General features: G+C 45.8%; 2 protein-coding genes and 2 long non-coding RNA genes across 6 annotated transcripts; 1 reads left to right on the top strand and 3 right to left on the bottom strand.

Moving 5' to 3' along the window:
- Positions 1-138715: 138715 nt before the first annotated feature.
- Positions 138716-271831, bottom strand: LOC146204922 (uncharacterized). 2 transcript variants are annotated; one of them, XR_014703053.1, is made up of 4 exons: positions 271677-271831; positions 141007-141212; positions 139955-140082; positions 138716-138897 (listed from the first exon to the last, which is right to left on the bottom strand). It is a non-coding gene; the product is annotated as an uncharacterized LOC146204922 (long non-coding RNA). The 2 variants fall into 2 exon arrangements; XR_014703047.1 differs by lacking the exon at positions 139955-140082.
- Positions 184003-184641, bottom strand: LOC146204925 (uncharacterized). Its single transcript, XM_084586654.1, has one exon. It carries the CDS (start codon positions 184639-184641, stop codon positions 184003-184005), a length of 639 nt encoding a protein of 212 aa, XP_084442780.1.
- Positions 191661-202059, bottom strand: LOC146204924 (uncharacterized). Of its 2 annotated transcripts, none has more exons than XM_084586634.1 (4): positions 201985-202059; positions 197968-198078; positions 192846-192928; positions 191661-192047 (listed from the first exon to the last, which is right to left on the bottom strand). In XM_084586634.1, exons 1-4 carry the CDS (start codon positions 202048-202050, stop codon positions 191939-191941), a joined length of 369 nt encoding a protein of 122 aa, XP_084442760.1. In that variant the 5' UTR covers positions 202051-202059; the 3' UTR covers positions 191661-191938. The 2 variants fall into 2 exon arrangements, with proteins under 2 accessions (XP_084442760.1, XP_084442768.1); XM_084586642.1 differs by lacking the exon at positions 201985-202059 and adding an exon at positions 198172-198637.
- Positions 217110-222382, top strand: LOC146204923 (uncharacterized). The gene is made up of 4 exons (XR_014703025.1): positions 217110-217483; positions 218147-218231; positions 219350-219458; positions 222272-222382. It is a non-coding gene; the product is annotated as an uncharacterized LOC146204923 (long non-coding RNA).
- Positions 271832-288358: the final 16527 nt, after the last annotated feature.

The following is a 288358-nucleotide window of genomic DNA, read 5'->3' as shown; positions in this document are numbered from 1 at the left end:
AGGGTGAAGGCGATTTGCGCGAACACGGACCCTTTCCTCGGGCTGCGTACATCGTCTCCGTCATGGATCTAGTTTGGGTGCAGTTCCTGGACCTATCCAGCCCTGCTATTCGAGGTTGCCGGGACCTCTCTAAATGGACGGTCGGCCTTTTGGATCCGTTTCTTTTTTGCTGTTTATAAGGCGAAAGCCTTTGTAGGCTCAGGGTGAATATCTCGCATCTGCGAGATGTGTTCGCGAGATGTGTCGCGAGATGTGTTCGAGATGTGTTCGCGAGATACGTCGCAATAGGTTCTGACGACAAAGCCAAATAAAAGAAAGTAATGAAAACATAACGAATATACTAAACACGAAAGATAGAGGAAGAAGAGAAGAGAGAAGGAGAAACAAAGAAGGAGGAAATCTTTCGCCATTAACCTTTTTTAAGCGAAGCTAAGTACAGTCGAATAATTTTTTTTTTTTTACACTAAGCAAATTAGTTGCCTACAACAGTCGCTTAACAAATTAACAAAAAAATTATCTACGCGCGCACTTCCTTGGTACTTTTCAAAGCAATTTTTTTTTCTGGGCAGAAAATATATTTCTCCTAAAAACTGACCAGGAAATTAACCCAGGTTAAATGTTTAACGTCAGCCGCGGAGGAAAATATTTTTTACAAAAAATTCGAGATTGCCCAACTTCTTCCGCTCTAGCCTGAGAATAAATTAAGCAAGTAGGTAGCCGCCGTCCAGATAGCCACGTTATTTCGCTAGTTATCCTCTTTGTTGGCCAAATGGGTATCGACGTTTGGCAGCTTACTCCGGTAGCGGGGACCCCACCTAGACGGAGGCAAAATGCGAAAACGTCCGTGTCCTATGGGATGTGAATACTCTTTGAAAAAAAAAAAAAAAAAAAAAAAAAGCTCGTGAGGTTGAGATAAATCACGGACCCTCTATAGCTTCTGACGTAAGCCATCTATGTACCTGTTTATGACGTACAACTCCACATACGCAGTTACCCTCTTTTCGTTTCTTAACATCCAGGATAAAGACAACATATTACCAGCAATGTAGGGTGCTGTAGAGTTAACCCAATCCTGTGAGGCTATTTACACTTCGTGCACAGGTACAACGATAGCAAATCAATGTCGTTCTTTCGTTTTTTTTTTTTTTTTTTTTTTTCATGAACACGACCTTCGCCTGGGGGCCAAGTGTGGAAGCTTACATATGCGAACTGCATGCTGCATTAGCACTACCTGCAGAGTTTCAGTCATCAGGCAGAGCCGGGCGCCACTGATGGACGTCCACATGCGTGACCGCCACGCTATTGCAATTTTGTTGTCACTGCAACTTGTTTTATAATGAAAATGTCTGGATTGGAGGTACGGGGTTTCTGGGCAAAATTTACGGTTAGAAAAAAGGATGTGTGCATCTGATCTTAATCCCGACGCATATCTCATCCCTTTAGATAATGCGCAATTCGAAGCCCGTCTCCAGATAAAACGCAACCTATTGATCACTACGCCATATACAGCCAAGGTCACCGTGCCGGGCGCAGGCCACAACTGAGCATTCTTTGCATTCTGAGCATTCTTCTTCTTTGTCTTCTTTTCTTTCTTTTTATTTTTCTTCTTTAGCTTTATCACGTATAACCATTAGTAATGAACCTTTCGCTTTTCGCACTAGGTTTAATCAAGCTAAACCATCAGCATTTTTTCTTTGCCACTGCCTCTGTTCGAAATTCAACTCAGAAGCATTACAACCCACATTCTTGGATTTTGCCGAGGTGGCTCGTCTTCAGTGGGTTTCGAACCCAGGCTGATCGGCAAAAAAGGTCAGATTCGATGGCCACTGCGTTAGGCCACTGCGCCATCATCTTAGTAGCCAGTTTCATCACGAGCTCAGCTGCCAGTCTGTCACGCTGCGCTTCGGATGCCGTACGTATTAACCGTCGAATTCTCACCTGAGAAAGCTGAACTATAGACGCCTTAACTAGGCCTACTTCATCCTAACAAAAACATAAAGCACACGTTTAATATTATAGCAATAGCAAAACATGGCAAGACCTCCTTCATCCCAATAAAACCCTAAAGCACCCACCGTTAGACATCCAACTAAGCATGACAATACAAGCTAAACTTAGCTAAACGAATGTAAAATACTGCTTCTGAATGTATACACGTGCTTGGTCAAGCTAAGCCACTGCTTTTTATTTTTTTTATTTTCTTCTAAGAATATGTTCTATTGAAAGCAATAGCTGCTATCATGGACAAATGATAGTACCGCCAGCAAACTATTTTTCTTCCTTGTGAAACAATAAACGGTATTATAGCGTCATATCCACCTTCTTATAAATTTCATTCGTGTCGTGGACGTGTTGACTGTCCCCTCAACGCAACAAAGCCTCGTAGCACAACTATCCCTTACTTGCATTGTCAGTGATAACTCCGCTATACTGAGGGTACGGCGAAAATTCGTGTTTTGAAACCTTTCCACTGTCATGACTCTGCGCAGTACCGAAATGAGAAGACTGACATGCTTTTGAGTGGAGAGTTGGTTCAGACTCAGGGTTCTTTTAGAACAAAAAAAAAAAAAGCAAAGACGACACAGAAACAAACAATGAAGACAGGACAGCTCCCGGTCCTTCCTTTCTTGTTTCTGTGACGTCCTTTTTTTTTGCGCCAGAAGAACTTCGAGAAGAGTGACTTCCTGCTTCACAATTTGCTATTCTCTCGAAAGCAGTTGAGAAACTTCGACAACATTTACGATAAAGACAACTGCTTTCCCGACGGAGAAATAGTAAAGACTACCAGCTGTAAAGATTACCATCTGCAGTTTTTTGTCTTATAGATCTGAAAGACTTATACGTAGGCAACACGCATCCGAGTCTACCGCTGTCGCCAGGGTTCGGGAGCGGTCGTAAGCTGCTTTTACGAAAGGCTCGAGGGGCACAGACCGAGCGCTCGTTTCTTACCCAAGGGAGTGGAAGCCCTCGAAGCACTTATAGATTCCTCGCCATTGATGTCGTACGAATTTGCTGCTCTAAGCTGCGGCCGCGGCCGCTTTGGTCGCGATTGAAAAAAGAGACAACGGGGCGCAGCCCTCGTCAAGCCAAGGCGTTTTGACTGTGCCCTCCGACAACAATGACGTTGAAGTGAAGGGATTTCTGTAGGCGCGCGCACGCCTTATTCATTCCATTGATGCCCCTATTTGCGTGGTTCGAGCTACGAGTGTACATAACTGGCTTTGTTTGTTCCTCATTCTGGGGCAGGCAATAACAGCGGGAATATTTCACAGGCGCATTCAAAGATTCGGTTCTGTGTGTGCCTTCGTGCAGTAGAAAAGCGCTGATCTTCCCGCTGAAAACACCTCGCACAACTCGCTGGGCGGTAATACATAGCTATGATCGGAGCGAGAAGCTTAGCTTCTTATGCTTATTTTGATAAGGATGGGACGTCATTTCAAGAGTTTCCGTAAAACGGCGAAATAGAACGAAGGTCCGGGGTAGAACGAGAGAAAGAAGATGGCTACACAATATGAAAGAGGCACTGAACAAGGGTAGAGGGGGAGCCTCAGTTCGCAAGCCGACAAGTGGACTTGTTTTCGTCTGGGCGAAAAGAAGTCGAAGAAATAGAACGAAGAAATTTAGTCGGGGGAGCGCTAAATGGTCGAGGAATTCTTGTAACTCTTTAAATCTGTCATTTTTGGAGAAAGAAAACAAGAAATGCAGGCAGCCAACTGGTACCGCCTCGCTACGTCACCGGGTTTGTACAATTACCCCACGGTTTTCATAAAAGTTTCTTGTCGCTTGAAAACTTTTCGAAGAAGAATAAAAACGTGTACCGAAATGCGACTCGTGTACGGCCACAGCGTTTTACGATGTCTCTAAGATGGCACTGCTCTGAGTGAGTTGGCGTTCTTCAAGAGATCCTTCAAATCCGCCACAAGCACCACAATAAAGTGCACTAGAGTGGCTACAGAGAGCGAGGAATGGCAAGCATTGCACGCTTATCTGCGTGCGGTGCAAAAACACCTTTCGTGAGAGTAATCGCTTTTATGCAAACGTACAGAAATGCGAAAGCAAATGGGCGAAAGCAAAAAGCGTAAGGCTCCTTCATAGAGGAGCCTTAAAAAAGCGTAGCTCGTCGCGCACTCTGACGGCAGCTTTCTTCGTACAAAGCTTCCCGACAGCACGGGTGCTGTCGATAGCCCAATAATTGCCGGCCATGAGCAACTGAGTAACCGCCGGAATTGATAGGGAATGCCCAGCGGGATAGCTGGAGGTGGAAATACCGGTCGTCAGTAATTGAGCTGCGTAGCGGTTGAAAGAGAGCTACTTGCAAAATCCGAAAGTAAAATAAAAAACGACTTAAATGTTTCAGCTTTTTTCTATCAACCTCTCCCTCTCATTTTGTCTTTTTTTTTTTTCTTCCTCGTCGCGTCTCTCAGTCTTGAGAAAAATCGTTCTACTGGAGCGATGGCATTCCATTCATAAAATGCCTCATGATGCAGGCCGCCGGCATTCCTCCGTCTTTCATTCAAGAAGCGATACTGTTGGATCAGCGAAGAGTGTTTTTCATTAAAAAGCTTTCCTTTGCTAGACGGCCTCTTTCTCTACTATTAGCCCCTGGAGTAGAAGCCGTGCTTTAAGCGACCCCAAGCCGGTTTCGCTCTTCAGTAAGCCTGAAAAGCTGTGGGAAATTTCACGGTGCCTTTTTGTGACTTCATTTCCGTATTTGCAGTGTGGCGAAGGCGTAGTTTTGTACGCCTTGTTATTGCGCTGTCAGAGATACATTAAAAAGAAACAGAAGCAATATTTTATCAGCCACTGCACATTGTTATCACATCTCCCACTAATCGTCTTTCATACCTTCACAGCATGTGCTGCACTGCAAATGATTTGTCTTGGAAATGTGACGCATCGAAGTAGTGTTGGGGCGAGAAATGCGTGCACAGCTTAAACTATGCTGGAACGAGGATGACTTACGCTCGCTTTTCAAATATTTTGAGACTACTGGGTTCTCGTATTGGTAAACCCGCAACTTAAATTTCGGCGCTCTGCTTTCAGCATGCAACAAACGCGTTCAAAGGGCTGTTGCGACCTGTCGTGACGCTGGGGCTATGGCGACCCGGCCTTCACTTGGTAGCGTGCAGAGACTCCGGGTTGAAGAAGGACTGAATCTTCGAAGTTGGTAAAATATGTACAAGCAGGTTTAATGGCACTGTGAGAAAACTTATTTACAGGATTATTTACACGAAAAAGAAGGGTACATCAGCAATATGGCAAGCGTTAAGAGTTCATAGCGAGAAGCGACTGGATGAGCCGTTTACCCAGGGCCCAGAGCGACATTTCGTGCTCTGCAGCGTCCTTAAAACCCCCCTATGTCCAGCCCCTCTCTGAAGATGTTGACCAACCAAATCCAGGGCACGCCCCTCAGGTATCGGCATCCAATCGAACACATCACTGCACTGATGGTCTGAAGCACTGACTGGTCCGGCATTCATTCGTTGGGCGTGATCACTTGTTGGCGGGAAAAACTTGGGAACGGCGAGGAGAGGAGGTACATTTCTATTCTTCAACAAAGAAACCACAGGCTGGTTCTGAAAAGGGGTTTTACTTCTCAGAAACCCGAGTGCACGTGGCGCCGCATAGGGCTCCCAACATTGTCCCTTTTCGACAATTGCAAATCTTTCCTGCATTCCCGGGAAATCACTTAATGGCCGTATGAGTCATGCTCCTTTCTTGTCCTGCACGTCAGCGAACATGTCACTCTGTCGTCTCCTTTGGATAGGAGGCATTCATCACTGGAGGATAGCACTTCTCGACTGGAAGGGTGAACAAAAGAAAGAAAGCACTTCCTGCTATTTCCCGCAGGGGGACGTTTCTTTGTGTTTTTCCAGACGTTCTCTTGACAGGGTCAATTTGGCATTTGCAGGTTGTCCACAAAGCAAAACAGGCTTACAAAAACAGAATTCCTGGAAACAGGCTCACTTAGAGCCATTGGACCATCACCACATATTCACAAAACTTATCCATGCCCACAGGCGAACAATAGAGCGCGCAAATGCGGATGCTTGGTCGTAACAGCCTCCTCCCCCGCCAGAAGAGACTCGGAGGGCAGCAGTCCCAGCTGCTGCATGAAGAGACGACTTAATGGCCTGCACGTGAACGCTTGAAGCTCGCTGTTGCTTGTCGCGTTGTCTTGATTGTTGTAGGCCAAATCGAGCTGTCTGAAACTCAACCACATGTCGAAGCAAGCACTCGGCTCCCGTCTGAAGAGACCAGGTTAAAAGAAAACTGCCATTGTTGTTCGAGAAAAGCCCACTCTCAAGACGTTCAGGACCCACGTATTCCTAGAAAACCAAACGTGCTGCTTTACATAGCCACACATATACAAGCGCACGAAAAAAAAAAAAAAACCTGATTATCAATTTGGATACATGGTGAGGAACATCTCGGACCGCTTAGAAAGAGCGGCTAAGCGCGTCCGCATTCCCATTTAACTTCCCCTTTTTGTATCTTATTTCAAAATTGTACTGCTGTAAAATCAAGCTCCACCTAAGAAGGCGACTGTTCTTCGATGTCGCAGTTTGCAGCCAAGCCAGGGGACAATGGTCCGTCTCTACGGTGAATTTGGCCCCTCCAAGATAGCACTGCAATTTTTGAATGGCCCATACAATGCAAGCGCACTCTTTCTCTGACGCGCAATAAGCCCTCTCTCTAGAACTCAGTTTTCTGCTCAAGTAGAGCACGGGGTGCTCATTACCGTCGTCATCTCTCTGGCAGAGAACAGCACCTAGCCCTCGATCACTGGCATCACACTGGACCGTGAATTCTCGGTCATAGTCTGGAGCTCGCAATACCGGACGGCTAATCAGCACAGCCTTCAGGTTTACGAAGGAGGCTTCCTTTTGTTCGTCCCAGACTACATTTGTCGGTTCTGTCTTGCGGAGAGCGTCGGTCAGAGGGCTAGCCAAAGATGAATAGTTAGGGATGTAGTGATTGTAGTATCCCGTCAGACCCAGGAATGCCCGAATTTCCGTCTTCGTGCTCGGCCGCGGGTAGTCTGCTACCGCAGAAATCTTAATCTCGCTGGGTTTCCTGAAACCTTGACCTACATTGTGACCCAAGTAGTCCACGGTCGCCCTTGCCAGGCAACATTTCTCGGCCTTTACAGTTAGTCCAGCTTGACGCAAAAGGCTCAGTACAGCTCTTAGATGTACCATATGGTCCGCCCATGAGTCGGAAAAAACCGCAATGTCATCTAAATAAGGCACCGCGAATGTTTCACACCCCTTTAAAACCCTATCCATGAGTCGGGAAAAACAAAATGGAGCATTTTTGAGCCCGAAACTCATCATTGTTGGCTGGTAGCTGCCCGTCGGAGTGACGAAAGCCGCGTATCTGCTGGCGCGTTCAGTGAGTGGTACTTGCCAGTATCCTCGAGTAAGGTCCAGCGTAGTCACATATGCCGCTCTACTGACCTGTTCTACTCTCTCCTCAATATTCGGAATAGGATACACTTGATCCCTGGTGAGAGAATTTAGCTTTCGGTAGTCTACCACAGGCCTAGGGTCTTTACCTGGAGCTTCTACTAAGATCATAGGCGAAGCATAATCGCTTTCCGAGGGTTTTATTACTCCTAATTCCAGCATGCGAGTTACTTCCATATCCAGAATTTCTCTTTGCCTTGGAGAAAATCGGTAGCACCTTGATCGCACTGGCACGTCTGAAGTCAGCTCAATATCGTGCTCAGTCAAATCAGTTCTGCCTGGCCTGTCCACGAAGCAGGCCTCAAACTCTGTTATTATCTCGCCCAGATCGGACAGCTGGGATTTCTTTAGTTCTCCTCTCTGCTCCGTCTTTTTGAGAAGCTCCTGAGCGTTGCTTCCTTTTCCGCTGAGGCAAATCAAGTTGTCCCCCATCTCCTCGGGAAGGTTTAACGTTAGATTTACCACGGCTTCCCTCTGCACATAAGGCTTCATAAGATTGCAATGATAAATGCGCACTTCTTTACGCCTATCGGGGATTTTCACTGCGTAGTTAGTGTCAGAAAGCTCTGCAACGACTTTAGCAGGTCCTTCCCACTGTACTTCGAGCTTATTCTTGGGATCATTGGCTTGCTCCATAGCTAAGTCCTCTCGGGTTCCACTTAAAAGTCTCGTGAGATTACTAGACACTGGCGGCAAGAGGTTACTTTCAAGAACGTCCTCATTCCGTGTCTTATCAAGCTCACTTTCATGTTGACTTATCTGAGATGCCTCGCTCTCAAAGTTTTCTGGCCCGCTATTTTCCGCATTTACCACTGTTTTAACTGCCGTTTCTTCCGCTGTGGATTTTTCTGGAATGAGCAGTGTAGCTAGTTCTCGCGCCTTTGAACGTGTTAAGGATGGCACAACTCTGTCTCCGAAAAGGATGCCCCTCTTTCGCAGTAGCATGTCCGATTTGTTAGAGAACAAATACGGATAGCACTTAGGAAGCTTTCCTGAAACGGCAGCCTCGGTTGTTAACTTGCCGAAAGGGCCCTCGATGACCACGTTCGCGATTGGCAAGCACACACTCTGTTCCTCCACTACCTGGCGGATCCAGGCACACTGTCCTGTATAGTCGGAAGGCGACACATACGCCGGATGGACAACATCCATCGTTGCGGCCGAATCGCGCAGTACCTTGCAAGGTTTCCCGTTGACTACTAGGTCATGCAGGTAGGGTTCCAAAAGCTGCATATTTTCATCGCAGTCACTGACATACGAGAAAGCTATTCTTTCTTTCCGGCAGTTGACGGCAATGTGACCCTGCTCATTACACCTAAAGCATGTGAGCGGCTTCCTAGCCCCAAGCTTGTTCTTTGTGTTCTGCGCGTTGGTCACTTCCTCACTTTTCTCACTGCCGTCCTTTCTAGGGCGTTTGCCTGAAGAAGCCTTCCTTTCTTCGTTTGCAAATCTAGCAAAGTGCCTTTTCTGACGGTTATTCACACTCAACTTGGGCTTGCGGAGCCTATCTACTGCTGGGTTGCTGAATTGTCGGCGCGAAGCGTACTCCTCAATGAGTTCGGCAGCTTCAGTTGCCGACTTAATTTCGCCTCGGTCCTGTAACCAATTTCTTTCTTTTTCTGGGAGGCAGCTATAAAACTGCTCCAAAAGAATTCGCTCGACTACAGCGTCCCTATCACTGTAGGAATCAGTGCTCTTTAGCCACTCGCCCAAATTGACTCTTAAATTGTACAGGAATTCAGGGTAACTCTCGTCCCTGGTCTTACTAGCTTTCCGAAAACGTTGTCTGAACGCCTCGGCGCTAAGCCTATACTTTTTCAGAAGGCAAGCCTTGACCTTCTCGTAGTTGTCCGCGTCCTCCTTGCTTAGCCGCGCGACAACCTCCGCTGCCTCGCAGGGCAGAACCGTCAATAATCTCTGAGACCAAGTGTCTCGCTGGAAGGACAGTTTTTCGCAAGTTCGCTCAAAGTTAACCAGATACAGACCGATATCCCCTGATATCACATATGGCTGCATGTACTTTGACATCTTGAAACCTGCCTCCTTGTTGAGAAGAGGTACCGCTAGCTGGGGACAATTGCCCGACCTCTTGCTCAACTCTAGTTCTAATTTCCGGAGTTCAACTTCTAGCTCCAGCTTTTTTGCTTCTCTTTCAAGCTTCTCTTCCTCTTTTTCCCACTCACGTTCGCGCTCACGCCTCTTTTCCTCTTTTTCCCGCTCTTTCTGCTGTCTGAGCTGCTCCTTTTTTTGACCGATGAGGTTCCATGCTTCACTGAGCTCCTCATCATCGGTTCCCAGATCAGTGATTGCCTTTATAATCAAGGGTTTTCGTGCCAAACCACTTGTATCAATTCCCAATTCCTCACACAATTGCAACAGTTCCGGTTTCTGCAGCTTTTGTAGGTCCATGATCGCTCCGAGTGTCGGCTACTTCCAAAACAACAGTGCAAACTACCAAACCTAAAGGCGTTTCAACACTTTTTACCAGTTCTAAAATCTAACCCTGTTCTAGAACCTGGTCCACATCAGAAGAAAAGCCAAGCACTCACCCACACATGCGATCGATGTTCCGAGCTGCTTTCTTGTAGGCCGATTGTTGCTCCTGCTTGTTGCTTGAGATGCCACCTCCGATCACCAGATGTTGTGGCTTGTAGCTTCAGATCCACCTCCAATCACCAGATGTTGTGGCTTGTAGATTCAGATCCCAACGCTGGACACCAGTCGTTGTGCTTGTAGATTCAGATCCTACCGCTGACCACCAGTTGTTGGGGCTTTGACCCCACCGCTGCCACCAGTTGTCGTGACGCTGGGGCTATGGCGACCCGGCCTTCACTTGGTAGCGTGCAGAGACTCCGGGTTGAAGAAGGACTGAATCTTCGAAGTTGGTAAAATATGTACAAGCAGGTTTAATGGCACTGTGAGAAAACTTATTTACAGGATTATTTACACGAAAAAGAAGGGTACATCAGCAATATGGCAAGCGTTAAGAGTTCATAGCGAGAAGCGACTGGATGAGCCGTTTACCCAGGGCCCAGAGCGACATTTCGTGCTCTGCAGCGTCCTTAAAACCCCCCTATGTCCAGCCCCTCTCTGAAGATGTTGACCAACCAAATCCAGGGCACGCCCCTCAGGTATCGGCATCCAATCGAACACATCACTGCACTGATGGTCTGAAGCACTGACTGGTCCGGCATTCATTCGTTGGGCGTGATCACTTGTTGGCGGGAAAAACTTGGGAACGGCGAGGAGAGGAGGTACATTTCTATTCTTCAACAAAGAAACCACAGGCTGGTTCTGAAAAGGGGTTTTACTTCTCAGAAACCCGAGTGCACGTGGCGCCGCATAGGGCTCCCAACATTGTCCCTTTTCGACAATTGCAAATCTTTCCTGCATTCCCGGGAAATCACTTAATGGCCGTATGAGTCATGCTCCTTTCTTGTCCTGCACGTCAGCGAACATGTCACTCTGTCGTCTCCTTTGGATAGGAGGCATTCATCACTGGAGGATAGCACTTCTCGACTGGAAGGGTGAACAAAAGAAAGAAAGCACTTCCTGCTATTTCCCGCAGGGGGACGTTTCTTTGTGTTTTTCCAGACGTTCTCTTGACAGGGTCAATTTGGCATTTGCAGGTTGTCCACAAAGCAAAACAGGCTTACAAAAACAGAATTCCTGGAAACAGGCTCACTTAGAGCCATTGGACCATCACCACATATTCACAAAACTTATCCATGCCCACAGGCGAACAATAGAGCGCGCAAATGCGGATGCTTGGTCGTAACAGACCGTGCATCCGCATTTGCGCGCTCTATTGTTCGCCTGTGGGCATGGAAAAGTATTGTGAATATGTGGTGATGGTCCAATGGCTCTAAGTGAGCCTGTTTCCAGGAATCCTGTTTTGTAAGCCTGTTTTGCTTTGTGGACAACCTGCAAATGCCAAATTGACCCTGTCAAGAGAACGTCTGGAAAAACACAAAGAAACGTCCCCCTGCGGGAAATAGCAGGAAGTGCTTTCTTTTGTTCACCCTTCCAGTCGAGAAGGGCTATCGTCCAGTGAGGAATGTCTACTTTTCAAAGGAGACGACAGAGTGACATGTCCGCTGACGTGCAGGACAAGAAAGGAGCATGACGCATACAGCCATTAAGTGATTTCCCAGGAATGCAGGAAAGATTTGCAATTGTCGAAAACGGACAATGCTGGGAGCGGATGCGGCGCCACGTGCACTCGGGTTTCTGAGAAGTAAAACCACTTGTCAGAACCAGCCTGTGGTTTCTTTGCTGAAGAATAGAAATGTACCTCCTCTCCTCGCCGTTCCCAAGCTTTTCCCGCCAACAAGTGATCACGCCCAACGAATTAATGCCGGACCAGTCAGTGCCTCAGACCATCAGTGCAGTGATGTGTTCGATTGGATGCCGATATCTGAGGGGCGTGCCCTGGAACTGATTGGTCAGCATCTTCAGAGGGGGGGCTGGACATAGGGGGTTTTAAGGACGCTGCAGAGCACGAAATGGCTCTGAGCCCTGGGTAAACGGCTCATCCAGTCGCTTCTCGCTATGAACTCTTAACGCTTGCCATTTTGCTGATGTACCCTTCTTTTTCGTGTAAATAATCTTGTAAATAAGTTTCTCAAAGTGCCATTAAACCTGCTTGTACATATTTCACCAACTTCGAAGATTCAATCCTACTTCAACCCCGAGTCTCTGCACGCTACCAAGTGAAGGCCGGGTCGACGTAGCCCCAGAGCCCCGACAACTGGTGGCAGCGGTGGGATCTGAATCTACAAGCCCGACAACTGGTGACCAGCGTTGGGATCTGAATCTACAAGCCACAACATCTGATGACTGGAGGTGGGATCTGGATCTACAAGCTACAACATCTGGTGATTCGAGGTGGATCAGAATCTGCAAGCCACAACATCTAGTGATCGGAGGTGGCATCTCAAGCAACAAGCAGGAGCAACAATCGGCCAACAAGAAAGCAGCTCGGAACATCGATCGCATGTGTGGGTGAGTGCTTGGCTTTTCTTCTGATGTGGACCAGGTTCTAGAACAGGGTTAGATTTTAGAACTGGTAAAAAGTGTTGAAACGCCTTTAGGTTTGGTAGTTTGCACTGTTGTTTTGGAAGTAGCCGACACTCGGGGCGATCATGGACCTACAAAAGCTGTAGAAACCGGAACTGTTGCAATTGTGTGAGGAATTGGGAATTGATACAAGTGGTTTGGCACGAAAACCCTTGATTATAAAGGCAATCACTGATCTGGGAACCGATGATGAGGAGCTCAGTGAAGCATGGAACCTCATCGGTCAAAAAAAGGAGCAGCTCAGACAGCAGAAAGAGCGGGAAAAAGAGGAAAAGAGGCGTGAGCGTGAACTTGAGAGGGAAAAAGAGGAAAGGGAGCGTGAACTTGAGAGGGAAAAAGAGGAAAGGGAGCGCGAACGTGAGTGGGAAAAAGAGGAAAAGAAGCGTGAAAGAGAAGCAAAAAAGCTGGACCAAGAAATTGAGCTCCGGAAATTAGAACTAGAGTTGAGCAAGAGGTCGGGCAATTGTCCCCAGCTAGCGGTACCTCTTCTCAACAAGGAGGCAGATTTCAAGATGTCAAAGTACATGCAGCCATATGTGATAACAGGGGATATCGGTCTGTATCTGGCTAACTTTGAGCGAACCTGCGAAAAACTGTCCTTCCAGCGAGACACTTGGTCTCAGAGATTATTGACGGTTCTGCCCTGCGAGGCAGCGGAGGTTGTCGCGCGGCTAAGCAAGGAGGACGCGGACAACTACGAGAAGGTCAAAGCTTGCCTTCTGAGAAAGTATAGGCTTAGCGCCGAGGCGTTCAGACAACGTTTTCGGAACGCTACTAAGTCCAGGGACGAGAGTTACCCTGAATTCCTGTACAATTTAAGAGTAAATTTGGGCGAGTGGCTAAAGAGCACAGATTCCTACAGTGATAGGGACGCTGTAGTCGAGCGAATTCTTTTGGAGCAGTTTTATAACTGCCTCCCAGAAAAAGAAAGAAATTGGTTACAGGACCGAGGCGACATTAAGTCGGCAACTGAAGCTGCCGAACTCATTGAGGAGTACGCTTCGCGCCGACAATTCAGCAACCCAGTAGTGGATAGGCCCCGCAATCCCAAGTTGAGTGTGAATAACCGTCAGAAAAGGCACTTTGCTAGATTTGCAAACGAAGAAAGGAAGGCTTCTTCGGGCAAACGCCCTAGAAAGGACGGCAGTGAAAAAAGTGGGGTAGTGACCAGCGCGCCGAACACAAAGAACAAGCTTGGGGCTAGGAAGCCGCTCACATGCTTTAGGTGTAATGAGCAGGGTCACATTGCCGTGAACTGCCGGAAAGAAAAGATTGCTTTCTCGTATGTCAGTGCCTGCGATGAAAATATGCAGCTTTTGGAACCCTACCTGCATGACCTAGTAGTCAACGGGAAGCCTTGCAAGGTACTGCGCGATTCGGCCGCAACGATGGATGTTGTCCATCCGGCGTATGTGTCGCCTTCCGACTATACAGGACAGTGTGCATGGATCCGACAGGTAGTTGAGGAACAGAGTGTGTGCTTGCCGATCGCGAACGTGGTCATCGAGGGCCCTTTCGGCGAATTAACAACCGAGGCTGCCGTTTCAGGAAAGCTTCCTAAGTGCTATCCGTATTTGTTCTCCAACAAATCGGACATGCTACTGCGAAAGAGGGGCATCCTTTTCGGAGACAGAGTTGTGCAAGCCTCAACACGTTCAAAGGCGCGAGAACTAGCTACACTGCTCATTCCAGAAAAATCCACAGCGGAGGAAACGGCAGTTAAAACAGTGGTCGATGCGGAAGATAGCGGGTCAGAAAACTTTGAGAGCGAGGCATCTCAGATAAGTCAACTTGAAAGTGAGCTTGATGAGACGCAGAATGAGGACGTTCTTGAGTGTAACCTCTTGCCGCCAGTGTCTAGTAATCTCACGATACTTTTAAGTGGAACCCCAGAGGACTTAGCTATGGAGCAAGCCAATGGTCCCAAGATACAGGAGATGGGGGACAACTTGATTTGCCTCAGCGGAAAAGGAAGCAACGCTCAGGAGCTTCTCAGAAAGACGGAGCAGAGAGGAGAACTAAAGAAATCCCAGCTGTCCGATCTGGGCGAAATAATAACAGAGTTTGAGGCCTGCTTCGTGGACAGGCCAGGCAGGACTGATTTGACTGAGCACGATATTGAGCTGACTTCAGACGTGCCAGTGCGAACAAGGTGCTACCGATTCTCTCCAAGGCAAAGAGAAATTCTGGATAGGGAAGTAACTCGCATGCTGGAATTGGGAGTAATAAAACCCTCGGAAAGCGATTATGCTTCGCCTATGATCTTAGTAGAAGCTCCAGGTAAAGACCCTAGGCCTGTGGTAGACTACCGAAAGCTAAATTCTCTCACCAGGGATCAGGTGTATCCTATTCCGAATATTGAGAAGAGAGTAGAACAGGTCAGTAGAGCGGCATATGTGACTACGCTGGACCTTACTCGAGGATACTGGCAAGTACCGCTCACTGAACGCGCCAGCAGATACGCGGCTTTCGTCACTCCGACGGGCAGCTACCAGCCAACAATGATGAGTTTCGGGCTCAAAAATGCTCCATTTTGTTTTTCCCGACTCATGGATAGGGTTTTAAAGGGGTGTGAAACATTCGCGGTGCCTTATTTAGATGACATTGCGGTTTTTTCCGACTCATGGGCGGACCATATGGTACATCTAAGAGCTGTACTGAGCCTTTTGCGTCAAGCTGGACTAACCGTAAAGGCCGAGAAATGTTGCCTGGCAAGGGCGACCGTGGACTACTTGGGTCACAATGTAGGTCAACGTTTCAGGAAACCCAGCGAGATTAAGATTTCTGCGGTAGCAGACTACCCGCGGCCGAGCACGAAGACGGAAATTCGAGCATTCCTAGGTCTGACTGGGTACTACAATCACTACATCCCTAACTATTCAGCTTTGGCTAGCCCTCTGACCGACGCTCTCCGCAAGACAGAACCGACAAATGTAGTCTGGGACGAACAAAAGGAAGCCTCCTTCGTAAACCTGAAAGCTGTGCTGATTAGCCGTCCGGTATTGCGAGCTCCAGACTATGACCGAGAATTCACGGTCCAGTGTGATGCCAGTGATCGAGGGTTAGGTGCTGTTCTCTGCCAGAGAGATGACGACGGTAATGAGCACCCCGTGCTCTACCTGAGCAGAAAACTGAGTTCTAGAGAGAGAGCTTATTGCGCGTCAGAGAAAGAGTGCGCTTGCATTGTATGGGCCATTCAAAAATTGCAGTGCTATCTTGGAGGGGCCAAATTCACCGTAGAGACGGACCATTGTCCCCTGGCTTGGCTGCAAACTGCGACATCGAAGAACAGTCGCCTTCTTAGGTGGAGCTTGATTTTACAGCAGTACAATTTTGAAATAAGATACAAAAAGGGGAAGTTAAATGGGAATGCGGACGCGCTTAGCCGCTCTTTCTAAGCGGTCCGAGATGTTCCTCACCATGTATCCAAATTGATAATCAGGTTTTTTTTTTTTTCGTGCGCTTGTATATGTGTGGCTATGTAAAGCAGCACGTTTGGTTTTCTAGGAATACGTGGGTCCCGAACGTCTTGAGTGTGGGCTTTTCTCGAACAACGATGGCAGTTTTCTTTTAACCTGGTCTCTTCAGACGGGAGCCGAGTGCTTGTTTAGACATGTGGTTGAGTTTCAGACAGCTCGAGCAATTTGGCCTACAACAATCAAGACAACGCGACAAGCAACAGCGAGCTTCAAGCGTTCACGTGCAGGCCATTAAGTCGTCTCTTCATGCAGCAGCTGCGACTGCTGCCCTCCGTGACTCTTCTGGCGGGGGAGGAGGCTGTTACGACCGTGCATCCGCATTTGCGCGCTCTATTGTTCGCCTGTGGGCATGGAAAAGTATTGTGAATATGTGGTGATGGTCCAATGGCTCTAAGTGAGCCTGTTTCCAGGAATCCTGTTTTGTAAGCCTGTTTTGCTTTGTGGACAACCTGCAAATGCCAAATTGACCCTGTCAAGAGAACGTCTGGAAAAACACAAAGAAACGTCCCCCTGCGGGAAATAGCAGGAAGTGCTTTCTTTTGTTCACCCTTCCAGTCGAGAAGGGCTATCGTCCAGTGAGGAATGTCTACTTTTCAAAGGAGACGACAGAGTGACATGTCCGCTGACGTGCAGGACAAGAAAGGAGCATGACGCATACAGCCATTAAGTGATTTCCCAGGAATGCAGGAAAGATTTGCAATTGTCGAAAACGGACAATGCTGGGAGCGGATGCGGCGCCACGTGCACTCGGGTTTCTGAGAAGTAAAACCACTTGTCAGAACCAGCCTGTGGTTTCTTTGCTGAAGAATAGAAATGTACCTCCTCTCCTCGCCGTTCCCAAGCTTTTCCCGCCAACAAGTGATCACGCCCAACGAATTAATGCCGGACCAGTCAGTGCCTCAGACCATCAGTGCAGTGATGTGTTCGATTGGATGCCGATATCTGAGGGGCGTGCCCTGGAACTGATTGGTCAGCATCTTCAGAGGGGGGGCTGGACATAGGGGGTTTTAAGGACGCTGCAGAGCACGAAATGGCTCTGAGCCCTGGGTAAACGGCTCATCCAGTCGCTTCTCGCTATGAACTCTTAACGCTTGCCATTTTGCTGATGTACCCTTCTTTTTCGTGTAAATAATCTTGTAAATAAGTTTCTCAAAGTGCCATTAAACCTGCTTGTACATATTTCACCAACTTCGAAGATTCAATCCTACTTCAACCCCGAGTCTCTGCACGCTACCAAGTGAAGGCCGGGTCGACGTAGCCCCAGAGCCCCGACAGGGCATTGTTCACGGCAAGGCCCATGTAACAACGTTTCCATGAACAGCAGTGCAACGCAATTGAAAATGCTCGAAAGTGGTAAGCGTGCGCCATCGCTGAGTATTCACTCCAACAACTTATCTAAAAATTCTCCTTAGCCTTTAGGAGAGACGGTAAGAAAAGCTGGTCAGTAAGTTTAACTTAACGCCAGTTTAACTTCTTTCTCAAAGGGCGTGCTATCCCTTATCTGCCTTTTCGCTGGTTTTAGTGGCGGGAGCGAGGAAAAAAAGTCGCCTCATGGATACGCATTCACTGTTGTAACTCGTCCATGTTTATTCACTTGTAAGCGAAAGCGCAAAATGATTCCAAAAGATCTGAAGTTCCTAAGAAGCAGTGCACATTCCTCCTTTATTGTACTGGAGCGCTACAGCAGGCAGGTCAACACGCTATGTTTACCGTTGGCCTTAATTATCTGCCTGCCCCCTTGAATGCACAGGCACTAACAGAAGTACCTTTCATCTAAGAGCAAGGTGACCCGCCCTTCAGCACAAGTCACTTGTATTCCGAACGCACAATAGAGGCGCCATGTATTGGTCCTTCCAAACATCACTTGCGCCCTCGGTATTGTGACAGCCTACGGCACTAAAGCTTACAAGTCTGGTATTACTTACGGTGACGCTTTCGGATCGGTCCTCGTGGAAGGTGTTTACAGTACGTATGGTCTGAGAGCGAATTATGTGCACGCCATTACAATAGTTTTCATTTTAATGAAAAATGAAAGCATTTTAAATGTCCCATTAGCCCAAAAGCTATGCGTTCTTGTTGTTCACCGTCCATGGCACCAAATTCGGATGACATCATTACGCCAGTTTATGACGTCATACCGAAAGTAATAGGATATGTTAGTCATGAATGATGAAAAATAATGTCCTACGGCCTCACATGACATGACCCACAGTGGCATCACGACTCATTACTTGTAGTCATAATGAAACGTAGCATGACTCAGCACTTATAATGTAACGTACAGGAAGGTGCAGAGCCTGCTAAAACATCGTGTATTGTCATGTCTGAGTCATATTCATGACTCGTGTCTCGTAGTGATAATGCAACGTAGCATGACTCAGTGGTTTACAAGTTAACGTACTGTAGGCGTGAAATCTGTATAAACGTTACGCATATTCGTGACTCCTAGTCATGAATATGCGTAATGTCTCGAACTTTATGAATACTGATGCCTCATGTAGAGGAGTAGTCATGATTAAATACTTCAATTATGATTCAGTTATACAGCGTACCAGCTAGACTCAGCACTTTATAGTATAACGTAATGCTTTCACATTCGGTCACATAAGTATTCGTTTCTCTTTTCACATTTTTTCACATTTCGTTTTCTTTACCATTCTGAAATATTACGCGTCTGGTTTTTTACTTTCCCTTTTCAATAATCCATCGTCTGATTCTTTAGTCTCGCCTCCTTAACATAAAGAATGAGAGTAGTCAGATGTTTATTTTATGTAATCGTTAGTGCTCTCAACAAACATAAAAACACAGTTGGTTTTAGTCCTAAGCAGTTAAGAACCTACTTCGTGCATATATAATCTATTCATGCATGTGTTCTTTAAATATCATACTCACCTTTACGAACTTTCTGCATTGAGCTTGTTCCATTGTTTTCATCATTGATCAACTTTTTTGTTTTGTTTTCATATCGCGCTGCAGAGATATACATTGTATAATACTTTTGATGTCATGGTCATATTGTTAACGAACTTTTGGAATCTGCTGTTTGCTCCTGCTCTGTTGTGTACCGGTTTACTGGACCTCTCTCAAGCTGTTTGTACAGCTTTTAGCCCAGGCGACCATCCACTTGTTGGAAAATAAATCTGATTTGATTTGATTTGGGTTATAATGTAATTCATTATGAATGGTAAGAATTAGGGGTAAATGCGTTATTTGTTAAAAGGCCCAGCTTTAGATTTCATCTTAGGTACTATTATGAGGAAAAGCTTGTTTCCTCCTTCAATGCATACGTCATTTCACATGGAAAAGTTGCATATACTGTGTTTCCTTAGAATTATAAGCATACAAGACTGCAGCATAGCGTGTACTCAAGAAGCACTGCATGATGAACATAAAGTGTGGAAGCTAGAATGTTTAGACTTTCGGTGCAAGGAAGCCGTTCCGTTTAAACTTGAGCGCTGTCCAGGTAAAATAAATTTATTCATTAGAGGATGGTTTTTCCAGGTAAAAACAGACATTCTACTGTAAACATTTTACCATGATATAAAACAGTCCTGAAATGTAGGCTTATTTAAACCACATTTCAAGGAGCAAGACAATTTTATTAAAGTAAGTTTTTGTCTTGCATGACTGTATTGGTATGGTTAACGCCCCAGTGTCTGTGCTATGGGCAGGGAAAATGAATCCAGAACACGTAACCAAATCAAACCAAACGAAATATCGGACATCCGATAGTTCACCATTTGTTTGTTTGTTGCGGCTGCTTTGTATCGTAGTTTGATTCAACTATGGGGTGTCTATGTCTACTCTAGATTTTGTTGAATAGACGTGGTTAAGTTTTCCAGAAAAGGTTGCAAGTCCGTCCTGTCTGGATCATACGACGCCTTGCTGGCAAATAAGTTTCACACGTATGATGCGGTATCGCCGGGAGCCGGCGAACGAACGTTCGTTAGCAATGTGGAAGCATTAGCAAGCCATCCCTTGCCGACACAACGATGCGGCGCACAAAGTTCACAGCCATTCTAGAACATACAGCTATACTTCAGGCAGCATAAATAATTCGATACCCGGCATCAGCCCCGCCGTAACTGTTGGAAGTGTTATAGGCCGTTTCTGCTGCCTGCCAGTGTCAAATTACATCGCTTTCCCATGCCTAAGAAAATGTCCTGATTACTCCGCTTGTAAAGCGATTTAAGTGCTTGTAGACGCATTACGAATGCGGCCTCTGTTCAGCGTCCAAACCTGGAGTCCCTTTGAGTCAGAAACTAATCGATCGCTCACTCTATTGCTCGCTGGTGACAGTTTGCTAGCAGAATCACTTTAGTCCATGCTTTATATTTTTCCGCTCTAATCTATTTTGCTTCAAAGCGAGGCAGGCTTCGTTCTGTAAATATTGCTGAACTTTTCGAATTGGCCATATTAATGTTGAGTCTGCCTCAGAAGGGCAATAGAGTGCCGAACAAGACAGACACACACGAGATAGTTGGGCGAATTATTTCATCGAACGATGCGACGTTAAACTAACATGCACAAGAGGCGAAAACCGGAGTAGCACACTTCCTGCGTCGTCGCCTTCGCTACGTCCTGTCTTAACGCTGCATTATTCGCGCAAAACGGAACCTATATCGGAAAGACGCCTGCACGCGGAGACGAGGAGATGCGCAAAATAAGCCGAAGCAATCGATGCTGCCCACTTCGGTACGTGTTTGCTAACCGAATTACAACTCGCATGAAAGGCCGACCGAGAAACGAAACTCATGGGGCGAACAGTTCAAAGCGCGAACAAGTACAAAAAAAAAAAAAAAAAAAAAACAGACGAAACGAAAACTTACCTTCAGGTCCGAAGCATCGTTTATCTTGATCTTGCTTCTCAGCTTTCTGTATGCGACGGCTTCGACAAATTATTATCCGCCTCATGATAGCTATTGCGTAAGAGAGCGTGCAATTCGAAATCAATTGAAAATAGTGCATTATCAGGGCGAAATATAAATTAATCTTTTAATCACTTAGCTCTAAGGAGACAACATACGCATGCGCTTACAACAATTAAACATTTTCCCTCTCCTCCTTTACTTGGCGAGAGTGCCTAGCAGTTGCTGATTATATGATCCTTTTCTCTTGTTTCCTGTCCTCCTATCCGATTTTTTCTTCTTTTTCTTTCGTGTAAGGGGAGGAGCGAAATGGAAGGTGCGGCTGAGACATTTGTTGCCGTTAGTCACGAGCTCCACGGTGTTCTGAGCGGAAGTTTTGTTTGCCCAAACGAAATAGCGCAGCTGCGTCCCGTGCTGCTCTACGAACAGAGAGCTTCAGGAGAGCGAAAAGTCATCCTTGTCCTCGAAGGCGGCGTTTACTTAACTCCTCCCGCAGATACGTTGCGCAAACTAAACGCCAGCCTTTGCTAGCACACCAAGACGTAAAGAAAAACAACACAAGGATTCAGCAAGGACGCTCAGCGTTCTGCGCGTGGTGTTACCGGTACCGCGTCAGTTTCCCGGCTCAGTGAAAAACGGCCGTCAACAAAGCGTACTAATATACAGACCAGTACTACACAATACCGCTCACCCTATAAGAGCAGCACGGACATCGCTCTTCTTTGGGTGCTGGGCGCTCAGAAATATTTTGCCTACGAGCGGCTCCCGTATCGAATGACTTCCTGCGAGCCAAAGACTTAGCCATTTGCATAAGGCAGCTCGCATAGCGGTGCTGAATATTTCAGACAGTTGCGGCAATGTCAAGCTCTACAGCTCCGCATCATTGATATTGTGCTCCACTTTGGTCCGTGAAGTTGTCCTTTTTTGCTGTATTCGTAAAGGACTCTGCTGTATGGATCATTTACGTGGTCTTCATTGGTATAATATACGTTTTCGTAGGCATACGATTCTCTCTTATGGAGTTTTCTCGTTCACTGTAAACAACCTCTTTAGGACATATTCTGTCAATGCGAGTATGGCAAATCCTCTAGAAATGTTGGAAAGAACTTAGCGCGTGATTAGAAAATATAGAGGCCATTATAAAGAACGAAGGCAGCCAGCCCTTCTCTGCACTAGGAGGCGCTCTCAGAACGCGCAAGAAAGAAATATTAGAGTGAAACTCATTTTGGAAACAATCAACGCACACGAAAAAGGACTAAGGTCAGTGGATACACGAGTGCGCGAAAACAAGAGAATGAAACGTTAGCTGACGGGCATTTCCAAAACACACAACAGTGCCTTCCATTACAAGAGACCTTTGTGGAAAGATGTAGGCCCAGCGGGTCGTTTCCATTGCGATATTCATACCGCATACATTGCCTAGGTTCCGGCGAGTTGTACTCCAGGTATGTAAGTGAACCTATGCCATGAATCAGGATGGAGCTGTCTAAAAACACAAATGCGGTGCGGCAGTTGCTGCCACGTCGCTTGCTTTAGAAGCGTCGCGGAGTAGCGTCTCCTCATGCATCCCTTGTCCAAGCACAATCATTGCCCGTTCATGGCCCCTAATAGCTTCCGAGCAGCTTTATTTTGTTTGCTCCGTTTGTCTCTTTGATTTTTTTTTTTTCTGTAAACTTTCTGGCCGCAGTATTGCCGCTACTCTGACCGGCATTGCTCTCCTCTCCGGGATCTATTGCTGATACTTTCATTCTTCCCATTCATTGCTAAAAAAAGAAGGCAAAAAATATAAAGCCTCCAAGGAAGCCAATAGAATCCCTTCAGGGTCCTGCAATGATAAAAACGTGGTAGGCTTTTAGACTTTAGAGAAGGGCATGAAAGCGTAATGCGCGAAAAACGAAAGTTCATGCAGTTAAGAACAGCGAAAGAAAATTTTCGTATATCTGCCCAGTCGTCCATGACGCAAAGAAATCGCCTTGTATTGTATGCTTTCGAGCAGACAAAAATGGAAATGATTGCACTCACACACGCCCCTTCGTCAGCCTCGTTTTTGTGCGTTAAACACGAGGCCTTGAGCCACTCGTCGGCTTTTGTTTTCGTTAATCTTTCTGCCTTTCCGGCGAAAATGATCTGCTTTCGTAACGGTTCTGTCTCCCTCTATTAGTCGATAACTTGCAGCGGGTAATGTCAGGGCGACTCGCGCTATCTGCGGCCGAGTTGAAATAAAAAGCCAGGAGAAATCATCGAGGATAAATACCAAAATTATAGGGGAGGGAGTGCATAATGGCGTCATTCATCTCTTGCCTCACATATGAGCAGCTCAGTCGAGCTCTCTGTGGTAAGGCTGCTGCCAGGATCGGTGTGTATAGGAACAAAGGAATGAAAGGCCCAGATGAACCGGGAACAGGACAAAAGTTTGTTAAGAGGAAAACTGGACAGCAAACCCTAGAATATTAGACAAAAGTTTATAGAGGAGCGCAGCAGACTCGTTGTTCATACGATCCTACACGATATATAATCAGAAGCATACGACCTATTATTCTTACGCATTCCAACCTGGGAAATATTAATTGAAAATGTGCGCAACTACAGCAGGCCCACTCAACTTTCGCTTTCTTGAACTCTTTTGAAGAATTCGTTTTTTGTGTCGCACATCAAAAGAAGTACAAAATACTGTGCCGAATCGGGAACCTGTCCTAGCTAGGTACGACTTGCCTCTTTTTGCCTTTACGTACAATTATTTTGTTACACTTGCTAAACCTCATTTCTTATGTCACTGGTCATCGTTCGAAAGTGTAACTTGATAGTTTTTATGGTATTTTACACATGCAGAAGAAAGAGGACTGCGATCTTAAGGACTGTTACTCAGTGCCCCTTTTTAGTTTTCGTATACATGGCCGTAGCTGTTCGTTTTCTTACCTCTTCAAGTGGTCGACTCCCAGTACACGCCTGAACTTAATGGGAAGTTGCAGCCACACGCTATGCAAACTGCTAGCAGCGCTGGGCCGAATGTCGAGTGAGGATGTGCCTTGCTCTTCGCAATCATCGTTCATAATAAAGTGTCTTCGATATATTGCTTTGCAATATGCAGTAGTTTTCCACTATAAGCGCGTGTCCCGAACAACGGCTGGTTATGCACTTAGTCCGCCTAAACGGCACGGAGTTGACGTTTGCTATGTATGGCCTGTCCTGTAAGCTCAGTAATATCGTATAAATCGCATGACCAGCTGCAGTCGTTTTCACCCCTTCGCGAACTCAGAGTGCTCGAAGCATTTATGCAGACAACGGCTCCGGGAAGCGCGTTTGATGGAGAATTTTTGGGCTTGTAAATAAGAGCGCGGAAAAGGCTTCCGCTACTGCTAAAAGACAGGCTTAATTCGGAGGCAGGGAGGAGTTTGAAGTCTTTCTCATTTCGATTGTTTGTAGTCCGAGCGCGCCAGAGAGAAAAGAAAGCGCGCAGACGCCTGCTGGTGAAGATTACCAGTGATGGCGAGTTAGCGAGGAGCTCGAAATTTTTGCCGATGCTGACTGGCAACCTTCGACTAATTCGGTCTGAAAACTAGGGCCTGCCAAATATTATTTTAGAATACGCACAAAACCATAGCACCTGTTTCTTGTTGGCAATATCTGAGGGTCACATCCCTTTGTGTTGTCTTCGAGCGTTCAGTTAAAGGCGGTATCAAAACTTGCTTTGGAACAGAAGCTGCTTTTACCTGGCTATGGAAGGTGCACTACATTCGGGGTGTTTCCAAGTCACACCGGTCTGAATTCATGCTATTCATTAGCTCAGGATTTAACACTTGCGTGCAGCGCCACCGCTTTTGTAGTCGACATTGACAACATCACTATATAGCGTCAGCTTTTCTTTATTCTTTGTTGTGACCTTGGGTTTCGCTCACTTTCTCACTCCAGCAGTCCTCCATGCCCTTTTCTTCTCTTTTCTTCGGCATTTGAAACATCGGCAGTGATTTTCTAATCGTGCTATGTCGGAACTTTCTTGTCGCACTTCTTTCTCCGAGCCTCTCAATTTCTCTACGATGCTGCGGGAAATAGCTATGCTTCGCAGGGCTCAAAAAACGTTACCATTACAGCCGCTTCTTGTAAACGAAACGCTCAAGGTGGGGAGGAGGGGGTGGGGAAGAAGATGCTTAAATGCCGAGGCAGTAATAAAGAAAAAAACGTATATGGAATGCATCTTTGCATGTGTGTTTCTGCATGTTCACCATGCGCACAAGCATGACTCACTCACTCACTCACTCACTCACTCACTCACTCACTCACTCACTCACTCACTAACTCACTCACTCACTCACTCACTCACTCACTCACTCACTCACTCACTCACTCACTCACTCACTCACTCACTCACTCACTCACTCACTCACGTGCACAGGCACGCAGACAGGCACGCAGTCGGCCGCTGGCCCGATCCGTGTAATGGATTATCTTTCCAGCGCTTATATCGTATACCTTGTCGGAGTCGCTGGCAAGGATCTACACCCCTCCGCAAAAGTGAAAAGACCACGCGAACTGCAGCAATTATTATTTTTCTGCCTAAAAAGGTACGCTGGAATAATTTGCTTGGGCAAGATGGCAAGCATATTAATGAGGGCACTTTGTGCAGTACTTAAACATAAGCCCTTCATCGTCATAAAAAGCTGGCCTGTAGTGTTGTCAAAACACGTGGGCCCTCCACTTTTGCGCAAGGGTGTACATAATTAAGCCTTACAATGAAAACATAATTACGGAACCCGCACCACTGCCTCCTGTAGGAGGCTGTGGAAAACAAGCGGTGCAGTTTCGCGGTTCTGACAATAACGATAGGACTTAAATATTCTGTGCAAGAAACAGGACAGTCTTGGCCAACTATGCAGCAGCCATTACCGAGAACGCCAGTTAAGAAGGTGCATGCTACGGTACTGAAGCAAAGTGTAAGCATTTCGAATCGGGGGAATGAAAACAACAATTAAATAAACAGAAATACAGACGCCGCCAACAAACGTTACGTTCGCGCTCTGAACTTACTCCGCACATGATGCGCGTTTTCTGGATGTCTGTGTATACATACGTAGGCGTGCGTGCGCATGTATGCATGTGTACTTGTCTCTGTGAGGATGGTGGTAGTAGTTGGAATTTAGTTACTTTCTTTATGGAAGATTATGGTTGCTGTGAGGCCGCTTTATAAATTTTCAAGTACTTTCACAAGATTTCTATATTGGCTGGCTTACATATATTGTGGAAATAGTGGAAAATATCGGCCTCAACCTTTATCGTCACCATCATTAACGTCATCATCCGGAATATGCCCACTGCAGGACGAAGGCCTCTATCATATTCCTCGAATTAACCCGGTCCTGTGCTAGCTGCATCCACTTGACCCCTGCAAACTTCTTAACCTCATCCGCCCACCTGAATTTCTGCCAAAGCCTGCTACGCTTTCCTTCCCTTGGAATCCAATTTGTTACCCTTTCCGACCATCGGTTATCCTCTATTCGCACTACATACGCTAGCCATGCCTATTTCTTCTTGATTTCCACTAGAACGGCACTAAGTCGAATTATTGTTCTGACCCACTCTGCACGCTTCCTATCTCTTAACGCTACAACCTACCATTTTCCTTTCTATAGCTCTCCGCGTTGTCCTCAACTTAAGTAGAACTCTTTTCATTCGCCTCAACAACTCAGCCCCATTGGTGAGTACGGGTAAGATGCTATTGTTGTATATTTTTGTCTTGAGCGATACCGGTATGTTGCTGGTTATAATCTGCGAGTATACTTTCCAAATACTCTCCATCCTAATATTATTCTCCTAGTCAGTTCCCTTTCATGTTCCGGACCTGCAGTTGTTACCTGTCCGAAGTAGACATATTCGCATACCACTTCCAGTGCTTCGCTACCTATTGTAAACTGCGGTTTATTCCCGAGGCTGTTGAACATTGCATATAGAATTTTAGGCTTACCTTTCTGATTTTTTTTTGTCTAGGCCATCAAACAATATTTGCACTTCATCCCCTGAGTTACTTAGCAAGGCAATAACATGAGCGAAACTGATGCCACATATATATATATATATATATATATATATATATATATATATATATATATATATATATATATATATATATAAGCAGATCAATCAAGGGGAAATGAGGGTGCTCGTTATAATACACGAAGGAAATAAGCCAACAGTCAGCGAGGCCAAGGAAAGCGTTGGGAATATATATATATACATATATATATATATATATATATATATATATATATATATATATATATATATATATAATAGTCTGTGACGAGTTAATAAATACACATGTGCATTTTCTACATTCTACATTATTTTGCATACTTTTTCATTTATTCTCTCTCTATATATATATTGTGTGTGTGTGTGTGTGCGTGCGTGCGTGCGTGCGTGCGTGCGTGCGTGCGTGTGTGTGTGTGTGTGTGTGTGTGTGTGTGTGTGTGTGTGTGTGTGTGTGTGTGTGTGTGTGTGTGTGTGTGTGTGTGTGTGTGTGTGTGTGTGTGTGTGTGTGTGTGTGTGTGTGTGTGTGTGTGTGTGTGTGTGTGTGTGTGTGATAATACTTTGACAGTCTATCGGCCATGTCAATCAGGGCTAGGAGCCTCGTCAAGCTACTGTGTTTGTAGATTTTTGTTCATACCCTAGCATTGTCTTTTCCGTTCATCAGTATAAAAAAAATGCTGAATAAAGCTGATTTGATTTTATTTGATTTGAAACCTTATCCCGAATTGCATCCAATCCATGTCTCTGAATACTTCCTCTAAGCAAGTTGTGAATAGTACTGGGAAGATCGTGTGCCCTTGTATAACACCTTTATTTTTGAGAATTTATTACTTTATGTAGAACTGTGGTTGCTGTGCAGCAACTATAGATATCTTCCAGTACTCATACGGCTCCTCTACCCCCGATTTTTCAATACCTGCATGACAGCCGAGGTTTCGACTGAGTCAAATGCTTTTTCATAATGAATGCTATGTATAAAGGCTGGTTATATTCCTAGCATTTTTATATCACCTGATTGATGCTATGGATAGAATCGATAGTAGAGTACCCTTTCCGAAAACCCGCTTGATCCTTTGGTTGACTGAAATCTAAGGTTGTCCTGATTCTATTAGTGCTTACTTTAGTAAATGCTTTGTTCGCAACGGGTAGTAAGCAGATTGGTTTGTAATATTTCAGGTCCTTGGAGTCTGCTTTCTTATGAAATAAGATAGTGTTAGCGTTCTTCCATTATTTCGGTACCGTCGATGTCGCCAGGCATTGTGTATAGAGGGTGGCCAGTTTTTCTAGCATGACATCCCCCCTGAGCCTCACCAGCTGCTTTGCCCAATTTCACAGCTTTTGAAGCTTTCTTAACCTCATCCTTCGTCACTGGTGGAACCTCTCGCTGCTCTTCACTACTGAAGTAGAGCCCTGACTACTTGGGCTACTGTATACGTCTAATAGAACTCCACGGCTACTTTGACTATCTTGTCTTGACATTGCCTGCCAATTGTCCCTTAGCGCATAAATCTGATGTTTGCTTATGCCTAATTTCCTTGTCACCGCTTTTTCACCACTTTTTAGGGCATGCTCTATTTTCTCCTCCTTATACTTTCTTATGTCGAGCACTTTGCACATATTGATTACCTTTGATAGCTCTGCCAGTTCTATCCTGTCTGATGGGTTCAGGCATTCATCCTTTGGCGTTTCTTAATCAAATCTTTCGACTGCTTAGATAATTTACCGGTATCCTCTCTACCTAACCAACTAGCTAGTTCTACTGAGAACTCAGTTATAAAATCTCTGAAGGTATCGTTCATCGCTTCTACGCTAAGGTCGTCTTCCTTGGTTAAAGTTGAATGTTTATTCTGCAGCGAGATCCTGAATCCTTCTACCTTCCCTCTTACCGCTAATTCGTTGGTGGACTTCTTCACTACTAACCTGTTTCGTTTCCTCTTCAAATCTAGACTAATTCGTGGTCACTGAATCGCACCTTTTTGATCGCTTCTACATTCTGCACAATGCCAGGGTTAAAACACATTATTATTATTATTATTATTATTATTATTATTATTATTATTATTATTATTATTATTATTATTATTATTATTATTATTATTATTATTATTATTATTATTATTATTATTATTATTATTATTATTAATTGGTTCACAGGAAGAGAAAGGCGCAGTATCTGTCACACTTGTTTCTGTGGACACCTGAACCACGCCGTAAGGAAAGGGAAGAAGGTAGAAGGTAAAGTGGAAAGAGAGAAGAGGAGCCGTAGTGGAGGGATACGGAGTAATTTCGACCACCTGGGGATCTTTAAAGTGCGCTGACATCGCACAGCACACGGACGCCTCTTCGTTTCGCCTCCATCGAAACGCAGCCGCCGTGGTCGGGTTCGAACCCAGGTGCTCCGGCACAGTAGCCGGGCGTCTTACCCCTGCACCACCCCGGCGGGGCACACAGTATGAAGCCGATTTCATTTGTAGTCTGCGCGTGTTAGGACTTTTCGATATCCACTTCCGGTTCTTTCGTTCGCTGGAGAGGATATTTCTGATTCTTATGTTATTGCACTCTGCGAACTTAACTAATACCCCGGCTGCTACTGCTGATGATGCTGATGAATGTACAGCCACTCACTTAAGGAACGAAAATGCAAGGGTTAGCGGAAACCTAAACTTAATGGGGTCCACACATAGAACCGCGGATCAAAAAATGGAAGGTGTAACGTTCAGAGACAGGAAGCATGCCGGACAGAACACACACACACACACACACACACACACACACACACACACACACACACACACACACACACACACACACACACACACACACACACACACACACACACACACACACACACACACACACACACACACACACACACACACACACACACACACACACACACACACACACACACACACACACACACACACACACACACACACACACACACACACGCGCGCGCACGCACGCACGCACGCACACACACACATTTTTGTAACTAAACTGCGGTTCTGCGTCATATGGAGGCCCGGATGCATTGCCATCCAGTTCAAAACGACTACGACGGGGTCCTTTTGGGTGTAGATCTCACGAGTTGAATCGATTGGTGAGAATAGGAGTGCGCCTCTCGTTGGCGAAAAAAGTGCAGCATACCAGCCATGCTATTTAGTTTTACTTAGAACAAAACCTTTTCGCGTCGTTCGCAGTGTTCCTTCAATAAGGAGCAGCTGGGGTTAACCTTGTACTGGTAATTTGGGCAGTTGTTCAGCCTTTCGCAGACACCGTGGGCAAAAAAGAAGAATAATTAAATCTGCCACTGCTGCGGGACGCCAACGTCCTCTCGGAATTTCAAAATTAGTCTGCTTACGCTCCCCTCGTCGAGCTTTTCGTGGGCTGCAATTTTACGTCAACTTGCACAGCTTACCGAGAGAGGACGGTAATAGAGTCATTGAAGGAGACGGCCGACATGCCCGCGTCTTGAAAAAAAAAATAAAGAAATGATTCTTCTCTTCGGGCTAAATGACTAAAGCCTGCGCCACACAGCCACAAGTTCTGCGGGCGCGAGCAAATGCGTAAAAATATACGCTTAATGGTATAGCTGGACATACCTTATGCGTGCTTAAGTTTGGGATACAGACGCCTATTACGCAGCAGCTATGGTTTTAACGTCTGTAAAAGATCATTTAAAAAGCCGCGTACAAAGCTATTTGAACAAGATGCGGGAAAATGGGAAAATTGTCTCTTCATCGTGCAGGAAGCATTCTTGAACGAATGTACTTTTTTCGCTAGCGGTTTGCTTTGAGGCCACGTGGACGAATATGGGAGGACTCTTTTCTCTTCCTGTTTAGTCCACCAGTAAGTGAGCGGTCCGTCACATGCATACATCTTCACCTATTCAAGGTAATATACAACCTAGGTTATTGGCTCATTATTTTGAAGCGTGGCCCTGAGGTGCCGCGTGTGCCAACCGCCGAATCGCAGTCATGTAAACAGCGTGGCTGCAAACGGCTGCGCAACTCGCGTACACTGCGTAGCCGTCAGTGGTGGCCAGAAATCGCTGGCAATATTGTGGCCGCAACCGGCGTCACTAATTTACTCCTCAATCGGGCCTATTACGCCGCCCATGAGTGGCCACAGAGGTGCACACCCAAGCAGAGTTCGTTGGAAGGCACTTACAGCGAGCGCTTTTCGGAGGCCCACACTGGGGACAAAGGCGCGCAGAAGGCTACGATAACGTCGGCTCTCGCCGGCGCTCGCAGCGTCTGCCCCTTCTCCGTTCCCCTGTCTTCCAAATGCCGCCGTGCTGTGCTGCAGAGATGCGTCTTAATTAGAGCCTCGCCGAGCAGGATTGGTGAGGTGGTTCGCATTCTGCGGGCTATTTGTTTTCACTGAAGGCAGCCCCTTTTCACGGCATGCCTTATATTTCTTCGCCGTTCATCGGTCCCCAGGGGTGGCCCCTTCTCCCCGGTATTAGTTCCCCTGCGGTCCCTGCGATTCGATCTCTCTTGCGGTATGAAATTTCATTGCTGCGACCTTCGTGAAGGCTTTGTCCTTTTTTTGCTCCCGGTGTTTGGACGAGGAACGAGCGCCGCGGCTGCGATGATGCTTTACCCAGACAATCTGGCGGCATCCAGATGCTATCAGCCGTTATACTTCTCGCGAAGGGATTCGTGCTGTTGAGAAGAAGCCGCTTGTGCGTGAGTTGAACCGCCTTCATATCCGCTTTATTGATCATCGTGGCGCGTTGATAGGCGCATGCATGCAACCAGAGAATGCGTGAGCCTCTTGGAATCGTGAGTCCTTTGACAGGGCGTGCGGCGTTTCTTTTGGTCTGTTTGTTTCCGTTTTTCGAGAAGATATTTACGCCTTCTGTGCCGATCCGCTTCCGTTTCTATTTCACAACTTTGCGTCATGCCTCGGGGAAAACCATTGGATTCGTTTAGTGCTTTCAAACGCTATACGCACTTCCTGTTTTTTCGATACATGTAGTGCTTAAGCTTGCTTTACCGCACTGCAAATGCGTTACATTTTACAGAGTTCGCCTAATACTATTAACCAGTTTCGCTAATGATGAACCGCCAGTGTTATGACTTCATGATTATCTTTAGACACGCAGTCAGCTTTTCAAAGGAGAAAAACTAAAGCGACTGCAGTAAGTGAACAGTTATTGATTTGTATGAGGTGCCATTAGGTTTTCTTTTTTGTTTTTTTTCTGCTCATGCAGCTTCAGTTTCCTTACGTAGAAGTATTTTCAGACCGTGTCTGGCACAACGCCCGCAGCAACGGGGCTAACATGAATGCGCTTTGGTGCCATACACGCACATATACTGCGGACACAGATTTGGCTGCTCCGCCCACCATTTGCGGCTATGTTCGGTCTTTTTGCGTCGTACGATTTCTCCTTACCATTCGGTTTTTCTAGGGAGATTCTCACCAGACTGGAGCTTTTTCCTGAAAATGTCTCCGATATTCATTCGTCGCCTGTATATGCGGTCGCCATCAACTCTTCCTACCTAACGGCATTCAAAGGGAGGGCCGACATGTCTCGCCTGACCCTCGTCGGCCTGCCTGGCGCACGCCGACCTGTGGCACGCGCGATGCGTGGTGAAGCGTGCACTCAAGTGGCCGATAAGAGGCCGCGAGAAATCTGGCGGCGGCGACCACCACGTCGCCGAAGCACAGGCGCGCACCTTCTGCCACCTTTTGTTTCATACGCTTTGCTTAAGCATGCACGTTTGTTTGTATGCGTGTGTGTGTACGCGTGCATGTTTTTTGCCTACGTGTTCGCGTGTTTGTGCGCGTGAGAGAGAAACAGAGATTGCACAGTTTTTATGCGGTCGCTTCATTGATGCGCTGATGCTAGCGACATCATTCTGTGAGATGGCTGTAATCAGCCAGTCTATTTGCTGCATTTCTCCTTGGCCGGCCTCCACTGGTGAAGGAACCTGCATCACTTACGAGGTCGGTATGAAAATATCTTCTTCGACTGACAGAATCATCGCCGGAAGGATTGCACATTATGCGAGCTTGTCCAAAGAACTGACGCGTTTGCAGAATCCAAGTGCGCCATTTCGAATGCGTTGCGGACAATGTGAACAGGCCATAGCGAGAGTGAGGGCTGTTACATGTGCAGTGGGCCGATTCCTCTCTGTCTGCCAGATGTCCAAATGAAAGGATAGCCAGTCGTCTGGTTTTAGACCGATTAAATTTTGTCGGGTAAATTCTGGATCGGCATCGTGTAACACACCTTGCGCGCCAATCGATAAGGCTGATTTCTGTCGAGTAGAACACTTCCAGGAGGACAGGGAACCCTTAATAACGAGACAATGAGCGAGCAGCAGGAAATTGGCGAGCATTAGCGATGACGCAGCCCCTGCTGCGTGCTTAGAGGCGGGGAATAGGAAGTGCAGTGTAATGTTGTCATTTCATCTCACGTTTCAGTTCGCAGCCTGCTTCGCGTCAGCTATAGTGCAAGAAAGATACAAGAACATCGTCGTCGTGAGATTAGATTACTAAAACGTCAAAAAAGTACAAACAAATTGCTTGCGACTTTTCATTTTGCTCGTACCTAATTATTGTGCATAGGAAATGCTGTCCCGTGAACTAATTTTCAACTCGCAGTTGCTGTTTGCTTTTTGTTTTTCTCGCTTTCCCTTCTCCAGATATATTTTGACACACTCCTAAACCCAGCGTGTGCAGCACCAACATCATCCAAGCCTTCGTGTATAATACGGTAATTGGCTCTGAGAAACGGGAACTCTTCCAAATTATTCACCTTTGTAGTCCACATTTTTGCTCGTATAATTTCCAGCTCGGAATAATGAAGCTGATCCTCAAGCAGTGCTACAGCATTCCAGTTTTGCAGCGGGCTCATTCGTGCCTTAGCACTCTGGAGGAGAGCACGCCCCACGTCATGACACCCTCCGTCACCCTCCCTCCTCGGCACCTTTACGTCGCAGCTCATTTTCCAAGCCTAACAGTTCCTTTACTTTTTTTTCTCCTCGTCACATCTTTCTTACTCCCGTGCTCCGCGTATTCATATGCGAGAACGGAGCACATTCGTGGCCTGCTTGGCTGGGGGGTTTTCTATTCCATCATTAATATTGCAGCAACGACACCGCACCGAGTGCCATGATAATTCGCAGGTGCGCCTTAGTTCTTCGCGGCGCGCAACAAGCGCCAGAGAAAAAATAAAGTAGAAACGCGCACCCATATCGCGTATTCCTGCATCTCATGAATATACCCTCATGGTACTGACCTCCGCCGTTTTGCTCTGTTGTCGTTCCCCGCGCAAGTGGCACATCCAGGCTTGCAACTCCTATTTCGCAGTGGCCGCGAGGGGCACTCCAATTTCGCCTCCGGAAACGCCGAGTGGGACCGAGCCGTAATCAGCGCTCCGAGAAGACACTCGCAGCCCGTTGCTCGCAATGAGCGTCTCGGTTTTCTAATGCCCTTCTTCGTGGACACCGCGTAGTCGATCACCGCGCGCAGTACATGCTGGCGCAGCGACCCGCATGCTTGAGTGCCGCGCAGCGTGCAGGTTTATACAAAAATATGGGGCATTTATAGCACGCCCTCGATGCAGGTTGCCAAAAAAGTTGCGCGCTCCTTCGGTCTGGACTGCACACTACTTGAGGTCTGGTGTTTAATGCGCCCTGCAACATCGGGCTCTGTGCAGTCATTAGTTGACGCAGTGGCTGGAATCTTACATTCGAGTGATTTCTTTTCTTCTTTTTACCGCTTCGAAACACAGTAAGTGGGATTACATCCACGCGCGTTTCCTTATATCTTTCCATTCACATGCTTCTGCTCTTTCTTGTTGAAGGGCACTTTTTCTTCGTCCGGTTAAACGATGTATTTTAACTTTAGTCACTAGAAAAGAAATCAACAATTACCGTTTCTATACCTTCGACTTGAATGAAGTGATGAAGCAGTGTGTTGTGGAAGAAATTTATATATGATCCAAGCACGGACGTCTCTCGAGTGTCTCTGCGGCAGTATTCGAGCGTCAGCTTTGTTGGAAACGAACAAAAGCTAGCCTTTAATATTTCGCTTTCGTTACTCCCTGGAGCCCACGTGAGCGCTGTAGGCGACACTACACACGGGTGTGCTTGTTATCTTGATATGAAGTGCGCACCGCACTTCTTTTATTATTCAGCCGAGTGAGGACCCTGCAGCCCTCCACTATGGAGGGTTGAACATTGTTCAGTATAGGTAGGCTGCAGTGGGAGGCCCCTGGTTAGCTTCGATCTTTCGGGGGCGTGCCGAAATCTGAATTTACTAGCGAAGTATGCTTAAATCCAATAAAACCCATTCTTATAAGCACAAGAAGTATTTAAAAGGTAGCTTTCTGTTTCCTGGTCGTGCACCCGAGTCCAGTTGGCGTTGCTTCAGCTGTACTTGTCCGTGCGGGGTATGATTTTTTTTTCTCGATTTTTTGCGTCTTTGCAAATCTGGAATCGTGCTTCAATTGAAATAACGACTTGTCAATGCACTAAAGACTATAATTTTATTTTGTCTCATTATCTCAATCCTTTTGCTCATCCCACCCGTTCCACTACATCTTTTTGCGTCACTGGGGCAATCATTGTAACGGACTAAGCTTTCAGACGGCTGCCGCCTTCTTGAGCGAAATCAATTGCCATCCGTGCAGATGGAGCAAATGTCCATTTGAATTTCGCTTTCAAGCTCTATCCGAAGTCGTTCGTTTTTCTTTCAACGGGTGATTTTCTCTCCCGACAGTGAGGTGAGTTTCGCAGAATCCGACTGGTCAGCTCCTCCCCACCAGCTTTGGCGGCTCACCTTTCACCGCCGAGCCCCACTCGTCGGCCCGCAGCAGTGCGGGCAGCGTACTCGGCCTTTTTCACTCAAGCCGCGAGCATTCATCATCTTCCGTCGCAGCCTTGTCTCGATGAGTGCGCAGCGGGTGTTCGAGCGCAGCGACATGGGGGAGAGTCAAGCAGAGTGCTGAGAGAGACAGAGGAAAGAGTGCTGGCCATCGGAGAACGCTGATGTTTTCTTTTCAATGTGCTTCCCGCCGCCCCGGTGAAGGACGTCGCAGGGTGCAAGCTACGGCTGGAGCACGCTGCAGCGGGACGTCCATCTCCGCCCTACTGAGACTTGCAGGCTCAAGAGCGAAGCCATTGCTCCATATCGCAGTGTACAAGAGAAGCAGGGTGACTGCAGCAGTGGGTTTGTTACCTCTGGATAAATGCGAATTTGCAGGTTCGGTAATGTAGCCAAGTAAGCAGCATTCTTTGCCACGTTTACTCAGCTTTAAGATCTATCGCATGAAAGAGCATGCACAACTCAGTTTTGCTTAATTGAACATTCATACCCGTGAAGTTTGGAGAAATTGTGAGAAACTGTTCTTGAAAAAGATTTTTCACGTATTATATAACTGCACTACAGAAATCAATATACCCGCAGATCCTCCAACGGCAGGTTTGTAGTTTATTGATGCTTATTAAAAAAAAAAATAGTACTTTGTTTTCTAAAGGTTGAGAACATCCCTACAATGCTTACATAACATTATTGTAAAACGCCCAATAGTTTCCTCACAATTAAAAGGTGTCCCAGAAAGCTCGACTGGCGTTTGGCTACCGCAGCAGCAGCTCTGCAGAACGCAGAGCATTTACTCTACAGCATTGGACAAATATTTTGCGGGCCTCAGAAAGCAAACAAGAAATGTCGTTTTCACAAACTGCCTCCCAGAGTTTGTGAACACGAAATTTTTTTCCACTACCTGTGTATCAAAATTGTCATTCTTCTGCCTCAATTTATTCCAAAGCAAAGCAAATGAGGAATTTTCAGCGACTATACACGCTACGACTAGCCAACATGGGCGCTTCCGACGAAGAGCGCACATACGAGAAATCTCGCATTGTTCGTAGGCCATGAAGTCCGCTATTGTCTCCGCCTTGCTGCTTACACTAAATATCCAATCCAACGCGAGACTATTCCATGCAGCCCCCCCCCCCCTCCCTCCCATTCCCTCCCCCCAAAAAGACCTTGGTATAGGGCGAAGCTTTCTGTCTTTGTACCTTCAAATAACCTGGCACATTGCTGTTTTCGACCTTTCACCAGGCGCTATTGAAAGGAGTCCAAACGCGCTTAAGTCCGAGGACCACATAAGGTTGTTTCTTCTCTTCGCCGCTTTTTTCTTTACCGGGCGCCCTATGGGTGCTTTCATGACCCTGTGCACCCCGCGGGCACGGTATTGTGGCGTCCGCCGAGAATTTCCTTTCATCGGCCGCCTAGCGGGCTTCGACCTCGGTGCCATCACCTTGCGTCGACTGGGGAAAGCAACATCGGGCCGGGGAATGCTGCAGCGGTTTGGCTTTCATAGTCTGCTGCTCTTTTCCGGTTTACCGAAGCAGCTCTCCGAGCAATTTATGTCCTGCATCGCTGCGCTGTCGCTCCTGGAGACTCGCTGGAAAGAATGAGCGCCAGCGAGCAGCAGCGAAAGTTTTGCCCAACGGCTAAGCGTTGCATGTAACGGGTCTTTGGTGCGCAGACCTTATACGAGGGTTGGCGTAAACGTGTGCGAGTTAGAGCAACACACAGGCGGGCACGCGAGCAGTCCTCTTTGCGGCAGCAGCGCTAATGTCTAACGAGCTGCCAGGTGGCTATCACCAGTGCGATCATGCTTCATCACATGAACATGCAGTTGGAGCTCTAAAGTTAGAGCCGCACCAGGTTCAGCGGTGAATAAGTTACCATTACGTGTTCAGCGACTAGCAACCGCTGCATGGTATGAATCAATCTTCGACGAGTGTTATTCCGAACCGAAATAGTATACTAATGGGGCTATTCCAATATCTGTGCTTAAGAGCCGGGGGGATTTAATCGGGCGCATGCAGCCAGGGTAAAAATGAAGCAACGAACAGAGACATTAAGAAGTGGGCGACGGGACTTATATCATGGCGCAATGCTTCCGTTACTCCTGAAAATTGCATTCCTCATAAACATAAATGTCACGTTGGCTGAAATATTCGATATAAATTCCACTCCTTCCTCGCTGCCGAATTCCGGTAGCGCATCGGCGGACCTCAGTAAATGGCGAAGGCGCGGCTACTGGGACCGCACCCTCGAGCACGCTGCCAGGCGCCCGCAACAAGGCGGAAAGCGCGGGGTCCGGCGCATGGTCGGCGACGTGCGCCCCTTTCTGCGCACCGGCCAGGGGTGATTTATGTTTCCGTCGACAGCGGCGCAAAGCAGCGCGCGGGGGCCGCAAAGACGCCTTCCTCGGCCGCTTCTCACGTCCATGTTCTCGTGCTATAGAAGGGAACGCCGCGGCCCCTGTCCGCTGGCGCCGACGGCGAGATGTGGCGAGCATCTCCGGCGCCCCCTTCCTCTCACCAGCGACGTTTATGGAAAGTGTGCAGGCCTCTCTTTTTTGCTGTAAATTGCTCACTTGTGCCGTTAAGAGCGAGTGCAAGCAGCTAAAAATGTGAGGGGTGTTAAAATGCCGGTGTTAGAACAGGTGCTTTTAGCCGTATGCCTCGAAGGAACCTCGACTGGAACTTTGGGTGAGAGCGCCGCGGAATTAACTTGCTAGGGCTATCATGGGGCTAATAAACCCAAAAGATTACTCCAAAGTAAAAGAAAAAAGAAACAAAAACACACAAAGAGCTCCACTTCGCAACAGTCTTGCCCGTCCAAGTCATTGCAGTGCGCTAACCAGTAAGTATACATTTACTCCATGGATTGGGTGTATGTGGGTCATTTTGACGGCTCAGCGTATCTCGCCTTAATGTCAGAATGTTCTTTGCAGACGCATGCCTTGAGACCACTTCGTGTTTCATTGCGATTTTAATAGCTGCTTTAAATTTTAGCACCGGCTCTATATATGTAGTCGAAATGCTGTCACGCCTGTGTTCTGTTTTCTTCATGCAGTAAAGACGCTGCTTCTTTTCCGATAAAGGCTTCAAAATCAGATCAGTGGTCTGATTTTGGGAACGAGAACACTATCAGCTCACGTTTTCTCACGGCGACCAAGGCCTCCGTTTGGGGCAAGAAAGTAATGCCTGCCAACTTCAAGACAGCAGTCACCTGCCAGGAAGTGGAACAGAGATCCTGGCGCCCGGGCATAATATATGCGCCTGTAGCGTTTTAATCCACCGCACTGCAGTTTTGGGGCGCTTCACGGTGATCATAAGGTTGCATTCTGGCGCGCAAGGGGGCCCATGCTGGCTTGGCTCTGCCAGTCAGATGAATACCTGATTCCACTTTTCTTTCATTGATTGACTGCTTACTTAGTAAAATATTAGAAATTTTAAAGCAACAAAATAACTAGCGCTAACTGTTTTTCAGAATCAAAAAGGACGCGTAGAACCGTACAAGCCTCAGCTCGGCCAGCAGAGGTAACGGAATAGATTTTTTACCTATAGGATGAGTCAATCTCCAATGGCACTACATGACAGCCGACACTGAAGGCTTACGGAGAAAGAGATGGTTTTACCTGGATATATAGGCTTGGCCAGATGGTCTCAAGCCGATATTTTGTTATCCGTACGGTGTAATGTCTGCGCGCTAATGGTAGCAGGCTTATATGTGGCTTAACTTCTCAAAGTAACTAATGCTATGGGTGCTGAGGCAGTGGAGAGCTCCGGAAATTTCGACCGCATGAGGGTCTTTTACGGGCATTGACATTGCGCGGTACACGGGTGCCTTGCTTTCCGCTTCCGCCGAAAAGCGGCCGGGATCGAACGAACCCACGCCCTTCGGATAAGCAGTCGATCGCCCTAACCACTGAATCAACGCGGCTGAGTCCGCTAATGGTGGCAGGCGTGCCAATTATGCGCAGATAGAGCGTTGACTTAACTACCGCGCTGCTGCCACGAGCACTCATTTACTGCCGTCAAAAACGCGCATGCGCAAGCGCATGCTACGGTGCAGCGAGAGTGGCTCGTGGAGTCACGGTGTACGTGACACCCACCGAGCGCTGACGCGGCTGGGCGAACGAGTGCACGCCCCGAACCGCAGCATGTCGATCGCTCGCCACTTAAAGATGGATGGCAAGTGCTGATTAACGCGAGGCGTCGTGTGTTTTCAATGTGCAGACAGAGCGAGAGTCATCGTCGACGAGCTCGCGGTGTACGTTCGATTGATCGCCTGCAAGCTCGTTCGCGATCGTATGCGCATATCAGGAGGGGAAGTGCTGGTGCGGTTCCCGCGGCGGTGATCCAATTTGCGGCGGCCGTACCGCCGGTCTCCAACCAAGCCCTGGCCTTAGTTTCTGCCTGCAACCCTGCGCGCAAAGAGGCTCTGCACGTGCAGAATTTTTGAAGCATAATTGGCTTCTGCCTCGTACCCTGTGAAGTTATGAAGTGTTCTGCCGAGAGTACGCGACCTTCGTCGCGTACCCTGTGCCTGCAAAGATAATTCAAACTAAATCATCGGCTGAATAGCCTTCGCCATGCGCTCTGCTCTGCACAGCTTATTACGGCAGCTGATCCGGCTGTTTCCTTGGGTCCGCTACCGCACTGATGAGTGTTTCTAGCACTGTTCTTTAGTTCTCCTTTTCATTTTCAGTCTCTTTTTTGTCATGAGGAAAAATCACGGAGTGTGGAATCACTGAAGCAATTAACATCAGGCTCATCAGCGAGAATTTTTTCCTTTATGAATTTTGACACATTGATATGCATGAGGTTGTTTTTATTTAAACGAGCGTTTCAAGTCAACCCATCTCATGCCGTGCACAGGCTTTAATGAATCTGATAATTTCTTAGCCGACGTTTTCTATAGTTACATGCTTATATGCAAGCACTGCCGAAAAGGTAATGCAAAGATAAACGTCCCGTGAAGATAGTCTACATTTCGAGATTAGCGGTTAATTCCCTAAAGTCGCAACATGCCCGCTTCCTCCTCAACTTGCACCGTATCTTGAGGCGAAAGAACTATAGCGCAACCAAGTCGAACACAAGAAAGAACCACACAGGACTGGCGTTAGTCCTGTGTGGTCCTTTGTTTTGTTTTGTTTTGTTTGAGGTATTCGTTACAGCATGCACCATCTAGCCCAACAAGAAGTTCTTCTAAACTATCTAGAGGCATATGACACGGAATTTCTGTCGGCTATGTGCTTCGGCAGCAAAATAATAATAATAATAATAATAATAATAATAATAATAATAATAATAATAATAATAATAATAATAATAATAATAATAATAATAATAATAATAATAATAATAATAATAATAATAATAATAATAATAATAATAATAATAATAATAATAAGATAGAGAGTGAGAGGGAGAGGAAAATAAAGAAAAGTAGGAGAACATACTCTTGCTGGCAGAAATGCTTTCGAGAACCTTCATGCTTTTCGAGACTCAGTCCACTGCGGGAGTATATTTTTCGAACGCTTTCAATTATATGCGTCCTCCGCTATCGTTGCTAATGCTATACACCTGACATATCGGTATCGAGAAATTTTCTCTTACCTTGATGTACCTCTGTGTCTCGAATTGATAGCTACTGCGCTGGTCATTTCTACTGCGCCATGATATTGCCATGTGGTGGTGACAATGCCGTGTTCCCAAAAGAACATACAAGCGTAGCAGCACTGAAATTAACTCTTTATTGCGCTGACTTTCGCCCTCAAAATAAATGAAAAACTTGGCGGCAGCGATAGCAGCAAACGCGCTCGCTGGTCGTCGAATTACTAGCTCCATCACACCGACAAACGCTCAATTTAAAGGCGGTGAGGAAACATAGATAATGGCGTAAACGGTAACTAGCATAACCTTGAAAACTGTAGAAACTCACAGAAGTGCCCGGAATCTTTGAGACACATTTCGACGCATCTTGCGCTACAAAGAAAATGATAAAGCAGCACCTCGCGACAACGAGCATGAACAAACAAAGAATATAGAATCGATCCGTGCGCTATAGAATCGCAAAGATAAAGTCGAATGCCTGCGGCTGTTTAAAAAGGACAAATAAATAGTCGAATGATTCGCGGCAATATGTCATGTTTGAAAACTATTTACGTATCTTCAAACTTACCTTAATTATCAACGTGCATTCGTTGTTCAAGTAGTGCTTCTCCCTTTCTATTTCTCGTTGCTCAACTCTTTTTCCTTATATACTTCCCTTGCTGCGCTGCCCCTCTTCTTCCTTTCAACTCGCCGCGGTGGTTCAGTAGTTAGAGCACTGGGCCGCTGAAAAGAAGGATGCGGGATCAAATCCCAGCCGCGTCGTGTACTACGCGGTGTCAATGGACGTTAAAAAATCCCAGTTGGTAGAAATTTCCGGATCGCTTTCGTTAAAATCTATAAACGAAACCAACCTTCTTTTCCTTTAGAGCCTTCTTAACGCGTTCTAGCGTTATGACCCCGTAAGTTATGTATTTTGATTGATTGATTGATTGATTGATTGATTGATTGATTGATTGATTGATTGATTGATAAACTTTATTGGGGAAATTTGGAGTTAGGGGTAGTGGGTTAGGAAAGAGCAGTAGTCGGCAGTCCCTGTCTACGAGTCCGTTGGCCTCAGTAGCGGCTCTGGCCCGCTGCACCAGCATGAGCTTTTGCTGTGCGTCCGAGTCGGCTAGAAGGTCCTCTTACTGCTCAGGACTATGTCTATCTATTTTAGGCATTATGGGGCTTGCCCTACATCCCCATGTTGTGTGGTATAGTGTAGCAGTGTCTCCGCACCAGACACATTCGCTTTTGTATTGTGTTGGCCATATCTTGTGGTACAGGTCTCTGTTTGGATATGTGTTTGTTTGTAGGCGCGGCTTGTTCTCGGCTTAGTGCGTTATGTGGAAGTGCGTACTTTCTACGGCTCTCCCTACACGCTCGTATTGTTTCCCTGTATGTTTCTGGTGTTGTGAAAGACTCCACTGATGGCTCCGCCGCCCGGCTAGTGAAACCTAGGACGACGGCATCTACTCTAATGTTACCTTCCACCCCAGCGTCGGGGACCCAAACAATCGTGTGTTGCCTACTTGAATCTGTTCCTTCTGGCCGACCGGCTAGGAACTTGTTTGCTATACGATGAATCCGGTTGTTTTGGAAGGCTCGACAGGCGGCTTGTCCGAGACTATCCAATAACTGTGCTGTCTTCGGTTTGCTTCAGAGATTGCTAGGGCTATGGCCGCCTCTTCTGCTGTGCGGATGCATTTGGTTCGTATACTTTTTGCGTATATGAGCTTGCCTCGTTAGTCAGTGACCGCGGCTGCGGTCACCTCTCTGCCTTTGTACCTCGCTGCGTCAACATACATCACAAAATGTTTTGTGTTCAGTAGTTTGTCAAGGGTTTTGACTCTAGCATTCCTTGTGCCGTTATGATTGGCAGGGTCCATATTTCTGGGCAGTGGTCTGACCGTGAAAGTGTCCCTGATGTCTGGTGCGATATTTGTGGTTTCTGCGCTATTGTCATCTTTAAGGGTATAACCGAGTTTCGTAAGGAGAGCACGCAGCCCATCTTGGTCTGTTGATCTGGATGTCGAGCATAGCTTCGCTATGTTTTTCGAAGGTACAGTGCATGCTCAGATCGTCAAACTAGCTGTTAGAGGCATATGGTGGCAATCCCAGAGCCAGCAGTTTGTATGCCTTACTGATTAGCACGTTTATCTTGCTCCGCCTTGGTTGTTTTAAGATATGGGAGACTGCGTGGGATGACGAGGGCTGTCACTATCCGTATTGCGTCTTGTTTCTTGATTCCCCTTCTTTTGTTTGTTATCCTGCTTATCATTCTAGAGATTTGATTGGTCACAGGGGTAAGAGATTTGATCGTGTGATCACGCCTGCCTTCTTCTTGTAACCACAGCCCTAATACTCTCATTTAAATTATAAAAATATTTCTCTTTGTAAGGCTAACTTCCGAGCTACCCCTTTAGAGCAAGGTAAGTCAAATTATTCTTACTTTCCTTCCTAATTTTTCTCTGATGGTCTGGTTCCACATTCATTGATTGGCTGAGAGGTTAGTGGTCCTCGCTGACTCATGTGACTCGCCGCCTATTCATTATAAATTACCGTTATCTCGTCAAGCTGCTCATACTTTATTCTGCGCCCAACAAATCGCCAAGTCGTCTTTGTTTTTCTCACAATTTCATTCATGGTATGATTCCGCCTTCCTTGTTTATTGAGACCGCATTTGTTCTTCTTGGAGCGGTGTTTATTGCGGCAGGGCATCGAGGGGAAGTGGTTATGTGAGTCAGACAATGCGGATGCTTATTGAAAAATACGATCTGCCATGAAACAACTGTTGCAATCATCATGCTATAAGAAATGAGGTCCTGCCGTTCGAAAGCTCTCATGGAAAGCTTTGGAGCGGTGTGAGTTTCGTGCGCGCACACGAGGTATCAACGGGATACCGTCAAGGTCTCCGTCTCAAAGAAAAGCCGACTTCGGCACCGTATAGTTGGCCACGCCGGATAAATTGTGATTTTTCGACAGGAACATGATGTCCAAATCACATGACCTCGAGCGGGAATGTCCAACACCCCAGAACGCTCGAGTTAAATGTGGCGTCACGAGTGGATTAAATGTGAATAAAACGTCACGTGGATTGCGAATTAAAGGTACCGCATCTATCAAGTTATTCAACCTTTTCTTCTTTATTAGAGGACTTCAAAGATATTTGTTTTTTTGTAAATTAACGCGCTGGAAAGTCGAAAATAATCAGTGGCAGTTGTTACGTGTACAAGGTTTGGATATTAAAACTCATTGAGTACTGTCAGTGGTTCCGTCCTAGATAGCCACTCCGGCACACGCACTGGTAATTTCTCCTGTCCATCAAGACGAGCTGTGCTCTCTCTGAAATACATCTGCACGGGTCTGACATCTGGATCACAACGAAAACCCGCCATGTGAACCGCCATAGACTTGCCCAGTGCCTTATGATGGTGTCACCGGGAACCTGGGACCGGGGAGAACTAATGGGCTTTTGCTCGCGCTGACTTTTTTTTTTACCTAGAATAGATTCGTTTTATTGCATACGCGATAAAAACAGTAACGACAACAGTTGCGACGTATTTTTTGTAATGCATATCATGTAATGCTTTGCAAAGATAAAGAGATCATGATGTTTTCGCCGAAATCGGGCTGTGTACTGTCGGCACTAGTAAGGAAAAAAAAAAAAAAAAAAAAAAAAACCTCCCCATATAAAGACTTGGCCAGCCTCGTTTCTTAGCTGGCCACCATGACCCATACAAAACTCTCAAGGAACCTTCTGTCCTCTGTGCCCTCTGGCACCGGAACGTCTGACGATTCTGGGTAGAGAAAAGGCCTTGCACCTGTGCCCGCGCTAACCTGCCACTAGATAAATTGACGAAATCCCAGTAATTGGTGCGATTCACGGTGCTTATCTCCGTGGGGCTATGGACCTGTGCCATCAAGGAAGAAAAATGGTGACATGGCTTACCTCCTAATGCCGAAGTAACGAGTTTAGTACATCCGAACCCAAGTGTTGCAACGACTATCCAAAAACAGAGCGTCGGCTGGCATGCCGATAGGTATCCTGCAGGTCCCCACCTGACTTGAGGCGGGTAATACGGTGATTTATCTCTGTTCACAGATCATATTCCTTGCGCTGCGTTGTCATTGCTGTAGCGTGATGAATGGTGTGGACGAAATCAGTTATTCGGTACCGACTTGCGTTGCGAAACTCGTCTGCACACGCGTGGCGGCACTCTTGCGCGTAATTTGCGCCACGGGTGCCGTCTACTTTACTCTTGTGTCGAATGAAAACACTTAAGTGTATGGTATAATTGCTCGCGTACGGTCAGTGAACACCTTCCTCCGCCAACCTGGGAGTGGCTAATCAAAAAACAGGTTCACGTGCTACGTCGCGCGTGCTGCCGGTGAAGTTGCTCACGGAAGACCTAACACACTGCGTGCATATGAACTCAAATGTTTTCTCTGACCTCTGAAGGAAGTTAAACAAAGCAGGAAGTCTACGATCTACCGGACGCCGTAAAAAAGCGGAAGGCCTCCTTCAAAAGCGCAGACAAAAAACGCATGCTCGAGTCTGGTTTACAGGCAGAGCCCATTTTGAGCACTATAGTGTAAGCCATGCCGTCTACGGCTTATAAAATCGCAAATTAATTCAATGTAGTGGTGTTCTTCATTGATTGGAAGATCCTTACTATCACCAAGCGTTCCAGGTATAACCTTAATTCAAAAGTAGCCCTTCGCAACGAATCACTGAGACTCCAGATTTCACACAGCATAATCTTACTCCAGTGCGATCGAAAGTCCGCTAGGAACGTATTTGAGTACCACATCACAATCTAAATCGCCAGAAGGTCTCTTCAATAAAATTATTCAAAATATATACCTCTCAGGTTTGTTGCACTCTTCAGAAGGCAGCTATAAAGAGTTTAGATATCCACCGGAAAATTAAAACGTTCAAACATTTCTCCTGCACCAATAAGCGACTTCTTTTTACCCCAGACGCGACTGCGCATACCGCTTTTGCCCAGAGCGTTGCGGGTCCACCACCAGCTGTGCAGACTTTTTTATTGCACCACTCTTCAGCAGTGCGGAGAAAAAACAATGTATAGATGATCTACCTGAGTGATGCGGCAGAAACTTATTAGCACTACGCATATTCTCTTTGTGTTCCCTTCTATAAGCTCATAGCCCCTCTGCACTTTCCGCCTTTTCGGCCGAGACCAACACGAAAAAGGCGTGTGCCCTCGATGCCATTGCTTACGGCATCAATCCATTACACAGAGTGTGCAGGATAAGCACCTCGCCAAGTGCACCCCGCTTGGAGCTAGAGCGATTCTGCGGCGATGTAGGAAGTGGGTATGACGTGTAACAAGACTGCCAGACAGCAATGGGTCGTCTCACTCGCATAAAACGCGGAAAAGGTCGTGTGCTTCAGCAGTGGCTGTCTAGTGAGCCATCGTTCAAGTTGTGCGTTTCTTCTTTTCTCAAGTACAAGTGTGAAAACTACCAGCTCTAACCAATTTAGCGGGAAGTGCAGTAGGCGCAACGACAGAGGCAGCAAGAGAGGTCTGACCAGTCAACAGAGCTGCGCAGCCTACGCTCGCGCAATATTACTAGAGCTCAGGCGTTCCTCCAGCTGAACGCGCCTTCAAAGAATGGCTTCTTCTATGAGTTAATTTACCTTCCTGTGAACTCTAATTAAGAAGACGTTGTAGTTACGAAAAAGCTTTGCGTCATCGCTGATATTGAGCTGCGTATACGCCCCCTAATATCTAAAGGGTTGTCGCTGCTGGTCGGCATCTTCAATCACGCTTTCGCTGTTGCAATTGCTCTTGGGCTTGCCGCATCTGAATGAAAGGGGGTGCGGTACTATCGCACGAATCTTGGTTCCCACGAAGGACTATCCTCTAGCTCCCAAATGGCGCTCTTGATCTCCACGCTCGTGCTTCCGATGTGAGCAGGCTGCTGCACCAAATATCCCCGAATAGATTTTGTTTTCTTATCCACCGCTGCTCAAGGAACACACAAGAACACGTGCGCAGTGGCTGCGGTCCTATCCATTCGCTTTGGTCGCACAGGCTCACTACGAAGTGGTCTTTTCTGTTCGTGTTTTAGGTTCGATTTAGAGCACGCTAAATGTTATACCACAGGGCGCTTAACTAAATCCAACTGGCTGGCACCTGGTGCACCCGCACCCGCTTCTTCGTCACGAAGATGCGGGGACCGTTTACATTATCCGATGTTTCTTCCCTCGACGAGGGGTTCTGTGTAACAAATTTCAGTCTTGACCTATTTGGTCATGTTTATTTGCTTCGCCAGCCATCGGAATGTTCGCAGTGCAAGGCAACGTTCGCACCTTGCGGGACAGAGTGCATGTAGTGGCGTGTTTACTCGCGCGCTCTTTTCGAGACGCCGGCAAATGGTCAAGTCGTGACGCCGCGCGAGACGCAAGAATTTATGCAGTGCCAAGAACCAGTGGCTAGAAAAGCTACCGTGGTGCTCCGGAGGGAGAAGAGAAAAACAGCGGTACGGATAATTGCCGTCCCGCTCACGCTTTCGGTGCCAACGGCAAGCGCGTATGTATAGGAAACCCACCAACCAAATTGCCAGCGCGCGCTTTCAGTGCAAAGTCCTCCCCCCCCCCCCCCCTTCCTCTCTCATACCTCTCAAAACTCGCACAGTGTGTATCTTGCAAATGGTGCGAATACGGATCACGGGCGATGGTCGTCGTATCGCCTTCGTTTTCAAGCCGCGCTCAATCAATACATAGTGACTTTCAACAACCTGTCGTCCCACCGAATGCCGTCCTATAATCTAAGCGCAGACACTTCCCGCTAGGTCGTGCCGCATTCAATGTCCTGCTCTCTCTCTCTCTCCCTGGCTATCAGCATAAAATGGGAAATTGTAGACCTTGACAGATACAAAAACTTGAATGTATGCTTCTGCTGAATTTATTGAAAAGAGAGGTTCCATACTCAAAGCGCCCGTCCAATATTCCGCAATCGTTTTGTGATCACGGTTCGCCCTCGCTGAGGACGAAACAAGGGCAGGACGTACAAGAGCAGGAAAGGAAAAAATGAACAGGGAACGACGCTATGGAGGAGGGAGTTAACGAATGCACGTTGTGTCTCCTCTCTATGTGCAGTTCCTTGATCCGTTTCCTGTTCAGTTACCTCAGGACGACGATACAGCGCGCCTAATGACTCCATAACTTATAAATTCAACATTCAGGACTACAAATATTCAGCGGAGTTAAGCCTTGTAAAAGAGGCCATATAGGTCATAGTGCCACAAAGCGCCGCATATCAAAGCGATCACCGCTAAGTAAGCTCAGGTAAAAAAAAAAAAAAAAAAGGATAAAATGCGCCTGACCCGTCCATCATTTTTATTCAGGACGTTAGACTTATCATGCTCTAAAGAGAGCTGAGACAAGAGCATGTGCTTATCAAATTGCGTCCTCTGCCATAGAATCCTCTTTAAGATGCGGCCGTCTGCTGGACGCAATGGCGCGCCAGGAGCGTTTAGTGTGTCGCTAGTATACGAATACCGAAATTGTTACCAACCCACTCTTTGGGCGCCACTTTTGTAACTCCCGCGGGGGAACTTCGGCCGTTGCAAATATAGCGGCCAGATTGTAAACTTCAGCCGTCGATGCGTACACCAACTCATAAATAACGCATTCGTCGCATGTCCTGTTGTTGTTGCAGTAGCAAGTGCTACCAGTATATGCCACAAGACGCGGCATATTCGACGGTATTGATTCCGAGCGTGGCGGCTGGACATTGACGAATAGCCGCAGAAGCATTCAGATGGAAAATTTGCGGGGACGCTAAGGGTCCTCCTTTTAGAGTACGACGCGACAGCGTTAGCGGCTCGCGTTGGTCCGCTCTCCTTGCAGATCTGCGTTCACATATATGAACTTTGCTACACATTTATTCACTAATATCTTTATTTGTGCCTCTATTATCTCATGTACGCTCATACCGGCATAAGCTGGCACATTAGGTGCAATACCACCTGAGACAAATATAAAACACCCTCTTACCGCACCAAGCCGTGCGAACGTGCTAGCGTGGCATATATCGAGTAACGTGCCTGAATCGGGATCCAAGGTTGCCGGAGGGTTCGATTCCTATCTTACCCTCCCTCCCCATTGTAGCTATCTGTGTTTGAAGCTCCTGTCAACTCGACCATGTCTGTGGGCCCATGGTGTCACTCAACCCGGCGACTAATCAGCGTCAGGCTATGCTGCATACCACTTACTACCTGCAAGAGGCACACCTGTGATTTTTTGTTCACACCGTCGAGCCGACAAAGCTGAAGCCGGATTTTCTGCGGAAAAGGCTTCTAACGCTGTTGCTTTAATGTAGTTATGAAAAACTTGTATTCACTCCCATTGACGAACTACAGGAGGCGCTACTCTTGACGAGTGCCGCTTCGTCGACTGAACAGCTAGCTCAGCCGCCGCGACGTTTGAATATTGTGCGCGGTTGCTGCATCAGTGAAAACAACTCATAAACTGCTTCACAAAAGAATAAAGTGTGGGCATTTTTAGACGGGCGCTGTGCTATGACAAGACCTAGGCCTTAAAAAAGCATATTCTAACTCATCACATTCATACCCAAGAAAATTGAAAATTGAACCGCCACCGCCGTGGCTAAGTCGCTAAAGCACTGGACAGTGGACACGATTTTCCGAGCTCGTGGGCTCGGGTCCCGCCGGCGTAATATACGGTTGTTCTAAAACGAAAGCTTTACTCGAGCCGAGTTTTGCCGTCGCCAGAAATTTGGCCTTCATTTGATGAGCTCCGCCGCCGACTTGGCGCATGCGCTGTCCGCAGCTCGATCGCCGCCCGACCACGTGGCTCGCCGCCCGCCTGGCTAAGAGGAGCGCCATGCTCGCCTAGTCGCAAAGTATATTGTCTACTTCGCAAGCACGCAGCAAGGCCTGCAGTCTCACCAAAGCAGATGCAACATTAAAAGGGGACACAACAAGCTTGTTGCAAAATAAAAAAAAAAAGGAAACGAAGTGTTTTATTAAAATAGCTTACCTCTTTCATAAAATAAGGTAAAACACATTTATAATTCTTTCATTGGTGCATAGCTTTTTAATTTGTAGTTTTATAATTCCTTTATCTGAGTCTTTGACCTCCCCACCAGTGGCTGTGCTGCAGTAGCGCTAAACCGCTTTTGGGCCCAGCCTTCGCCACAGTTTACTTCCGCCTTGCTAGTCATTGCGAGATTGACCATGCATGCGAAGGATGTCGGGCTGTCTTCTCTGCGCGTTGCGCGGGGGCGGGATGCTTCGAGCCGTCGTCCGCAAGCGGCTTCTGACCACCCCGCGGATATCACCCGGCAAGCTGTTTCATTGGAGAGGGTCCGGAATCCCAAGTGCGAAGCTAGCTTTAGAGGCTGAACTCGAGACGGCAGCCAACTATCCAACTTCTTTACCTATTAGTCTTCTAGCCATCAAGACAACTAAAGGTAAGCAACAATAAATGTCACGCTACTACAAGGACTGATACAGAACAGCAGAATGGGAGTACCTTAGGAATCGCAAGAAAAATTATCTGTGGTTTAGCTCGGGTTAAACCTGAATGGAAGCTGAAGCTTCTTTTGCCTGGCTGCGCCTGTGTGCCGAACGTGTGATTAAACAGATGGCTAAGCATATATTTTAATTTGTGATTTCGTCAATCATGATGCCGGGGTGTTTAACCAAACTCATTCGGACGTAGAACGCTTCCATTGGTATGACATCGTCTCTACGTCGAACTCCGAGACACACCTTCACACACGTTTGAACGAGCCTTCTGTCCTAGCAACTCGCTGTTGTCGTTCGTCTTTACCAGGGTGGCAAATACCGAATTGTTGTCGTTATCACCAGCGGTTTCTTTGCCTTCTTCTTGTTGTCATTGTTCCTCTGCAACAGCGGCGAAACAGGTTGTTAGGCAACAGTACGCTGTTTCAGGCACCGGCGAAATGCTCAGGGGTAGCGTTGTGTACCTTTCGCTAAAAAAATATGGTTCACATTTCGCCTTTAACGGTATGACGTGATACTACCAGCCCACATATAAAGCTCCGCTCTAACTAGGCTGTAACGTGCCTGCGTGGCATACTCTGGTAACGTGAATTCAAATGTCATGACAGGCTTATTTTAATGTCATCCTCCCATATAAAAGGAGAGGCCTGAGTTGGCGCGGATTATGTCACTTTAATGGCAGAAAGTAAAGTGGAACTCAAGAGATTTCTGATGCGTGTACAAGAAGAGAGTGAGAAGTTTGGGCTTAAACTGAACGTTAAAAAGACAAACATCATGGCGTCTTGCCCTATCAAGTCCTGGAGCATCAAGGGACAAGAAGTGGAAGCTGTGACAGATTTTCTCTTCTTGGGCTCCAAGATTACCTCGGAAGGAGACTGCAGCCATGAAAATATAGGAGACGCTTGATTCTGGGAAAGAGAGCCATAGCTAGCCTTGACCACCTAGTAAAGAGCAGATACATTAGACTGCCAACCAAGATCCGTATAACTCGTGCTATGACCTTTCCAGTTGTGATGTGTGGATGCGAGAGTTGGACTGTAAAGAAGGCTGACCGCCGAAGAATTGACGCGTTTGAATTGTGTGCTGGCGGAGACTCTTGAGAGTTCCTTGGACGGCCAGAAGATCAAATCAGTCGATATTGTCGACCATAAACCCTGACTGCTCATTGGAGGGTCAAATTCTAAAGTTAAAGCTCAGCTACTTTGGTTATCTGATAAGGAGAGAGGAGTCGCTGGAGAAAGATTTGATGTTGGGAAAGGTTGAGGGTCACCAGAGAAGGGGTAGGCAGCGAACGCGATGGTTAGATGGCATCCTCGAGGAGCTGCAGATGAAGTTATGTGATGTTAGGAAGATAGTGAGAGACCGGAAAGCGTGGCGTGATATGGTCCATAGGGTCACGAAGAGTCGGACACGACTGAACAACTGAACTGAACTGAACTGAACTGAGCTGGCGCGCTTTCACGCACCACTGACACTGACGCTGAAGGCTCGAGCTGGCTAGCGTAGTGAAGCTTCCGCATCAAAACAGCATATTCCGACTAAATCAGCCTCTGAGTGTATCAGGTCCAGGATTCTGAGACACCGTTTATTTGTAAATCAACTGTAAGATATTACAAGATGCTGTTAAACACATAGGGTGGTATAGGCATCTGACAGGTGATGAAAATTTGTTTCTAAAGCTTTTCCTACATTGGCAGCGAGTAGTTAAAATTGGTGTAAAAAAATCAATGCATTCGCTTTGAAAATAATTGCGAAGCAACTGTGGAATATTGTGACATCTTCTTGTGACTTTATTGATAAAAATGTGCTCAGATTCAAATTCGCACCAAAATTTTGCTTCTGCAGTTTGTCCCGCGTTCACAAAAAGTATGTCAAACTGCTATTGAAAAGCAATGTGGCGCGTTTTAAAACTTATTTGCAAAAAACTAAAAGCCTGCTGAAGGAGGATCCGCGGAATGTTGATTGTTACTGTGAAAAAAAAAAAAAAAAAAAAGAAAACTTTCGTTCAAGGACCCTTTCACAGAAAATTATCTAAATTCCTGGGTATATATGTCGCCTTTCGCGCATGTGTAAAATGATTCGGAAACGAGTAAACGAGGTTTATTATTCATAAAGGAGCCCCAGCGCCCAAGAAAGAACGACCCTCGCGCTGAGAAGAGAGCGATAGGCATGAAATACGATCCAAAACGTCTTAAGCACGCCGAACTCGCTTTGATTCATTCCGCTCATGCCTATAGGGCCCTCTGCGGTGAGTGAATCGTGACTTCCAGGCTTGGAGATGGCGGCCGGCTTCTTTGCGGCGGCCGCTTTCGCAGCGCCCGCGCCTACATGTCGGGAAGGTGCCATTCTTTTGAGCAGCTTTGAAAAGGTGACGACGGGTTTCCGTCTTCCGCCACTGAACGAGCACTGTGTTAAGAAATGAGCGAGGGCGTTCGTTCGAACTGACTTCTGTAATACTGCCTGCTGAGTTAGACTTTCCGATGGCGCCAAGCTCTCGTTCGGCGTGTGTCCGCGTAGCGAGTGTTTATGAAGGAAGGATCCCAACGAAAGGGGAAAGCCGGTTTTCCTCGCTTTGTGCGCTGCCAAGCGGCGGCTTCTTAAAAAAGTGCCGTCTCCAAGGCGCCATTTTCATTGCGATGGCAGCGCGCTTCTCACCTCCAGAACAGAAGCGGCTGTTTCCTGTGAGCAGCGTCGTGCAATCTCTGCACGAGCGCCTTATACATGCTCTGGGCCGAATGAGGAGGTCGTTTTGACAACGAAATGATATAGCGTTCAGTCACTTTGCCGCAACCATCAGGTCCTTTAGCCCACGCCTTTCAGTAAGGCAGCGCGCGTGTTTGGGCGTAGAACGCCATGATATGCTGGTCGCCGTACCTTATTCCCCTTTCAGCGAGGAACTGGTAGCCGTCTGAACGAGCTGTAAATGAGTGTATTCGCCTCGGGGTTAACTACTTATGGAAACCTGTCACGGCTTATTAGCGCCCGTCCTGCAATCATTAGAGGCATCTTGAAAGACTAGTTTCCAGAGGGTTTGCGTGCTCACACTTGTGTGTGTCAGTTTCTCGCAAACTTCGAATTCTATTATTAGATATCCTTGTAAGAGGCGTGCATGGAATGAAAAATTATGATGCTGTCTTATTTATTATTTTTTTAACGTAAATTGGAGCAACTTGTTATTATTGCATACCACCCTTTCCATACTTTTTTTTTCTTCGCCTGGAACAGCCTGGTGAACAACCTTTGCGAATAGTGTTTCTTGGCACCGGCTGCGTGCTTGCCAATGTAGCAACTTTGCGCAAATTGAACTGTTCCTGAATAGTGCAACGATGCATGCTTCCCTTTAATCGGCCTGCTTGTATACACCTCTCGATTATCTCCTCTTGGTCATCGCTCGCCTGTCTCAAGAGATGCTCGTCCGTCCATCTATTGGAGCAGTTTTTCGAGAGGCGTTTTGCGGAGTTGCAACGATTAGATTATAAAGCCTTCTACTTACTTTCGTACTAGAGGAGTCTGAACTCGCTTGTTGAGACGCTGTGGTGCATGCTCGGGGGACGCGGTCAAGAGATGGTAACGAGCGTATCGATTCGATTTTGTTTTCTTGTTGGGAAGCATGCAACTACCTTATTAAGGCACGGCATCGCGTAGAGGCTAAAAATAAAAATTTGAATAGCCGTTGACTTGATGTTAAGAAGATGCAATGGAGGCGCCGTCGCATAGAGTTGTGGACTCAAGTTCAGACTTTCTCGGCATATTAGCAAAGTTTTCGAAGAAAGAACCTATACAACAATGCATTTCCTACAGTGGTCATTGCCTGCACATTTGAGAGCATGTATACCACCAAAATACAATATACACTAAAATTGTAATAAAATGTTTTACTCACAGGGAGTGTCATAAATATTTAAAAAAGTATTGTAGTGTCTCAAAAAAGTTTGGAAAGAATAGACCAGGGCCCGCTTGCACAAAACAATCTTAAGACTGTCTTAGCTAAGTCCAGACTTAACTGGAGTCTTAAGAATAGGCCACTAGCATGGCTGCTTAAGACTGGAGTCAAGACTGGGCTTCAGTCCTGACTTGAATAAGTCGCTTGTATGATTACGACTCTAGTGCTGTCTTGGTTAAGACACAAGGACGCCAGGTGTCTAAGTAGAGAAATTAGGGAAATACAGGGATGCGCTGGCACTGTCCCTGCTGTAAGATGTACACATTCCGTCAATTTTGAGTTGTGTAAAATCCGTGCCATTACTTTTTGCGGCTTAAGATTGTGTTACGAGGAAAAATGCCCCAAGTGGTTGCTGAGGCCGTTTTGAGAAGCCACTCTGGTAAACATGAACCCGAAGCGTTCGACGTTCGGAACACGAGCCGTCTTAAATAAGCTTGGTCTTTCTAAAGATATCATTTAAGTCTGGACTTAGCTCGGACTTTATCGTGCAAGCCGGCCCAGGTACCAGATCCACTTCATTTGAATTCGTTTCACATCTTTGTGCTTTTCCGTACTTTTTTTCTCTCTATTTTGCGCCCAAAAACCTTCCTCGTTTGACGAGGACACGCATAAACCTTCTGAGTGATAGTTATCACTTAATTTCTCATTCAGCTTTCAATGTGTTCAGGAAGTATGGCCGTGATCCATGGCGCTTCTAACGTCGTGATAGAATGCAGCCGCTGTTTTCGCCCTTGACAAACTTAAATCCCGCAGAATAAACACAGACCTAACATATGGTAACGTTGTTATCCTCCGCTGCCTGCCAGCTGTATGCTTAGAATTAAGATCTCCTCGAAACTGTCAATATCTTGTGTGCTTCGGAATAACAGATCGCCAACGACTCTCGATCGCTGAAAGTGTTGCGAAGTTGCCTCTGCACAAACAACTTGAGGTAGTGTGATCATCAGAGGACGAAATCCCCCCCATTTCTAATACAACAGCATAATGCCCATTCCGAGAAAAGCTGGTGTTTTTTTGCCATGACCGAAATATGATCAGAAAAATCCCAGCAATGGCAAGAAAAATGAATGAGTTATCAAGCGGCAGTACGACACAAACACAAACCGTTGAATGCATCGAAACCCATCAGCGACCTCGGACACTGCCATTTCGAAAAACGGACAAATATCTTTTGTTTATATGCGTATATCTGCCACTGGCAGAACTTTGTGCGGCGCTAGTTTTCTCGACTGTCGTATCAAACTTGCGTCGCACTTGTTTCACGTAAAGCGTTCCGGGGGGAATTATACGATTTCTATTTGCATAAAGCATACATCTGTTACTCCAATTGATGGCTAGCTCAATACAGGGATTCGGATCTATGACATATGAACTTCCAATTGCATTTATTCAAACAGAGGTCCCGGCGAATACGGCTCCCAGGCACCACGTGAAGCATATCGATCTACGTGGAATACGCAGACTCACACAACGAAAATAATACCTGCCATAAGGACTTTAATATATGTGGAACACCTTATTAATTCACCCGTGGGACTATAGTGCCTTGGCATTCATACACGTAAGGAGCTTTAATTGTCTCTTCCAAATGTTTTACCCACGTTATTGGTCGTGGTCAACCCATGGCTCGGTTTTTGGTCTATCGTCAACAGTGAACAGCTCAACAGCTCAACAGAATAATTTCAGTGTCGTAAAGCGCCGTGGCCTAAGGAGCTCAGGCTATTTACTCAACATTTGAGTTCACGTTCAGAATACAACCTGTACTGTGTAAGGCAGAACGAAGGCAGCACGGCGGCAGCGTGACGAAAATGAAAGATTACGCTATCGAAAAAGCATGAGCGCATTAGGGTGATTAAGATCAACCGATTTCTCTTCGGAAAGAATATAGGTACATGTAAAACCAACTGCAGAAACAGCTCCTTTAGCATGGCTAGAAAAAGAGCAAACAACAGCAACAAAAATAACAAATCTTGAAAGAAAATAAAGTATTGTGAAAAAAAAAGGGGGGGGGGGGGGAGAAAACGAGCTCAACACTGTTGGAATAAGTGCCATCGAAGATTACCGTTACGCTATAATTGGCGACGCATCCTGCAATTTTCATTCAGACACACGCACACACACGAAAGAAAAAAAGGAGCGTGAAATTAAGCGGAGCCTCGAAGCACGAACTCACGAAAGTCGGCGTCTGACTGCTCAGGTAAACTTTCTCCGCTTGCTTCATTGCCCACTACGCGCTCGGAAGAGGCTCGAAAGTAAAAATATACAGCGAAAAGACGAGCGCGCTGACCATGAAACGCCCGTTTTGGATGGCTCCCTGTATAGCCTTCCCACATTCGGGGCTTCCTTGAAGGCACGCACGCACGGAACGAAAAACAGCCGGTGCAGTCACGCAGACCTCGCTCTTTATAGCCTCTCTCAGTGACAGCTGACTGTTGCGCGTCTTGAACACGCCGTGGTGGTTCAGTGGCTTCAGTGTTCCGCTACTCAGGCCAAGACCGCGGGATGGAATCAGTATACCCCGTCTGCCTCATCTGTCGAGCGCCCATTGGCTCACAACAGCGTTGTCCGCGTCTTCCTGATGTCAACATAGAGTTTTTCTTATTTCGTTAGTTGTGAGGGGGTGACCCACAGGATGCTGCTTCAGTATAAGATGCATTCGCGGAAATAAGGCATAGCCCAAGGAGCTATTTTGCTTTGGGGCTACAAGCATTGCTGAAACGTTGAATATTGTTCAGTGCCCCAGAAAGGTCGCCTGCGCGCTAATATGCATTCAAGACCAGTGGCAAAACAGAAAATTATAAAGCACGTGAGAAATGCCAGCAATAGAAAATGCATCAGGTCACTACAAAATGACAGTACCCTTCCTCTCTTGCACCTATACAGAGTGAAATTTTGCAGCTTCCTTTTTCGCTCTAAGCATGGTTAGAATATTAATTCATCATGAAGACCTATGGACTCGATTGTGCACGTGTGTTTTCCCCAAAATACTTTTGTAATGCAGCTTTATTTCGCATGGTAATGAATGAAGGCTGAATTGGGCACCGGCGTACATAGACGGAGATTGCAGATAGCCTAAAAAAGGGCTTACTTGTTAGCCTCTCTGTCGCACAGTCCCCTATTCCGCTATTAGCTATAAGCATACTTGTATATGCTTCCGTGCAAAGCCTAAGCGTTACTGCGGGAAAAAAAAACTGCAGGGCGAGTAGAGGCGTGACCAGTTCACAGGCACATTGTGGAGGCTATTCGCTCTTTACGTATCCAGTTTCTTAAAAAAAAAAAAAAAAAAAAAAAAAAAAAAAAAAAGTTCTTGCTCGGCGTCGACTTAAAAGCCAATAGAGAGTCATAAAGCAGAGGCAAAAAAAAAAAAACAACAACAACATACTTGCCTAGAAAGGTCAATTAATGTGAAAGTGGGAGGTTAATAAGTGAGCTGCTCGGAGGATGCTTCACCCCACTGTCAGTGCCTAATGGCACAGAAGCCTGTAAATTTTCGCCTTCCCAGCGGCGCGTATCTTGCTTCGCAATATATCTTGCATCCGGTCTTCAACTGCCTACACGTACGCTGCAACGAGCAGCCATTCCGGGGAGTCCCGATGCGGCAGAGAACCAGTCGTAAAGATCCGCAGGAGACTCGCAGGCCCGAGGATGAGCCCTGCGTGATTGGCATTAATCCGTTTTATATGCTCCCATCCCCGCGTCTGCTCTGCTCCTGGCTTCCTTCCGTGGCGTCGCGAGAGCTCCTCACCGGAAAGAAAACCCAGCCGATGCGGCAGTGACGGAAGCCGTGCCGTCCCCCCCCCCCCCCCCCCCCCCCCCCCCCTTCCCCTTCTCTCTTTCTGTCTCAGAGACTGTGTGATACCTGAGCATGCTGGTTTACCACCTATGGTCCTGGCCGTATATAATAAGGAGTTCTCCGAACCTGCGACTTAATTTCTGCGCCCGGTCGCCTGGTCGCTGCGAAGCCTTCTCGCGACAAATCTCTGCTTATCCGGCCGCCCGACGCGGGTGATTTATGGCACTGCAGACCGGCATCGCGCGATGCCTTGGCCAGCAGTGCAAAGCGTGTTGGCTGCCGGTCGCTCCAATTCGCGTCGTGCGAGATCAGCGATCTAGACACCAGCAATCGGCCTGACGCGCTGGATATTTCTTTATTCCTTTTTATGTTTCAAAGAGAGCTCCTCTCGGCGTCATAGTAGGGCGAATGCGGTGTGATGCGTTTTCATTCTTTGTAAGATATTGAAACCGAAAGTTATGTCAACAAAGGCACACAAGGCTGCCCCACCTCTTTACTCGCACAGCCATCTCCGAAAATATGCAAGCGGCGAGAATAGCAGGACACCATCTCAGCTGTGAGCGAGTGAGAAGAGAAGGGAGATAGTGAGGAAGATATTTCGGATGTTCCAGTTATACGGATGCCCGTTGTAGCTCCAGCAAACGGTGATTTATAGACCGCTTATTTCAAGAAAGAATACTACGAATAATGATGAAAAAAGGTTGGGGGGAATTAAGCCTCAGTGCGCTATAGCGAATGTTTTGACAAAAGAACTCTTGTTGAAACGCTGAATGGCAGACCTGGGCTTGACCTCACTCTCTCTTTTTATTAGGTGGTGTTCTACAAGAACACCATTTCCTCCATATATGTCTGAAATGTATCGAAGTGAAGCGTATAAATAGCTGGGTCACATAAACACCAATGCATGTATTAACGATTATAGGTTGTGAAAAAGCGTTCATCATAATCCCTCCATGTGCCTCAAGAAGTATAAAGTTAGCTAAAATTTGGGAAATGCTTACCTCGCTTCATGGGCGTCGAAGGTGTCAAGAACAAACGGGAGTAAAAGGAAGGAATCGTTTAGAAAGGTCTTGGAGGCCGTCCTGATTAACGAAGGTTTGGCCTTCGCACACGCGAATGGAAGAGGAAGCCGTGTTTGTCTTCCACTGCTGACTGCAACACGGAAACGATAAGTATGGCGCGTAATAAGGCCCCGGAGTATAGCTGAGGAAAACGGGGCGCCATTGAGCCCGCGACGGGTGTCGCCAGCGTTACGCATTCCTTTGATTTGTGCGCAAAGGCAGCACGTATGCACTGCACATGGGATATCGCCGCTAGCGGTATCCCGCACATTGCACGTATACCTGCGGGTACCTCCGCAGGCACAGATATTACGCTATAAATCACCACAACGCGCGCGCAGGGTTGCTGCTTCACTGTGCGTCTAGCAACCTTTTAATTTCCGGCCGCGCCCACTATAGGGCGCGACTGACAACGCTCTCCTCAGTACGCCGGCGCTGGACGCTGTCGCTATGGTTGCGGGAGAAGGAGGTCACAAAAGGGCGCTAGCAATCGCAATGAGCTGCGATATAATCTCCTTAAGGGACGAGAGCAGCCTCTGGCGCCTCGATAGGCCAGCAATAACGCGAACAAAATAAATTTGCGCAATTGTGATAAAGGAAGACCGCTATAAGTGAGCTTCACTCCACGTAGATACGAGTGGACACCTGCTCGTTGCGGGCCACGTGAATGTGCTGACCGATTACGCGTTCAAGCGTGAGTCGCCTGAGGATGCAACGAGCGCAATTCATTACCCAAAGCACTGAGGGTAGCTCGCTTGCCTTAATGTCTCTCCGCCGTCCCGCAACACGTCGTTGCCGCCAGGTGGGCACGTGTGTGGATGATGCACGTCCTTCACTTGCAAGTGCGCTTCTCGGTGAGCTCCATTCAACTGCCGCATGTAAACTCGTGCAAGCAGTGGAGCTCACGGCATGCCCATGGTTATCCTTGCGAAAGACACCTTGGCGAAGAAGACGTCACCCGACCTGTGGCAGCAACTTTTGAAAGCGACCTGTACACCGATAGCTTGGCTGAATGGCATCCTTGTTGACTCGTAGTCTTGTGCATAGGTGGGCGTGTCGCCGCTGTGCACGTATCTGGTTGTGACGGATGATAATTGAGATGAGCACATTCAATTGAGGGTATAGGTTCATTGCCACTACTTGCGCGATTACAGACAGCTGGCTTGAGCTATGTGAGCTTTTGTGAGGTGATGACTTAGCAGCGTGTGTTTTACGTTCCTAGCAATAGTTCATCAATCGTCCAGCATCTGGCAAGTGAGCTATCAGTATGCTCCGACATTGCTATACATTTGTTTGAAAAGCTCGCACCGAACATGAAAAACTATTTCGTGGCCTTCGGAGCGCGAAGAAGTCGGCACATAAGCGGATTAACATTTTCACATTTTAGCACACTCCATTCAGGACAATGCATCTTTCGCATGCTAGGTGGCGGGGCGTGCTACCACAAGAAGCAGGTCAGCATTTCATTAGTCAAAATGAAATGAACCTCATTTTGTGCACGAGAGACGGCAGAATATAATTCCAAACAAAAACATTACAAAATTGACTTAGCAGTGTGCCCTAAATTACAAAAACACTGAAAATTCCCGCTTTGTCAGGGAGCGAACGACATTTCTATAATGGACTATACGCGTTGGCTGCCTATCAGCACAAGACCACCAAGGCATTTCTCTGATTCGATCCGAGATACGCATCGCGCGACCCTTACCAGATGCGCCTTTGGCCGCCGCCCATTCGCGTGAAATATGGGAAGGCCGCAGCGGCCAACTCTACATAACTGCCAAAACAGTGGCGCAACAACGTCTCACGCGCCTCTAATGGAGATATAAAAGCTACGGACGCTGTCGAAAGGAGGAGGCTACGCATACCGCAAACTAAGATGCAATCTTAGGCAAAGATTGGCTGCCGTTCTGAGGGCAGACCTAAACAGAGTAAACAGGTGGGAAAGAAATCGAGGCGACCTTTTTCCTTCGTTTTGGCCAAAAATAAGCGACAGAAAGGCGTGGAGAGCTCCAATAAAATAAACGCTGCGGATGACTCTGGAAGAGAACCCTAATTAAGACTTGCCAGGGAACTGGCACTTCGAAAGAGTCCGTGGCTCACGAGAAAGGCGAGGAGGGCTGCACACGTCGCTGCAAAGGGGGGAATTATCACCTTTCCGGCCGCTTTATCCCCAGTACGGTGCCCCCAAAGTGCGCAAGCTCGAGGTAGCTTTCATACATGACCCGCCACATCGCCCTGGACGTTTAGAGACACTTCATCAGGGGTCCAAAGAGGAGAGGTGCAAGGAGATAATATTGGCAATACAGATTATGCGCTCAATATATTCTGCCGTTTTTAGCCGCCCTGATCCGCCTATACCTTGCGCAACACCTCGCGCGGCTTTCCCAACATGCGCCGCTGGGCTTGAAGTGCGCCCTCGTGGACATTCAGTGCAACAGGCGCGTAGCACAGGGGGTGTCCTTGTTCACACTCACGAAATCACGCGAGATTCCAAGAAAAACGTTTTTAATTTAGTAAGACTGATGTTTCCTTCTTGCTAAAAGTGGAACATTGACCCTTTCGCTTCCTGAGAAAATGCTGTTACGAAGCCCCTTTTATATACCAGTTTAGAAACATGGGGAGCCCACAGACGCTGGAGCCCCAGCATCGGGACACACCCTACTGGAGCCTGCTTTGAGGCTAAATGAGGGAGTTACGGCCCATAAGAATACACCGCGAGAAAGTAAAAAGTATGTCAGAGCAGGTTCTGCTTTCGCATTGTACAGTCCCGGCCATAATAATACGGAGCCCGCCTCGGCAATATACTATTTTGTCACTCATAGCCCAGCGAATATTAGGAGCTACCTTGCACATGCGTGGGCATAAGCCGCTGGAGCGTCGTTTATGGATTTGAGTAACCATCGTATATTCTTTACAGAATGCGTAAAGCTTGCTATTTATATTATTATTACCGCACCTGTACCTGCAATGTCATACCTGCGTGAAGGTATTTTATATTTAAGCCGAGTACATCCTAGAACAGATTGCGGAAATATCAAGGGTCATTTAAATGATGATACGTATTCACTCCATCCAAACATGTGCATGTCCCAAACGCATGGAAAGGAGGGAAGTGTTTTGTAGCTAAAATACTGTTTTTGAAGAATGTATCGTAGCCGCAATATGCCTGCTTCTGCATTTCACCATACACTGAGTGTGGAGTGTAACTATCCTTGCTTATGCTTTGATTTTATAGCAGATCCTTCCTTACATGTCTGACTTCCTGTTCTTGCATCCTCGTTTCCTGCCAATGTTATGCTTATGGACCGTGGACGTCGTCAAGCCTAGTTAGAGGCATCTTGTACACGATCCTCAACATCTCTGCTGCCGGAATAAAATGAAAAGAACTGAAAATGAAAATGAACCAGCATGAGTATTTCATGCTTCAAAGAGGGAGTCATTGCGGCTGGAGTATCAGAGACCCGTCTGATTAGATAAGCCGTTTTGTGACGGCTGCCTCAATCCCTCGGCTAGATCATTAACCATACTCGCTACGCACAAGTGTTTATGTTCATGTCTTACTTCCTCAATTTCCGAATTTAAAAAAAAAAATGAACTGCGATAACACAACCGGGCAGGTGGAAAATCAGACCTTACTGACATGCCATAACAGGTGTGCGTAGAACGACCGTGCGGGGACGTCCGTCACAAGGGTCCCTGCCCTCATAAGAAGCGCTTATACACTATCAGGTACATATTAGCATTTCTTGGTTGAAATAGAAAGGCCAGATACACCACACTTCTGCCTCAGTTTACAGACAGGCGAAAGCGGCAAGTATTTAAGTGAAGAAGAATAGGAAGATCGGACGAGAGGAGTGTGCGGGATTGCTGCAGATGCAAGCAGGCCCATTTTACGCAGGTACGCTTTCCTTATTCTCGCATGCCCCTACTAATGCTGTGTAACAAACATGCCGTTTGATTTAGCCTGCTACGCTATAGATGCACTTGCAAAAATATTCTTAGCATTTTGTGCCAGTTTTACTTATTAGCTTTGTGAATGCTGCTTAGAAACGCTTACTGTAAGGAATAATGTAAGTCGCAAGCTGGTTCATGCATTACTGTGTATTTCCACTCAGAAATTAAAGGTTGTAATGCTTCATTGTCAATCTTACTGAGGCTATGAAAAATATTGACTGTTGGAACTCCTTAGTCCAGACATGCTTAACACCAGAGTTTCTCTCGGCCGTCTAAGATCTGGAGCGCTGGTGGTACGAAGCCGGCCCACTTCACGGCCTAGAAGCCACTCCGAAGGCTTGTGTGCATTCTACAAATGCAATACGAATCAATTTATTTTAAATATTTCTGCGCGTTGCTTCAGCAGCAGCTCCGAATAAAATGTAGCCCATCAGGACGTCTTTTATAGCGAGTAATGGCACTTTCATGCATATACACGAGTCCGGGGACGTCAGAGCTTTTTAAAAAGAGACAGGAAAAGAGCCCTCAAAATAGCTTATGCTAAGGTTACAGACCTTAAATTAGTTCATCAAACTGCATTCTGCCGTGTTTAATGCGTTAATAAATATGTGTAGCAAGTCATCATCCCAGCAGCCATTTTGTGTTTTTCTGTCTAGACGCATGCCCCTTCGTATCATGAGTATTGACCCGTGATCGAGTGTGCGTGGCGAGCAGCCGCACACAAAGGAAATGAAATACCGCCAACTGGCTGGCAGCGGGCAACGATATTCTCGACACACAAAGAAGTAAACTTTCATTTCTGCTTCAACGCTCGATCTTTCGACCAGAACACAAAACGCGTGTATAATGTAGACAACAGAGTGAAGAGTGGAATAGCAACTTTCTTTTCTTTTTTTTTCAAGCAGCGGCGAAAAAACAGCTCTGCGCCACTGCGTCAATAGAGAACAAACGCTGTATTCATGACAGAACAATGCCCACGGGTGTGGAAATGCGCAAGCGGAAGTAGAGAACGATGGTGGCTTGGGGTGTTTGAATAGCATTAGCGAATGCGCACGTGCTTGTTACACTTCCGTTCAGCTTGCGAACTTCTTTCACATCATCCCTGCTTGCCTGGTGGGATTAGGCAAAAGTTCCTGAGCGCTCCATCGCAACAGCCACGGCGCAATGAAGGGAAACTAAAATCAGACACACTGCAATGTCATTCACGGGCAAGACCATACAACAGCGGAAGAGCAAAATAGTGGCGAGAGATAATGGCTCTTTATCTTTTTGCTTCAGGGAGGGAAAGCGCATCTCGGACTTTTTTTTTATTGTTTTAAAACGTTTCTTGAAAACATCTATGCATACATACTTCCGGAGGCGAATATGTATAAATGATTTCGGCTACCCCTCACGCAGTGCATTTTCTGCAAGCAGCTATTTCAAAATGTAAATAAGTCTAGATGCCAGATTTTCTTTTTGTACCCCATGGAGTGCTGTCCGCAGCTCCTCTAAACAGCTTTCTCTGCGCAGCATATTTTTAGCTCTTCTCTTATACACATCAAAATTTCCTTGCACAATCACTGACAGTTTCTTTTCGCCAAAACTTCGGTTTGATTCCTAAGCAGCCTTAAAACGAAGAACCATGTCCACCATGTAACGTAAAGGCATATACTCCTGTTTAAGATGGCATTAATATAATCTATAGATTACATTACTGGCAGTTATATTGCTGACGTTATATTACAGGGCTGGAGTTATATAGATTAGGCCCGGCATATAGCTCTCGTTTGAGAGCCTGTCTTCTAGCCACAAATCCAGTTACTTGGGGAAGTGCTTGGTTTCAGAGAACGTTGGCGGACATTCTCAGCTGGTTTCAAGTCTGTTTTCAGCAAACTTCACATAATTTAGATATGAGCTTGTTGTATCACGTTGCTTTTCACTTGTAAGCTAAATGGCAGATGTTGCGCAGAATAGGTTACTGAAGAGATAAAAAAAACAACAACAGAAAAATGAAAAGAGTGAACCCAGTAACCCCCTGGAACTAAGCAAGGCGCAGCCAGGTCTGGACCTGTTTCTTTTACTGCGGTTTCTGTGTCCGTAAAGCCTGAAGTAAAATGCTTCTTCGTCATTCTTCCGCGAACCTTCAAATGTCTGGCTGCACAGGAGGAAGAGTGATAAGAAAATTACGTTGAATTGGCCGGCCACACCACATCCAGATGCTTTGGTCCCTTTCCTCCCTAGCTGGACGGCTGGATGGGCCCGGTGACTTTCGAAGAGGACGCGAGCTCTAGGGTATCTCAAGTCGATGACTCTGCGGTAGCGTGGCAGTTCGACGCGTTAGATTAGTTTCCGAGATGCATTAAATTAACCTCTCTTCTATACGTCAGCGGTGCGACACGCCTTTAAAGAAGCCATGAGAACAAAAAGTGGAGGATTATCATTGCTGAAAGGATTCCAGTTGGTTGCTCTCTCCAAACGGAGCTTGAGTAAGAGTCTCAATTTTACACCGTTCGTTACTTGTGTCAGTACGTATGAAATTTTCAATATGATAAGCTGCACTACTTCTGTTCTTGGTAGGCGCTGCCAAGCGGATCACTAAAGGACAGTGGCAAACTCCGTTTCATCTCCGCCGAAGAAGGAGTTTTAGATAGACAGCAATGCATAGGCCAAGCTTTTTTTACATTTAGTTAGGAACGAACGGCCATCATAAACTAGAGCGACGAGAATAGAGCCAGTAAAAAAAAAATGTAGCAGGAGAGCGTTTAAGTCTGCTTAAGAGCGGAAATGGCGAAAGGAACATTACAATACCGTTTTCACTAACTTCGTTGTCATTGTCGTCACTACTATCATCCCCATCATCATCAGCAGCAGCATCATAATCACTATGCTACTATCATCATAATCAACTAAATGCGCCGTTCTGACTAACTGCACCGGCACTATTATCGCTACTATCATCATTATCACTAACTGCATCGTCATTGTAATCGCTACTATCATCCTCACGCTAGACAAGGAGAATTAGGATGTTTCCCACGAGCTTGGCGTAAAGTTTGCGCGCTTGGCTACGGATCGGAGGGATAGTGGTTCGATTTCCGGTGGAGACATATTTTTACCTTTCAGTTCGTGCGACCATTTCCCTGCAAATATTCCCTACAGACGTTCCCTGCGAACAATCCCCTTTTACGCCACTCACGATCTAAGAAAGGCTTTCGTCTTAAAAGAAAGTGTCGTTGACAGTCTACACGACGTTGTCCATTTGCAACTCTTTCGTATAGCGCGACATCTGTCCGATGCAGTTACTTACTCAACAACCACGAGTATTGTTTACGCCGAGAATAGGGAGAGGGAGAAATAAGTGTTTAATTTATAGCCTGGAGTGTACACTTCTGCTTTAAACATCTGTACGGGCATCTGGAGCCATCATAGTCACGGCGGCCGAGGCGGGTGCTGGTTGATTTGGCATCGACTGCCATAAAGCTTGGCTCCTGGTCCTGCATCGTCAAATTCTCCGAGCTTTGCATAGGGCATTGGGACGGCCGCATCGTCGATGGACAGCGGCCCAGTCGATGTAGTTGGCCTGGCGGATGGCAACAAGAATTTCTGCGAGAGCCCTACTTTGAATATCTGAATATTCTGGACATTCTCATACGATATGGGTAGCGGCCGCTGGGTTTCAGCAGCAACGGCATGTCCTTTCGTCGGAGTAGTTATTGAATAACTTGACTCTTAAAGAAGGTGAGTGTTGGTTACAAGCTGGCGGACTAACGTCTGCGAGAATGGAAAGAAACTCTGAGGACAGATTTCCGTTGGAGACCGATTGTACAACAGCGAGGGTATTTAGAGACCACTGGAGAGCTCCGCTTTCTCAACGTCCTAAAGACGTTGAGCGATACCGCTGCTAAATTATTCGCGACATGTGAAACGATCACTGTGGAGCACGCAGTTCCAAGGGCCGATACATGAAACCCATTTTTTTTTCTGTTTGTCGCACTGTAGCAGGCACTGAAGCAGTAATTGCGCCGCCACGGTGGCTGCACCCGGCGTCGTGCGGGCGCCAGTGGAGCCTGTACGCTGAGGAAACTGCTCGCCCGACGCCTCTGATGCGCAGCCGGGAATTTCTGCCACGCGTCGCGGACAGGGTGCGGCGAGGTGCGTTTTTGCGAAAGCGTCGCGACCGAAAATGACTTCAAATTGGCGGCTATCTTTGGCACGGACATAACGCATGCAGGCCCTCTCCAAGCGCGCTGCGAGTCCATTAACGCCGCTGCTTATATGGCACCCGCTTGTGAATCTGCAACGCTAAAATTGTGAACATGAGCGCGGTGGACTGCACGCACCTATGTTGTCCCCTCCGGGAACACGGGACGGGAAGCACGTGCCACTGAAATTGCGCGTCATCGCGGGCGTCAGGACTTCATCGTTGCCCACAGCGCGACGCTTCGACCGCTGTGGCGGAATGGATGCTGCGTCGCATTATCCTCGTGAAGAAATCCCTTGAATGAATACCTTTCCGCAAACTGCACCTGCGTCCTCGATGCATAGTTCGGTGCTTAAGTCGATCTGCTGTTTATATTTTCACGGGGCAAGGTCAAAATGCGAACATGGCGGCCATGGGTACAAAGGGACCAATGTGCAGCTCGCGTGAAAGAAAATTATTTCATGATCGTGCCTATCAGCTAATGAATAGATAATAGAGTGTGCCCGAAGCAAAGTGCCTCCAAAGTAAGTGTGTCATATTTTTTACTCCGAACACAACGAAATCTCAAGAACAAGACGGCTACAAAAGTTTAGACCATCGGCTACAGGGGAGAAAGACCTGCACTTGTGGCTAATGAAACAGCGTTAAGACACGGAGCGTGCTCCGGTTCCTTGAAGACAATAGCCTACATGACTCACTTCAAGTTAAAGACAGCCCCCTTTTATGCCACATGGCATGTCTTCGAATAAATAAAAGAAAAATAACCATCCTGGAGGTCAGCGTACTAATTCTGTATAGTTAATAAAATGACCTGTTATTTCTTTTTTGCATTATTTTGTGTGCAAGTACAGGCTATAGATGACCCAAAACCCGTGGTTATAATAAATTCAGCCGCACATTAAGCCTCGCCATCTTATCCGACGCTGCCAATCAAAGCAGAGCACGCAAACGTAAGCAAGGAAAAAAAAAAAAAAAAAAAAACGTCTTTCAACTTACAAACAGACCTTTAAGCGAAGCTATTTCATCTCTCCAGTGCGTGTGTTCTGCCACTACAACGGGCATTGCACGCTGAACTGTTCAACTGTTGAAAAACGGAATTAAAAGCATAACAATCCGAATTGCCTTTTTCGCTCCTTAAAGAGCCAGAAGTGCTTACCCTCTACGACGATCAGGAACAAAAAAAAAATGTATATATATAAAGGCAGGTATTCAGCTGAAAGACCAAAAGGCGTGTGGAAAAAGCACAAGGACGGTTTCGAGTCAATGCCTAATTGCCGCTAAATATACACGGCGACGTATCTTCTCTAACCGCAGGTCTTAAGCGATAAAATTATAGTTGCTACCGTGCACGGAGACTTTTGCGCTAAGTGCCGCTCTGATGTCCCTTTTAGGAAAAGCCTTAAAGCAAGTAAGAAACTAAAACGAAAGCGCGCAAGCAATGAAGCGCAAACACGTCCCACTACTTACGCCTAAGGTGATCCAGAGTGGAAACAATTGCATTTCACTCGGGCGCTTAAGAAATCCGTGCGGGGAAACGCTTTCGCTGTCCAGAAAATTGCTCCGAGCGAGGACGCCAAATTAGCCCGGAGCACCCGGTCCGCGCAGGTGAGTGGCAGAAAACCACGTAACCTTGCTCTCCCGTTCGACCACCTCTGCACCCACCGAGCCACCGCACTGAATTTTTTGGCGCCTCTGCTCCTCTCGGCGCCTGAAAATCCCAGTGTTTAGTGAAAAACAAGACCGATTACCGCTCAGAGATTGGCGCCCCGCGACTGCAGTCGCCTTGGGACTCGGCAATGTCATCGGTGCGTGTCTGCTGCAGGAGCACATTCCACATTCGCAGGACCGCCTCTTTTATGTCTTTTCCCGGAATATTAGTACAATGAGGCAAAAATACCAAGACTTAGAAAATGCGAACCAGCGTTGTTTGGAGCGACCTTGCTTGGTCACAGCCATGTGATCGTCTGACCGCTGTGGACACCTTCAAGATGAGATCTCATTGGCTGCCGCGGTAATATTTTTCTTTCTGCCTACTTATGGAATTGATTTGTCTTCACAAGTTTCTTTAGATTGCCACCTGATTCTACTCACGTACTCGAGTTTCGCCCCGGATTTTATATTTTTTTCTGGTTAATCATTTAATCATAAGCGCCCTGAGTCTTGATCACCATTCATTAGGCTGGGTTTGTTCCGCTTGAATGAAGCCAACCGTGAGTAATTAGCACCTTGGTTCGAGCGGTGTGACAGAGTGTCATGTGTGTGTGTGTGTGTGTGTGTGTGTGTGTGTGTGTGTGTGTGTGTGTGTGTGTGTGTGTGTGTGTGTGTGTGTGTGTGTGTGTGTGTGTGTGTGTGTGTGTGTGTGTGTGCGTGTGCGTGTGCGTGTGCGTGTGTGTGTGTGTGTGTGTGTGTGTGTGTGTGTGCATGCGTGTGTGCGTGTGTGTGTGTGTGTGCGTGTGTGCGTGTGTGTGTGTGTGTGTGTGTGTGTGTGTGTGTGTGTGTGTGTGTGTGTGTGTGTGTGTGTGTGTGTGTGTGTGTGTGTGTGTGTGTGTGTGTGTGTGTGTGTGTGTGTGTGTGTGTGTGTGTGTGTGTGTGTGTGTGTGTGTGTGTGTGTGTGTGTGTGTGTGTGTGTGTGTGTGTGTGTGTGTGTTTTCTGGCTATTTCTAAAGTAGCGATGATAAGGGAATTAGGCTGCCGGAAACCTTAGGTTAATAATGAAAGCAGGAACTGGGAACTGATTTTCATTATATGCATTCATTTCTTTTAACCAATAGCTTGAATATTTTAGTAATGACAACAATATTCTCCCTTGAAATGCCTTAATGATTAGGAATACGAAAAAGAAAAACCATAAAGATTACGGTACCTTTTATGTTTGCACCTTCTTGCTCCACTTCAGCTTAAGCTCTACAGGAGACGTTGTACATCATAAATATAAAAATTGCTTTTGAAACGAAACAAATTACATCACTATTTCATTAAAAAAAAATCGCACGAATGTATTTAATTTACAGTACCAATTACCACCCCAAACTGTAAAGACACTGCATTGTAATTACTTTCGAAAACTAATGCAATTACTCTTTAACAAAAGTTTAAATCTAAACTAAGCAAAAAGAGTAACCGAAACAGCAACCCCTCTCCACATATTATGTCTTCATTATTTTGTCTTCCCGCCAAATGCCGTCCCTCACTATGTCCTCTTTCATTTTGGCTAAAGCACAGGTCATTACAAACAGACAACGGCGACAAAGTGACGAAAATGGCAGCATGCAGGGTGAAACACTAGCCATTTCATCGCGCTCAAGACACAAATCAGCGGCAAACTCAGTGCCTTGATGCTCCGACCTGTCTTTATTGCTTAAAATCTCCGTGGCAAAAATAACAACCTTTTTTCTTTGGTGGTCCTAGGAATCTGCCCCAGCCGCTTGCGTTCGGTACTGTTCGCACTAGTGGCTTTTCCACGCACTTTTTCCAAGCAACTACAAAAAAGCAGCAGTTCTTCGAAAGGTAATTTCTCATACATTGCAGATTTCATGGCTTCTTCTGACTTTATTTGATGTCAGAATTAAATATCTGTCCCGCAGTGGTGAATCAGTGGCTACGGCTCTCGACAGCTGAGACCAAGGACGCGCGCGATCAAATCCCGGCCGCGGAGACCGCTTTGCAAGAGTATAAAGCAAGGCGTTCGTGTCACATGCGATATCAGAGGTAGAAATTTCCGGATCTCTCCACTGCGGCGCCCCTCCTGACCTGAGTCGTTTTGAGTCGTTAAACCCTACGAACCGAACCAAGCCATAATTGAATATATGACTCATCTTCAGTAGCTTCGCTGTTTTACCTTCATCACTGACAGTTGCCGATTGTGACGTCATGGTTGGTAGGCAGCAAGCAATATGCATGCCGTTCGCAGGCTCGGCTATCAGAAGTCAATGGCAGAGAGGCTGAAGAATATAGCAGGAAAGGAATTGTAAAAAAATAGTGCTCCTGTATTGATGTTTTTTTTTTTTTCGCGAGACCGCGAACAACACTGGGGATGTTCTATTCGCTCAATATGCAAAAGTGATATCGTAAAATCCGGTATTCGGTTTATGCGAGAGACCTGTATATAACGCCAGGATAGCGTCATGGTTTAGGTCAGACTTCCTATATATCATGCATCTAAAGCAAGGACATCTTGCCTTCATTTTTCACAGACATCCTGGGGCCGTTTGTTGCTAGCTTCTGGGCTCAGTCTAACTTCCTGAAGCATGAAAGATACACTACGTCCATACAGAAGGGCCCTCGTAAGGAATCGTTGTCTTGCGGTTCTTGTAAATGACGCCAACATGCTCGACTTTGTGCTGTTCGCACACTGTATAAACGTAGGAGTCTCGGGAATATTTGGTGTGTAAATAAAGTAACGAGAAGAAAAAAAAAAACTTCACACTTTGTTTTTCGTCTTCTTTTTGTTTTTCTTTTTGCGTCGATCATCGATAAGCTGAGAGGGCTGCCGCGAAAATTGGACTGATGCAGCGATAGAAGTGGCAATCCAGGCAATCAAAGCTTTTACAGTTGAACCGGCCCTGTATATAAAGGGCTATGCGTCTTGAGACGTGTAGCTCATTTTCTCAGAGCGGATCTAGTTCTCATCCACCGCGTGTACTGATGCACTCCACTGGAGATAAACTACGCAGCTGCAGTGAAAAATGACTCCTCCGGCAGTCACTTCGTTACTAAACGGTGACAGATTCGAAGGGCACATAGACAGTGTACATCTAAATTTCAAAATATATACAGGCTGCAGCACTCCGATGGGTGAACAGCCTTCCTGCATTTCGTGCTACGATAAGTGCGCGGAGACGCACGTCCGCAGAGTGCGCTACGCTTTCCATTGCCGATACTAAACAGGGTGTTTGATCTTGCCTTTTACTCCCCATTTCCTTCTTCCAATGTGTGATTGCTCCGCTTTATGGGCGTTACGGCGACATGACACGCGGAACCGTATACCTTCGCTCATTTTACTTTAGAAATGTACAGTGATGAGAAAATGTACATCAGGTATACAGGTTGGCGTGCGTCTATAGCTTGCCAGTTGCACGAAGAAAGAGCTTTGGGTTTATGTTTTCTACAGCGCATCCATGCCTTGCCTTGCCATGAGGAATTCAACGTTGACATGTTTGGCAGGGAGGTTTTTTTGCAAACCACAGCCGAAAAGCCTTCTGGGCACCAGTCTTCACGTTGTTTTAACTTAGCATCGATAGCATGTACATTTAAGCATCCGTTATAGTTAGGCGCTCATAGCGAGCAAACACAACCACTTACATTTTCGATTTATTTTTCGATGAAAATTTTTGCGCCATTTTTGTTACGTGATGCTTTTTATGTGTGTGCTTCTCTGTTTAACATAATAAGTAAAGCGACAAAAAAAAAATGGCTGGGGCTTAGCTAAGGTTAAGCTTGGATATCTCGAAGCGAAAAGTTTGGGTGATGCTTATGGTTTAGCTTATGGTTATGCTTTATGGTTTAGCCTATGAATATGAATACAGTTTATCTTGGGGTTATGCTTTATGATTTAGGCTATGGATATGCTTACGGTTTAACTTTTAAATATGCTTATGGTTTAACTTATGAATATGCTTACGGTTTAGCTTCTGAATATGCGTTAGGCGTTTCAGACTCGGCTTTTCTGCGTCGTTTAGCGAGACGTTCTTCTCGTTGTTCGGGTGTACCGGACGCTCGTTGAGCTTTAAGCCTTTCATTTCTTCGCTCCTTTTCAGCCAACTCCCGCGGTAGCACTTCTGTATCGGTAGTATGTATCGGCGGCATGTTAAAGACGCTTCGTGTCTACTCTTACTTCAATGTCACGTTTACGGCTAGCGCGGCGCTATGATCGTGCCTAAAAACTGTGCATGCTTGGGAGTGAAAGTGGAAAGAGAGAAAGGGGTGTCGTAGTAGAGGGCTGCGGAGTAATTTCGACCACCTGGGGATCTTTAACGTGTGCTGTACGAAGTCAGTGCACGTTAAAGATCACCAGGTTATCGAAATTACTCCGTAGCCGTCCACTACGACTCCCCTTTCTCTCTTTCGACTTTCACTTCCCATCTTCCTCCCTTCACTTACGGCGTGGTACAGGTGTCCACAGAGCAAGTCGGACGATACTGCGCCTTTCCCTTTTTGTAACGGAGTCGGCGGCGGCCACCTGCGCCGTGCATGAAGTCACTCGTGCTTCGACATACGCCGGCTCACGCGAAGCGCGGGGTTGACTAGCGTAGTGAAGCTTTTCGCTTCAAAACACAACAGCAAGAAGGAACCGGCGGAACACAACGCTAGACATCAACGGAAGTTTATTGCACACGAAAGGAATGATTCACAAGTGTAGTTCTGGATATGAAAGAAAAAAGAAACCTTCAAATGAGTGTCACAACCGTGAGCCCACGTGGTCTGTGAATATCTCATTTCGTGTACGTTGCGTATTTTTGGCTTGGGAGGGCACAGTTTGCTATCTCGATGACATTCTCGTAACAGGAAAGACCGAACACGAGTGCCTGAGACGTACTGAACAGGTACTACAGAGAGTACGAACGCATGGCATACGTGCCAACGCCGATGTCAATTTATGAAACACCGCGTCCGCTACCTAGGTCACGGAATCCATGCAGCCGGCATTCATCCCACGAAATATAAAGTAAAAGCCATATTGAAGGCCCCAACCCCGACTAGCGTCTCAGAGCTAAAGGCTTTCCTAGGACTGGTGAATTTTTACGCTAGGTTCCTTTCTCAAACAGCAACGATCTTAGAACCACTCTGCAAGCTGCTCAGAAAAGGTTGTTCGTGGGAGTGGACAAAAGAGTGTGAGAGAAGCTTTCAGAAATGCAAGTTACTTCCAAGCGAGGAGTCAGTGCTAGCTTTGTACGATGGAAACAAACCGCTCTGCCTGACGTTTGGTGCATCGGCCTATGGCCTTGGAGCGGTGCTCGCACATACTGCGGGTCATGACGAGAGACCGATCGTTTTCGCGTCCCGCACGCTTACAGCGACCGAAAGAAATTGTGCACAAATTGAGCGCGAAGCTTTAGCCATAATCTTTGGCATTAAAAAGTTTCACAAGTACTTGCTCGGTAGGCAGTTCGAAATAGTGACTGATCATCAGCCGCTGACGCAGTTGTTTGATCCGAGGAAACACGGCAGTCAAGTAGCGATTGCAAAAGTGCAGCGATGGAAAAATTTCTTGGCCTCTTATCAGTATGTGATCATGTATAAGATGGGTCAATAAGTACGCCATGCAGACGGTTTATCAAGGCTTCCGTTGAAATGAACTGCTGGCGACGAACAAGAAATAAACTTTTTCTCGCCACTATCGGAGGTTCCCTTCAAAGCCGAGGTAGTAGCTGAAGAAACAAGCAGGGATGCGATTTTGAGAGCAGTAGTCGACATGACGTGGCGGGGTTAGCCACAAGAAACAGAACAGCAATACCGTGCTTATTTTAATCATCGACATGAGCTGTCGATAAAGCAGGGTTGTTTGCTGCGGAACAATAGGGTTGTTATCCCGACAGCCCTCGGGCCAAGTGTTCCGTCTTTAATGTATGAAAGCCACTCAGGAATGACAGAAATAAAAATTCTGGCCCGAAGTTGTATTTGGTGGCCAAATATTGATACAGATGTGGAGGCCATAGTACGAACATGTGAGGTCTGTCAAAGTGTGCGGAATTCTACGCAGTCAGTACCGACTCAACCTTGGCAAATAGCTGCAAATCCTTGGTAAAGGGTTCATTTGAAGTTTGCACAAGTAGAAGGAAAATAATTGCTGCTGCTGGTAGATGCCTACTCTAAATGGCTTTAAATAAAATAATGCATGGCACATCAGCCTTGGCCACGGTGGATGCGGTAAGGAGCAGTTTTCCGGCGTATGGCCTACCCAATGTCGTGGTGACAGACAACGGCCCACAATTCAGATCCAGTGAATTTCGACATTTCTTGGAGCAAAATGGTGTAGTCAATTTTCACGCCACCATATCACCCTCAATCTAATGGTGCAGTGAAAAGACTTGTGCAGACAACAAAGAGGGGTGTCTTGAAATTTCAGCTCGAAGATGAGAGAGCTGGCCGAAGGCGGTCCTTACATCACCGCATTGATAATTTTCTGTTTTCATACAGGACAACGCCTTATTCACTTACAAAATCAGCACCCTGCGATTGTTTCTCGGACAAAAAATTCGAACCAGACTGTCGATGCTGAAACCATGAAAAATAACAGTGAGGAAAAACAGAAGCGAAAAAAAATAAGCTCACGGCAGATGCGAGAAGGGGAAACAGCCGCGAGTTTACGCCAGGCGAAGAGGTATATGTCCGCACCGTTCTCAACGAAAGGGTGAACTGGTGGCTTGGAAAAATTATTACGAAGGGTTCAAAAGTTACTTTCCTGGTGCGGGTAGGCGGAGGTCTTCGGTTTTGTCATGCAGATCACATAAGATGTAAAGTGGAATCGTCAAGTGTTCCCTGGTCCGAGATGCTGCTGCCTGCGAGCGCAGAGCCTCAAAGCGAGACGGTACCCGAAATTTCGCCGAGTGAAGGTACATTAGACACCGGCACGTCCGTGCAGTCGTCGGTGCCATCGGGAGAGAGATCAGTAAACGAACAGACTTCCACACAACAGGCAGTATGACCAAGGCCCCTGCGGCGATCCACTATGACCCGGCGAGTGCCCAAAAGGTATGGGTACCAATTATCGCTTCGTAGCGATCCAAAATAAGGGGAGGAAAAGTGTTGCGTATTATAACCAGCAGAGGGCCACGGTAATTTGTACCTCAGCGCCACCACAATGCTATAAATAGTGTGCCCAGGTAGGGAGACGCGTTCTTTGGTGCTCCGTGTGTGTACCAACAAGCCGTCGACAATAAACTCGTTCCCACTGGCGTGTCGACTCTAAAAACTTGCTCTGGTGCATAGCGTTGTATCCTGTACGTTGTTTTTTTTTCTTTACATTGTGTGCATCCAAGCTATAGCATCCATATAGCAGCCATTTACTTGGCACCAACTATCTCAACTATCATTTTTTTTTTAACATCTGTTCATTGATGGGGACCCCTTTCGGCTTTACGCTCAGGGACCTCCGCCCGCATTCCATTTCCGTATGTAAAAACCCAATATTCGAATGAAAACATGGCGCTCAACATGGCCAAAGTTTTCCAAAATCAGGCTTTGGTTTAGAAATAATATGACCCCTTTGCAAAAAAATTCGTTAGGACTCTCCAGCAAGTTTGCATTTTTTTTTTTTTTTTTGCGGCCATCGCAAAGCTTTGCATTCTATGATACGTAAAAGTGGTTGTTGCGTTATGGATGTCGCATGGCGATATTAGGGTATAGGCTGAAATCATCCGACGCCAGCAGACAATAAGCAGAGGAGGCACCAGTAAGCGCACGACGGCCCACTTATATATTCTTAGATCGATAGGTGAACAGGCATCGCTCTTGTTGAAATGCCCTCCCAAGATGAAAGCAGGAGCGGCGCCATAGAGCCAAGACACATTAAAGTGTGCCGCCGGAATCCATCTTCGGTGAACTTGCACTTGATGGACTGTTTTGTGCAGGAATGATAGCAAGATGCATTATACAGAGAGAGGCCACGCAACACTAAGCCTTCCGGCGTCTTCAGAAAGTGGACCGAGCTGTACCAGTCACTACCACTGAACCAACTTGAGAAAAAGAACACTTGACACTTTTCGCTAGAAGGGCGGAGAGGCGCTACAAAAGGTGACTGCCATCATCCATCGCTTACCTAGATGGATGAGCTATACCCGTCACCGACCCCACAGATTCCTGGCCGTAATGACCACTCCTACCTCGTTGATAACACATAAAGAAGTTAATAGGCAATCCTTACATCACCAAAACAGCTAGGGCAGCCAAATCAGGCGGAACTGGGCTGCAGGAATCAAAGCTATTGTCCGTCTACAAAGAAAACAAAGCTGTTTTTCTTTAAGTAACATGCAGCATGTAAGTGCGCAACAGCTTATTGCATTAGATTGACTGTTCCATAGAAGCTGAGCGCAAGTCCCTCATCTTTTGTTGAATGAAATTGGCAACCACCTAGAGTGGCATAGTCCATGCCGCCCTATAGATAGCAGGTATCGTAATTGTGACCACACATGATGCCCGTCAATCACTGTTCAGAGCCAATCCTTAGGAAACATAAACTTGATCGGTCATGCTCCGCATAAACCTTGTTTTCCTAATATTAGCTCTAGGTGAACGAAAATAGTACTACTTATAAGGCCTGAGATCCACTTTCAAAATCACCTTAGTCCACGGACAACTTACTGCTTTCATGTTCTAAGTTCCCTTCATAAGGTAAAAACAATGCATTCTTCTGCAACTGCTATAGCCATGGAAATAAAAATCACAGAGAAGTTCGAAATGTTCCACTGCGTGCAACTGAGCAAATTAATGCCAGCTTTAGCATACATCATTTCGAAATAATTTTAAAGCAATTTGAGTCTTTTTAAAACTACAAAAATAAAAACGGAATATTAGTCGGACCGCACTGTAGATCGACTCCGCCTCCCCCCACCCTTATTTATTTACTAGTTCTTAAATATATATATATATATATATATATATATATATATATATATATATATATATATATATATATATATATATATATATATATATATATATATATATATATATATATATATATATATGAAGGAAAGAAGCCAACAGTCGGCGAGGCCAACGAAAGCGTTGGGGATGGTCCTCTTACGTCTTTTTTTTTTTTAATGTTTGCTTAGATAATCACAGAAATTAGTAACGAATCTGTTTAGGGGAAAGATAATTAAACGCAAAGTAGAAGAAAAAACAACGTGCCGATGGTGGGCACCGAACCCACGACCTCCGAATATCGCGTCCGGTGCTCTACCAACTGAGCTACATCGGCCGCTGTCTCCCCTGCTACTTGCTTGGGTATTTGTGTTGTCTGTATACGAACCTTGAGAGTGTTCACCAGCGCCACCCTCAGCCATAGCGGCGGACGTAGAACGTCCTTTTGTTACCGCCAGCGTCACGTAGAACGTGATCAAGAGCGAGGGCGAACGCTGTGCTAGAACCCTCTTACGCTACCTATGGCTTCAAGACTGCCAGAACCGAGACCCCCGTAAGCTACAAGCAGATCAATTAAGGGGAAATGAGGGTGCTCGTTATAATACATGAAGGAAAGAAGCCAACAGTCGGCGAGGCCAAGGAAAGCGTTGGGGATGGTCCTCTTACGTCTTTTTTTTTAATGTTTGCTTAGATAATCACACTCTCAAGGTTCGTATACAGACAACACAAATACCCAAGCAAGTAGCAGGGGAGACAGCGGCCGATGTAGCTCAGTTGGTAGAGCACCGGACGCGATATTCGGAGGTCGTGGGTTCGGTGCCCACCATCGGCACGTTGTTTTTTCTTCTACTTTGCGTTTAATTATCTTTCCCCTAAACAGATTCGTTACTAATTTCTGTGATTATCTAAGCAAACATTAAAAAAAAAAAAGACGTAAGAGGACCATCCCCAACGCTTTCCTTGGCCTCGCCGACTGTTGGCTTCTTTCCTTCATGTATTATAACGAGCACCCTCATTTCCCCTTAATTGATCTGCATATATATATATATATATATATATATATATATATGAATGGCAGGCGTACTGAAATATATAATTGCCTTCAAAAACCTGTGACTGAGCCGGCTCTGCATACATTTAGCACAATTTATTCTCATTTGGATTTGAATGCTGCTTCTGTCCACATAACACACCATAAAACCAAGAAGTGCGCAAGCGTTCCTCGGAGTCATCCGAACTCGAGTCTGATGATGAGTGCTTCTCTCTGTCCACGTCTCACAGTTCATCGTCCTTTGCATCATTAAGTACTTTGCTGAAGCAACATTTCCAAATATATTTGAGCTTCATCTCTTTGAGGAGAAATGTCCAAGTTCAGGACACCCAGCCACCAGCAGTCGACGGCTGTGGGCGTTACAGACAGCCGGCCAAGGTGGTCGGGTCGCCGTCGAGGGTTCATTCGGTATACAGTTCGTACACTCGACATTTAGAGATGAAAACTATTGATTCCAACTGCAAATTGTTGCATCACTCCCTTAGGTTTTTCGCCAATGAAGGATATATGAGACCGGGGTCGACGTTTTCAAGTTTTCTGCAAAAACGTTTGACCTGCATTTCGATTTCTGCGCATCGCTGATCACATAAAAGCCTACGTAGACACTTTTGGCGCACGTTAAGTATTACGAATGTCAAATTTGGTCTTGATACCACTAAAATAATTGCATGAAATGCGCACAAAAGCCGTGTTTTGCCCAAAATTGGAAGTTGAGAAAAACACGAAGAACCCTGCTGCTGTGAGGCAATGATTAGGGCACCTGACTGCTCAAGTCAAAGACGCGGTATCAAATGCTGACCGGAAAGGCCGCTGGTCGATAGAGGCGAAAAGCGAAGCGTCCGTGTGCTATGCGATCGCAATATACACGTTAAAAGAAACCTATGTTGTTCATAATATCCGGAGCCCTTCATTACGACGTACCTCATAGCCTGAGGCGCTTTGGGACAATTAAACCGTACAAAATAAACCAAAGCAAAGTTATAAAATGGTCCACTGAAAGATCTGTCTTCGCGGAGAGAACTTTTTTCATATTACTATTTTTAGTCCCTGGGAGTGGGGATCGGCGAAGCCAGCCTAGGGGAGTAAAAGCATAGGGCTATGTATTGACTCAAGTCTGACTGCAGGCAATGCCTTGATTTGGAAGCATCACGAGCTTGAAAAATGGGCACAGGTTTCATCTGTTAAATCGATTATAGCGCGAGAGCACGAGCTTTTTGCGTCTTACTGGATTTAACTCAATGTGGTTCATGTGTTTTACACAATACTTATCATATTGTTTAACATTTCCTCAAGAAAGCCGATGAACCGATTAATCCTCTTTCCTGTAATGGCGTCACCTAACCTTACAATTACTGTCACCAAACGAAGCAAGTAAAAGGTTTTCTGTGGCTACAATGGCCTGGTACGCTGCAGATTCAGCTGTACATGTGGCGCCGTCTGAAAGCCGCCGCGCCAACTGGCGAAGGTTAAACCGCGGGCTCCGCTATCTCCGGCGCAACGGCGCGGTTGATCCTGGAGGCCACGGGTTTAACCGTACTTGGGGCTCTATTTGGGAGCCACCGCATCAAATGGTGGAGTTTACCCTACTGATTTTGATAAATGGCCCCTGCGGTGGGTCAGTGTTTGAGACGTTGGGCTGCACAACCCGAGTACCCGAATTCGATCGTGACCGGTTCAAATCTGCTTTGATGGTCCTTTTTTTTTAACATGAAATCACTACAAGAGCTTATGGTTAAGCATTGGTCAGTCAGGCTACACCACTCTCTCCGTTGGCTGGCGAACTTGAAAGACCTGTCGGGGGAGACTCACGCGTTGGAGCCGCTATATCGGATTTAGTTTGAATTACCCACGCGAAGCCACGTGGTTGTGACATCATGAACCATCTTAACCACCTCTGCGCGACGGCACAGAGGGGAAAGATCGGACAAGATTTTGTTCTGAAAGCAACACTACGCCAGCCAGCTCGGCACGTCGCGTATGCTCGTATGCCGTAACCGCAAATGGCAGGAGCAGCCAACTTGGGTTTCTCGTTTCACATGGGACGGTTATGTCAGAATCCGCCTGCCAGGACTCTGGTATTCACGTTACCCCTATAGGCCACTAAGGCACGTTCATACAGCTTGGTTAAAGCGGGGATTTATATATGTTGGGTAGCCTACGCTATCGCGTCATGCCCTTCAAGGCGAAGCTTAAGTGTCCCCCATATTTAGATGCAATAACCGCCTTTACCACCACCACCTAAAACGCCGGTGAACTTCGATGCGTTCAACGGAATGCTGGTTGTGTTCGATGCAACGCTCGGTCGCCAGCAGCCAAAGCCTTCGCTCCACACTCGTATGCCGTAGCCACAAATGGCAGGCGCAAAGAAATCCTAAGGAGACGGCATGCAGAAGAAACGAATGAAGAGCACGCTGCACGTCTCGAGAAAAGAAGGAAGAGGGCTTTGGCCGGTTTAATCAATTGAGCCTGGAGACGATGAAGGTGGTCGGCGCGCAGACTTTGCACAAAGTGTGGGCGAGCACAAGTCGGCCACGCGAGAGTTTCAACGCCGCTTCACGAACAACCCCTTTGAAAGTTTGCGTTCTGTGTGCAACCGGCTGTGGCATATCTAACACCGGTGAGCGAACTTATGCATTCAACTCTTCATTTGTCCACAAGCGTAGTCATGCAGCCGTTGCTTTTGTAATTCAACTAGAGTTAACCAGAGCCAAACCACAGCCAACGGTTTTTGGTCGTCGGTGGACAGCGTATGAGTACTTTCGCACTTGATGGGTCGAATCTGCATGAGCGTTTTACCAGAGTTTTCAAGCATGAAATGCCTTGAGCGTCCGTTCTCAGCGCGTTCCTGGGGAGAAGACAGCGCCGAACCGGGGCAGAACAGGGATGCGAACCGAAGGCGAACCTTAACGCTAATTGGCCTTTCTAGGATCGCGCCTTAGTGCCTACATGCTACGCTGCCGCTCGAACAGCGCATGTGTCAGCAAGTCCAGACGACCTCCGACGCTGCATGGTTATACACAAAAAACAATACACACACACAAGAGAATTAAACAAGGACGTTAACACTGATGATGCGCTCGCTACCAACTGCTGCGCCGGAGGTCGTCGGAGTCGTATAGCCAACTAGCCCGCTCGCCAGTACTACTGAGCGTCAGCAAGTGTCTTCCTTCTCTCTGCACAAGATTCGTGCCGCACAAATGCAAGGACGCAATACTGTTTCACTTCACCGCGGGTAGCTCGAACGCACCGTCAGTATACGAAGGCGAACCTAGACGAACTTTCGCAAAACTGAGAAGGCGCACAACTATCCGATTTTTCGGCGGACACTTCAAAGGAGCTGTCAGAGGAAACACGTGACTCCCTTGAGTGCCTTTAAGTTAAAGCATCGGCGCATCCGACATTGTTCTTGACGCCGTCGTCAGCACAAACGCACAATCAGGCTAGCAGGGATCTACGCATGCAGCCCGCGCCTCCAAAGGCGTCTTCGAGTTTCGGTCGGTCCCGCGGTGCTTGGGGACAATAAACCTTTGTCTAGGCATTCTCCCCATCAGCACGTGCAGACGTCTCACTACAGTGGGACTGGAATTCGAGGAACCAGCTAAGAGTCGAGCGCAACAAATGACGCCGCCGTCTGCGTCTGAACTGTATGTTGAGTAATGGCACCTGATGCCAAGACCACGCAGGTAATAAACCGATTTCAAACTTGAATCTACTCTCTATTAGCGGAGAGGCAATCTTTTACAATTTCGTGATCATTTCTGGCTTTTAATCTTTCATGTGTGAAAGAGAAATGATTAAGGCAGCTCAGTCAGTTTACCGAACTTCAATTTTTAAAGAAAATTACCGTTTTTCTATATGTGCGTCCCTTTTTCAAAGGGGACTTGAAAAAAAAAATGACGGCAGTATTTTCACGCGGTCCTTTCGTTAGATATCTCAAAGCTACGAAAAAAAAAACTCTTCTTTTATACTCGCTCTTTAGTGCAGTTTTCTAAACGGAAATCGTGGGCTGTTATAGAAAACACCAAGAGAAGCAGAAATGTAACAGTAGTTTTAGAAATTTGGTGTCACTTGTAATGAGACCAGACATATGTAGTCTATTCAACTCTGTTCATGCTTGTTATACATTTGGGTAAGCATGTAGACAGGCATGGTCACCCATGACTGACTTACACGCGGTTGATTGAAAACGCATTGCTTATATAAGGAGGCTACTGATGTCAAAAGCTGCTCAGGCTTTCTGCAAAACAAACCAAATGACGCGAGTGTCGTGCATGGTTTCAGAAACAGTTCCCGTAAAGCGCGTTTCAATCTCAAGACCAGCAGTCCGACGCACATGCAATAACGACGCCTATGCAATAAACTCTCGACAATTACATCACTGCAGCTAGATTCCAAGGACCTCGCGCCACCAGCCACTTCCAAAGAAAACGACACAGAATTCGCGCTCTTCTATAGTTGCTTTTTTATGTTGTCAATTAGCTTCCTTTACCTACCAAAGTATTGTTATACCCACTTCACCGCTGGTAAGGAGACGACAGCACTTGGCTATGCTTCACTGATTTGCGCTCCCATGCATGAACCGCTCTTGACATCGTTACGTGCGTTCACCCGTCTAAAGTATCTTTTTTTTTTTTTGTATGTGGGCCCTTACGAGGCGACTTTGTTGTTTAATCTTTTGCCAATGTAATCAGGAAATAGATGTCAGTGAGGTGCACAAATACATAGATGCGCAAGCGCCTGCAATAACTCTGCCTCTGCCGCGAGTAATGAGGAGGCCGCAAAGCACGGACTATGACCATATATAAATTCACTGTCCAGGCTCAATAAGTAATGCTACTGAGCGGTTTTAGCTGCCTATGGCTGTCGTCATCCCAACAACCGCTGTCTCGGCTGCGAGTTCTGAAGCACTTTGGTGCTAGTCACTGATCTGGTGCTATAGCGCTTGACCGGCCATTAAAAAGAAAGGAAAAAGAAAGAAAGAAAAAGCTATCTCTGCAGCAATGCCACACGCTAGGCACGCGCCCTCCCGTACATATAGCCGATTTCTCAATAAATATCGGTCTACAGCGATGTTTCCCTTTACGCTGTACCCATTGCGTTCCGTTTTACGGCAGATACGAAGGGTAAAGGATCTTTTCGGCTCGCTCATGAACGCTCATCTGTTCTGACGGCGTTTTCGTTTTTTGCGCCGAGCTTCATCTCACCCGAAGAGCAGTCTCGTGATAGCGGTGAACACATTCCGCCCGAATCAGTCCGTTTCATATACAACAGTTCATTTAGTCTTCTATCTTTCGCCCCAAGGCAACCCATTAACGCTGCACCGATCGCATTTCGCAGGAGTACGCCCGGCTCGATATCAGGGTCTAGTTGGCTCCCTCTGCCTTCCGTCTTGGGCTTTTGGTGCACCAAGACGCGGCTAAAGAGGCATCGACCTCTTTCGCGTCAGTCTGGACATACCTGCGAGGATCATGTCTTGCTTCTCCTTGTACGCCCCTCTTGCTTGAAGCCGATCTCTTCAAGCCGCGTCCGAGAGTGGAGAGGTCGCGAATGTCGTACTCGACAGATTACTTGGAACCTACCGCAGTTAGGCCTGTGTTACGCCGGCGGTTTCATCACCCACTTGCGATTCGCGCGTCGTTCGTGCTGCCGTTGGGAAAAGCAAGCGGTGGGTAAGTTTCTCTGGTAGCAGCTACGTGCCTCGTGTATCTCGCTGCCCGCACGACAATTAACCGTGGAGCGTGCTCCGTGTCCAATCAGTTCGCATGTCTCTTCTCGTCATTCAATGTACCGCCGGTAATGGAGCCCGCACACGCTGTTTATACGAGGCCGGCGCACGAACAGGTTTTGCCGCTGTGTACACAGGTTGACACGTGTTGCCTGCGTCACGTGCGTGCGGTAGTCGAAAGCGAAGCGGCTAAAAAGCAGCAGGTCCATGCCTCGAGCTCCATCTGAACGGTCAATTCTTTTGTTTGTTCGTGCCGAGAACAAAACGCACCACCGCTTTTAGGGAGCGCAATCAAAACCGGTGTTGGGGTAGGTGAGCGGCGACACCAGCAGTAATATTCTGATCCGACAGCTATGAAATGTGTCACGATGATCACAGTTCCAATTTCGACTTGAAAAGAAGACTTTCCAAATAAAGGCACAAAGGAATTGCAATAAAGTTCACACACGTATTTATTAAAGCTGCTTCCAGCTAAAATGATTAAACCACTAGTATAAACTGAATTTTATTATCTTAAAGAGTTTTTTTTTTTTTTTCATGCAGCGATTAATCATCGAAATACATTTTTTCCGCAATCCTTCTCGCCTTTGTGCTCCATTTAAACTCCCTGCGGATGTGAACATCAGCAAGCAACGGACAACAGGAATGTTCCATTCTCAAGTCCATATGCACGTGGCTTCGTAATCCGAATTACGCGCATTTGTAAGTCCCTGCACCGAGAGACGGAGCCTTGTTCATTAGTGCATAATTGAAGGAGTGCTTAAGATGTTTATTTTCACTCACATTGCTCCTGTCGCCGAATCGATTAAACAACTTTATTATTGCTTCAGATGGGTCCTGAAAACTTGTATTTAAAAAAAAAATATGGAAAGCCTCGAAAGCTAATGTCCCCTCAAATTTTGTTTTTAATTTTGCCAGAGACACGTGGTTACACTAAAATCCTCGCAGTTATATATATATATATATATATATATATATATATATATATATATATATATATATATATATATATATATATATATATATATGTAGAATAGCTATGGAAGCAAAATTATAACACACGCTCTTTGAGATATATATATATATATATATATATATGTGTGTGTGTGTGTGTGTGTGTGTGTGTGTGTGTTTATCTCTCAAAGAGCGTGTGTTATAATTTTGCTTCCATAGCTATTCTTTCTACCTTCGGTATTTCTTCATCCCTCGACGGAGGCACGTGTTTGGGTGCCGCTTTGCCTTCTTTTTCCTAAAAAGAAAAAGCAAAGATGACGCACTTCAGTGCCCGGGCTGCTCGAAGGAGAAGTTTGAACTTGTTTGTCTTGAGTTAAAGCAAAATAATAAGGTCCTTGAGGGCTCGTAGAGGACGGAAAGTACAATAATGATTGGAATAGAATTTGTCGGTTGCTGACGGACAGAAAATCATTCAGTTAGAGCTTAGGAAACAAACAAAAGGGTAGGGAGAAAAGGGGAATCGGAGACGTTTTGCAAGCTTTATAAATTCAATTTAGAGCGCAGCGGCTAGGCGCCTAGGCGCCCATTCCTGGCTTGAGAAGCGCCGCCGTCGGCGTAAACGGAGGGCACATATATAGGGCAGGCTGGCAACCACCCTATAACAGTTGGCGCTGGCAGTCCTGGAGCGCAATAATTTGGTTGCCCTCCCGCAACACGTCACGGCCATCCGGAACGCAGAAGTCTGAGGCAGTCTGCTGAACGGCAGCGTCGGCCTGCTAAGGCGAAGCTTAAGAGTACCCCGGATAGGGTGCCCCTTGTGTGTACCCTGTTACAAGCGGCGAAAACCAACCTGGAAAACAATGATCTGCTCGAACTCGGGCAACATTTCACGGTCATACAAAACACTGACGTCTCTGATCGACAGTGCGGTGAAAGGCAGCGTAGGGATTCTAACAGACAGTTTAACGCTGTCGCGTCCTGCACTTACAGGTGAAGCTTAAGTGTCCCACCGAATTGAGTTGCACGTTCATAAAAATGTATCCTAAAGTAACGAAAAAATAAAAGCGAGAAACAAAAAAAGAAACAGAACAAGTGGCTTTTAAGTATCGTATTTGCGTTCAGAAATGCAGCGCTTGTGCCGCAGAAACATCGAAAAGTAGCGCGTTTAATTGAGCTATAATTGGTCTCCACAAAATATCTCCGATTGGTCACTATGTGACGCTATTCAACCGGAAGCATTTTATGCAGCACTGTGGAATGTGGGACTGTACCGTTGACAGAGCATATGGATGTTTTTTTGCTCTTGCCACTGACAAAAAGACGCCATGTCTCTTGCGACGTAACGAGCGGCGCTGAAATTTCGCATTACAGAGTATCGCATTCGTTGGTGTCAGTTTTTTATCCAGCCATATTAAATAGATCAACCAGTTATGCGCAAGCTGCAAGGCACCGATATACCGAGGAGCGTTAACCTAGCTAGGATTTAGCATCCTATCTGTGGACAAAGTTGTTCCCACATCGACCATCGTCTTATAAACGCGAGGCCTTCGAATGCATTTTTTTACAACTGTTACAATGACTTGAATTTGTGATCGACTTCATGACCAGCTGTAACAAAAATCTACATCTGCAATTTTAAGTTTCTTTAGAACGTAACCGAGTGTTCTTAGCAACGCCAGGTTGGCTCAGGCCCCTTCTAAGTACATTTGCTTCTCTTCGCGGTCGTTTGTCCTCTCGTTCTTGTTCTTTTTTTTTTTCTATGTTTCTCATTTCCATGTTCTACCAACTGAAATCAATTTCCATTCTTTTACTTTAGGCCCTAACTGACGGCCAAACGATCATGACACTTTCAACAAAGCACTGTGACGAACTGAAGTTCGTTAAAAAGTGTTGGAAAGCAAACGCATTCGTCTGCTTTCTAACACGCCAAGCAAGTATACGTGTTTCCATTCTCAGTTTTGCCTCTTGCATACAAAACTACGGCGGCAAAGGAGAAGTGTGCTGAGTTTGCGTCGTGTGCATGCGCTCCAATATGGGCATCATTGGCTGCCCCTCGCAGCATGACAGTGTGTATCAATGCTTTTAATTTGGCTAGTTGGTCAACGAGTTCAGGCATGGTGCTAGCGCACAAGAAAACTCTGCAGGTACGCGGACAGACCACACGCTAGACTTGCAACTGAATTGTACTCCGGAAAGGACGCATTTATACACGTGTATTTTTTTTTCCCCTTATTTATTCCTCCTCCTTAACTTGCTCCGCTGGTGCTGCCTCAGTTGCAGTCTCGTCAGTGATAAAAAGCTAACTAAAAACGTCACGTTTACAAAATGCACTGAAGTAATTAAGTTCGATAAGGCTGAAATGCGTAAGTGACAATGAACATGAAGATTACTGTACGAAATAGACCTTACATAACATAAAAATATAAACATGAAATAAAAAACTTGGTGGCAAAAGAAGTCATCAAAAGCCAACGTGAAGGTTAAAACCGACCTGTGTAAAGGCAGGACAAGGTGACAATAGATGAAAGAGATAATACCACCATGAACTAATGAAAAAAACTACACCACGACAAATCCATAAACAATAAGATCATTTGCTCCAAGGCATGCAAAGAAGATCCACCAAAACCTTTGACTCAACCACAGGTACAAGCAGCTACAGGTAGAGGAAATGAGGGATAACCTGTTACTGTCTGGCGGGCAATACTAATCTCCCCTTTCATCATCACCATCACCATCCACATCACCAAAGCGGCTGCTAAATATGATCAGCGGGGCACGAAAGACAACTTTATTTGACTAAAAATCAAAATATATAATCTATAACTGCGGATTGAGCCTACTTCAAAAGAAAATAGTTTGCCCCATTGCCAATGAATTGACAGAGTCAGCGTAACCTGGCAACAGCACGCACATTCGTGCAGCTTTACATTCTTTCTTCTTTTCTCTAATGTGAAAAGACTGGATATAGCGGGGAGTTATACACGCGGGCTAATAACTGTGGCGATAATTAGCTGCCGCGAGGTCGACTGGGGCGGCGTAAGCGCGATTACCAGCTAAAGCAGTAAGGATCAGTGTCGATCCTCAGGTCACTCGTCCACACCGTCCAGATTTGCGAGCGACGCGCTTAGCGAACATAACCGTCTTTCATAAGTACAGAAAGAGTCCGAGCATCGGAAGTTGCCGTGGCGCGTGTAACCGGCTCCATTTCGCAGTTCATCCTGTAGCCTGCAGTCGTGACGGGTTGGCGCGAGCAAGCAGGAATGCCAGTGAACGAGCGAGTGTGCGTGCGTGTCAGAGAGTGGATGCGCAAGTTTATGTGAGAGCACGCGTACGTAAGTGGCATAAACGAGTTAGTGCCGAAGGCGCAGGCGTTGGGAGTGTCGAGTCGTGCTCACGGCCCAAATTTGGGTTGCTGGTGGTAGTGCCTTCCCCAGCTTTCTTTGCCTCCTCCAATTGATTACACAGCCCGGTCACCGCAAACACTGTCGCCGCCGCGAGCAGCGGTGACGCTTATCTTCTCTCGCAATCGCTGCGAAGCGGGTCGTCTGACGGAAGTCCATCAGTCAAGACTAACTAGTGCCCCGAGGAACACTTAAGTCGCAATCCGCCGCCGCACACGGCTGCTATCATTCCACAAGCGTAATGTGGAAGAGGGAAGCGGCCTTCATACGGAGTTTGTCGTCATAAGCGAGAAGCATATATAGAAGAAGCGTGTAATAAGCAAGCCTAATCAGAACCATGTTGCGTTTAAGACAGGAGAGGCACTTTTGTTTCAACAATTTATGAAGACGCGGACTATTGTTACTTTTTCCTCCCTTTGCGAGTAATATGGCCACGAGGAGCATAAAGGCTGAGAGGCGCGCGCGCACACACACACACACACACACACACACACACACACACACACACACACACACACACACACACACACACACACACACACACACACACACACACACACACACACACACACACACACACACACACACACACACACACACACACACACACACACACACGCACACACACACACACACACGCACGCACGCACGCAAAAGCGCTCTTCACTGCTTTTCCTAGTCTTCGTAAGCGTTGGCGGTCTCGTGCATGAGCTATATATGTATCTACATGGGCAGTTTCTTTGTTGAAATCCTCACAACATACGAAGCAGGTTTCCCTCGAGAGCACGACATTTTGCAGCATGAACCAAGCTGGAGACGCTGGCCACACCAGCCGCCAAGCGCCTGCTCCTCTTTATTGAAAACATGACTGAACATTTGCTGCGAGAGGGGTCCTCGGGAAAATGCCTCCGAACCAATAGACAAAGGCTTTCTTCTGCCCTTCCAGCAGCGCCCTCCGATTCCCTATCCCTGATCCCTATAGTACAGCGTCGCTGCTACTGTGAATTGAATCCCAGTAAATTGAATCCCGTGCCAAAGTTACATCTACTTGTTTTCTGACTTACATGGCAAGCGCACTGCGCTCCATGTATTTCAATTATAGATAATGAGCTGCGTAAAACGCCTTGAGGTCAGTGTCCAAGAAATAGAAGTGGTGACTAGTATTGAAAGACACCTAAGCTTTGTTATATCATCTTGAAGCCACTAAACCAAATGTATTATATTTCAAATATGGCTTGGCTTTGAGGTCCCTTATTTTGGAGACCAGCGTTTATAGAACTACGTCACATCATTTTATTCATTAATTCAATGAATGTCATGGACAGCCAAAGCCACTGAGGTTTATGAGACATTGGGTTTCCGCTGCATCATAAGTTTACTGCCGGTATTTATCGCCGCTGCTTTCAGCGAGCGCTGTCTCGCAGAAAAATCGCGCTTTATGCTCCGGCATTTCGTAAAGCGTTTAAAAGTAGCTCGTGGGATATTCTGGCATAAATTCGAAGCCTATAGTAGGAGTTCGTTTACTACCGCAACATATCGCCGCTTTTACACTTTTCACAACAGCTGCAATCCAATAGGCCGCTTACTTGAGATGCAGAAAAGGCAAAAGGCTGGTATAATCACAGCAAAACATAACGTCAAATCTTTTTGTGTGTGCACTGCGTATCTGTGAGGTCGTTCTGTGATTCTGAGGTTCGTTTTTTTAGATGGTTGGTTCGATGGTTCTGAGAGTCGCATGCTTAAATCTACCGTGATTAGAACCGAAGTTCGATACTTGACAATAAAGGCTGTGCTACGAGCCATTTCACCGCAGATAGGCGGTTTCGATCGAGTACACGCACTGTTGCCATACGTCTCCTGTCCTTAGTAATACAGAGTCAGCTTTAATGTATCTTAGCTTATGAATTCCTCTTCAGAAACGCCGCCACATGAAAAAGAAGAAAGCTCGAATTTAGAGTTACCAGATGCAGCATTTTAATATAGTTTGCACTGTCAAGTGCTGCGAAGGAGCCAGAGCTCTCGTCTTTAAGCAAGCCACTTTTATGGCATGAAACCACGCGCGAATACATTGAGCAGTCATTTATTAGTCTATCGTGACCAGCGTCGCTACGTCACCACCTGACACCTGCCAGAGATGAATCAGTGTATACTCATGTGCCTACTTGAGATAAATTAGGTGTCTGCTCTGCCAGTACATAAATTTTGACGCACTGTGTGCGCTGGACCTGCAGGAACGTTTTGCTCAGTCGTTGCAAAATGAACCGAAACAAAGACGTTACTTTATGGGCGGCGTTCTGTGCTGATTCCAAGCAATTATCTGTGGGGTATCAATTTACTCTAAGCAGAATTTCTCGACAAAAGGATACTGCAGATGCACCTCGACAAGACCCGCCCCTCTGGCACAGCATTCACTCGTCTCTTAGTACGCATGTTAAAACACACAACACCTTACATATTAACTATTGAAAACTATTTGATATCGTTATACACCCCTCAGAGGAATGAACAAGCTGTGGAGAACTGCACTAGCACTTCCTGTCTAAGAGCGATCTTTCTAAAAAAAAAAAAAAACGAAAAAAAAGTCCGAAATTTTCGTTCTCTTGGCCACGTAAGAAAAGCATATGCATATTTTCCAAAGTTTTACACACTGCTGCGTTACTTGCTTCACGAAGGCATCTCATATACGCATTCACGATATATGTTGCCATATTCAGATCACTTTTATGCATTTCGTATACTAGGTCCTATTTCACAGCGCACCTGTATAAACATATTCAAATCACTTAGAAATTATCTCTAGAACTAGCCTGCCTTTCACTGCCGTTAAAATAATTAGTAGCCTCTAATTCACCCGGCTGGTACGAACCGAACTGGCGCAGAAACTCAAGAGAGTTCTTCGGCTGAATGCTTCATTCAGCCAAGTAAACAAGAAAACAATTCAGCCAAATCAAGTGATTTGCTAGGACGGGAAATGCACGCACGAAAAAAAAACTGATGTGCTGCGCAGCCTCTTCATCAAAGTGAAGCAGGACTGAATATAAAGCTTGAGAGAAATCTCGAATAGAACTATAGTTCGTTTTCTTTTTATGTGAACTTTTCATTTCGGATTAAATGGGAATAAAGCGAAGGTGGGTTCGTCAAGTGGCCCACCAGCATCATTGAAGCTGCACGTATTAGTTTGCTGTTGTTTCAAATATAACCTCAAAACACTGGGCGTGTTTACCAGAGGATTAATTACACTTAGCACCGGCTGTATGTGCTGAGAAGCTTACACAGTATAATGAAATAAAACAGCGCAAGGAACGGGACGAAACACGAAGGAAAGGAAACGAAGACACGGGCGCTGACTAACTGAACTTTTCTTCCGATGCAGGACACATATATAAGGTACAAAGAGGGGGATGTGGCCAAGGCGATCCTGCACAATTACCGAAACAGTGTAGTCACGCTTTGCCACACCCTCCTCTTTGTACCTTATATATGTGTCCTGCATCGGAATAAAATTTCAGTTGTTAGTCAGCGCCCGTGTCTTTGTTTCCTTTCCTTCGTGTTTCGTCCCGTTTCTTGCGCTGTTTTATTTCATTATGCAGTACCAACTAGCCCGGCATCTTGCACTTCTGAAGCTTACACAGCTTTCTCAACGTAAAATAACTGCAGGGAAAAATCATACCTGTATTCACTTCGCTGCATAAAAGTAAGGTACAATAAAAAGTTTATTCGGACAGGTACAAGTTCCTGGCAGAACAGCAAAAAGGCACTGAAATTACTGATGAAGCACCATCGTCCATCCTTAATCCTGAAATTGGACATTACTGAAAATGCTTACGACAGTAGAAGCAGCACTAATACTGTGCACAAAGCCCAGTTCATCAAAACTTTCAGCACATTCTAACAAGCAGAACACAGTGCAAACATTGTGAACATTGGACAAAGCATAAATATGCATGAATAAATTATATCGTTATTATGTACAGCACTACCACAATCGCTAAATATATGTATCGGCGATGAGCAAACGAACATTTCCTCTTAAACTCTACGGTATATAGAAAGACGTGCTTTCTTCTAGTAATTCTCTCATGCACAAATATTTGCTTAAAAACTCTGAGATTTGATAGTATAGTATTTGGGGACATGAATTTGTTCGCAGTTTACCCTTTCTACATGTCTTATTTCGTTATGAGCGTGACTATTCTCAAATTCGTTTTTATTTTCTTTTTTCACAACGCTTGCATGCAGGACCGTTCTTTATTCCATTACGGATTTCGAAGGGTAGTTTTTGATGGAATATATTTCGGAATGTTGGGAGCTACTGTTTCCTATTATTGCTGCAGGGCAAAGAAAGGACGTTTCTTGCATAATTCTCAATACCTTTTGCTGCAGCATTTGAGACGGCGCCAATGCCGCCAGCCCTGCTCTTTCGGGGGAAACGATCCGGCCGAACGCGGAAGGTTACCAGTGTTCACGGCCTCCGATCCAGACGCCTCTTCCGCGTCACTGATCGTGTTACAAAATAAAAGTCCGCTACCTCACGACACTGGTGCCAAGATGTGTGTTCTTCCGCCTACGTTGGCTGAGCGACGCCGTCCTTCAGACTCTCCTGCTCTGGCCGCCGTCCACGAATTGAACATACGGACATACGGCCAGAAGTCGGTGACTCTTGACGTCGGATTCCACCGTACCTTTCGCTGCGTATTTGTCATCGCGGACGTGCACTCGTCAATCATCGGCGCCGACATCCTATGGTCTAGGCTCCTAGTTGACATATGCGGCAAAACCGCATCCTGAATTCTGAAACGAGCCTAGTCGTCTAAGGCATTTCTTGCAGCGATCCACCACTCCGCCTCCTCCAGGCGCACAGCAAAGTTCCCGACCCTTGGTCCAGCGTACTTGCCGAATATCCGGATGTGTTCCGGCCCCCATCCCTTCAAGCACCTGTTGCTCACAGCGTGACTCATCATATTGCGATGACTGGGCCTCCCGTGTTTGCTCGCGCACGTTGCCTTACACCGGATCGCCTCGCTGTTTCCAAACAAGAATTCGAGCATATGCTGGAGCTTGTCTTCATCCGTCCCTCCTCCAGTCATTGAGCATCGCCCTTCCACATGGTGCCCAAAAAGACTAGCGACTGGCGGCCGTGCGGCGATTACCGGGCTCTCAACAAGGCCACAGTCCCTGATCGCTACCTAATTCCCCATATCCAGGATTTTACATCGGCCCTTCATGGCTGCACAATATTCAGCAAGGTTGATCTCGTGAAAGCATATCACAAGGTTCCTATGGAGCCTTCGGATATCCAGAAAACCGCCATGCCTTTTGGCATGTTTGAATATCTGAGGATGCCTTTCGGCCTTTGCAATGCGGCCCAGACTTTTCAGTGCTTTGTTGACCAATTCCTACGTGTTTTGATGTGCTTACTTGCCTATCTTGATGACATTCTCGTCTTCAGGCCTACGGTAGAGGTCCACAAGCTGCGCCTTCGTCAAGTGATCTCAAGACTCAGCCGCTCTGGTCCTGTGGTCACCGGACCAAAAAGCGAGTTCGACGTTGCAGAGTTGGACTTCCTCGGCCATCGCGTCAACGCCAATGGCATTCGCTCGTTACCGGCCTGTGTCACCGCCATCAGTCAATTTCCTCGGCCCACCACAATCCGGCAACAGTGCGAATGTTTTGGCCTCTCCAACTATTATCTGCGCTTTACTCCTCGCTGCGCCACAATACTGCAGCCTCTCCACGGCCTTCACTCGGGCCACAGAAAGCCGACCGCTCTTGTTGCTTGGACCGATACCGCTTTCCGCGCATTCAGCGGCATGAAAGCAGCCATTGCCGGCGCAACGATCCTAGTTCATCCCAAATGTGACGCGCCCACGTCCGTGGTTGACGCATCGCACACTGCTGTCGGCGCAGTCTTGCAACAGTTCGTAGCTGGTGATTGGCAGCCAATCTCCTTCTATTCCAAGAAGCTTGCTCCTCCTGAGCGCCGCTACAGCACCTTCGGCCGAGAGCTGCTAGCAATATATTCAGCCGTGAAGCACTTCCGCCATTTTCTCGAGTTTCGCACGTTTAATATCCTTACTGACAACAAACCTCTGATGTCCACGCTGTCTTCCAGCAGTACCTTCTATGCCCCTCGCAAAGCTCGCCTACATTTCCGAATTTACCTGCGACAATCATCGAATCAACGGCAAGTCGAACATAGTTGCCGACGCTCTTTCTCTTACTGAATTCAGTGCGATGGGCAATGAACGGCCAATCATCGACTTCACGGCTATGGCGCTGCTCAATGAGTCGATGCCGAGCTGCAACGGCTCCGCATGCATGACAACTCTCTGGTGTTGGAAGACGTTTTGCTCCCTGGCTGCGCAGTTCCCTTAGTTTGTGATACGTCTACCGGTCGCCCTCACCCTACGTGCCTCCGCCATACCGCCTAACCGTCTTTGATGCCCTCAATTATTTGGCCCACCCTGGAATCCACGCAACCCAGCGCCTCGTGACGTCTCGTTATGCCTGGCCTCGCCTCAACGTCAATTGTCGCCGCTGGTCGCGCACGTGCCTCAGCTGTCAGCAAAGGGCATCAACACACTGCGACTCCTCTTGGAAGCTTCCCATCCCAGGACGCCCGCTTCAGTCACCTGCACGTCGATATTGTCGGTTCCCTTCCTCCCTGCGGGAACCACCGCTACCTCTTAACCTGCATTGACAGGTACACGAGATGGTCTGAAGCGATATTCCTTCAGGACATAACGGCGGAGTCGATCGCAAGGGCACTCATCACACTCTGGATAAGCCGCTGCGGTGTCCCATCCATCACTATACGACTGATCATGGTCGTCAATTTGACTCCACATTATTTGCCAACCTATCTCGGCTCCTCGGCGTCAATCACATCAAGACGACCTCTTACTACCCCGATTTCTAAAGGTGTCATTGAGCATTTTCACCGCCACTTGAAAGCTTCACTTATGTCGTCCGTTCTCTCTTCACCATGGATTGAGCGCCTACCCTTCGTACTGTTTGGTCTCCACACCACACTTCGCAGTGACTCTTCTACCTGTGCAGCAGGTCTAACGCTTGGCACTACTCTCCGTGTTCCTGGCGAATTCTTCGGGCCCTCGCTGCCCACGCCTGCTGACGCCTGAGATTACACATGTCGTCTATGTAGCGCTGTGAGCACTGTCGTTCCACCACGCCAGCACCAGTATTCTCGTCGTGTTGGGATGCGGGCTATAGCGTGCAATCGTGGTCCAGCCTCAGAAGACGATGACAGCCCTAGCACGCCTGCCAAACACACCTGCCAAGCACGCGCAGATTGCTTTTCGTGGCTGCTCGACTGAATGCCGGCGGCGCGTTCTCCCGTTCCCGCCTGTCTGAGCGGGTCTTGCCTAATATATTTGTAGAGATTCGACAAAGACTTGTGTCTGTTATTCATCTTCACACTATCTAAACTAGTTTTTGTCGTATTCTCCAATATCGATAAGCAGTATTAAGTATAGTGAGTGAACTGTAGCGCAATATAGTTACTTTTATAGCCAACATAAAATTAATTGCCTTAGTTCGCAAATTATGCTAATATAACGTCGTATTTTAGGCCGGATATAACTAGCATCAATTGGCGAATCAAACATTTGGTGGAAATGAACACTAAGAAATTTATTAGCACGTACAGCGAGCGACTCTCCGATCAAAGTGAACAGCATTTCCGGTTGCGCTGAACTTATTACGAGCATGAATAAAGGTACCTTATTTTCTTTATTTAATTTCAATTTGTTTGTTCTGGGGAGCTGGGGAGATAGGGTTCCTAACACTATCTTAAAACGATGTTGAAGAACATGTAATTCAGTTCCTAAGAAAAAATAAATTTGTGTCGTCAGCGTATAAGGTTATATCTGGTGTGAGTGGTAGGTTTGTGATGTTCCTATTTTAAACTAAGAAAAGAAGCGAACCCTGGAACTTGGAACCTTGCGGAATGCTTCATATGATCTCGCCCGTCTTCGACTTGATATTGCTGATGTTAGTGGCCCGAAGGTGATTTTTGCTCTACGTTATTGTATACCACGATGCTCTCCTAATTCCATATGATTTAAGTTTTTGTTGTTGAATGAAATGCTCAATGGGCCTCTTCGTGCTGTCCTCATTGCGCCGCTGTTCCGGGTAAAGGAATCTAATTTTATTAACTTGGGCTCTACCTTGTGAAGTATTTTTATGGTTGGATAGGATAGGATAGGATAGGATAGGAAATACGTTAGTTTCTCTACGAGGGTCTTGTGCTAGTAGCGGAAGAGTTCCATCTTCCGTCTTCTCACAGGGTCGGTGCCCCTATTCCAGGGCTCCGCTGAGCTTCGCTGCTCGCTGGGCGTGCTGGATTAAACCTAGTTGGCAATCCAAATCGCCGCTGGAGAGCCGGCTCTCCCACTGTTCCGCACTCGGGTCTTTACGAAAGCTGTCGTTATTTTTACATTGCCACGTGATGTGGTATAGCGAAGGTTTGCTACCACACCATGGGCAGGTGTCTCGATATTGTGACGGGTAAATTTTGCTCAGGGTATGCAGGTTAGGGAATGTTCCTGTCTGCAGTCTTCGCCAGTACACGGCCTCTTGTTGTTTTAGATCCCGATGAGGCGGCGGATAGCGGATCCGTACCCCCTTATAGTAGTTAAGAATGTCGGAGTACGTAGGGCCGACTCGCTCGGGTAGATCGTCCGATTGGGAGGAAGCTCGGCTCGTGTACCCTCGAGCTACCTGATTGGCGCGTTCGTTCCCCGCTATGCCGGTGTGTCCTGGCACCCAGTAGATGTTGTGTTTGACTTTTGATGGGGTTGTGCTATGGAGGAGCCTGAGGGCGGCGCGACCTATGCGGCCGTTCATGTAGTTACGGCACGCTTCTCTAGAATCTGTAAGAATGGTAAGGGACGTGTTGCATCGATACCCGGCTACCACCGCAAGAGCAACGGCCAGCTCCTCCCCTTCGGTTACCGTGCATTCCCTGACTGAGGCGCTAGCTAGTTCCTTTAGGTTGGAATCAATAGCTACCGCCACGGCGCTATTATGTGAGCTTCCTGTATACGAAGCCGCGTCCGTGTATACCGTGGTGGATCTTGTAGCTAAATTTAGTTGTACATACTTCGCCCGGGCTGCTCTACGGGCCACATGCAAGTTGGGGTCCATGTTCCGGGGAAGGGAGCTAACCTTTAGCGTCTGGCGAATTGCGTCCGGTATGCTCGCAGTACGGTTCTCGATTTCCGCAGTTGCACCTAGCCCCAGTCGCCTAAGAAGCGAGCGCCCCGTAGGAGTCTGCTGGAGCCTGGCTATCTGCGTGACCAGTTGGGCTTCTTTGATCTCTTCGAAGGTGTTGTGAATGCCAAGAGCTAGCAGTTTTGCGTTAGAGGTGTTCATTGGTAGGTGCAGGGCTGTCTTGTAAGCTTTGCGGATGATGACATCTGCACTTTCCACTTGTGTGGATTTATGATTCTGAAAGCTGCACTCTCATTTTATTATTATCACACGGTGTTTGTGTTTTTGACCATATCAACATGAATGCAGTTATTTCGCGGTTCTCATGTTCTGTGATGCAGACAGAGGCGAGAGTATGTCTTTAAAGATGAAAAGCAAACGAAACGCTCGGCTCCAGTTTATTAATCCCGCAACGAAAGCACTTTTGCACCTGCGGCCTCTGCCACCGTTTCTCTATGTGTGTGTATCCTTACTCTCAGTGATTTAATCAGCATTTGAGAGCTACGTTATCGAATTTGCATGACATAACGGAGCCCTTCCTAGCGTGAACACGTGTTGACGTCGGCAGAATTAATTCGCACTTTCAATGAATTTACGGACCACTGACCCTTTGAGCGAGCATACCCCAATGAAATAAACGTTCAGAAGGACCGAGGTAGTGCGAAGACGAATTATTGAAGGTTTTGACTGCATACGTGTGGCCTAGGCCGGAGCCGGTACCGCGCTAGAAAACGTTTCTTTTCACCCATTGGTCTAATTTAATTTCTGTTATTAGATTACATGACTGCTATTAGAGTAGTTTTTTTTTTTTAAACGAATTGCATGATAATGTTATGTCCTTTCACTTGTGAAAAAGTTCAGGCCATTTTAATAATGTTTCTTACTTTTAGTATTCTATCGAGAAAAGGCTCCTTCCTCTAATACAGCCTACCGAGAAGGCACAAAATGCGACGAGCCACTTGTACACATGTTATTCCAAGTGTAGTGCTAAATGTTGCCTATTGATTCACCTCGTTCATATTTTTACTGGCGGGTTCACGGGCCAAAGAAAGCGCCTCCAGTGCTTCTTGTGATATTGAGTGTACGGTGTACAAAACGCGGCTGAGCGCACAAACCGTATCCAGCTTCGCAGCATCTTGTTTGCGGCCTTTCAGAATGTTCCTCCGTCATACGTAAGACGAAGAAGGGGCAGCAAGAGATGCAGCACTTCTTTATTATTTCCCCTTCCTCCGGTTAGACCACATCTCGACTTAGCATTCTCTCCCTTTCTCCGCACATTTTCCAGCACTTGCATTTCAAACATTATTTCTGGCAAGCAGGGTACACATCAGTTTTTCGTTACTTTTCCGTATACGACGCCGATGGATACAAACATCAATGGCCTATGGGTTATTTAAATCCAAAAGAGTCCCATTTGCAGTTATCGCTCTGAGATTTAAAATCGACAGCATCGACTCCGCTCGGAGAGACCACTGCGGTGAACTACATTACATCATAACGGAAATTAAACGCAAGGCAAAATAAATGCGGAGAAGGAGATTTGTATGTATATTACGAGCGTGTGATGTCTTATCTACCCGCCACCACGTCACCATAGTGCGCGGTGTAGTGCGTAAAACATATGCCTGCGTTTGCTTTGGGCTTCGAGAAGGGCGCTTGAATAGCCGTTCAAGCACTGCGACGATCTACTATAGTCGCCTTTGTATGAAGAGTTGTTCGAGAAGAACTCGCCTAACGCCGTGATAACATGAAACGTTTTCATGGACAGCTTCAGCTACATGACCTGGCCTTCAAAGTGTCGTGCCTGTACACTGCTTCAATGTATACATAGAGTTCTCTCATCCACGCCGTTCTTGCATGCAAGTGATGAAACGATCTCGTGCTGCGAAATCAAACCGCGCGAGGCTTGGCATCTTCTCACGGCTGGCGCACGAGAGAAGGGCTGCGTGGTTCTCTGAAAAAAAAAAATAATAATAATAATAAAAATAAAAAAAAACTACTACTTACGGGGACCACGCTGACACTGCTTCGTTTTTGTTTTTTTGTTTCCCGGAGCAGTCATCCCGCTTGCGAAGTCTGGAGACAAGTAGTCCAATATGCATGTCGAGGCCTCGCCATTCTAGACGCGCATGCGATATGAATCGCACGGCGCAATCGCACGCAGCGGGTCTCCTCCTCGTTCTCCCGCAGTGCCAGGCACAGAGACAATCGTCGCAGGGCCCCCTTTCAATAGTTCCCATCCCATTCCGACCAGCCAGTGCTGTCCCACTGATGTCTTCCCGCTCTGCTCTATACAAACTGGCATTCAAAACACATCTCGACGTTCTCGTGCAGGACCTTGTGATTGCCTCGCCCTCCTATAAAGTTCTAGCTGAGGCCTTCCCTTTCTCTTTGATCGCTGCGCGTCAGAAACAAAAGGTCGACCCCGTAGGAGCGCCGTATTTCTCACCGTCTCTGTCCCTCTGTCCCGCCGTAGAACAAGTTCCTGCGTTAGCAGGGCGCGAAACAAAAACGACGCGCACCGCGAAGTTCCCCGCGCGTACGGGGCGCACGCAGGCCGCGCTCTGATCGGCCCTGCACGCCTCGATGAAATATTTATTTCCCGCGCCGTCGCCTCCTTCGTACGCGTCCACAGATTTACGATAGCCACCCAGTGCATCCTTTTCTTGTCGCTCTGTCTTCCCCCGTGTTTCCCGGGCTTCCTGCTCGGCTGCCCTCACCCATTTTCGTTTTGCGCAGCTTGTAACAAACGACGCCGTTCATTCTGGCCCCGCGCAGCAGCAGTCTGCTGGGTGGCGGCCCACTGGCGCGCTTCGAGTTGCAAATTTTTTGTGCGAGGCGACAAGAAAGTGGCAACATCGTGTTCGACGCCATCGCAACGGAAAGCGCGGCTAAGTGTCAAACAGCGCGCTTACGCTGCTTCCCTGACGTTGCTATTGTCGATTTCACGGACTGGTTGCTCAGAACGGGCGCGAGGGGAGAGTTCGCTATTCTTCCCCCAGCAGTATTAATGCGCAACAAGTGTGCACAAATGTGGGGCTGTTGGCGGAAAATAATAGAAACAGGAATGCAGTCGATCAGGCTCTTTAACCTAAAATATGGCGTAAAAGCAACTTATATGCCGTGTTCTGAGATGGAAGCACGCGGGAACGGTTCTCGACTGTAGCTGTGCCTGTGAACTTTCTGGTCACGAAAACATCGACAGACAGTTTATCATAGCTAAGGATGAAATATCGTCCAACAGCAGTGTTTGCCCTGGTTTGCTATGCTCTCTTGCTATCCGTAGACTCCCACTGTCGCAGTCGTATTGCTCGCTGCACCGTGCACGATATGCGCTGGACAATCCGAACGGGACCGGGTTATCCTCCATGCCAACCCGAACCAGCCGGCACAACCTGTTCATGGAAGTGCTCGGAATTCAGATCGGCCGTTCGTGAAGCAAACTCGTGCGTGAGACACGAACGTCGTACTCATCATGCGCCAACCTAAGGCCAGGTATCAAAATACAGCCACACATCATAAATGAACGCTACCTATTATGGTGTTTACAATAACTTCGATAGATGGAATGGAGACGAGGGCATCCGATGCTCAGCGTGGAAGACTGGCAGTTTAATATGTGAAGAAACCAGCTGTCGATGTTGCGCAGTTGTCCAGTCCACTGGCCAGCGGAACCGAGCTGTTAGCCTCGGTCTGGGTTCAAAACACATTGCCAGTAAATTTATTTGATTACCTCTTTGTCAAGGTGAAATAGGCTTCAGACAAACACCTGGTTTTGCTCAGAATGCTGGTAGATACTGCTACTCCGTTCAAACAACGCAGGTCAATAAGGTGCTAGGAAATGACAGACCAATGTGACATGCTGATAGCCTTGAGATTTAGACATCTGATTATCTGACGCCAGTTGCAGCTTCTTCAACGCTACCACATTTCAGTATGACACAGTGAAGTGCAGAAGTATCGCATCGGAGAGTGCAGGACGAATATGCGGGCGCGAGGTGGCGAGCGGAGGAAAATGAACACATGAGCACTTACTGAAACCACGTAATATCAGTGCGATTTCGACTTGTTTCCCTCATGAAGTATTCTTGTGCCATAGCAACGATCACGGTTTATACTGATGTCTGAGAATTGGAGCACTTTGATATGTTGATACTGTGTTGTTGGTTCTAGCAATTTTTTTATACTATACAGCGATTTTAAATTACATTATTGACTAACTGATTAACGGTCAACTAGCTTAATGTAAGAGTTTGCGTTGTTGCATAGGTAAAATTTTTACAATGAAGTGTTGTGCATCCAAAAACCTTGTTAGAAATGGAACGCTACTTAAAGGAGAGTTATTCAGTTTTTGTTTGTGTACTGTCTTTGTCAAAGGCAGCCGAGAAACGGGAGATTATCCTTAGGCTGTAAACGTTTGTATACGGTGTGAGGATAACTCTTATCCTGAAAGAGCACTAAACATGGGTAGAGGAGGAGAGGGGGGGGGGGGGGGGGTGACTCTGCACCAACTAGCCCAACAATCATGCCTTTAACAGATGCGAGAAATGCCGCCATGGTTTCAATGGTAGGTAAGTACAAGTGGACTTGAACGAAGCTTAAATAGCGTCTGAAAACGAAGGAGAAAATTTTGAAGTCTATCTAGTCGTCGACAGCAGGCACAAGGATTAAATTCGTTTCAGGCAAGCCGTTAATAATGGTGTGGCTTACATATTTATGGTGCTGGTATCCGCGCTTGGGCATTGTTCAGGTCATATCACTGCTGAAAGGGCCGCCGCCTTGTCCTGCTTTTCTTTTTCGATATGGGCAGAAGCGTTAGCCTCCCTGACGGCTTTAACAGCTAGAAAAGCCACCTTAGAGACGCATTAATTTGGATGTCTTCTCGCCTTTTATTGCGGCTACGTATCGTTTGCTCTGGGGAAACTCCTGACTCGTACGGCTCCATTGCACCGTTCCAGCACTACTGCCCCCAAACATTCTAAAGTGTATAATTACTGGTTGAAAAAAAAGATAATAGAAACGACATTATTAAGCACATGTTGCGAGAGGCCAAGAATGATAAAATCATGGCCCGAGAGCCCGCCGTGGTGAGGGAGTTTTTTTCCTGATATGTTAATTTAGGGCGTCGGAAAACGAAGCACAAAACGAAGCATGCTTACGCCGGCACTAGTTTTATTCCTGCTTGGAGCACTAGCGTCAAGATACTTCCTTTTTATCCTCGATACCACTCGTACGAAATTTTTGGAGTGGTCAGGAGTCGTTCGGCTTCTTGTTGGGCTTCAGGCTTCAATTCACGTACGGCCTCAGATTCGGCGTGGTTTCCCTGCAATGTTTGCGTGAACTTGCTGAGAATTGAAGCCGAAAGCATTTCGTACCAAAAGCCAAATTTCCTCGCTAATGACGCCTTTCTGTCCATGGTAAATATTAGGAAAATTATTAGCCGCTGGTGATTCATTGAACTATTCAGAAAGAAGAACTAGGAGCCTGACTACTCATATTCAGGATAAAAAAAACAAAAAAACGTTTCGCTTTTTATTTGTTTTCTAAGGGGAGGTGGTGCACTCTACGCTCCCCGGAAGGCTGGCGTAACAAATCACTTTGCGTACTCTCGATGTTTAAGTCAGCTTCACAGATAATCTCTATCCCTTGCAGCATTGGAGAGCTACACCCAACGGTTGTTCAGCTGGGGCAGGGCTAACTCAGGGTCGCAGGCGAGTTCCAAGCGCAAACACAGTCTGATCGTTGGCGTACCTTGTTCAGACCAGGAATTGTGGTCCACTGTTAATTATTGTTGACCGTCGCGACAACGCGTAAGTGGTGCCTACAGATGTAACGTTCTTGCGAATAAAGCGACTCCACATTGCCCTTTTCTCCAGCAACTAATACCGGCGCCAACACATCATCGGAAATCGGTGCCTTGCTCATTCTCCCCTAACCGTCATAAAAGCAACACTCGTATCCAGCTAGTTGATATGTGTGACACCGTGCAAGATACCCCCACAAGGGCAGCTAGCGTATGCTACGCCTTCTTTCTAGCGGGTTCGACCGCAAGGGGCACTTCGCGACCGCTCCGTCGGCAGCAGCCGAGTGGCGTCCACCGCGGGTGGTCCCTTGTCTGGCCCCGAACCGCACGCGGCGGGTAAGTCACGAGCGGGAGGAGGCGACCGGCCCGCCGCTAATCATTTTCATTTGCGGCCACGCCGCCCTCGCGCCTGCCACCACCTCCTCCTCTGACAGCATTGCGAGCGCTAGCACTACCAAAAATACGCGGCCGTACGCTTAGTCTCTTCTCTATCCCTCTCCCACTGCTCTCTCCCAGTCTCCTTTGTTGCCCTTCAGAAGCGATCAGCTTCTCAACAGGCACTCAGACAGCGGCACCACTAGCTCTGTTAGTGTCTGCACTGCGGCCGCGAGACTTTTCTTTTCTTTTTTTTTTTTTCAACTGCAAAACCTCGTTACCGTCTAGTTCACACTTCTTTCCCGGCTTCAAATATTTCACTTTGCGTAGTTCCTGGAGGGCCACACGCAACATGTTCCCCACCGGTGTCCTGTTGTCGCCTCTTTTTCGGCGCGGTCCGCACAACGAGGGAGGCCAGCCCTCTGTTCTTCGGCGTCACCGCCTCGAAGAGGTCTATGGCCGCGGCCAGCGCGCGACTCTATGGTTACTTTGGCATCCTCATATTACATTGTTCGTGGGGTGGAGGCACCGCCGCTTCCTGCCCTCTGTGCTGTGATCACTGGCTCTGGATGCGCCATTCTAACCTCTGACTGAAGCAGTGCCATCATGGTAAGCTGCTGCATAGCGCATATTCCAGTCGTTGGCGCCTTCCTTCTCCAATATGGCAGCTCAGGACCGCTAATGAGGGAGTGACCCCGCCCGCCCATCTTCCCCTCCACTTCCCAGTGTTGCGTCTATGGCTCTTTGACCAAACTGCGTTGCCACGAAAGAACTGTTCACAAAAACTGTCCTCATCATTTCCAGTTGTCGTTTGTGATGCACGCGCTGAGCGAGGTTCTCACTGGGCCATTATAAAAAGGCAATGTCCGCACGGCGGACTTTGTACTTGACTCTAACACTTTCATCTTCATGAACGAAGCTTGTGGAAGGGCTCCATTGCCTTTTGGTATGCCCTATCCTGGCGTCTTGCCCTATAAAGGCCTGGAGCATCAAGACACAAGAAGTGGAAGCTGTGACAGATTTTCTCTACTTGGGCTCCAAGATAACCCCGGAAGGAGACTGCAGCCATGAAATTAGGAGACGCCTACTTCTAGGAAAGAGAGCCATGGCCAGCCTTGACCGCCTAGTAAAGAGCAGAGACATTAGTCTGCCAACCAAGATCCGTATAACTCGTGCTATGGTCTTACTAATTGTGATGTATGGATGCGAGAGTTGGTCTGTGAAGAAGGCTGACCGCCGAAGAATTGACGCGTTTGAATTGTGGTGCTGGTGGAGACTCTAGAGAGTTCCTTGGACGGCCAGAAGATCAAATCAGTCGATATTGTCGACCATAAACCCTGACTGCTCATTGGAGGGTCAAATTCTAAAGTTAAAGCTCAGCTACTTTGGTCATCTGATGAGAAGAGAGGAGTCGCTGGAGAAAGATTTGATGTTGGGAAAGGTTGAGGGTCACCGGAGAAGGGGTAGGCAGCGAACGCGATGGTTAGATGGCATCCTCGAGGCGCTGCAGATGAAGTTATGTGATGTTAGGAAGATAGTGAGAGACCAGAAAGCATGGCGTGATATGGTCCATAGGGTCACAAAGAGTCGGACACGACTGAACGACTGAACTGAACTGATGTAGATGCTTATGTCGGAATACTATGGGAGCCGGGAAGAGGCGCCTCTCGTTTGCGCCGCTACGCGATTTCTTTGTTGTTGCCGTTTAGGAGGCTAGTTCTGAATTTCGCAAATATATAGTCTTCGCCAACTCATACTTACCATTTTATTTATTTATTTATTTATTTATTTATTTATTTATTTATTTATTTATTTATTTATTTATTTATTTATTTTTTATTTATTTATTTATTTATTTATTTATTTATTTATTTATTTATTTATTTATCTTGTTTTGTTTACTTTCTTGAAGTTGCTGTACTTTTCGTCTAGCTACTGACAGTGACTAGAATAAATGCAATCTGTGGATGTTAGTTGCCAAATTTCGGCATTAGCCTGTGTTGCATATTCGACATTAAGTTTGCCTTGGCAGTCGCTGTTTTATTTATTGCTATAGAGAAAGTGAATCACCGTCTTTGTGAGGAGAGTGCTCTTTTCTGAAGATTGTATTCTTCGCTATAATTCTTGCAGGTAAGGTAAGGTAAGTATAGATTCACGTAATTGTAAAAGCGATCGACAGCGCGAAAAACCAGACATAGCCACAATAATTCCTTATTCCCAATTTTTGCGCGGACGGAGAGATTCAAACACAGTTTTTTTTTTTTCAAGAACCATTGCAGATTGGAATTCCTTGGTGGCAAAAATAACTGAATAATATAATTTTGCAAAGCAGCTCGAAGGTTATCTCATATAATTTTTCTAATTTGTATTCTTATTGTCAATCATTCAACATAGTTTTCTCCGAGATTTTTTGTATGTTTATGTATGTTTTTTGGCTTTGAGCAATGTCTCTCATGTATCAAGTTGGCAGCTAGTTTTTGTGTATTGTACCACTCCTGCATGGGCCGAAATGGCTTGCAGTAATTGTAAATAATAAAAAAAAATTAACTTTATTCAAGGTTACAATACTTTAAACCAAGCTAATCATGCCAACATTCGAGCGTAGCACCGAAATGGCGATAAAGATTTATGTGAAATATATTAGTCCACTTGCGGGCTACTCAGAAAACAAGAGTCATCAAAAATATTTTCACACAACTATAGTACTGCCCTGCTGAGGCCCAGGAACGTGCACTGAAGACTTGGTTTAATAATACCGGGCGATTAAATCTGAGCCTCATGCGTTATCTTTGTGGCATTGCTCACTGCGTTGCTTTCTAAGTAGTCAGCTTCGACTGGCAGCATATAATACTAAAATTATAACTTGCACGCTTCAGCTATTCTGAGATGATGCAAATATCTTTCTGTTATTTGCGCCAATACATTCATAGACTCGCGAAGAGATGAGAGATACTTGCAGATGGGCTATAAAGCTGAAGTGGCGGAATTTTAATATTCACACCTCCACGATAGCCAGAATTGAGGCGCGAACAGCAATTTATAAGCTACTTCAGAGCGTGTTTAACAAGAAGAGTTCTCGGTGCATGACACCTTAACGAAGAAAAGAAATCGCCGACCTGGCACAAGTATTGCCAAGAACTAAAAACAAAAAAAAAAAAAGGAGGACTTTGTTTGCATGTGAACTTTTTAAAGTATCAATTATTTTTTCTACCTCTCTTTGGATACACGTATTACCTATACCTAATACTGAAGCTAAGACGTAGAGCTTACCTGCACGCTGTTAGCCTTGAAATAACTTGCATTCATGAGAGGTTGGGACCAAATGTCTAACGGTCCTCTCCTCGCTTTTATCCTCTCTACAGCCGTGCAGTCGTTAGGTGCGCTTTGTTAATTTACTATATACCGTTACATTTAGAGGCTGGCTCTACAAACTGAACTATAGAGGTTTTGCTCATTTACTTGATTTTTGCATTAAGTGTTTTTGCTGCATTCTGTGTTATTAATGAGGAAGCATTGTATGGCTATGTAGGCGGGTTTCGCGTCGGCATGACCTTGTCGGCGCTGTAAAATAGGAACTACTTGGTATACCGGGAAAAGAATGGTACTGTCGAATAGATCGTTAGAGAAAGGTGCGCAAGTGACAAAATCGTTGATGTGGATTAATTAGTTAAATAATTAGAACCGATTAAGTCAGTCGGACAGTGAAATAACCGGGAGAGGCAATGTCAACGTCCAAAGGGAGTCATGTGGTACTCGACTTAATTCCCATGACGTAGGCCTGACTTCAGGTGACGGGAAATTAGAAATGTTTGAACGTGAACGAGTGGGAAAGGGTGTCATTTGAGTGCACAAATGTGTGGGAGTGGTTAGAAAGTGTGTAAAGAAAGGTAATCAACCAACTGCGCTTTGAAAAATTATGAGAGTGCGGCAGAATCCGCAGGGCATAAATGCGAAAGCCTGGGTGTTGCTGCAGCACACGGTACATCGCGCGCCGCTCCAGAACGGATCAAAGTTCTCCGGCGTTCTATAATTGGTTTAAAGGAACGGAAAGGCGCAGTATCTGTCACACGGAATCCCGCTTGCTGACAACGCAGCAACGCTCAGGCTTTCGCATTTCTCCAGTGCAAATTCTGCAGTGATCTCGGAATATTTCTTTACTTTTTTTTTTCATATATATTTTATTCAGTTTCTGTGTATGCCCTCCCATCAAGTCCAGCTCACTGAGATACCATTTTTAACTGTGAGATAACTGTAGCATATTGTAAGACACAGTTATATTCCCATGTCAATATAAATGCTCTAAGCTTCCGACGCGTAGCAAAAATTTGTGTTTAAAGCTTTTCCTACGCTCTTCCCGAGTAATTAAGACTGCAATATAAAACGAATGAGGTGGGTTCGGGAAAACAATTATGAGGCAACTGTGGAATATTGTAAGATACTATTTGTGGACATATCGATACAAATGCTCTAAGCTTTCAGTGAGTAGCAAAAGTTTTCTTCTGAAATGTGTCCTCCACTCACAATGAGTAATTAAGACTGCCGAAAATAAAAATTATATCAAGGGCTGCAAGCTTGCTGCGGAAGTGTCTGCGGATGAGTTGATTGTTATGGTGCAGCTTTACAATATGTGAGAAAGTTGCGTTCAAACACTCTTTCCTAGAATTCGTCCAACATTTCTGAACATATGCTTGATTGCGTTGTCGTTATAGATGGTCATGGCCATTTTTTATTTGTTCTTGAACCCTGGGGATGCCACTTTAGAGCATTAATTTGCATCCCAAGAGGCGTTAATGACGAAGCGAGGTATGCCTGGTTGGTCCAATCACTCGCTGTGTTCCTGCAAAGGCTGCCCATTTTCGCATGAGGGTTCCCACCTCCTTCATCCCAGCGCTATGCATTAGCGCCCTTAACAACTAACAACGCCGTCGTGATTGCTCGCCTGCCGAGATTATGCATCTTCTAAGTGACTTTGCTTACAAAGCTTTTGATGAGTTTTCAATCAAATAAATGAGTCACAATGGATGAGGGAATTTCTGAGCAAGTCTTGTGTTCTTTCTTTTTTGTCGTGGCTCTACTTAGTACGCGCTTTGCAGTTGAGTGAAAGGTCCTTACGTGTCTCCGCTTCCATTCCAACCGTCTTGTGTGCATTTCCCAATTTCTAATTCACTGCAAGCTTGTTTTCTTTCTTTTTCAGGTGGCGGTATTCACATGCAAGTGACGTTCATGGTCGAGTGGGCTGACGGCACAAACTTCTGATAAAATTTGTGAAGTCCCAACGTGTCGTGGTATTCATGGAAACACGTTTATAGACGAACCAACCGGAAGACTAGGCATGTAAAGAATGCAAAGAGTAGCTAAGCAGGCGCAGAGTTGTGCTTCATTTGAGCCTGACATTACGCATAGATAATGGTTGTCTTTCTCTCCGCATCTCTGCATTCCATGAACGAGGTACTCCGAAAGTGCGCGCAAAATTCCTTTGTTGCACGGAGTTGTTATACTTCCTTTTTGCGTTCACCAACGAGGCCCGCTGTCGGCGTAACTTTTTCTCGCCAAGAAAGAACATTCTTGAACCGCCGCCTCAATAGAGCAGTGGCGGCCAGAAGACGTTGTCTTCTCGTATGACATCGCAGCTTTTGTTATATCGACGCAACCGAGCGTTTGATTGATGGTTGGGCGACTGAACTTTGCTCCGCGCGCCGCAGAATAAATGTCTACGAAGGATGGTAGCAGAGAGCAGACGCAAGCAGTGCAGGTGTTTGAAAGCATTTCTACATCTCCTGTATTCGCATCATAGAAAGGCATTCTTCTTGCAATTAGTAACGATGAATCAAATAAGAACGTAGTTACTTTCCTTAAGTAATGTTGCTAGCGGTCGCTCTGAACACATCTCCACTTAGCATTTTGTAATTTAGTTTCCAAATACCTTAAAGTCTATTTTGCCCTCTCAGTTTCTACGCTCCTGCACTGCCCCGTCATTAAGGACCAAACAGACTGCCTTTCCCGCCAAGCATTTAGGGTCATGATGACCCCTAATGAGTGAAATTTAGGCAACAGTTTCCCACCTCGCGGCTTAAATTTCGGCGCTTATTAATATGTTGATCAAGTGGCAGGTTTTTTCCAGTGCAACTGTTTTAATGTCTGAATGAAGCTTGCGAGCGAGCACCTGGATTCATGTGTTTACAATGACTTCCATCCTGATACCCCGGGCTGTACGAGTGACAGATTGTACGAGTTGCTTTTCTCTAAAGAAAAGTGTGCGTGTTAGCTCATCGCACTTCCTAGGTGCATGTGGAGGTACGAGTGCGTAATTATTGAACCGAAAGCTTCACTGCGCTAGGCAAATCCAGTCACCGTGGCCGCGAGTATTTTATTTATGGCCTTCAAATGACCTTGAAGTGTCACCTTGACCTAATTAAGTGTGGGGGTCCACGATTCCTTGGTGACCATCGAAAAGTATACTGCGCCTTCCTTTCAACAAAGCATATTTTAAAGGAAAGCATGAAAACTTGACCTTGACATCATTAAGTGTTCACCATTCTGTAGTGTCGACCAAAACATATAAGGCGCCTTCCTTTCCCCAAAACCTAAGATAAAGAAAAATTACGAACAAATAAGAATCGCTGATTGAAAAGGTGGTGTTACAAGGGCTATCGCTGCTAGATTCAGAGCTTCCGCTCTATCACTAGGTTCAAGCCAGGCTTAACCACTTCCACCCCCCTACGTCTTTTTTTTTTTTTTTCTGTACTAGGTACTTTGTTTTAACTGAACAGCAATGCACAAAGCATTTTAAGTCCCCGTGGTGACGTTTTAAACGCATGGAGAACAACAAGATATGAGACATTAATTTAAATATATAAGCTTCTAGTCAGTTGTTTACATTCTTTGCAGAAATAAAAATATTATTTACAGCCACTGGCTTCGAGGCCACTAATAAAGCTGCCCTGTTTGCAGAAATCAAAATAGGGTGAGGGTTGGATTGTTTTGAATATACTAATAATCATCCAAGCGGTATTACTGTTCATGTAAAATCTGGTACCTAAGTCAGTAGTGCACGGCTACAGGCTCTAAACATTCACAGTACGTATATTTCGTCATCAGCACAGACTTCGGCGCATCTGTTGCCAAATTAGGCTACGCGATGCCTCGCATCGCTTAACTGGCAGTCAAAAGAGCTTAGTTTCCCTAAGGACCTGTGATCACCTCCAAGGCGGTTACTTCCAGAAAGTGACAGTTCACCTGCAGTGAAGTCCAACAATTCACGGCGTAGATGAGCGCACTGAGACCAGCATTGCGTCCCCTTGGATCCGCCAGAGAATCTACGCGATCGGCGAAGGCAGCGCATGCAGCGCCTTTGCTTCAGAGCATTCCTTATGTTGCTCAACGGTTTACATACCTTGGCCACACTTTCCTTACGTTGGTACCTTTAAAGATCACTTTCGAAAATTCCTAAATATATTCAGTTACAAATAGCAAAAGGCGATCCCCTGAGACATGGTGGATGTCATTTTGCTGCAAAATTCTTCAAACTAGCGAGCTAATTCGCTAATTAGCTTTTAATTAGTTCATTAGGGTGTCTATAATGCAAATCGGGATTCAAAGCCGGGGTCAGGACGATGCCATATCAGTTCATTAAACAAAGAAAAAGTAAGCTCTTACTGCCCGCAGCGCGATTGAATTCGGCGCTTTTTTCAGTGCAAAACAAAAACTGAGCCAATTAGGCGCGGAGCAAGCTCAATGGAAACGACACGTCCGCCTGTGACGTACCGTTCAGTGGCGCCAAATTCGAACTGTCTGCTGTAGTGTCGTGGCATGCACATAGCGACATGCACATAGCGGCGATAAGGAAATAAACTGTATGATGTGCAGAGTAGCGCTTGCAGTTGAAATATGGCCGCTCTAGTCATCGCGACTCCTCATCAGCGGTCAAGCTGCTGTTGCACCGAGCTTATTGCGCCTTTAATGAGTTCAGTTTCGCCAGTTTTGTCTCGCGCTCCGAGGCTTCAGCAAAAGAATTTTTCTTTTTTGCCCTAACTCATACGGCATCGTGTTGAGTGCGGTTTCGAGGTCACTTAAAAGCTTAATTTGCGACATTTTTTATTTAATTATTTCTCAAATGACAAGAGTTCTTAGAGTAAATTAATTCTGTGGCCGCTGAGAGTTATTTCGCAATATCGCTTTTCGAACTCCTTATTTTTATGAATATGTTAAAGCGTTCGCTGAAGCACCCGGTACTGTATATAGGCTGGCCATCGCGAAACCACGTCTGGGCATAGAGTGGTAATCTGGCAGAGCATTCTTTTTTTTTTTTTTGTCGTGTTGTCTGATATAGCCTCAAAAGTGCCCAACAAAAATTGGGCTATACTGGTAATTCTCACCGTTACTAACATGTCGCAGGGACTAACATTTCTGCTCTCTTTTCACCCTTTTTTTGCCCTCGCGAATTAAACTCAGTGTTCCTGCCGAGCAGTTACATTCAACCTACATGCGCTCTTTGAAGAGAGCGGTCGCTAGGAAGCACTGAGAGATTTTTCGCTTCGGCAAGTCTTGACACTTCGCTGTGAAATTGCCGGACGCGTCGCATTCGCAAATACCGTGGCTCGTTAGAGGCGTAATTAATGGTTCGATTTCAAATCATTCGTCTTCCATGCTGTCGTTTGCTTCACCAATAGCTGGGCTTGATTTATTACGCGGTTGCCCCGACGCATATATAGGGTCGCATCTGAGGCGACCGCCGGCTGCGCGAAATGACCCTGTAGCCTTGTTTAAGGAAGAGAGAGGTATACATACAGCTCTTTAAGGCCTCAGACGATGCGCGCATGGGCGCTGTTCGCAGAGGAGGTCCCTCATCTGGTCTGCTACGCGCAGAAGCAGCCGGCCACCGCGGTTACCCAGCTGTCCAAGCTCTAGCAGTAACAATAACCTCCTGGTGCCGGTCGTTTTGATTAGGAATCAAGGCCTGCCTTTGATTTTCTTCAGTTGAAGAAGATAGAGTGAATTTAAATCGGAATGAAACTATGCATCGGTAACAACAGCTGCATGCTGGGCCATGGGAACAATATTGACGCCGTTCTCTGACCTTCTCATTTACTGTTGTTATAGTCCAGCTTGAAAGCTTTGGCACAGACATATCCGCACTGTGCTAATAGGTGCTATGGGCGAGAAGCTCAGGTTGTTAAGCTCGTCTATGCCAGTGTACTCAAAAGCTTTTTTAGGAACGCTCGTGCAGTCTAGCTAAGAAGAGCAGATTTTGCAGCGCCGCTGGCACACGCGCATCTACGCTAGCGTACACTTTTAAAAGTACATAATGTAGGTAAGAAGACGAAGGTAAGAGCCTGATGGTTCTCATTTATGTGCTCGGTACGCACTCTTACAGGTCATCTTGTATTACAGCGGGAATGCGGTGAACAACCTCGAGGCCAAAATGAAGTAGCTTTTGTGCAAATGACAGCTGTTACCAACGGCACAGCCGTATATTTATTAACCATCATGCATACTGATTGCTTGTGCTCTAATAAGGGATTGAGGGAAATGGCAGGGATAAGAAAAAATGGTCAGAAATAATAAACGATACTAGATAACTTCCGCTGAGAATGAAATAGGTGGTGAACACAGCTGTTTCAACTGCATTATTGCGTGCGAACTACACATGATTTTCGCCACAAGAAGACAAGAGCTAAAGTATGCTTGCCGAGCATTGTTCGAGCGCAGAGGGGCCGCCGTGGAAACAGCACTCATTGGGCTCATCTAACCTGCACACGTAAGTTGCTTCCTTGAATGAATATTAGCGAATAAAGAAGATTATTTTCCAATATTTTCAGTTAAGTAGCCTATTTTCGGGTTATTTATTTAGCTTACCTAACTTCCAGAACTACGCTGCACAGGGAACGCGAAAATACGTCCCAACCCACAACAGTAAATTTCATGAAAAAGTCTGGTTCAATGAGTATTCGCGCATGCATGAAATCTGCTTTGCGGCACGAGCGGATGCAGCCTTTCAAAGGCCTGTCAGTGACGACAAAGGAATATTCGGCCTATGGATATATATATATAGCTCTTCTCTGGGGAAGTTTTGCGTTTAGGCGCATGTTGTTACTACTCACAAGTTTGTAGTCCAATGGGCCTTAGCGCGTTTCCCGCCAGCATGCACACTGGAGTTTGAGTAACGTCGCTCCTGACTCTAGTTTTTAACAAATTCAGCCGCATTTTCCAGCGGCTGCGGAGGCTTAAAGCCCCATGCTGCTTGTATTTAACACCGCGCTAGTGAAGCCTCCGAAGTTTGCCTCCCAACGGTCCCGATTTCCTGAAGCGCCCACGCGAAGCCTATCAGCCTCCCTCATGAGCGATCCGTTGTTCATGCCATTCGCTTCCCCGCCCATCCTCGCGCACTGCCCCAGCAATCCTCTTACGAAGGCTGCCGTTTATGCAGTTAGTCACTCGTGGCACGGCTGGCCGAAAAACAAAGTGCGCCTATGGCATTGTAACGGCGCTACGATGCGACTTAGCTAAACTGGCGCATGGGAAGTCATCCGTCAAAGTCAGAGTGTCTCGAAGAGCTGGCGTTTTCTTACTCTTAATTATGGAGGTCATCTGTTAGCGCCTCTGTTGCGGACGTGACCAGTTAGCCGCCTTTGGCACGCTTGGGGCCTTGATCCGGCACCTTCAACGCCGAGTTGCAGTCAGCGCTCTTTTAGAAAACTTTCTTCTTATTATTTTTATTTGCTGGCACGTAAGTGCACGTACTATCGGCGGCAGAAGTTTGCGAGATGCATGCTCTCGGAAAAAAAAAAAAAAAAACTGTTGCGCTGCCTCGCGACCCTCTCGCCTGAAAATGTCACACAGCCGATGAAGCATGTTTGTTGAAACGTACTTTGAAGCATGTTTGTTGAAACGCACTTTCAGATATTCCAAGCGAGTGGATTGTATGGCTATCTTTAATTTTTTTTTTTCTGCACACCCTCAGCCCGTTCCCTTGTGTGGCCGATTGCACGTGCGCTGCACGCATCGCTGATTTCTATTCCTCCGTCATTGTTTCCTGTTGCATTATACGTTGTTGCAACTCAGACGTCTAGTGCGCTGGAAGCTATATTCTACACTGGTGACTTCTTGCGTATGGTTTTACTGCCTCTGCCTATATCAGCAACAGGCAGTTACGAATACTGCTTTAAAACCAAGTGCGTTCTGTGCTTCGTTGTTGCTGCGACAGCGAATCATCATTTTTTCTGGCTGGTGATGGCATTATCGATCACCCGCATAGCCGTTCACCCAAATACAGCCTATATATATATATGGTCAGAAAAACGTCACCAGGGCAGGGCGCACTGTGACAGTGGGAGCAACGGCTGTTGCAGAACATATTTAGGCTACACTGCTGCAAAAACTATTCTAACTGTATCTGAATCCCAGAAAGTGGCAGTTGTCGAGGCGTCATCAAGGCGTCATATGTAAAAAGAATTTCATCTATAAATCGTTGCAGTGCAATTATCCAGGGAAGAGAACTGCTGAGGCAGGTGGTTGGAGGCTGCCGCTGCAGGAACCAGCGGAAAGAAGACGCAGGAGAGGTGATGTTTCCAGTTCCCTTCTTCTGCATTTTTCTTTGCGCCTTCTTTCCGAGGGCTCCTGCACTATCAGACACAACATATTGTCGCATTCTGAGCCGAACTATCTTTCCTAACCGACTCTCAGCTAAGGATTTTGAAATAAGAGGATGGAATGCACTTTCGGTGATCGAAATGTAGCAGCATTTAACAAAGCCAAAGAGGAAACGATAACAAATGTCCTAACAAAGGAGCGGTGATGTCGGTATATGATAGAGTTCTCAAAGGTGAGGAGTAGTCACATGGGGGTTTGTTTTCGTAATTTGAACAAATGAGTGAATGTCTAGATACCAAAGAACAGAGCAACGGTGGCGAACCATGCCAAAGGGGACGGCTCCGAATTAATTTCGCCTGCAATACGGCGACATTTCAGGCAAGATTTGCGAAGGCATGGCATTGAATCGGTGATTGCGCAATGTCTTTTTTTTGCGTGTGTGCAAACGCGTGCTTGTGTCTTTGAAATAGAAAAAACATAAATATTGAGTGAGTGAGTGAGCGAGTGAGTGAGTGAGTGAGTGAGTGAGTGAGTGAGTGAGTGAGTGAGTGAGTGAGTGAGTGAGTGAGTGAGTGAGTGAGTGAGTGAGTGAGTGAGTGAGTGAGTGAGTGAGTGAGTGAGTGAGTGAGTGAGTGAGTGAGTGAGTGAGTGAGTGAGTGAGTGAGTGAGTGAGTGAGTGAGTGAGTGAGTGAGTGAGTGAGTGAGTGAGTGAGTGAGTGAGTGAGTGAGTGAGTGAGTGAGTGAGTGAGTGAGTGAAAATCTTGGGGTGTAGGATGCGCTTTAGCCTGAGATTATACGACCTAAAGCATCTTTTTCGCCGCAGATGCGGTAGTTTGGGCTAGAGATTTGATTAAGTATGTACTAATACTGATTTGAGTTGGTTAGGAGTCGGTAATGATCTTCGCGCCACCTGTTGCTCCCCCGGGAGGAGACGACACGGCGGCAAGAATTGCCTTCATCAGAGTTTTAAATGGGTGGTGTGGTCGTCGTAGAACGTCAGAGCTTCCCTGATTGCAGCCATGTTCGAGCGGTCCATCCACTGATCGGTCGACTTCAACTCAAGCTTTCGCGTGCCAGGTCTCGTTTTCGGATTTTCCGGCCTGTGCCTGTAGACCAGATCAATGCCTCAGAGGGGGGATGTACCGCCAACATTTTCTAGGATATTCCTGGCTGTGACAGACATTCGGCCTCTCGCAAAGTTGGCCATGCCGCATTTGGAATCACTAACGATGGTTGTAGCATCGGTAAAGGCAGATGCAGTTGCAATTAAGCCTACATGGGTTGTTAGGAAAGGCTGTTTTTCCCCCAGCAGCCTCTCGGACGGGTGCTTTTGCAGCTCCCCTCTGTCGAAATGTGCTAATTGTATATCACTGGATGCTAATCACGAAACTCATGCTCGCTGCCGAACGCCATAGTCATTAACAAATGGTGGCGGCTTGGGTTCTATTGTTCAAGAGAGCTCGCTTTGTTTATGACCGCAGTTATCTCCTTGTATTATGCCAAAAGCGTGAAGAAACCTGGCCTGCTTTCTGAATCACCATTAACCTACTGCGATAGCATTAGGAGCCCATCAAAAAAAAAAAAAAAAAAAAAAAGACGCGGTGTCCGGCACCCATTGTCATCTGTTATAAAATTTTCTGATTGGTTGCTAGGGTGTTTGAGGCTATGAGATAACATGACATCACCGGTCTGTTCAAGTGACGTGGCCGTTCATGGTGGCGGGCTAGGTTTCATGATGGCAGCTGTGCTTGGTAGTCTAAAGACGTGTTAGACAGCTTCGCGCAACAGGCTGGAATGGAGCCTAAATAAACGCCGCATGTGTTTACCCGACATTGAAATTGAAGCGCACACTGAGGCAACGAGGACGGAGAAAAAAAAAAAGGACGGGAGACCTACGAATTCGCTAACTTGGAACCAGTTATTGTGAACCGCAGAGCGTCATCTCCTGTCGTATCAACAAGCCCAAATTTACGCTTTAATGTGTCTGCCCGTGTGGAAAACCCCCGAAAGCGGAGAGGGCGACAACGGAAGAGTGCTGACTGAAGATGGAGTCATGGAGTATCGAGGCTGCGCTGGGTCAAATGTGGGCTGCGACCACCAATGACAGAGGAGGAGTAGATCGAGTAGACTTTAGATTTTAGTGCATCTCATTCTGAACCTTTTTTATTCATGTTGTAAAAAAAATCTTGAACATTTTTTTTTTTTTTTAAGTGACTGCGAGTCTATATATCTTCCCAAAAGGCGCAAATCCGCGATAGCATGCTTGGTATACTCGGCCTACCTTACACATTCCTCGCTCAAGCTCATTTATCTGCTAGAAAAAAAAAAAATATTAAGGCGGCCTTTCGCTGTCATAAGGTTGCTTACTTCCCTTCTCAACTTCGTTGGGGAAATATCGATTCGCACATTGTTTGATTCTCTTTTCTTCGCTTTCCTGTTTTTACAAAGCAAAAAAAAAAAAAAAAGAAAGAAAGAAAGAAAGAACACATGAAGCGCTCGCGATTTAAATTTCTGCCTGCAGCTGGGCCGACCAACTTCTGTAGAACATTTCGTTTGCATTTGTGCGTTTATTTACTCCCTTAACTGCATATGCCATTACGCCGCTTTGGGAGTTTTTGTTGGTCCCATCGATCACTTAGAGCGTTTTGAACCGATGAAAACTTGTGCTCAATAAAAACAACAAAAACAACAATAAAAACTTTCGGGCACCGACTAATCTCTTTTTCTCCTTTCTCTCTCTTTTTCTCTTTACGAAGAAACTTAAACGAAGGTTTTGGTATGCTACCCAGAGAAGTCTTCCTTGCCGGCAGTACGCCTGTAGCAACCCATGCAAGCCCGTGTCTGACGCGAAAGGATTTCTTCACTTGTGGATTGACGTCAAGCTGCTGCAGTTTCTCCTCCGCGTTCCTCAGCACTTCATCCACACGAAAGGGATTGAGGCAGCAGGGTATGAATGAAAGAAAATTATTTGTGAACGAGCTGGCTTTTAACGAGAGCATTTTATCTGCGCAAATAAAACGAGGGGTGAAAGCAGCATGTGCTTAAATTACCATAATAGGCGCCGTGCTGGAGATTTTTAACCGAAGTTAATGCACCTATGATTTAAGTGCAACTTCTTCCTACTTGGAAACACAAGCTGTTCTTTTTAGTGCGCTAGCGCTATATCAGGCGCCCAGTGTGGAAAACCCCAGTGTCTGCTAAGTGCCTGAAGCCTGTCACCTTGGAAAAAAAAAATAAACTTTGAGATTTTTGCAGTCTACTGCAAAGACTAAGTGTCTCACTTGTGCGACTAGACGCCACATTTGTTTCTCTTTGTCCCTCTTCATCTAGTCACGTAACATTGAAACTTTTTGAACTCTTCTTGTCACTTAATTCCGACATCTGTAATTAACGTGCTGATAATTACTCATGTGTGCCTTAATGCACATCTCGATGATGCGTTTAGTTCACTACACGAGCCTTTATTCGGATTCAAACGTCGAAGCGTCGTGGCGTTTTGAAATGCAGTCCGTCCTTACTTGTCGCTGCCACTATTCGTGATATTGTGCTTTAAAAATTTTGACCCCGCTGTATTCATTATAGGGGACAGGAAATAGACAAATAGAAAGCGTCGTGGAGTATAGTAGCGTACCCATCTCGAACGCCGGTCGCCCGGGTTTGATTTCCACACACCCCAATTTTCTTTCAATTTTGTTCTGTTATCAGAAATGGTACCATTTCTGGTGGACATATTTTGCGCACAAAGTTCTGGTGACGTGTTTCGTGCCTGAGGAGCCATACAATGCTTTCGCAATAATAAGACCGCGACTACACTGAGCACAAGTTTTGGACCCACGGCGGGGCAAAGAGATATCAGCGTCGCTGGTCATTGCACAAGAGCACTAAGCTGTCGCCACTTTTTTTTTTCTTTATCGCATTTTAAATATAGAATATTTGCTCCATTTCACTCACGTAAAATCGCTAGTTATCTTATTGTTTTTAAGGCTTCATTGTAATGGAGCCAATCATGTGTTGGATTCACAAGTTTAATAACTTTACAATACCTTGCAATAGATTCTTTATTCCTCTCACTGGCCACGCGTGAAGATCTGCGTGACGTACCGCCATCCTACTTCTCCGTATACTATGCAGGCCCAACGCCATTACAAGTTCACAAGGAATACCGTCCTCGTTTTCAATCGGGAGATACCTGATACCGTGAGGGTTAAGCGGAAAATCTGCATGGAGTCCTTTGAAGGACGTAAAAGAAAAAAAAAAAAGAAAACTGCGTCACACAGTCCATGAAAACATGTCCAACGGTCTTGTCCTTTTTGAAACAACGTAGACTATGCCCACGAGCCCGCCCAAACCAACTGCTGCGATTCACGGTACTCGACACGACAGAACGCGATATCTGAATCATTTGAGAGGCCAGCACGTTTTTTTTTTTTTTTTTTTTTTTTTCGGGCTAAAATTTGGGTGCAAGTTGTGACATGCGCAGCTGCATGGTACCAGCGGTCGAGGAGTAAGTATACGGTTTCCCTCGCGTTCCCCCCGTTCCGAGTGTTCCCGCCCTGTGACAACCGTTTTCTTGTACAGCCACCTCGAGAGAGCCGTTTCGCGTAACCCGTACAAGCTGCAGAGCACCGAGACAACACGTGCGCTTCTTTCGCCTTCTCTCGGCGACTCCGCTGCTGCCATTGTCTGGGTGAACCCTTACTACACGGCGCGGGCCTGTACGATATCGTCGCCGAGTCTGCTACAGCGGAGTCAAGGCCTCGCAACCGCGTCCGCATACAATGTTCTCAGAAAGGTAGTAGCTGCTGCACTCCGGGCCAGGCATAGACAGCAAGGGCCGTAAACCGAACCGCTTCACGAGGCTCAGCCGAACGAAAAGGAAGGCGCCGCGGCGTGCCCGCGCGTATCGCGCGCCCTCTCTCGTCACGAAGCAGCGCCGCGGCGCGTGTAAATCAAATCTGGCCGCTGTTATACGGCCACTGACTGAATTGGTCGCATATACGCAGCCGTGTCATAAAAGCCGCGTTGGTTGCCGGGTAAGACAGAGACAATGGGGCCTGTCTGCGAATCCGTTTCCGCTCGTTTTTTTCCGCGCGTGCCGCGTCCGTGCATGCGCCAACGGATGGAATAAAAAAGCTACCCGAAGGTTTCCCAGGCCCAGGGAATGTTTCAGACAGCGGCGCCGCATTGTAAGCACGGAACAGCTCCACTGTAGTCGGCAGGGGCGGCCGGGACTCGAGCATGGTCGCCGCCCGGTCCCAAGTATATTCTGAAAGATCCCTCGCCGTAGACAACGAGTGTCCTTCTGGAACAGTGTATGGTTATTATCCGTGCTGATATCAATAAACGAAAGAGTGGGAACTTGCTTGAAGCTACGCGCTTGAAGGGCTTTTCTTTCTTTGTCATCACGTGCAATCATCGGTCACTGAAAATGGAGCGGACTGCAGACATTTATTTGTATGACATAGCAGTGAGGGTGCTCGGAAGACTTCTATTGTCCGCCTACGTATTTCTTAAAAAAAAAAAAAATGATTTTCTAGAACGAGATTTTGCGCCGATTCATTGCGGTGGTGTAACCTTCGCCATCTCCCGCTGATATCAGAAAGTTTGGCAAAGAAAAGAGAGAGAGGAATTTATACTAGGAGCTTGCTGAGAATGATCAGATAAATAAAAGTAAGTACACTTCATTGCCGAATGCACAACATCCACAATGATTCCCCTGAAATGTCCACAGGGTTTCAGATCGGAAAAAAAGTCAGCACATGTGATCCCCTTGCGCTGCTATCCGTATACAGTCATGAACAAGGATGCGCGTTAAGATTACCCACAATAAAGTATCGGAGATCGACGCGCTTGCTTATAGTGAGGTCGTCGCTAAAGAGAAAATACAGCATGAAATACAAGGCAAGAACCTGTGCCCCCCCCCCCCCCCCCCACCCCCTGTTTCTTCGTCCGCCTGTCTTAAGTTTCTCTTTCTTTCGTCAAGGACGTCCTCCGTAATTGAGCAAGAGATAAACCCTGTCTTGACAGAATACTTACCCTCAAATATATTCTTTAAATAATTGCTTGGGGTTATGGCGCATTAGCGGTAAAGAACAATACGAACCTGCAGAGTGTCATTGCAGTTATCCACAAAATACGCGTATATATATCCAAACTGAAAATAACGGCCTGAGGGGCTAGTTGGTGCTGCATACTATTCAGAAATGTGGCGCAACAAACACAAACACATGAGAAGAGACTGATCCAAACTGATCCAAACGTATTTGTCACACGGATTGAGTCGCGCGGTTTTCACGATGGACCCGCCGATAATTCGCGTCAAAGCGGGCCTATGAGGCTTTTGGAGCGGCCGAAGCCCCTCGAAAGCCATAACAAACCTGGCACGGTAGGCACAGCGGCTCGCCCGCACATTCCCAGCGATTGAGACAAAATACCCGAGGTTCTTGACCCGTGCCCATGAACACCGTGGGTGGCGCGGAAGGAATACTGGCGGAGGTGTCTGCAGACCACCGCGAGCTCCGTAACAAGCTACTCAGGCCGGTCTTACGCTCAACAAGCGGCCGGCCCGTGAGGCGTGACACGCGCCATACCCGCTCGTGGCGCCGCTGCCTTATAAGTAAGCTCACTGCCACTGACGGGGGCGGAAGCCGGCCGGAAGCCTCTCATCAAGTTTTACAAACCGCCGTTCGTCCGCTACTGCTCTCTTCTGACACCGAGGGAGTCCCTCCTCTTGAAGAGTGAACACGATGTGGCCAGCTACTGGAAACCACAGGCTTCGCAGCTCTGTACTTTCCTGTGCCGCGAGCCTTGCGCTCCCATCTTACGCTCAGGCGCCTCAAGGACGCGTCAAAGAAGCGCTGCACTAGCAATACACAGCTGCCGCCCTAACGCGCTCACATCACGGACGCCTTCCCCATTGTGGCCAGGCTAATAAAAACAAGAATGAAAAGGAACAAACTGCTGAGCGCAGACCTGCTACTAGCAAGCAACTTGCTAGGAAACATAATCTCATTTTCTCAGCGCAGGGGGGAGGGAGGGTACAGGAGGACTCTGGGCGCTCAGGAAAACTAAAAATGAAAATGAGTTTTGAAAATGCGGAAGCATGTCTCAATCAAGAAGATCGAAGAGGGAAGAACAACTCGTGGTGTATTCCTATAGATGAACGGTTTTAGCCATTTTCTGGAAGTCCTATGGTGGACGCGACAGGCTTCCGAAAATAGCTTTCCGTGACCGCTCTATCGCTGTGACGAGTGTGCACGTTTGGCCCGACCTCGCTAATCTGATAGAATCTTGGCGGTCAGGTCAAGTGAGGTGTTACCTCGAACCTCAATCGAGCCGTGAGGAAAGGGAGGTCAAAGTGAAAGGCTGTAGAAATGACAAGTATGAATACTGAAGTCTGCAGTCAGCGTTCGTTTCTTTTAGTTATCCGCGTCTATACTTGCAAGTGCAATAAAACTGACAGAAAAGGAGGTGCAAGAGGCTTGTCGCGTGGAAGTGGCGACGGTGGTTGCTTCGTACAAGAACGCTGGGAACACCTGGTGCTTGTTTCTGCATTCAAACTTGACCATTAATTGCCAACAGGGTTAATCAAGCAGTCATGTCGAAAGTGGGACAACCGCTTCGAAAGTGAGGGGACAGTAAGGGCGCCACAATCCCCAGGAAGATATGTCAAGCGAGGTGCGAGTTTAGCGTATGGCAGTCGCGCGACGCCCGCCGTAGAGTCGGTGAGTCGGATAAGGGGGGTATTCCCAAAACATGCCAGGTTTGGTCATTCCGATCGTCTCATGAGCGAGAAAACTTGGCACCGCAATCATTGCACCACCTGCTGAGTGTTCCCCTCCCCGTTAGTGACTTACAGGGCTCCGCACAATTTTTGACCAGCAGGTTTAAAGCACAACTTTTTTGCTTACTGTCTACGATGCACATTTCGTTTGCCTAAAACAGGTCCTTTAAGGACATTTTTGTCAAACCCAGTATGTGAAGAATTCGGCATCTCAAGTGCGCTAAGCCTGTTAACAGTGCCTGCATAGTGACTTTTCAAAGTACATAATGTATAGTCAAGGAAGATAATGTGTTTTGCTCGCATCAATTCAGTCAGCCTTGCGTCATGAGTGAGCTCGCTTGTCGCATGTAACTGTTTGCAACTTGCGATTGCAATGCCAAGAAGTGAAAGAGGGCATGGGGCGGCTAACCGCAAAAATGACTTACCGCAACTTTCTCTCCAGTCCCAATGATAGAACAGCAGGATTCCATCTTGGGCGTGGTCCATGGCTTCCGTGTCAGGCCCACAATGTATTGCGCAGACGATAACTGCCTTTTTGAGCTCTCCGAGCTGAAGCCGCCAGGACAACCTGTAAGAGCGGTTATATATGCTCCCTATCCTCTTATTTATTGATCATCTTCACCATCATCAACAACCCCTGCCCTCCCCCCCCCCCCCCCCTTCCAATTTTATTCTCCTTTTCCGCCCTTTTTTTCTTGGTGCTTACGTAGTATACAGCATCTTTACTGCAAAAAAGCTGGCATCTAAGTTTTTCTTCAATAAATTTTCTTCCTTACCAAAGTCCGAAGGTTTTCAAAAAGAAATAATGAATTCAAGAATTGTATTTCCAACAGATAAAACTCGAAGTTTGATACTGTATCTTGTGGCTATCGTCCATCTGGTAGCAGTGTCCTCCGTGGCTGACGTCTTTACTGCTCCTTTATTGGCGTTACGCTATGGATGGGCTCGATGTTGTCAGGTAATTGCAGCCTTAATGTGTTTCCTAAATGTGCTGCTTCGCATATTAAACAGGCAGAAATTCTAAATCAATGCAAAGCCGCTTTCTCATCTGATTTACTTTTCAAAAAACGTCGTTTTTTTTCGTTTTTTTTTTTTTTTTGTGATAGCCAAGTGACGCAGCCCTCAGCGCTAGTGACTCAATACATTGTTCTTCACCGAACGCCAATGTGAGATGCAACCGCATTTTTAACCTTTCTTTCTTATTGGTTTCGTTTGCTTCTTTTCTGATGATCAGACGCGCCTTCATTTCCAGAGCAGGTATATTGCCGCGAATCATTCAAATGCCTATTTGTTCTTTTTCGGCAGCCGCCCGCATGCGGCCTTGTTACTCTGATTCGAACGCGCGGATCGAGTCTGTGTTCTTTGCTTGTTCATGTTCGTTGTCGTGGGACGCGCCTGTATCTTTCCTTTGTGGCGGCAGATCATTCGAGATGTATCTCGGAAAATTTCAGCCACGCACGTGTGCTTCTACAGAGTTCCAGGGTATGCTAGTCACCGTACGCGGTTTTATCTTGATCTTTCTTCGATGCCTTTAAATTAGGCGCTGACGAGGGAAACAGCATTCTCAGTTCGACGACCGCCGAGCACGATTTTTACTACCGCCGCTGCTGATTGCTTAATTCTTTTTGCGGGCGCAAGTCAGCCCAATAAAGAGTTGATTCTATTGCTATTACGCCTGTCTCCTCTTTTGCTGCCTACTACCTTGTCACCACTACGTGACAATATAATCTTGCTTGCAAATATGCCTACACCACCATCACAGGGTTTAATGTCTTAATGTCCGAAGGTGAATCAGGCTATAAGGGTCGCGGCAGAAATTTCGACCACCGGAGGTTCATCAACGTGCATTAACATCGTACAGTATACAGAGGGCAGGTGCTAAAAGTTCAGGGACGGTATAACAAACAAAAAAATCATTATTACATAATAGCCTTTAACATCCCTCCTACAGGCAGCCTGTGTCGCACGATATGTTGACCGACATACAAAAAAAAAAAAAAAAAAAAAAGAATTCTCGAGGAAATTTTGGACCACTAAAGTACGACGAGGTGAAAGCCGTTATAGCGTGGTGGATCGCAGGCCTCCAATACGGCACCTCTATTTCCCTCTCTTCTTTAACTCCCATTTTCCTCCCTTCCTTTACGGCGCGGTACATGTGTCCGCGGAGAATTGTGACAGATACTGAGCCTTCTCTTTCCTGTAAATCAATTTGAAACGCCGCTGATGCCTGCTGTACCAACGCCTCATAGCCATCTGGGTCTGCTTCCGTTTGCTGTGTGGTGCGGCGTTCGAGGAAGCGGCAAATGAAAGACGCCGCACGTACGCCTGGATCGAGCTCCCGGCGGGGCCAGCTTCGTATACGCATAAATCGCCTAGTGACGTCATGACGTGTCGTGACGGTGCATCGCGCGCCCCTTGTCGTACACAACCAGCATTCCACTGAACACATCAAAGTTTAACAGATCTCTATCATTCGTTTACAGGAAAGGAAAGGCGCCCCTTGTCGAACACAACCAACATTTCACCGCCGTTCTACAATTCGTTTACAGGAAATGAACGGCGTAGTATCTGTCGCTCGCGGAATCCCACTATCATTCTGACGATAGACAAGGGGAATTATGATGAGCGTTTCACGACGCCCCAAATTGTGAAGCACTCATCATAATTCCAGTAAAGAAGTTTTTGGAGAGAATTGGCTTTTTTTTTTTTTTCTACCGTGGGGAGCACATTGTTTAATCTGTAAGCAGCCGCAGAAAAAAATTTATCGTGTTTTTTTTTTATATTGTTGGGAAGGAGTATATTTTTGGGATGTATTACAACGTACCATAAAGAAGGATTTTCCACTAGACTCGCACGGCATTCGATATTTAAGCATAGAGATCGAGGATGGGGTTCCATTTGACGTAATTATGCTTATGGGCCTCCACTGTATATGGCGCTCCAGAATGGCAGGCTATCACTTTGACAGGCATGCAAGACCTGCTCGAATTTATTTTCGAGAGAGTATGCAGTGGTTTATTGCTATTCAAAATGTTGATGCAGAACCTCCCGAATATGGCTCTCAGTGGTCGAGCCTTTGTTGTCGTTGCGGGAGTTTTAATGCGACGAGGCCAGTCTAACACTGGCTGACCATGACATTCATTCATGTGCATTGCCTTGTGTCTTTTTCACGTTTTAATCGGAGTTTCCTTTCGTGCTATGTCGCGTGCCAAAGCCAGGCAATAAAGAAACAAAAATCCGGGGCATGGCGCAGTTGGTTAAAGCGCTGGGCAGAGGATTCAAGGGATGGAGGTGCGATTCCCGATGGGGACAAGATTTATTTATCTATTTTTACTATCTCCTTCATGGTAGACCAGACAAATGACATCTCCAGGTCATGACATCCGAATCTTGCGATATCCCGTGGAATCTCGCGAAGAAGTGTGATACTTCTCGCGAACGGACTGACGCAACCGCGAGCATGAGCCACTAAAGACTTTCGCCTTAATAACGGTACAGCAGCCACAGGTAACTTCCAACTGTCGGCGGATAGTCATTATTTCCCGTTAGGTGTGTCATTGAGGCATCTAGTCTCAACTAGAAAACGTTTAGACAGCACCGCAGTGCAAATGTATACCCCTCTCTCCCTTCCTGCTCCTTCGACACCCGTATTGTCCAATACGCTGAAGTCACACGTATGCCCCAACAAACTTTGAAATTACTTATTCGGCGTGCGTAGAAGAAAGGAAACTATAAGCCACTCCCTCTCGTCACCGAGAGAAGCTCAGAAGCAGGAAACGCTTCCTTTATGAGACATAGTAGAACCAGAGCCTATGGCAGTCGCGGTCACAGTTTACCGGCGCCAGTCCGGTAGATCTAATTACGTAATCTATAGCTCGGCACGCGAAGCTTAGCTGTTTTATTCTAGCGCAGCTTGTGTGCCATTTCGTTCTCATGTGGTCGGCGATGGATTGCGCTTCGCTTGCTGTCCGCGTTTGCCAGAGCCCAAGACGCTCGGGCGGTATACGCTTGACTGTCCACGCCAAGAACTCTGCTACAAGAGGGTTGACTTGAATGCGTCCAGCAACACGTCCAAACACATCGCATCGCACTTTCCCTATGGAAAGGAGCTGATCTGCTAGGATATAGGAAATCCTGTTAGTACGATAGAATAGAATATAACGAGATAACGAGAAGAGAAAGATGCCTCGCGTCACTCTTGGCGGCTGGCTGGCGTCCTCTTCTTCGACGCTCGGAAAAATGGGTGCCTTGCTGCGCTTCCCCAACACTGATATATATTCTTAATATTTAAAGGCGCGAAAAACACTCGACAAAAACTGAAAATCGAGGTTTAAAGCGTTTTGAGACAACACGGGAAGTTGGCGCAGCGTGTCGTTTAGAGCGCCGAAACACGTACCAAGGCGTCGCCTATTGGCCGGCTGATTCTCCATATGCACCTAAAGTGCTTCCTTTTAAAACGAAAACCTGTTCGAATCATGAGGAAAATCTCACGTGGGAGAGAGCTGTCCGCGAGATTTATCCGCAAGATTTATTCGGGAGATTCTGCGGGATATTGACGGGGTTCTGCCTGCACTTCAAGAAAAACAGATCATCCTCAACTGGGAATTGAACTCCTACACCTCCGATCCCCAGCCGAGCGCGTTAACCGACTACGTCACACCAGCGCATGAGAAACATATTTTAGTTTCCTTTGTCTAGCGTTGTTGTCGTCTCCATGGCAACGTAAAGACGCAACGAGTATAAGCCTTCACTCCGATCTCCAAATGGGAGCATGGCGCACGCCATCTGCCGCCAGCTACAAAGACCAAGCGCCGCAACAAGCGTGCACCATCGCCGCCGAGTAGAATTATACTCACCTCGAATCAGGCACGGAAGAAGCCGCTGTCCTGCACAGTGTTGTCAGCGGGTTCTGTCAAAATAAACACTACTTCAAAAACTTTCGCCTGATCGCCCTTAAGGGGTCTTATGTGCCTCAAGGACTTTTTTTCCAGCATCCAGGGCGGGCAGAGGGTAGTGGAAATTGGCGAATTATTAACAGTAGTGCAAAATGCGTTGAAATATAATGTGCATAGTTAGAAATAGGGATACTGGGTTATCGAATCCTATAATAATAATAATAATAATAATAATAATAATAATAATAATAATAATAATAATAATAATAATAATAATAATAATAATAATAATAATAATGATGATTATTATTATTATGATGATGATGATGATGATGATGATGATGCTAATAATAATAACGGCAAATTAGTATTGAAGAGTGTCCTATTTATTTCCAGTAATTACCCTATATCTCTGTTTCTCACAGTCAATTCCTATTTCGACTGCAAAATGTACGAAGTACACCGTGACGATTATGGGGCGGTGTCGTGACCCAGGTTGCGTGTTGTAGGCCCGCTTGATTGTCGGAGCAGAAAGAAAGACGAGGCGGCTGGAAACGAACTTTGCAGCGAGATGGGGAACTTTTATATACAGTATATACATGGTAGCGTTGGTCAGTGGGAGACTGACTAGGGGAACAGTCTCCTTTTTACGACCCACGACACACACTTGTCGCCAGTTTTAACAGGGCTGTTTCCCTATGCTCCTTAGATTAGAGGCAGGCCAGGTTATGAGGGAGTGTCTTTGTCACCTCACTCTCCCGCACACTCACACTCGCGTACCAACACTGCTCGCACTCGTTGACACGCCCCGCTGACTGGTCCTGGCTTGAGGGTGAGGAGGTGGTCGTCAGCGGGTTGTCGCCGTGTGAGTTTGCACCTGGGCTGGCTCATCGGTCCCGACTTCGCCGGGCGGCATTCAACAAGGCAATTTAGCCGGAAGCTGTCCCCGTGGCCCAACACGGGAAGAAAGGGAAGAATGCACGCCCTCTCTCCATAGCGGTGCTCGACACTTGAAGGGACCGGAAATTGGTCATTTCCTCTCCTGTTGTCCGGTCCTGGACTTGGTGTCGGGACCCCTGGTATGATCGACACTTGAAGGGACCGGAAATTGATCGTTTCCTCTCCTTTATCTTGTCCTGGACTTGTTGGCGGGATCTCTGGTATGGTGGACACTTGAAGGGACCGGGAATTGGTCGTTTCCTCTCCTTTGTCTGGTCGTCGCTGTTCTTAATATCTGACGCGGCGGTCTCCGCAGTTCGTCCCATCACAATAGCTGTCTCCGCAGCTCGGCCGATTTGCGCCCAGCAGACAAAATGGCTGACAACGTATATACAGCTAGAAGCAACATGAGAGGGAACACGGTAGCGCGTGGCCTTCGCATTTCGAAAAGCGCTGCCACCAACAGATGAGAATAGGTGGCAGCAGGGACATGATCGGTAGGAGCAGCCGACCAAGGTTACTTTGCCCGCGGCTTTACCGCTTACAATTATCACCCGTCGGTGGCAGCGCTTTGCATAGTGTGGAGGTCACGCGCCCGTGTTTCCTCTCATACTGCTTATTCTCTCCGACGCGGCTGCGTCGGCGCCCCCGACAAACAGTCACGAACGTGTTCATGTTTATGTCTGAATGTTCCCCAACTGAAAACAGATTATGCTCTGAGATACTTTCGCTGTCATTGTTGCGACAGAAGTGTCGATCCGCAGACAGAAAACGAATCGAAGTGTCATCGATCGTGAAGATACTTGCAGCGCCACTATAATGTAGAAGGTAAAAAGCTTGGGTTTGCTCTCGAGTTGTGCTGGCATATGCCGAGACAAATAATGACGCTGTCGAGCATGGTGACGACCAAAACGAAAGCAGCGAAACGAAACTACTGAAAATTAAAGCGAATCTAAGCTGTTAAAGCACACCAATGGTGACACACCAAAGGGACATAACAGAGGGAACATACCAGACGAAACATAGCAGAGGGGACATGGAACAGAAGTAACGAGGCGTGCCAAGCCTCCTTGCGCTCACTTACGGTGATCGACCTGCTGTCTTTATAGAAAATATGATTGCATGTGTTCGAAGACGGCATTGTGTCGCGCATGTGTTCTACCTCACTCTCTCATCCTAGTTCACATAGCCTTTTCCCAATATCTCACATGGAAATGGGTGGTATATGGCTTATAGGATTTGCACCCTAGCAACATCAGCTTTAAGGGATGCTGTAGTAGCGGGCTACGAAAATTTCTACCACTAGAGGTTCTTTAACGTGCACTGATGTTGAACAGCACACGGGCACGTTGCGTTTCGCCTCTATCGAAACGCGCCCGGATCTCCGCTCCCATATTTTTCCAGAAGAAAACCGGAGAGGCTATCCGGGCCTGCTCTCCTGAGGTCGTTCTGGTTTACTACCTTAATCCTTTACCATTTTTCCTTACTTTTCCCACGGGTGTACCAAATTCCATTTTTCCTTCCTTTGCGACTGTACATTTTTATTGCAATCAAATTAGGTCCATTCTAGTTAACAACATGAACGGAGGCAATTTATTCTTCACGGAGTTTTGGGCTGCTTCAACGAATTGATTGTCTCGCGAAAAAATAAGCATTGCGGAAATAATAAGCTCAAACATTCGTGAAAATTAGGGAACGTGGTCTGGAGACCTTGCAGTACTCCACTTCGTCGAAGCGGCGAGTTGTGAATAAAGTCTTCTCTCGTGCAATGAAGCAGCTTGCTTAAGGTATACACGCCGTTTTGTACTTTGTAGTTTTTAACATTGTACAAAAGAAATAATTTACCGACCGTAGGTTCACTTAAGCGTTTCTGTGATACTGTGAGCAGCGCGATCTTAACATGCTGTGTTTGCGAATACCGCTACTCAATCCAGGTCACACTATGTAGTCCTAGCCAAAAGCAGCGAATTTTAGGGCGTAATGTTATTTACACTAGAGATGTAACAGGTTGTAGTTACCGTAACTTCACTTAAGCGTTTCTGTGATACTGTGAGCAGCGCGATCTCCACATGCTGTGTTTGCGAATACCGCTTCTCAATCCAGAAAGACTTCATGCATGATGCTCACTCAATGGGATTTGTCGGCTTCTGTCGAAATCTCATTGTGGCTTGCCGCATACGAAAAATTTTGAGGCAATATGCGGCATTCGTATTTTATCGACTACAGAACAGCACAGAAGCGTTTTACCGTTCTTACCTGTTCAAGTTCAGGTCTGAGAAAAGCTAGTTATTGATTCGTGCAAAAATACAGGGAACTGATTAACGACAGATCCTTAGACAGACATTTCCTTAGTAAGCAGTAGGCGAAATGATATACAAAACGTACAAGTCTTGGAAATACGAGTGATAGCAAAATCACAAAAGCTCTACACGAATGACATAAAATTTACGGTCATTTTATCACTAGAGCAGCATCAGTTATAGAAAAAACTCACGTGTCATTGAAGTAATTAGCCAGATATCAATAAAAACAAAAAATAGGAGGACGTTTAATTTCGTCTAAGAGTAGGAGCGATTACGGGCATTCGTTTACGCCATGTATTTTGTTAGGAACGGCGGATTATGATGCAATGACTATTCGCTTTCAATTTTAGAGCGCAGCTCTTTGGCGTCCGTTCCTGGGTTTCGCGTCGGCGTCGGCGTCGGCCTCGTAACCAGCTCCGCCCCCCTTTCATCCCCCCAGCGCTAGCAGCGACCGACTGATACCGCTGGATTATTAGGTTATGGTTTATTAGGTTTAACATCCCTAAGCGAACCAGGTAATCGCCTGCGCGTATTGCCCGCGCAGCGCGGGGCCTATAAAGGCAAACCTCCCTCAGGTATATATGAAGGAAGAACTAAACACGTGCCTACATTGAATATTGCCGCGTCTGCCATGTTATAGACACGGTTATAGCAGCGTATAGGGTAACGTGGTGAGGCCATGCCATGTGCTATCGCGAAAAAAAAGATCACGGGACGCGTGTTCCCCTAAAGAGAGTTTATAGTAGCTGTGCCTCGCGACCCAGTCGCGTGATAGTCTCCAACGGAAAGCGCGCGCGCACGGCCACTCATGCCTTGACTCAGGAACTGAGCCAGAAATGATTTTTATTTTTTCATATGCGCTTCCTGTAAAGTTTTGATCGATATAGTAATTGCGTACAGACGAGAGCAGGTCGTGCTTTCTCTCTGTTCCAGCAGCCTAGGTTCGCACTGGTTGTTGTGCTGCTGCATGATTGGATACGTGATGTGCCACCAACGGCATATAAGATTTTTTTTAAGTGGGAGGGGGGGGGGGGGGGGGGGGGGGGCAATTGATACCTTTAACTACAAAACCCTGGAGCGTGCTATTCTATTTTGCGCCGATAGTTCAGTATTCCATACTGTTTCGATCCCCAGTCAGAAGCCATGCAGTTGCGGTTGGTTATTTAGGTCGATTTGTAACATATGTCATACCTAATTTAGGCCATACCGCACTGTATAAGGCCAGCAAGCACAGACGCACCTTGTGCTTGCCGGTGTCGACCTCATACTATTCAAGCAATGGGATGCCTGGTGGAAAGAGTCGACACATTCAGAAATAATATCCACGCTGAACGTCTTCCACACTCTATGAGTCGGAAGTAGAATGGCCATATTTGCAGCCCGGGTGAAGCAGTTACAACTTAGTTTATATGCAACCAGAATGCACTGCGGGGGCACGCATTGCGACATATATGTTACCATATAGATTGCCACTTTTTTGCTCAACTCTGTCCTCTGAGATGTTTCTTATTTCTTTCGGGCGGAGGCTCTGTGTGCACTATGTGCGTGCTTGACCATGCGTTATCAGGAACTTCCAGTGTGCCAGAGATATGCTTGGGGCTCACACCTATATGCAGTAGAATAAATAGCTTTATATGGGCACCTCGCGAAGCAAAGGGCGTGTTTCACGTGCGCCAGTGGCTATAGGCGACGAAAGTTTTGTCAGTGTCATTTCGTTCTGCCCAGCGATAGCTATAGCTGCATGCAATGCACGTTTTGATGAGAGCATGCGCCAAATTCCTGTCATTATACAATCGGTTTTTCATAAAAACACTTAATGTAAAATTACAGGTTACGCTACAAGCACCCTTATGTAAATCATATCCCCTTAATCACTTGTCCACGAGATAAATCACTACGTAATGAAGACGCTCCCATCAATACATGAGTCATAGAAGTAGCTGAGCCCGACAGATGGAAGTCACGTCATTGAACCACGAAGATTATTTTTTTCTTCATTTTTCCTTGGAACGTGAGCAGTTGTAGCGCGCATTTCTCACAGCTCTGGAGGCAGTTGCGTGCCGCCGAAAAAGACATGAAAATTTTCAGCGGGGGTATAGCTGAAGCGGCAGCCATGACAAATAGAGATGATTAGGAGGCGAGTGCAGGTCATCAGCGCTTGGTATCTCGAGAACGATCTTGAAAGAGACGTCACCATCAGATCCATTCTTCGTAGCCAGAGTTAAAAGGCACGACCATGCACATATAAAAATGACATTGCTATGCAGTGCAATTTGAAGAGGGATACACTCGCCCTGTGCACTGGTGTCCTTTTCATGTGCTCTTCATCCATCAATGCATTAGCTGCTGTGGTCTGGTGCTTTGAATGCTTCACTTCATTCATCACAGCGTTCGGGCACGGATGTCGAGGACGCTAGTTCGTGATACCACAGTCTTTTATTGCGTATGCTTTGTCTTGACGGATGAAGGCATTCGTTATTTACAACTCATCCATCTGCCTGGCGTAGATTGCAGACGGTTGCGAAGGCGGTAAAACGAGAAGAAAGATATTCCTGCTGAAAAATAAGCAAATTTCGACGTAAGTAAAATTCGGGACATCAGTCGAGTTGTGGACATTCCGCCATGAACTGCTTGCACATCCCCTGCATTGAATTTTGCATCCCCTGCATTGAAAAGCATTGAATTTTAAAATGCAGAAGAGCTCTAATTACGGCACAAATGCAGTTGCTCAATGAGCTACATATGGTCACTTTTTATCTGCAATTTGGAAATCCGAGGCGTTCCTTCAGAATTTTGAGAAAAGAAGGATTTAGATTAGCGTTTATGCAATGGGAAAAGCTCCGCCAGGCGACCGAGTTATGAGGAAATATGTGCTTTGTGTAATAAAAATCAGCTAAAGCCGGTGGGAAAAAAAATGCTTGCAACAAACTTGCTCGAAAATTAAAGCGCATGAGCTTTTTTCAATATTCTCTCAATCCTCGGAAGTGAACGCAGGCAGCAGCGCGGCCACTTCACCATCCCGGGTTTCAATCCACACAGACCGAGCCTCCTTCACATACATGCACACCATGTCAGACTAAAATATTTCTTCGATTCCTGACCACCCCTAGTAGAAAACTGCAATTATGAAATGCCGTACTCTAAGCCTCGAACTAACACCAAATGCGCGCGCATGAAGGCCCGGATTTCCATACAACGATGAATCCCCCTCCCATTTATTCATCCGACCTTTCCATTAATACCGTCTCCAAGCCCCAGAGCTAGCACGCGAATTCGCGTAAAGCAGCGGGAGTAAAATACGGTGGCTGACGTATGGTGTCAGGAACCATTGATCACGAGGCGAATAAAGGTACTTCCGCCTTGCATGAATTCTGCGTCGAGCCTTTGATAACAATCATACCCCAGACACCCTAATTAAAACACGAACTCAGCTTGCCAACGCCATCACCAGCCCAGAAGGAGCTGTAGATTTTTTTTTTATTATTTTTATTATTATACTGGCGTTGGCGTGGTTTGGGGGGGGGGGGGGGGGGGGAGCTGCATTCCGTGGGCTGACCATGCAGTAAGCCGAAGACAAGTATGACGCATTATTTATGAATGCTGGCTGCCGCCTATCTCGTGTAAACGGCATTTATTATACGTGGACATGTATATCTGTCATCGTGTGTTCGTCTCTTTTCTACAACGTGTTACCGAAAGGACACGCGACCAGGCCGGTTTCTAAGAACAGGAAGCGACTCTTTGCGCACTCGGTGGCCTCACAGGGCTAATAAAATAATATCAGCATGCTGTACGTCATCAGTGGCTTTGCAGATTTGATTGCAATCTTCAGCGGACTTCACCGACATCTGCGCTACATAAGATTGCGTTCGAAAGAAGTCACGTAAAAGAGCGGCCTTTTCTGAGCGCCACATTAGTACGATGCTGAAATATTCACGCGCCGTTCAGTGAATGGTCAGTTGTGTTTGAAGCGCCATGAATTACCGTCTGCTAAACTCATGAAGTTCAGCGAGCGGGCACAATCACTAACGCTGCACAGTTGCAGACCGCCTGTAGTTAGTTTCCTATTCACTGTCAATTGCTTATAAAGTGTAGAACTTTTAAAAAATAAAAGATGAATTTATTTCTAAGTTCTACGCGCAGGATCGAGCCGACAAAATAGGCCTAATACTGTCTATGTGAATTAAGCTGTAACTATTACATTTCTACCAATGCCACCTCCATCCAGCAAAAGTTTTATTTTCACGTCTACAACTATGAGTTAAAGGGAACATCGCTTGTTAGTTCACATTGTAAAGTATTTGCTCAGCGATTGTTGAACGGAGGGGCTTTTGACGGCTCCGTGACATGCTCGTGCGGTAAAGTTGGCCGCTTTCCTCGCTTTCCGAGTACTTTAACTGCTTTGTCAATGTTCCTTGTCAGATTACATTATTGGTTTTTTTGCTCAGTTTTAATTCGCAAAAATCATTATCCAAGCCACAAAAAGAAATTCGGCCCGCGATGCTGATACAATCCTGGTAATGCTTACGTACGAGGAAAGCCACCGGCCCAACTCCTATCTGCCTCATCAACAATTCTGGTCCCTTGTTTTAGAGACAAAAATTATGGCTCTGTTCAGTTAGAGTGAGGGCAACCGGCACCATGCACCAGCGCATGAAAGAATCGAGGAAAAAAGATAAGTTTAATTATTTAATTATTACTTTACCTTGTAAACAAATGGAAGGAAGATGAGGAACTTCATTATCAGATACACGAGAAGACAACCACCCATGAGGAAGATGAGGAACTTCGTTATAATATATATGAGAAGACAACCACAACGAGGGAGAAGAAGAAGAAGAACCACCCATGACGCAAAAGAAAACATAGGGGAAAGTTTTTATTATTTTTTAATGTGAAATAATATTATTCTTCAAGTAGTTATATCAGCAGCACATTTGGTTGACGGACATGAGACCGGGTGTTTATTTCATGCATTCATTTTTCCTTCGACGCTCATTCACCGTTTTCCTATTTTGTACAAGGCACAATCATTTCACGAGCAGTGAAATGCGCTTTAGTGTTCCCCTTCTGTCTTAATGTAATAATTTACGTAGCGAATTATTTATACAGGCAAAATAAGAAGAGAAGGAAGCTTCGTAGAGGACGCGTCACAACACCATACGAAAATAACCAAGTTATCAAACTTCAAACAACAGCTCCCTGAGTAGTCAGCGATGCGAAGACGGCAGTAATCACCGCCGGGGCATCCGCAGGAAGACTTCCGCAGAGGTGCATTTAGTGCACCGCGGACCGCGCCGAGTCTCACTCGCACACTGCGAGCCTTTCCGCCGCTGCACGGCCGGAAGTACACCACTTCGGACACTGCAGGCAGGAAGCGGTCATGTGCACATGCGCGGAAGTTTGCCCGCAACCACTGAGGCGCCTAGACGAGCAGCCAGAGTGTTGCTGAGATTTGTTCCGTTTCCGGCCACGCAGACAGAAGGGAGCCGACCATCGTGAGCAAGTTGCAGAAAGTATCCATCATCATCATCATCATCAGCCTGATTATACCCACTGCAGGGCGAAGGCCTCTCCCATATCTCTCCACTTAACCCGGTTCTGTGCTAGCTGCATCCACTTGACCCCTGCGAACTTCTTAATCTCATCCGCCCACCTAACTTTCTGCCGCCCCCTGCTACGCTTTCCTTCCCTTGGAATCCAGTTTGTTACCCTTAGCGACCATCGGTTATCCTCTCTTCGCACTACATGTCCTGCCCATGTCCATTTCTTCTTCTTAATTTCCACTAGAATGTCGTTAACTTGCGTTATTTCTCTGACCCACTCTGCACGTTTTCTATCTCTTAATGTTACCCCTACCATTTTTCGTTCCATAGCCCTCTGGGTTGTCCTTAACTTAAGTAGAACTCTCTTGGTTAGCCTCCACGTTTCAGCCCCATAGGTGAGTACAGGCAGAAAGTATCCACTCGGGCGAAACTTGGGTGTCTGTAGCGACTGTGTTAGCCATGCATTTACTATCGACAATGCCGCGCTGCTATTGCTGGCTCATACTTTCACCCTTGTTCTGCTTGGCGAGCGATGACCACCTCAAGATAGGATTTCGTGGAGAATTAAAATCAAAACACCCGTTCGCGGAGATATTCGTGCCCGCTGAATAGTCCGATTGTCTTAAATTGCCCTCTAACGTTACTGAACGCCTTCTCTAACGTCTCACGATGTGATACCGGTCTTAAACAGCAGACCACTCAGGAAGAAGCGAAGAAAAAGGGAAATTTTGATTTTTTTTTGTTTACTTCGCAAACTTTCCATAAGGCATACTATAGAAAATCATGTAAAGTGTTTTCATCCAGAAACCGGATAAGGCTCTTGCTTCCAGTGTTGTCCGTTAGCCACTTCGAGAAATCCTCCTCCCTCGTCACCGACAGTCGCACTTCCTGGAGAATTCGTGTCCTTGACGCCCTTGTCCCTGCACAAAGTCCACAGCACAGCAGGTGGTGAACATACACCTCTGCAGCCGGTGTAGAACACTTCGGGCAGGTGGTCGGTCATTTCTAGGTCTTGAGAGCCCCATCGGCACATGACCGCACCAGCCGTTATCCTTCTAAGGGCTACTTCGTCCTGTCTAGTTAATACCCCTGTCAAGCGCGCAAAATAAAGTGCACTTACGGCGAGTGTCACTTACGAAAAGTGCACTTTACCGCTGCTAAACAGCGTAACATAAGTGCACTTGACAAAGTGTGCACTCAGGTCGTAGTGCGTTCACAAAACAGACTTCGAGGGCTGAGCGCGTAGCCTCGCCGGCAGAAATTTCTTCGTCACAAATGTATTATGTAATAAGATATGTATACAAGTTGATTTTACGTGTTTTGTACATATTTGCATTTGATGAAATGTTTTATAATAGCGACGGGCAAAATATCAAATAACAAAAACGTGATGTAACCGCGTACGCAACTTCCACGTTATGAGTGGTGCGCCATTGCGGCTACGCCATTTTCAGTTAGGGGGCGGTTGTTATTGTTCATGGTGTTCGTTGATAACGGGTCTATGAATCATGGCCCGGTGTCAAATTTTAAGCATTTTTTAAATGTTTTACTACTTTAAAAAGCAGTTCCCTGAACTTCGCGCTTGGAGGTTCCAATTTCTTTTTTAAAACATGTTTTTCAGTTGCTAGCTAGTTTCGTACCAACGAGTGCTTATGCGAGTGTACTCCGCTTTTCCGTTTAGCACTGCGTAGCGTACAGTCTCTTTCAAGCTGCGAAGTGCACTCCGCGGAAGTGCACTTTAACTTGCACGCTTGACTGGGGTATAAGTTATGAGGGAGGGAGGGGGTAAGTGCAAGGCGGGATGAGGGCACATATAGTTTTCCGCAGGGAGGATGGTTTGTTTATTCATTCAAAGTTTTTTTTTTTTTTTCTAGCTTTGACTTTTTATATATTTGAACTGTAACAGGGCCACAAGTACGCTTTCAGTCTTCTTTCCTGTAGCAGTAGTTCATAGAGAAAAATTGCAAAGCACTATACGTTGGCGCCTCCATGATTTCCCGCATCGCTGAGGCTGGCTTCTGGAACCGTCCTGTTGTCAAGGGAAGTACAGCCAGCGTTTCTTCTTCGCCTACAGCCGGACCTGCGTGTCTCCGAAATTCCCTACCCTGGAAGGGGACAAGAGGCTCAAGCATACACTATAATTAAACAGGCTACAAGTTTATGCACCTTGAATTAAGCTGAACCCCTTCCTCCTGGTATATGTGAGTGACAGGTGCTGTTTATAAGAGCAGAAAATATTTAAATAAGACGAAATTTATCATTAAGTAACATGGTTCATTTCTGGATTTTAAAGCACTTTTTTTAATCGACGTATCTGTGACCAGGTCATAAATTTCAATTTTTATTAGCCTTATCGGGCATGGCTAATCATAGCACCAATTTACTGCCCCAGTCCATTGCAGATAAATGCAGATGGCGCCGTATTTGATGCCTATCACGTTTCTATCTTTTGGGTGAGAGCGAATGTAACTAAGAACAGACAACAGACCTTGGGATCGATGGACCTAGTTATCATAGCAGGGGGACATAGCAGAGACTTACCCTACCCAATCCAAGGAGGGACTGCCGCGCATGTGCCATGGGGCCGCCTCATCTCAGGTGCTTGGCTATAGCTCTGCATCCGTCTACTCTCATACGCATCCGCCGTGCTTTAATTTGGCGAGAATAATCAATTTTGCAGGTTCTCACGAAAGCGCTATCCAGAGGTCGTTTCTAGCAAGGCTTAATTATCTCTTCCTTTTAACTTTCAAAGCCAATTTACAGCTTTTTTCTATAGGCAGGGCTCTCGTATTCCTTTCTTGTTTCGAGAACGGCACGAAAAAGCTCGCAGCGGAAATAACGGTTTAACTAGCGTCCGGTGTGACAGGAGCAAGTAGTTAAGTAGGTGTTTCCCGCGCGAGCCCTACTTTCTTTCAGCGAGGGCTACTCCGCGCCCTGAGCCGTCGCGCTTCGTTCATAATGGACGAAGGGAACGTACAGCGTCTTTTTCGCGAGGTCTTCAGCGTACACGAGATGATTCCGCAACTTACCAGCGAAGGTGATCCGAAGGCTGAGAACCGAGCGCCGAGCGGAAAGGCGCCGGCCACCGACGCCGAAGAACAACTCCCACGTCATTGAGAACGACCGGTAATCCGGTCATTACGTGGTGAAGAGAGTCCACGCGCGGTAGCTTGGAAGGGCACGGAACGGTAACTTGCTACGTGGAGGTGTGCCTTGTACCTCGCTCCAAGATTCCCTAAAAAGAAGAAAAAAAAAGTGTGGGGTGTGCGAAAATAACAGAAACGTCCGCCCGTGTGCGATTGTGCGTGCACGTCAAAGGAAGCGGGGAAGAAGGGCGGAGAGGGGACGTAAATGTCGAATACGCACTTGTGCCTGAAACAGAGTGGACGCAGAATTGACGCTGGACTCGCCGAAACACTAAAACAGGCCCAGTTTGCCTCACATGATCAAAATGCAATCGTGGTTCACAGCAAGACAGGAATTCTGTGCCACAACTTTTGCATTTAGACAAAAAGTCGTTGCTTGCAGGGAGAAAAACGTGCGCGTTGCGTCGATAAAGATGACATCTGTTGGGTGGCATGATTTACAAATTACAAAAGGAAAAATCTAAACGGCAGTATATGCAGCACACGTTTCAGGAATACTATCACAATGGGGAAATAAAAATTAAAGATTTGTATTTCTTTAATGCCTTAAATAACCGTGAGTCTGGCTTCTTTTCGCACTATACAGCAGATGAATATTCTTGTTCTTGATTAAAGCTATAGACTAAGGCATGTTGCCTTGTTCGCTGGTGTGAATTCTGCCAGTAAATTTTAGTTCTATTGCGCAAAATGCAGATATCCTGATGCTTCTCCGTGTACGATCATATATGACAAGGCAGATAATGTAATGGCGTGAACGTCCCAAATGCGTGCTTCGTCTACAAGACATCAGTGACATTCTTGCATGTGCGAGCAATGTTGGCTCATTACGAGAAAGAAATTCAGCGCGACTCATCTACAGTGTACGCAAATACAAAAGGATCTCAGCTGAGTGCGTGAGAAAATGCGAGGGTAAATTGGCCTTTTTGATTAACTTCCTGGCATATGTATTTCGTCTTGGCACTCTGCATGCCTTACTCGCATCAAACAGAAGAAACGCTTTCTATACTTCTGGGAAATCATTTGGAGCACAATTGGGCCATAAACAACTCTTGCCTCCAGGCTGAGGAGTGGCCGGCACAAGCAAGCAGAGGAGAATTGCCGCCGCGCGCGTACTGCCACGCCGCCATACGTGCATGCTCCCGTTAGGACCCCTACGTAAGAATGGCGCACAGATCTGCAAATGTTTTCAACACATAGACAACGAAGCTGCGAAAGTTATCGCGAAGTTTTCTCGCCGCTGCCATTTCCTTCCACGTGAAAGGTCTACTGTGCTGGTGGACGGTAAACGGGCAAGATGAGATATCGCGGTACAAGTGCTTGAGTAACTGTATGCGCACGTGTTTAAAACTGATGACAAAGAAGAAGAAAAAAACACTGCACACCGCTGTTTGGGAAAACTACAGTTCTTTCTAGGCACCGTGACGAATTTGTTCGAGAGATCATGGAAGTTCTTTATATGCGTCTCAATGGTGAAAACGGCACCAGTCAAACTGCCGTACGTTTGGCTGATAGGTAACTTGAATGTTTGGCCGCATCGCTTGACTTTCAAAGGTAATCTGGTGTTATACCTTTGTTTCATTTGTATGCGTGTCAGATAAAGATGGCCGCCTTTGTTTATTTGTTCGTTCGTTGTGTATTTAGTTGTTTTTTTTATTTTTTGCGTCCCTACTTAATCACATGCCTTTTTTCAAATCAACTTCAGTTGCCAGTTGGCATCTGTCCGTGTCGTTCTATTCCTTGTCCGCGTATCCATTTCACACTTTTTCAGCTGTGAGCAAAAGTATAGCAACCTACAGTAGCGTATCTGAGAAGGACTCATCGGCTTCATGACCAGCCACTGACGCAGAGTTTAGGCTTAAAGCAGATTCACATGCTGACTCTTTCGACTATGGTAACGAATTTTTTTTCTTCCGTGTTGCCTTTTGTTACCTTTGTCGTGTAGAAAAAGCGAAGTTCTTTCAAGTGTCCGACTTTGCTTACGTTGCACGCGCTTTATCTTAGCGAGAAACGAAGAATGCAAAGCAAGGTGTTTTGTCCTCATTTTGGGAAGCCCCGTCGATTGTGTTACTCCGAGTTTTAATCAAACAAATGAGTACTGCTGCAACACTGAGAGATTGCTTAACGCTATAGTTCTTCTAAAGGCGATGAGGTTTAAGCTGCGTTGTAACGGTCGTTTCTACAGATCACTGTGCCTCTTCATTTTCACAGTCAAGAACCTATAGTGGCACTTTGTGCATTCTTAAAGAATACCTTTAGCAGTTCAGTAAAATTTTGTGTTGATTATTTTCCATCGGTGTGTTGGCGCTACCCCTTTTTATAAAGCATCCACTTAGTTTACGAGACGTGCTCACGCTCGACACTTCAGTGGCCTATACAGGGGAGAGCTATAAGCCACGAGTAATTGCCGATGTGTTCAGCAATTTCGTTTTACGCCTTTTATCGGTATCCCGCACCTACCAGGCGCCACCGACATCAGTGGTCGTGAAGTTCCACCTTGTAACCTCTTTTATGTCAGCAGAAGAGTGCCGCTAAAGCAGAAAGCGCGTCGCATTGCATGATAGGCAGCGAAGTGGAGAATCGGCAGGCCCACCGCCGTATCGAGGGGCTTCCTGCTCCAAAACGTTGAGGTTTTTCCGTTCCTTATAGCGTTATATACTTGAAAAGGCGACAGCTATTGCATAAAGCGGGTTGTAGCTGGAAAATACATTTCGACAAAAAAAAAAAAAGGTACAACACGTACGTCACTTTCGAAGGTCAAGCTTAAAGTTGGTTGGTTGCGTTTGTGCGGAGCGCTGCTCATAAAAGTGTTTTTTTTTTTTTTTTTTCTTTACGAGTTCGCTCTTCGATATGGCAATGATATTTCTTACCTTCCTTACTCTGATAACCCTTTCAGGTCCGTGAAAGTGCCAGCGCTGCTCTGGCGTAGCTGAAAAGCTCAATAACAATGTGATTGTTGCAATGTGCGTTTAGTACAGGTGTATATAACGTACAGGGGTGATGAAGATAAATGTGGAAAAGGGGGCGCACTGCAGTGGTCGAAATATTTCGCAGTCGCGGTTGTACCTGGGTTCTCACAAAGGGTACGATCGCGACCTAAAAAATATTACCGGAGCGTTCGAATTTACTTTTATCCCGGTAATGCTGTCGCTAGCGTGGAGCATTCCGTCTTGGTGAACGCAGAACTGCCGAATGTCCACCTCCAAACTACTATAAGATGTTTTAGTAATTTCACTAACGCCCTAACGCTGTTGCTTTTCAGTACATGAGAAATATGCGATATCGGTGATTTGCTTAATGTTTAATGGGCGGTGTCCTTACACTATAAGTGATCCCGCGGAAACAAACTCTTTCGCAAATGAACTCAGTCTTTACGTTCTGGATTGCAGTTAGGGGGCCCTGGCGCTTTGCGAATGGCAAAAAGGGCGAAAATGTGGAGTTTTCTTTTTTCCACAAGAAATAAAAAATAAAAACAACAGAAGATTGATTTTCAAATGATGCGACTTTTCTGAACAGCTTCTCTGATTTATAACCTCTCCCTAGTTGTTCAGGATATCATATAGTTCAAACAAGCAGGTCACGTTTTCGTCAATGGCGAAAATAACGCTAAGCGATTTTGCGCATCGACGCAGTCTGTCTAAATCAAGGCTGCGGGAAAAATATTCCGACAATATATATTAGTGCGAGGGTATCCCAGCATTATCCGCGCACGCACGCACATACTTTTTGGAGACAAAGGACTGAATAAAAAAACATTTAAAACTTCGTGCCTGGAGAATTCCTGTATTGGATGCTGCACACCACAGCACACCATTTATCGTTATTTGAACGCTCACCTTTCGCAACAAAAGCACACGAGATAACTTGTGAGCAACGCACTGATAGCGCGGTGTAGCGACGGAGTTGCCCCTGGGCGGCCCCCAAATTAAAGGACGCTCACGCGCCGCCGCAAGTGACGCTCTTGTCGGCGCCGCTGGCTTGACTCGTTCGAAGGCTGTTTAGGGAGGTGGACATGTATGTGTCCATGTGTCCTAGATTATCTTATGGTTCGCTCAAATCGACGCTAACTTGTCGCTCCGTTTTTACGCATACATACGCGCGTTTCGCTTGCATGATCACGCATGTCCGCTCACAGAGTTTGCCAACAAAGCGTCCAAGATCAGCTGCGAATATAGGCGGTAAATGGTGTAAGTTTCCCCGATGACGTAGCGTTTTCGTCGTCGTGCCAACGACTCGGCGCACCCGAGCACCGCCAAGTGCGCCGCTTGGACGAGCTCCAGGCGATCGACTATCACTCTCGGGTGTGCCGCAGAGGCTGCCCTTGGGAGAGGGCATCGCCAGATGAGGCGAGGCGGCCATGGCTGCGCAATTGCACGCACGCGGTAATGAATCAAGCGGGAGCCCGACCAGACGCCCGAAGCGAGAAGGCGCGCAACAGGTGAGCGAGCTCCGCGTGCGGGACCATTGCGTAACGCGCACCCAGCGCGTAATATCCTCCGTTTCCCCGAACTCGCGTGCCAAAAAGTTTGAAACTGAGACGCTCGCCTATCAATTCGACCGGGTATTAGGGAAAGAGCGAGGACTGCGACTCTGAGGCAGGCTGGGCCAGAGGTGTACGAACGCGGGCATGTACACGTGCTGAGGCGGAGCTTGGCGCCGCGTACGTGAATCGCGCGCACGAGAGTGTCTGCTTTTCTTAGGCGGGCGGGCAGTTGGGTGCTTCGTGAGCGTACACGGCCTTGTACAGGTGGAACGAGGCGGAGAAACCCCGCCTGCGCTTTAATACTGTAAGACCCGCACGGACATCTGATTAACGGAGCTCGAGGCAAGTGGGCCTCCTGCTCGGTTTGCTGTTATGGCCGCCCCATCTTTCCTGCTGACCTTGGCTGTGGTGCGAGGTTTGCCAAAAGTAGTAATGTACGCGTCGTTCAGGCAGCACGCATCCCAGCGAGAAAACGTTCAAGCCATATGACAAAATGAATAAATTGCTTCTCGGCAATCTTAAGGAGATACCCACACTTGCAATATTAATAAATAAAACAAGAGTACATTTCTGCGAACAGCGTCTGTCCTCGGGCGAAAACTGAATTTTTCCCGTTCTCATTGAACACCCCCCCCCCCCCCCCCCTTTCTGCAACCATTAGCTGCGGGCTCTGCTTGCTACAAACAAAAATTGGCAGCAGAAAAAGAAGCACAGTGTTCCCCCAGATAATGATAATAATAATCAATCAATCAATCTTTATTTAGGTGCGCAGGAACAACCATATGGTCTTCGTGCTGCAGCACAAATTAAAAAAATGAACACATAGGTTTTACACACACAGATAGAACACAAAAGAAGAAACAAATAACACATGAAATGAAATTGAGACAAAAAGAGTCACGGAGAGAATGAACTCAGAGAGTAGCATGCCTTGCAGACACGGTGTAAGAATTGTAGAGCCTGTCACAGAAAAAAAAATTATAGATATAGAAAAAGAACAAATAACAGTCATTGACTATAGTAATATAGAAATATACATAAAATAAGCAGCCATTCCAGACACAAGAAATGTGTGGTACCTAAAACACAGGCTAGAAATACAGGGAAATAAAATAAAGAAATACAATTGAATGCGGGACAGTAAGTATCAAATATAAAGTTTAAAGTGAAAATACAAATACGAAGTGGATAAAAAGCAGTTCAGGATAAAAACAGCATTGAACAAGGAGAAAAAGCAAAAGTGAAGTAAATACATTATTTAGGCTAGAAGGTGGAAGTTATATGTGATTTCTGCTTAGAATACAACGCTACGAACATCCAATATAAATGAAGAGAGCGAGTTTCGGAAGATGTCAAGGTGAGGACAAAAAGAGTTAAACAACCTCTGCATTCTGTCCAGAGGGGAATGGAAATGCAGAAGCGCAGAAACATGAAACGGTCTCAATTCCCTCATTCTCTTTCGCGGAACGCTCTGTAGGACGTGCTCTATCAGCTGAGGGCACATAATGTGGCCATGAAGAAGTTTGTACAGGAAAATTATATCTACCCTGACACGACGACAGTTAAGAGAAGGAAGATGCAGTGGGTTACTCCCGGTGGAGCAAGAGGAGGAAGTTGCACAAGGAAAGCGATATCGAAATATTCGTAACAATTTTTGCTGTAGTCTGTCGACCTTGTCACAGTTCGATTTGCAAATTCCATTCCAAACAACCGACGGGTACTCCAAAAGCGGCAAGCATATAGACATGTATACAGCTTTAAGAACGGAAGCGGAGTACAGAATTCTCTCAAAAGTCTGCAGATGAATCCGAGTGTACGCGTAGCCCGCTGAGCAATGCGTTTAGTATGAGGGGAGAAGCTGAGGGTGAGGTCAAAAGGTACACCAACGTCATTAATTTCATCAACCCTGAATAATGGTAGAAAAAGAATAATAGTAGAAAAAGCTGTACGTTTTACGAGTAAATGAGACATTGTTTTGGAGGGATTGAGGGTATACGTCCATTCTTCGCACACCAATCAGAGAAAGCAAATATATTTGATAGCAACGACAAGCAATCTTGAGAAGAATGTATTACCTTGAATATTTTTATATCAGCATAAAGAAGAAACGAGGAGTTCTTGATCACGGAGGAAAGGTCGTTAATAAAAATGAAGAAGAGAAGCAGGCCTAATACAGAACCTTAAAGAACTCCACTGGTCGCAGGGTAAACGAAGGAGGTCTGTCCATTGACACTGACAAAGCGGGAGCGATCAATGAGATAGCTACGCAGGAGGGCTACTCTTGAGACTTCAATGCCAGAGAGTAGAAGCTCTCCAAGGAGTAATGAGTGAGTTATAAGTCAAAAGCTTTGCTCAAATCACAGTACAACAGTGTCAACCTGACCTCTCTGAAGGACTGCTGTGGAGGCACACGTCATAAACGTGACTAAGTTAGTTGAAGTAGAGCGACCCATATATGAAGCCATGCTGATTCGATATGATGACATGCTTGAGATGGAAGAAAAATACGTTGTGCAAAGCTAAATCGAAAAGTGTTGGACATAGTAGAGAAATCGGACGATAATTGGAAACATGAGATTTGTTTCCTGGCTTGAAGACAGGAAACATACGTGCCACTTTCCACACGCAAGGAAAGTCAGGATTTTTCATAGTTATTATATATAGCAGTCAATACTGGTACAAAGATACAACTGAAGGCTTTTATTATGGCATCTGGAATGCCATCAGGTCCAGGGGACAAAGATGGTCTCAGACGCTTAAGACTTGCAGTCATCAGCTACTCGTCAAAGAGAACAGACTTACGCGATGTACCAAATGGGAGGCATGCGGAATCGCAATGTGGAGGTTTGTATACGGAGGAAAAGTGTTTGGCAAAACTGTCGGCAACATTTTGAATTTCCGACCCCTGGGAGTAAACTTAGTTCATACTGGAATCTGATTCACAGGAACGCTTGCGAATGTATCGCAGGACGATTTGAGGCACTCCTCTATGATGATGATGATGATGATAATAATAATAATAATAATAATAATAATAATAATAATAATAATAATAATAATAATAATAATAATAATAATAATAATAATAATAATAATAATTGGTTCACGGGAAAGGAAAGGCGGAGTGTATGTCACACTTGTTCCGTAGACACCTGAACCGCGCCTTAAAGGGACACTAAAGAGAGAAAGGAAGTGGGTTTGCATCGATAGAATGCCAGTTCCTGATTACAAAAAGACCACTCTTACTGAAAACAGAGCTGTTATAAGGTATAGTAAAGAAGAATAACAGAAATACAGGTATCGCCACCACAGCCAAACGGCCGAGGCTCGCAACTACAAATGACGTGACGCGCTAGGGATCCCGGAGGCTGACAAATGCGAATTACGTTGTATGTTTGAATGCGGTAGTACGTTTTTTCTCAAACATGATAACACGCTTTTATCATACGTAAACGACGGCGAAAAGACAACATAAACGTTGCAAGGCAAATACAAAAATATACTTGGAGGCGCCACAGGCGCCCACTTCAGTTTTGGTTATGTTTCGGCTCAGGCATTTCGTGCGCACTCGGATAGTTTGTTTCAACCTGCAGCGCCTGAATTACGAGCTTGGAGCAGCAGATGCGCCTTGATGGTTCCCATTTGAGCATTCGGAGGCACGAGCGAGCGAAATCCGCCACCGCCGACACACTCCTTCGTTCACACTTCTGCGCCAACATATCGCCGCCGTTGCCGCTTCGACTGCGACCTGACCGCTTGACTGCAGCTACGTACGCCACGAAAAGCATACATATGCTAAGTACCGAAGGAAAAACGCATTATGATTCAATTGTTCACTAAATCATGGCACATCTGACCAACACTTCGTCAACAAGACCTTCAACGTGCTATTTGCAGGCGTCGTAAACAAAAAGGGCATACTTGCCGCTCATAGCAAGGAGAGCGTCGATATAGTGCGCTCGTCGCCCGGCAAAAAAAAAAAAAAAAAAAAAAGGGCCTCGGGTAAAAAGTAAAAACTAAAAATAACGAAGCACCAGAAATACATTACAAAAGGTTAAAAAAAATCAATTTCTAAAAAAAATTGCCAGAAGCGGTAAGATTCGAACTCGCTACTGCTTGCTCCGTAACGTTCGGCGCTAACCGCTCGGCTACGCTTTTTTTTTTTTCTTTATTTCCTGGCTTTATTTCCTTGTGAAATGGTATGAACCAAAACCGCTCGGCTACGCCGCGCCACAAGAACCTTGGAAATATTTCTAGTTTTTATGTCATGGCCCCATTTACAATAAAGTGTTTCTGCTGCCGGTCTAAAAATTACAACTTCTTGATCATCGGCGCATGCTGCCTGCTCTCACGTCTTGCAACTAATGTTCTGGATGCCTATGCGCACTATATTGTGCACTGGATCCATTTTAACATGTGGAATTTCACAGCGCTGGCAAATGTAGTGGCGCCGGCACTTTGGTCATGTTCTGCTACCGTGGACGTAATTTTCGCTGAACACGGAGCTGTAGCACAAACCTTGAAGGAAAAAAATGCGACGAAGCTTCAAAACTGACAAGCGCAGCAGCGAGGACGCTATTTTGCTGGTAACTAAATCTGATTTGTATGTAAACATGTCAGGAAGCGTTGCGATGACCGAGGGCTCGATTTGTTTATACACAGTGCAAGAAGGAGCGCAAAAGCTTGAGAAACATGTAAAGTATTGTGCATTACAAGCGCTCTATGTTTTTTTTTCTTCCTTTATGGGCCCATCGCTCAGTAAATTACTCTCTTCATCGTTTTATTTATTTCGGCTGAGGCCGTTATTCCGAGCACGCTGTTGCCAAGTTGGCCCTTGAGGGATGCGACGCCGCGGGCCGCGCCGGCTCGCTAGCTATCACGGAGTCTCCGCTTAAGTCATAGTGTGCGTCACTCAACTCCAACTACGTAGTTGGAGGCCACAGTTTGAATTCGACCGGCGGGAACAAGAAAAAACCTCAACTTCTTATCGCAATATCTCAGCAATTATTCGATTTTTTGCTGCTGGATATGCGGCGACAGTGTCACCAAATGTAGTTTATTAGATTTTTCATACCATCTTTGGCTGTCTTTAGTGTCCCTTTAAGGGAAGGGATGAAGGTGGGAGTGAAAGCGGAAAGACTGAAAGGGGTGCCTTAGTGGAGGGCTCCAGAGTAAATTCGACCACCTGGGGATTTTTAATGTGCACTGACATGTTTAAGGGGCGGCTGAGCCTGGCCCTACGGGGCTGGGACAGGTAGGTCACTGCCGCTTGCGGCTGGGGCTAGCCTGCCACCGAATTTTTATCTGTTGTAGGCCGTCATTGCACCCACTACCGTTTCAGTAGTGGACGACGGCTGTTGCGGCGCGGATCTACCTCTCCCTTTTCTTTTTCTTTCTTCTCTATTTTCTCTTCTGTCCGCACGAGGCAGTGCAGGTGGCTCAGCTACAGAGCCAGTAGCAGGCGTGTGCATTTTCTTTTCATTCTTTCTTCAGTCGCAACAACTGACATCGCACAGCAAACGGACGCCTCTTCCTTTCGCCTCCATGGAAACGCAGCCGCCGGCGGTCAGGATAGGACCCGGGTACTCCGGCACAGTAGTCGGGCATCTTAACTGCATGCACCACCGCGGCGGGACAACAAACTGGATCTATTCGCTTTTTCGTCACTTTTCATTTTATGCACCATATGCGATTTGTTTAGACACATAATATTCGTACAAAACTCACTGTGTGCTTTTTGGCTGGCTAGTTAGTCGTTCATTTTTAACACTGCGCGTATTTGGCCCACAAGAGACTCCACGCCTCCGCTATGGTCGTAGCTTGTCACGTGAAGCAGCATACGCTATGGTCGTATATTTAGTTGTTTATGCATATATTCATTCGCACAAGAGACCGTGAAGGCCCACGCCACCATTGCATATATAGGAGAGAATCAAAATAACGTGGCAATATGTTATCGGAAAAAAATCATGAAGATGATATAAGATTGATAAGGTATGTACTACATACGTAACATTTTAATAATGGTTTTGTTCAGAAATGTGGTAAGAAAAAGAAGTAAAAATGGGGGAGATAGAAGCTCCACAGTAAAGGTTAGATATTATTTCAGCGAATGCTAAAATTAGAGTTCAGGTGCATAACAAAACAGTCATGGCTACAAACAAATGGGCACGTACAACAGCGAACTTCAAAGCGGGCGCTTAGACACTAATTCCTGATGGCTGCAGGCAGCTCTTGTGTGTTTTTCGGGCGCTCCTTACCTGAACGATTCTTAATCTGCTGCATGGGGACGGCAACGTAGGAAAACGTTACGAATGCGAGGAGGCCGGGTCTTGTGCACGTGCCTGAAAGGGTTGTATGCGGGGGGCATATGAGGGAGCAAAAATGACGCGAGATGCGCTCGCTACACTTACCAGCATGTGGCCCAAAGTCGGGTGGCTGTTTTGTCTGCCCACGCACCTGTGTTTGTCATATTTCTCGAGGCCGATTTCCCTCATAACCTTTATTCCTGGACATATTTTCATTTGTGGGCCTCTTGTTCTCCCGCTATCTATCTTCCTGCAACGCATACCTGACAGCAGAGGATAAACAGCGAAAACAAGTTGACACAGCTTTCTTCCTAATGTCCCTCATGTTGTTTGTGGTGAAGATACGTTCTCTCCAGTGCAAATTTCACGCGTGGCTGTTACTATTCTATACTGTTTATGGACGCGAAATTTTAAATAGGCGATAATAATGGCTGATCAAGACGAAAATTATGTGCTGTATGACTGTATGACTGTGTGATGCCCCCTGTCAAACTTGCCACATATAAAGGCTTCACGATTCAAATAACAATTATTTTCACTATAGAACTCAGCACGGAAAAAATAAACACTCCGTCAAAAATTGCTCTTCGCACTGAATTTCATTATTACCGGAACTTCACTACAGAGAGCATTTGTAGACTCAGGGAGGATATTTAAAACCATGTTAAACATTAATTCACTGAGTAGTCCCTTTGCTTTTTTTGTAATCTGTTACCTGTTCATTACTAATGCTCATTCTGGTAATCATTTAACTGTACATGAAAAATTTATTTGTGATAATTAAGTTTTTAACAAGAGGTACGACTGCGGTTTTATGGCTCGTATCTGGAGCTAATGTCGTAATAGTAAGACAAAAGTTTAAAACTCATGTATCGGGCAGCCATAGGCTTTGGGCGAGTCGGAATGAACCTTGAAGCGGCTATGAACTCCGGAAGACATTTGCAAAGTGTGAGGTATTGAAATACGCTGCATGGGAGGATGTTTTAGAGCGCACCTCCTATGCGCCTGTTCGACGGTTGAGCCGCGTCACTGCTGGCGCCGTTGTCGATGTAACCAAGCGAAAGAGAGTCACGAGCCAAGGAATTTCACAGAAGAGGAAGAAGAGTCGCCATCTACGAGTCAAAGAATTCCACAAAAGAGGAAGAAGAGTCGCTACCTACGAGCCAAAGCATTCCTCAGAAGAGGAAGAAGAGTCGCCAGCTATGAGCCAAAGAATTCCTCAGAAGAGGAAGATGAGTCGCCAGCTACGAGCCAAAAAATTCCTCAGAAGAGGAAGAAGTGTCGTCAGCTACGAGCCAATGCATTCCTCTGAAGAGGAAGAAGAGTCACCAGCTACGAGCCAAATAATTCCACAAAAGAGGAAAAAGAGTCGCCAGCTACGAGCCAAAGAATTCCTCAGAAGAGGAAGAAGAGTCGCTAGCTACGAGCCAAAGAATTCCTCAGAAGAGGAAGAAGATTCGCCAGCTATGAGCCAAAGAATTCCTCAGAAGAGAAAGAAGAGTCGCCAGCTACGAGCCAAAGAATTCCTAAGATGAGGAAGAAGAGTCGCCAGCTACGAGCCAAAGAATTCCTAAGAAGAGGAAGAAGAGTCGCCAGCTACGAGCCAAAGAATTCCTAAGAAGAGGAAGAAGAGTCGCCAGCTACGAGCCAAGGAATTCCTCAGAAGAGGAAGAAGAGTCGCCAACTATGAGCCAAAGAATTTCTAAGAAGAGGAAGAAGAGTCGCCAGCTACGAGCCAAAGAATTCCTCAGAAGAGGAAGAAGAGTCGCCAGCTACGAGCCAAAGAATTCCTAAGAAGAGGAAGAAGAGTCGCCAGCTACAAGCCAAAGCATTTCTAAGAAGAGGAGGAAGAGTCGCCAGCTACGAGCCAAATAATTCCTCAGAAGAGGAAGAAGAGTCGCTAGCTACGAGCCAAAGAATTCCTCAGAAGAGGAAGAAGATTCGCCAGCTATGAGCCAAAGAATTCCTCAGAAGAGAAAGAAGAGTCGCCAGCTACGAGCCAAAGAATTCTTCAGAAGAGGAAGGGTAGTCATCAGCTACGAGCCAAAGAATTTCTCGGAAGAACAAGAAGAGTCACCAGCTACGAGCAAAAGACTATCAAGAGGAAGAAAGTTACGAGCTCTGCGCCGCTCGTTCGTGGCTCTTCTTTTTCTTCTGGGAAATACATACATACATACATACATACATACATACATACATACATACATACATACATACATACATACATACATACATACATACATACATACATACATACATACATACATACATACATACATACATACATACATACATACATACATACATACACGACGCGTAATAGAGTTTTGCAGGACCTTTTGCTGAATTATATGGACCTTTATCTGCAGATTTTGTTTTATCCTATTATATGTTCGGATACCCAAATCGACCCAAGCAGTCTATAGTTGTGCATAGAAAGCGGTTGTTTTACTCTTCAAAATATATAAAATGTTTCCCCGGAAATCTGCCTGATGTAACCTGATTTTCAGCGCACCTTTTCTCGCTGTGTGTAGAGCAGCTCCGTCTACCCCAACCTAAGTGGACGCACATGTGCCGCGCTTGTGCGGCATGATTATGTCCCCGCCTGCCGGCTTTATGTAGTTCGCTCACTAGGCGTGCGTCATCACGCACTACTCGTCAGGTCTGTCACTGCATGCGTCGCCAATGCGGCCGCCTTTCGCGCCGCGCTTTTGGCAATTTTCGAGAACTAGCTTCTGGGTTATAAGTGCGCCTTCTTCAGTACAGCATTGTCAGATATGCATGCATACATGAGAGAGCTAACGCTCGTGTTAAAAAATTAGACTTAACGTTTGGCTGATTAACTATAATGTAGAACAGTTAACATTTCAACTATTACTTTTAAATGCCTTAATTATTGAAAAGTTTTAAGCAGGCCGTAAGAAATATCTATAATAGTGTTAAAAATTTGGGAAATGCTGTTCCCACTGTCGCAGCAGTGCAAGGCGCTTTGTGGCCGCGAACGGGTGAAATCAATGCCTTGCGGACGGAGAGAACGCTAGCAATGCAAGCGCGCGATACACAAAAGCCTGTTTTAAAAAATTGCCAACAGTCCTAGGGGAAACACTTGTATTGACGCTTCTGCTTCGGCGCCGGGCACGGCGCTATCTTTTCATCGGTATACCTCATGCTCTGCTCGGGTGGACGTCCAGCAGCTGCATTTGCCTCACTCATCAGTCTGGTACTGGCCTTTACCTTTTACCTTTTATTAATCCTCTCAGAATATGACAGAAAAAAAGTAAAAGAACTAGAGAGGGAGCCCGGACCAGCAAAAGCTTTCCCGGGCTTAATCTAAGATAACTGGCCATGTGCATTGTGCCGCCCACGCTTTTGCGTCGCGTTTATTTATAACCGCCATCCTCCGGCCACGCGTGAACCCTTGGCACCCATCGCCATGAGAACCACCCGGACACATAGATGGGTATTACTACAATCAGCTGATGCCATACGTTCTTCAAACAAGGATAATGTACGCTTCTTGGTGCACACATTGTGCTCATAGCTGAGTAAACCTGGCGCATAGCACAAATTAAGAGTAGCCTTAAGACGCCACTAAGACGGAAGTAGCAAGAAATTCAGTTTTGTTATAGAAGCCTAAAAATGGGCTTATGAGGTAAACTACTATTGTTATTTAAAAGCTTGATGAAGTCGGGAGCCTTTTAACATCGCCTTGTTTGTTTCCAACCGGCAACCGCGGCGCTGAACAAAATCCGCTGCAGGATTGTGCTGGGATGCAGGTTATCATAAGTGTAGAATTTATGATTGGTAAAAGTTTATTTATTATTAAGAGTTGCGCGTATTGCTTTCAGCGGTTTCAGGAAAGGCTTTCGTGCCCTAATAGGCTCGTAATTTTGCTCTTCTCCCCAGTAAACCTTGCTCCATAGCGTAAACTCGCTGTTAAAGAGTCTAAAACCTGCCGTAGAATGGTGAACACCAGGTTGTGAACCATCTCGGCTAAGCAAAAAGCAACGGAGCGTGTTCACGATGCGGGTGCCCGGCAAAGTGTGCTGGTAAAGGGGGAAAAAAGCAAAGAAAAAAGGATATAACTTCGCATGATTATCTTCGCGTAAAGATAAGATATGCCTAAGAGTTGCTAAAGAACCACGTCGAGGTCGAACGGGACCGGAAAGCCTGAATACAGCGGCACTGAAGGAAACAACGCGGCAAAATGAAAGCGGTGGGCACTTCTTGAATACAAAGTTAACGCGAGCCGTGTTTTCCCTCTCGCGTCGGTGCCAACAGGAGCCGATGCAGGGGTACGCGGAGGGGGAAGCAATGGGCGGGCGTCTCGCTATGAAAGGCGAGTGGAAGGGGGCAGACCACTTTGGCTGGACGACGTAAGTGGCGCCGCCGTCGGTGGCACGCCAAAGCTCCAGGCACGCGCGCCCGCGTGCGCGCGCGCGCGCGCGTCAGGTGCGCGCCGCAAAAGAAACACAAGCAACGACCCGAAGGTGCCCCCGCGGAACCCCCCTTGCTCTTCTGTCCCCCCTCGCACTGCTTTGCTGCCACTGCTTCCCCAAAAGAACCGCCGCGGACGAGTCACGTGACAACGGCATACGGCAGATGGCCTACCGCGGCAGCGAGTGCTCCGGCACACGACACGCACGCTGTCTTCCTCCAGCGAGGAAGAGAGCGGGGATGGGACGTCGGCGCAGCGATGTATACGGAATTACGGATGATTCCCCTTCCGCTCATCCGCTCTCGCCTCCTTATCTGGTCTCCGCGATCGTTTCGGTAGCTGCCCAGTTCGGCTGGCTTCGCCTCTGTCTATATCATCCTTTCTTTCCTTGTTATGTTTGGCCCTCGGTAGCCAGAACCCGTTGACTAGCATAATTGCGCGCCTCTCTTGCTCTTCCTTTTCTGTGTGCGTTTTCCATCTTACCCCTCAGCGCTATCCCGCCGTCGCAATTTGTTGTCCTTCTGGAATTCTCGCACTATTCGCAACCACCGGCGAATCGGTGCATGAATCTAGTTCATGAGAATCGATGAGCGCATCTTCGATACCAGGTATGAAAAGTTACTTCCAAGCTGCAGAAAGCGCAGTGGCAGTGTGGGTGCGCGGAGTTTTAGTATAGTCAGGTGAAAACCGCAATAATTTATAGATAAACGAATGCAGTGAAGCACATTCGATGTAATTTGAAATTTAAAACGATTCTCCCAAGCTTTTCGAATATATATATATATATATATATATATATATATATATATATATATATATATATATATATATATATATATATATATAAACGCCGTGCCCGATGCTGCGCTGAAGTGTTCAACAACCATCTACGTGTTGCGCCGTCTTCCTTGCACTTAACGACGCCCGTATCCTTAGCCCTACCGATAGATAGCTCATTTGAAGAAGGGTCCTTTTCGCGCTACACGCAAATAGGACCACTCGGCTAAACGACACAAGTGCTCAACGTCAACTAAATTAAAAAAAAGCCGGGAAGAACAACGGAAAACTTCAAGCCTAACCGCGCACCTTGCTCGTCATCTGCCTGCGACGTAGCCTACAGGCCGCTCAAACAAATAGCAAAAGATTACTTCCCTCTGCACAGGAGGTTGTTTATTTTTTCCAATCTCCTTTACCGCCTACACTAGCAGCGGGCAGATGTGGCTAGGCAACAAGTAGACGAGACGGTCGACAGCTGCCGAAAAATTGAGCGACGTTCATTCTCCAAGGTACAACATGTTTAAGGAATAACAGCGCAGAGACGAAGGAGAAGGAAGACAACATCTTCGTCTCCGCGCTGTTATTCTTTAAACATGTACCAACTAGCTCAACTCCGTTTTAAGGTACAACATGTGTGCAAGGGATCGCATACCTGCACGCAGAACATCACCATCGGCTCTCGGTTAATCTATACCTCTACACGTGCAGAAGAGATTTGCATGTCGGAGCGCATGCAAGGTATTTTGCATGAGTGTCGGCGCCGGAGCGGTGTGCTTCCGTATACACACAGCACAACGAGGCGCGCGCACAACACCATGTGCACTTTCTGCGTCGTCAACGGCGCACTGAGCTTAAGCCACAACACAAACCTATTTCGTTCCGCGTACAACACTTACCTATGCGCAGCGGCTTTCAACTATATATTGTTAGCGTTTCTGGTGAGTTTAGCCGGCGCTATTATACCCTTTGGTTAGCCTAGATTTTCTTTTTTTCACGATGATGATGGCCTCCGCTACGAAGTCTGCACCAATAGTGACCGAATTACAAGCCGGGACATTTCCGAAGCAACGTTTCTGTACTTTCACTGATGTCTCAAAGTACACAATCATCCAGCACAAGTTAGTGCGCTAAACGCTATCGGTTGAGCTATGGATTGATATACATATATATTACTTTCCCGGTGCTTTAAATGCGTCATTTCTACAAGGAATAAAGAGGCTATAAGCCGGGACAACTCAGAAAAGAGAATGACTTGTATATGAGCGCCCCAGATGGCCGGTCTTGTGCTTAAAATCGCCGGCAGCCTGATCGGCTCGTTGCTTTCCCGCCTTTGAAACCCTCCACAGCCGCGCCAGTGAAGAAGATCCGCACCCAGCGAGCTGTGATTCGAGACGTCATTGCTCGCCAGAAAGCGTGAATAAAGCTTCCCCTTTCTATCTGCCGTCCTCTAATTCAGGGCTTGAACCACTTAAATGTAAACCGGCTTCTGCAGCCAAAGTTATTCCTGGGAGACGCATCAAGGACTATTTGAAAGAGATCTTCCCGAGAAGTTCATTTCAGAAATATCGGAGCCAGAGCTTTCTTTTTTTCTTCCTTTGCTGTTCAGCTTTTTTTATCCAGTCGACTTTCTGCAACCTATACATGGCTCTGCGACTGGCTGCGAGTGCAGTGGATTCTAGGCCATATAAAGATGGAAGAATTCTATCAGTGTGGGAGAATTTGCCAGTTTCTCAGCAATATATATATATATATATTTTTTTTTTTGTGTTCGTTCATATTATGCGAGCAGATGCGGCATTTCTCTTAGGTGTCATTATAATTCTATAGCCGCAGGCTTCTTGATTATGGATGCGTTCTCCGAGCAACCCGTGTTGCATTGTTAAATAATCTTTGCAACTGATACTTTGAAAACAACCCTTTTGGTTTTTCTGGTGGCGAGTTTCAATACTGCTAAGCTACCATATCCATTTACACATCAGCTCCTAAATTTTGTAATCATTAGCGGAACCTCACCGCAAACATATATACGCTTCTCGTGTTTCCGACACGCGACCGTATACCATTCGTTTGTTTGTTTAATGTCGAATGACAGACATCACTTGCAGCATAGTTCAACGTATATGGCAGTTATAGATGCATACAAACTATTTATGACGAATGTTTCCGTTAAAAGCACTTTGAAATAATTTGCAATTTTCGGAAACGGCATTCCCAGAACTGTAACAGGCTCTTTGGGACGTTAAGTCCCAAACACATTGCTATACCATATGTTACACGATTCGGCAGAACATCTTCGTAATTGCTCTTTTTCTGTAAATGTATGATTCATGCAGCCTTTCTAAAATTCTGGACTTGCTTCAAAGTAGAAGAACTTCGAATGCATGCAAATTTGATAAACTGAAAGGCCCACAGAATTACAGAAGGTAACAGAAGTTAAAGCGAAATCAGCGTTGTTCTCTTAAGAGTATTGACCTCACCTACCTCCAGAACGGATCAACAAGCACAGCTCAAGGACTGAAGACTGATTCGTTCCTAATTTCCATAGGTTACCTATACAGGATATTGTATAGGGTGCGGGGGGGGGGGGGGGGCAGCAATAACTATACACTAGCCAGCTACATGTGTACATGTGGCGCCAGGGAATTACGACTTAAAAAATGAGTACCTGCCCTGTGAACTGCACATTGTTTCCACGGCAAGTTATCGCTTAAGACCTGCAAGTTTCTTCACGATATTTTCGCGACTTCGCTGAGCTTTTCCGCTTGCGTTTGCAGCAAAGTAAAAAGAAACGAATCAACCAAAATTCGCATAGAGTTATAAATATAAAAAAAATTTAATGGGGATTCTCCCTGAAAAGCATATACAAACATGGTCGAAAGTACGTAGACTATCGTGCGCGGATAGGCTGTAAATTAAGAGCAGAAAAATGTGGACAGTACAAAAAAAAAAAAAAAAAAAAAAGAGGTGAGCGAAGGTTGTATCATTAGTAAAGAAACATTAACTATAGTTGCACTATTGAGCATTATTGTTCATAACCGTTGATACGCGAATAAACTCACATGATTGTTTGTGAGGAAAGAAAATGAGAATTACCGTGGATGCTTGCTTTGGGCGTTACTTTAGGGGAAATGAATTTCCAACGGAATCTTTATCGGCACTGAGAAAATAATTACTTCCGTACGGGCACTTAAGCTGTTTCTTTTAGAGTTTCGTCACGATGTTGAGTGCAGTCTATGGGGCAGTATTCACGCGAGCAACTGCACGCACCTTTAAGAGGCAGCATCGTGTACCCGGTATCTCGATGGCATATTACGACCTATATATAACTGCCGCATGGCTGCCAAACATTTTACCATTCTGCAATTCTGCGAACGGACGATGAAGTGAAGCTAGACGACAGAAAATGAATCGCTAGCGCGAATTCGGAAATTTGGTGTTCGCCAAAAGCCGCATGAGTGAGCTCATATCGCCCTCCACTGTACCCCTATCGATGGCGACTGTCGTGTAGCTGAATACAGACCAATACGTAGCTCCCTACTTTTGTCTGAGACACTCCAGTAAACAACTGCAGTCGGAGGTGCCGCTTTAAAACATTCAAAAAATAAAAAACAAACATTTTACTTCCTGCGCAGCACTTTCTCTTCCAGTTTTCAAAGTGATGTCGCGGCAGTGGCAACGCGATTGGGGAAGTACACATTTACCGAGCGTTACACTCTAAACACGGTAACCTTTGTGTAACCTTTGTAAAGGTGCACATTTTCACATTGAAGTATACCTATAATATAAAGGTTACACAGTGTAACTTTTCCACTTTTAACCTTTGTAAAGGTTACAAGTGGTAAAGGTTACATCTTTTTATGCATAGGTTACGCAGATTTTTTAGCGCTGTAATCTTTACAAAGGTATACATCATCGAGTTCGACAAAGGTTACATGCTTCAAAATGTGTCACCTTTGTACGCCACAATGACTGGCCTAAATATCCTCGCCGTTATACAGTGCCATTTCCTAGCAGACCTATTGGAAACTATAGAACCACACTCGCTGCAGACCAGTCACAGGCAAATGAGTTCAGAAAACTTACTTGCATGCGCAAATGTATGAACTTCTGGCTTACCATGCCTACGCCTTCGGAGTTCAAACAAGTGAATTTGCAAATGCGGATACGTATAAGGTTCTTACTACTACAGTTCCTGGAAGCGCTCGTCGGCTTTCTCAGTGAAAACCGAAGCTCTCCGGGCCGGTAGCGGCACAAAGCAATAAAGAAAAAGACTGCCTGTCCTCACATATAGCAATGTGAACCTACGACTAATGCCCATTGTCACCGCGCAGTCAGCGGTCCGCTCAGGTGACCCCTCAGAATAGCCGATCATAGTCGCAGCGCTGTGCACCTTCCTTCTAACCGATATGTATTCAGGTGAATACAGTATGAACCATTGAGAGTTGGATGATTCGAAAGTTAGCAGCTGTCTTCAGAATCATAAATACGATGCTGTTATGGCCAGGAAGCAGAAAAACGCTGAGCGGCTTGGTATGATCGATGTGAGGCCACTTGATAGGAAGAAGGGAGCTACAGGAAGAGCCGCGCGAATGCCTTGTTACGACCAAGCATCCGCAATTGCGCGCTCTATTGTTCGCCTGTGGGCATGGATAAGTTTTGTGAATATGTGGTGATGGTCCAATGGCTCTAAGTGAGCCTGTTTCCAGGAATCCTGTTTTGTAAGCATGTTTTGCTTTGTGGACAACCTGCAAATGCCAAATTGACCCTGTCAAGAGAACGTCTGGAAAAACACAAAGAAACGTCCCCCTGAGGGAAATAGCAGGAAGTGCTTTCTTTCTTTTGTTCACCCTTCCAGTCGAGAAGTGCTATCCTCCAGTGATGAATGCCTCCTATCCAAAGGAGACGACAGAGTGACATGTCCGCTGACGTGCAGGACAAGAAAGGAGCATGACTCATACGGCCATTAAGTGATTTCCCGGGAATGCAGGAAAGATTTGCAATTGTCGAAAAGGGACCATGTTGGGAGCCCTATGCGGCGCCACGTGCACTCGGGTTTCTGAGAAGTAAAACCCCTTGTCAGAACCAGCCTGTGGTTTCTTTGCTGAAGAATAGAAATGTACCTCCTCTCCTCGCCGTTCCCAAGCTTTTCCCGCCAACAAGTGATCACGCCCAACGAATGAATGCCGGACCAGTCAGTGCTTCAGACCATCAGTGCAGTGATGTGTTCGATTGGATGCCGATACCTGAGGGGCGTGCCCTGGATTTGGTTGGTCAGCATCTTCAGAGAGGGGCTGGACATAGGGGGTTTTTAAGGACGCTGCAGAGCACGAAATGTCGCTCTGGGCCCTGGGTAAACGGCTCATCCAGTCGCTTCTCGCTATGAACTCTTAACGCTTGCCATTTTGCTGATGTACCCTTCTTTTTCGTGTAAATAATCTTGTAAATAAGTTTCTCAAAGTGCCATTAAACCTGCTTGTACATATTCCACCAACTTCGAAGATTCAATCCTACTTCAACCCCGAGTCTCTGCACGCTACCAAGTGAAGGCAGGGTCGACATAGCCCCAGCGTCACGACGACTGGTGTCCAGCGGTGGGATAAAGCCCCAACACTGGTGCCCAGCGTTGGGATCTGAATCTACAAGCCACAACATCTGGTGATTGGAGGTGGGATCTGAATCTACAAGCCACAACATCTGGTGATTGGAGGTGGATCTGAAGCTACAAGCCACAACATCTGGTGATCGGAGGTGGCATCTCAAGCAACAAGCAGGCGCAACAATCGGCCAACAAGAGAGCAGCTCGGAACATCGATCGCATGTGTGGGTGAGTGCTTGGCTTTTCTTCTGATGTGGACCAGGTTCTAGAACAGGGTTAGATTTTAGAACTGGTAAAGAGAGTGTGGAAACGCCTTTAGGTTGGTAGTTTGCACTGTTGTTTTGGAAGTAGCCGACACTCGGAGCGATCATGGACCTACAAAAGCTGCAGAAACCGGACCTGTTGCTATTGTGTGAGGAATTGGGAATTGATACAAGTGGTTTGGCACGAAAACCTTTGATTATAAAGGCAATCACAGATTTGGGAGCCGATGATGAGGAGCTCAGTGAAGCATGGAACCTCATCGGTCAAAAAAAGGAACAGCTCAGACAGCAGAATGAGAGAGAAGCAAAAAAGCGGGAGCTAGAAATTGAGCTCCGGAAATTAGAAGTAGAGTTGAGCAAGAGGTCGGGCAATTGTCCCCAGCTAGCGGTACCTCTTCTCAACAAGGAGGCAGATTTCAAGATGTCAAAGTACATGCAGCCATATGTGATATCAGGGGATATCGGTCTGTATCTGGGTAACTTTGAGCGAACTTGCGAAGAACTGTCCTTCCAGCGAGACACGTGGTCTCAGAGATTATTGACGGTTCTGCCCTGCGAGGCAGCGGAGGTTGTCGCGCGGCTAAACAAGGAGGACGCGGACAACTACGAGAAGGTCAAAGCTTGCCTTCTGATTTTCGGAGACAGAGATGTGCAGGCCTTAACACGTTCAAAGGCGCGAGAACTAGCTACACTGCTCATACCAGAAAATTCCACAGCGGAGGAAACGGCAGTTAAGACAGTGGTCGATGCGGAAGATAGCGGGTCAGAAAACTTTGAGAGCGAGGCATCTCAGATAAGTCAACTTGAAAGTGAGCTTGATGAGACGCGGAATGAGGACGTTCTTGAGAGTAACCTCTTGCCGCCAGTCTCTAGTAATCTCACGAGACTTCTAAGTGGAACCCGAGAGGACTTAGCTATAGAGAAAGCCAATGATCCCAAGAATAAGCTCGAAGTACAGTGGGAAGGACCTGCTAAAGTCGTTGCAGAGCTTTCTGACACTAACTACGCAGTGAAAATCCCCGATAGGCGTAAAGCAGTGCGCATTTATCATTGCAATCTTATGAAGCCTTATGTGCAGAGGGAAGCCGTGGTAAATCTAACGTTAAACCTTCCCGAGGAGATGGGGGACAACTTAATTTGCCTCAGCGGAAAAGGAAGCAACGCTCAGGAGCTTCTCAAAAAGACGGAGCAGAGAGGAGAACTAAAGAAATCCCAGCTGTCCGATCTGGGCGAGATAATAACAGAGTTTGAGGCCTGCTTCGTGGACAGGCCAGGCAGAACTGATTTGACTGAGCACGATATTGAGCTGACTTCAGACGTGCCAGTGCGATCAAGGTGCTACCGATTTTCTCCAAGGCAAAGAGAAATTCTGGATAGGGAAGTAACTCGCATGCTGGAATTGGGAGTAATAAAACCTTCGGAAAGCGATTATGCTTCGCCTATGATCTTAGTAGAAGCTCCAGGTAAAGACCCTAGGCCTGTGGTAGACTACCGAAAGCTAAATTCTCTCACCAGGGATCAAGTGTATCCTATTCCGAATATTGAGGAGAGAGTAGAACAGGTCAGTAGAGCGGCATATGTGACTACGCTGGACCTTACTCGAGGATACTGGCAAGTACCGCTCACTGAACGCGCCAGCAGATACGCGGCTTTCGTCACTCCGACGGGCAGCTACCAGCCAACAATGATGAGTTTCGGGCTCAAAAATGCTCCATTTTGTTTTTCCCGACTCATGGATAGGGTTTTAAAGGGGTGTGAAACATTCGCAGTGCCTTATTTAGATGACATTGCGGTTTTTTCCGACTCATGGGCGGACCATATGGTACATCTAAGAGCTGTACTGAGCCTTTTGCGTCAAGCTGGACTAACCGTAAAGGCCGAGAAATGTTGCCTGGCAAGGGCGACCGTGGACTACTTGGGTCACAATGTAGGTCAAGGTTTCAGGAAACCCAGCGAGATTAAGATTTCTGCGGTAGCAGACTACCCGCGGCCGAGCACGAAGACGGAAATTCGAGCATTCCTGGGTCTGACGGGATACTACAATCACTACATCCCTAACTATTCATCTTTGGCTAGCCCTCTGACCGACGCTCTCCGCAAGACAGAACCGACAAATGTAGTCTGGGACGAACAAAAGGAAGCCTCCTTCGTAAACCTGAAGGCTGTGCTGATTAGCCGTCCGGTATTGCGAGCTCCAGACTATGGCCGAGAATTCACGGTCCAGTGTGATGCCAGTGATCGAGGGTTAGGTGCTGTTCTCTGCCAGAGAGATGACGACGGTAATGAGCACCCCGTGCTCTACTTGAGCAGAAAACTGAGTTCTAGAGAGAGGGCTTATTGCGCGTCAGAGAAAGAATGCGCTTGCATTGTATGGGCCATTCAAAAATTGCAGTGCTATCTTGGAGGGGCCAAATTCACCGTAGAGACGGACCATTGTCCCCTGGCTTGGCTGCAAACTGCGACATCGAAGAACAGTCGCCTTCTTAGGTGGAGCTTGATTTTACAGCTGTACAATTTTGAAATAAGATACAAAAAGGGGAAGGTAAATGGGAATGCGGACGCGCTTAGCCGCTCTTTCTAAGTGGTCCGAGATGTTCCTCACCATGTATCCAAATTGATAATCAGGTTTTTTTTTTTTTTTTTTTTTCGTGCGCTTGTATATGTGTGGCTATGTAAAGCAGCACGTTTGGTTTTCTAGGAATACGTGGGTCCTGAACGTCTTGAGAGTGGGCTTTTCTCGAACAACAATGGCAGTTTTCTTTTGACCTGGTCTCTTCAGACGGGAGCCGAGTGCTTGCTTCGACATGTGGTTGAGTTTCAGACAGCTCGAGCAATTTGGCCTACAACAATCAAGACAACGCGACAAGCAACAGCGAGCTTCAAGCGTTCACGTGCAGGCCATTAAGTCGTCTCTTCATGCAGCAGCTGGGACTGCTGCCCTCCGAGACTCTTCTGGCGGGGGAGGAGGCTGTTACGACCAAGCATCCGCAATTGCGCGCTCTATTGTTCGCCTGTGGGCATGGATAAGTTTTGTGAATATGTGGTGATGGTCCAATGGCTCTAAGTGAGCCTGTTTCCAGGAATCCTGTTTTGTAAGCATGTTTTGCTTTGTGGACAACCTGCAAATGCCAAATTGACCCTGTCAAGAGAACGTCTGGAAAAACACAAAGAAACGTCCCCCTGAGGGAAATAGCAGGAAGTGCTTTCTTTCTTTTGTTCACCCTTCCAGTCGAGAAGTGCTATCCTCCAGTGATGAATGCCTCCTATCCAAAGGAGACGACAGAGTGACATGTCCGCTGACGTGCAGGACAAGAAAGGAGCATGACTCATACGGCCATTAAGTGATTTCCCGGGAATGCAGGAAAGATTTGCAATTGTCGAAAAGGGACCATGTTGGGAGCCCTATGCGGCGCCACGTGCACTCGGGTTTCTGAGAAGTAAAACCCCTTGTCAGAACCAGCCTGTGGTTTCTTTGCTGAAGAATAGAAATGTACCTCCTCTCCTCGCCGTTCCCAAGCTTTTCCCGCCAACAAGTGATCACGCCCAACGAATGAATGCCGGACCAGTCAGTGCTTCAGACCATCAGTGCAGTGATGTGTTCGATTGGATGCCGATACCTGAGGGGCGTGCCCTGGATTTGGTTGGTCAGCATCTTCAGAGAGGGGCTGGACATAGGGGGTTTTTAAGGACGCTGCAGAGCACGAAATGTCGCTCTGGGCCCTGGGTAAACGGCTCATCCAGTCGCTTCTCGCTATGAACTCTTAACGCTTGCCATTTTGCTGATGTACCCTTCTTTTTCGTGTAAATAATCTTGTAAATAAGTTTCTCAAAGTGCCATTAAACCTGCTTGTACATATTCCACCAACTTCGAAGATTCAATCCTACTTCAACCCCGAGTCTCTGCACGCTACCAAGTGAAGGCAGGGTCGACATAGCCCCAGCGTCTCGACAGCCTCTCTAAGCACCTGGCCGAAAGCCACAGTTTGAGTGGCAGAATCCATTACTCGTAATATTTAATGTGCACACTAACTGAACAGCGTGCTCTCATTGCTTTTTCTTCATCTATCGAGCTGCTATCATAACCCGTATATATAGAGGCAGACAAATTTCACAGCTGGGCTCTGCGTGCTTCTGAAGTTAAATACAAGCGAGCTCAATGCAGGCGTTTCCACTGTTTTACTTTCCAGAGTGCTCGATGAACTTCATGCCTGTCTTAACTTTTACAGTGTTATTATGTTGCTAACGCTGTTCCACGCGCGTTTTCTCTCCAAAAACATTGTTTGAAATGCTTTACTTCCGAGGCAAAGTATTGTAGTTCGTAATATTTAGGGCCCTGTCAAACGTTTTAAGCAAGTATGTACTTTTCGCCTGTCATTGACATAAATATTGAGGAAAAACTTGTTCCTGTTCTTTTTTTCGTGCCACACGGCTGGCATTTCACGACGCGGAGGGATAGAAAATGACTTTAAACTTGCTTCTCGTACTGCACTCAAAAACGTCTTGCAAAGCTATAAACGAAACTCGCTTCTATATGTACATACGCGCAGGGATGTGGTAGTTCAACGTCCGTTACACTTTTAATGGGTGAAAATGGGAAATACTTAACCACACGGGGCATTAGCCCGATGTTAATATCGCTCAAGGCTTCACTGTGCCTCGTTATTGGCCCTAACGGAGTCGTCAGAATAGTTAAACAATCGAGCGGATTCCGCTGACTTTTCTCCGCCTGTGAATATAGCTGATTGCGATACAATTGTGCCACTTCATGGTGTACTTTGTTAATCAAAAATATTTTGCTGAGGAAATGTGCAGCAGCCCACCAAATCAAATACGGACGTTTTGGTTTTGCTACATGCGCAACAGAGCTGCTTGGCCGAATTAGAGCGTCTCCAGTCATTGCTTTCCTTATATTACAGCGCGACAGACTGGACAACAAAGAAAGGACGCAACACTGCCCCTTTTGTCACTGTGCTGTTATTGAAGGCCGTCACCAACTCGCCCAAGAACCTTTGTTGAACTGCGGTTACTGAGCGGCATACCAACGGCACGATGCAACGCGACTTATGTAGTAAGCAAGATGGCGGAATAGCGCAGTCGAGAAGCCATGACGCGAGACCGTTGTATGGAGGCGCAAACCTGAGATAAAATTTGAGTCAAGCATAGTAAGGGGACAAGACTTGGCCGAGGAGATACATATACCACCTTTAAAAAAAAAAAAAAAAAAAAAGGAGGGGGGGGGGGATAGGTGTGGACGCCGGTAAGCGCCATCTTATAACATTGTCAGGCCGCAGCATTCCCCATCGCTAAGGAGGAGACTTTTTTTTTGTTGGCTCGCTCGCCGCGGGGAATGGTGCAGGGTTATGACGTACTGGCGCTCGGCGACAGAACCTAGTTAGCAGCAAACATGATGGCTTGTAAAAACATGAAAATAAAAATGCTACATCTCGCCAGTACCAGAGTACAACTACTTCTTGTAGTTCCCTCGAACGTTTGCATGCGAGGCTCCTGATTCGTCAACATCGATCTGCTACGTATATGCACAGGAAAGTTGTGAGATAGCCTCATCGTAGAGAATCTGGAACGCTTATATTATTTGGGAGGTCGTGTGCGTCTCTGTACAGTTAATTACAGATGTGTACACAATAATTGTCTTTATTGGATCGAATGAGACGTTTTTGCTTTAAGAGCGAACAGCTAAATTCGGCTTTGTGCACCTATGACCGTGGTAAAGAAATATGCAGATCTTGCTTTTGATAGAAAAAGGGGAAACAAATCCTCCGATGTGCCCAATACCTGGGTGAGAAGGGACAAAAACTCACAATGGTTAACGCTAAATATTTGCCTGGACCTTCGGAAGCATTCATATATCAGTCATATATTGGTTGTCCGTGGCGGAGTTACAGCGCTGATAATAAAAGCTGATAGCCAATTCGCTGATAGTATTCAACATTTCAGAGTTTTGTTTATCTAATAAATCTGCAAATTTTAACGCTTCCTGCGGGTAGAACTGCGCAAACGTTTTCGCCGCGCACCTCTGCACAGTAACAGTTGATTGCACAGAAAAATTTCAGTTACAAAAGCAGGCTCTATTTTGCCGCTGCTGGCATAGCGACCTCCCTCTAGCTCCGAAGTGTCTTGCCCCAAAAGTGCCGCTCCTGGCCACTAGCGAACCGTCAGCTGGCTCGCGCCAGGTATCAGTGCGGCCGATCTGAGAACGGTCGCGGTCGGACGAGCCCGAGAGGAGGAAGGCGAGCGATGCGCGTCGAAAGGATTGGGCGCCGTCTTTGTTCCCTCGCCCGCGAGCGTGCGGTCCGGCGCGCGACAGCCGTTACGTCAGTGGGCTTCACGACGGCACGAGCCGGCCCCATTAGAATTACGGGCCGCTAAGTGCGCGTGGCGTAAACGGTCGCCGCATGCACGCAGCGGCGTGCTGAGCGGCACGCGCATGAGAGCGCTTCTTTATTACAGAACCTGCCTTTGAACCGAAAATAAATGCACGCGCTCAAAAAGAAAGGATACAAAACGAGCCGCCGTTGCCCCGAGGGTCCTCCGATGCCTCGCGGCGTTTTCTTGCAGCGGCTCCGCATACGAAGGTTGTAATTTTCATTTTAACGAGTAGTCGCTGTTGTCAGGTCTGATTGCGCGGCGCGCAGGCACGCTGCATATCTGCTGGCCTCGTGCGCGTCCACGAGCCGAACAAATTTGTTGCTATACGCGGCTATAAAAAAAATCTCGGGAGGATCTCGGCAACCGGCGTAGCTAGCGAACACAACGACCTTGCATGCAGCTCGCTCTCGACAGCTTCTTGAGAGGCCTGTTTTGTTTTTGCAGCGATGGCTTACGAGTGTGCACGGGGACGAATTGACGCTTGGCGCACTGTACGTGCAAACAGGCTTGCGATAAGCGTCATTCGCTGCTTTATTAATTGATTTAATTGGCAGTGTTAACCCTAAATTTGCGAGGTTTTACAACGTGTGTTCGATTATTGTCTATTAGTCTACGCCGAGTTTTCGCACCTCAGTTCCAATCAGCTATCTGCTATGTAGTTTACCGCTTTTGACGACATTTACCTATAGCATGGAAGGCCAAGGATAAAAAATTGTCGAACATTTTTTTTTTATTAGTGCGTCGTAAGACGCCAGTATAACCTGTGGACTCGTGGTAGTGTCATTCTCATGAATGAAATGTATGCATGCACCCATTACTTTAGAAAGTTCGATTTGTGCAATCACGAGAAAAAAACAACAACACTAGACGAGAGCTGCTCGTGACAGTCTGGCATGCTGTGAAGAATAAACGTAGAAGTTCAAAGCTGTGAACAAGCACCAGAGCTGGCCACCTCGACGTTGAAGAAGCGATATTAAACTTTAGTACTCTGCGGATACGCCCAGAGATAAGAGAGAGGCCACTGTGAACGGCCAATCACGTAGATAAAACAAAAACAAAAAAATACAAAGACTAGGGGCATCTTCGCGAAACCATCATTCCCACTCGCTTCTTGCATTTTTCTCTGTATTGTCGACACGTCGGGGACTTGCGGACTAACGTGCGCGACCAATCCGCGAATACGATTTTGCTCGCACGTCCGCTGCTATGCTCGACTCAGGAAGCCCCGGTAGCAAAAATAAAACTAAAGAACTCCAACTTGTTAAAAAGAAACCATGGGTTGGAGGGAGGAAAAGGCACCTGAGAAGACCTGCAGTGGCCGCACAAAAGGGCGACCTGAACTGGCGGCAGTAGCAGCGCAGGAGGACTAATGACCCGACTGATGCTCGCCTTATCTCTCCGAATACGACGGAGGAGGTCCTAGCGCGGAGGCAAGAGCGTTGATCTGTCTGGCTGATCTCAATCGCAGTGTGTGGCCCTCTGAGGCTTTATGAGCGCAGCGGCATTACGTCCGCTCAGATAGAATGTGGCTGCTGCTGCTGGTGCTCTTCCTATCAGCTCAAGTGCCGCAGGTAGGCTGATATTTATTGTGTGTTTCCGTGGGTTCTCGCATTATCGCCGGAGCTGATTGCATTATCTTTAGCTCCATTTTCTAGATACTGTGACATGCGCTGGGATAGCACGTAGTGTGGGAGGACACGGGGTGGTTTTCTGGGGTCACAGGCACTCTATCGAGGTGGGTTCAGAGTGAGGAGGGAAGCGCCATCTTGTGCGGGCAGACTGGACTGCCTGCAGCCTGACTTCATTGACAGTATATTGCTGCTAATCTCTCAACTCTTTTGGATAGTGTGGATTAACAGTGAAAAAATAAAGTGGGAAGGCAGGATGGGAAGAGGAAGGAGCAAGGTCATAACTTCATGTGCACATGCTGCAACCTTTCATCGTTGCTCTTGCATATACACTGGGTGATTAATGGTGGAATAAAGGGGGACCTGCTGTCGATTTTCGAGTGGGAAAGAGTAGCGTCTGGCGAAGAAAGGAAGTGCGATAACGTGTTTTCTTCTTTTTCTTTTTTTGCTCGCAAGTCTCTTTTACTGAAAAGGCAAAAAAGAAGTGCTCTCAGACATTATTCCATGGGCTCTATTTATCACCATCTACATCCACTGACCTGCAAGAAAAAAAAAAAAAAAAAAAAAGAGCGATGGATAGTTGGCAGCGAGCCAGATTCTCGGATGCGGCAGGTTAGCTGCGCCATAATTCTCTGGGTGCCGTAGACTGCACATTTTCTTCCAAGCAGGATTTAGAGCTTACGTATTCACTTGTCAAGCCTACCTTTATTGCCGACAGAGAGCAGAACTTTCTGCTGTTCACTTAGTTATCAAATCATGGATAAACAAAATAGGTGTCCTCGAAAGTCTGTTCGATGTGAACAATATGAATGACTACATCGCGCGAGCATCTCGCTGACACATCTCGCGGAATCTCGCGAACACTTCTCGAAGACGCGAGATATTCACCATGAACATAGAAAGGCTTTCTCCCTAATAATCAGTAATTTTATATAGGATACTGGTCCGGATATAGCTTCGCTTGCCAAAACAATTGATGAGTAACGGATTGCTGCCATAATAGCACGACAGTTAAGAAGTCTAAACTGAAGTGCGATAAGTGGTTCATGTAGCTAAATTACCCATCACGTGCGCACCACAAAAACTCTCCATCTGAAAAAGTGACTTTGCGCTTTATCACTCCCACGGTGCTAATGCCGTACTGGAAAAGGCCTGTTTGGACGAACGCTTTCAAAGATTCTTAAAAATGCAGAGCTTCCTCTGGTAAGGTTCAGCCGCGGCGTCCCCTAAAGCCTCTATGGCCTTTCGCATCTTCTTCTCTCGCGACCCTTTCTAACCGTGTCCAGTGCAACCCTGCGGTGGTCAAAGCCGGATGCGAGAAGTGGAGCTACGTGAAAACAGAGAAATAAATAAGGGAAATGCGAATATTGACTTTATCCTGTTCGTCTTTTACTTTTCCAGATTTTGTTTTTTGTTAATTTTCATGGTTTATGGCGCCAAAAGTTATTCACGGGGGGTTTCTTGCGAAGCTGTACTAAAGCTCAGAGTGTACTCATCCTTGCTGCCAGTCCCGCGATACCCTGCTGCAAGTTCTTTATCAAAATATCACACTTTACCTATACCTTCATCGTGCACCCCTTTTAAAGCGAGAGCCATCGCTTTCATACAGTTATAAAGAATGCAAAGGTAAATAAGAAATAATGCACATGTGATTTACAGCAGAGAAACGGCAGGAAAACGGGATTGTTGGTAGAGAAAACAAAAGCAGGGATGAGGAGAATCTTCAGTCCGCTAGCCCGTCACATACCGGAGCACACGCGGTAAGAGTTTCGTCGGGTTCAGGTGCACACTCCTAATGTTCTTACGGATTTTTTTAGCTTTAGACTCATAGGAACTATATAACGTCTTGCAGTCAAGAATACTTTGTAGCGCATGCGAAAGGCCAAACATCGCCGGCCACAATGGCTCCTTTCCTTTCATATCGCGTAACAAAGAGGAAAGAGCACCCTGTAGCGCCAGTTTCACAACCGCAGAATCACGCATGGTTCCGCTCCCTTCAGGCTTTAGGCTACTTCCCGCCGCGCTCGGAAGGCGTCTCCGCGCAACCTTAGGAGGTCGCACGCTATCTAGTGATGCTCTCCATCTTCGTCTTTCGAGAGCCCAGACAGTTTCACCCTCTTAACCTGCTTTTTCCCGCCACGCGCATCCGCACCTTACCGGAGCTAGAAGGACGGGTATCTTTACGTCCGGTTGGTCAGCGCTGACCACATACTGAGCTCCTTTCACGTGCCGTATTGGCGCTGAAATACCGCATAGGTAATCGGCGCGCTTTTGTGGGGAAAGTGTCCAGGCACACAGCGTTACTGCCGTCCTCGGGAAGATTCCCCAGGGTGGCACAGCACGTAGTCAATCTTCCACCAGCTTGCGTCAACGCGCCGCCACCGGACACAAAAGCGCGCAATTTTCCATCTCGGCACGACGGGGGGATCTTTTCTGTTGTTACCGCCTGTGTCTTTCTCGCTAAAGTGGCTGAGATTCCCGCGGGCTACGGTTGTCGATTCTGTCTGCGAGGCGCTGAGTAGCAACAGCGCACGATATAGTCACTCGTAATGACACGCGGTTTCGTGGATGCCCTTTACCCACTGACGTCGTCGCGGTTTTACAAAAGTAGTTCTCCGTGCGCGCATGTGAGTGTCAAGGAAGTGGGCATACGATTATGAGCCACCTGTCATAGTATACATGATTTAAAACACCCCACTGCATCAGGAGACGAGACATGCGCTAATCTTGTCTACAGCGCTCTGCTCTGTCATGCTCTCAACGGGTGTCTTCTGCGCTGATGGCTTATGAATGAAATGTTCACATGCCCAGCAATCCCCTTTTGTCCAGTTTTGCAAATACATTAATATTTGCAATGAGGTTTGCCTCATTCTTTGTTTTGCGGTGGCCCTCCAAGGTGGCTCTGTGGTCAGGGTACTCAACTGCTAACCTCTAAGACGCGTGTTCAATGCCGGTCGCGGCGGCCGTGTTTCAATGGAGGCGGAACACAAGGCATCTACCTATGTGGTGTCAATGTCAGCGCACGTCAAAAAGTCACAGGTTGTTGAAATTGCTGGAGCCCTCCACTACGGCGTTTCTCACAGCCCATGTTGCTTCGGAATTTTAAATTGCATATATGATAGCACACCCTTTTCCGGTAATTTATCCAATCCGAACAGCGAAAAAAAGAAAAAAAGAAGAAGAAGAAGTTGCCGGGATGGGTTCCGATCTTGAAATTATGCGGCTGTTATTTTCTGTGCAATTGAAACAGCTTTCGGAGCCAGTGGGAATGACCTCAATGAATATTAATGGTCTTCCTCATCGGGAACCATGAAATTCTAAAACCAAGGATTTCCAGCGATCAGAAGGCGATTGGTTGATGAAAGAGACGCAGCGCCTCACAATATCGTTCAAAATTCACAAAGAACGGACAAATAAAACGTTGCGTCCTATTACCGAAAACTAGTTCCGATGTTGTTGCTCTGGCCGTTCAAAGTGGCTGCGGCAGAGAAAGCTTCTATTCCCCTAACTTGGTTGCCTTGCTCTCAAGTGTCAGCGTCACAAGAAAACTCCACCAACACCTGTGGCGCCATCTGTCGGAGGAGGCGTACAACTGGGTTTAAGTGTGAGCGCTCACTCACATTTCTGCGCTCTCGCTTGTCCGTGTAGTTCGTGTCCTTGTAGACGCCATAAGTGAAGCACTAAGCCTTGCGAATGTTGTTTTTCACGCAACATGGTGACGTTCAACGTCTTTTCAAGTAACAATAGTTTGTATTCTATGTTTCCTCGGAAAGTGGATGCATATACCTATAGCCGCTGCGCATGCGATTAGTGGCCAGTTCTGTGTGCGTGCGTGCGTGCGTGCGTGCGTGTGTGTGTGTGTGTGTGTGTGTGTGTGTGTGTGTGTGTGTGTGTGTGTGTGTGTGTGTGTGTGTGTGTGTGTTTGTGCGTGCGTGCGCGCGTGCGTGCGTGTGTGTGTGCGTGCGTGCGTGTGCGTGTGCGCGCGCGCGATAACAAGACCGGTAATCAAACGGTGTTCACGGAGCTGTCGCCTCCTATTTGCACCCCTAAAGGACATTCTATATACGGCAGCCTCTATCTATTCCAAGTTCTGCTTGGCGATCTCTTGAAGTCCAGTACCGGCTTCAGCCGCCTGTCGGTCCCTGTTGAGAATAAGTAGTTCAGAGCGTTCGATGTAGCTGGGTATTTAGGATGGGTTCGCAGCAAGGCTATTGAGCCGTGGTATTTGGCCGCCTGTTTGTCGTCGAACGCAAGGGATTTGTGTCACTGGACGAATGGACCGCTCATTGTTTGTGCGCGCCGTATATTAAGGCCCATTCATCGAGCTGAGCACGCAAGTGACAGCTGTCACCGATGCATATCTGCGCGGACAACGACCACCGTTGCTTGATCGTGCGTGAAGATGGCAGCGCCAGTTTCCGCTTCATGGCGTTCTCCGATCGCCTTATACCCGTTGCATTGCATGATTCGGGAGGGAAATTCATGAACCTCGTGTTCACCGATGGAAAAGTACATTTGCGTATATACTGTTTGCGCCTACACTTCGTTCGGATTCTATGCAGCGAGCGCGCATACCATGCGAGGCACACGCTGTCTTTATACACTATAGTGCACATTTTAACGGGGCAAAGCTCTGTGCCGCTCCTCGTGGGAATCTCGACTTGCAACCACTCTCTGCACGCATATACACACGGAGCGGCGCTAGCACCATTTAGAAGGAGCTGACGATCGATTGGCATTGCTTATGCGCGATGTGACAAACCGCCTTCCTACATTTTCTGGCGCGCGCAGTCGTCAAACTGATTGTGACACAACCCAGCTCGGTATGAGTAGAATTGTTATAAGGTTTCAATACTGGCTCAGTTCCAAATGAATTTAATTCTCTTGGCAGTGGTATAACAAGCACGCAGTGCTACTAGACAGCTGTACTTGCTAGGTCTTCTAATCCTCACGTATTTTTGGGGGCAATAGTAAGATCAATACCATGCTTAGGCAGCCGTTTACAGGCCCATATTGTGCACAGCCAGTGTTTTGACGAAACTCTGTAAAGCGGCACCAAGAAGGCAGATGAACGAAGGCCAGTGTGGTAGACTGCATGCTTTAATTTCAGGAGGTTTGAGCAGCGAAGTGCGCGCAAAACTTATCTGCTAAAAAGTGTTTCGCGGGGACATAACACTTGCATGACAATGAAGCGAATATTAAGCAACAGCAGCAGCAGCCGAAGCAAGGGAGGATAACCCTTCTGCTGTGCTACTTCAGCTCCGCTCGTGAATTTAGTTTCGTTTTCCGCGTGAATGAATGCGTATAAGTGTGCCGAAGCATTCTCATGCTCTCTGCAGCTCTGTACGCAGTGAAAAGCTTTTTATTCATACGCTTTCGCCATGCTGTTTTAGCTGAACACCAGGTGCTGGTAATAGCTGCGCGCGTAATGCGAACCCACTGGCGCAAATGTGTGTTACGAATATGGAATTCAAGTTTCATTCGCTGTAGAGTCGTTTGGGAACATGTCAATTATTTGACAACTCAGTATTCGCCGCTAACATTTGGATAAATTTATTAAATGATTCTCGCCCTATGTAATATCGGCCATCAATTCATTGAGTCCTTCTGGGGGTTTACCGGAGATACTGGCGTCAGTATTGGGAGCAGGACTTTCTTCGATAGTTTTGTATCGAACCCATGGTGCGGTTGCTCAATAACCGAAAGGCCAAAATTCGCCTAAACAGAAGAATATTTCTCCAGTTTTGTAAATACACAGACAATGCACTCAACTGAGTAGAAACATGCGTGGCTTTCGGGGAATAATACCACATTTTTTTAAATTTACCCCTTTTGTCTTTTATTTCTTCGGCGCAATAATGAGCACGGCGACCGAGACAGACAATAAACTTCGTGTAACTCAAGGCCGAGAGGCTTTCACGGTTTGCGAAAATACTGAGAAGGGTTGGCTCAAGACGTTGTTTAAGTCGCCGTTGCAGACAGAACTTTTACCCCCCGTTCCCAACTCGCGTATACTTATCCTTAATTGGATTCCTCTACACTCTTGTATATAGTGCTGGATAAGTTCTCGGATTATGAGGACTGACACGCGTCCGTCTGAGTCTAGCGTAACTGCTGCGCTGCGTGAAATGTCGCCTTGAAGAAAGTCAAAATCCAGAACGCTCAGTACTGAAGCCCTCTATCTGCACACTAACCGTGTTCAGAGAGCCTTCCGTTCCAGTGAAGATGAGTATCCATCTTTTTCCGTATGCATTTAGCGGTACGTGTTCCTGTCACGACCTGCAGCGCGTTCGCAGCGTATGCGGGCAGCGGCCTCCGTGGGAGCAGCCAGTAGCATGTAGACGGTCACGCGCGTGAAACCGGATTAGCGCCGCCCTGTCTTCGCTGTTGCGGGTCTCAGTGCGGCAAATGAACCGTGCAGGTGCGTTACGGGCTCCGGCCCCACGCTAATCGACCTGCTAAGCACGTAAGCATTGTGCGTGGCTCGTTCCTTCCCGGTCGTGCATACAGCGCGCGGTTCGCTTCCCTCGCGTGTGCAGGGCAGCCGTTGCGCCTGACCCCTGTGAGAACGCCCATGCCGCCAGCGGCTCGGGTAGAACTGTCACGCGAGTCAACCGACGGCTGACCGCACGTATACGCATTGCGATCGACCTCTTTGTGTGCGTGTTAGAGCGATTGAGCGTTTTCTGCCCCTTTCCTGTCTCCCCCCTTTTATTCAGTTATAGCTTGGATTACGAGATCACGGCTGCTTTTTCCCAGTCGGATGTTCCCAGGAGGCTCAGTAGAGTGCGACCTCAGTTTTCTGCGCACGATATAATCGAAAATGGATTGAGCCGGTATCTGCTGCCCGTTGGTTTTACACGCGGGAACTGTAAATGGTTTGGCTATATCCGGTATTTCTCAGTGGCTTTTTTATAGATGCATTGATGATCATATGCTGAATAGGGTGCATAAGCTCAGCGCATGTAGTAACTCTATATAGCTCCGAAAACGCCCACATGCTAACGACCACCAAAGGTCGCTCGCGAAGTTAAGACCTTAAGTGCATTAACTGCTTATTCGTTAACGCATGCATCATTTGTTTTGAAGATAGTTGAGATTTGTTATGATGAGCGGCCTTGTATTGGGCGTGCATGGATATGAACTGTTGAAAGACTTGTGATATACTGATGAGAGCAAAGTCAGCACATGACAGAAGAAATCAAGAAGGGTAGAGATACATGTTTTTATTTTTTTATTCAACAAGATTTTTTCTTTTATTGATGATGCACAGCAGGGCTCACACAAGCGCAGTGACATTCATCAATTGAAAGACCGTAACAAGTACCGCTTCAGTGAGGACGAAACAATGAGATTGATTGATGCAGGCAGGAACAATATGCGTAAAGGTTGCTGAACTCGATCACGCCACAGAACGAAGCAAAACAAAATAAAACACCAAAACGATCACGTTGGGCGAAGGTAGTATGCTAACTTTACAAGTGAAACCGTAGATTTGGGCATGAAAGGTATTTGCACTTGCTGATGTGCTTTACAGGAACATGTGACTACTTCGCCATATTAAATTCAACAAAACGTAATACCTCGCTTTCATCATCAGATAGGTTTTATGCGCACAAAAAGACGACACAAAATACAAGGGAGACAGGACGGAGCGCAACTTTCAACTTATTCGTTAACTGCTTGTGTATTTTGTGTCGTATTTTGTATTTTGTGTCGTCTTTTTGTGCGCATAAAACCTATCTGAGTATGAACCAACTAGCCCCACAACGCATATTACTGGAACTCGCTTTCATCAAGAGAGTAGAGCAGAAAAGGCAGTAAGAAAATCAATAAAGAAGAGAACTACATAACCACTGCACTGATACTACAAAGCGCAGCCTGAGAGAACAGTACGTGTTTACACTAATGTAAACATAGAGCTCAGCGCGCACGATAACACTGCTTACAGCTGCGCGCCGGAGCGAAAACAGGCGCTGCTTTAATGGTACGAGCGTATACTAGCTTCGTTTCACAATACCAAAACAGAAAGGGAGAAAGAAGACAAAGTATAAAAGGGGACCTTCGAGAAGAGCTCCGCTTCAGGCTTTCTGTCCTGCTGAGCGGAAAGTCACTCCTAGCCAATACATCCTGAAATTCTTAAATCCCTGACGACGCATTGTTAGATCGACACACGAAGATGCACCGGGTAATGCGCGGCAAGAAATAGCCTTGACCTTGAAATATGGGACCAATTTTTGAAATAGCTAATGGGAGGGGCTGCTCAAAGTAGTTCAAGGACACTGAACATTTTGCGCTCTGGCATATGATTAGATACTCGAATCAGACCGCACTGTCCTAGCGGTTTTGCCTTTAATGTGCGGCAGCGCATTCTTCGAGAAAGTCTGGCACCCGCTTTCTCAGCGGCTTTCCGAGCTCTCATTTTTTTGGAGCTGACGTTTACCCGGCGTTTAACCCGTCTGTATGAGCCAATGCAAGAAAATTACTGCATGGAATGGGATGGACGCCTCCACCCTGTTTTCATTCCGACCGGTCCGGTGCTTTTGTCGGATAACGATGCGACCGTTTCAACCGCACCTGATCGGCGAGACCCCGTTAGGCAAACTACTTTGATATAAGGAGAAGCAAAAGCGCTCGACGGGTACGCGAAGGAGGCAGAATTCTCGGTGATTATTGAGGCGAGCTCCAAAGATTGCTTCCTTTCACGTAGACAACATTCCTTGAGTTCTCTTCTGCGCATGCGCACGGATGAAAATAATAGCGGGGAAGAGAGGTCCTAGACGGATGTATAGAAGGAGAAACAGCGACCCCCTGGCGCCGTGGCCACGCAGTCACCCCTGACCTCCCGGTGGAACAGCGCGCTGTCCACAAGCATACGGGGCCCGCAGCACGTTGTAATCTCTTGCTTTTCCCCCTACTTTCCGTTCTAATCATCGAACGCGCCGTTTTCAACGGAACAATGCGGAAGACGTCGCACCATCGCCGAGCGCCTTTATGCGCTGAAATGCCTAGTTCACACAAGGGCGGCGCCACGCCTGCCGCGATGCATGCGATGACGCTTCGCTTTCATGCGTGATTGACGCGTGACGCTCGCGAGAGGGCGCAGACAGCGAACATGCGGCGTTCGATGCGGGCGTTTTATCGGCACCGCCCCTTGTTAGCGCGTCTCTGGTCCTGCAGGCGTGGCTGGTGAGAAGCGAGGTCGACCCAGAGCACTTTTCGGTCATTACAAGCGGCATTTGCCGTTCATGCGCGTACTAACCGTTCGCTGAGCTAACCACCAGGTTGATGTGTGATGCGAGCGGCTCTCGGTCCTGCGGCGTGCCTGACAAGCGATGCTGTCATGCCTGCGTTCACGGTCACTTAACGGCTGTAGTCCTCGCCGTTAGGCTCTGCGGCTGAATGGAATTTAGTATATGAACGGGAGCCGCGCGGGAGGACAAACGCTTGGGTGCCACTAAATGAAATTCACGTTTGAAAGCCTTGCACAGTATCAATTGGTTACGGTGAATAAATTTGTGACATGACCGAAGGGCGTCACTTGTTCACTTTTGTATTAACAGCATTGAGAGAAAATCTCTTGTGACTTCTGTAACAGCCTCATCTCTTTCCTTAACGCTTTTGGTGGAAGCATTATTAAACTATGGGCGATGCCTATGGGGCCGGATATGGACGGAGACAAACCCAAAAGGAGTCCATGCATACTGTTCAAAGTTAGTGCACGTTAAATACCTTCAGGTGGTGTATGTTAATCAAGACCACTCCACTACGGCGTGTCTCTCAGCTTGAGCCGCTTCGGCACGTTAAACCCGCACTACCACCGCTATACCTATCTTAACGCCGAAGCGAGCATCGTTAAGAATGAACATCGGGGACAACTAACACAACAAGGACAAGAAGGACTCTTGGCTGTCGATAACAATATATTACTCTGTCATATGCTGTAAGCTCAAATGGTCTTATTAAAGAGCAGTCGGATCACCTGTGGGCAATGGGGCGGTGGCGTCCAGCTACACCAAAGAAAGAAAGAACGAAACCTGTTGACGAAACTGCAGAAATGGATGTGCCGCTCTTAATGGATCCACCAACGAAATCTGTCCGTGGCAACTCACACTCAATGCACGCTTCAAAAGGCATGCGGAAATTCAGTTGAGATTGCTTCTGGATGTAACACATTCAATATTTTGCCCAGGAGGCACACATAAAAGACAACAACATACAGGGGACACACAGTCGATGATAGATGAGGTACACAAGGAAGGCAAATCTATACGAATGTCGATAAGAATCGATATTTGGTCGTCAGTGATTATAGGTGCATACTTCGACCGCAGCCTAACATACAGTAAACAAACATATATATGGCACGTGCGTCGCAAGATACATACGCATAATAAAAAGTTTAAGAAGCATATCAAAGTGCAAACATTTATGTTGATGCAGCGCATATCCACGCAAACTCCCATGTGCCTGCATGCTTATATATGCATGCTCTGTTATTTCGGCTATCATGCCTAAAATGCAGGCAATCCAATAAATGCTGGAAGACAACAGTTGCACTTCTAACCCGCTGAGAATTTTTTGCGACGTTTTATCCGTTATGACCGCATATGCCGGCCATGGCCAAAGCAGCCCCATCTATCGCGTAGAAGTAACTTCCTCAAAATTCCGAAAACTGAAAGTACGACATATTCGGCTAGAGGTGGTGGTGGTGAAACACATTTAATTAGTTAATAAGGGTGTGCAGGCTTCGCTTTTAAGCTCTATCTGTAGATATAACATTAGTCAGGACGCACCACCTAGGCTGGAACCACGGTTGCGTTTAAATAACGCCGCCAGATATATACAGTAAATATTACATGTGAAAAATAAAAAGGGTTAAAGTTTTACAGGGAGGTAGCTCTTTCTTTTTTCTGGCCTTTGAACTGTCTATCACTTCCATGTTTGCAGAAGTTTTCTTTGTACACTTCCATAAAGCAGATGCCTACTAATAAATAGAGGTTTTGTATTTGCGTCATCCGTGCAGGTTATCTCGTTCCTTGTTGCATCATACACCTAGCGGTCTAAACAGATGACAAGTGGGGATAGCTGGTGTGTGTGCATCTCAGAACCGAAACCGTGTGGAAACGACAGCGGACAGAGGAAGAAACATTTAGGACGAACAATTCAGTGCGAACTCTTTGAAATGTCCTTTCCTTTGCCGATCATAGCATTTGCGTTTTCTAGAACCTGAAACCTTGTGGTCCACAACAGACAGACCAACATTACGGAGTCAGAGCACTTAACGCGAACAATATTTTCCAATGAAGCGTGCAAGTGTACTAAAATAATTATTTTCGCTACCGCACGCAATGAGGTACGTATCTATACTGATACTTTCCTTTTTTTTCGATCACGTCGCCTTACTGGTAATGGTTTTTTTTTTTTTGTCTTGTCGTTAGTAACAATACAAAGCATGGTGCGTAGTGCAAAAAAAAAAAAAAAAGACAAAAAGAACTTTGTAAGTTTAAAATACACCAGTAGTTTGTCTTTGCGTTTGGGTATAGCAACAAACTTGTACGTCCAGTATTGTGGTGTACATTGCGCATTTTAATTTATTTCGATGACTATCATATTCTTTTTTTCCTTGCCGACTCCGTCGTCTCATTATTTCTCATAATGCATAGGAATAGGGACAACGACTAGACATGAATAAATGTATAACTGAACTTTTATTTTCCAACATCGTAAATGTGTATAAGGCACAAAAGTATAAAAGAATACGTTTACATAAAACATTAAAGCAAAGGCTACGCGGCGTCAAAACAGGCTGCAGTTGGACGGGCAGTGTGACACTTTCATATAGCGCTGTGGCAGGAAACACCGCTTTGGCACTGGGAGGTTGACGCACAACACATAAAGCTTGAGCAAAAGTCTGTGCCATTTCCTGTGGCAAATTCTTACGTCCATCTCCGGCGCAGTGAAGAATCTCTACACGCCGTCAAAGACGGCAATGCCTCGTGAAACCTTATAGATTCGCGTGTAAGGACTAGCATGATGCGCTCTGTATTTGGAAACACTGAGCAGCAATATGGTTCTTCACTTGGCAGTTTGGACCGGGAGCAACCGGAAAATCCTGCGTAATTAACTATACGCGATGTGCAATGCCACATGGAAGCAGTAACAACAATATCAACAAAGAAACGTGCGGTAGGAAGGATCGGTAAAAAAACAAAACAGCAACGGGAAATTTCACCACACAAAACTGGATCTGGTGAAAACAGCGAGCACAAACGATTAAAGTTTGGAAACACTAAAGTGCAAGAGCACGGCGAACAGCTTCGGAATGCTGGATTCCTGTGTACAAGAGCCAGCAGATAAATCCCTGAAGGAACCGATTTTGGCTTTGTCATGGAGGTAGGATGTCATTCTGGAATGTGGTCATTCTCGTACTCAGGCTGAGCGCTGAGTATTGTCTTATGCAATTAATCGTAAACATAGACATGGTCCATAAAAGGTCACCACCAGGCTGCCGCAGCAGTAATAAAAATACTCGATGTATAGTTACGGACAATACAGATAAAACATCGCGGCATGCACGCTACGCATGACGTCATATTCCTCCGCTTGAATAAATCTGAGTTGAAATAGCAATTTGCCTAAGTTTTGCTTACGCTCGTTTCATGAATACTGTAAAAACCGGGGCTAACAAGACTGCATGCATAGTCTCTGTTCACACGAACTGGGTCCTTTCAATCCAAAGTTCAAGGATGCGTTGTGGCGTCGACGAAGTGGGGAGTCAGTTCCCAACATACTGTTCCGAGGCACTTCAAGAACACACATCTTATATAGTCTTGAGTGCATGCAATGTCCTTTTGAGATTATAAGCATGCCCTCGTCTGAAGCCAGATGCCCCTGCGCACATGCGTATTTGTAACATGTGCGCAACAGCCCTGGCAGTTTCATAACAAAGAGGAATGGATACCGTGTGATGGTCAACCGTGCGGTCTGGACGTCTTCACGTCACTGTCTTAAAAGCAGATCGCTGAGAGCATTGATGTAGCTCTGCGCCATTTGCAGAGTTTCGAACTTGGAGAGCTTTCGGTCGTTGCCCAGCGACGGCACCACCTCTCTCAGCTTGTCGAAGGCCACGTTGAGGGAGTGCATTCGGCGCCGTTCACGGGCGTTGGCGGCGAGCCGCCGTTTTTTGAGTACAACTGGGGACGTTGGAGCCTTGTCCGACGGTTTTCGTTTGGTACCGGTACCCTTGCCGAAAGATGTGCGCTTGCCGTCCTCGGAAGAGAATTCACTGCCATTCTCGGCGTCAGAGTCGAATTCATCGGACTCGCCTTCTTCTCTCGTAGGTGGTCGGAAGGGAAGCATGGAGTCCAGGTGGCCCACCGCGCCGGAACGAGGGATCGGGCAGAGCTCCGTGAGGCTTGTGGGGCTCTCGGCGGCTGGCGAGCAAGGTGGAAGAGTGGCCGGGCTTGACACGGGAGTTGGGCATCCGTCGGACCGGGGAACGCCGTACGTGACAAGCTTTCCTTGTTCGTGCTGATGATGCATCGAGTAGCAAGCGAAGTCATGATGAGACTGTTGCTCGAGAAGGGCCACGTCCGTGAGGCAGTTGACAGCCATAGCGAGCGCAGCACTGGTGTTCATTGCAGGCGACGCTAGGAACAGAGTTGCTGAGCGCAACACGGTGCGGCGTAACCCGCTCGTGCGCGGCGGCACATTCAAACGATCCCGCTCAGGGGAGACCGGGCGAGGAGCAGTGCCGGCGGGTCTGCGGAGCAAGAAGGCAGCTTGGCGGTTTGGCCTTGGCTCTTGGGCCCCTCCAGTAGGGCAGCGCCGCGTGGCGGAGGAAACTGCTCCTGGGCGATTGTCTCGGCGCTGCTAGCCGGGTGCCGCTTGGCTTCTGGTGGGTCTGGAAGCAGAGCCCGGGGATGTCTTTGCCTCCGGGAGCGCCGGCAGGAGCACCCCCCTCAGGGGAGGAGAACCGCCGCGCCGACCAATGAGCGAGAGGCTGCTGGCGACCAGGTTCCGTTCTTGCTTTTGTTTCTTGGCGTGCAACCCTCGGCTGCCCTTGCCCGGATGCGACCCCCCGTCTGCGAACGGTTCTTTTTCCCTCTTGGACTTGGCTACCTGAACGGTTGTGGCACTCCCGGGAGCCGTCTCTCAACTTTCTTCTCTTCCTCCTCAATAATGGGAGAGGGCCGGCTACCGTTCAGAAGTAAGGGTGCCGCTTTTCACCCTCGCTTGTTGTCGTCCGGTGGCGGCTCGCGCGTGATTAAGCCTGCGGGTTCCGTTAGGGAAAACAGCAAAAGAAAGCGAATAGGTGTATAACCCTCCCTCCAGGGGCAGCGCGAGGGGGAGCTCTGGGTGCCCGTCTGTCGCGGCGCAGAAAGGTCTGCCGCGGTGCGAGATGCGCCTGGCAGATCTCTTCTGAGCAGCGCCTGCTGCTGCTTGCTAGCATGCATCCAGAGCGCACGCGTCGAAGGGATGCGCGGTCGGTTGACCGGAAGAGAGGCCTGCGCTCTACGGATGCGAAAAGGCTTCTGCCTGCTTCTCCCGCGTGCGTCCTGTCAGGGTGTTGACTTTCGCGGAGTAAGCGGCAGTTAGCGGAAGAGATCGCATCCCGGCTTACGGTCCGTCTGGTTTTTGAGTGAACTCGGCAGGCCTCTTCTTGCACGACGTGCGCACGCAAAATGCAGCGACATTTCCGTCGTTGCTCGTTTTCTGGTCTCTGGGCTGACTGATCCATGATATGCCCAATGGCTCTGCCGTCGACCGGCTTGCATTCGCCTCTGTGGAACCTTGGTCTGCTCAGCACTATCTGCGGGCAATCCTGAGGCTTGCGTGCTAACAATACAGTACATGATACTTAAGCAAGCACAGGTTATCTGTGGTTGGAAAATTGTTTCACAGGCCACATGCAGGAACTGGGAATGCTTTTAGTTCTACATAGAGAGGCATTCTCTTAGTGTCGTCCATCGAAAGAGCAGTGGTGCACTTTAGTAATGTCGTCTATCTAAAGAGCAGTGGCGCACTGTAGTAAAAGTACTTACGAAAGTAGTTATTTACTTTGGGATAAAAATTACTGCCAAAAAGTAATCACTAAATTGCCAGCCCGGAAAAGTAATCCATCGCATAAAAAGTACCAGAAAAAGTAATTAAATTACAGTAATTTCATTACTGTAATTCAAGTAGTGCCATGTCTGATGGGTATCACTGTGGAGGGTACATGTTGTGTCCAAGCCCGGCTTCACACACACACACACACACACACACACACACACACACACACACACACACACACACACACACACACACACACACACACACACACACACACACACACACACACACACACACACACACACACACACACACACACACACACACACACACACACACACACACACACACACACACACACACACACACACACACACACACACACACACACACACACACACACACACACACACACACACACACACACACACACACACACACACACACACACACACACACACACACACACACACACACTTGCTTTAAAACAGCGTATGACTCTCACTTCACATGTTTACGCACAAAAATATTGCTTTTTAAACGTCTAGTTCCACTTTTTGTAACCGGGGACTCTTCGTGCACTTCGCATGCAAAGTCGCCTTCGCCTGTGCCTCCGCTCAGCTCAAAATAAATTTTTTCGCCAACGCTCCAGTTAGGCTCAGCGGGCACGGCGAGCGGAGCGGAGGCACCAATACGCTCTGCTAAACTGTAATGATGTCACGGGCCGCTCGATCACCACCGCTGCACATTCAGTTAAATAGCAAATTCTTATCCCCATGCCTCATGGGTTCCCTGCTGAGGTGAGTTGCGTTGTGAATTGCAGCGACCGTAATGTTGTCTACCCATCTTAATTAGCACACGTAGCAGTATTTTGATATGACACACATAGGCCACACAGCGCTACCCCCTTCCAGGAAGCCATCTTTAATTAGGTCACGCCATGTATAGAGTGTCAACATAACAAATGTATGCTTGTTGGAATGTGTCCTATAAGATGAGGGAGTTTTTAATGCACTGCAGTAGAGGCCACGAGCGGGCCATAAGCTCACATTTACGTGCTGAAGGACCAGACGACTTGGACGCTGCGGTTGTTAGGAACAGGGTAAAGAAAAAGTACCACCAAATTTAAGCAATTGTCATGAAAGTCCAAAGCACACTTTGAGCACGATATTTCGACAATCGCTGGAAATCGCCAGGCCAAATTTCCCTGCACGTTCGAGATACGATGATTGCATCATTACCTTTAAATTTCTTCGGTCGTGCAGTATTTGAGAGCGTCGAACAAACTTTCTTATATGTTCTGTATCGCAAGTTCTTCCCGCTAAGGAAGCCATAAGAGCATGGTGGCGGTGGCCCCCAAAAGTGTGTTACTCAGCCGTCTGCCCTTGACAGTTGGCAGAAGCTTCACGGCGCTGCAAAACCTTTTGAGGCAGGTTAAAATTTCGACACGCTGCAGGCTTGTGAATGACTGATCTTTGGACCTTCCTAGAGTCGCTGCGCTCCAAAAATGCAATAACTGCATGCAACATGTGCTGGGGACATCGGCTTTACAGATACAAACATTTCGTCTCCCCTCCCCTTCCAGAAAATTGCCTACCTAGGCGTAACAAAATATGAGAATGATGTACGAGTGCTTCAGTACTGTACTATCATGCACAATTGCTATTGTTACTGTCGTATTAACTCTTGCAGGCCGCAAATAATGCGTGCTTGTGCCGCAGCTGCAAAGTGAGCGGATGCTTCGCTCAAATTCTACATTTGCGTTTTATTTTTTTTTTTCAAACGTTTACAAAAATTAATACCTTTCGTATTGTTCTTTATCGAAAAAATTCGACACCATTTTATAAAGGCCGATATCGTGCCACTTTGAGCAGCGGAATGCTGCTGACAAACGCTTCTCTTTTGAGCTCAATAAGCGACAGTGCGGGGGGACTCTTTCCGAACAGGACGTCGAAAGCGTCGAACGCTGACGCTTACCGCAATCCAATGTCAGAGACGCTTGCATGTGCAGCGTGCCTAAAGAGATGTTTGGGGCCTCATTTTTTTTTTTTTGGCGGGGGGGGGGGGGGGGGGGGGGGGGAGTGGGAGGGGACAGCATTTAGACAAGTACGCGGCAATAATTTAAAGAATTGGTGATGCTGGCATAGTGCTTGATTTTGTAGGTTATGTCGCGTGGACCGTGGCGAATTACATATGCGTTCTTCAAGATAATGTACTACATGCAAGATGAAAGAAAAGTACAAAATCGAGCATCTTCAGCGGAAAATATCTTGGATGTTGATCAATGTGCTTATTCTGAATGCCATTTTCAGCAAATCAAAGCGTATTAATGCAAAACAAAATGTAAGTAAAATGTACTAATGCAGTATTAGTTTGCGGTAGAAAATAACACCGAGGACGTAATGTAGGAACGAATCAAATAATCCAGGAATATGTTTTATCATGTACTGCATCGTCATTTGTTTAGCAGTCTGCCAATTTGGGCTATCTTCTCACTGAAAAAAAAAATGGTTTATAGAAAAGGAAAGAGGCAATAACTAACACTTCTCCGTGGACACCTAAACCCAGGTGTGAAAGAAGAAAGGAAGGCGATTTAAAGGAATAAAGAGGGGAAGGGGTGCTGCCAGTGGAGGGCGCCAGAATAATTTCGACCACACGAAGTTCTTTAACGTGCACTGACATCGCACCGTACACGGAAGCCTTTGCGTTCCGCTTCCACCGAAACGCGGTTACTCGGGTTAAGTAGGCGGGGTGCATTTTGAGTAGCAGCTTTAAGCCTGAAATGCTCTTAGCTCCCGTTCTAGATGACATAGAGGTAACGTCGAGCCGACACCCAAAGCGAGCATCCGGGTACCAATTTTCCTTCATGCAGGAGAATAAATATGAACATCCGAGTACCGAACGAGATTTGACGAGACAAGTTCTTTACTCTAAGACTTCTGCGCTGTCCCTAAGGATGGAGCCACGTGCCACACACGCACGATAACACTCCCAACGCCGACGATAGAGGCGGCAGCACTTCGAATCGCGTTCGGACATTTGTTATCGTCTTTCAGTGTGCAGCGGCGTCAGCTCATGGCGTTTTCCACTTTGGCAGGCGGGTGTATTGCATGCTCGGGGAGCACTCGACCGCGCTTCTTCTCCTACATTCTTGTTAGGCCTTCGTCGCATCGTGGACGCGTACGCTTCTGCGTTGTTCTGCATTTCAATGCCGTTAACGTCAGAACTGCTTAAGCCGAGCTATGAAGACTGATGAAAGGAGAGGTAAGCAGCGTCTTGCGGAAAGCAATCAATTTGCGAGATATACGCCACAGTAGAAGCGTGGCGTGGTATGGTCCATAGGGTCACGAAGAGTCGGACACGACTGAACTGAACTGAACTGAACTGAGATAACTACGCTTCTGCCGACTACGTTACGTTCCAATCTTACATATACTATCGATTACGGGAGAGGCAGTAAGTTTTTTCATAAGAAACAAGCGAGGTTGAAAGTTGGGCGAGGTGAATCTTGTTCATTTTGAAGGTAGCGCAAAAAACGAGGAACAAGAAGTACTAGGCGCTTGTGCTGTGTCCTTCTACTATTTGGTCCTCGGTTTTTGCGCTACCTTCAAAATGAGAAAGAGAAACACGCGGATTTCTTGGGGCGCCACGCAACTACAGGGAGTGTGCACGTATACCTAACTCACAGATGGTGTCATATTTTATTGCATGTAAAGCAACGAAATGCTACAGACTTATCTAATCGCCTTAACGTGGCCTGCCCTGCCTTGCACAGCAGAAGCTATGCTCTGCAACACGCCCGTGTCATCACTTCATTACGTACTAGGCCTATAGTAAATTTCAATTCAGTTCAGTCGTTCAGTCGTGTCCGACTCTTCGTGACCCTATGGACCATGTCACGCCACGCTTTCCGGTCTCTCACTATCCTCCTAACATCACATAACTTCATCTGCAGTGCCTCGAGGATGCCATCTAACCATCGCGTTGGCTGCCTACCCAATCTCCGGCGACCCTCAACCTTTCCCAACATCAAATCTTTCTCCAGCGACTCCTCTCTTCTCATCAGATGACCAAAGTAGCTGAGCGTTAACTTTAGAATTTGACCCTCCAATGAGCAGTCAGGGTTTATGGTCGACAATATCGACTGATTTGATCTTCTGGCAGTCCAAGGAACTCTCAAGAGTCTTCGCCAGCACCACAATTCAAACGCGTCAATTCTTCGGCGGTCAGCCTTCTTCACAGTCCAACTCTCGCATCCATACATCACAACTGGAAATACCATAGCACAAGTTATACGGATCTTGGTTGGCAGACTAATGTCTCTGCTCTTTACTAAGCGGCCAAGGCTAACCATTGCTCTCTTTCCCAGAAGCAGGCGTCTCCTAATTTCATGGCTGCAGTCTCCTTCCGAGGTAATCTTGGAACCCGAGAACAGAAAATCTGTCACAGCTTCCACTTCTTGTCCATTGGTGCTCCAGGACTTGATAGGGCAAGACGCCATGATCTTTGTCTTTTTAATGTTCAGTTTAAGCCCAAACTTCTCACTCTCTTCTTGTGCGCGCATCAGAAGTCTCTTGAGTTCCACTTCGCTTTCTGCCATTAAAGTGGTATCATCCGCATATCTAAGATTGTTGATACGTTTTCCAGCAATCTTCACTCCAGCTGAAGGCTCGTCCAGACCGGCCTTCCTCATGATGCACTCTGCATATAGGTTAAATAGGCAGGACGACAGTATGCAGCCTTGCCTCACTCCTTTCTCGATTGGAAACCAATAAGTAAGACCATGCCCAGTTCTGACTGTGGCCTCTTGCCCTTCATACGGGTTCCTGAGGAGACAGATGAGGTGAATTGGAACTCCCATCTCTTGGAGAGCTTGCCACAATCTGCTGTGATCTACGCAGTCAAACGCTTTCGCATAATCAATAAAGCAGAAGTAGATGGGTTTCTGGAACTCTCTTGCTTTTTCCATGATCCAGCGAAGGTTGGCAATTTGGTCTCTAGTTCCTCTGCCCTTGCGAAACCCAGCTTGCACGTCCGGAAGCTCCCGATCCACATACTGCTGCAGCCTACCTTGGAGGATTTTCAACATCACCTTGCTAGCATGCGAAATAAGCGCGATCGTGCGGTAGTTGGAACAATCTTTGGCACTGCCTTTCTTTACAAACTGGTAAACATACACTGTAAACCAAAATACACCCTTACGGGTGGATATCGATGTCTATAACTAACACCCTTACACCCTCCAGAAAGGGTAATTTTAGGTTGAAATGTACCCTTATAAAGGGTAATGTTTCATAATTTTTCCCTTTTGCAGCAGGATCTGACGAAAGTGTTTTATGCCAGTTACACCCTTTCACAATGGGTGTAAAAAACATTTTTTACCTTCACACCCTTTTTTTAATTTTGCACTTTTATACCGTCCTTTTCGTTTTGGAAATTTCTTTACTACGTACTGCGTGGCTAAGCAATGCTCAGTGAAATGATCAAGGCTTTGCACTTCCTAAAATATCCAGTATGTGCTGCAGACAACACAGCTACTTTCTCTTGGTTTCAGAATGTTTAAAACATGTCAAACACTCAACGAGAATGAACACACATGAAACTGTACTCTTGGAAAACCATTTATTGAAACCATTCAGGGGACATGACAGACAGATACATGCTATCAAAAATATGACTTTGGCTTCAAGGCTAGAAGAGCAGGTTCTCAATGGCAAGAACAATGTGCTTTACCATGGCCTGGTCTTTAGGCAAAAGCAATTAGATGTGCTGATATGAAGCGCTGGATGATGTGCATCACGCCTTTGTTACATAAACATCTAAAAATACCTGATCAAGTATACAAAAAGCCAGTGTGCTGCCATTCATGCTATAATGCCTTCTATGATGTCTGGAACTCTGAGTACAAAATTAAAAAAAAAAATCTCTTGTGCCTCTGCGAGGATGATGCTTGTGAATCCGATGCATGGTGTATATAGCTTCTCTTTGTCCTGAATAAGAAACAAAAAGGAAGAACAGAAGCTAAAATGTTCGCTATTTCTACAAATGACAGCACTGTTACCATCTACTGGCTTACAAATTTGTATCAGCAAAAGCTGTTACTGCAGTTTGATAAATTATTTCACACTTTAGAACCTGCAAGGCACAACAAAGCAGCCCATCTTCAAAATTTATGTAAAAAAACTGTCTAAGTCTAAGGTTTTTCTTTTTTTAATTCCAGTCTATAAGCCCTTTTAATCAATTTTTCCTGGCTATCATATTCAGTGCAGTGTTTCGAACAGCCAGATCAGACACAAATGTGTGGAACATTGTGGCACTGCTTCAAGTACCTTGGTTTTTGTCCCTCTTCAGGCATCTATATGTAGAAGGCATTTTTTTATTGAGTGCAAAAATCCTACTGAATAATAAAATATGTTGTACCAATAGCCAGATCTAGTATGGGTCCTGGTCACATATATAATTAAAGAGTTCTACTTATGCACATTACCTTTGGAACTTAGTCCTGAAGAGGAATGTACCATCAAAACTGATGCTTCATTCTCATGCAGAGAGGAATGTGATTACGATCTTCAAATGTTTTTGCATAGCTGTGCTCGAATAATATGTGCAAAAATACAAAATAACATGCGTCCAAATCTAAAATGCATCTTTCAGGCTCCGCATAATAATTACAAATATTACAAAAGAAATGAGACTACAATTTCTTTCAACAGTATATGAGGGTCTAAATACCAAAAAATATTCCAGTTAGCACACACTGTGCACAGCATAATGCTAGCTTAACTCACCAAAGGCGCAGAAGTTGCTCCCTCTGCTCTCGGTTGATCCAGATGTTTGGACAGCAAGCAAAAGATGCATGCAGCTTGGATGTCTGTACATAAAGACACAAAAATATGCCAAAATTAAGGTTTTGGTCCAGGCTTGGTTTAGAAAGAACAAGGCACTATGAAAGCTGACAATAAGATCTTCTGAGCATTCTACTGCTCACTGTCCACCAAAACCCAGAGCTGCGTCAGTGAAAATACTGAGAGCAGGAATAAAATTATCTGAAGGTGATATGATTTGGAAGCTTACAAACTGTGACTAAAATGTATGCATTGCCCTAGTAGATGGCCACACATTCATGTCACGATATCAGAGGAGCCATTCCACCACTAGGGAGTTTCCCTCTAATGGTGCTTCAGCCACAGCGCTAGAATAAAAGATTATAGTAATGCATTTAGGCCTGATCATGTGACGAAATTCAGAACCATTCAAGTTCCGTGCCTCGTTCCATTACGAGTCCTGTGTTTTGTTGCCTAGAACCATTACTTAGTTGCCCTTTCTATCGTTGAAGTTATGGGAATCAACAAACCAAAATCTGGGAGTGGCCCATTGAATCTGGTAATCACAACTGAGTCAGCTATACTGAAGTTAAGCTAGACATAAAATATGGATAAATTTGGATGAGGTCAAATTTCAGGAATCCAGAGGTTGGCCAAGTTTTCGACATGGCCTACCTAAATTTTAAAGTCATCGCAGAATTGGTCACACTCAAATAAGATTAGGCACCAATTTTCGACAAAATTGATAGAATTTAAATTTCAGATGGGACCTGAGTTTGGAGGTATGCACAGAATTCGGCATACTCAAATTAGGTCAGACATTGATTTTCATCAAATTTTGGAGGTCCAGGGGGCCGAATTGTGGAGGTTCCCAATCACCATGTGGTCATCTAAATTGGTCATACTCAAATTACATTAGACAGCACCATCAGCCAGCCTATACCAACTGAAGGGCAAAGGCATATCTCCATATTTTTCCAATTAGCCCTTTCCTGTACCAGCTGCATTCATTTGACCCCCGCAAAGTACACCTCATCCACCCACCTAACTTTCTGCCATCCCCTGCTATGCTTTCCAATAGTTGAAATCGTTTGTTACCCTAAGCAACAATCAGTTATCCTATTTCCACAATACATGCCCGGCACATGTCCATTTCTTCTTGATTTTTACTCGAATGTCATTAACTTTAGCTATTTTTCTGACTCTTCGGTAAGCTGCGAGTCAAATCTGCTAGTGCTTGCCAAATACACTCCATTACAGTCTTATTCTCCTAGCTAATTCCCTTTCATGGTCCGGATCTGCAGTTATTACCTGTCCTAAGTAGACATATTCGCCTACCATTTCCAGTGCTTCATTGCCCATTGTAAACTGCTGTTCCTTCTCGAGGCTGCTAAACATTACTTTAGTCTACTACATATTGATTTTCAGGCCTACTTTTCTTTCTGCTTTCCCTGCCTAGGTCACCAAACATCTTTTGTAGTTCATCCCCTGAATTACTAACAATGCAACGTCATCAGCAAATTGTAGATCACTTTGGTGGTTCCCATCAACTGTTATCCCTAAATGCTCCCATTACAAGTCTGAATACTTCCTCGAAGCAAGCTGTGAATAGTACTAACGAAGTCGTGTCTCCTCCCTAACACCTCTTTTGTATTGCGCAATTTTACTACCTCTTTCATGCAGAATAATGGTTGCTATACAGCCACTACAGATATATTTCAGTACTTTCACATACGGTTTGTCTACACCAAGATTCTGCAGTGAGCAATGCCTGCACGATTGCAGAGGTTTCTATTGGGTCAAATGCTTATTCTCTATCAAAGAATGCTATGTGTAAGGTCTGGTTGTATACCGAGCATTTTTCTATCAGCTATCAGCTAGCTACCAGTGCTGCGACAGGGGACAAAGATGCGAAGGAAGGAGAAGCGCTACTAACAACTGCAGTTTATGTGAAAAATACACAATATACTCACGAAAGACAACCAAAAGTGCGAGCGCTTGCTCCTTACCCCGTAAAAAAAAAAGAAAAAAAAAAGAAGAGACATTAGTTATATATCCGAATACGAAATTTCATTCATGTGTATTTACTGAACAGATGCTTATGCACGTGTTGCTGTTCTTGTCAATAGGCTTCATACAATGTCAATTCATCTTGATGTCTGAATATAATTTTTGCCCGGTTAAAAAGAGGAGCACATGCTTTTTTTGACACATTAGACACACTTGGCTTGTTCAGGTGAGTCTCAGTAATGTAGTGCTAAATATGGTGAAGGAGCACCATTCAAAGACATTTTGCGTTTTAATAAATTTCTCGGTCTGGCCCATATTATAGTTCTTGACGCATTTAAAAGGTATGTCATAGACCACGCCCTCTTCACATGGCACAAAATGCCACTCATATTCCACTTGGCCGGCTTTTTTTGGTTCTTTTTTGCTTTCATTCTCTGGCTCTTCTGTCAAAAAAAGCACGAAATTTTCCTAGCTTATTAGGAGCCGAAAATAATACCTCAACCGCATATCTAGTGCCAACTTGTTTAAGCCTATGGGATAAATGATAGATGTATGGTATCATTGCATACCTCTTTTTATCTCTACTGGAAGGCCCCTGTGGATCATGTTTACCAAACGACAATCTTTTTCAGGATTTTATTGCAAGCAAGTGTTATCGTGTCATCTGGGAAGCCGGCTAACTTTAGCCTTTGGACCTGCTGCTTGAAACTTCTGTTTATATCGTGGATGCATGATTTAGTAATTGCTGATAAGCATGGCACTGCTATGCTGCACTTAACTATCTTCGAATGCTCTAAATGATAACTAAGTAAAGGCTTTTCAGACATATGTAGAAAGAAACAACAAATTTGATCTTCCTTCTTTTCCAACAGGCAAGATTGGAGCTGATTTCATTTCGTATTTTGGAAGTAAACATCAAAATTTGGAAAAAAGTCAAAATACCAGAAATTAGCCCCAATTCCTGAATGTTTGAATGGAAGGGAACTAAGATCATGTTTGTTGTTCCTTTCTACAGTGGTCAGAAAAGCCTTTACTTATTTATTATTCAGGACATTTGAAGATAGTCAAGTGCGGCATAGTAGTGGCATGCTTAGGATCAGCTATTAATAAATCATGCGTCCATGCGAGACACAAGTTTCAAGCAGCAGGTCCATAGGCTCAGGTTAGCCGGCTTTCCGAATCACTTGAAACGCTTGCAATAAAATCCTGAAAAAGATAGTCGTTTGGTAAACATGATCCACAGGGGCCTTCCAGCAAAAAGAAAAAGAAGTATGCAGTGATATCATACATCCATCAGTTATCCCATAGGCGTAAACAAGTTGGCATTATATTGCTGTTTCCAGCTCCTAATAAGCTAGCAAGAATTTGTGCTGTTGTTGACTGAAGAGCCAGAAAATGAAAACAAAAATGAAGCAAAAGGAAAAATGCCTGACAAGTGGAACATGAGTTGCATTTTATGAAGAGGGAAGAGGGAGTGGTCAATGACATACCTTTTAGGTTTGGCAAGAACTACATAGACCAAACCGGGAAATTCATGAACATGCACTTACGCCAACATAAAACGCCTTTGAATAGTGCTCCTTCGTCAAATTTAGCCCTACATTACTGAAACTCACCTGAACAAACCAAGTGTGCCTAATGTGTCAAATAAAAAAGCATGCACTCCTCTTTTTTTAAAGAGCGAAAGTTATTCAGACGTCAAGATCAACTGACATGGGAATTGCATGATGCCTATTAGGTGTACAAGAACGGCAAAACGTACATAACCATCCCTTAAGTAAATATACACGACTAAATGTTCTTATCTGGGTTCCTATTTTTTCTGGGGGGGGGGGGGGGGAGTAGCACATGCACTTCTGGTTGTCTTGTCGGTATAATAGCTGTGTATTTTTCAAATAATCTTCACTTAGTAGCGTTTGTCGTTCCTGCTCTCTGTCCCCTATCGCAGCACTGGTAAAGTTTTCGAAGATGTACCAACTAACTGAAATGTATGTTTTGCTATGGTATGGATATGATCGATAGTAGAGTGTAGTACCCTTTCCGAAAACCTGCTTGATCTTTTGCTTGACAAATGTCTAAGGTTGACCTAATTTTGTTAGCCATTGCCTTAGTAAAACCTTATATTTAACAGATAGTAAGCTGATTGGTCTATAATTTTCAAGTCCTTGACTTCCCCTTTTTATGAATTAAGATAGTGTTAACAATCTTCCATGATTCCAGTTCTGTTGATGACTCCAGGCCTTACACTTAAAGGATGGCTAGCTTTCCTAGCATGGTATCCCTCCAGTCTACAACAAATCTGTGGTTACCTGATCCTTCCCAGCTCCTTTCCCCCTTTTCACAGTCTCTAAAGCTTTCTCAATCTCGTTCTTCGTCACTGGTGGAACGTCTGATTGATTTTTACAACAGCCAATCTTGCTGTCCTGACTACTTCGGATGATACATAGATTCACCGTTTTAAGGCTGCCCGTTCTTTAAAACACGCTCAATTTTCTTTATGTAATACTTGCTTACGTCGGACACTTTGTACGTGTTGATTACCTTTGATAGCTCTGCCAGTTTTATTGTCAATTGGTTTGGAAGCTTTTATACTTTGGCATTTCTTAGTCAAATATTTAGTTTAGTCTCATTGACAGCTTACCGGTATCTTCTCTATCCTACCACCTACTTCTACCGTGCACCCAGTAGTGATATCACTGAAGGTATCACTCATCATTTATACACAAAAGTTGTCATTCTCGGTTAAAGCTGAATATCAAAATCGACTTTGGTCGCAACTGATGAAGTGAAATTTGGGGGTCCAGGGGGCCAAATTCTGGATGTTCCCCATCCCCAATCGGATATGCTCGAATAGGTTAGACATATCCAATATCAGCTCAGTTATCATAAAACCAATGCCTAAAACAACTATGGGCAATATAAGCTTTTATTCACACTCATCATTCTCATAAAGCACCTTTCACTCCCACTTGCTGCCTATGAGCCCAGTCTTGCTCGGTCCACTATTGCTACTTCTATGAATAATGTAAAGTGCATGACTCAATCTTGCAATTTATTCGATATTGCAACTACTCACATCTCTTGTGTCTTGGGACAATACCAATGCATCAGCCTGGAGAACCACTTTCATGTCCCTGTTGCACTGCCATAAGCCCATCGTTCTCAATAAGGTTGAGTCATGCAGGAACTGCAAAGAGACCAGTATAAAAAAAAGGCAAAACAAAGGAGAGATGTTAACTTGCAACAGTTACTGCATGCAGCAGCAGACTTGCATGATTACAATATCCACTCAGGAAGTGCTCCAAATCACAGCCATATGTTAGAAACTAGGACCGCAGAAGGCATCTGCTCCTATATTTCTCTGAATAATATCAAATTGTTAAGTAAACCCTTGCCAAGGAAGCACTTCACGAGTAAAGCATGATAGTGCAGTGGCAATGAAACCTCACTGCATCAGTGCACGGCGTGATCTAAACTGCCATTTCTCCCGAATTGCTTTGCATTAATTTTATACACTTACAAGTCGTAATGATGTTCCAGGCAAGAAGTGGCCTTGTAGTCAGAGTTTATGAATGGTATAATGATTTTCAGTTCAGCCACTTCACACTGATGTCAAACATTTTTTTCTTTATGGTTTAGGGCATTTAATACCCCAAAGCGACTCAGGCTATGAGACACACAATAGTGGAGGGCTCTCAAAATTCTAACCACTTATAGTTTTCACGCACTGACATTGCAAACACATAGACACCTTGCTCTTTTCATCCGCTGCTAAGTGGCTGCCACACATTTTGAGCAATCCAAATTTTTTCAGCATGCCTTCATGTTTTCCACTGAATGGCAGTCTTAACACCGCTGTAGATGCTGCAATTGCCAAATATCACAAGAAAAATGGCAACTAAGATTAATGAAATACATTCTTCAGGAAACCCAGTATGTGTGTGCATGAGAGGAAAGGTGTATTACCAAGCCACACGATACATATATTGGTCCTTGCATACTTTGCAGTTGTGGTGAAGGTATCTAGAGGGGAATATTGTTCAGAAACTACTAAGTCTACCAAGTTTCCCTGTAAATAATGTTAATATGTCAATATGCAATTTTTTTATGCGTTAAAGGATGACCTGCGCTACAAACGATCTTCTATTCATCTATTGTATTCATCAACTGTTTTTTCAAAACTGTTCCCCTCTCTGCAGTATGAGCTGCATTGCTTTTTGAAACGTTTGTTGGTGCTTCTCACTTTGTCTTGCATTTGTCTCTTTTCTTTTGGCATTTCATCCTTTGCATGTGCGGCGTAACATAATTCATTCTGTTCAAATATCTCCTTTCTGCCTTATTTATTCCTTTCTTAATGTCACCCTCCAGACTCCTCAGCAATGCCTTCCTAGAACCTCCATCTTTTTCTTCCCTGCCTTCTGTGCGATCTGTTTCTCACAGTACCTACTGCTATTCGCAGCTAAGTTGGCCCATGGCAATTCACCTACAAAATCATCAATTTTCTCCTACAAACACATGCAAACATCCAACCTGCTTCTTGCGCCTATTCATTGTGTACAATGCACTGCTCTTTAAGTGCTGCAGCAACATTTTTTTATTTTCTTCAGGTTAAGGGATCATCTGTCTATCTTGTACAATCTCTTTAACTGCTGCTGCAAAATTTTTATTTTCTTCAGGTTATGGGATCACAAGTTCCCTGCTAATATAAGGCCATATCCAAGGCAGCACCTTTCTGTTCCTTCCCTACTCGCCTTAGTCCTTGGGAAGCAAAAACAAGCTACACCACTGCCCAGACATTGACAAGTTCACTTGTCAAAACATCCACTGGCAGACTGCGGCTGCACCTCAATCCTTCTTCAGTCTCCTTTGACTTTATGTAGCTTATTGCCTTCATTTTGTTCTATCTATTTTAATGATATAATACTGATATTCAGGCCATATTAGTATGCAGACTCTTGGTGCCATACAAATTAGCTCGCTAGGAATGTTATAGCAGCTTCATACAGCAATTGAGTCCAGCTGTGGCTTCATCTATAGTTGCAGTAAAGGTTTTTTTTTTCTTCCAACTCTCACCTCTGATAAATTAGGACTTTATATTTGCCTCAGCATTTGGCCTTTTTGAATGAATTATGTAAACGATTGAGCCTGAATTAATTTGGTCATATTGAGGCCCTTGCATATCTCACAATATATTTGGTTTCAAATACAGGCCTCAAAGTAAGCATATAGTGCGTTAGCGTTTTGTTTTAGCACGATTTCAATACCAATCAGCTTTTGCAACAGCCGTAGCCATTCATTAGTAAATGGTTATTATGAGAGTGCTAAAGAATTCCCAATTTAATGACACATGAATAAAGAAGCCATGAGAAGCTCCATTTCTGTCTGCTGACATTTACATCAATGATAACCTCTCCTCATATTTTGCCTTTCATTCACCCAATGCAGGGTCTTAAGGAACACTGATGCTCAATATAATATTCAAAGTGGTCTGAAACAAGTCTCGGCTGAAATCCAACTACAAAGAATGAATAAGGTATTTAGTACACAGTTATACATATTGCTATGAAAAAACGAAGTGCCAATGACGAACGAATACAAGTTCCACTACAAGTTGTCCATGTAGAATTAGAGGAAGAAGATTGCTACACTGCATGAAAGAGCATTGGAAAAGAGTAGAGGGGTGAAGCCTCAGTTCACAGGTTGAGCCAACATTTCAACAAGTGGACTTGCCTTCGTCTGGGCAGAGCGGGCATCACTGGCAAGGGTTTAAATATGCTTTTGATTTTGTTCTCATCTGCCAGCCAGCACTGTGATATCATAATGTTGACAACTATCAAGTAGCCCAGCAAAACACCCTGCATAGATATCTAGTCCATCGCCTTAACCGCTCGGCCACCGACTGCACACACACAAAAAAAAATTCTGAAAAGCCTTCTCCAGATGAGGTGGAAGGACATAAAAAAAAGAATATTAACAGGACAGTTAACCACAGTGGCAGGTATATCGTTCACTGTCCTGTTAATATTTTGTTTCTTTTTCCTTCTCCCCCTTTGCGAAAAGCTTTTGAGAATTGTTCCCCTGCAGATATCAGTTATCAGGACCTTTTGGAATGCATGTTGCTTTTCAAGAAAAGTGTGTCTGCACTAAAACTGCTTTAGGTGCCGACTAATCACTGCAGAAACAAGCGTACACTCGCTCCAACCTTCTGAAAAAAAAAAAAAAAAAGAAGGAAAAACCACGTTTCGGGGCTGGTGCGGGTCCCTTGTTAACATGAAGCGCTGCACGGAACGACAGCGGCTTAAATATGGTTAAAATTGCATAGTGACCGATTGTAGATCTCTGGAAGATTTACATGTGTCCTGCTAAGAGCATGCCTCGTGTTATGATTTTAATAGGACACGTGGAAATCTTCCAGAGATCTACAATCGGACACTACCCAATTTTATCGCATTTAGGCTGCCCTAGTTCCACGCAGCGCTCCATGTGATCAAGGGACCCGCACGGGCCCCGAAATGTCATGTTTCCTTTTTTTTTAAACATTTTGGAGAGTGTATGTTTGTTTCTGCAATGTTCGCCTTTTGCCAGACGGTAGTCCGTGAAACCATTGACTATGCTGACTAATCATCTACCCTGCATTGTAGTTTTTCCTGCTGCTGCCACTTTTATTTCTTTTTCAGGCCACAAGAACAGATTCCAGGCTGAAAAATCCATACTGAAGAAATTTTTTCTCTATTTTTCTTTCAGTTCTTGACCTACTTTCTTCTCATGCACCCTCCCCCTCCTCAGCTTTTCTTCAGCGTATTTAAACCTCTGCCAGTGATGATTTCTCCGCCCAGATGAAGACAAGCCAACTGGTCAAAACGTTGACCTGCGAACTTAGGCATCTCCCTCTACACTTGTTCAGTGCTCTTTCATACAAGTTGTCCGTGACACTTAGTTGTATTTGTTGATTGTTGACGCTTCTTTATTTCATAACATGCACCAACACAGCAAAAAGTTCTACTAGAGTGCTTACATACATATTGCATTATTTATGTAGGATGGAGAACACATAATCCAACTTAAAAAGAGGTACTACAGCCAGAACACGCACCATTGGTTCACATACCGCTCCTGAATATTTTCCAGTTGCCACAAATTCAGTGCTGTGAGCTCCCATGTGGTATGCCCTGCAGACATAATGCAATGCCGTCATAAATACAACTGAGCAATGCGGCCAGAACAAAAATGTGGCAGAAGGGAGAATAAATAAAAGAAGCTCTGTAGTGGTTATCACGCAGCAGTTTTTCACACACGGACAATATTTTTCACTTCCCATTTTTTTCTTTTATACACCTATACTTAGCACCACAAAACATTCGCTTTCCGTTCTAAGCAGTCTGACAACTTTGAATGCATTTTCATTTTTTGTTTCAATTAACAAATTGGTCATTTATACACTATATTTTCTTAATTAGCAACATCAAGCGTTTTGTCTGAGCATTCTCTTGCTTTTAAACCCTCTATTTTAAATTTATTTTTTAATTCATCAATGATGAATTAAAATAATTGCATCAACTCTTCATCGCCTATCACACGCCAATCAATCACCTATCACTAGAAGCCCAAATTACCATGATCAAAATTTTTATGTACTCTTTTCGGCATGCTGTGCCAACTACTACAACTACTGCTAGTATTACTACTACTACTACTACTACTACTACTACTACTACTACTACTATGCCAACGACTTTTAGACCGAACGTGCGGCATAAGTTGTCACTTAAGCTGAAGACAGAATGAAATAAATGCAAAGCAATCAGATGCACAAACCAGCGGCCAATGCCTGTGCAGAAGATACAGAAAATTTTTTCTCAAATATTGTGCTTACGCAATGTATCGCATAGAGCTAAAATACAGCCCATGAGCGCTTATGACAGTAAAAATTGACATGCGCGAAGGAACCTCTGGGCGAGATGAAAATCGAACAAATGCATTCTCCTTGCCTTTCAAACTTGTCACATTATAAATCTGGCAGAACGCAGAGGTCCTAAAGAGTATGCGCTAGTAATCTCTAACATGGATGCATGGCTTCCAGTTATAATCGTGTAAATCGAATGATTTCTCTGTTTACTGTTCAGCGCACCCCCCTCCCTCTCCCCTCCCCGTTAGTGTTGCAACCGCCCTCGGCGGAGAGCTCCGAACAAGTCTGTAACGCTTGCAATTTCCTGAACGTCGAACTCAGCAGTATGACAGGCATACATTCTGTAAAACATGCATTCTAAAATTTGCACCCACCATATGCCAATACCACGGCCGCTCGATGGAAGCGCACTAGGTGCGGCCTGCTACATCGCCCGAAACCGGCCGGAGGCGCCTACTTCCAGACGCCGCCGCCGCGGCGCCACCGTTCGGGGACAGCCGCGCGCGGAGAGCTGCGCCTGGCTGCGCTTTGAGGGAGGCGTCGGCGTGGTAGAAGCCTTTTATTTTAAGGATATAAGAGCTCCGCTTCACACAATTTGGCAACACGAATTAGTATATACTGTCATGTCTAGTGTGACCATGTGAGCACTTAGCGCTTGCTCGGCAAGGATGTTACTGGAGTGTACCCCGAAAAACTTCTAGTGACGGTGGTTCAAGGCCACTCGATTGGAGAGCTCGCATTACCGTGATGTTGCACTCGAATCAAGTTGTTTGTCACATGAAAATGTGACCCGGCAGTGAACAATTCGAAGCTTTTCAGCTGCCATGGTAGCGTAATGATAACCACTTAATTAACTATGTCGCGAATTCCGTGTGTCATTTTCATACCATTTACTCATTCCTGCATACCGCTTTTATACACAAATTGATGTAAACCTGTTCCAAGCTGCCAGCGCTATCCAATGAAACAATGTCCTACTATGAGCAACCTCTGTGAAAATGCGACATGTAACCAACCTTCCTACTCATTCTGACAAATATTACAGTGGAAATATGAAGATGTTTATTAGGTTAAATCTAGATGATAACCTGGGATCTTCGACTCAGTTGGAGACCTTAAACTTTGTACGCCAGAACGCTATCCGTCGTGGCTTCCCGCATTTTGCATGACCGGACAAAGTAATCGCGCTTGATATGGCCGGTCTGCCTCAATGTGCTACGTATATGCACCGAAAGTTTTTATTACTATGTTTTTTGGCTGCTCGCAAACCCATACAATTTTGCTGGTTCGTAATGTTCAATGGAAGAACGCGCATCGAGTGTTCTTGTTGTGAAACTCTTAACTGCGATCACAAAAATATTCACGCTTTAGAGCGCAACTACAGCCGAGATCCAGCGAGCAGCCGAGTACGCTTATTTAATGGCCACACAAAAAAAAAAAAAAAGAAAGAAAATAACCAATCGCAGACGGAAAACCTTTCTTCTGAGAGGTTTATGCCATATCCATAAACGTCGCTCCACTGTTGAGTTGACATTTCCAGCCCAGCTCGCTATCAGTGGGGGCAGCAACTTAACGATATCTTGCATAGCGCCTGAGCATGGGCACGATCAATGTTTTTATAGATTAGCTGCAGGTACTGTGTACAGTGAGAAAACAATGATGAAATAAAAAGTTTACACAGCTTGCTACTTCGCCAGACCTCTTGAGACTTCATCATCCTGTCAATGAAGGTGCTCGTAAGCTGACAAAGCTTGGTTACTTCCTTCGCGGGATACATCAAGCCTCCATTGTCCTTGGTTTTCATTAACCTGTAACTGGTCCAGTTGACTCATATTTCCTGCAACAGGCTCTTGCACGACTGACATGTCGCCTCAAAACCATTACCAAATATCGCATAAATTAAGCAACAACCTGGTAGTGATAAACAAAACTTGGGGTTCTTAAGTCTCCTTGAGGAGCCTCGTTAGAGTGCCCGCACTTTGCTACCTGCTTATTCACCGTATCCCGTAATTGTTGCCTCTGTCGCATATCATTCGAATGCAGCCTTAAGACACCGCATTATATGAAATAGCACCCTACACATAGCTATATAAAGCCCCTCTTTTCCGAAGCCGTACGAACGTGCCCTATAGGAGTATAGTGTGCCTGACTTGGGATCTAAGGGTCCCGCTTTCAATAATTCTCATTTCACCCTAACACCTTATTGGCTTTCTCTGGTTTGCAGCTCCTGCCACATTGAACATGTCATGTGTTCTCATTGCGCCAAAGGTGTATGGCCATAGCACCAACTAAAGTGCCTCTTACCAGAGAGGTTTTTTTTTTCGATTTTCCAGCGACATAGCGGGCGCCGGATTTTCTGTGGAACGTGGCTTTTCATTTTATCGCATCGGCTCAAACAGTCTCAAAAGTATAAACAAATGTTGTGTGCACAGGCTCTTTTACTTGCAAGGCCACTCAGACTAGCGCGGCAAAATTTAGAACAAATTGCATGCTTAAATAAAAAATACCCTTCGTAGCTTTTTCTGATATGCCCTCGCAACATAACCTGCGAGAAAAGCTTCTTGGTGCTACCTCATCGTGTTCATCTGCTTCACAACACATCGTTAAAAATCCTAGTTCACTGGCCAGCTCCCTGGTAACTAAATAGGTTAAACAACGTGACGGGAACACAGGAAAAGAGGCGGACACAACTAGCGCGGTTGTGCCGTCTTCCCCTGTGTTCCCGTCACGTTGTTTGCACGGTTAGCCTATAATTAATCACCAACAAGTCCAATCTGCTGTCCCTTGTAGCAAATTTAATGGCAGCTGATAAGGTATTATGTTTCAGCATCTGGACTTTGTAACCTCAGCGCCGCTTTCATTTCACAGGAAGCGAGTGCATTTCCACTCCTCGCTGCTGTCTTTGCCTGAAGCGAGCTCAGCAGATAAAATTAGAGTATCTCTTAGATGTCTCAAAAGCGGAGGACGGCTATCATTTGCCTCTCATCGTTTGCCACAGTTTGTCATTTCAAGTCGTTTGATATACTGGTCGTTTCCCAGTCATGAAGAGTCTGCCTGCGTAGTCATTGTAGCCCTCATCACTCATAACTAAGCAGGTCACTCATTAGAATCAGCAGTGGTCATTACATGTCGTCGTTTCACATATTGGTCATTTCGTAGTCATTAACAGTAAGGATAAGTCATGTCTAGCTATTATAGTCATTATCCCACATCGCTACGCACTTTTACTCATTTTTAATCAACTGCGGTCATTACATGTCGCAGTTAGATATACTGGTCATTACAAATCATTTTAGTCATTATTAACCATTATTAGTCATTCACATTAGTCATTACCTCTATCAATGTCTATTTATAGCTTTTATTGATTATCTATCATCAATGTCTATAACTTTAATTGATTACCTATCATCAATGTCTATTTATAACTTATTGATTACCTATCACCACCAATCATTTTCATTCTTAATTTTCCTCCTTGCATGTCCGCGTTTTGCGACTGACACACCAATGCACAGATGCGATGCACAGATTACAGGCACAGCTTTTGCGTACAGATTTTTGCTCCATGAGCCTAGAACGGCTTTCGAAAAACAAACGCATCCCATCTCAACGTTAACGTGCTTGCACACGCGCACACAAAACAATTTGCGCTAACCACGCAGACGCGAGGCGAACGCGCCCAGAAAAGAAGCAAACCGCGCGCTCAGAGCCGGCGACCCCGGCGGCGACGTGTCCCTGAACAGTGGCGCCCTCAGCAGAAATAGCGGGCGCAACTGTAAACTCCCCAAGGACGCGCTTTCCCATTGACGGCGGCGCGACGCAGCAGGCCGCACCCAGTGCGCTTCCATCGAGCGGCCGTGCCAATACATAAGATCTCTTACCTTTAGAGGGGGGTCGAGCATCGTCGTGAAGACAACAAAGAACGCAAAGCTTCATAGGGAACTTCGACGGCCACTTCTGTTCCGTGTGTATGTCAGACGGCACACTGACAACAGTGAACGAAACTACTCGCATTTGCAGGTAAATATGCACACAAAAACACTACTGTTCACTTCAATACGTCGCAAAATGTGTCCGAAAATGCCGTTGGCGTGGACAACGCACCGCCGCAATGCCACACGCTGAAAAACAAAATGGTGGGAAAACGTGACCACGACGATACCGATGGCCACCTGGCGGCAGACATGCAGCGATGCAGCCTCGCTTTCGGTTTCGGTTTATCGCAAAACGAAACGTGTATTTTTTCGTACAGCAGCAGAAGCAGCAGCAGCCAGAACGATTGTGTTAGCAGACACTCAAAGAAATTAAGGGAACTAATTTATTGAGGTCGAATTAAAAAATTAGGTGGATGTCAGTCCGAAAGAAGAACACGTCTGTGCGAACTACGCTGTTGTGATGCGTATCCGTTCTATCGCTCGGTCCAGCTTCGACTGACAGTCTGACTCTCTCAGTATTCACATTTCACACCTTCACATCCGTTCTTCCCACGGTTGAATCCCTGGTACCGGCACGTACACCAGTCACACACACGTCAGAGACGGCTCGCTCTCTCTCCTCATGTGATCTTGCCCTGCGGTTTCGTGTGCTGCGCCGACGGCCGTGAGAAAGTTCGTTTTAGCCTTGGCTGGGCGCGGTGTCGGATAGCGGCGTCAGCGTTCGATGGTCAAGGTAGACAATGCCTAAACGGGCACTTTGGTCGGCGTAGTCGGCGTAGCGCTGATACGACCCTCCCGAATATGCGCCTGTCCTCAGGTGCAAGCATTCCGGGGAGATGGCATAAGCTCATTAGCGACGAGATCGCGCTCCTTGTATCTCCGCAGTTGTTCAACGTTCACTGTTTTTCGGTTGATTTTACCAGGTGCGTGGTGTAGTCTTTCTATGACTACTAGGTTTGGCTCATCACTTCTGTAATTTCAAAGGGTCCTTCGTAGCGCGCGTCAAGTGTGTTCCGTGCGCCGGCTTCGAGCACGACGAGATCTCCGGGATGAAATTCTGGGGCCCGTCGCCTTGCGTTATATCGGGCGGTTGATTCTCGTTGACTCTCGAGAAGGCAGTCCCTTGTTTCTGCACTGACAATTGCTACAATTGCGTGTATAATCTGCTCTGTCGCCACGAAGGTCAGTCTCACGGCATGCACTAGAATGAGAGGCAAGCCCGCATCAAAATATGGAATAGTTCATTTCAAAGCAAAGCGCTTTCTCATATGCGCCTATAACGAGGTAACAAGGAGCTTTAAAGAAAGGCTGTCGGCCTCCAGTTTTATAGCTACATGGAGCGCAAAAACTACTGATAGATGAAAATTGAGCTTAACTGAATGTTCATTTTCCAATCTGAAATTGAATATGTGATGCCCCATGTTATATTTGGGGCGTCGAAGCCCCGTGAGCGATGAACCTCTCGATTCGGTTGCTGGGTAGAGACTACTTTATTGTGCTTTAGGAGGGAGGGAAAGAGACGGAGAGAGAGAAGCGCGAGCGCCTGTAAAGAAGGCATTGCTTCTAGTGCCCTGGGTCGCGCACATGGTCCCAGGACGGTCCAGTTCCTAGGCAACGCACGGCTCGATTACATCCGCGCGTCGTCGTCGGCGCAGGCAGGGGGGATCCCCGCTGGTCCCTCCGAAGCGGCCGGCTCGCAGCTGCAAGGAGGCATTGCAACTGGAGCGGCCGTGCGTCCGTTTGCTAGGAGGCGGTGTGGCAGTGCGTCGGTTCGCGTACACAACACCCCTTCCTCCTTAGACTGGGTCACCGTATCGGTTGGGTGGACGACGTTCACGTTGAGGCCTTGGCAAAGCTTGATCATGCCTGGACTCATTTTGTTGGTCGTCGCAGGGTTGTGTTGCGCAGTCATTTTGTCGGGCCTCAGCTTCTCCATGTTCGGAGTGGGGCGCTGTAGGCAGATTGGCCTCAGGCGAAGCTTCCGCTTGTAGTGTCGCGATCATGTAAGGAGCCGGCAGTGTGGACTGTTGTTCGCTTGCTGCTGGTCTGCTGGTATGATCGTTCAATGGCGGATCTTCCGTCGGGTAGGATTCAGCACCTGGCTTTTTGTGATCAAGGTGCCGACGAACCGTTCCGGGTTTGGACCTGATCAGCCAAGATCGATGCCCTAGTCTTTTTTGTACGGTGCCTTCTATCCAAGCAGGGCTTCCTGCGAAGTTGCGGAAGAAGACCGATTTTCCGACGGCCACTCGCCTCTTAACGCTCTCGTCCGAGGTCTTTTCAGCAGGTCGTGGCTGAATACGTGTAAGTGCCGGTGCAGTGATGTACGCATCTGGCTACTTGTAGTGAAGTCATGCGAGGCAGGAAAGCCGTAAAGTGAGGTAGAGTGTTGGTGGTCTAGGCGTTAATTATGTGGCCAAATAAAATAGTAACATGCAGTAACGTTTACGAGCTGCGCATGTAGTTAACAATGCGCCTGCAGTATATGCAATTTTCTCCTAAATCGTCAGGATGCAAAAGAAGTGCTGGACAAATTTTAATTCCGCAACGGCATTGCACGCTCCGTTTGGCGCCGTCACTCTGAGCCCGCGATACGATGGTAACGGGGTGGATGAAAATGTTGGCTTGATGTTATATCCGATGCATGGACTCTGGCCGGCGTAGTGCAGTTCTCAGATTTCGTAAGGCTGCCGGAATGGATACTGAAAACATGTAATGTTTACAATGCCAATGTGTAGTGCATTACAAGTTAATCTCGGATTGCTCTACTACGCACGACGCTCCCTAGCTGTAACTGTTGTATATAGCCTAATTATGGACACTGAACCCCGCATACTGTATTTTTTCATTCTTGCAACCGTTTGCTAATCTCGGATTGCTCTACTGCGCACGACTCTCCCTAGCTGTAACTGTTGTATATAGCCTAATTATGGACACTGAACCCCGCATACTGTATTTTTTTTTTCATTCTTGCAACCGTTTACAAAAAAAAAAAACATGAGCGCCTGAACGTGTAGTAAAGAGCACATGATATCAGCACCGTGACAGCATTTGTACTGCTTTCACAATTACTATAACAGACTTCATCATTCTGCAAACGAAATCCACGCTGATCCCTTCCTTTATCCTGAAGTTTTCGTAATTAATGAAAAAAAAATCAAAACACCCTTACATCCTTGGAGATTGGCGGGGTGCATTTTACTAAGTGAACCTTTTCAACAGCCCAAAAATCCCAAGTGGGGGTAAAATAGGTGCGAACAATTAAGAACACCCATTTCACGAAAAAACATGGGTGTTATAAGGGTGGTAAATGACTAATATACCCTTAAGGGTGCAAAGTGGTTTACAGTGTACACACAAATTCAGGGAAAAGTAAGGGTCCTTGGTAGAGTTTGGCTTGTCCATTGTCCGAAAATGTCGCAAACGCAAGGTGTATTGAGTTTCGTTGTTTTCTGAAAGAAGAATTTGCTTCATCGTCATTATCAAATGACACGGCAGGTAGTGGAGCGTTTCATAACGGATGTGTTCAGATAAGAGAGGAGGTCCAATGACCATTTGATGTTTTCAATGAAATTTTTATATGTAGTGGGCAAATATCTCGACACAATATATGAACCTTAGTTTTGCAACACACGGCGTAGTTCTATAGGCAGAAAATCGTATCGCAATAGAGGTGGAAAAAACGTCGGTTTTGCCATTTCAAAAAGTTGCAAGTTTGGAAACTTTTTCAGAACTTTACTTGTGCAATAAAATTTCGTCATCTATTATGTTTTACTCACTAAATCTAGGCAACGTTTTACTTTTGCTTCAAGTATTAAAAATTTGTTTTGTTGGTGCAGTTGATTTAGTAAAAAATCGCGAACATTTCTCCAGGAGCGACGCGCTGCAAAAAGCCTCTTTTTAACCTTACATACTGGCACGTTGTTTTATAATGTTTTTGCACTAAAACTTTTTATCTTTATTATGAAGGTGGTGTTCTTAGTCTTAGGCAATATCTAGAGTTCTAAGCCGCCAGGGGTGTTCCCCAAAAAGCATCAAAATAGTACAAAATTCGAAAACAGTAAAAGAGGGCAACTTTGATACAGAGTTAAAAAAAAAAAAGCCGCACACACACATACACACATATTTCAATTTTTGCTAAAATCACTCTCAAGGCTCTGCTGTACCTCAGAAATATTACGGACTAAAGAAATGTTGCATTAAATTGCTTAAAGTTCTAAAAATAAATTTAACATTGAGCGCTTGCCCTCGATATGGTCAATATTCTGGCCTAGATTCTGGAATAATTCATTAAAGTGTTACCTCTGAAACTTTTTCTCTATAATATTCTGACCTTGTTTATTAGTCTTGAAAAAGTTTGAAGCCATAGAGTTCTTCATTCCTTTTCTATATTATTTTGAAATTGGCCAAAAATCAAGAATATCTTAAATGGGCAAATTTGATTCGAATTTAATAAAACTACCGCATCTTCGATATTTATCAAAATCTACTAAAACTAATCCTACGTACTTTATAAATATTAGACACTAAATTGTATGACCTTATTTAAATAAAAAAAAATAAAAAAAATATATACTAAACACATGTCTTTATTCCATAGAAGTGCTTATGGCTTCCCCTCATGGAGTAGGCGTCAAATATTCGATTTATTATTCGTGAAATGTAATTAAATTTTATCTTATGCAATATCCAAAGCCTTCTCAATGCTTATAAGGTCGTTTTCAACTTGTTGGCAGGGTTGATGGGAGCTTAGAATGGAATAAAATCGCTATTTCTTGCAATTTCATGGGAAAACGCAAGTGCGGTTGAATTTTTTCTCTAGCCTGTATCTTGTACTTTACTGCGAGGTGAAGTGGCATACAATCCAGTTCTCATTAATCCTATTTCATTTCTCGGCAATGACAAAAATTAACTATTCTATTTCCTGCAGCAGATTTTTCTACTTTGCTCATGTACGATCATGAGCAAAACGCTTTGCAGCATGATAGCTTTGGTGGAATTATATATTAATTTATGGCAGCAGCCCTAATAAGCCGAGATGGCGAGTATTCTTGTCGTCAGAGCTATCTAGCCTTGAGAAAACGCAAGCCAGCACGGAGAACCCGCCGCCCACCAAAACTGCACGTTAGGAAGACGGCGCATTCGCTCCGTGTTGGTTCGCCTTTTTTTCTGGGCTAGCTAGCTCTGTCGACAAGAATACTCGCCATCTCGGCTCATTAGTGTCGCTGCCATAAATCAATATATAATTCCACCAAAGCCATCACGCTGCAAAGCGTTTTGCTTGCGATTGTACCGTCGCTGCCATAAATCAATATATAATTCCACCAAAGCCATCACGCTGCAAAGCGTTTTGCTTGCGATTGTACCTAGGTGTCCAATTAGAAAAATCTCTACAAAATAGCGAATTTATTCAATTTTAAGCTCCCATCAACCATGCCAACAGGCTGAAAGTGACTTTATAAGCATTGAGAAGGCATTGGATATATAAAATTTATGTAAGTTGAGCAAATAGTAAATCGAATTTTTGACACCTACTCCTTAAGGGGAAGCCTTAAACTTTTCCATGGAATAAAAACGTGTTAAGTTATATATTTATTTTTATATTTTTGATTTAAATCATGTCATACATTTTAGTGTCTAATATTTATAAAGTACGTAGGATTCTTGATTTTGATTAGTATCGAAGCTGCGGTAGTCTTCTGTTTCAATTCGAATCAAAGTTGCCCATTTTTTATATTTTTAAATTTTGGCCGATTTCAAAATAATATGGAATAAAAACGAAGAGTCTAGAACTGCAAAATATGTTTTAGAAATAAAGAACAGTCCGAATAATATAGGGAAAATGTTTCAGAGGCAACACTTCATTGAGTCATGCCAGAATGTAGTGCTGAATAATGAAAACCTTGACAACAAGCACTCAGTTTTTTATTTATTTTTATAAATTTAAGTAATATAATGCACTGTCCATAATGTTTTGATGGTACAGGGGATTCTCGAGAGGAACTTTTGAAAAATTGAAGAATGTGATTTTTTTTTTATTTTGAATCAAAGTTGCCCCTTTTTGTTGTTTTCAAATTCTGGACAATTTTGATGCTTTTCGGAGAACACTCCTAGACGCCTAGAGCTCTAACTGTTGCCTGAAACTAATAAAACAACTTGCATAACAAGGATAAAGAGTTTCAGCGCAAAAAACATGAAGCATCACGCCACTATCTAAGGTTAAAAATGAGCTTTCTTGTAGCGCGTCGCTCCTGGAGCAATGTTTGCGATTTTTTACTAAATCAACTGCACAAAAAAAAAAAAACAAGTTTTTAGTCATTGAAGTTAAAGTAAAAACCTTCCTGTATTTAGTGAGTAAAACATAATAGATGACAAAATTGTAGTGCGCAAGCAGTAGGTCTGCAAACTTGCAACTTTTTGAAATGGGAAAAACGGCGTTTGCCTTCTCTAGTGATAAACGATTTTTTTTCCGAGAAAACAAAGCCGTACCTTGAAAAACTAAGGCTCATTTCTTTGTGTCGAGACGTTTGCTCACCCCACATACGAATTTAATCCAAAACAAAAAACGGTCTTGGGATCTCGATTATCGTTCTTATCTGAACACACCCCTAACATACAATGAAGTAATCGTGCGGGAGAGAATAACCTGCTGTCAGCCTGTATTGGGAAGAAATATTCTGGAACATCGCTCAAGAGTTGTTTGTTTTTCCGCTCTGACAGGAGTACACTCTTAAACACTGATCAGCATGCTTTTGATTGCACAAAATTTCCAGTTAAAACCTATATGAGTGCATATATATTGTTACGGAGCACAGTATATCGAGACGACGACGACGTGCTGATGTGAAGTAGTGAAGAGGACGACGCTCAAGCCTAGCTAACTTGGTTCTGTGGTGTGCGGTGTGTGGTGTGCGTCTAAGAGTGAACTAGCGTTTACTGCTGTGTTCTTTCCTTAACATTTGGTGGAGGTGCTGGGTAGTACGTAAGTCGCCAAACCTGGATCTCCGTAGTGGCCGCCAGATTGGTACAATCACTATGCAATCCGACGCGACACCTTCTTCAGCGGCACCATCAGCTCCCACCGTCGTCATGACGCAGCCTCGCGATCCAGGCACCTTTTGCGGCACCGACCACATCGACGTAGAAGATTGGCTCGCCATGTACGAGCGGGTCAGCAAGCACAACCGTTGGGACGCGACCCTCATGCTCGCCAACGTAATCTTCTATCTGGCAGGTACGGCGCGCGTCTGGTTCGAGACGCATGAAGACGATATCACATCGTGGGAGATGTGCAAGGAGAAGCTTCGAGACCTATTTGGCAAGCCGATCGGACGCAAGCTTGGCGCACAAAAAGACCTCGCATCCCGTGCCCAGTCTTCGACGGAATCGTACTTGTCTTATATCCAAGACATTCTAGCACTATGCCGAAAGGTGGACAGCGCCATGTCCGAAATAGACAAGGTGGGCCACATATTAAAGGGAATTGCAGACGATGTTTATAATCTGCTGCTTTGCAAAGATTGTCCAACGGTCGACTCAGTTATCCAAGTTTGCCGCCAGTTTGAACAAGCAAAGCACCGCCGTATTACTCACCGCTTCGAACGCTTGCCAAACACAGCTGCTACGTCCTCGTGCGAAGATAGTCCAACCTTACAGCAGCCATCTCATCCCTCCAACTTGACCAGGATTGTACGTCGAGAGATAGAGGCTATGACACCCGTTGCGTTCGCTTCTCAACCAGCGGATGCTACTATAGCCTTAATCCAATATGTCGTTCGCCAGGAGTTCGCAAATGTGGGCCTCAACGCGGACGTGGGCTTCAACTCCGGCCAACCTTCCGCACAGCCCTCGCTCCAACCTAATGTTCCTGTCGTAGCTGCTGCGGCTCCTACCACTCCCTTTCAGACGCGGTACCGCTACCGCTACCGCAACCCAGACGAATGGCGAACCTCGGATGACCGACCAATCTGCTTCAACTGCTCACGTGTCGGCCACATTTCCCGCCATTGCCGCAGCCGTTGGGTTCCGCGACCTCGACCTCGCTACTACTCTGATCGCAGCGCCGAATATGTTCCACACCCAACCTATGTCCGTGATACGCGCACTCGTGACTTTAACTCGCCAGCCCCGCGCATGCCCAGCCGCTCGCCGTCTCCTCAGACCCGGAGGTCCCGCTCGCCCAATTCTCGTCGTTCCACATCTCCCCACTTCTCCGGCTCTCATCCGGAAAACTAACCAATGCAGCTCCCGGAGGTGACGCTGCATTGAAGACCCGGCCCGAAAATCCTCTGCTGACCCTCGCTCATCGCCGCAACCTTCTAGACATCTATGTGGATGGTGTTCCTGTTACTGCCCTCATTGACACTGGTGCCCAAATTTCAGTCCTCAGCTCATCCTTTCGCCGTCGTCTCAAAAAGGTTGTCACACCCGCCGCTTCATCCGCCGTTCGTGTTGCCGATGGAAGCGTCGCTGCCGTCGTGGGCCTGTGCACTGCGCGCGTGAGTATTTCCGGTCGCACTACCCCTGTCCTATTCACTGTTATCGACCGCTGCCCTCACGACGTGATCCTCGGCATCGACTTTTTAACGGCCCATTCTGCCCTGATCGATTGTTCAACTGGTCTTCTTTGCTTAGACCTGCCGTACTGCACCGAAAACACCGATGTGAAGCCCCTCTCCTTCGATCCGCCGAATTTGTTCGCCTACCACCCGAAGCTGCTATTTATGTCCCGCTGGCCCCGATCCCCGCAGTTCCTGACGGCACATACGTCACTTGCCCAATTACCGATGTTGTTCTCCGTCACAACGTCATACTTCCCCATACCGTCGTGACTGTCACTGCTAACCGCACCTATCTTCCCGTACTGAACTTCAGCCGTTCGACTCAAGTTTTACCCCATGGTATCGCACTCGCTGATCTGTTTCCTTTGGCGGACTGCGAAGTTGCGGCTCTAACCCCTCAGTATCTGTCGGAGCAGCATTTATCGCCTTCTTCTCATTCGAACCTCTTTTCAGGCATGATAGCCGCGGATCTGCCAGATGACCAAGCCAAAGCTCTCTCCGACCTTTTGCTGTCGTACAGCAATATATTTGATTTCGGTGACCGACCATTGGGCCAAACATCCGCTGTGACCCATCGAATCAATACGGGTGACGCCAACCCCATCCACAGACGGCCTTATCGTGTTTCCCTTACTGAGCGGCATGTTATACAGAAAGAAGTGGACAAGATGCTGGCGCAAAATATTATTGAGCCTTCCTGCAGTCCCTGGGCGTCTCCTGTCGTATTGGTTAAAAAGAAAGACCAAAGTTGGAGATTTTGTGTCGACTATCGCCACCTTAATCAAATAACAAAGAAGGATGTTTACCCTCTTCCGCGAATTGATGACGCGCTTGACTGCTTGCATGGTGCCAGCTATTTTTCTTCTATCGACATGCGTCCAGGCTACTGGCAAATTGCTGTCGAAGAACGGGATCGCGAGAAAACCGCATTTGTCACCCCCGACGGACTCTATCAATTCAAGGTGATGCCATTTGGACTCTGTAACGCTCCTGTGACATTCGAGCGCATGATGGACTCACTCCTCCGTGGCTTTAAATGGACAACATGTTTATGCTACCTGGATGACGTCGTCGTTTTCTCTTCCACGTTCGCAACTCACCTTGATCGCCTTTCTACGGTCCTGGACGTTTTCAGCCGTGCCGGTCTTCAATTGAACGCCAAAAAATGCAGCTTCGGCCGGCACCAAATCAAAGTCTTGGGTCATTTGGTTGACGCAAATGGTGTGCAGCCCGACCCTGACAAAGTTCGAGCCGTGCGCGACTTCCCTACCCCACGTAGCTCAAGTGACGTGCGAAGCTTCCTTGGCCTTTGTTCTTACACTCTAAAAAAAAAGAGTGTAAAAGGAGGGTAACTTCGGGATTTATGCTATCTGAAACCGCATGGCTTAAATATACCCTGCGCAATCACCCGCACGGAAGACGTTAGTCTCTCTCGCATGACTTTACACCATTTCGTCCCTGCAGCTCAAGCAAAAAAAAGTTTGCCGCTTGTTTCTTCTTTTTTTTTTTATGATGGTAACCGGTTTCAAGCTGGGTGCGGCTGTGTTCCTACTTCCCGTCCGATGTCCTTTCAAGAGCTACCACAAAAGGACCCCTCGTTTTTCCCCGGAGGAGGTGGGGAATCGTCGAAAGTTGGGAGCATCTTATCTTCTTACAAAAAGCGGTGCCTCCCCCCTTCACCCCCCCCCCCCCCCCCCGACACCCGTCCCGTCTTTTGACTCCTACGCGAGCTTGACCGTGGAGAGAGCAAGGCCGAACTCAGAACAAGGGCGGACAGACAAGTGTGTACCCTGCAAAACAGGGAGAAAGGGGAGGTGAGGGGGGAGTGGTGGTGAGACGAGAAGCGAAGCAGTTGCTTTTTAGTTTTGTTGCTTTTATTCTCAACGCAGCGTCACGTGTTCGTAGTTGCTTGAGCCTGCCTGCGTTCCCTGCGACTCTGCTAGTCCGAGAAGACGACGACGGCGATTGCCGCACGAGTCAGCGTTCGTGCTCTTTGTCGTTGGTACTCATCTGTGTTTTTAGAAAAGTTCGGTTGCTCTCAGCGATTATTTCATCGAGTGCGCTCATCGATGCCTCACTATGAAACGACTTCGTGAAAGTGTGAACTTCGGAATGAAACGGCGGATGGCTGGTCGTCGCGGTGGTGGCGTTCCAACGGATCCTTGGCGCCAAATTTCAGCCGCGCATGTAAGTGACGTTTTACATTTCGTTTTACGTGTTTTTCTCTGCTATTTAACTTGGCCTGAACATGTTTTGTTATTGCTTACGTCCGCGACGCTGCTTGTTTGTCTGTGAAACGGCCTCTGAGCACGACGTCTTGGATCCCAACCTGAGCATACCACTCCCTCAGTTCAGACTGGAGGAGCGACGCATCCCAAAATTTTTAGATGGTCACGACCTTTTTGCGGGATGTTAATGGTGCATTTTTAGTCGTCTACGACGCTCACAAGCATATCCCGCGGTCGAAAGTATGCGTCGACGAGCGCTAATGCAGTCCCGGTGATACGCATTGACGTGTTTGCATGCCGCATTATTTTTGCTCGCTGCCTACAATCGATTTTGATCGTCTGTTGTTGCTGCTTTACGGGAACGTTGCCATAAATGCGGGAGAGCGTGCAGGGTGATGGGTTAAGTTTACGGTTCTTTTGCTAGCAACTTGTACGTTCGAAGGCAGCGCGCTTGATATCCTAAAGTCACGCTTTCAGAACGCCGATTTAACCCCGCAGTTTTGAGCTGATGGCGTCGAGACCAGAGGTGGGACCGAGCCGATTCGTGTACATGTATACTGTCGCAGTGACGCAATGTGCAGGAAAGACATTTCTCACGCTTTTTTTTTTTTTTTCGCTGCAGGCTCAAGTCCTTCGTCTCGTCTGCGCAAGAACGTAGACTGTCGTTTCTTCAAAGAATTTGAAACTGGTCTCTGCTATCCGTGCTGGTAAGTCCAAAGCATTGTTTCCGTCCAGAAAGGGGCGTTTAAATTGACACGCGCACTTTTGTGGCACATATTGCTGATCACTTACATCTGCCTCAATGTATACTGCTTGGGATTCTCGTCGGAGAATATTTATGTCGCGTGCCATGTGTGTGTCTCCTTGCGTGTTGCCATTTTCGCTCATGCCGTGCAATATGGTGCACGCCCAGACAGTGACTTATCAATTGAGTTTCATTGTGTTTGAGGGCGTGTGCGAGTAAATGGTGTTATTTAACTTGCTGATCACTTATGTTAAAAACTGATAATAAATATTGGACTCGATCAAATCACTTAACAAGTGAAAAATCTGGGTTAGCTGGTGATCAGATGTCTTCAGCATTGAAGCAAACCATGTGTCACCCCTTCTCTGCTTTAAGACTGACTTTCTTTTTGTAATCGGTACATAAAAAGACCAGCGCAAAAAAAAAAATAATAATTACGGGGACAAAGGAACAAAAAATGACAGGACGGGCACTGAAATACGTTTTGTGTTCCTTTGTACCTGTTTTCTTTTTTTTTCGCTGGTCTTTTAGGGTGTAAGTATGAACCAACTGGCCCAAACAGCTATTTTGATTAAATGTGCTAATTTTCGTTAGCGAGCTAAGGAAAATTTTTATATCACTAATATTTTTCATTTGGGGATTTGCTATAGTTTCTACTCAGCTATTTCCATTCTGAACTTTTCAGCCTCCTGACCCATAGAAAGGAGGCTATGCCTGACCAATAACAACACATTCTTTTCCTTCTGTAGTTTCTGTTGTCAGACATTGTGTTATACTCATTACTACAATTCACTGGTACTGAGACATTCCCTCATTGAAGTTAATGTGTATTGTCATTGTGCTAGCAGTTTGTCATAAATCTGCTATTCTAGTTTATTTAAGCAGTTATTTCGACTGTAAAGAGGTGGCAGATATTGTTACAGATATATCTAGGAACAGGAGTTGTAGCTTTTAAGCTCATTGTCAAAATATTTGAGTCATTGTTGTGGCATGTGTGGTGCCATTATTTTTTGTACTATAGTTATGTATGTACTAGTTACAAGTATCATGCTAATGTTATGAATGATACCTTTGCTGCAGCGTACCTGCCAGTAGGAGGAATACGGTGTAGAAGTGCTGTTACTCCTGCTTCTAAAGATCAACCTGCTTTCTTCAGCGCTGGACGACTACTTACGGCAAGATTTGTGTGGTATGTATTTTTCGACATAGCTGTGGCATTGTTGTCTGTTCATTGTTGCTTTATGTCTATCAAAGAGCATATTTTTCGATGCTGAGGAGCAATAGCCCTGGCATTGCATTGATTTTGGAACCATTCAGTGCTATTGAGCAAGTTAGCAAGGGAGGAATTTTTTCAGTATGTAATCGATCTGAACATGTTGACTTCTTTTTATTGAGTGAGCTGTTAATGTATGCCTCTTTTCTTTTTTTCTTCAAAACCTAATATTTAAATTGTTTGCACTTGGTTCTCAGCAGTAAGGTTATGTTCTCTGATGGGTGTAATTTTCAACAACTCACATGCTCTTATGTTGCTAGGTATGTCCACAATAGAATGAAACTAAAAATGAAGTACTGCAGGTGATATGTAATGGATGGTATTTTAGCACTTTCAGCTTTATTGTTTCTTTTGTGTTCTTTATATTGTTTTGTGCCATTTGTACTCAGCGTATTTTCCTTGTGTTCCACCACTACCATTTAACAAATATATATATATATATATATATATATATATATATATATATATATATATATATATGCCCCCACCCCTTATGTCATGTCTATGGGCCTATAAAGGGAGAATGAATGAAATGAAATTTGCAGTACAATTAGAACTGGATTGTGCAGCACAGTGGACATGTCTGTGGTAGAGGATAATGGTTGAATGGCTAATCAACCAAAATTGACTTAACTTTTGCATTTTAATTTTAGGGGACAGTATTATATACCAGAAATGAGGGTCCCCAATATTATAGGTGAGCCCAGTTCTTAAATTTTCTGAAAGAGCAATGTAGTTCAAAATACTGAACAAGGAAAGGCGTATTTGAAAACTGTTGTCTTGCTTTCCCACATTGCATGTAAAAAATGTTGCTGCACTTGGTATTGTTGCCAGAATCATGTTAGCTTCTTCTGCATCATCAAAAACACAAAATGTGTCTATATTATCTGAATAAGAAATGTCAGCAACACCCTTTTTTAGTTATGTAATGTGGAAAAACCAACTTACAAAGCTTTTAAAGGAATATTTTTGATGCTCATTATGTTAGACCACATAGATGATTAGGAGGGTTTTAGGCCTAGGCTCACTCATTAATAGCCTTCAATTTTGCAGTTTTCATATTGCCTCTTATAAACAAAAAGAATAGATAATTAAGTCTAATCCTGAAGCTGTACCAGGTACCCAAAGTCCACATTGCTGCACAACCCACCGGCAGAGACTGCACGGGTGTCTCTTCATAGTTTATGATTTGCAATCTGTAAAGGTAAAGAACATAATCTTTGAGAAATTTGTTGTAAACACTTTTTAATAATCATTCTTGTATAATATTGGTCAGCATTTACAATTTCATTAGTTAGGCATCTAAAGAGATACGCAGTTGACAGTTCTGGCAAATTGCAGTTTATGAGAAGTTTTATTCCTGCTGCATGTGCTGCGAGCATTACATGAAACAGCAATACATAGAATCTCAAGCTTTGTGGTTTGTTCAAGGAATTATAGGGGTATTGAAGTGTATTGTTTTTTGCCTCCTGAGCAAGATAATGTAGTTTTGAAGTGAAACGGCAGTCTCGAGAAGTTTTTGGCATCGGCATAAGCTGATGTGTGGTGTGAAACTAGCAATGAACTTATGTAAAAGTTGCATTTTATTGTCATGCTTTACATAATTCTGCATCTGTGACATCACTGCAGTAATGCACATGTGCAGAAGGTGCTTTGGATGTGCCTTGCTATCATTGCTCTTTTAGCATGAAATGTTCCATCTTTCAGAAGTGGTATCCCGCATTTTATAAGGCATAGCCTCTGTGGTATATTCATGCCTTTTTCCAGGAATGTAAACTGCACTAAAGGCAGAAACAATAGAATGGCCTTAGACATACCCCTGCAGGAGCTAGCTCTGCAGGAACAAACTTCATTCGTTATATTCATGAGAAATGACAACGAATGCAAGAACAAAAGAACCTCCCCCCATCCCTCCTCCCCCCCCCCCCAAAAAAAAAAAGAAGAAGAAGAGATTTGCAGTTGTCACTTGTGATGGATGATCAGATGACTAAAGACAGTGTAGTCTCAGGAAAACATTAACACTATAGGCAACATAAGATAATGTCATGAAGGACCAGAGACAGTGTTTTCTAGGAGGGTGAGACCATAGTGACTAGAAACAAGACCACTGGTATGGTCAGGTGTGAAAGCAAACTATAATGTTTGGGTGTTGGAGTGGAAACCAGCAAACAACAAAGGTGAAAGTGAAGGTGATAAAACAAAGTTTAACATAAAAAGTTAATGATAAAAAAAAGGAGAACTGCACATATGAACGAGTAGAGGGAGGGGTTTTTTAAATCACATCTTTTGCCTTTATTAGGCTAGCTTCTATTTTATCAATATGTTTTCATTCATATTTCTTTAAATAACCCTCTGGGTAGTCCAACATCAGTGATGCCTATGGCTTGACCCTGCTCCTAACAAGAATATGTCTCATTGTATATTGTGTCTTATTGAGCATATTGTCAATTTTTTCTGAGATTGCAATGTGCTAGTTGTCTATGTGTGTGTTAGTGGCACAGGTAAAGCTCAGATTTGGAGAATTTTCATTGATCTATATATTGTGTGATTTCACAATTCTCATTATATAAACACTTGGAAGCCTGTACTGGTGCACTATTTCCATCTGTCTTCCTTTTTACTTGCCCTTTGTGCAGTGTTATTTTTATATGTGAATTAATTACTCCATAAGCATGTTTTGTGAGACTTTCTTCGTGAGAAACTGATTACAAGTTCTCTTTTCTATGCAGGTCAAATACGTGGTACATCCCTGCCCTGACTGTGCGGAGAAGATTATCCAGTCCCTTGCTGCAACTTCGGTGTATAATGAGGTAAAATAAACACCATGGTATGTTATCTTAACCGATTGTTCTGTAAATTCTTTTTGTTCACTCTGCAACATAACTTACGGCTTGATCACAACATGACACAGCCTACCTCACCTGAAACATTGCTCACTGTCACACTCCAGACGACACAAAGATATTGCAATGTTTCAACATAATCTTTCCTTCCAGAAAATCTTGAAATGTATTGGTTAGCTTTATTCCTGCTTCCAGTGACCAAGTTTACGATGCAGATTGGTAATAGTACTCTTGTGTGGATAGCATATATATACCACAAGATGATGCTTAGATACCCTATGTAATATGGCATTACTTTAAACTGCTTGGAGGGCAACGTTATCCTTCTCCTGGTGGTATAAGCTTGCACCATAAAGGTGCAAAACTTTGCGCTCTTTGTCGTAATATAAATTTATACTCTAAAATGGTAACTTTGCACCTGTACATACAGGATAAGCTTACGTTGTCAAGGTGCAAACTTGCACCTTTGATGCAAGGGTATGCTTATGCCATCGACAGACTAAAACATAGGCCTTTATGAAAGGTGCAACGTTATGCCTAGGTAGAATACAGTTACACTGCTTGTGAAGGTGCAAGTTTATGCTACCAGAAGCGTAATGTTACACTACTTGCAATGGTATAAATACTTAGTCTTCCAAGACACAGCGTAACCTTACCCCAAAAAGGTGTTAGCTCAGCGACAAGCAGTTTACCCCCCAAAAAGACTAAGATCACACCTTTTTTTTTTTAGAGTGTACTTCCGCCGCTTCATTCGGAACATCGCAGACATCGCTTGCCCACTTACCTCTCTTCTGCAAAAAAACGTACCTTTCACATGGGGTTGTGACCAAGCCTATGCCTTCACGACACTTATTTCCGCCCTCACCACCCCACCTGTTCTGGCGCACTTCGATCCTTCTGCACCTACCGAACTGCGCACCGACGCTAGCGGACATGGTATTGGTGCTATCCTTGCCCAGTCCCAGCATGGTTCCTCCCGCATCATTGCTTATGCTAGCCGCCTGCTTTCGTCCTCTGAGCGCAATTATTCAATCACAGAGCGGGAATGCCTTGCACTTGTTTGGGCGCTGACCAAATTCCGCCCTTATTTGTTTGGGCGGTCCTTCTGTGTAGTGACTGATCATCATGCTTTGTGTTGGCTGTCCTCACTTAAGGACCCCACTGGTCGCTTAGGTCGCTGGGCCTTACGAATACAAGATTATGAATTTACTGTGGTGTACAAGTCCGGCCACTTACACCAAGACGCTGACTGCTTGTCCCGCCATCCCGTAGATCCTCCCCGATTTGTCCGACCATACTGCTGACGACTATGTTTTGTCCATCTCGGACTTTATCAATATCGGCTCCGAACAGCGTCGTGATCCTGCCCTGCAACCAATTATTGACCAGCTGCGCAACATCCCCGACTCTTCCGCCAGCATGTTTGTACTCCATAACAAGATATTATACAGACGCAATATGCGTCCAGATGGCGCGGACCTTCTACTGGTCGTTCCGGCTCATCTGCGCTCTAGTGTCCTCGCCCAACTTCACGACGTTCCTACAGCAGTACACTTGGGAGTCACACGCACTTATGACAGTGTGCGACGCAGATTTTTCTGGCCTGGTCTCTACCGTTCTGTCCGTCGCTACGTCGCCGCTTGTGAGCTGTGTCAGCGCCGTAAGATACCCTCACTTCAACCTAGTGGGCCCTTGCAACCAATTCCAGTGCCGACAGAGCCGTTTTCTCGTGTGGGCCTCGATCTTCTTGGGCCTTTTCCGACATCGACTTTTGGAAACAAGTGGATTGCTGTGGCGACTGATTATACCACCCGATATGCGGTAACCAGGGCTATCCCTACCAGCTGCGCCTCCGACGTTGCCGACTTTCTTCTCCATGATGTCATCTTGAATCATGGCGCTTCACGCCAACTGCTCACAGATCGTGGCCGCTGTTTCCTCTCTCAAGTGGTTCATGACCTTCTCCGCTCATGCGCTACTCGTCACCAGTTCACCACGGCCTACCATCCGCAAACGAATGGTCTTACTGAGCGCCTCAATCGCACTCTGACCAACATGCTGTCTATGTATGTTTCCGATCACCATCGTGACTGGGATGTCTCCTTACCTTTCGTCACGTTCGCCTATAACTCCTCACGCCATGACACCGCCGGATATTCTCCCTTTTACCTACTCTTCGGCCGTGACCCTTTACTCCCATTCGACACCTTGCTGCCTCTTGACGACTCTTCCTGCAGCTACGCTTCGGATGACATCGCCCGCGCTGATGCTGCCCGCCACATAGCTCGAGAGCGTCTTGGGCCGTCTCAGCGCTCTCAAAAACGTCGTTACGACCTTCATCACCGAGACGTTCACTACCCTCCTGGTTCCCTCGTACTTCTTTGGCACCCGGCTCGCCGTGTCGGTATGTGTGAAAAACTTTTGCCTCGTTACGTGGGCCCCTACTCCGTCTTGCGGCAAGTCACCGATGTGACCTGTGAGATCGTCCCTTTACAGCCCAAGAATCCTTCCACAGCCCCTCATCCAGAACTCGTGCATGTCGCCCGACTAAAACCATATCATTCGAGTTCTCCTGTGTGGGACGCACCGGGACGGTGCTTCTTTGGCGCGGGGAAAACTGTTACGGAGCACAGTATATCGATACGACGACGACGTGCTGATGTGAAGTAGTGAAGAGGACGACGCTCAAGCCTAGCTAACTTGGTTCTGTGGTGTGCGGTGTGTGGTGTGCGTTTAAGAGTGAACTAGCGTTTACCGCTGTGTTCTTTCCTTAACATTTTTATCGGGAACGTGGCTCGTGTCAAACATTTAGGGGGAAACAAACTTTTTCCGCCTCCTTGTCGGCCTTTTAGGTGGGAACTATTTGAAACGCTTTGATGTCTGGAAGAAACATGGCGTTTTTTTTATAGGGCATAAGATGAAACATGGTTTAAGTCATATCATGGCGCATTCCAGACAGAACTATAGTGCCGTGCTGGCGAGAAGATGCGGAGCAAAAAAAAAAAAAAAAGGTACTTTTTCTTTAAGGTCTTAAGGTTCAAGGGGGCTCTCCTAAGAAAACCCGTGAGACACTGAGGCAATGCTGCCGCCATAATCTTCGTCTTCGCGTCAGCTTATGTTCTTCGCATGCTCAACTTCATCAACTTCCGGTTCTGAGATCCAGGCTCCGCTGCAACTGCGGCTCGAAACAATCACTGAATGAAACCTAAAACAGAGCAACCGAAATGGCGGGTTTTATATGAGCGCTAATCTGTTCCCACAAATATACTTTAATTTTCGCGCATGCGCAGATTAAAGCTAATGTCTCCTAGGAGACGCTGAAGACATTCTGCCCTCTTTACAGTGCGACGCTAAGCAACAGATGATGGGTTCGTAATAAAACAGCACACAACATAAAGTACTGAACGGTTTCCAACATATATGATCAAAACCCACGGCGGAGCGCGCAGGTCAACATCCCTGGCCGCTGCATTAGGCACCTAAGCTATCGCCGCAGTCTCTCACGGAAGCTGGATGCTGATCAGTCACGTTTTCGCGGTGTTTGTCGTTTTATTCATTAATTTCCATCCGTGCGCGAAGCAGACCCAAAGCTAGATCGCGCAGGCATTTGCATGAGCAAGAAAAATTTAGACACGTGGCCGCATCCGGTTGGGAAGCTGTGTGCTGACTTTTTGGACTTCTCTATGTCGTTGACATGGAAAAAAAAAAAAAAGCAATAGAGAGAAAAGCCTGTCGTCTCCGCTCCCGGCCTAGTTCCAGAACCTTCTACTGCTTCGTCCATTTAATCAGCAAATGCCAATCAGCTTACGCTGATTGATGCGCTAAGCCACTCAGCTTAGATCTACCTTTTTCTTTTTTTTTCTTTTTTGCCACCGTTGAGCACGCGGCACTTGTGAGCCAATGGCGAGAAGGTAGGCTGAATTTATAACTTCTTGCCACACGGACCAGTGCAGGAATGCGTGTTTGCACGGTGTTGTTTCTCACGTGAATACGCTCCGTGTAAGTAACTTTCTTGTTTATCGATTGTGGTGTTGCTGGCAAACGATGGCTGTGAAGGGCAAAAACACTCTGTGAGTATTGGCAAGGGGTTTCTGATTTGCGGCGAGAAACTCCTGAGAAAGTGCCGGCGAAATGACGGGGACATCAGGCTTAATTGCTGCGCCGTAGTGAACACAGTAGAAATAAGTGCACTGGAGATTCCTACCGTGCCAGTTCATATACAGCAGCCCGTACACAACCAACATTCGAAATGGGTAGCAAGGGGTACAGCCACTCTTCGCGCTATTGAGATGCATTTAAAATATAAGTGCCAAAAAACAGAGTACCGTTCTTTGTGCATTGGGCTCACCGCTACCCTTCCAATCTACGTCGCTAAAGGAAATCTCCAACCTTTACGGTGAACATCGAGTCACGACACCAAACCGACGCTGCTGCGTTTTGGAAATAAATTGTATAGATGGTCATAGTGTTCAGTGCGGTAGCATGGCGGACTGATATTAACCTAAACGGCTGAATAGGAGAAGCGAACACTGCGAATGACAGCTGCTGCGGCCAGCGCTTTAATATCGTCAGGAAAGCCTCTGCATGCCTATGCATTCCTCTGTATGCAATATCAAGTTGTCCACTCGTGAGCAGCTAACGAGGAACGCTACAAGGTCAGATGCGCTTCTCATTATCGCGACCAAGAATTCCTCGACTTGATGGGGGGCGACTTCGGCGCAAGTGGAATCTCTGTTTGGATATCGGGTTCCTTTGCGCGCCTAATTCTAGTTTGATACGTTGATCCATGATGATTATTTAGAAGTTTTAGAAACTGCGTTTGCCGAAGATAATGAGAGCGACCTATTTCGCTATAAAATATTGCCCCTAACATAAAAAGGCTATTAAGAGCTCATTTGCAGCCTTTTAACAATGTCGTGTTGTTAGCGGCTTTTTAAAGAAAGTCTTGTACCAAAATATAGTAATAAAAAATGCACCTTGTATATTGTAAATAGAAAAGCGACATTACATGCATGAGGTACCACTCCAGATGTTGCCTGCAATTTATATATCTGAGTGCTGATGAACAACGACTCTGAGCTGGCAATTCTGGCCAGATTATTAACACGTACAGCGAATTATCTCTACAGAATAGCCACCATATATACATCGTTGTTCAGGTGCTTCTGTTCCATACGAGCATATTATATAGGGCGGGAAATGTAACTACACCCAAAGCTAACTGGAATCGGGTATTATTTTGCCTCATTCTACGAATTCGGGTGAATAAGCGATAGTATTACGTGCAGAGTACGTGGCTCGTTGGGCCAAAACGCTGTCGTCGTAACCGGGAACTGTCGACGGAAAACTTGCCATCGTTCCAAACGTCCCGGAAAAAATACTCACCTGATTTTGTATAAAAATTATGCCCAAAACCGTTCTTTTTGCAGCGTTCAGAGTGGGATAAAACCATTTTGCTTCTAACCTAGCATCCATCTGGTATAGCCAAGTTGGAGGCTAGTTTGCGATGGGGATTCGAGCCGACAACATATGTTTGTACCTCCGATTGTATGTCGCTTATTGTAAGTTTAGGCGTCTCCCGAGAAGTGAGACAGACGCTGTCCTTTCCCCGAAAACGAACTTAAACGAAAAATATAAGAAATAGCCCGAAATAAAAAGGCGACGTCTACTTTTAAGGCGAAGCTTGAGCGCCTCATGAATTTTATTGTTGGTATATCAGCCCCCAGAATGGCCGCGTCGCGTTCAGAGTTGTAATTGAGATTGGCCCTTTATTCCAACAGCAATTAAACATAAGTGCTGAAAACTACACAAACAGAATGTGAGAACGATAAACTGCATGCGACATTGGGCGTGCCCGCAGAATAGCGGTGCCAGGCTATTTTTTGAGAGGCTTGCTTACAGGCTCAACACCTGCGAAAAGCCCTTACGTGTAATGTGCTTCCACATAATGTTCTTGAAAATTTTGCCGAAACGCAGTCCCCAGGTACGCGCATTTGAAGTTTCAAATAATTTATTTAATATTAAACGAGAGCCATCACCTATATAAGGTTTGCTTACGTCCGTGGTACTAACTGGAATTAGTTAAGTGTGCATATATGGAAGCACTGTGTATAGAAAACTTTAATTGCGAGTAACGCACTGTCCCCTCTTTGCCTTTCTTCTCTCTTGGCCCTCTTTTCACTCCATTTTGTGTGTGTGTGTGTGTGTGTGTGTGTGTGTGTGTGTGTGTGTGTGTGTGTGTGTGTGTGTGTGTGTGTGTGTGTGTGTGTGTGTGTGCGTGCGTGCGTGTGTGTGTGTGTGTGTGTGTGTGTGTGTGTGTGTGTGTGTGTGTGTGTGTGTGTGTGTGTGTGTGTGTGTGTGTGTGTGTGCGTGCGCAGTACCCTATTAATAGGGTACTGCGGGGTATAGCGTTGACAGAGTGCTGCAAAAAATCAGGCGTTGGCGCTTTCGTCCTTGTGAGAAAAAATCCCGCGCATGTGTCTCTGGCCGGTGACCTGTCCGGGCACCGATTAGCCTGCGGGCTGAATGGCGCAACGAGAGCCCATGATATGGCAAAGCTGGAAGAGGCTGCCAGCTCGGCTAGCTCATTTGATGCGGCACAGGAATCAAAGCTTCCAGGTGCACTTTGGATCTGGGTTTAAAGGGCTGCTCGTACGGCTGGGCCTGCTCGAGGTACGCTCGTACGGCTGGGCCTGAAGTTGGCATTTATATCTATGTGTGTGGCTTTTTTACATAACGTCGTCGCTTACAACTGTACCCTAATGAGGATGTGTGCGATAATAGAGACACCAATTAAGGGGTTAGTGATTAAGCGAGTCGCAAAATGTATATATGTACAAAAGTGAATGAATGAATGAATAAAGCTTTTGTTTGAATGGAACGGATGGCTCTCGCGCCCCAGTATTTTTTTTTTTTGAAGGGGGGGGGGCGGGGTGGGGGAGGGGGGAATTAAGGAATTAGGAGGGATGAGCGTGCAACCCTTCTCGCTTCTCGGTTCTTCTCAATTTTTCTCTCTCCTTGTTCCTTTCCATGCTGTCGATCTGCGCTTGTATGTCGACCTTTCTTACACTATTGACCGGAAATGAAGATCATCAAGGAGAGCCGCGGAGAGGAGCCATTAACGTTGTCGCATCATATTCTTAAAGGCAGAGATTAAGTGTTCCCGATAGTTTTTTTTTTCTCTAATCTTGATAGCGTTATTTTCTTGTGGGGCCCTTTATCTATCTCCCCTGTAGCTTTGTTCCAGGTAAGCGCTGTCCTCACCTCCAAGTAGTCACCAGCCTTCTTCCGGGATTCCTTGCTGGCAGCTGTACATGCCTTCGCGTCCATCTTCTGATCTGCGCGCCATCGCGGTGAAAGAAGAAAACGCTGCCCATTACCCTGTCTTCGCGCGCACACAAAGTCAAGGAATGTGTTTGCGCGACATTCACAAAGAAAGCGCACTATTATGAAAGGCAAGAGGTAACTAACCTGCGACCGAAAAACAGCCCTCATTTCTGGAGTGGCAGCCTGCTCACAATGCGCTTGGAAGCTTCCTTTATGGGGCTAAATATTCGCAATACTTAGATAGAAAACTATGCAAGCGGGGTTTCCATTATGGTAGCTTGCAGCTTTCGCTCTGCCATGGCATTACATTACGCTAACGGGGGCACCTTCCACACTGCGGCCAGGGTGGACCATCGGGTGCTCGGTACCGACGACTCCCTGTGCGCTTATTTTTGCAGTGATCATCCGGGGAGCGACTTTGCCCGGCGGCGTTGCTCATTTCGTGGCTGCGCTCGAGGCTGTCAGCTTTTGAGGGCGAACAAAGTCCATAGCGGCCCCGGCAGAGTAAGGTTACACAATTCATGAGCGCGAGCTCTTTCAACCTTCTTTTTCACTGACAGGGAGTTCCGTTACGCCGCGCACTATAATACACCTGCGCGGCTTTTTCCTTCTGATGGATCGGCATATTTTCCCCCTTGTCCATTTAGTGAGATGAAAAAAGCCGGCCACTCTTGTCGTTCCCCCGACTCCGGAAATCGCACCGGCGGGGCGTTGCCGATACATACCGTGCCATCGGCTTTCTTTTCCTTTCGGACTGAAGGAACAAAAAAAAAAAAAAAAAATCCTTGCTGTCGGGTACCTTTTCACAATGTGTATACTTATTCATAAAAGGAGGCTCAAAATGACGGTCTAAGCATTGCGGAATGTAGGATCTTGACGACGGAACCGTGTAATTATTTTTTTTAATCTTACATTTCTCCGCAAAGACGTATTCATTTTTGCCTTCCTTAGCAGCGAAAAGGAAATCAAACTGTGGTGAATAAAAGAGCAGGGGCGAAAAGGGAATGAGGGCGAAAATAAAAATGTGCTACTGTTGTCGTCGTCGTGTCGCATTGGTCGATTTTGTTCTACGTGTATTCCAATGAACACAAAGAAGCAGCGGTGGCGCTTTGCGTATATTTACCGCCATTGCGTGGGGAAAGTGAAAGTGGAGCTGGGGCTTCGGGTTGCTTCCACAAAACAAGAAAACGAAGCGTCTTCATCGATCTGGAGTGCGCTCGCTACCTTGCTACGATCCAATTTTCTCCCTCCAAGAAACAAAATCTGGGTCAGTGAATCTGGTCCTTCGGGAAGGAGGGGGGGTGGGAAGTGGGGAGGGTAGTTCAGTCAAGGTTCTTTGTGCGATGGGCATCCTGACTGTCTTGAGTCCCCTACTTATTTATTTTCATGAGAAAATTTGCTTCCACCAGGGCGGAAATGCGCTGTAGTGCTGGTCGTATATGCGGCACAGGGCTGCCGTTATGCCGAGACATTGGTATGGGGTCGATGTGATTAGCTTGTTTGATTTATATATATAAGGGGCTCTTCGAGCTGGTTGCTCGAATGCTCCGCCATCGCTAGCCATTGGCCGACTGATGTAGCACTCGTGCGATAACTGCTCTTCATCAGGACGTGCTACATCCCCCCTTTCTCCTCTTCCCTACTTAAGTGTATATAAATATAGGCTAGCGCGCTGCTCTTTTGCAGATTCATGATTCATTGATTCAATGATTCCTTCATTTGAAGAATTACACACTGATTGCTTAGCAGGTTTTGTTTCGTTCTTGAAGAAAGGCTTTTTAAGAGCTATTGGTTGACAAAGGCAATGTCTTGAACTGATTGCGGCGCGAAAACTGCGCAGCAAAGGTACATAAACTTGCGTGTATTTTTCGTTTCTCACTTGGGAGAGCAGAAATTACTTGGCCTAATATCTTAATTTCTTAGCCAATCAGTCTTGGCGTTCTCAGTGTTCAGCTAAGTGGGGACTGAATCGCCTGAGCAAGGCGAACACATACGCACGCACACACATACAAAAGAGTGAAGACAGGGGAAACACGTGTGGGGACTGAGGGCTGCATTTTTATGTGCAGTGTTGTAAGGCGGCAGTGTTAAAGGCTCCATTCTCCAGAAAATCCTGCGTCGGCTTTGCCGGCGTTAGGACCTAAATATCACGGGGATGTCTCTGGCAGAGGGTAGTTGGCAGGTGACATGGCCGGCCATTGATGGTGACGTCACCACAGTACATGACATAGCCGGTTTTGCAGGAGCTGCCATTTCTGGTGGCTACTTTGAGATGGGAGGTTGCATTCAAGGGAGTCGGAACCTTGGATCTCCTGTAAGACGCGTTACCGCTATGCCGCGCAGGCAGTTCGTACGGCGTAGTTAAATCAGGGCTTTATGTTGCCACCTGGTTTCATCAGGTGGCGCTTGAAGAATGATGTGTAAAGAATGTCCAATAGCAAAAATCATGTCAATCATGGCATCTTTAGGTCTCTCTACCAAGGCTACCCTCCCGTATCCCGCTCCTAAATTCCTATATGCACAGGTCTGGTTTGGCGCTTACTCCTGTCTGCGCATACTGAGGTGAACAGAAATCAATAAAACATTTCTTACTGTTTTGCCGCCGTTTCACCATGAGGAGAAGGAGGTTTTTCGAGAAGCCATTGTAACAGTTTGGACTTAGTTCGAGCAGCCTCTTATTAAACAAAAACAGAGCAACAACGGAGACAAGAGAAAACAAAGAAGACGGGACCAGTGCTGTCCCGTCGTTAGGGGCCATATACTACGACACAGGCACGTTTTTTTTTTCTTTTTTTTTCTTTTTTTTTTTTTTTTACTGCCATTCAAAACTTCTTACCCAAATATAAACGTCTGCTTTGCTAATATACATTTTTTTTTTAAGTCACTCGGCTACAAATCCCACAGTGTTCACGTCTTGCGTGCGTTACGATTTCTCCTTTTTATTTCGGGGATTTATCTTTTCTTTAATTCGCTTTTGCCAAGCGATCAAATGAAAATAATCATCCGGGTTACCAAGTAATAATCTGAAAAGATTTATTTGCATCTCAATTCTTGGCTAATCCCCCTGCGCGAATATGTGCCATCTGTTATGACCATAAAAACAATAACAACCACGACTCACGCACTCTCGGAGCTTGAACTCTACTAACCTTGCCTATGCAACTTGCCCGTACAAATAAGGCGGTAACAGTGGACGGATGCAGGCCGTTACAACCACTGGCATCGACACGTCGATTACCAGCCCGACGACCAAGTGTGGGTGTGGGCCCCTGTCTGTCACCCAGGCCTGTAGGAGAAACTGCGAAGCCGCTACTTCGGACACGACAGAGTATTGCACCGCATCACGAATGAGACTTATTAAGTTTGCAGCTAGGCATACCCTTTCAGAGAACGCCACCTGAACATATCACAGCAGAGAATGCGCGTTACGCCACCCAGCAAAGGACCTTTCGTCCACCTTTGCAATTCGAGCACTTAAAGGTCACGCACTTATTTTCTTATGGCTTGAGGCCCCTGGGCGAGCAGTTATTGGCAAATTCCACGCGCCGACGCACCTTGTTTCACCCTTCGTCTTTCAAGTCGGAGGAATTTCAGTAATCTTAGGCCGGATTGCATCTTTATTGAGCCTCTGGAGAGTGGAATCTGCGCATGAAACTAGACCAGGGCGCTTTAAAAGTTCGTCCGTCATCAGGGTTCAAGCGAAACGTATTGAGAAAGAATTCCATGTCAGTGTCTGGCGAAAAGCAAGAACGGCGTCGATAACACAGCAAAAGCAACCTCATAAACAAGAGTTTGCACACTTGTCTGTTAGCAGACACAAGATGAAAAAAAAAAAAAAAGTGGAAAAAGAGCGAATAAAAAAGTAGCTTCGACTTTAGCTCAGCTTTATAAGCGATCTGTGGCTTGTGCGTAGAGCCAAGTAGCAAAATAAGTTATCCTCTTATAATTACATAAAACTTTAGTCGCATCGTAGTAAATGCTAGAACTTAGGCTGTTTGCCGGGGCGCACATTATGTTCAATTTCACCGTGAGAGGAAAACGTAATTTACCTGCATTTCAGCTACCATTATTCGGTAGTAACGAACAAAGTTAACCGCGAAAGCCAGGAGGAGGAAATCTCTCCCTGCCTTCGCACCCGCGTGGCTCATTTGACAGCAGGTTTAGCAGATCGGAAAACTTTAGCCGCTCGCTTAAAACAAGTTCACGCCTATATGAAGATTAAGATCTGCGCGCAATTTCCACTATCGGTACAGAGGCCCTCATGCTGCCAAACATAAAAACAGAGACATAGCGCACGAACAGGGGGCAAGAAGAGAGGACGAGGCGAGCGCTTACGGGAAGTTGCAGCCGTGTTGAAAGTAACTTATTGAAGTGGTGTTTTTATTCCTCTCAGAAATAATAATCTTGAGTGTAATACCCTGAGCGCGATGACCCCGCCGAAATACTCTCAGTCAGTATTCGCAGGAAATAGATTCAGGTATATAAAGGAGCCAAGGCGAGCGTCACCAGGAAACTACCGAGGGGCGAAGTTGTATCTCATGATCACTTTTACCTTTGCTGCTGGTAGTTTACTTCTTCGCGTAGGTAATATTTGGAGACCCCCTTCACTCGACTACGACTTCCTCTAGCTATTCCGATCCTCCTCTCATTTGAAGCAAGCATCATGGGACATGCTATATAAAATCAGTGGGTGATTCCGATCCCGATTACCTCATTACATGAAGTAGGTTTTGGTGTTAGTTTGTAATTTTCTAAATTGCCGTTACCTAAAGTTTATCCAGAGATAGCTTGGCTTGGTTCACGTAACTGTGTTTTTCCTGTTTGGATCTGCAATACATCTCGGCCAAGCACCCACCGTGAATATGTGCCGCTCCAAAAGAGAGCAACAACAATCAATGAATCAATTAGTGATTCTGTGTCGCAACGAATAGGCTTGAAAACACATGTGAAAATGAGGACACAAGAATATTCAGAATGAAATGGAATTCGAATGACATCAGCGCTCATCCTATGTCGTTCTTTTATTTGTCCCCGTGTTTTGATGCACTGCTCGATGTGGTGGAAATCAATATATCTCCCTCTCCGTATCTCCGTGAATAATGAAAGTCGAACATCTTTCACGGTATGCAATAGCAAGGCCCGCAGTTACATGAACTCGGAAAAAAAAAAAAAAGTCTTCGGCTCAGATTGTGTCCGTTGTGATGTGTGCAGCGTTGTTTAATAACAAAATGCGTACACCGGCTCTTATGGTCCAGGTAGGGAAATCAGAAATAAAGGTTAGGTATTTAATAACAATTATGCTGCATTGATCCTTCAAGAGTTCAGCTACAGTGGATAAATGGCCTTGTTCCAATGCTTTCTGGAGCCATAAAACACGTGTATTCGTATTTAGCGGTTCTTATGACTCGTGATCTTCAGAATATCCGCGTGGCATTCTCTGAATATATTCTTGCGCATAAAAACTTTGAGAATAACGTCTTCTTATGCCGGCGAACCACTTAGATAACGGAGTAAACAATACTGTTCCTAGCGCGACGATCCTTTTTGCGATAGTTTCAGTCACCGCCGTCGCATGGCGCCGATTTCGAGGACATCCTATAATTACTATTTTGTGCAGTGGAACAAAACCTCCCTCAGCATGAAGGCAGTCGCGAGTTATAGAAGCAAAAGCTAACGATGATTAATTATTTCCGAGTATTGTAATATGACTCAAAGGCATTTCAACTTGACTATCCGCGGAAGACAATCTGCTGCCAACTATACCGCCTCCAAGCGAGAGCCAGTGCGTGCAATAGATCGAAACTTGCAATTTTTAAAATGAAACTTAATGTTCTTATATCAGACGAACGGCTAATTGGGCGAGTTGGTGAACCATGACGGACAGTAATAAAAGTGCACAACAAAGACATGACAAAGAGGAGAAGTGGACAACTATTTTTCTAAGCCTAAAGGAAGCGAAGAAACATATAAAATACTTCAAAGATATATAGAAAACGTAATTGATTTCAGTAAAAGAAACTCTAAATTTGCGAAAATTTTCTCTTTGAGGCATATTCAGTCTTTGACGCCGTAGCTGGTAAAAAATACCAAAGATAGCGAATTGTACAACACCAGTCATTTGCATTCATTTTGAAATTTTATTCGAAACGATTGTTGTTTTAAGCGAGAAAATGATCTTGCGAGTTGAGTCCTTGCGCTCAATGCTTGGTCTTCGCTGAAGTGAACGTTAGAGCCGACGTCGAAGAGATCAGCTTCCAGCATCGCTGCACAGTTCTGGAAGTGGATGCTCTTTATATTTCGCTGTCGAAAGGTACGACTTCGATTAGCTGAGACGCAACATCGCTAGCTATCTTGGAGCGGCGTTAGCTCCGATTGCTCCGTCCACTGACAGTAATAACGGCCGGTCGAATGTGGGTGGGTGCCATGGACAGAGAACGACCATCCACAAGCTAGACTCAACCTGGGCAGTCCTCGCAAATGCGACCACTTCTGAGAGAGAAGCCCAAGGTCGCAAGAACGTCGTCAGGGGGGCGAAGAGAGAAGCGTGCGGTGCTAACAAAGCCGTCTCATTATCATACTACGTCTTACTACTAGGCAGCGCAAGCTCGGCACTGGCGATGAAGATGAACGATATTTGCAGCACATTGCGAGATGAAGCAGCATGCGGCGCACAGTTACTTGGCGCCATCTGTGGAACGCAATAAGTATTAGGCCCAAGAATAACGCAAAACTCGCAAATGAACGCAGTAGAGCTGACGCCTTAAAGGCAACCCTTCCGCATTCCAACACGCTAGCACTCTAAGTGTCAGTAGCGATTTTTTTTTCTCCAAATAATTAGACTGCAAAATGCGCTTCCCGACCAAAGGGTAGCTCCGTTCTTTTTCCGCTGATGTCACTGCTCGAGCTCGGACCTAAGCGGCCATTTAATTTGATAACCCTGCTCTCAGCTGTGAGATACGAACCGCCGTTTGTGCAGTCTTGATCCGCATCTCCATTTATCCTTCAGGGTATCCTGGTCCTCTTGCGAGGGTGCCGCTTTATTTTATTTTTAGTATATGTGCCCCCTAGCAGATTTCTTAGCTCTCGAAACTGGCAGCGCCCAGGCCTAGCACACCATTGCATTCGAGCAGTGGAGTGCTGGCTCTGTCTAAATTTGCAGCCGGTGGCAATTAAGCGTGATGCAGAAAAGTGCAAGCACAGGGCAACGCCGTGGCTGAATGCAAGGTCTCAAATTGTAGAATTATTCTGCGCCCCCCCCCCCCCCCCCATCTAAAACAAAATATTATTAAACTTTCAAAAATAACTGCAATTCATTACTACAGCTTGCATTTCACTATCTATCGTATGTTTAGTAAAACTACTTCTCTACGAAATTGACACTTGAATATGCCCCAAAAAGCAGGTTTTCTCAAATTTAGAATATTTTTGGCGCACATACGTTATTTTTATGTCATTGTATAATGACAACATTGCTTGATCATCAATATATCTTTATAGGCTTCTTTGCCTTCTGGACAACTTAGAAAAATATGTTTGATGAGCACGGCGAGAGCATAAAAGTTGACAAAAATTGCAATATTTTATCTTTCTGTGTCCTTTTTTGTGGTTTATATTTAAACAGAAATGAGAGAAATCCAGTTCAGTATACTGGATGTGAAAGAGCAATGTGTTTTAATTGAGCAAAAAATGCTGCATAGTTCAGGGGAAAATAGTTTATTGCTTTACAAACTTTTTCGTGTGAGTGGGTTTTGCTACCGCTTACAAACTTAATATTGCAGTCATGATCCGATGAATTTCTTGTGCTAAAAACAAGGTGGAACAGTTATTGCACGGTAACACCAGATGCCACAATTAAAAAAATATATATAAGGTTATCGAGCTCAATATCTGGGTCAGTTAGCGCGGAATGACCCTTGTCTTTTTCGCTTCAATTGTTGGTATTCAAATTGCATTTGTGTATTTAAACTACATCGCTTAGCTGACAACGTCGGGTCGCATCACATAAGCCACGATTAGGTTAATTGCGTCTGCCTTTCTGCATTATGCGCTGGGTGCTGCAATAAGGTCATTAAAAATAATAATGAAATCTTATTCTCACACTTCTACTTTTTTTTTTCTTTTTCATTTTGATTTTTCTTGTGTTCCTTGCCAATATAAAACGGTATTTTTGACATGTATCCCATGATTCTTTAGCATATACCTATCAGCATTCATTTGAAATGATTTTATATCTGGGTGAAGTCCAACAAGCCCGCCGGGGTGGCGCAGTGGTTACGACGCTCGACTACTGTTCCCAAGGACGCGGGATCGAATCCCGGCCTCGGCGGCAGCTTTTCGATGGAGGCGAAAAGCAAGGCGTCCGTGTGCTGTGCGATGTCAGCGCACGTTAAAGAACCCCAGGTGGTCGAAATTTCCGGAGTCCTCCACTACGGCGTCTCTCATAGCCTGAGTTGCTTTGGGACGTTAAATCCCACAAACCAAACCAAACCAAGTCCAACAAGCCTCACATTGGCTTTGACGTGCCTGCCGATGTGTGGATTTGTATGTGAAATGCTTTGCAGTAAACATTATTATTATTATTAATATTATTATTATTAATATTATTATTATTATTATTATTATTATTATTATTATTATTATTATTATTATTATTATTATTATTATTATTATTATTATTATTATTATTATTATTATTATTATTATTATTATTATTATTATTATTCACTCCAGGGGTTGAAGCAATCTGGGGCCTTCCACAGCGCCGTCTGCTATAACTAAATGTGCCGGTTTCGGACGTTAAAGTCCATAACCATACCATACCATACCATACCATACCATACCATACCATACCATACCATACCATACCATACCATACCATACCATACCATACCATACCATACCATACCATACCATAATATACCATACCATACCATACCATACCATACCATACCATACCATACCATACCATACCATACCATACCATACCATACCATACCATACCTTCACCCCGCTTGCTCTCCGCGAATGCGGCGACGATTGGCTTTTACGCTGCCACAGTCGAGGTGGTTTCCCATTACTTTTACGCCCTCACCCTGAAATTAAGTGGCTGTCTGGCTGCTGTTAAGTTACATACTATATCTTCTTTTATTTTTCAGATTTCAGAGCACATCATTAACCACAAAACGCGGCTGCAATGTCGTTCTGCAATGTCTTCCCAATAAATTTCTTTCTTCTCAATTTTTTTTATTACGATGTTTATTATCTAGTTATAAAAAGCCAGCCTTTCTCCACTGACCTCTCGCGTTGTCACTGCTGTGTCCAATATGGCCATTTGTCATTGTTTACGAGCTGAAGTTAACGGCGCTTGCAGGTGCCTTCGAGCAGTTCGCTTCCTGAGCTCGTTATATCCGTAATCACATCACATTAAGAACGGAAGGTCAAAGCACTTCCTGTTTGATAGCAATACGTCTTTTTTTAGAATACTTTTTAATGCGCCTAAGCAGCTTCTCGTAATTATTTTGCCCGCAAAAACCATTTAATTGAGCTCTTCTTTAGCCCCTGGAGGTTTGTACGACGCGACCGCACTCCCGCGGACGTCGCGGTCTTGTTGAAACAATTTTTCGGGTCACAGCGGTGTAACGGCACTTAACTGGACAGGTAATTTGCGCTTGCCCTGAACCAATTGACCCGTTGAAATGCTCCGTAATATCGCTGAATGAGATACTTGACGTGGCCATTATACTTACAGAGTTGATAATCACTCAGGGTGCTCATTTACCGCGACTGTGATGTCGTTCCATGCAGCTTCAATTGATGCTCTGTCTTAGACCTTCGTGAAGCCCACTAGTAACCACTCATACTTTCATTATGGTGACCCATATAATTCAATGATCCAAGCAGCAGTTTGTCCAGGCATGTATGCTTGCTACGGTGCTAACAATTATTAACCATGAAAGAAGAGTGATGCCTGATTTGGCGCAGTTAGGCGAAAGTCGGTTTCAACTTCGGTTCCAGTTTCAGGTCGCAAATACTCATTAGCAATTTAGCATGCAGTTGCGATCTACTAGAATATGAAAAATTTGACCCTCCTCCCCCCCCCCTCCCCCCCCCCATAGATATATAAATCCTCGCTTTAACCAAGCCGTAAGAGCGCGCCGCTGTGGGCTGAGTAGCGCGTCTGAAGCAGTAAAACCTGCTGCATTTCAGAGCTTAAGCTCTACTATGAAGCCGAACCTCAAAATAATCTGACTCCGAACATTTGATCTTCAACTCTCGCGCTGTGCAGAAAATACCAGCGTCTTCATTCCCCAAGAGCATTCTTCTGAGTAAGCTAGTTACTGCGCATGCGCCAGTGTTATCTCTGCCTCGCCACAGCTGCATCGCAAAAAACTTTATCGCGACTGGGTATTGAAACCGCGCCAAAACGAACAGATCTGCTTCCCTGACTCAGGCACGCGAGCACTAATTTCAGCAGCCGATCACGCCTAGTGTAAAACTGCAACACACTCTCGCGTTGTTCAGTGAACATCGTCGTCTTCATAAAATTTCACGTACGCCGCTATTTTATTTAACTATAGTAAATACGCAATATGCACCTCATCTGGGCACGTGCGGACGAGGTCAGCGAGCGTAGTGTCGGGCGAGTCCACCAGGCGGCGTGACGTAGAGGAAGCCATCTTATATGGAAGCCATAACTACTCATAAGGAGGAAAATTCAGGAGGTTAAAGTAGCAAACCGCTCGAATGGAAAGAGGAAGCCACGGAGCTGGTGGAATAAGGAAATCAGGGAAGCTATTGAACAACGACGGGCTGCTTCAAGGGAACACCCAATGGCAAAGAAAGCATAGGTATCTCAGGAGGAAATTGACCAAAAATGGGAATCATATCGACAAAAGAAACTTGAGGTGCAGGCCCTCGTCCAAATTAAAATAAGGCAGTTCACTGATCGCTGGATGGCTGACATACACGATGCCTCTAGAGGCGGAGCAAGAAAATTCTGGAACCATATAAGCTAGCTAGGGAAGAAGAATCAAAGAAAGCAGGATCGGATTCAAGATAACGAGGGAAATTGTTTAAAGGGAGATAACGCAGTGAACTACATTACATCAGTTATAGCCGAGTCATTTAAGAGCGACGATAGGGTAATCTCCGCAAATCAGGAAGCAACACAAGGTAGCAGAATAAAAAGCAGCTTAGAACTGACCAATCTAAACTGGAAAAAGGCAGAAAAAAATATTCCTAAAAACACATCTACAGGAATAGATGGAATTCCGATCAAGCTGATTAATGAATTCGGTCCAAAAAGTAAGGAAGCGTTGTTAAAAGCACTGGAAACAGTCATAACAAATAAGCAAATTCCGGACAACTGGTGGCAGAGTAAAATGAATTTGATTTATAAACGGAAAGGAGACAGGATGCACATAAAATCCTACAGGCCGATTACCATAACATCTGTTATGTACAGGTTAGCCATGCAGGCGGTGAAATTAAAGGTGCAAGCATGGGTTGAACGTAACAAGATACTCGGAGAACTTCAGAACGGCTTTAGAAATGGTAGGCGCTTAGATGATAGCCTTTTCGTGCTTACCCAATGCATCGAAATATCTAGAGTGGAAAATAGACCTTTGTATTTAGCCTTCCTGGACATAAACGGGGCGTACGACAACGTAAGCAGGGAACTCCTGTGGAACATATTAAAATAATAAGGTATCGGTTATGAGATAATAGAGTTCCTACAGGAAATATACCGGGGTAACAAAGTAGAAATTACGTGGGAAGGGATAAGAAGTACGGAGGATATCAAAGTATGCAAAGGATTAAGACAAGGCTGTCCTCTATCATCGGTGCTGTTCATGCTTTATATGATAAATCTGGAACGGAGGATAGAAGACAGTAACCTAGGTTTTAACCTGTCATATAGATTAGGTGGAAAGGCGGTAGGGCAGCGCCTCCCCGGTTTGATGTATGCAGACGATATTGTGCTGCTAGCTGAGAGTCTGGAAGAATTGCAAACTCTAGTTAAGTATTGCGGAGACGAAGGGGACGCTCTGGGCTTCAGTTTCAGCGCAGTTAAGTCGGGTCTGATGATTTTCAACGGCTCAACTGATCAGGGTCTTAAAATACAGGCCTTGAAATACCTAGAGTAGCAGAATATAAATATCTGGGGGTATGGGTAAACGAAGGATTGGCATACATTGGAAAGCATGAGCAATCACTTAAGGCCAAAGGGCGAAGGAATGCCGGGATAATGAAGCATAAGGCATTGTGGGGATACAATAGGTATGAGGTTTTGAGGGGTATTTGGAAAGGAATTATGGTGCCCGGACTTACTTTCGGAAATGCGGTTTTGTGCCTAAAATCAGAGGTACAGTCGACATTAGAAACAAATCAGAGATCCGTTGGACGATTAGCACTAGGTGCCCACGGCAAAACTACAAATGAGGCGGTACAGGGAGATATGGGCTGGGCATCTTTCGAAGTACGGGAAGCTCAGAGTAAAATATTATATGAGGAACGCCTGAGGAAATTGGACAGTAGCAGATGGGCAGCTAAAGTATTTAAATACCTGTACTTAAAAAGCGTTGACTCACAATGGAGGAAAATAACTAGGAAACTACCTAGTAAGTATGCTAGTAACAAGGACGGAGAAATAAAGAGCATTAAGCAACAGGTGAAAAACGCAGAAGGTAAAAATTGGATAAAATCGATGGAAAAGAAACAGAGTGTGGAATTATACCGAAAGTGGAAAATGCAGATCAGGAAGGAAGATTTCTTTGATAACTCAAGAGGCAGTGCCCTACTTTTTGAAGCTAGATCAGGGTGCCTTAGAACACGCAGCTACAAAAAGAAGTTTAACAATGGAGATGACGCATGTGCTGTATGTGGAAAGTCCAGTGAAACAATTGACCATATTATACTCGAATGTAATGGTATCCATCCGGAAGTTGGTGCAGGCGCAATCACTGTTCCTGAAGCTCTGGGGTTTAGAGATAACAGTGGCCGGGTGAATAAACCGGTGGTGGAAACTAGCAAAAAACGACTGAAAGATTGGTGGCTTAAAAGCAGAGAAGTGACATAATGTTAGTAATGTAGGAGCAAAATTTAATAAATAGAATGATGGTTTAGTTAACCATTCTAAATCAATAGGTAAGATATAGGGAGAAAAATGAGCATGATAGCTACTTCTACCACCCCGTTTCAAAGGGGACGCTCCTATATTCCATCCACCATCCATCCATCTTAGCTAAAGACAGAGACTGCAGTACGTCGTGACAGACAGCCTGCCGTGAGCATCTACGAGAAACCAGACTAACCCATTGACGATAAGCTTACCAAGCTATCGTGATGAATTGTTTACCAGCCGTTTGGCAAAATACACCCTTTTCGAATGTTCCTGTTCCCAGTCGGCCGGGCTTGCTTCTGGGCCCTGCACTGCGGCGTGTCCGGCGTCTCCAGCCCACGAAACCGCGCTGGCGACTACCGCCACTGCTTGTATTATTTTACTACCCCTCCCCGCTAATGCTCCAAGTCTGTTAATGCAACAGTGACAGTCAGCTCTATACCTCTACCAGTGTTGCACTCTTGATGCCATTACAAGCACTGATATTGGTGCTACTTATTCTGCCACTACGGCCCTCTCCAGGGTGGTGCAGCGGTTACGGCACTCGACTACTGTGCCTAAGGACGCGGGATCGATTCCCGTTCTCGGCGGCTGCGTTTCCATGGAGGCAAAACGGAGTGGTGTCCGTGTGCTGTGCGATGTCAGTGCACGTTAAAGAACCCCAGGTGGTCGAAATTTCCGGAGTCCCCTACTACGGCGTCTCTCATAGCCTTAGTTGCTTTGGGACGTTAAACCCCACAAACCAAACCAAACCAAATCTGCCACAACGGCCAGCACTGAAACCGCTATTAATGCCAGTAATAGCCTTATTCTGCAGCTATTCCGATTGAACGAGTACTACCACACTACAACCAGAGTAACAACTATCTAAATAATTACACTAGAGCCCCGAGGGAATGTTAAAATAATAAAAACATCCTCTAGCCAAAAATATTTTGCTTCACTGGCAGGCTTATACGCAAGGCTCACGGCTTTCCACACCACTCAGCGACGAAAAGTCATTACGCTTCAATCCTACATTCTGAAGAAAGTATACAAAATATACCTTTCACAATCATCACAGAAGTTTCTTTCATGTCAGACTCAGTAATATGTTGTTGTTTTTATATTTGCTTAGTATTAATATTGTTCATTTGATAAACCAAGCGTGTACTCATGTGAGATGTACAAGTACTTGTTTACCGGGTGTTTCTAAGGTTTCTTAAAAAGGAGTTTTATTTAAAAAATATATAACCTAGAAAAATATATCTCAGCTGCGGCGACAGTATTATAGTGAAGAACTCTTCTAATTTTAGAATATTAATCAACAGTCACCAATTAAGTTCTTAATTTACAGACGGGGTGGTAAGAGTTAATGGTGAGTTCGAAGCTTAGATAGGAAAGTGCTGTATCCGCTTTTTAAACGAAGAAAAAACAATTTTCCAAACCCCTGCAGCGCGAAGAAAACCCGTCTCTTTTTTTTTTTCTAACAAAAACCGAAACCGAGCGCATTCGGCACCAACGAAGATCGCTGGAAACGGCACGTCCGCTGGCGGCGTGTTGCAACGAATATGGCGCCTAATTCGAACTGCTTGCTCGGCAGTGCCATACTTTCCATACAGTGCCATACGTACAGCAGTACAGTACTTTCTTTTCCTCCGTCGCTCTAAAAAATAACGACTATGTAGTTTTCCTTGGCTACTCTTTCCCATGCAGCAAGTGGCGAAGGAAAAAAAAAATGTACATGATATATCACTATAGCGCATGCTGTTCGCGTTGGGCGTCATACCCATTGCCACTCGTCATTAGCAGGCGTCGCGTTTCCACCCAGCTTGCCACGCGAATAATGCGCCAAGTTTGACTTTCGCGCAAAAAAAAAAAAAAAAAAAAAAAAATGTCAGATTTCCTCGTTTTGCAAGGTTTTGAAAAGTGACTTTTTCTCCATTTCAAAACCCAATATGGTATTTCCTTGTCCTCGGCTTCGAACTTTTCCCATCGGCCCTGATCACCCAACCATGAAAATGAAATTGTTAGTTTAGTTGCATAGCTGCTTAATTAGGAGCGTTTTCAAAGCAACTTACGTCCACTGTGGCTGAGACTGAGTTCGCAAAAATATGTTTTCGCTATATTGAACCCCCCAATACCAGCAATTTTCAAAAGTGGTCACTGAAACACCCGGCAATTATGATCAATTCATACGCGGCTTGCTTTCAACATTAAATTTAACCGACTGAATCACCGCAAGTTTCGCAATGCGTATCGGCGCTAACATCGTTTAAATAGACAGTTAGCGATCCGGGATCGATTTGAGCTCACGGAAGAGAGATCGGTGACCTCACACCGCAACCCGCCGCCAGCAGGGTGCTTAGGAACTAGAAATGAGGGCGGTCGCTTGACCCCTGTTGACCGTGGCTCTCGACGCTGCACCCCTTCTGCGACAACCAGATATCGGCGGGCCGTATATAAGCGTGGTTACTCGGTGTACGATCAGCCCCAGCCAGCGAAGCCACGCGACCGGCAGTGGGGAGCTGCGGTGGCACACGCGCGCCTAAGTGGCCGCTCCCGCATTTGGCGCGTTCCATCTCCCTGGGCCTGTCGCGCGCCCGGCACGAGTGCAATTAGTTGCGGCGGCGAAGAGACATCGCCGCCCTGGGTCCGAGAGGCGTTATCAAGGAGGCATGCGGTGGCCGAAGGCTCATGCGAGCCTGTTTGGAATCCCATGAAAAGCCTTCGATTCGGTTTAATAGGGCATTTAATAAGTGCTAAGCCCGGGGAGAAGCAAATTATCTGGCGCCGAAACACGCAGTCGTCTATAATCTTACTGGCACTGGCCGGACGCTGTAGGATCTTGCCGTGAGGGCCTTGGTGCACCGGCTAGGATCAGTAGCCCACCCAAATGCTCATTTGCTCTCGCGGTTTTTATCCTTCTTTTTTTTTTCTTATATAGCTCTACCTTCAGGTAGCTTTGTAGTAACAAGTTCACGTACTGAAAACATGATTATAAAGTTAGTGATCGGGGATGAGTCTAAGTGATCTATCTTTATTTGTTCGGCAGTTGTGCAGATATATCCGGGATGTATCAAAGCCTGAGCGCAAAGGTCACACTGGTTTGGAAGCATTCACTATGTTTGAGCACAAATTGCTCGAACGTATAATTTATTTTCGTTTTCATATACATGCCTGGAGCCCAGCGAGATGTTTCCCCTTTTCCAGTAGTAAGAAAAAATTTAGGTTTCTCAATGAAAAAATTACTAGCTCAGCAACCCCCGCACTGGGGAGGTATTTGTAGCGCTCCGTTTGTTGATAGCTAAACTTCAAAACGTTCTGCAAAATACTGGCTTTTTATGTAGTGAAACTCATCTCGAATACAGAAGTGAGATTTTGTTGTTATTGCTCCATTCAGAAAGAAAGTGTGTGCGAAGTAAGTAGGTGGGGATGGGGGTGAGGCGTGTAGATCGTAGCTACTAGTTTCTGAAACTGCACCATCTGTAAAGCTGAATGTAACGTGAGAGGAAAAGTGCACGGCGATCAAAAAGTGAGAAGTACATGGATAGCCAGTTGACGTGGAGCATCGCATTTCCAATATGTTCTGTGCGATGCAGCATTTCTGCTGGCTGGCGTCAATGTAGTGCTTGCATTACGCATTGTTGGTGTCATTAAAACAAGATAAAATGAGCTCGAGTAGCATATCCTGTGAGATGAATGATGCGAACTGATATGGCCAATGCGTGCCAGAATCGCTTAAGGTGCAGTAACGCAGAACTAGCAAAACCTCTAATCGTTCGTAATCAGGCTGAGTGACAGTCTAAAACATATCGCTTATCGCGAGAACTTCGATCGAGTCCGCATACAATTATGTGCAGATACTGCGTTGGAAATCTTAATAAATGTGTATCTCGGAAAAATCGGTCTTGTACTAGTATACGCCTAGCGGGGAATCAAACCACTGTCCCCTTCATTCGTCCAGAGCGATAGTTCAGAGGCCATATGTGACGGCCTTATTCTCATAGAAATAGTGCATTACAGCAACACCTGCTTGATTACTCACTTGTTGAAAACGCACATTTCAAAGCAATAGCATCGCAGCTGCCGTCTAAAAAAAAATCTGCCGTTCATTGTCAGGAAATGTCTGACTGGTTTAGAGCTGTGACGTCATCGAGGTAACGTGATACCAAGGGCCTAATGCCATTATGGCGCCAAGGTTGAAAATGTGCTGAGGACCCTCCAAATAGCTAGTGGCCCGTTTAAATTTGGCACTTGGCCCAACCCTGGAACATGTTAACCAACTTCAAAAATTTCAGAGTTCACCCATAAAACGAGTTAGATCACTAAAATATGGGGGAATTCTAGGAACAAAGTTTCAATACAGAAGTTGCAGATTTTCCGCATACGCAGATAGCAGATGTTTTCCTTAATGAAGGATTTACGTAATTCATTGGCCTTCAAAGAAATATTTCGCGTATAGCAGCTGCTCGCTCTCCTCTTAGGGGGGGGGGGGGGGGGGGGACAGCGCTTACTTTGTCTTGACTTTTTGGCGTGTGTTTGTGGTTCTGCTGACGTTGCCATCGATGTCATACCAACGGGCTCAAGTTTAACCAGTTTCGCGAAAGTGTTTTCTTTTTTTTTCTTCAAGCATATCGCATAGATTTGTGTAACCTTTTCGGCGTTTTTTACTTATGTTATATTGTTATTTTTCTTGTTCATATTGTTTGGTTTGACCCATGCATTCCTTCTAGTTCTGTTTGCCTGGTTTGGTTTGTGGGATTTAACGTCCCAAAGCAACTCAGGCTATGAGAGACGCCATAGTGGAGGACTCCGAAAATTTGACCACCTGGGGTTCTTTAACGTGCACTGACATCGCACGGCACACGGGCGCCTTGTTTTTCGCCGCCATTGAAAAGCGGCCACTGATGCCGGGATTTCATCCCGCGTCCTTGGGAACAACAGTCGAGCGCCGTAACCACTGCGCCACCCCGGTGGGGTAGTTCTATTTTCTTGTTATTTCCATGTTTTCCTGTTCTTGTTCGCATTGTGTATAGAGTTTTCTCCCCCCCTTATGTAATGCCCTCGGGCCTTTAAGGGAAAAATAAATGAAATGAAATAAATGAAATGAAATAAATGAAATGAAAAACTTTGTGACTAGGATCACTGTTAAGACCATAGACCTACCGAAAGCACTAGTTTCCACTGTCTCCATTTCTCTTCCAATGTTGTCCGCGAAGAAGAAAATGGTTGGTTGGTTTGAGAGGTTTAACGTCCCAAAGCGACTCAGGCTATGAGAGATGCCGTAGTGGAGGACTCCGGAAATTTCGACCACCTGGGGTCCTTTAACGTGCACTGATCCCCATAGACGAGAAGGTCAGGAGGAGTAGGGTTGCTGGCAATCAGCGCAGCTGAAATCGCGTCGATCGGAACAGCCATTGGTAAATAATGGCCGGACCTAACACGGCTCCACAACGCTAGCAGGACGACCGTGCTCAACGCAGCATTGGTCCGCATATAGAACTACGTTCTCTAAAATCACCCACTGGGTGATGACTCAAAGCGACCCGAATACGTTTAAGACTAGCCAAAGCTAAGCAGATCTGGAAGCGTGGTGAAATGAAAAGTTTCAACAATCCAAGGAAAACGGTATAAATGAAAAAAAGAAAAATGTTGGCAAATTCGAGTCATATGCAGGAAAACTTGCCGTTAGGCTATGTATACTATAACCAACACTCAGAAGTTGTGCAGTTAAAGACGGTCATTCTCGTATATCGCAGAAGCGTGCGGTCCTCTCCACATGCGCTGCGACTACTTGGATAAATCGGGCCAAAGGCACCACCCGTGTTCAGCCTCTCCAATCGTTGTCCACGAAGGCTCCTCAGGGTATCGTCAGGGTATGCCCCCATAACAGGCCCCTCTGCTGAGTAAATAACTGGAGGCATATGTTCATTACTACTCTAAGCGCATTCGGCTCAATACCCCTGTCCTTCAAATACGAAGAAAGAGAAAGTCTTTCCGGCTAAGCCACGGTTCTTTTTATCCCATATACCTGCAGCCTCGGTGGCCGCACGCAGGTACCAATAAATTCCGATGAAACGCCTTCGTTCCCAGGAATTTTGGAGATTTTTTGGGAAAGTGTTGTAAACTTAATTTTTTGAACGTAAATTGTGCATACCAACAAGAAACAATATATCCGCATGTCTTCCCCCGACAGGCTTCTAGTTACTGGCTATTAATTTTCAAATGCGCTCTCCATTGGTCTTGTACGAGCATATCGTAGTCTGATTTATTTATTGTGGGCTCAAGACAAACTTCAGAATCTTAATTTTTACTGCGCATTGGAAGCTTAGAACATTTCTAATTGCGTTTCTAAATGTATCTTACAATGTTTTACAGTCGTTTCATAATTATTTAAAAACGCGTATTATGGTTTTTCTATGCCATTCTTAGCTACTCGATTAGAGCACAGAACAAAATATAGATGTATAATTTTGCTACGCATCGAAAGGTTACATTTCCGGGCTCGTATGAGCTTCTCTTTCTTTTATTTTGCTTTGCTCGGGTCGCACGCGCAACACTTCACCTTTATTTAATATCGGCGTACCTTTCCATATTTCGAGTGCACGTCACTGCTGCCACTACCCTGCGTGGCTTTATGGCGTGTTATTTCAAGAATCGACTTCAAGAATTAGATCTAGAAGACAGAGAGCCTGAAGAGATGTGGACTGATGTGCGTGATATAATACAAGAAGTTGCTACTAAGGTAGTTCCAAAGCAAAAGAAATGCAAGAAAGCAAACTGGTTATCTGAAGAGGCTTTGCAAATAGCTCAGGAAAGGAGGATGGCAAAAGTTATAGGGGAAAAAGAAAGAGACAAGGCTCTCAATGCGGATTTTCAGAAAATAGCAAGGAGAGATAAGAATGCCTTCCTGAACATACAGTGCCAAGCAGTTGAGGACAACAGCCAATTGAGGAACACAAGAGCTCTGTATAAGACAATAAAAGATATCAAAGAAAGCTTCTGTGCTAAGCTGGGCGTGATAAAGGACAAACGAGGCAGGGACCTCACGGAAGCCTCAGAGATAAAGAAGAGGTGGCAGGAATACACAGGAGAACTGTACAAGAAGGACCCGGATGTGAAAACCCAACATAAGACGGCTGTGATTACTGATCTCGAGCCGGGCATCCTGAAGAGAGAAGTTGAATGGGCCTTAGCCAGCCTGGCTAAGAACAAAGCTAGCGGAATTGATGGCATTCAAGCTGAGTCGCTTCCAAACCTCAACCATGACGACGCTGTTAACGTTCTGTATACATTATGTCAGCAAATTTGGACAACCCTGCAGTGGCCACAGGATTGGAGGAGGTCAGTTTACATCCCTATTTCAAAGAAAGGCAGTGCCAAAGATTGTTCCAACTACCACACGATCGCGCTTATTCCGCATGCTAGGAAGGTGATGTTGAAAATCCTCCTAGGTAGGCTGCAGCAGTATGTGGATCGGGAGCTTCCGGACGTGCAAGCTGGGTTTCGCAAGGGCAGAGGAACTAGAGACCAAATTGCCAACCTTCGCTGGATCATGGAAAAAGCAAGAGAGTTCCAGAAACCCATCTACTTCTGCTTTATTGATTATGCCAAAGCGTTTGACTGCGTAGATCATAGCAGATTGTGGCAAGTTCTCCAAGAGATGGGAGTTCCAATTCACCTCATCTGTCTCCTCAGGAACCTGTATGAAGGGAAAGAGGCCACAGTCAGAACTGGGCATGGTCTTACTGATTGGTTTCCGATTGAGAAAGGAGTGACGCAAGGCTGCATACTGTCGCCCTGCCTATTTAACCTATATGCAGAGTGCATCATAAGGAAGGCCGATCTGGACGAGTCTTCAGCTGGAGTGAGCATTGCTGGAAAACGTATCAACAACCTTAGATATGCGGATGATACCACTTTAATGGCAGAAAGTGAAGTGGAACTCGAGAGACTTCTGATGCGCGTACAAGAAGAGAGTGAGAAGTTTGGGCTTAAACTGAACATTAAAAAGACAAAGATCATGGCGTCTGGCCCCATCAAGTCCTGGAGCATCAAGACACAAGAAGTTGAAGCTGTGACAGATTTTCTCTACTTGGGCTCCAAGATAACCCCGGAAGGAGACTGCAGCCATGAAATTAGGAGACGCCTACTTCTGGGAAAGAGAGCCATGGCCAGCCTTGACCGCCTAGTAAAGAGCAGAGACATTAGTCTGCCAACCAAGATCCGTATAACTCGTGCTATGGTATTTCCAGTTGTGATGTATGGATGCGAGAGTTGTACTGTGAAGAAGGCTGACCGCCGAAGAATTGACGCGTTTGAATTGTGGTGCTGGCGAAGACTCTTGAGAGTTCCTTGGACTGCCAGAAGATCAAATCAGTCGATATTGTCGACCATAAACCCTGACAGCTCATTGGAGGGTCAAATTATAAAGTTAAAGCTCAGCTACTTTGGTCATTTGATGAGAAGAGAGGAGTCGCTGGAGAAAGATTTCATATTGGGAAAGGTTGGGGGTCACCGGAGAAGGGGTAGGCAGCGAACGTGATGGTTAGATGGCATCCTCGAGGCGCTGCAGATGAAGTTATGTGATGTTAGGAAGATAGTGAGAGACAGGAAAGCGTGGCGTGATATGGTCCATAAGGTCACGAAAAGTCGGACACGACTGAACGACTGAACTGAACTGATGCTACTGCAAGACTTGAAAGATAAATGCTGGATCCGCTGGCAAATTAAAAGTGTTTTTCTATTTGATACGGCTTCGTGATAGTGCATAATGGCTCCGTAGCTATGTCATCCGGCTGCTGACGACGAGGTCGCAGAATACGACCGTACTGAACTTATTCAGACGGCAACGAAATGCAAAAATGACAGGGGTGCACCCAAGCCTCCTTACCTGCGGAAATGCGAAAGCATTACGCGTTCACTGCTTAGTTCCGTTATTTTCCGACGTCCACAACCTCTGTTCCAGACACGTTTGTCGCAAATAGCAATAGCGCCATCAACTCATGGTTGACAAATTTTTGTCTAGACACGTTCGTGTCACGTGATCTGTTGATGACGACATCACTAGCATTACCATCACTATCACCACCTATCAATGTCATCAACTATCGAATTTTTATCAGTTACTCTCTATTGTGATAACCTCATATGATTACCGCCAATGTCGACCTAAACTCACGTTGACTTACGCTATAATTGTTATCTATCTTATCGCATTATTATTATCATGACGATCTTGACCATCTTTATCTAGTAACCTGTATACAACGTTCCTATGACTTATCTCATTATCATTAATGATCCTCTGTTAATTGCCTGGTTATCGTTAGTAGTCGTCGTTCATATTGTTATTATCTCATACGCATATCTCGTTATTACACATCTCGTGGTCACACATCCAGTACGCGCTACCCATGAGCCTAGAAATGGCTTAGCATATAAAAATGCACCTTCATCGAAGTTTCGGACCACATTAAGTCCCGACAGTTTCAAATGAGCCGTGCCCTCCTCAATGGCCTGCCTCTTAGACCATAAAAATAATAAATAGAGAAATATAATAAGGAAGTCATATATGCACCGCATGAATGCGCATGCATAGTTGATGTGTTGTGGTTTGTTGGTTGCCCGTAATATATATATATACGTATATATCATATATGTATTTACATATATATATGCGTTACGGCATGTGCTGTAAATTGTTGCTGATCGCATCGTGAATCTGCATGTACTAGTGTCCTGAAAGGCGTACAGGTCTGAAATCTACCGCCGCTTTTGAGATATTTATGAAATGCTTAAGCCTCATCCTAAGTTCACGCTCTAGTTTGCTGTATGGACGTTATACGCTGTTGCTAAGTAATGGTGTTAATTATAGCAGCGATAAATAACATTGCTAATTAAGTAATTGGGTTAAGTAGCAGAGCTAAGTAGTAGTGCTAAATATTAGCGATAAGTAGTAGTGCCACTTAGCAGTATTTATTAGCAATACAAATTACTAGTCTTAATTCCAGTTAAGAGTTGCTGCAATGTAATATGTCGTTGCTTACCACTAAGGCACGAGAGGATGTGCATAGGGCCTTTATGCTACCGCACTGAACGAACGATGTGTTGCCTTAAGTGTCTGCTGTCGGGATGATTTTAATATCGCCTATTGAAGGCTTTATAACTAAACAGCTGCTGTACATTTCTTTCACTGTACCAAATACCGTTCCTATAAAAAAAGAAGGAAATGCTACTCAGTGGTACAGAGCCAGTGCTCCCAGCTTGCAGCTGAAATAACAGTGATTAGATTCCCGCTCGACCACTTGTTATTCCCTCAAGACCGCCATTGTTTATTAGGACGCACTTCGCAATAGTGCGTGAATGGTGTCAGGACCTGTGACGTATCACTGCATTGACGATTCAAAGAATTTTCTTCCGCTACTACTACTACTACTACTACTACTACTACTACTACTACTACTACTACTACTACTACTACTACTACTACTACTACTACTACTACTACTACTAATAATAATAATAATAATAATAATAATAATAATAATAATAATAATAATAATAATAATAATAAAAATGGTTCACAGGAAAGGAAAGGCGCAATATTAGTCACACATGCTCTGTGGACACCTGGACCGCGCCGAGAATTTTCTTTTATCCTCGGGGTTTTCAGCGAACCTGCTCTCAAAGCTATTGCGCGAGTAGCAAAGCATCTCAATGCTCCCGTCCCATCCTGGGAAGATGGAATGTATAGCCGTTAGGGACCAGCGATAATGAAAGGACATTCTATCTATGTGATCTTCACCGCGCAATTAATGTCTGAAGTATGCACTTCATCGGAGCATCGAGCCGTACGCTTCCGAAAAAGTACATTTTTGTACTTACGAACAAACTATTTCTTAACTCGAGCAGCGGAATCTTTCTGGGAGTGCTGCAGTCAAGATATCTGAAAAATGCAACGAAGTCTATATTCAATCATAAATTTTCTGGTCTTCGCAAGCAACCTGCACCTCGCTCCTGCTAATATTCCCCAGTTTTGTTGCTGCCGTTCGCACTTTGGAACAGTGTGTGATCGATGGGCTCGTGCCGATGGAGAATCACGGGGTTCGTGCCGATGGAGAATCTTTTTCCTGTGAAAATCGGTACCATTAATCACTTACTCTCCAACCCGCCTCTCTGGCTCAGAAGTTACGGCTTTCGGCTGCTGAACCTAAGGACGCAAGTTCGATCCCGGCCGTGGCGGCCGCGTTTCGTTCCGATGTAGGCGAAAAGCAAGGTACAGTCTTTGTCGAAAATGTAGAGCCCAAGGGCTCTGCTCCTAAGCTGTGTAGTGACGCCCCTTTAGCATACGTGCATTCGTAGATGTCCTTCCTATTGGAGAGCGTAGGGCAGAAAATATTCTTACCTTCAGCAGACATGGAACACTGGGAATGCTTTACCAGCCACACGCAGCTGCTCAAAAGAACCCCCCCCCCCCTGCGCGCTACACTTTTGACAAAGACTGTACCCCTGTACTTTGTAGTATACCATGTCAGTGTACGTGAAAGAATCCTAGCTTATCGAAACTTCCCGAGTTCTCCGCTATAGTGCCCCTCACAGACATGCAACCACTTCATTTCCTAGCGCACAGTTTAAAAGTTATGACACAGAGTGCAATTATTCGCCAGCTTCAGCCGGCGGTCTGGATATTCAGGCAGGAATTATACATTCTAGTAATTTTCATCAGCCAACGATCAGTCGCACTTTCTCAAGGGCTACGTCTATGCTCGCTCTTTCCTGGGAGGCTTATCGTTTTCAGCTTAAGGAAATTGTAATCACACTATCACATGTCTTGATTACTGACATAATTATTGAACGTGATACAAACTCAAGTGGACAGGTGGCATGCTTGTGTGGGCATTTTTGTCAAGGCGCTCCAAAAACTTCGGAAACGAAACAACATCCTTGCGATCGTAATGAATATCTACGAAAATCTCAGTCCAGAGAGTAAAAAATAAAAAACAATTTCTCGAGTCTTTGTCAATGAGCGGAGCATTGAGCGATTTGTTGCACGCGCACTTGTCACCCGGCTGAAACGCGCACAGGTGGTTACAGATTATGCGTAGCTTCCTCCGCACGCACCCGGACTTGGCCGCAGGGCGTCAAGACGCCGCCCTCAAAAGTGCATACACGACGGAGCCCTTCCCCACGTAAGCGCTAGCAAATGCATCTCATTTCCCAGTTAGCTCCGAGGCGGGTGGAACTCCGTAGCCGTGCAACAAAGGAGCACTAATGGGTCTGACGCATATCCGGCACGTCTGTGTGTGCACCCTCTCGCCTACGCCACCGTCACTCCCGCCGCTCTACTTGTTATGCCCCCGCATGCAGATCCTTTCCCTTTTTATTCTTTTTTTCCTTTCTTGCGTGTGAGTTTTCGGCACCATGCGCAGATGTAGCCTGTCGTGTCTAACTGACTCCATCAGCAACGAGACTGCTGGTAAGAAGATACTCATCGAATGTAAAGACAGCTTATTGAAGGAGCCACCCCTTACCTTCACCTTGGATCACATTGTATGCATTAAATCACGGTCGCAATACTGTGAGTGAAGCTTTAAAGGCTTGCGCTTTCTATCCCAGCCGCCTTGCATAAACAAGGCATTTGTTGCAAAACGATATACGTTGCAAGTTTCCTAAGAAAGTTGCTGAGCTCCCCAATGTGGTCTCTTTTGCATGATACATCAGGAAAAAGTTGCATGTCTCAACATTGCTCAGCACAAATATATATGGCAGTTCAATCCGAGTCCGCGGCGGCTCTTTCCCTTGATATGTGGCTAAGGTTTCTCGACTTTGTGGTATGAAAGTGGGGAACTTTTTCAAAAGATGAGAGGAGCGGTCCACCTTTTCACCCTAATTACAACGAATAGCACGGATGGCCAGTCCGGGGTCATCACCCTGTGCGTGGAGACGGTCGGACTACAGCGTGGGCCACGCATTAGATCTCGCTCAAGGATAAGTACGCCTTCATAAAGCCCAACGTGGTGGGGAGGCCGGTGCACACGTTTACCTAGCTGTTCGAAAGGTGGACACAACGGTGTGCTGTACTTATTCGTTGTTAAAAGCAAGTAGCTTTGGACATTTTACCGAACTGACTACGCATAGATTTTTTTTTTTGCTTTTCTCAACCGTTTGGTTTGTGAAACGATAAATTTCTTAGCACCTGCCTACGGTTGCCTCATTAGAGGAGCATAAAATGATGGCATGAGCAACGGTAAACTGATTGCGTTTCCTGTAAAATACAGTTCATTTGAGAGAGAGAGAGAGAGAGAGAGAGAGAGAGAGAGAGAGATGCATGCAGACAGACAGACAGACAGACAGACAGACAGACAGACAGACAGACAGACAGACAGACAGACAGACAGACAGACAGACAGACAGACAGACAGACAGACAGACAGACAGACAGACAGACAGACAGGTGGGTTCGTGCACGCGGATGGATGGATGGATGCATAGGTGGATGAATGGGTGGGTGGGTGGGAGGATGGTTGGATGAATGATCGAATATATAGGGGAATCCCCCAGGGTAGAGTAGAATGTAATATAGGAGTAATTACTCATTGAAATCCACCCAAGCACAGCCATGTGGCTACACAGGAAAGCTATACAGCTTCCTCAGAAAGTTTGTAGTTAAAAAAGAATTCGTGCTTGCCCGGGACCGAACCCGGGACCACCGCCTTTCCGGGGCAGTCGCTCTACCAACTGAGCTAACCAGGACGGTCAGCAGAACAGATGGCAAGGCGAGAGCGAATGGATCAATAACTCGAAATGGGAACGGTGTTACGAATCTACTCCACCTTAGGAGATTCTCCTAAAACATTCGATCAACCCCGTTCCCACTTCGAGTTATTGATCAGTTCGCTCTCACCCTGCCATCTGATCAGCTGATCATCCTGGTTAGCTCAGTTGGTATATAACGACTGTCCCGAAAAGGCGGTGGTCCCAGTTCGATCCCCGGGCAAGGACGAAGTTTTCTTTAACTACAAAATTTCTGAGGACGCTGTATAGCTCTCTTTTGTAGCCGTATATGACTGCGCTTGGGTGGATGTCAATGAGTAATTACGTCCTTATTATGGATGGATGAATAGATGGATGCTCTTTATTGAAATACATAATTCCTTAAACTCCATTTTATACTATACCTTCAAGGCGCCCGCGTCGGCGTTAATCACCGAGTGTTCCGTGGAACAAGCAACCGTTAATATAGAATTAATGCGTTAGCAATACTACCCTCACTTTGGCCGCATCTTCCCGTCAGGTGCAACCTGTCGCCGTCGCGTAATTCCGTTCTCTCAACGGTAGGGTTCCGCAATTTCATTTTCCTTACTGGTTGTCTCTGAGCGAGTTAAAAGGCGACTGTTACTGAGAGGTGTCTCTTAACACAATCTAAAGGTGACATACACTCACTGAAGGCAGGAAATGATTACGGTGAAGGTAAATGCACAGTCCAACCGTTGCCATACCGTCACGTTCTGGCTCTGTTCACGGCTGGTTTTGCGGCTATTAAGAATAAAAAAACATCACATAATGCAACCGAAAGGTAGACACACTCCAGGAAAGATGGTAGCAATTTATTTGAATGCTGTTAATTGTAAAAAATTTCAGAAAACATTACACTCATATGATATGAACAGATGTTTAAGTGCTGTGATAAGTTGTGTTAATCCATTGCGCCCCAAAAGGGACGGGAATGGCGGGCGTTAAAGGTGCTGTTATTCGTTTTGACAATATTTCCGCTATATGTAGCCAGGTGGCGTGGCTCAGAGGATCTTACCGTTGAGAGAACGGAATCACGCGCCGCCGCCGTCATCATTCATGAGGCCTCCATGTACTACCCACGCACTTCTGCCCCCCTCCACCCATCTCTACCTCCGAGTATTCCCCTCATATCCCACGAACTACCCATCTCAACTTCCTAGAAGGTCTCCACACAACACGCACCCCTCCACCGTCAAATAGCTCACCCCCTCCCCCCTGCCCTACAGAAGGCCCTACCCACATCCCGTCACCTCCCTTCGACTTTCCAGATGCCTCCGCCGACGTGAATTCTACGCAGAAAGTGACAGAAAAAGGAATAACAATTACAATTAAACCCCGTGGCCGTAACTCAGAGGTTATGGAGCTCGACTGATGATACAGAGGACGCGGGTGCAACCCTGTCCTCGGTGGCCACGTTGCGCTGCAAAACGCAAGGCGCCCGTCTATTGTGCTATGTGACTCCACGTTAAATAACGGCAGGCGATCTGGCCTTTCAACTTTAGCCCCATATTCCAATATCAAATAAAAATACACTTCGAAGACGCAAAGGGAACGCAGTCAGTATGAAAACGAAATCTAGAACAATGTAGAAGAAAAACTGCTTAAGATTTGCAGCGTCGCCACCTTTGCATTTTGTCTTGAAAATAAGGCAAACAGCAAAGGAATGTGAATGAAAGCTCGTTGAGGGAAACGCGCGTGGGAGTCATTTTGCGCTGGTAGATATTTACATGAATCAATGGGCCTTACGAGACCGATTCGTCGTCTTTGTCTATGTCTGCTGACTGACAGCTATGTATTGTCACTCTTACGTAAGCCCGGCAGCATAGAAATACATCGACATTTTGAAACTTACACTTGCAGGTTCCAAATAAGAGCTCATTTAGTCAGGAGGTGGGCAGGGGAACGGTTCGAGTAGGTTGACAAAATAAACCAAGCAAAAGTTTGCACTAGCCACATTAGCTCGAAATGCCCTATTTCCATCTTCTCCTCAGATCGGCTCATCCCCTGCTTGCTCACAGTGACGCTGGTCCAATCCTACGCACACTGCCGCTTTGGCTTACCTGCATGCTGAACGAGGCATTGTCAGCTGTTCAAGAGTCACTGAGCGGTTAGCTATTCGATGAGGCCAAGCGTCTATTATAGCAGTGCGAAAACAACCGGTGATATTAACGAAAACCCAGAAGGCAAGCTTAGTTGTCAATGACGATGCGCCTACAGCACGAATCCACAATCACAGAACAACCATCACAAATTAAACCAGCGACTCCGAGTTATGATGCTGATAACCGGGCAGAAAAGGAGTCCCGCATGACATGATTTTAACAAATCACGGTCACGTTTTTTCCGTCGCTCAGTTCTTTTTATTCATTTCCTAGGGAAAAAAGCGAATTATGCTTTGAGGACATCCCAGTGAGAAGTCGCATAGAATGGAAAGCAGCGCAATGCTCTTTAACCTTTTTTTTTTCTCCCTTCACGCAACGGCGTCACAATGAGTCGAGAACAGAGATTCGTGTGTCAGCGCACGGGGAAACGGAAAATCAACGTGCATTACTATGTCACATCCACATGAGAGGCTTTTCGGTCTTTTCACCAGGTGGCCAGCAGTGATTTGAAGTGGCGATTAGCTGCTCCTGCAGGCCGATTGATATAGTAAGGAACACATCTGGTTTTTATTGCGATAGCAATACTGCACCAGGTTTCGAGCCGTCGCGTTGTCCTGGCGGAGGCCACGCTTGACCTTGAACAGCCGAGGAGGAGGAGGAGCAGCAGCAGAAGAAGATGAAGACTGCAGTAACTTACGCTCTCGCGTCATACTCTTAAAGGATGAGCTTAAGTGTCCCCAACAATGTAGCACCTTACACTGATAGGGCTTGATAGGGAATAATGTAGCAGCACAAAAGAAGCTTCCGCCGTTGCTATCGAAATTCAACTAGGGTTAACCAGAGCTACACCATAACTAATATTGTCGCGCTACATTAAAAGAGATATAAAAAAAAATACGAATATAATGAACCCAATGCTGTGGCCCATTCGCTTTCGTTTTCGCTGTTGAACCGAAGGATGCCGGATCCAACCCCCGACCTTAAGTGAAGCATTTAGATAGAGAGAAAAAAAAAAAAAAAAAAAAAGAGAAACTCATATGTTGTGCGAGGTCAGTGCATATTATATAGGACCATATATGTGGCTGAACATTTTCCAGAGCCTTCCGCGACAGTGCCCTCATGATAATAAGAAGCTTTGGGACGTTAAATCACGCATACCATACCATACCATACCATACCATACCATACCATACCATACCATACCATACCATACCATACCATACCATACCATACCATACCATACCATACCATGCCATACCATGCCATGCCATACCATACCATACCACACCATACCATACCATACTGTACCGTACAGTACCGTACCGGACTATACCACACCCAAACAGCGCGAAAAGGACGAAGATGGAACAAACACAACAATTCGGGCTAGGACTTTCAACTGAAGATTTATTACGCACACATACCATACCATACCATACCATACCATACCATACCATACCATACCATACCATACCATACCATACCATACCGTACAATACCATACCATACTATGTCATACCATGTCATACCATGTCATACCATGTCATACCGTACTGTACGTACCGTACCGTGCCATACCATACCGTACCGCACCACAACCTACTGTTCCATATCATACCATACCATATACATTACCATGCCGTACAGTGGTATAGGAAAAGTGGTAATGCAAACGAGGGCGTTGGGTGCATCCGTGTTGCGAGAAAGCGAGGAATTCGTTTGAAGTAAATATAATGCTTTGAAATTTACGCACATTCCTTGTCGCACAGTTTTACCACTTGAATTGCCGAAACTCAATCTCGTAGGGAAATTGCGTTGTATTATCAGAAAGCCAGTGTTTGGAGGTCGTGTCGTTGACAGTATACCGGCAGACGCGTATTTATGCAAACACGCATTTGCAGTTTTCGCGCAACCAGAATACAAAGGCGGCTGTCAAAAGCACTTCACTGCGACTGAAGTCGAAGAGAGAAAATTCGCGCCGCAAGGAATGCGCGGGACGACGTACGCGAGCCCGTTGAAATAGGAAAGCGCCTTGTTTAGCCTTCGTTCCTCGTACCCGGTAGAAAATGCCCATGTAAGAGGGAGTCTGGCATTTCAACTTGCCGTAAACATTTACGATTTGTGTTGTAGTTAAGGTTTTTACATATGTGACGATTTAAAAAACACAGATCAATAAAAAGCGGCCAGGCTTACGTCCACATGCACAAGAAGTGCAGGACAATGAGGGATTGACCACCAGCAACTCAAGGAAGCGGGAGTACTACACCGCAGCGAACGAATCCTCAATTTAAGCATGGGAGTTCAGCCGCTCTCATCGTAATTTCACGGTAACTATGTGAGCAGGCAGCGAATGCAGCACTATCCAGACTTCGAAAGAAGTAGTGATCAGGAGACAAACACTATTGTCCGGGGGCCTAGATTGCGCGCCCACCATTTTGACCGCCCTGCTGCGATCCTCGGAACGCCCCTGATTTCTAGAAAGAGAGAATGAGAGAGAAGAAGAGAGTCGCTTTCTCTCTAGAAAGAGAGAGAGAGCCTCTTCTCTCTCTCAACGAAGAGTCTATTCCCCTCTCTATATTATCTCTCTCTGCAGAGAGAGAGAGATATGGAGAGAGAGAGAGATAAGAGAAGAGAGGGAAAGAGTAGAAAACGAGTAAAGAGAGAGGGAGAGTCTCTCTCTACAGTGACCCCCTTCCTCTCTTTCTCGCTCTATTTCTTTGTGAGCAAGAGCTCTCTCGAGAGAAAGTGTAAAGAGAGAGCCTCTCTCTTTCTCTGGTTTGATGTATGAGGTTTAATGTGTCAATGCAACTCAGTGTAGGAAACACTCCGTAGTGGAGGGCTCCGAAAATTTCGACCACCTGGGGTCCTTTAATATGCACTGACATCGCACAGCACACGAGCGTCTAGCTTTTCGCCTGCATCGAAAAGCGACCGCCGATGAGCCCGCGATCCCGCGTACTTGGGCGCAGTAGTCGAGCACCCTAACCGCGGCGCCACTAAGGCGGTGCGCTTTCTCTTTCATCACTGACTATAACTGTCGGTCACTATACTCCAGAATCTCACCGATATTCCCCGGAATCTCGCGGACTCATATCTCGTGCACAGTTTCAGTGGACACCACTCATGTTTTCGCCTTAATAGTGGCGGGAATGACCTTCGATCAAAGCAGTGGCCAAGAAATCATAGGACAAAAAAAAGGCTGATGATTAAGTTCGATTAAACCTAGTGCGTAAGCGAAAGTTTCATTACTCATGGTTACACGTGGCAAAGCACTCTATTTACACATCAGTGTGTTCTTTAGCTATTGCGCATCTAATAAGCGAGCGCAGGTGCCGCGGCTTCTCTCCGCTGCGGAAAGCGCACGGCGCATGCGCAGTGAGGTGCGCAGCTCGGAAAGACGTAATGTGCGGCGACGCACGAGGAGCGGTGGAGCACACCTGCGGCTCAATACAACCGGTTGTCATGGCAACGGCGCATGCGCAGTTGTGGGCTCCGCCTGCTCCTGCGACCTTGGCTTAACACGGCGTAGTGAAGCTTTCGCTTCAAAAATTAACTTTGAAATCTCATTTTGTCAACTGCACCAGCTGCACGGCACAGCTCTTATTAAAAGGATGCAGCCGCTATACAGTGAGAAAGCGCTTCATGCTTTGTACACTTTTGACTCTAGATGAACAAATGTGCACCTGACGTCATAGTGTGCTTTTTGCCAGTATACTTTTGTGCAGCTATCCTTTGCAGAACGTTTGGTGTCAAATATTGTGACATATCGGATACGCCATGCCATAGAAGGCACGGAAATACCGACACGCACTCTCATAGCCGCGAAGCTGTGCTCTGGGCAATTATTCGAATGAACGTTTCATTGACATGCACAGAGTAAGTACTGTGACTTCAGCGTGAAAAAAAAAAAAAAAAATACTCGTAAAAAGTTTTTCGGAGTCGCATTCGGCGAGGAGGGTCATTGCGATTGTTGATTCTAACGATGAGCCGTATTTTCTCGTGGTAGTTCGCTGCATATTGCAAGCGCATTCAACTGAAACTAATGGCGGCTAAAGAAGCAAAATGAAATTTAACGTAAATTGCATGAATTCGCGCCAAACCGAGACGTGAGCTTCAATTCATAACCTCGTAAGGAGGCTAAGATACATTTTCTTTTCAAGTTTTTGCACTCCCCCCCCCCTATCTACAATCGTGACAAGATGAATGTGCGTGTGCGTGCTCATAAAATGATGAATGGTTTTCAGAAAAGTAAATATACTTCTACTAGTATGAACAACATGCTGGCGCAATGCGGATTGATTGAATAAACAAAGAAGGACAGAATAATGCATTACATTGTGAGAATCTGGCGACCGCAATCTCCGGTCTGTCTAACAAACAGAAGAAATTGAGACATGACAGTGTTAAAGCTGCCCTCACAACGTTCATATAACTCAGAGTAAACGATCGGAGCCGTTTTGATTAATGGGAGCCCGATGGAAGTCCAGGCTATTTACTGCCAGCCGTGGCAGCGACCATCGATATAAGTGCTCACGTTTTCGACCTAATTCCTTTCGACGGAATTCATGTTACGCAGGGCTAGTTCTAGTACCGCGTTGTTTTCTCAGCCCTTAAGGGCAAATGTTCGCACTTTGAAAGGCACAACTTCTGCAAACGTGTGCGATTCACGTACTGTGTTATGTGTTGTTCGAGACTGTCATAAACGATTAGTGATGGTGCCTTTAGGTAAAAGCAGGTGAGCGTGATATTGAAGAGTAAATTTATACTCAAGCTCCGCCGCGGTGGCGCGGTGGTTACGTTACTCGACTACTGAGCCCAAGGACGCGGGATCGGATCCCGGCCGCGGTGGCTGCTTTTCGATGGTAGACAAAATGAAGGCAGGGCTCCCTTGTGCTTTGCGATTTCAGCGCAGGTTAAAGAACCCCAGATGATCGCAATTTCCGGAGCCCTCCACTACGGCGTCTCTCATAGCCTGAGCCACTTGGGTCGTTAAACTCCATAAACAAAACCTAATGTTAAAATAGCAGGAACATATTGCCACAAAGCTTTGTAGTATTTGTTTATTCGCGCTCAAAGCCCCTGGTCTGCTGGTTTATCACTTTTTTAACGATAGCAGATCCCACCAGGTTTATCTGGAAAGTTCGTAGCCGCGTGCAGTCGGTTTATGTGTGGTTCGAGATTGTCATAAACGATTGCTGCACCTTATCTCGACGTTCTTGTCCAAACAAAGTTTGGTTTGCGACCTTTTTTCGGAGCATTTGATCTCAGAAGGGCCGAGGACCAGGCCGGATGCAATCATGTTCCCATGGGAAAACCGATCGGTAACCGGCGCAACTGGGGACAGAACCTGGTACTTCCCCAATGTGAAGCGGATGCTCTAATAAAAGGCCGCCGCCTTGGTGCACGCCGTCTGTGTTCCTTGTTCACTCATTCTCTTTCACGGTAATACACACAGGTGCGTACATAAGTAGACGAAGCACGATATTCTTCTTCTTTAGGTGGGATCGCACCTTCCCTTATTTAAAATGAAGAAACATCCTATAGACCGCCACTATCTGCGGGTATATACTATAACTGGCGACTTCAACTATGCAACGCGTGAAAGACTTTAAAACCAACATCGTGACTACGCACTTTTGTCCGCACTTGCACGTTGAATATTGCTCTTGGTTTACTCGCAATATAGTGTAGCCAAAAATGAACTCGGTGGCGGAGTAGAACCTGTGAGTATCATCAAAAGACAAGTAAAGTGCGAACAGGAGAAACTGGTTTACCAATTTAAGAACGCGAACGCTTTATTGGACAAGCGAGGTAATAACATTTCTAAACCAGCATTCGTGCCTTTCAGTTGAAAGTATAAGCTGAACCATAGGAGGCTATGGCTGAACTTGCAATGGTGTTTCACTGGCTCGAGGTTCTTGTTTCGTTATTTTTGGGTCCACTACCTTGTTTGCTTTTCAGTTGCCTGGTTGTACTTTTGTATTGTGTTGAGTTCCAGGCCACATATGCATCTAAGGCTATGAAGCACCAAACACAGCGTTAGGAATTGTACTATTAGACGGGCCTGCAAATACTGATACCACACAGTGACGTAACGCTGAGGCTTCCGCAAAGAAATAGGTGCGTTCACGTATGAATATTGCGTCTCGAACCCAGCAAGTGCGCATGAAGGTGTACGTGATAACGTATGTGTTGGCACTTGGAGAGCTGCGCTTCATCTTTTGAGCAAAGAACACCGACAGTAGGTGTCAAGGTTGTTAAGTTCCGCACCCTTGGTACAAATCATGTTTTTTGCGTTAATGCAAAGTAAAAATATGACCTGCGCACCATTGGTTTGTCTCGTAATGAATACGATCAATTCTGCACAAAACATGAATAACGAGTGAACAATGCACCATATATTAGGCAAATTTTCGTGTATTGAACACAGGCCTTTTCTTTTACGTCATTTCCTCTTCGCCACACACCTGCAATCTTTGTCCTCAAGTTGCTTTCTTATGTGATGCGCAGGTGTCAACCGTGTTTTTAGTTTGAATCGCGCGCGGTCATTTAACATAATTGGGCAGCTTCAGATTTTCTAACAATTATTTACTGCTGAACGTTTCCCGCGTTTGTGAAAGGAAGCTATCAGTGCACTTCTGCACTGTAAAATCTGCAGACGGCATAATTTATTGTCATTCTCTCTTCCCGCGAGCTGAATTTTCATTCCGCCAGCGTCGCCTTCACTTTTTTCATCCATTTGCAATATTGCACAAGGCGTTCCGAGATGAACTCTGCAAACAGCATTGTTCTACTGCGTTTTCTGGTTGTATTTATTCCCCATTGTTCAACGTAGCACTGACGTTCATATCTGACCATCAACCCTTGACATCAGCCAGTCTGATCTGCCGTTGACAGCAGGAGGCGGGGCGGATCGCAAGAGAACATTCACGACGTCTTGATCGAGAGTCAATGAAACATAACAATAAAAAGGGCAACGTCCGGAACGGGCTCTGAAGTAGGAGCGTGCGGACGACTTAGCAGTCGGGTTCTCACTAGGCTTCTCCCGTGATGCTTATTTATAAAGACAGGCTCCTAATCAAGCTGTCCCCACTTGTCTAATCGATCCCGACGTGTACACTCGACGAAGAGCGAATCCCAACTTAGCGGATTAGGCGCAGGGCGCGCGCTCTCTCAAAAGAAGAAAATGACGACTGGGAAGCCACTCTTATGGCGGGGCGTGTAGCCGGTGCGTGATTTAGCGGATCCTCTCCGTGTACGGTGCATTCCCGCTCGCCCGCTCCACGCGCAAAATGAAGAGATCCAGCAGCGCGGCAGGCATGGAAAATCCTTTGTCGCTCCCGCAACGTGCGAGCTAAGCTACCGCCACGGTGAACGGAAAGCAGAGAGCCGCAAACGAATCGAGCGCGATAGGAGAGGGCGAAGGCAAAATTGGGATGTGTAGCGGAGGAGTAAGGTGCATTCGCTGGTTGCACGTTACGCGGCGCTGAGTGAGTTGTGTTGCGTGGAGGGATTTTCGTTGCGCAATACAAGAGGGCGTCGCAGTTGCAATTGAGTGCGCCGGTTGTTGTTTTCGGGAGATTAGTCGGCTACCGGTCCCGCCACGTGACACGTTAATCATATGCGGCTTTTATTTCGGCTTTATTTCGGCGAAGGGCGCTGAACTGGGCGTCTGCAGCAGTCGAATTCCCCTTCTCCTTCACTGGATGCTCATGGCTTTGCACAGTGTATTGTTTGTGTTGCTTGTGTCAATTAACTGCATGACAGGAGCTGTAGCAGATGGCATCACCCTGACGGACTCGTCAACCTTGCAGCTTAACCACCATGCTCTACTCCAAATGTTAATCACTTATTACACAAATATTAGCACGGGCAGACATGATCCCAACCCCGTTTCGCAGGAGCAGCAGAAGGACCCATGTGTACGCCATCGTTTCGACTGATTTTGTTCATTTTGTATAATGTGACTCGTATAGGCAGAGATTGATGTTGTCAAAGCATTTGTATTGAAGCTGTTCAATCATCACACTTTAGTAACAAGAGCCACTACTATAAAAGAGACATGGAGGGAAATCAGTTGGGTAAATATATATCCCTCGCACAGTCAGAGAGGAATACGAATATTGAAGAATAAAACAGAGTTGTACACAGGGACATAAGGGATTGCTAACCAGTATGACCTTTTCAGTGAACTTCCATGTAAGACTGAGGAATACATAGTATTTATCCCAAGAAACAAGTGTTACCCGCTTTTTTATTTTTCATTGACATGCTCAATTTACTGTCTTAACTGAATCTAGTTCAGCCGTTGCTAACCATTAAAATTCTTGCCGTGACTCGCGATTCTTATTCATTGTACGAAAGGAGCAATTCGAAGTGCCTTTTTTACTTCGCCGCAATAACGGTACAGCACATGGTCACGCTCACCTACTTACTGCATTCCTTTTGATACACTTGCAGCATATTCATGACCACAGCCACACATATGTCGTCATCACGTTTGGCACGACATTTGTGGAAGAAAACCCCACTCATGGTCGTCAGATCAGCTCCCATGTGACACAGCGCTGCATATCCGAAGTTTTGACAAATGATTTTTTTGTTCAAGTGAATTCTTAGAAGCTGTGCAAACATCTTCTCTTACGGAGCGCAACATACATTACATGAAAATACAGTTTTTGTGTTCCCTATGCAGACAATAGTCAACTTGCTTTCGTATATAGGAATGTTGCTACCCCGCTCTCTCTTTATAGAGGCGTGTTTTGTCTGCAGCATTATTGAAGAGAAAGGAGCAAAATTATACGGCAGTAGATCAATACACGACTTTCAGTGAAGACATGTACTGCGTCTTCCTTTCCCCGAAAATCAACCTAAACAAATAATTAAAAAAAAACAGCGGAGTGAAAAGGCGATATCACCTCTACTCTTAATTAAGGCGAAGCTAGAGCACCCCCTAATTAAAACCGTGTACAACATTGCTAAACCATTCAAAACCATCCTTAATAGAACTTTCGCTCGTATATGTAGGCTCAAGCCATGCTAAAACCCTCCCCATCTTTTACAGGCGCACACTAGTTCATAATAAGAAAAAACATTTTCATCAGTGCCTGTTCCCCGATGTGCCCGGCGACAAAGAAGGTAGCAGCATGAAAAAAAACAAGACATAAACACAAGATAACATACGTCCGGCGCTGTCCAAGTAGCGGCGATATTCCCGTTTGCAATTTCCGCTAACAGCGCACGAACGTCCCACCCGCAATGAACGGACAAGCCCCACGAACGCTGATTGTGCCTCGCTGTAAAATACGAAATCCCGTCAGGTTGTTTTTGAAACGGCAAGCAGACCACGAAAGGTACTCGGGGGGTGTACACCAAGTGTTTCAACGCAACAACCTGCCAATATTTAGAAATAGGCTTTTCGTGATACGAAGACGGCTTCTGCGGCACAACTGCACGAGTACTGCTGGGCATCAAAAAAAGCATGTGGATAATGGGAATTAGTAATATCGTTAAATAATTTCTGATAACCAGTTAATTTGACTACCGCTGGCGTGTAGTTGCAATTAGAGATTTGTAGCGGGTCCTTAGTAATAAGCCCCATCACTTTTTATAATTTCGAAGACACGATCGCCCTCGGCGGTCGATCAATAAGTTTGTTTTTGTCTCGGGCCAAAAGACGCGTGCTTTCAAAAAAGTCGGGCTCTACGCCCTGCCCCCAGGCCAGAGTTGAATGGGAATTGGTAACGGTTGGAGATGAAAAGGTAATGAAGAATACCTTAGCTACATTTCATTTGCGGGTCGCATAACATTGCTAAGTAACTACGGCGACAGATCCCAAAGTACTATTGAGATCTTCAGATGCAAAGCCCACATGTGGGCTTAAATTTAGTATACAGAAAACTAATGTATGGTGTATAAGTTTTTGAGAAGGGAACAGCTTACGACAGGCACTAGAGTCGAAAGCAAGAAATCGCAATCAACTGCCTTGGGCAGGCAGTGACCGTAGATACGAACCATGAAAGTTAACAGAGATAGAAGGATGAGCATGCAATGGAGTGATTTTGTCAGTATACTCTCAGTCTCAGGTCATGCATGTCAGGTTTCCCAGTGTCCCCAAGATGAAAATTACCAGGTATTTTAGGAAAGCCCGAGCTATATAATAGAAAAAAAAAAAAAGAGGTTTTTGTAAAATTATCGCGTTCTCAGGAAAGTTATACCAGCGTAGGCGGAGGTCAGAAAACAGCCGAATGAAGTGAACTGGCATTTCTAGAAAGAACAAAGTTTACTACGGTTTTCGCCAGCGCGCGCCGTTGCAGGCGTGCTACCGGGTGTTTTTTTTTTTTTTTTAACTTTTACAGATTGTTTTTTTTTTTTTTTAAATCCTGCGAAAGATACGCGGGAGCGGTTTACATGTGCAGGTGGTTTGTGCAGCAAGGAGAACATTGTGTAGTACGTGATATGCGTCAGTTATGGAACGATTAATTAACTAAAGATAACTAATTATTATTATTTTTTTACTTTCGATTTCAAGGACCTACATTAAATTAAGAAATTTAAGGCCGTGGCGACACAAATTTTGCGCTCCGTTTTTAAATTTTCTTTACCGGCGATGCAGTTCGAAATATTCAGCGTTAAATAAACGAATTTTATAGCTCGGAAAGTGGGTTTCCAGCAAGGCACATTTATAAAATGGCGCTGCTTGCACTTCTAATACAGCGAATATGAAAGCCGTTTATTTTATGTCGTATAGAGGCAGTTAACTTGAATTCTACGATATTACTACGCCTAGCGACACCATTTTAAAAATGTGAATTGCGAGGAGAGAACTTTACGAGCTAAAAATGCGTATTTTTTGAGGTTAAATATCTCCAAATCCATCGCCTATAAGCAAAATTTAAAACTGGACTCAATTTATATGTTGACCATATTAAAGTTCTGAATTTAATGTTGACCTTTGAAATCAAAAGTAATAAAAAGGTCAGTTAATTAATCTTTTCGTCACTTTTTTCACCATAAATTTTCATCAATCAATGGTTTCATCACTAATCGTTTTATCATTTCATGCCGTGCATAATGTCCGCCTTGCTGTACAAGCTACCTGCGCAAACAACACCGGCGTGTCTATAGGATTTAAAATAACGACCTGCGAAAAAAAGAAAACAAAAAGAACGGTATACTGAGTGGAACTGCATCCAACGGTCTCTCGAGGGGATTTCAAACGACGGGCCTCTCGACGTTCCCATGCGCAATATGTTAAAACTCAATTTAAAAAACTTAAGGGGAGCCGCGAAATATTTTGTTTAATCGGGAACTTCGTTAAATCGAAGAAGGCATTTCTCGGCCACCTAATATGATACTGTCGCGGCATCAAGGAAGTTTTGCGCCATCATATTTGCGAAGCCTAAATGCACTGAAAATGAAATCGTGTTTTGAAAGTACGTAACAGTCAACTTAAACGAAGGCCCATGGAAGCTGTACTGTTACGTCATCTTTAAATGCAATACTCCCTTCTCCACAATGCTATGTTGCTACAATAAAATTGCGGCCCGGGCAACCATCGCCACCGATAGCGCGTATGAAAAGTATAGCAACGAAACTTTTACCTTGGCAAGAAGGGTCCCAGGGGATTAAATTTCTTTACAAGCAAAGACGTCGCTGATCTTTGCTTGCTTACGGTTTTTAAGCCACATCTGTCGGATGTTTCGTGCGTTCTTCCCTCATATGTTTCGGCAAACCGTCACAGTATATTAATGGCAACCATAATTTATCCCGGTGTTGGCATGCGGAACCGCTGCCGACACCGGGTCGACGGGCCGGCTTTCTACCGCTGGCGAAATCTCGTGAATTAAAATATACATAACTCGCGTTTCGCACCGCGCATTTGGCAAAAGCGAGACGTAGTTGCTGCACGATGTTACCGTTGGCTCCCAGTCTATACATTCTTGGGCGTTTTGTATAAAATTGACAAAAATAGACATTTCACCTTCATTTTTCTGCAAAACGTTCATTATATCGGGACAGATAGCGAAATTAGTTTCGTTATTTCGAGTTACTCAGAGCATGGTAACATATGAGCGTCTCAGGGAAAATCGGGATATCTTCGTTAAGTCGGCTTTCGTTAAATCGAGTTTTGACTGTACATTAATGTGCTGCCATAGCGCTCATGACTGCACTCTTTGCTAGAATCACGATGGTGCTTGCGTTTTGGGAGGTCGGGCACTGTCGTATTTTTTCTCTGCTGGTCTGACAGCGGCAGTAAGGGTAGAAGAGACTCAGCAATAGAGGAATATTCTGAGAAGAAATGAAGAATTTACTGGCTCCGCATTATTTTCGGACCGTGGAGGTTTCTGAACGCTCACGGACATCGCACAATTCAGGAGTGTTTTCGCTCTTCACCTCCGTCATATTCCTTTCGCCGCTGTCAATATTCGATCTTGCAACCTTGCGCGCACCAGCCGATGGCCACGACCAGGACGACGTTCACAAATTGAATTTAAAGTGAATGACGTTCACGATTGTGTGTGCAGCTCGCAGAAGAGGTGGATACTATGTTCACGATGCGCATGTAAACACCTCTGGGTGTTTTAAGAGCGCTGTTTATGTCACCAGATCGAAAAGGTGGACGTCCTAAACTGCAGCATAGAAGGGCTCCGGTCATTCCGGTTTCTATTTCTTGTTTATTGGAAAATGTACTTTTCCAAATGGCGAAAATATCAAGGGACGGTAGGTATATGGATTTCATCATAATAATGTAAGATGGGTATGGTTATGTCAGCGATTATGAAGCGCGAGTGGAACCCACAGTTTCTCCCTTCTTTCCGTTGCAGGATGCTTGACGCGTGACTAAACCTGCGCACTTGTGTCACCTAGCGTCGCAGCCTGCAACTCTTTCTTGAAGCCTATAGTACCGCAAGGAAAAGGCCCGAGGAACGCACATGCAGTGGCAAGTCGCCGCGATGCATACCTGCTTGCGGAGCGTTGAATAGGCCCGAACAACGTCCGCCCCCCTTCTTGTCGAAGTATACGCAGGATCTGATTTACGGGCGTCTCCTTCTCGTTACACACACAAACACAGAGGCTAGCGAACACACCAGGGCGCAGAGCCATATCCGGCCTGCGCCAGCAACGGCAACACCGTTCGGAGCTTTGACATCCTGCTTTTATACGCCCTCGTATCTCGCAAGCTTGCCGCGCAGCTTCCTTTATCGCTTCTGCTTTGCCTCAGTACGCGCAGATCGGTTAGAGCGCCTGCTTGTTTTGCCTCACATTATTACGACTCCTTGCTTCGTGTATCCCTGTTCTTTCTTTATCTTTAGCTTCCTGCCCTCCCAAGTAGACTTGCTGTATCGTTCGGTTACCGCATCTTATATGCGCGTCTCCGCGTGTGTCCCAGCCTATAGACATTTATGCTGGCTCATAAAACGGTGCGTGCAAGCTTTGCTCCACATGCTATTCGCGTGCTTTAAGCGGGGTCGTAAAGAGAGGCCATTTTTCTGCGCTCTGAGTGCTCCTGCGCGTTGAGCTGGCCACTTGATACGAACAGGTATCAAAATGGCAAGACGATAGCTCACACCCATGACGTAATTTTGGACGGTGGACGGAATTTAAACAGAGGCACTCAGAGACCCTTTTCAACGGTGGAGTGTGTGCTCAAGAAATTTAGCAAAAAAAAAAAAAAGAATGCATATTTAAAGGTTACGCGTCACACCCGTGTGAAGGGCCATAATATGTCGCTTCTTTTAAAGTAAGCTGCTGCGAAAAAGCTAAAAGCTTTTTCAGCATTTCAGCTGTGCTCATGAAGTTTGTCGACCGGAAAAAATGCTTTTTCTGCGGATCCTTGAGCATGCCGAATAACCTGACCGTACGAGATAAAGGTGGGTTCTTTTCTGGCTTGAGTGAACCTTTTAGATGATGTTGAAGGACAAGCCCGTAGCAACGGGAAGATTATGCGATGTTTCGACAGAGCCGGTGGTTTAGTTAGTAATCGCGGTATAGCGATATGGAACAGTTAAACCAATCGATAAATCAGGCGCATGGGAGCGAGGTGTATGCCACGGTGAGCTCAATGTTCAGTTAGGTTTCCGTTCTCGTCCTGATTCTTGCGCTCATTGCTCTATCCTCACGACAGGCGTCCGCGACTAGTGGACGCTGCACCGAAAACTTCTCGAATAGAATGTTATACTTAAAACCGAGTTGGGCATATTGCATTTCGCTATTCCAGTCATGGAGGTACTGATTGTCGCAAGACGGCTCATGGTTGATCAATGAGACCGAGATGGAATACAGCTTCTCACACCTACCTAGCAGTTGGCTCTGTATTTCGCAATATTGGCTGCTTTCTATCTTTCTTTGTCAGACGTGGAATGCGAAAACGATTGTGTACTTAGGTGTAAGCTCATGCTTCAGATTTCCAAGTGAAAAATAAAATCCACTTGGACCCATGCAATGCAGCGTGCCTCGATGTCCGATGTTTGCAAGTACGCGAGAATCAATTTATTATTATTATTAAAACCATCTACTGAAACGCGGCTTTGCATTCCTTTAAAATATCTGTACGGTAGTCTTCTTTAAGGTCCTAAGGAGTTGTGTGCTAATTCTGTACCAGGTCCTCTCAGTTCTGCATGACGTTTTCTTGGACGCTTTTGGACGGATTAAATAAGTATTCGTCTTTGGTATCATTCGTATGTTTTGGAAACGAACTTCGCTGATATTAGTTTAGAAAATGCCTACACAAGATTCCTTCCCTGACTTCATTTTTTCTAAAGAGCCCATTATTCAGAAAATTAATGCTGCATCACAACACGCGTCATTTTTGCGACACTTCAAGAAAAGAACGGAGCAGAACCGAAAGGGACGTGCTGACATTTTCACTTCACATGCTTTCAGCGCAGACCACGCTCTTAATAATCAGTGGGGCCTTGTATACTCATGTATTTATTATATCCGTGTCTGCACTCCTTGCCAAAAGCGTTAATCAAAAGACTGGGCTACATTTGAGGCAACAGTTTAATATAAGCGCAAAGACATTCATCTGGTTGGCAGATGCCTTAGTAAGCACTTTCGAGCACGCACTCAACGACGGCGAGATCACGGATGAAGCAACACGAGTGCAAAGTAAGGAGAGTCCGAGGAACTTCATTAGTGAAATGCTACGCAAGCAGATGAGGGGAAGCAAGAAGAAACAAGAACATGACAGAGGGTCGAGCTCTGCTAATCATGGATGTGCTGTACATGCAGAAGCATTATTTAACCCGCTTACAACTCTTATTTTACACGGTTTAGAAGTCCCGTTTGGCATCGATTTTGCTTTAAGGAAAAGCGAAGCAAGCTGGAGTATATGCCTCTCTTTATTTATAATTTATTGGCATATTACATCACCATTGTTGACGACACAATTGGACCACTAGACGTGATTAGACATACTTAGACTTAAGAATTTTACTCATAGTTGGTCTTAATTAGCCTAATAATTCTAAATTAGGCGCTGGGCAATCAGGGGTGCAGTAAGTATTGGTAATAGTAATTATTTGTACTATAATTAGTCCTAAGTACTTTAATTTTAATTAGGCCCAAGCTGTCATGGTCTCCTAATTAGGCATGATTAGTTATGCTACCAAGCCTCTGCCTGTTAAGCTTAGCCTGAACGTCGAAGTCAAATGTGGTTGCTCAAGAGGTTTCCCGTACTTACGCCGGTGATATCCAAGTACGCGGTTAGTAATGCATTTGCAATAAAAACGACGCAAGGCAACTAATCAGTGCATCTTAGGCCGACAAAAAGGCCTTAGGTCTGTTATCGAGATACCTGAAGCGCTAGCAAAACAATGACAAGGGAGAGGACACAGTGATTCCGGATGAGAGATAAGTTATTTAGATAGTCGATTTAAGTCTGCATGATAATGGATTCCCGTGTAAAATTTGACACATGGCTGGTTATGTGGAAGTTGGGGTCTATGTGTATTCGTTGAAGCTTCTGAATAAGCCTATCAATTTGAGAGAAGCGCAGTGTCCCCCCCCCCCTTCCCTACTGATCCTCTGCCCTCCCCCCACTGACCCTCTCCGTTTTCTTTCCTCCCTCCCTCCCTCTCTTTCTTTCTTTCTTTCTTTCTTTCTTTCTTTCTTTCTTTCTTTCTTTCTTTCTTTCTTTCTTTCTTTCTTTCTTTCTTTCTTTCTTTCTTTCTTTCTTTCTTGTTATTCTCTTTCTCCTCCTCCTCCTCCTCCTCCTCCTCCTCCTCCTCCTCCTCCTCCTCCTCCTCCTCCTAATTCTTTTCCCTCTTTTCCTTGTTCTCTTTTCTTTCTTTCAGGACCCGCGGAGGCGATAGTTTCCTAATGCAGCTCGCGTGTCGAGGTCAAGTTTTCGAGCTGACTGCTACCCAGTGTTAGGTGGAAAAAATTGTCGGGTACAAAACTGCGCGGATATGATATTTATTTAACCTCTCCGCTATGCCTTTGGCTGTTGGTGGGCACCTAATGGTAATAACAAATAAAAGCACATGGGAAAAAATTTACCCCGCGGAAAACAGCGATGCCCGCACGAGCATTCACACTGCAGTACAGATCGGCCTGCTGACATAAACGAGGTGATGTTAAAGAAGTAACTTATACTACGCAATACAAACGTCAGTATAATGCAAACTATTAATGAAGCGACGATGCTGAATGTCTTCTAAGCAGCTAAGCAGAGAACGCACTTATAATTGGCGTCCTTATTTCGTTTTAAATTAAAGTCGTTTAGAGAGAGGTAATTTTACTTCAACGCAGTATTAGGCGCCGACCATATCCTGGTCCCTGATCACCAAGACTAACTGTTCCGCCAGATAGTCCGAGGCTAGCTAAGCCCGCCACGTTGGGACGAAGGGTATAAAAAATAAGAGTCCTGAATTTCATTATGGGATAGGAGAAAAGGCAGTACTCTAAATTAGAATAGTGATCGGGACAGTTGTGGCGCCCCAGTTAGCTGCTTAAACGGTACAGATGCCAGGAGCGAGGACCCTATGTAGGTGTATGCGTCGAACTATGTGCAGTTGTGCTGTGGTGAGAAATTTGTCCGGAAATAGAAGTGTACGAAGAGTTTCTGTAATGTTGTCAAAGTGAAGGTTTATTTCTTTTTTGTATGCAGTGGAGAGTGCATGGTGCCCGACGTGGGACGATAAGGCCAGGGAATCTCAGGCGCTCAGTGTAGAAGTTCGCAGGCGAGGGGATGCGCCACTCATTGCCTGAGAATCCAGATGGCTAGGAATCCACCTTTACACGGCAGTGTGGGGCGTAGTTTTATGAGAGCTTCGTGCAGATCGTCCCATATAGTTGAGCAGGAATCCGACCCATATGTATTGCGCACATAGCCTCTATTCAATCGATGTATATAAAATATCCTGATAGGTTAGGGGATCTTAGAAGAGATCCTGGGCGCTAATGATGATTGGGATATATGTCGCTGGCCGCAATGGCGCGTGCGACGTCGGTGAGGCCAGCCACGTGTTGCCTTCCTCTAATCTCCTCCCTGCCGCCACATGTCGCAGCTTCAACGCGACTTTGGCAAAAATACATTAGAACTCGTCTTTGATTATGCAGTCAATGCGGACGTGCTGATTTCAGATTGTTTAAAAATTTTTAACTTGCATTACAGTCCCCGGGTTTCATATGACGCCTAATGACAACACCCCAGGGGCATTATTATTGTACAGCTTTCCCGGACACTAGAGCCATGGAAACTGCCTCATCTCTAAGCCGCCAGTATGAAACAGCGGGTAACTGAATGTGGATATTTTAATTTAGGACTGACAGAAAACTAAATCCTCCTGAGAAACGGCGCACGAATACGTTGATACTGATGGCGCTGCAAAATATACTTGTAAAATAGTGGTGCTCGCACCGGGGAGCTTTGATGGCTATAATAAACCGATAGAGTGTGAAATAAATTTGAAAAATTCCCTCTGATTTTTGATGCTCTGCACCATGCAGCACAGTGTGGTAGCCACACAAACTAGTTGCTTTTGTATATATTTACTGGGGCTTGAGTTAGAGGGCTGAATTATGTCAAAGTATAATACTGAAAAATCCTTCTCTCTACTGCTTCAATAGAAATGGTATGGTATGGCACGGTTTGCGTTATGAAAAAAACCAGCGCGAAAAACAAGATTCGAGAATAACAGACAAACACAGCGCTGAAAACAAGGACATGTTTGGTGACGCAAAGAAGTACGTATATTTATGATACCTACACATGCGCATGATATGATACCATGCGGTGTGGTATGGTATGGTATGGTATGGTATGGTATGGTATGGTATGGTATGGTATGGTATGGTACGGTACGGTACGGTATGGTATGGTATGGTATGGTATGGTATGGTATGGTATGGTATGGTATGGTATGGTATGGTATGGTATGGTATGGTATGGTATGGTATGGTATGGTATGGCATGGTATGGTATGGTATGGGCTTATAGACCCAAAGCGACATGGGCTGTGAAGGATCGCCGTAATATTTGGCTCCGCTTCAATTTCGACCACCTGGGGTTAGTTAACGTGCACCAACATCCCGCAGTATACCGGGGGCCTTGTTTTTCTCCTTTATTGAATGGGCGCCGTGGCCTGGATTGAACCCGCATTCTTGGTTTCGGAAGTCGAGCGCCCTAATCACTGATCCACCACGGTGAAGCTCAAAGCGAGCGAAGATGTTTTATGTTTTAACTGCTGCGTAATTGTTTTTACAGAAATACATAATTACTTTAATTACATGATACATAATTAAAAATACATTAGGTAAGCGAAATTGAACGCTTATGATATTAAAAACTCACATTTTTGTTAAGTCGTTATTTGTGGTATTTATGTGAAGGTTGCGATCAAAGTATTCCGCGCATAACATTTATTTGTGAGCACGAAATGAAAAAAGAAACTTTCAGAGAGAGAAGTCTCGGCTGCGTGTACGAGCACTTAGGTAATAGAGAAGGAGAGAAGACCATATTTTCTGTCAGGACGCAGTATAAAAATCTACTAACTCGAGAACAAATTTAAAAGAGCTTGGCATCGCGTTATGCTCTTTAATAATTAACATTTACATCATACGCAAAAAGGCAGGGAATACGAGGCCTAAGTTAGTTCGATTAAATCTAGTTTACATTGTACCCGTGTTTATTGCAACTTCCTGTCGAGAATGTAATATTCTAGCAAAAATATTTGACATCTGAAAACTTGATGGGCAAATCTAAGCAGGGTTGCTCGTTCTCTAAAAACTGCTGCGTCTATGTATTTATTAAACCAAGCTATCCAACAGAAATTTTGCATATACCCCCTTGCCTGAGATTGGAATCTTTAGAATAAGAAAAAAAAAAAGGAAATGGAAACGAGTTGGGCTGCTAGTTCTTACCGCACGTCATTGCGAAAGATGAAATTAGAACCAGTAAAAACGCTCCGCGCAAGCCTGCCCAAAAACATTTAAAAGAAATCATCGAAATCTCTACATCCAGCTTTGGCTTCTGAGAATATCGCTGAAAAATCAGCAAACACTTATCACAAGAAATAATAAGGAAATGTGATAAATATGACAAGAAATATCAATACCAGTTCTCTGAAAAGGCGACGGTCGTAAGGATATGCGGAAAGGAAGCCACGTCTTGATGATTGCAGCATGGGATGAAATAAAAAAAAATCTCGTCAGTTTGTGCAGCCTATCTAAAGATTGCCTGTCACAGCACATAACGGCAAAATTTCAACCGGCAACAATATGAAAAAAAAAAAGTATCTGTTTACGTCCCATCACATCTGCCCACGAGGCAGACAACGCGAAAGACGCGACATGAATGCATTCTACCTAGATCAGGACGGGGGAGAAATAGACGACCAGTTGGGAGGAACGAAAGCAAAAGTGAGGAGTGTGCTTGAAAACATGGCGGCCACACATATAATGTTGAAATACCCGTTTAGGCTACAAACAGATAGAGTGCAGGCTAAGGTTGATTGAAGAAGGCCTAGCGAGACACATTGTAAGGGTAAATAAAGTAGGCGAAAGTTAAAAAAAAAGTAGAAAGGGGAGACTGACGACGTCTTTCGCTGTGATTCCGCGGCTGTTCCTCGGACTGAAAGCTCCAAATATAGCTCGGCGTTAGGTACTTTCGCCGATACTAGTGATCTTTTGCAGTTGATATTTCGTTCGTCACATCTTTTTCATATATGCTTCCGTCGTCCCTCCCGGTATAGGTTGCTGCGCGAGTCACCCGAGATGGGGTGTCTGCGCTCTCTGCAGTCCGTCTTTCGCTGGCTGCTGGCTGCAAAGCCGCGCGCTCCCCTTCGTAACCGGACACCCGGCCGAGCATTCTCTTCGTGACTTGCTGCACAGCCTGGCACGGCCATTGTACCTGCGGGCTGCTCTTCACTGCACTAGCAGGCGGGGGGAAAGTTGCCCACCAATACACGGCGCAGAATCGATCGGCGCAAAGTTGAGCCCTTTCGCAGAATGGAAGGCAACAAATTAATAAATAAAATAACGCGTTGCTCTTTTATTTCTGTAAAGAAAACATCTTCACGGTATATTTTTGTTCCTTTTCATTGCAATTTTATGAGAAAGAGGAAAGGAAGAAAACCAGGTGGGAAAGGATGAGAGGGCTGAACGTCAGATGACCAGAAATCGGCGTTCCATCGTTTCAGGTGAGTGAAACGCTTGCTGCGTCATTCTAAATAATGTGCTGAACCTCCACAATAAGTCCTACATTGCACAATAAAGAAAGATTTTTATGAACTGTGCAACGAAGAGGCCGCTAAAGGGGACGTTGGCGCAACGGTAAAGGAGAGCAGGCCGGGTTTTTGAACATTGGTTAAAAACGTTGCAGCTACCAAATTCAGCTTTCCTTCCACCGCGGATAAAGACATCCAGTGAGCCGCTTTTGGGATGCGCAGGCACAGATGGGTAATTCGGATGATGACTGTTCTAGAATTATTTATTTTATTATTTATACAATACTGCAGGCCTCGTTGCAGCCCAGGCAGGAGGGGCATACCAAGTACAGATTAATTACATTAGCAGACGTAAGAACAAAATGACCAAATTAATAGTGTGCACAATAGCAATGCAGCCTGCCAGCCTACCAGAAGAGCGTTTTCCGACGTTTGACAGAACATACTCTGTATCCAGAGGGTAAAATAAAAATGAATAAATAAATAATATATGAACTTGCTGTTCTCCGCGTCGGGTAAACAATGAACAGCTTATCGGGCATTCACGTACTGTCTGCACGAATACGTAGAGTTTGGATTGCTTGTTTTGTAATGTACCAGGAAGCAAATAAACATATATATGAGATGTCACAAGAGCGAAAAAAAAAAAAAAGAAAAACAATTCTGGCATGGAAGCCTAAAAATGTTGGTCTCTAGGACTGAGAAGAAGCCAGTTTTGGGGAACGCGCTAACAGCGTTGTTAATTACCATTCCTAGAGATTTATATTTTTTAAAGGGAGATTGTAACATGCAGTAGGATGACAAATTATTTACGCTTAGAGAAAAAAGATTTCGTTTCAAATTCTGCCTATAGATGTTTATCTTGTATGGTAACATAGCTCGAAAATAATAAAAAAAAAAGTTAGCAAAGGTAACGCGAAAGAGCGTACCTTCGATAAATGGTAGTAAATACTGATTCAGTTGATGCCGAAAACATAACCCTGCCACCTTTAAATCGCGTTTAGTGTGGCACGATACATATTTTTCAAATAATCATAACGAGTCTGAAATGTACCGCCCTTTTGCTACAAAACAGTCAGTAGCGGGAACAAACGTCACCTCCTGGAGGAGCGTTATTTCTCGGCAACGCTTCCTCACTGAAATACGATTTGAAATACTGAACAGCACGAACTGATATAAGCAGCAAGTCTCACGTAATCAGAAGCAGATTTTAATTTATAGTGATTGCGTAATAACAAAAATGCGTGAGGAGCGCTCCGATCCTCTCTGCTTTCGATTGTTTTTGCCCCTACGTGCATTGCACAAATGTAAAAGGTACTAACAACTATTGAGTGAAAAGAAAAGCACATATTTTAACATACACGTAAAAAACAGTAAACGAAAGTAACAACTGGACATCCTGAACAGAATACTAAATAATTTATTCCCACTTAGGTACGCGAATAAAGTGAATAGCTTGCCGTCAGTAAATAGGAATTTACAATTTGACGCAGCAGTGTCGGTTTTCAATGTTTGGGTTGTTACACTTACATGCTTAGCCTTAATGCTAAAACATGTTACAGCGGGAGTTTAGTTACATTTTGAATTAATTTTGAGAAATAGATTGTAAAATGAGGTCAACGTAATGCTGATGACGTTGCATTGCGTTTCTCGCAAGAAGAACAGAAAACGCTGATCGCACATTGTATAACGCTATGACTTACATGGTTGAAGATTGTTCCTTGATGCGATGAGAAAATAAGCTCATCATTGATGCTTGTTTGTAAGCATTCCTGTTATAGGTTATCGAAGTTTTCTATTAAAGGGAGAAAGATTAGACGGAATCATTATCACCAGAATTGAATAGGGACGATTTTTTTTTTTAATGTTGTACAGTGCGCTGCCGACAAAGGATACTATGCGTACCCAGAGCCACGCAAATTGTTTATTGGGGCCATACTTTAACGCTTCGTTAGAACAGCGCAACCCTTGCTAACAGAAGAAAACGAACGGCTTTCAATACAGCTTTGCACTGTGTTCGTAAATTTGCGGTTTATGCGTTTTTCTACCTTCGAGCTATCTATCCAAAAGTTTGGTGCATATTATGACTCTCCGAGAGGATACTGATATGATCGAATCGTAGTGGCTTCACAAAAAGCAGCGCAAACGGATATGAACAAAAGCATGAAAGAGCATACATGGGCGCTTGTGTGTTTTCCTCCCTTTTGTCCGTGTTCTTTCGCGCTGAATTTTAAAAATAAAGCGTCCTTAAGGTACTGGCTTATAACTAAGTAATGATATAAGAAGTGGATACATACACTAAAAGGAGAAAACCCTTAGTAATACCACTTTGCAGTTTAAAATTTCCAGAACACATAAGCAATTATGAAAGCTCCTGCTAAATCAAGTAAAGTGTGCTGGCGAAACGCGTGGTAAAAATATGTTCGGATATTAGGCTAAACGCTCTACCAACTCTGCGCTGCCAGCTAACTAGAAGCTTCTTGAAATTAAGCACCGTCTCTAGAAACACGTTGCTTCGTCAGAGCTCGACACGGGCCTCAGAATTATACCGTTCATTCACATGAAATTTCTGGTGAAAAGATCTCTACTAACACAGGCAGGAAACGCTTTTTTTTTTTTTTTTTTTTCCCTTGAGAAATCGCGCCGCGAGTGCTGAAGGCGAGTGTAATCGGAACACGATCGGAGTCAAAAGTGGCGCCAGTGCTTTACCACCGTCACACTCACAGGCATCTAATTTGACCGCTTTGAATCTCGGTGCAAAGGGCGGGAACGCGCTTCGCTTTTATCGCAGTTCTCCCGTAGCGCGCTCCGCTTATCCCGTTATATATCGCCCACATAAGTGCCTTGCGGCATGCGATATTTTAACGCGAGTAACGCGTTGATGCAGATGTATACAAAAATATCTCAATAGACGAAAAACGTAACGCTATGCTGGCTTCACTACCACACTCGGCTCGTATTGATGCGAGCAAGCGCCAAAAGCCAATGTCGTGACGCTTCTGGCCTGCAATCCATGGCCGCCCGCAGTATCGTCCCCCCGCTTCTGACTCCTGAAGCCGTCATTATTTCATCATCCATCACGCCATTCCCGTGTCGGCAGCTCATCGGCGCGCAACATTCGCGACCATTTCATGCGTTTTCTCTTCACGTACACCAGAATACACGCGTAGCCGGTACCGTGCGCAGTTACAGGAAATCGCGTGCGATGGTTCCTGACGGCTTGCGCTGTTGCGAGTGGGGCAAGGTGGTGGGGGCGTCACGGATCGCGCTCGCGCAGCGGGAATCTGTTTGCCCTTGGCTGCTTTCGTGCTTAACCTGTAATCAGCCCCAGATTAAGCTGTGCCCGCGAGTTCCACTGCTGCCGCGCCGTGTTCGTGTTTCGGGCCCACTGCAACGCGGACATGTAGGGCGCATCTCCGGGGGAATTACGAGACGTGTCTTAGTAGCGACGATGCCGTGTTTCGCGGCTTGCACCATAGTCCACGTTAGGCAGTGAGTGTGAGCGCCGCCGATTCGTTGAGTAGATTGAGACGCATGTACACGGCCCGAGCACGCTTCATCTTTCGCCGAACAATTTATCAGCTTCAAAGCGATATATCCCCTGTTTAGACAGCGCTCTCTTGCAGCTGATGCCGCGTGCGCCACTGCCTTTTGTTTTTGTATTTTGGTTCTGCACAAGTCGTGAGAAATTTTCTTGACGGGCTTGATATGGCGGCACGCACGAAATATTTCAAAAGACCGCCTCAGGTCCAGATCGAAGGAAATACACGGAATTTGCAATCATTGCTATAACCGAAATAAATAAAAAAGTGCGCGATGATGCTAAAGAAACCTTGTGATGTAATTTCCTGCTTTGCGGTATCATTGAAGAGACAACCGCCTACAATAAAAGCCGTGAGAGTAATCCGCCAATGGGTGCTAAAGAGAGTACCCTCTAAATCGTCTTTGATTTTTGAACAGCGGAGTATAATCAGTCGGGAAAATGCGGGCGAGCAGTAAATACGCAGTAAAACCGGTTTCATCGCAAGCGGCTTTTTGAAGCCCATGATTTCGTGTAAGAGAATAGACGAGCAGCCATTCTACCATTGAGTTCATAGCCTGATAAAAAGCTACGCCCAAAAGTCCGCGCATCAGAACAGGCACCGCATAAGCGCAGACAGCTTGGTTGTCAGTTGCTCAAGAGTTTGTTAAACTCGGCGATAGTACACGGAATATTATGCGGCCCCCGTTAGCCCATTCCAGTATGGCGCCTTGTGATGTGGCCGTGTGGCTGCAAACTGCAGCAGAGGTGACGTGCTTCATGCATTTCAGTCAGCTTATAGTTCTTTGTGTACTTCCATATGGTATACTCCCATATGGTGTGTACTCCCATATGGTGTACTCCCATATCTCCTCCCATATGGACGAAACCACAGCGGTGGTTTTGTCGGATTGATGTCCTATGTTTACTAGTAAAATGAACACCGATTCCAAAAAAAAAAAAAAGATCTTTGTTGGTGATATTTGGAAAGGGCGTTCATTAAACAGGGTAAACATTGAAATTGGTGGATTCAGTTTTAAAATTATATTGTTGAATGTATGAGAGGTGCTACTATGCCAGCGTGCCCGTTATGCAAATCAGTATGATCATCTTCCCCTCCCACACTCTGTCACCCTCATCCCTCAACCCTCATCAGGAGTAGCATGCTAGGCTTACCACCAGGCAGACATCTCCTGTTGCCATTAAAATCTCTCTCTCTCTCTCTCTCTCTCTCTCTCATCTTTTCATTTTTTTCTGTAAGGATCAATGGGGGGGGGGGGGACCCGTTCATTATCTCTGAGGAGGCTTGTAGATTTCTGCTATTGACTGTAAAAAAAGATCCCACCCTATTGTTTTTGTATAACTATCTCCCCTACCCAGTATGAGCGCAGGATGAACATTTTATTAAAAGCATAGATATGGTTGAGTATTTGAATCTTAAGCCATCCTCATTAATATGTGCACAACAGAACCTTACAATATTCCACAGTAGTCTCACAAATAAAAGGGTTGTTCAAGTAAGCTGGACTTGCGCAGGACATCACCACAAATTCCAGACCTGTGGCTCAAGCTAACTGTATCGCTTCACAATTCACAGTTGCGTTAAGCCTTCCTGGGCGTGCCGGTAACCATAGAAAAGAATAAATGTTTGTTCGTTTTTTTTTTTTTGCGTTCGCTTCAAATGAAAAAAAAAAAACGCCACTAATTTTTCTACTGCGGAAGCAGTGCTGCTGTACTGTACTGTACTGTACTGTACTGTACTGTACTGTACTGTACTGTACTGTACTGTACTGTACTGTACTGTAAGGACTACTGACTGCTCAAGTGTAGCTTCTAGGCGTTAAATTCTACGTACCATACCATACCATATCATACCATACTACGTCACGCAATCGTGCCATAGCTCTTCATCCGAAACGCTGCTTCTGAGAAGAAAAGAAATTCTGAAGAAAGCTTCATGTAGCGCCCACTCTCAAGCTTCGTTTATGACGTTCGTCCCCATTTTATTCATCACCATAAGTCTGAACGAACGCCCTTTCCATTGATTTCTAAATAGCCCTGCGTTGACGGGCTGCGGTCCTGCTATTGCAACAAATACGTTATTTGCCCACATTAGTTTCATATTAATCACGGATTAGAGGATGTTATTTTCTCAGTTCGCCAAGGCATAAATATTTCAAGCATGCAAGGTACGCTTCTATTTTTGTTATTTTCAGTTTTTTGTTTGAAGCGCCGTATGGCTTGCGGGGGCCCTGAGTGTATTAGTAGCCATGTTGACGAACAGGGGAAACTTTAATATGGCTGGGCACCAGTGTGGACCGTTTTCGCCGTTTAGCCCGCTGGCTCGTCGCCATCTGCTCTGCAGCCTCCAATACCGGTAGTGCAAATGTAATTGCAGGGGCGGGGAGGGGGGGGGGGGGGCCCTGGTTCTCGCCTCTGCGGCTTCACTGTTACACAGGGCGCTCGCCCATGAACGTGGCATTCGTAGTCATTTGCATCGCGGAATCCCACCACGAGCGGCGGAATTCTATGCATAGGATATGAGGAAGATGCGCAACAGCAGCCATTTCGTGGCGCACAATCCAGACTCTGATTGTGGAAACACGCCTGTGAGCAGGCATCAGAGGGCTTCAAGGTAAACTCGTTCACTCTGCACAGCGCCGCCCTCTCGCGGCAGCCCCGGTTGACACACTGTGTCCGCTTCCCTGTCCGCCGCCACCGACAGCACTACGTGCGTGGGAAAACAAGTTTGATTTGGAACTTAAGAAATGAAAGAAAATTTGGTGGCTTGTTCTATATGTGTCCTGAAGCAACGCATGAGCTATGAGAGACGCCGTAGTGGAGTACCTCGGCGTTATTTTAGGTAAGTTGACATCGCACAGCACACAGATTTTTTTTTCTCTTCGTAGTTTGCCTTCATTGTAGTAAGGTCTCCGAGATCGGGATTCGACTACGGGACCTTGGAATCGGTGGCCAAAGCTACTGAGACACCGTGGCTGCTAGATAAATGAAGATAAAAAAACACTAATCCTATCGTCACGCGAAGAGAGAAAGAAAGAGAGAGAGAGAAAAAATACGGCCGATTTGCATAGTTAATCAAATGCGAAGCAGGCGCGTAGCACTGGTTAACCGTTGTACTTCAGCACGGCAAACCTGTGCCGCAGTGCCTGACGGCCCGGCTTCATCCATTGCGATGCGAAGCAAACGCACAGCGCAGTCGCGTCCTCAGCTTTCCTTATACCATCTTTAAAAATGAACAACACGCACAATGTATTTGTTTACAATGATCATAGGGGGAAAGAAAGAGAGAGGGAAACGTGCTTGAAGGCGAGCGCCAGTTAAGGCGTGGAGGTAAGCACAAGCAGCTGCACGACGCAGCGAGCGGCTCGGAGCCGAGGTCCAGGGAGCACCGCGCGTGCACGTGTGCTGTCCGTTCACGGAGAAAGCGGCTTCGGACAGACATCGGAGAAATGCGTGATTGCAGCTAGTAGTGCTACGCACTAAAAACAAACGAACTCCACAAAGCGAGCGAGAAATTAGAGTGCAATGGTGTTAACTCCAGAGCGCACCATGCTCACAAGTGGTACAGAAGAATTGCATAGAGAATGTATCAGTGCCTTATTTACAACCAAAGGGAGCGCTCGCTGACGTAGCAGTGACTGGGAATTGAAAGCAGGCTTACCTCTCCCAGGAATACAAGGAAACGAAAGTTTTCAAAGCCTATTTCTGGTTTCATACTGCACCTATAATGTCGTTCTTGTGTGTAGAACAATCCTAAGTACCCTAGTATCGAATTTAGCGGTATGAAACGTCATTTCAAAAGCAGAGTACTGTAAAACAAAACTAAATGCAGGAAAGGGGGGGAGGGGGGGGGGGGTCGGCATCGCGACGGCTGTAAACCTATGTGAGCAAAACGTACCGAAATATTTTTTGGTGTTTTGCAGTGCACGGATGAAAGCGGCCGGTCTTTAAATGTTGGTGAGTGCTCTGAAGGAGAGCGTTACAAAGCATGCTCTGTAATTTCGAAGGCAACCAAAATGACTCGATCAATATATGTTGTAATGACGTATAGGTACCCTCGAAAGGCTCCCTATTCAGTGGGTGTTACTCTGAACCACGTAAGATTCTCGTGCAGTCTGACATGCTGCCCCATGCGATAAGTTTGCTTACTTATAGAAAAGAGCAGCCGCTTGGGGCGCATTTGGTGATGCCTGAAGCGCAGAGAAGACAGGCACGTGAAGTAGATACAGGACTGTGTCTCTCTCACGTCAATTCTCTTTTCGCGCTTCAGGCTTCGCCAAAATGACCCAACTCTACCAACTAGCCCAAGAAACAGCCTTTGCCCATCTGCGGTCATCGCAGCGGCTCGTCCGCTGCCACTCTACGGCACACGTCGGAACAAAAAGTGCGTTTAAATATACTGGCGAACATGTTAACAGTATCTGCTGAAGAATAATACTTTGAAATCCCTTCATGAAAAGGATGAGCAAGGGCAATCTAGCGTCGAATCAGGCCTTGGAGCGAGAATTTCGGTTGCATCGATTGCATGGTATTTGTGCTGTGCTTTATACTGTCGTTATAGAAATATGTTACTTCAGTGTTCCTGAAGCATCTTATAATAGAAATATGTGATAAATCCAGTGTCCTTCAATGATTCTGCCAGATATTTATCCTCCGTATAACTTCAGTAATTGAAACTTGCGACTGCACATGTCGCATCGTTCGTCTATGACGTGTGTATACGGAGGGCTTTTACGTACCTCATATTAATCGGAACGGCAGTTAGTTTCAGTGAATTATGTGGCTTTGAACTGCAAGCAGTAGATGACAAAAACCAAGATTTACTTGAAATGGCTTTTCTATGTTTTTTGTATTTGACTTGTATATGCTTTTTTTTTTTTTTTCCGTGTCGTGCTGACTAAAAGCTTCGTTTGTCCTTGCATTATTTTGCAGCTTTTATATTTTATAGTCCTTTTTACTGGTTTTATTCCATTCGAAAGTTGTTACTCGCACTAAATTATTTTTCTTTCTTTTCGATTGTATTATTTGCACTCGTAGTTGCGTCTTGGTCTATTTTTTTTTTTTTTTTCACGCTTTTCTCGCGTTCTGGTTTTATCGCTGTGCCAAATTCAAACCCTGGAGAGTGGAGCGTAGTAATGCTTTAAAGAAAGCGGCGGCCTGCAGCCGCCAAGAAAAAGTTTTGGATTAGATCAGAATGTTCCTCATAATAAACCTGTACATACCTAATAAGCACTTTACGTATTACACAAGTCCATCTCTGGTATGACTGAGGCCAAACGCTGACAAGACAAATTTAAGGCAGGTCGCTTTCAACTATCGGAGTTGAAGGTAGTGCTGTTGGTGTGATTGTATTTATTAATGAAACCTTAAGGGGAGGAAATAAATAAGTCGCAAAAGTATTATTTTACAGAGGTGTAGCTTTGCGACTTA

This window comes from Amblyomma maculatum, chromosome 1, assembly GCF_055883805.1.
Source record: "Amblyomma maculatum isolate TAMU_Amacu chromosome 1, ASM5588380v1, whole genome shotgun sequence".
Taxonomy (NCBI): Eukaryota; Metazoa; Arthropoda; class Arachnida; order Ixodida; family Ixodidae; genus Amblyomma; species Amblyomma maculatum.
This window is presented reverse-complemented; position numbering and strand designations above follow the sequence as displayed.

Coding starts and splice junctions, on each gene's coding strand:
- LOC146204924 (XM_084586634.1), bottom strand. CDS start 202,050: ATGGGAGCTCACAGCACTGAATTTGTGGCAACTGGAAAATATTCAGGA. Junction 198,079..201,984: donor GAGCGGTATGTGAACCAATG/GTGCGTGTTCTG, acceptor GTCTCTTTGCAG/TTCCTGCATGACTCAACCTT. Junction 192,048..192,845: donor GAGCAACTTCTGCGCCTTTG/GTGAGTTAAGCT, acceptor TTTCTTATTCAG/GACAAAGAGAAGCTATATAC.
- LOC146204925 (XM_084586654.1), bottom strand. CDS start 184,641: ATGAACACCAGTGCTGCGCTCGCTATGGCTGTCAACTGCCTCACGGAC.